Source organism: Molossus molossus, unplaced genomic scaffold (assembly GCF_014108415.1).
Source record: "Molossus molossus isolate mMolMol1 unplaced genomic scaffold, mMolMol1.p scaffold_m16_p_1, whole genome shotgun sequence".
Classification (NCBI taxonomy): Eukaryota; Metazoa; Chordata; class Mammalia; order Chiroptera; family Molossidae; genus Molossus; species Molossus molossus.
The window spans coordinates 227,436,525-227,693,203 of record NW_023425344.1 but is presented as its reverse complement, the minus strand read 5'-3'; the positions used below and the strand labels follow the sequence as shown (position 1 = coordinate 227,693,203).

Below are 256,679 nucleotides of genomic sequence, written 5' to 3'. Positions count from 1 at the left end.
GTGCACCAATGTCACCTGTTTTAAAAATTTCAGCTTTATAATATGTCTTTTGATCTGGTAAGGCAAGCTTCTAACCCCCACCCTTGTTCTTTTTCAAAGAGCTATTGTTGCACATTTACATATACTGTTAAAATCACATAAGATATTATGTATCTATATACCTATGCATTTATTATTGTGTTTTTTGTTTGTGTTATTCCCCAGTGTATCCTCAATACCTAGTAAAAGGTCAGGCCCATCGTAAGCCCTCCAAAAGTTTTTTATTTTTTTGATACATGCTCCTAGCATGCACCGAACCCAGGACTCTCTGATATGCAGGCCGATGCTCCAACCGCTGAGCCAAACTGGCCAGAGCGGGCCCTCCAGAAGTTTTAAGTGAATGAATAAACATGAATTTTAGAAGCATTCTGTTCTAAGTTCTTTGAAAAGTTCCTTTGGTCTTTTGATTAGAATTGCATTGAAATTTTAAATTAATTTGGGAAGAATTGACATCTTTACGATGGTAGTCATCCCATTGTTGAACACAATACATCTTTCCATTTATTTGAGCCTTTTTTGTGTCTTTCAATATGATTTTATTGTTTTCTTCACAAAGGTCATATATTTCTAATTATTTTATCACTAAATATGTCATCATTTTTGTTACTATGGTGAATGGAATTTAAAAATTATGCCCTGGCCAGTTTGGCTCAGCGGTTAGAGCGTCAGCCTGCGGTCCAGAGAGACCCGGGTTCGGTTCCCGCTAAGGGCACGTACCTCAGTTGCAGTTTGTCCCCGGCCTGGTTGGTCGTGCGGGTGGCAGCCACTCGATGTGTCCCTTCACATCGATGTTTCTCTCTCTCTCTCTTCCACTCTCTCCCTCCCGCTCTATCTGAACAAAAAATGGAAAAATGTCCTTGGGTGAGGATTAAAAAAAAATTATTATTACAGGATTTCCGGTCAAGATGGCGGGTAGGTAAACGCTATCACGTCCTCCCACAACCACATCAAAGTTACAACTAAACTACAGAACAACCATCATTCAAAACCGCCTGAAATCCAGCTGAATGGAAGTCCTACAACTATGGAATTAAAGCAGCAGCCACATCCAGACTGGTAGGAGGGGCGGAGGGGACAGGCTGGTCCCACACCCACGTGTGGCGGATAAAATCAGGAGGACACCTCGGCTGGGAAGGTCCTTCCTGAGGACTGAGGGGTCCCCGTCCCGCACCAGACGCCCCACTCAGGGTTCCAGTGCCAGGAAGAGAAGTCCCCATCACTTCTGGCTGGAAAAACCAGCGGGAACTGAGGCTCAGGGAGGCTGAAGCGGCTGGAGCCCCAGGCAGCTCCTTAAAGGGCCGGCGCAGGGACTTATCGGACTCTCTCCCTCTAAGCTTGGAGGGGAGGCAGCTCCACGGGCGCCAGAGACATACAGGGAAGAACTGAGCTGTTTGGCACTGGAGCGAGGGCTGGAGAGGGGGCTTTCTCCAGGACAAAAGTGCTGTCAGAGGCCTTTGTTCCTTTGGTGAGCCCTTCCCTGGGGCAGCAGACAGCCGCCATATCTGGGACTCCAGCAACCTGGCTCACACTGGTGGCCCTGCCCTGGTGATTCCCTGAGGCCCCGCCCCGCCCCACCCAACTTTCAAGCCCACCCGAGCTGTTGTCACTTGCTTAACCATAGGATTGGCCTGTCTTGGATCTTGCTTTAGGTTTTTCCTAAATTCTTTCAAACGAGCAGCATCTGGTCTCAACAAGCCCCATACCTCTCATTAAGTAATACACTGAAACAAACACAGGGAGACAGCCAAAATGAGGAAACAAAGAAAGAGGTCCCAAATGAAAGAACAGAACAAAACCCCAATAAAAGAACTAAGTGAAATGGAGATAAACAACCTAACAGATACTGAGTTCAAAATACTGCTTATGAGGATGCTCAATGAACTTAGTGAGAACCTTAGTGAACTTAGTGAGGGCCTCAAGAGCATAAAAAAGGGCCAGTCAGAAATCATGGATACACAGTTAGAATTGAAGGAGGCATTAACTGAAATAAAGAATAATTTACACAGATTCAATAGTAGAGTATGTAAATCCAAGGAGCAAACTATCGATTTGGAATATAAGGAAGCAAAAAACGCCCAATCAGAACAGCAAAAAGAAAACAGAATCCAAAAAAATGAGGATAGTGTAAGGAGCCTCTGGGACAACTTCAAGCGTGCCAACATTCGCATCTTGGGGGTGCCAGAAGGAGAAGAGCGAGAACAAGAAATCGAAAACCTGTTTGAAACAATAATGGCAGAAAACTTTCCTAACTTGGTGAAGGAAACAGACATACAAGTCCAGGAAGCACAGAGAGTCCCAAACAAGATGAACCCCAAGAGGCCCACACCAAGACACATTATCATCAAAATGCAAAAGGTTCAAGACAAAGAGAATCATAAAAGCAGCAAGAGAAAGGCAGCTAGTTACCTACAAGGGAGTTCCCATTAGGCTGTCAGCTGATTTCTCAAAAGAAACTTTGCAGGCCAGAAGGGAGTGGCAAGAAATATTCAGAGTGATGAAAAGCAAGAACCTACAACTAAGATTACTCTATCCTGCAAAGCTGTCATTTAGAATCGATGGACATATAAAAACTTTCCCAGACAAGAAAAAGTTAAAGGAGTTCATCACCACCAAACCGTTATTATATGAAATGATGAAGGGTCTTTTTGAAGAAAAAGATAAAATATATGAACAAACAAAATGGCAATGAATACATATCTATCAACAATGAAATCTATAAACAAAATGAACAGGTAGAACAGAAACATTCTCATAGATACAGAGAACGTTTTGTTGGTTGCCAATTGGGAAGGGGGTTGGGGGAATGGGTGAAAAAGGTGAAGAGATTAAGAAGTACAAATTCAGCCCTGGCCGGTTTGGCTCAGCGGTTAGAGCACCCACCTGCGGTCCGGAGAGACCCGGGATCAGTTCCCGCTAAGGGCATGTACCTCGGTTGCAGTTTGTCCCCGGCCCTGGTTGGTCGTGCGGGTGGCAGCCACTCGATGTGTGCCTTTCACATCGATGTTTCCCTCTCTCTCTCTTCCTCTCTCTCCCTCCCACTCTGTCTGTACAAAAAATGCAAAAATGTCCTCGGATGAGGATTAAAAAAAAAAAGAAGTACAAATTCATTGCTAGACTGACAAACCTCAAAGGGAAAGGGGTTGGGGGTGGGGGAGAAATAAACCAAAGAACTTATATGCATAACCAATGGACACAGACAATAGTGTGGGAAAAGGCGGGAGGGAGGCGGGAGGGGGGCGGGAGTGGGGAGGTGGGGTTCAAGGGGGGAAAAATGTGGAACATCTGTAATACATTTTATATCCAACAATAAAGATTAAAAAAAAATTATTATTACATTTTCAAATTGTTATTTTTGATAGATGGGAATGTTCTTGATGTGTAAATATTGATCTAGTGCCCTTGCCAGTGTAGCTTAGTTGGTTGAGCGAATGTCCCATGTACCAAAAGGTTGCTGGTTCCTTTCCTGGTCAGGGTACATGCCCTGGGTTTCAGTAGAAGGCATGCAGAAGGCAGCCAACTGATATTTCTCTCTAGCATCGATGTTTCTCTCTCCCTCTCCCTTCTTCTCTTTCTAAAATCAATAAAAACATCATTTAAAGAAAGTATTGATCTGGTGTCCAGACACTTAGCTGAACTCACCAATTATTACTTTGGGTTTTCCAGGTAAAGAATCACATCATCACAAATAATGGCAATTTGGCCTCTTCCCTTCCAATTTTCATACCTCATGTTTGCTTTTAATTTTTTATTGCATTAATTGTAACTTCCAGTATATTGCTGAAGAGTATTTTGATTCACTTCTGATTGCACTGGTGTATCATTCAAGAAAGGTCAAGGTACCCTGCAGTAACAAACAATCCCCAAATCTAGTGTTAACACAACAAAATTTATTTCTCACTTACACCGCATGTCCAATACAAGCCACGGAGCAGGGAGGAGTTCCTTAGTGTTGCTTCTCGGAGACTCAGGCTGATGGAAGCTGTATGCCTCCATGGACATGTGCTTCTACGATAACTATTGCAGAAGAAAGGGGCAGTTGAATTATGGACTGGCTTTTGGAGCTTCTGCTGTGAAGTAACTCATGTTCTGTCCACTAGCATTTCAAAGCAAGTTCCATGGCCAAGCCAAAGGGGTAGAGAAATGTGATCCTACCATATGCCAGAAGGACAACAGGACCATGGGAATGCTTCTAATGCCCTACCATTGCCCATGATGTAAGTGACATTACACACGCTCTAAGTTTCTAGTAAATAACCTTTTATCAAGTTAAGAAGTAAGTTTATGCCCTGGCCGGTTTGGCTGAGCGGTTAGAGTGTCGGCCTGTGGTCCAGAGAGATCCGGGTTTGGTTCCTGCTAAGGGCATGTATCCCGGTTGCAGTTTGTCCCCGGCCCTGGTTGGTCGTGCGGGTGGCAACTACTCAATGTGTCCCTTTCACATCGATGTTTCTCTCTCTCTCCCTCCTACTCTATCTGAACAAAAAATGGAAAAATGTCCTCAGGTGAGGATAAAAAGTAAAAAATAAAATAAAATAAAAGAAGTAAGTTCATGAGTTTAGATTTTAAGTAAAGAGGTTGTCTGTATCATGCATGAGTGTTAAACTTTTTAATATCTTTATTGATTTTAGAGAGAGAGAAAGGGAAAAGGAGAGAGAAAAAAACCAAACATTCTTGTGAAAGAGAAACATCCATCAGCTGCCTCCTGCACACTCTGTCCTGGGGATGGAGCCCACAACCTGGCAGCCTGGGCATGTACTGACTGGAATCAACCAGTGATCTTTTTGGTGCATGGAACCACACTCAGCCAACTAAATCACACTGTCCAGGGCATGAGTATTAAATTTTATCAAATAATTTTATGTCCGCCCCACCGGTGTGGCTCAGTGGTTGAGTGTCAACCTATACACCAAGGGGTCGCTGGTGCAATTCCCAGTCAGGGCACATGCCCAGGTTGTGGGCCCAATCCCCAGTGGAGAGCATGCAGGAGGCGACCAATCATGTTCTCTCTCATTGATGTTTCTCTCTCTCCCTCTCCCTTCCTCTCTCTCTAAAAATCAATAAAGAAAAAAAAATTTTTAAATAATTTTATGTCTTCTGTTTGATGTGCAGTTGTTATTTTTCTCTCCTAGTCTGTTGAGGCATTTATACATGTTTTTCGCCCAGAACTTTCTTCTCCACTGCCCTTCTTTTGGTTAATTTCTTCTCATTCATTCATTCAGCAGATATTTATTGAGCAAAACTATGTGCCAGATGCTGCTCTAGACACTTGGGGTACTGTACACCAGTGAACAAAGCAGATAGAAGCCCTTGGCCCCACCCTCACCCCAGTGCTGCCCCTCACCCCCACTCCCACCCCCACCCCCGCGCTCAGAGCCGCCTGCGCTTTGACTGTAGGGGCGGGCAGAAGCCGAGAAGGGCACTGATTGGTGGTTTATTCTAACAGCCAGAGGATGAGCTCATCTGCAGCCAGTGGCCCGCTCCACCCAGCCAGAAGCCTGCACCTGGCTGGAGGGCGCAAAGCCAGGGTCCGTGGTGCACGGTCGCCAGCGGAGGTGAAGGAGCGGTGGCGGCACCGTGGCCGCGGGGACCGAGCTCCTGGCTCGGGCAGGTACGGTGTTTGCCCGGCTCCTCACCATCCCCCTCCTTGTCGAGGATGCCCCCTCCTTTCACTCCCCCAGCCCACCTTCCTCAGCCTGACCCCCGCGGGGCGGTGTCCCTAGTGTGCCTGGGACTCATGGCTGGACGCGCCGCGTTCTGTGTCCAGGCGTGGCCATGCGGCTCTGCCCAGCGGGACCCGGGACCCGGGACCGGGACCCTGCCCGGCGCGGTGGCCCCTGAAGCCGGGCCCTGACTCGAACAGCCCAGCCTATCGGCCTTCGCACTCCCAACACAGGCCTTAGGGCTGCACATCCCAGGTGGGGTGGCATGACTAGTTCCTTCCCTCCACCGCCTGGCCGCATCCTGGGCAGGATACGGCTCCCCGCTGGCCCCGGATGTGGGTTTCCCTTCCCGCCCCACTCCCCGTCCTGTTCTCTCCTCCTTTCTTTACCGAGTCAGACGTGGCCTGGAGTTGGAAATGCGGCCCCGCCCCTTCCCGATGGGGCCCGAGAGAGCAAAGGTGCCCCTGCAGATGGACAGAGGCAGCTCTGCAGGCCTCTCTGAGCCCTTTCCTTTGCTGCAACCACTTCTCCGTCCCTTTGGCTGCCTGTGTGTCACACACGCCCAGGAAGGCGCTGCTGTCAGGTCTGTGGAGGCCATGTGGCCTCCTGGCTTCAGAGCCAGAACAGGGCCAGCCCTCTCCGACTGGGTAGGCCCTGCCCTCCTTTCTCTAACTCCGTCCAAATCTGCCACTCAGTCATTTCATTTGCCCACAGGCTTCAAGGCCTGGCTTTGTGCCCAGCAATCTGCTGGTCTCTGGGGGAGGGGGGGTCCTCTCTCCTGACCACACTGACCTCAGCACTAAGGGAAACAAAGCAGGGGCAATCCATGCTGTTTGGAGCTGAATGGTGAGGGATAAAGGAGATTCCTGAAGGGGAGAACAGGCAGGACGGAGGGAACAGTGGGAGGAATGGGCCTTGAGCCCATGGCCTCTGCCTCGGCCTGAGTGTGTGGCCTCCACATGTTTACCGTGTGACAGACCAGTTCACTCCACGCCGCATGAAGGCAGCTCTGGGTCACGGACACCTTCAGCTCTCTCCAGTGCTCAACACATACTAAATACTTGTGGACTGAATTTTAACTGAAGGGAGAAGCCCCTTCACTTTTAACTGAAGGTCACGAGCACAGTCCCAGACCTGATTATTCTATTATCACCACAGGAAAGATTTGGCTCAGTGAAAGGACTTTACCCACATTAGCTCTGATCCCTCCAGCCCTTGGAGGTGAGTGTTAGTCTGAATATTCAGTGGAGGAAATCAGGGGTAAATGGGATGTTGTTCCCAGCTAGTCCTCCCTAATGCATCTGTTCATTCCCAGGTCAGCCCTGCAGGGCAGCAGCCATGAGCCTGGTGGCCTGTGAGTGCCCGCCTGGCCCTGGCCAGGAGCCTGAGCCCTGTTCACGAGCACAGTCCCAGACCCGAATGTACCTGGAGCAGATTCGCAATCGAGTGGCTCTGGGGGCACCTGACATGACCAAGCGTGACTACCTGGTGGACGCAGCCACACAGATCCGGCTGGCCCTGGAGCGCGATGTCAGTGAGGACTATGAGGCAGCCTTCAACCACTACCAGAATGGGGTAGACGTTCTGCTCCGAGGCATGCATGGTGAGAGCTGGCTGGGCTGGGCTTGAAGGGAAGGGCCAATTTGGAGCTCATTCCTTCATCTGTCCATCTGTGCTGGGTGAGCAGGGCCTGCAGGGTTATTGAGCAGTTCCTACATGCCAGGCACTGGTCCAAGGGCTTTTCCTGTATTAACTCATTTGAGCCTCATGGAAATAGAAGATACTATATATATTGGTTTTGGGGTTTTTTGTTTGTTTTTTTTTTCTTTGACTTTAGAGAGAGAGGGAGAGAGAGATAGAAACATCAATGAGAAAGAACATCAATTGGCCACCTCCTGCATGCCCCCCAGTGGGCATTGGCCCACAACTTGGGCATGTGTCCTGACCGGGAATTGAACCAGTGACCTCTTGGTACAAGGGTCAACGCTCAACCACTGAGCCACACCAGTGGGACATTATATATGTTGTTGCATGTAGCTCCAAGTATACAGGAAATATTTTTGTTCCTATATTCCAGATGAGGAAACTGAGGCACAGGGCAGTTACATAGTTTGCTTAAGGTTCCATAGCCATCAGTGGCAAAGCTAGGATTTGAACAGCTGAGGCTCCAGAGGTGTTATGCTTAACTCACAATGCTGGCCTGGCCCTGGGGCTGGGCCCCAGCCCTCTGAGGGTTTGCATATAACTGGGGGAGACTGAGGAGTCGATGATGGACAATTATAATCCCAGGTATGAAGAGCGATGAGGAGGAAGTGAAGGGAGGGAAAGTGAGGCCAGGCCAGGCCAGCGTAGGGGATTCTCTAGAAGTCCAAACTCGAATCCCAGCACTGCAGGCAGGAGGGGCGCTGTCCAGCCGAAAGGTCAGGCAGTGCTCCAGAGCACAGCAAGGCCTGGAGGTGAGAACAGAGGCCTGCCCGGCACAGTAAGGCTTTTCCAGCCCGGGGGAGAGGCTAGCTCTGAGGCCATTCTGAGACCCCGAGGGCCTTGGGGGCCAGGCTGGGGTCGGGGTCGAGCCCTGACCCGTGCTTCCTGCCCTCCTGCTGATGGAACCTCTCCATGCCTCGGCTTCCGGCCTGTCTAGCGAATTCCTTTGTCCTCCAGTCCTCATCCCCACTCTGGCCTCTTTCACACTGAGCATCAGAGGTAAAGGGAGCCGTGTTCTCTGGGAGCTTCTGTCTCCTCCTCTGAACATGGGTACTCTGTCCCTGCCCGGGTGTGATGGTGGCCAGCGAGGTGGTGGTGCCAACTGTAAAGTGCTGTAGGCTGAGGGTGACTGCAGCTCCCAACCTCTCCTGCCATCTTCCTTTCTCCTCCCCACTGGTCTGCCACCCAGAGGAGGGGCTCAAGGACGGATGTGGGGTCAGAATCTGCTGACCAGCCTCAGAAACAGGCACTCTGTCCTCTGAAGGGCAGAGGGCAGGCAGCGGGAGCTGGAACCACAGCCCTCCAAGGCCAGGGTTGGGGGCAGGGGTGAGTTCTGGTGACTCCCCTCCCCCCACAGTTGACCCCAACAAGGAACGATGCGAGGCTGTAAAGCTGAAAATCACCAAGTACCTGCGGCGGGCGGAGGAGATCTTCAACTGCCACCTGCAGAGGACACTGGGCAGTGGAGCCAGCCCTGGCACGGTGAGAAAACCCCTCCCCAAGGGCCTGAGGGCAGAGAGCTGAGCCCCCACCCTGGGGCCAGTAGGCTGTGACCTGGAATTCTGGGCTGCAGGCACGGCTAGCATCTCCCATCCTCCTTCTGGCTTCCTCTCTCCCACACACAGTTCACTCGTTTTCAAACACTTAGTGAGTGATCTCCAGCCCAGTCTCGCCCTCACAGAGTGCACACACATGGCTCACACGTACTCCAAGGCTCCCAGGTCTGTTGGTGTTTGAATGGGCCTCAGTGAGGATTTGGAGCAGACACGAATACCCCTATGTGCACACACACACACACATACACAGATGTGCACAGATGCTCTTCCCATGTGGCTTCTCCTAACCCCGTGGGCACTCAGGGGGTTGAAAATGCACGTACACTTCTCATGCCCAAAGGCGTGCGCAGACATGCACACGCACCCCTCCTGGGCTCACCCTTCCCCGAAGTGGGGTGCCGAGGCCGCATGCCTTGGTCTCTGAGGCATGGTCCCTGAGGTCCACGTGTTCCCAGGTTATTTCCCCACCCCTGGGAGCATCTGCCTCCTGTAGACGAGACTTTCAAGAGGTGATTTCTGAAGCCTTAAGAACTCCCTGAGCCTTGGAGAAGGGCTGGGTGGGGGCTGAGCGAAGAGGTCAGTGTGGCCAGGCTGGACCAGTGCGCCCTGCCCCCAGTCAGGGCCAGCATCTCTGCTCAGCCTCTTTGTGAGGTGAGAGTGGACCGTACCCCATTCTTGCCTGCTCCCCTGCTCCCCTGGCAGCTGGAGGCCCTGCCCACTGCCCGGTGAGAAGCAGTAGCTGAGGAGAGCTGAGCCTGAGGTTGTGTGGCCTGTCTCCCCCTCTGCAGGGTTTCAGCAGCCTGAGGCTCCGGCCCATCCGCACACTGAGCTCTGCCCTGGAGCAGCTGAGGGGCTGCAGGGTGGTCGGGGTCATCGAGAAGGTGAGTAAGCAGAGCCTGCAGTGTGGGAGGAGATGGTGTGTGCGACTGGGGGTGACGGGTGGGCAGAGACAGCAGCTACCCCCAGTCTTTCGGAGGCAGGGCTCCCCATCCCTCCCTACCCCACCACACACCAGTCAGGTCCTGGAAAGGAAACCGGGAGCCCGAGAGGCAGACAGTGACTTTCCACGGCCCTCCAGCTCAGACACAGAAAACTGCTCCCTCACAGATTTAAGACAGAAGCCACAAGAGAAGCTGTGCCCAGGGCATGTTGCCAGCACACACTGCCTCCCGCTTCTCACAGGTCCCCACCCCACACCCACTCTGCACCCCGGGCTGCAGCCAAGAGTCTCTCCACCAAGCACAGCCAAGAAGTTCCTGGGGCAGGAAGATGCTCGCCACCTGCCTGCAGTGTCCTAACTGGCCTGTGCTCATCCAGGGCCAGCTATGCCCTTTTTCTCCTGGCCCCACCTCCTCCTGACCCCATCGGGGACCCCTAACTCAGGTAGATAGGAACTGACACCCCAACACATACCTGGGACACTCCTTAGAGTGGAGGAATCAGAAAGACAAACAGTTGGGATGGGATCTAAGAAACACCCAAACCTGTACGAATTTTTATGAGTGTGTTTGAGCCAAACTGATAACAATCGTTAGGAAGCAAATTCTCAATGGACTGAGAAAATGCTCCAGAAAATGGCAGTTTTACCACTTATTTTATATATCATAATCAAGGGGTGGGGGTTGCATAAAACTCATTGGTGATAGATTAGGGAGGTGGGAGAGGGGACTCTCCGGGAGAAACAGTAAAAGGATAGACATGTACTCGTTTTACATGGGAGGGTGCAGGGTAGTGCACAGGTGACATTTACAGCACCGAGGTGGTGAGGTGGTGTAGGGGAACAGGGAACAATGAGGGGTCTGTGTCTCCTGCTCTGCTGGGAGTTGTGCCCTGAGGGGCCTGGAAAGGGAGATATGACATTCCTTTTTTTTTTTTTTTTTTTTTTTATCTTCACCTGAGGACATTGACATTTTGTTGTTGTTTGTTCAGATAGAGTGGGAGGGAGAGGAGAGAGGGGGAGAGAGAGAGAGAAACATCCACGTGAAAGGGACACATTGAGTGGCTGCCACCCGCACAACCAACCAGGGCCGGGGACAAACTGCAACTGAGGTACGTGCCCTTAGCGGGAACCGAACCCGGGTCTCTCCGGACCGCAGGCCGATGCTCTAACCGCTGGGCCAAACCGGCCAGGGAGAGAACTCTGACATTTCAAAGGTATGTTATCTTAGATGCTCGAAGACATGAGGCTCACTGACGTAAAGACAGAACTTTGTCACGGGAGCTGCAGGCCTAGGAAGTGACTACCCGACTCACGTTTAGGAAGGTTTCTGTTCCGCCATCCTGTGTTACCTTCAGTCTCGGAGTTTCCCCTGTGCAGGCCTCCCCTGAGCTGGTCAGGTTTCGCAGGTGGCTCCTTTTCGTCCCAGAACCGATAGTCCATTGCCCTTTGCCCCCACCAAGTGCTACCTGAGTAATCACTACAGCACTTTTCTCAAACTGCCCGTTTATCACAATCACCTGGGGGCTTCCTCTAACTACAGCCGCCTGGGCCCCACCCCAGACCTTTTGAATCAGAAGTTCCTAGGGTTGAGCCGGGGGCCTGCAATTCAAACCCTCATGGGGGTTTTGATGGGTCTGGAGGCCAGAGAGAGGAGGCCGCGTGCACTCCCCACACATCAGAGCACGAGGTGCTGTGTGGACGGGGCGCAGCGTGGCCAAGTGCGAGCTCACTCAGCCCTCTGACCACTGCCCGCCCGCCTGCAGTGGGGTGAAGACCCTCCCCGCACCGGGTGATGTGGGAACTAAAATGAAGTAACTCGGGGGAAAGGCCTGGCACACGCTGCCACGTTTGATACACGTTTGATGGCTCTAAACACTAGTGACAAGTGCCAGTCCGCAGGCATGCAGGCTTCCCGACCCCCGGCCTTGCTCCAGCTGCTCCTCCCAGGCCCCTGGAATGGACCCCCGTCCGGCAGCAAGGCCCAGCCAGCTTCCGGCTGTGCGGCCCTGCCCTCCGTGTGGCTTGGTCAGGCGGGAGGTGACTGCCACCACTTCCAGGGGAGCCCACTGAACCAGGGGTGCTGTGGACAGAGCGTTTCCAGGTGAAGTAAGTTTGGGATATAGAGAGTTAAAGTTGCATTACTTTGTGTGTTTTTTTTAATTATAGGAGTTTTGGGAGCTTTTAGAATGCGAATGTACAGTTGAGTTTCCAAGAGGGAGGTCGGTAACAGAATTCCCCTAATCTGTTTCACCCCAGATCACCCACGTGCAAAGCATTTTTGGAATCCAGTATTCTGAGTCCTGTGCTTGTGGAAAGCAACCATTCTGTCTCGACAGTGCCCTTCTTTCCTTCTTTTTACCCTTTCTTGGGCATTCAACTTACCTGCTCCACCTCCCTCCTGAGATCCCGCTTCCTTGTTCGACCTCATTCCTAAGCCAAAACATCGATTTCCCCAAATTAGGAGAGGTGTTGGGGACACTGGGCCAGGCCCCAGCGCCGGGCCTGGGGGTGCAGTCAGTGTGTCAGTCCACAGCTCTGCCCGGGCAGACCCAGGCGGGAGAGCAGAGCCGGCCGCGGCACAGAGCCAGGGAGGCGCAAAGAGCTGGCTCGGGAAGCCTTGAGTGCCCCCTGAGATGCCCAGTTGTCAGATGTAACTGAGCTGGGGAGAGGGTCTCTAGGGGCAAAAGAGGCACTAGCAGGCATAGGGGTGGCAGGGAACAGAGGTGGGTTGGTCAGGGACTAGGTAGGCAGTTGGCCAGAGTACCCAGGGGCCTGCTCTCAGGGAGCATGGGGGCCTGGGAGCCTCTTGCAGGAGCCAGGCTGAGTCAAGGATGGAGAAGAAAAAGGTCATCCAAGTCACTTCTTGTTTTTTGGCTCAAGCACAGGGGCTTTTTTTTTTTTTTTAATTAGTTACCCACATTTAAAAGTTGGCAGGCTTCACATAGAAGTCCAGATATTCTGCTTCTCCTGAAAAGCTGAGATCTGGAAACACTGGCTCATAGCATTCCCCTGAAGCAGAGGGGCAGAGGGGGGGTGCTGCTTTACCCTACACCAGCCCCTGGTTTGCTCCTGTCCCCACCCTGCCCACTTGGCTCACATGCTCAGCCCCGGTGGACTTTGGATTTTGCAAACCTGTTTGAAACGTTTGGGCTTGTTTGCTCCATGAGAGATACCTCCTGGGATTTTGATACTTTGGGTTTTTTTTTTTTTTTTTCTAATCCTCATCTAAGGATATTTTTCCATGTATCTTCAGATAGAGTGTGAGGGAGAGAGAGGGAGGGAAAAGGAGAGAGAAACATCGACGTGAGAGAGACACATTGACTGGTTGCCTCCCGCAAGACCCCAACCAGGGCCAGGGACGAACCGCAACCAAGGTATGTGCCTGGGCTGGAATCGAACCCACAACTCATTTGGTCCACGGGCCAATGCTCTACCGCTGAGCCAAACCGGCCAGGGAGATACTTTGGGCATTTTTAAAGAAAAGGTTAATGTATTTCACCAAAGTTTTAATTGTCCCCATTTCCCAAGAACTCGGTGGGTTTCCTTTAAAAAATTTCCCTTTTTAAAAAGGTGAAAACAGACACCCAGAACTGCTTTCCACCATCCCAATAGCAATCTGCACCTGACAGTCCTAAGGCACATTCTTGTTCTTAAAGCTGTTGCATTTAACCTCCTCAGTCACCCTGGGGGGAAGCATTCCACTGTGCAGCCCAATGCAGAGGTCACTGGCCACATTAGACTATTTTAATTAAAATTAATTATTATGTTAGCTGCACCAGCCACAGTGCAGATATATTTTTCCTTCACAGCAAAAAGTTCTATTGGACAGTGTTGAATTTTAAGAATTGTCTTACAGGGAGTGAAACGGGTTCATTGAGGTCATGTGACTAGCTAGTGTTCTGTCCCCCATAGCAATGAGCAGAAGAGGAAGGGGATTTTCTGTTTGCTTGGTTTAATGGGAAAATGTCCTCTCTGCTACCCTTTGGAAATAACATAAAAGAAGAAGAAATTTAAAAAAAAGAAAAGAAAAAGAAAATCCCCACCATCCTACCTAACTCCAAGATAATTACTGTTAATGTTTTGGTCTAATTCTTTCTAGATAGGTAGGTTTTAATATACATACTTAGTTTAACCCACTTGTTTCAATGTAATGATTAATTTTTTTTCTTTATTTATTTTAGAAAGAGAGGAAGGGAGAGGAAGAGAGAGAAACGTCGATGAGAGAGAACATCAATTGGCCGCCTCCTGCATGCCCCCCAATGGGGATCGGGCCCACAACCTGGGCATGTGCCCCGACCAGGGATTGAACCGGTGACCTTTTGGCGCATGGGTCGATGCTCAACCACTGAGCCACACCGGCCGGGCCTGATTAGGTTTTATTTCTCACTTCCCCAACCTTCCCTGCTGGTTTTTGGACTCCGTAAATAGGGCCTTGCCCAGGACGAGGTTTTAGGGAATCCCACTTGGCAAGGGACAGTGGGGAATTACCCGGCTGTCAGTACTTGTGGGAAACTCTGTTCTCCTAAATGACCCCAGAGTTTTCTTTTTCAAACATTGTACAGATTTGGTCAAGGAGGTTGGCCCAGCTGGGTTCAATCTGTGGCTCTCGGAGGAGAGTCCTCTGGTGGTCACAAAGGGCCCCCTTGCTCATCTAGTTCACCACCTCCATTTCACTGATGATGGGGACACTGAGGCCCAGAAGAGGGGGCACATGCCAAGGCCAGCTGGTTGTACCCCAGGGCTCAGGATCAGCCTGCTTGGACTCAAATCCTGGCTCTACCACCCCAGGAGTGGGACTGCAGGCAACATAACCTCTCTGAACCTCAGTTTCTTCATCAGTAAAATGGGTCACCAGTAACACTCACCTAGTAGGGCTGTGGAACTAAAATGAAATAACCCAGTGTGCGGTTTCTTAATAATAATAATAACAATCACTATAGATTATTGAGAGCGTGTTCTATGGTAGGCAGAGTTGTCTGCTTTATAGAATCCTGATGACCTCCAGATGGGGTACTGCTGTATCCCCATCTTGTAGTTAAGACAACAAGGTTCAGCCCGGCTGGTGTGATCAGTGGTTAGAGCATCGGCCCACGTACCCAAGGGTCATGGAATCAATTCCCAGTCAAGAGCATGTGCCTGGGTTGCAGGTTCAATCCGTGGCCCCGGTTGGGGTTCGTGCAGGAGGCAAGCAATCAATGTGTCTCTCACATCTCTCTCTGTCTCTCCGCCCTCTCCCCTCCCTCCTTTCCACTCTCTCTAAAAATCAATGGGAAAAAGATCCTCGGGTGAGGATTAACAAACAAACAACAAAAAACAAGGTTCAGAGAAGCAGTGTGCCTTGGCAGATGTGATAACCGGCCTTCTCAGGGCCTTGACATTCACCGAGGGCCCTCCCATTTATGGCCTCAACAAACCTGTGATGAGGGAAGGGAAGCATTTGTAATTACTCTTTGGTAGATGAGAAAATCCATTCACTTGCCCACAGTCTAAACTAGTCCCTACCTGAGGCTGCAGGCTTCATCACTGCCCAGCGACTTGGCCTTTGGGCTGGCTCCCACCCGCCACCACAGCGAGCGTCTGTAGGGAGGCCAGCCACCAAGGCGTCAGAACACCACCAAGTGGTCTTGCCCTCACATGCCCCTCATCTGGGCTGGGTTTTCCTCTTTCCTGCCCTGACAAGCTTGGCATGCCCTCTCCTGTGGCTGGGGTCCGTGCCTGCCCACCACCAGAAGAGTCAAGGGCCCAGCTTCATGCAAGGCCCTGCCCCAGTGATTGGCAGACTGCTGCCTCTAACCACAACCAACAGGAGAAGGAGTGAGCTGCTCTCCAAAGACAGCCTCCTGAGGGAATGACTGTTTAAAAGAAGGGGTGGGCAGAGGGGAGAGACCTGAAAGAGCACTCCAGGCCCGGGTATTCTGGGCACGGCTTGGCCTGGGCCATATTCTCAGAGCCTAAGCTTCTTCACCTGTAAAATGAAAGATCGGAGGAAGTAACTGGCTCTGAGGTCATTTCCACCCATGACACCCCAGATCCTGCAGGGTGGACCACTCGCCATGCGTGTGTGCTCTGGAAACAGAGCTGGACAGTGTGGTTCCTGCCCTCCTGGGGCTCACAGAGCAGTAGGAGACAGGAAATTAGACACAGTGTGATTAGGTTCCCTTAAAAGTGAGCCTGGAGAGCACTGGAGACAGATTAGGGACCCCAGCACAACCTGAGGGTCGGGAAGGCTTCCTGAAGGAAGTGGCACATGAGTTAAGACCTGCAGGTCTAAGGAGGGTGGATGAACAGGACAGGATTGATGTCCGTTTCAGGGCCTGCCCTCCCTGCCCTGCCCCTGGAGTGAGTCGGCCTCAGTGGAGGGGCCTGGGTGCTGGGGCTCGGGCCATGGAGCCCCGGGAACTAGCATGTGCCTTGACCAATGCCTCCTGGACCTTGGCAGGTGCAGCTGGTCCAAGACCCAGTGACTGGAGGGACCTTCGTGGTGAAGGCAGGTGTCGCGCAGCTCCCTTCCATTCTGCATTCCCCTTGGGTAGCTCTTGGAAACCCCTACCCTCTGGAGAACCCCCTACCCAGAACCTGTATCTGAAGCCTATGCTCCCCCCAAATCCCAAAGTCACTTGTCCTGCCCCTGAGCATGCCCCCAGCCTCCCAGACGCACACACTTACACTGCCTCCTCCCTGGCCGAGAAGGTGGAGAACCTGGATGCCACGGTAGAGAGGGGTGAGGGCCAGGGTAGGAACTGGGGGGAGGCAGTTGCTCCTCAGGGTGGCTCTACTCCTCATCTGACTGTCCCTGAAACGGGGGCTCTGACGTCCTCTAACAGAGCAGCCTTTGGCCTGTCCCCAGCTGATCTGCCTGCCCTGCCCCCTCCCTAGAGCCTGTCCAGGTGTCACATGGCGAGCCGGGAGCGGCTGACCATCATCCCGCATGGTGTCCCCTACATGACCAAGTTGCTGCGGTACTTTGTGAGTGAGGACTCCATCTTCCTGCACCTGGAATATGTGCAAGGTGAGGGGGCCTTTGGGATGCTGTCCTCTTTCATTCCCTTAGACGCCGACACCTAGGGAGGGGTGGCTTGTACCAGGTGTGCAGCACAGACCGCGGGACCCAGCCTTGTTGGCGGACGCCGGCTGGGTCAGGCTGTGTGGGCCTCTGTGGTGCAGAGGGACAGGGACATCCTGGGGAGGATGTTCACATCTGGGCTGGCAAGAAGGCATTTATGCAGATGTCCCCTTTGTCACCACTTCCTCCAGTCTCGGCTCTTTTCATGTTTCTAGTCTGTGCCCATCCCTCGGAGTGGCCACGTGGGGTGGCGGTTCTGAAGGCGTTAGGACAGGAACTGTGCCATGTAGCAGATATTTACTGATTGCCTGTTAGGGTGATTTTTTTTTTTTTTCAATGAGGTACACATTCTAGGTTGTGACATCACAGGTCCATGCCTGGCCTCCTTTTATTTTACTTACATTTCATTATACTGTTCTCTCTCCCTAAAAAAAAACAAATTTTGAATAGGTTTTTATTGATTTTTTAGAGAGAGGGAGAGAGAGAGAGAAATAAACATCCATGTGAGAGAGAAACGTGGATCAGCCGCCTCCTGCACGCCCCCTACTGGGGATCGAGCCCACAACCAGGGCATGTGCCCTGACTGGGAATTGAACTGGCAACTTCTTGGTGCATGGGGTGACACTCCAGCAACTGACCCACCGGCTTGGCGCCAACATTTTAAAAATATATATATATTGAACACTGATAAAAATCACACCCAAATCAAGGACATTAACAATAATTTATATCTGCATAGGGGTTAAGTACCTATTTTGTGCCAGGTTGGAAGGCTGGGTCCTCTTAGGTGAGTGGAGGAAGGAGAGGTCATTCTAGGTTAAGGCTCAGGGAGGCAAGAGCAGAGGTGAGGACCTGGAAGGCAGAGCTCCATGCCCAAGACAGAGGTGGGCAGGATGGGACAGGGACCTGGTGTCCAAGTTCTTCTTCTCCCGCCCCCACGCTCGCCGCTCCCTCTGCATGGCGCAGGAGGCACTCTCTGGTCCCACCTGCTCTCCCAGGCACACCCCCAACCGTCGGGGCTCAGTTCTGGCCCCAGCCTGGAGAAGGTGAAGGCTCAGCTCCACTCCCGCCGCAGCCTGCGGACCCCCACGCTGCTGCCCCCAGACCACACCTGCCGGCAGGACAGAGGGCCCCTGGAGTCTCCTTGGCCTTGTCGAAGCCTTCTCCGAGCCAGGGAGGCCCCATCCATCAGACCCCAGAGAGAGGCTGAAGGTGAACCCTCAGCCAGGACCAGCACGTCCTGCTCCTCGGACCTTCCGATGGCCCCAAATGGTCGCCTGCACCGCCAATCCCAGCGAGGACCTGGCCAGAACTCAGACACCGGGTCCCCTTGGGGGCTCGCTTGGGTTCGAGAGGGGGCTGGCCGAGTGCTGGGAGGCTGTGGCCGAGGCAGAGGGCAGAGCTGTCCCTCAGCGGACAAGGCCAGCCTGGGGTCTGGCGGGGGCGCCTGGAGTGTGCGGGAAGAGCAGGCCAGGCAGTGGGCGGCTGAGCTGCTGCTGGCACTGGAGGCGCTGCACCAGCAGGGGGTGCTGTGTCGGGACCTCAATCCCCGGAACCTGCTCCTGGACCCGGCAGGTAGGTGCCCAGGCCTAGGGGGAGGGGAGTAGGCTGACCTCCCCGACTCCACTGCCCAGGTGGGGGCCCCAAAGCCTCAAGACAGAGAAGGAGTTCCCCGAAGTCAAGGGGGGTGGCGGAGGTCATCTGCTTCTTCCCCTGCCCCCCCCCCCCCCGCCCCCCAGCCATTGCACCCAGGACTCTGCCGGGTCTCCAAGGTTGAGTCTGGGAAATAAGCCCCTTCACCCCTAGGGGTCCAGGGCAGCAGCTCCTAGGAATACCCAGTTGTCTCTGGGCCTCGGGGCCCTATGCCCCTAGGGAGGCCATGCTGAGCGAGGCCCATGGCTCCTGCCTTGTGCCTGTTGGGGGAAGTCGTGGAGTCCCCTCCCCCCTGCCAGCTGCTCAGCGATGACTAACCACAACTTTTTGTCCCCATTCAATCCCCCTGCGCGCACTGGACGGGAAGGTCACATTCGGCTCACGTATTTCGGCCAGTGGTCAGAGGTGGAGCCCCTGTGCTGCAGGGAGGCTGTGGACAACCTCTACAGTGCCCCAGGCAAGAAGGGCGGGCAGGGCCCTGGACCTGGGTGCCTTCGCGTGGGCTGAGGGCAAGGGGATGGCCGTGTCTGGAAAGGAAGAGTAGAGAGGAGACCTGTCTTCTTGTGTTCTTGCTCCCACAGAGGTGGGTGGGATTTCTGAACTGACCGAAGCCTGTGATTGGTGGAGCTTTGGGTCTCTACTGTATGAACTGCTGACTGGAATGGTGAGTAGCTGGGCAGGGTGTGGAGGCCTGGTGGGTGTCACTGATGGCCTGGGCTTAATCCCACGGGCTGTTGGGGCTGAGGCTGCCTGGTTCTCCAAAACCTGGCCATTGGGCCAGGTGTCCTGCCAGCTCAGCTGCCCGCTCCCCAGCGTACTGTCACAGGCCATGAGAGACACGGAGCCACTGCCACCCAGGCCATGGACACACTTAGGACCCCCACCATGCTAGTGGGACTGTCAGTTACGAGAATGAGAGCCGAATTGGGATGGTCAGGGCAGGTTTCTGGAAGATAGCGCCTGGGCCTAGGTCTGGAGGAAAGATTTGACACGGCCCTTCTTCCCTGAAGGGCGCCTGGGCCATCCCCACAGGCTCTTCTCCCCACTGCTCACTTCCCACCCACCACAGCCTCCCGGGCTGTAACCCCCAGGCTTTGGCTGAAGAACAGGAGAGAGGGCCTCCCGGATCCAGGCCAGCAGCTGTCTGTCCAGCCTGGGCCAGCCAAAAGCTCAAAGTTTCCTTTGCAAACACCCTTGCTCAGGATGGCGGCCTCCGCCCTCTGTCCACCCCGATGAGCTCAGCATTGCACCTGGGGCTGGTTAGGCCTGACAGCAAAGGAAAGGCCAAGCTGCATTTAAGCAGGAAATGGCCAGAGCGGATGCAATGTGACCTAAAGTCCAGATCTCTTCAGTCCACCATGACTCCCTCCTGCTTTTGTCCCATAACCCATGGCCTCCGAGAGCTCTGACTGCACACCCCCCCCCCGTGGCTCTCTCCTCAGTCTCCCACCACTTCTCTAGCCTGGGACTTCTGGCCTTCCTCCTGGTCGCTTCTTCCTCCAAACAGACCTTTCTGCTCTCTGCTCTCCAAAGCTGCACCCTTCTGGAGTGCAGAGAGGTCCTGCCTTCTCACCCAGCCCGGCCTGGGCCCTGCGGTAGCATGCCATGGCCTGCTGCCAAATGAGTGGCCCATGGAGATATTTTTTCTGCAAGGAGACAAGTTCTAATACTCTTCCTGAAGTAGCATGCTTGGAGCCAGAGGGACCTGAGTTCAAACTTGGACCTCAGCATCAGTCCCTGCACCTCTCTCAGCTTGCTTCTCGTCTTCCAAATGCAGATTCTCGTATTTCCCGCCAGGGCTGTGGTGGACGTGTGGAGAGTGGTTGTCAGGCCTCTAGCGCAGTCTGGCATACAGTAGATCCAAAGCACAAGGCAGCGATCTGCATCACCGCCACCCCCATGGACTGTGACACGGGAAAGTAAAATCCTGGCTGCCACTGGAATGTACAGCCTTTCCTGGGGTTGTCTCCTCAGAGGCCCCTCATGTGTCTCCCCAGGCCCTGTCCCAGAGCCACCCCTCAGGAATCCAGCCCCACACCCAGCTCCAGCTGCCCGAGTGGCTCAGTCGCCCAGCAGCCTCCCTGCTGACTGAGGTGAGGTCAGCCGACCTGGAGGCTGCGGCTCCTTGCCTGAGGGTGGGCTGGGAGGGTAGAACCCTGTGTGTGAACAAGCGTGCTGCTACTAGATGGCTGGTGTGGGTGCAGGTTACACGTTCCTATATATTGGTGGCCAAACAACACCAATGTTCCCCAAGGTAAAACGGGGGGGGGGTGTTCTATGGGCTGGGCTGATAGGAATGCACCCCGGGGCCACAGTGACAAGTCCCTGGAGGTCAGCCCAGGCCTCGGCAGTGGGGCCAGGAAGACCTGCCAGGCGCTGATTGGGCCTTTCTCCACAGCTACTGCAGTTTGAGCCCAGCAGGCGCCTGGGCACTGGAGTAGGCGGAGTCCACAGACTCAAGTCCCACCCCTTTTTCAGCACTATCCGGTGGAGCAAACTGGTGGGGTAAGGGGTGGAACAGGCTATGGAAGCCGCGGGACTGGTCTAGGTCTTCTCTCTTCGCCTGTCATCCTGTCACCCCGAGCTGGCCCCTCTAATCAGTGGCAAAGAATGCAGGTCAGCTGCCTTTCCTGCTCGGCCCCTCCCTTGGGCCTCAGAAGTAATCATCGCCACAGCCCAGGAGAGGCCGAGGGAGTCTCTCAGCCAGCTCTTGGAGAAACTCTTTCTAGTCACTGCTGAGGGGAGGGGCAGGACAGATCTCACCCTGCAAGGCAGCTTGGACTCCTCCACCCATCAGTTAGCAGATACTTGTTGAGTGTACACCCTGAACCTTGAACACAGACCTACTCCATTAAAGGGTGCCTTCTGTTACATTAGCTCTGAACTACTGACTACCATGCTGAGCCAACCTCGAGGTTTTGCTACTCTCTACCTGCCATGTTGTGCCCCACTTGGGACATCTCTGAAGACTCGTCTCAGGATCCTGGTCCACTGGCTTAGTGGATTCAAACCAGGGCTGCCTGGCTGATATCTTAGCCATGTAACTAGTGGCCTCTTCTATCAGAGACTACTCCTGCAGGGGGTGGGGAGGCCAGGGAAGCTGGGAAGAAGGCTGTAGTGGGCATGGAGTGAGGTGGGGGGTGGGGTGATCCACTCCCCTCCTGACCACACCCCCTATCTTGACATTTCAGACTTTGAAGAGCAAAAGAGTGGGGGAGGAAAATGAGGGTGAGGAGAGGAGAGGGAGGAATGCACACCTTTGCCAATCAGAGCAATTTTGGAAGCAGAATAAAGAGCTCCCCTTCCTAGCTAGCCCACCCAGGTGGAGAGAAGGGGGAGCCTGACCCACGGGTCTAAGAGACCACAATTCAGCCTCCAGGCTGAAGCTACTAAGACAAGTTGAATCCATTAGGATTCCCTTCTCAGACATTTGTCCTGTTTACCATTTTGCATTTTAGTCTTAGGGTCCACTCAATTCATGGCCTACTGTGACTTCATTCCCTTTTGAAATGAATCCCAAAACACAGATTGCCCAAGCGTTTAGCCAGAAGCAAGATGTTTCTGGTGTCTGAAGAGCTGGGTGAGTAGTTACCCCCAAATACAATCCCCTCCTCAGGTTTGGGGGCCATCTTTTTCCTCTCAGGACTCACCCTGTCACTGGGGTGTGGCACCTAAGAAACGTCCACCAGACCTCTGCCCCCAACTGCTTGCCTCCAGTGTCTGCAATACCACCAGGTGGCGCCCCTGACACTAATCTCCAGTCTGACTGTGAAGGTCCAACTCTAACTCCTGGATAGAGACCTGTATTATGAGGGAGGCTGGAGGAACTCTGGGGCAGAAGGGATATAGGGAAGCACAGCCTGGTATGGTCCTGGTTTCTCTTGGGCTTGCCCATACCCCTTTACCCTTAATAAAGCCTGATGTTGCCTATGGTGTTCTTTTTTTGTTTTTTTTTGGTACGTACCCCTAGCGAGAACTGAACCCAGGACTCTCTGGTCCGCAGGCCGACGTTCCAACCGCTGAGCCAAACCAGCCAGGGCGCCTCTGGTGTTCTTGCCTCATTAATGCAATAAGAGTCACCCTGTCGGGAGGGGGAGACTAGAAAGATCCCTCAGGAAGCTCCTTGATAGTCAACAGTGAGCTTGGAATCTACTGGGAAGCAAGAGGCAGGGCTGGTGGTGGACCCGAATGCTAGCCTGTGCCCTGCAGAGCAGCTTTGAACCCAAGGGGAAATGCTGGCATGTAGGGGTCACTGGGCTTTGTGGGAAATAAAAGACAAGACTTGAAAGAGGGTCATGCCTGGTCAGAGCCTAGTGGAGCCTGCTCACAAGTCTGCGTCCCTTATGCCACACTCCCTAAGTCAGGCCAGACCACCTCCAACCACTGCTGCATGAAGTATCAGTCGCTTCTGAAACTTCTGGGCCTCATCTACCCAATAAACACTGTACATGTGGTCCTGTGCTAGGCTCTGAGTTTTGAATAATGTGGTCCCAACCCTTATGGGACTTACAGTCTACCTCCTTTTTAAAAAATATATATTTTTTAGAGAGGGAGAGGAAGAGAGATAGAAACATCAATTGGCCACCTCTTGCACACCCCCTACTGGGGATCGAGTCCACAACCTGGGCATATGCCTGACCAGGAACTGAACCAGCGACCAACCTATCATCAGTGCATGGGACAACGCTCAATCCACTGAGCCACACTGGCTGGGCGGTCTACCTCCTTTTGATAAAATACAGATGTCTCCTTTGTAGGTTTACTAGAGAAATTAAAGCTTCTAGCACCATGTACTGAACCTAATAGAAAACTCTGAAATTCACTGAACCCAACTTTTTTTTCTATCTACTAACTCTAATGCTACCCTCTGGGAGCCACTCTTCCTGGGACAGACCTCCACACAGACATGGCGTCACTGGAAGCAAGACCAGCAGGTATGGACTGTGTGGAAAGACCAGATGGTATTTAAGCCTGGAAACCATCATGCCTGTCACCTGAAGTCAGTCGAGGTAAGTTCCCAAGTGTCCCCTCTCCTTCACAGACACTGCTCCCAGGAGTGGTAATCTACCCTCATTTGTCCTTACTGACCTTGAGCCTCTTAGTACAACCTGGTAATCAAGTACAAGATGTGAAATTTTAAGCGTCGCCCCCTCTCCCCAATCCACTCCAGTAATGCAAGCTCCACAAACATGCGAGTGTGTTGGCATCTGTAGGGGCTTCACCAAGGTGGGAACAGTCTCTCCCCAAGAGCACAGCTTGCCAGGCTCTAGTTCACTGAGAGGCCAGGGCACTGTCCTGGCTGGCTGACAGCCACAGTTCCTTTTTCTGTCAAATTCATAGTGTTAACTTATTTCAAAAGTCTGAGATGTCACAGAGTAACCAAAGGGACATTATGTGGCTTTCAATGCCAACAACAATCAGTGCTGGAGACTTACACAACCTCAGTCATCGAAAGGAACACAGCAGCAGCAGGAACACTGTTTGAGAACATTTGCCCTTTAATTTGCATTTAAAATCAGTTTCTTTAAATATTTTAGTTACGAGTTCTGAATAGTGAAGACATAGATGCTGCAGGCACTCAGTACTGGCTCCCATCCCTTCCCCCCACCCCATCCCCCAGGCCTTGCCTCTTTGCTCCAGATACAAATGGGCACACTGCACTAAATGGCTCCCGGTGTCTAGTGTCAGCAGCCTCAGGCCTGAATGCAGTTGGATTCAAAGCAATGAAGCCTGGTAGCCTTCATGACAAGACGTGCACCTTTAACCATGTTCCAAGGAATCCAATGATTGTACCCAGACCCAACAGGCAGTACCTCAGAGTTGACACGGGTCATTTCCCCCTGTGTACTAGCATCTTGGGGCTAGTTTCCACCACAGTCCATCCTCCCCCAGACCTGTGCTCTGCAGAGGAAGAGCTAAGGCCCCACTTCCCAAGGGACAAGATACAGGAAGGAACAGAACTGCTTCTTCAGTCCACGTGCTTAAACCAATGGAATTTAAAAGCTCAAGTCACTCTGAACCAGTCCACAGGAAGCCTCCCTCCCCCCACTCTCTACCAGGCTCGTCATCCTCCAATGCCAAGATGTGCTAGAATCTGCTCTAGATGAGAACAATGTGCTAGATGATTCCTAGCAACCTGGAAAGGCTGGCACCACAGCTATGCGTGATTGTGCAAGAATGGGTCTTCCTGGTATGAGGCTGTGGCAGCGAGAGTGAGGGCAGGCCTGGGTTCTGTTCCCTTGTTTACAACTTATGACCTCAGAGGGAATCTTTCCTCTCCCCCTCAACACTGCCAACACCCCTCCTATCCACAGCCCCTGGCCTGTGCTTCCCGCAAGAGGTAGAAGAGGCATCTTGAAGTCAATGACAGCTGAGAACAAAGGTGCACTTAAGAAGCAAAGCAGCACCTCTTGGCCTGTGGTCAATACCTCCACACAGGTGGACTCGAATGAGAATGTGCACAGCCAGGACAGAAGCTGCTCCGAGCCTGGGAGGCACAGCACCCTCCTAGGCAGCTCTGGAGAATACACTTTCAAAAGACTGAAATTTAATCACATGGTCCCCAGTGGTTTCCCTATAGCATACTGGCACAGGGGAGAAGCAAAATTATCTCAGCAGTGGGCTAATGGAAGAAAGGCAGGAATATTAATGAGCATCCGTGAAGGCTCTCTCTCTCCCTCAAGCCTAAGGAAATAAGATATTCGAGTGTTGGGAAGGGGTGGGGGGAGGTTCAGAGAGGGAGAGAGCCTGATAGGAACACCAAGAAAGACCTGCGACTGCTGGTTACATAGTGCCCTGGCTTCTTTGCTTGAGGCCAACAGCATGTGCCTGTCTGTCACCAGGCTAATCCGGGACCCACATGGGGGCAGGGAGAAGACTGGTTTTCAGTTCCTGCGTGGTCAATGTGCTGGGTGTGTGACTTCCTCCTAAAGGTCCAGGAGGAGGACTCTGGGATCCTCTACTGCTGCCTTGATTTTGCGAAGGAAAGTCACAGCCTCTCTGCCATCAATTAGCCGGTGATCATAGGTCAGTGCCACAAACATCATGGGCCGCACTTCCACCTACAGAGAGGAGAGGTTTAGGAATTTGTCTGTAGTAGAGCAGAAAATCCCGCTGAAGTGGGGAGATGAGAAAAGCACAGTACACAGCCAAGTTCCCAGTTCCTTTCCTACCGGTGTTGCCTGTCTAGAGACAGTGTTTTCAAAGACTAAGCCTTATCCTTAGTACAAAGGTCCCCCTCTTCCCACACTCAGAAACAAAGCTTCCCCAAGAAAATAGGTGTCTCCTCACAACTGCCTTTTTATTTTTTTGTTTGTTTTTTGTTCAGATACAGTGGAGGGCAGGGAGGGGGAGGGGGAGGGAGAGAGAGAGAGAGAGAGAGAGAGAGGGAGAGAGAAACTATGTGAAAGGGACACATCGAGTGGCTGCCACCCACATGACCCAACCAGGGCCGGGGACAAATTGCAACCGAGGTACGTGCCCTTAGCGGGAACCGAACCCGGGTCTCTTTGGACCGCAGGCCGATGCTCTGACCGCTGAGCCAAACCAGCCAGGGCACAACTGCCTTTTTAAACACATTCTGCCCTTTATTCCTGTTTTCTATAGGAAGTTTCCCCTTTAGTTCTGCTACAGTTACTTCTTCAGGGTTATAATTTTTTTTTTTTAATCCTCACCCGAGGACATTTTTCCACTTTTTTGTTCAGACAGAGTGGGAGGGAAAGAGAAGGAGAGCGCGGGAGAAATATCGCCATGAAAGGGACACATCGAGTGGCTGCCACCTGCACGACCAACCAGGTAGGGCCAGGGACAAACTGCAACCGAGGTATGCGCCCTTAGCGGGAACCAAACCCGGGTCTCTCTGGACCACAGGCCAACGCTCTAACCACTGAGCCAAACCGGCCAGGGCAGGGTTATAATTTTTTTAATAATTTACACCTGGGGTCCACAAAGTCTCTGAAATTGTATGCCAAGTTGGGTGTGTGAGCATTTTCAGGGAAGATCTATGCTTTCAGATTCACAAAGGAGTTAGTGACCCAGAAAGATTCAAAGCACAACCTAGAAAACATTTTCCTACTGACTGACATGCCTTGCAGGGCCAGCTCCACACCCCGACTTCATTCCCTGCATTCCCGAGAACCTCTAAGCCTTCTCCTACACTTGGAAGCTCATAGACTGCTCTGCATTACCCTTTCCCCAGGGGCAAGGACCAGGCCTCCAACTGTACCCCACTCCCTGCAGCACCTAGAGAAGAAGCCAGCTGACTGCCCAGGAAGAAGGAGAAAGCTGTCTTAGCTCAATCGTTCTCCAACGTTAATGTGCATCAGAATCATCTGTAGTTTCTCCTTCAAAAGGTCCGACAAGGGGTCCAATAATTTATATTTCTGTTAAGTTCAGATGATGCTGATTTACATACCACAATTTGAGAATCAGTGCCTTAGCTATTAATTAGAAACTAAGAGATAAAACTTATGCCTGACACTGTAGTGAATCTTTCAGAATTAGTATTTAGATTTCCCGCCCATGGCCTAGCTCCTAGAACATTAACAGTGATGGTTCTTACCTTGCCTCCAACGGCCACTGGTCTATCAAAGATGGCATGCATGCCCAGGATGGCAGACTGAGGCGGGTTGATAATGGGTGTTCCAAAGAGGGAGCCGAAAACTCCTCCATTGCTAATGGTAAAAGTACCACCATCCATATCTTCAATGGCGAGTTCATTCTTTCGAGCCTAAAAACAGATTTCATAATTGAAATGTAAGGTCATATGAGCTTTCCTCACCTGGAGGAAGTCCAGAAGGCTCATATCTGAGATCAACATTCCAAGTTCTAGCTTCAACATGAAAGCTGTTCAGTTGAGATGCCTGTGACTAGTGCCCCACCAGAGGACAGGCCAATGCCTTCAGGTCCTGTTCTTTTCCAGCAGGTCTCACTTGATGAGATCTTCAGTCACAAGGGCACACGAAGCTCTGCCAGGTATCTGCCCTTTGGCTCTTGTGAGTGAGAGGCTATGCGCTCCTTATAGAACAAAGGGAGGCTCCAGCTCCCCAGCACTGCTCCCTGGTGAGCCTTGCCCTCCCCGGGCTCTCGTCCCTGACCTGCCCAGCAGCTGATACCCATGCTGCGTTCCACTTTACCTTCTCTCCCAGTTCATTGATGGTTCGCTCAATGTCTGCATAGTTCATAGTTTCCACGTTCCTGATGACGGGAACCACCAGACCCTGATGAAAGTGAAAAGCTGATTTCAGTGGTAAATTAATAGTACGCTCTACAGTTATAACTCCCTTGATTCAAGTCAACTGTCTCCCCTTCCCAGAGAATCTTAATTACTCAATGTGCTTAACAGGGTCTAAAATATTTAGGTTTGACATTAAAAGAATGTGGTATGGTCAAAATAGGTTACTCTTTTACTAACTCCCTTCTAAAAAGATAATTACAGGCATGACCTGTGCCCAGCTGTCTGCTTCTTCACACAAATAAGGTAAGAATCTAAGACCAGAGCCCCCACCTCCTGCCCCAACATACCCGTGGGGTGGCCACCGCAACACTGATGTCAATATAATCCCTATATACCACCTCTTTGGTTGCATCGTCAATCACTACGAGAGAAAACACATGTTACATACAACTCCCAAGGCCTAGGCTAATGAGGTAGTATTTGCATAATAGGATAAAAAGCCACAGTGCTTGGTACAGTGTGGGGCTAATCAATCAGCATGAAAAAAACAGCATTACAAGTAGCAAACTTCTCTTACTCCCATGCTATCCAAGTGTAACATCTCCCAAGTGCCCTGATGAACCTGAGAGGATGAGCATAGGAGCATCTGCTGCTTTCGCAGCCCTCAGAAGGGCTCAATACACTGGCTCACATGTGATAAGTATGCATTAAGTTCTTGTTAACAAGCCCTCTCTTAGCTGAGAACGGCTACATATAAAAAGTGCTCTCAAAAAGGCAAATTAGCAAAGCAAGGGAGGTGCTGACCATCTGCTGCCCACTCTCAACAGAGGGAACAAGGCAGGGGGGAAGGCACCCTGGCCAGTTTGGCTCAGCGGTAGAGCTTTGGCCCACAGACCAAAGAGTCGTGGGTTTAATCCCAGCCAAGGGCACATACCTCAGTTGTAGTTCATCCCTGGCCCTGGTCGGGATTGTGTGGGGAGGCAACCAGTCAATGTGTACTCTCACATCGATGTTTCTCTCTCCCTTTCTCTTCCTCTCTCTCCCTCCCACTCTATCTGAAGATAAACAGAAAAATATCCTTGTGTGAGGATTAAAAAATAAGGAAGCATGGAGGTCTGGCTTTACTACTGCAGCTTGAGAGAGCAAAGAACAGCTGAAAATTTAGGTCTAGTGCTCATGAAAAAATACAGGCTTTGGAATCTTTTCCACAGAAAGTGTATGTTGTATTGTTACATAAAGCCCCCAGGAAAAGCATGTAAGTGACAAAGAGGCCAAGAGAACTCAGAACTGCCTAGTTGTATGGGAGGCTGAAAGACGAGAGAGAGCTGATCAGGAAGCATGAGAAGAATGGAAGAAACGAAGAAGTAAATATATGGGCAAAACAAAGACAGCCCTTCTATAGATCTTCAGGGACACTAGAACTGCTAAAGGTTGCAAAAGTGTCAATGTTCCCTCTCCAAGCTTCCAGGGAACAGAGAAGTGTCTCAACAGGAAAGAGAACTGCTTGTTAGGTCAACATTTCAGTGACGCAGGTGAATAAAGTGGAAGGAAAACGAGCACTGAATCTCCCAATGTGGCCCATCAACCAGAAATCAAAGGTCACCCTGGAGCCTGTGCCAAGTGTGGAAATCAGGCCCCAAGATAACAGTTCTTGGGAAGGTGAGTGCCTGACAGAATATGAGCTTCCACCCTGACATGAGAAGCCTAGAGAGCTGAGCAGGCTGAGAACTTGCAAGCTATGTCTTGGAAAGAGAAATCATTCTGTTTAGTGGGAACAAAGTAATTATGATTCTGTTTCAGGAAGTTGAATCAAGAAGTCCCTGGGAAAGACACTCATGTTTTCACAGGTATGAAATTAAAAGTCTTGGTCTGTTGACAACCATCTTTGTGTCTGTGTGGGGGAGGTCTGTGTTCAGACACACTACCCAGGACCTCTGCGATGCTGGCCACAAACTCACCTGCATTTACTATAGGCTGTTCCTGCAAAGCAAAGGCTGAGGCCTTCACAAATGCCGACATGAAGCCCAGTTTGAGGTTATGTTTCTTCAGAAAAGCATCTTTGTGCCGGGCCCTCATCTCCTGGATGTTACTGTGAAAACACATTACAAAACAAACTGACTATAAATGAAGCCTTAATTTTTACTTTCATACTGGTTTCTAACTCCATGTACACAATTGGGTAAGCTCCCCCCCCCCATCACTCTGTACTGTAAAGTTCAAGTTTTTATTTTTTTATTTTTTTATTTTTTTTTTATCCTCACCCGAGGACATTTTTTGATATTTTGTTCAGATAGAGTGGGGGGGGGGGGGGGAGAGAGAGAGAGAAACATCGATGTGAAAGGGACACATTGAGTGGTCGCCACCCACACGACCCAACCAGGGCCGGGGACAAACTGCAACCGAGGTATGTGCCCTTAGCGGAAACCGAACCCGGGTCTCTCCAGACTGCGGGCCGACGCTCTAACCGCTGAGCCAAACTGGCCAGGGCAAGTTCAAGTTTTTAAATAGTCCACTAGAGGTCAACACAATAACCTTCCTTATTCCTTCACAACACACACACACACACACACACACACACACACACCCACCCCCAAACTGGATACAAGGGAATTGGGTCCAATCTATCTTTAAGGGGGGCTGAACCCTACAAAGGCTCCTTCATATTCCAAACGTCACAGCTTTCAGTGTCAGATATGCACAAGAGATCACACAGCACAGCAACATCCTTGCCCTGGATGAGAAAATGATTTCTAGCGACACTAAAATCATGAGCTATCTACCCTGAAAAAAAAAAAAATGTTTTTAAGCATAAATAAAAGTCCACAAAATAAGCAATATTCTTTTTCTTATTAGAATTACGTATTATTATTTTTTATCCTTACCCGAGGACATTTTTTCTTTTTTTTTTTGTCCAGGTAGATTGAGAGGGAGAGAGAGGAACAGAGAGAGAGAGAGAAACATCGATGTGAAAGGAACACATCGAGTGGCTGCCACCCGCACGACCGACCCGGGCCAGGGACAAACTGCAACCGAGGCACGTGCCCTTAGCGGGAACTGAACCCGGGTCTCTCTGGACCGCAGGTCGACACTCTAACCACTGAGCCAAACCGGCCAGGGCAGAATTATTATTTTTTTTAAACCTGCCCAGCTGGTGTGGCTCAGTGGTTGAACATCGACCCATGCACAACAAGGTTGCTGGTTCGATTCCTGGTCAGGGCACATGCCCAGGTTGTGGGCCCGATACCCAGTAGGGGGCATGTAGAAGGCGGCCAATGGATGTTCTCTCACATCGATGTTTCGTTCTCTCACATCGATGTTTCTCTCTCTCTCTCCCCTTCCCTCTCTCTCTAAAGATTAAAAAAAATAAAAAACCTATCACCACCAAACCTGATTATGACGTCCTTGTGACATGCCTACTATTTCCTAATTAGTGAAGATAAAAAAAAAAAAAAAAAACAGAAAAACTGCACAGGTATATGGGCTCCATGTGAGCAAAAGCAGTCATATACAGAAGGGTATAACTCAGTGTTCTTTCAGACTGACAGAGAATGAATCTACTGACTTTCCCATCTCCCCAGAGTTAGCAGCTCCATCTGCTCATTCCTTCAACAGGTGCCTCACGTATGTGAGGGTCAATGCTGGGCACCAAGATACAAAGATAATAAAGACACAGCTCTTGCCCTTATGATCAGTTTAATGGATGTGGTTTCCTTGGTATTTAGAAAAGTGTGAACCTAAGCTTTTTTTTTTTTATTTATTTTTTTATCCTCACCCAAGGATATTTTTCCATTTTTTGTACAGATAGAGTGGGAGGGAGAGAGAGGAAGGGGGAGAGAGAGAAACATCGACGTGAAGAGACACATCGAGTGGCTGCCACCCGCATGACCAACCAGGGCCGGGGACAAACTGCAACCGAGGCACATGCCCTTAGCGGGAACCGAACCCGGGTCTCTCCGGACCGCAGGCCGACGCTCTAACTGCTGAGCCAAACTGGCCAGGGCTGAACCTAAGCTTTTAAAGTACGAGCAGCAATGCCTACTGAGAAGTCTCTGCAATGAAAACAGCCTTTGTTCCTTCAGGACTGGTTTTTCTACATACATACCACATACATACTGCAAAGTTAGTAGGAAATGGCTTTCCCATCATTTTGCTGAAGGACCCTCAGTATTTATCGGAATAAAGTTAAATTTGATTTTCATCACAGAACTGTATTTCAGGCCCAAATGCTCAATTCTCCCTTTCTCCCTATAATGGCCTAATTTAGCATTAGCATGAAAGATAAGATGATATAACTTTAACTCCCCCTTTCAGGCCTTTTGTTTTTTTAAAAAGGAAGTTTTCCTAGGGGGATTGATTGAGTTTAAATGTTTGTTTTCCTGAGTCTAACCTTATTTAGGGCTAGGATTACCACCCTAAAGACATTACTGGTTCCCAAGACACAAGAGCTGCAGAAGAGGGAAAGAGAAGTGATAAACATCTCTGCTCTCAAACCTGCCCCAATGCTATTGTCTGGTCATTAAGTAGTTTCTATTTCAGAGCTCTGTCCTTGGAGGCAGAGGCTGGGACAACAGGGAGAGGAGAAGGTTTCTCAGAAAGGCCCCTTATGGGTTAGCTGATCAGCACAAGACCCAAAGGGCACTCAATCTAAACCAAATTACTGACTGCAGCAAGACTCCAGGCCATCGTTAAGTGACATCTCGATTAGCTGCTAAAAGGAGATCCAACTATTACTCCTACCTTCCAATCAGAGCTGTTGAGCCAACTGAATCTTTCAAGGCCACAAATATTTACATGTTTTGTCTTAAGAAATTGGGTAGAATTTCAAAGTCCAATTCAATTTGTACACAATTTGGCCCTAATGCACTGAAACCTAAGCTGCAGACTTTGCGATTCATTAGTCAAGGTTCTTCCCTACATCCTATGGACAGGAGAGAAATCTCTGGCTTGAATGACATCCATTTTCCTACACATATTCCTCACAGCAGATTGCTTAAATGTGTCTTGTACTTTCCTGCCTGTATCAAGTCCACACTGTTAACTTGTCTGGAATGACCTTTCTCCACAATGTTACTATGTCAAAATGTTAGTTTGTTCTCTTTCCTCCAAGAAGCCTTTCCTGACTTACCCTCCCTACCCCTGCCCCACCTCAAAAACGAATGTCATTCTCTTTTCCACATTACACTCTTTGCACCCTTCTGATACTTATTTTTCTAGATATTACTTTATGTTTACCCATAGACAATAAGCTCGAGAAGGGTAGGGGCTCTTTTCACTCATCTTTGTAGCCTCCTCAAATACATATAATATCTTATACACAGTAAGTGCTCAAAATATGTTAAATTTGACTACATTCTCTTCCCTAGAGCTCTAGCAATATAAACACAAAAATCTTTAAGAAAATAGGTGAATCAATAATTGGCTTACTATAGAAATGGGTATATAGTAAGTCCCCACTTAACATCATTTGGTGTTAACATTGATAGATTCTGTGACTTCAAGCAAAATGATGCATAGAAACCAATTTTACCAGTCTAATTAATATAAACAAGAGTTAAGTTCCTACAGCATCTCATTCATGTTATAATGAAATTATGTAGAACAAAACTTTATTCAAGGACCCACTGTACTGATTTAGTCCCTTTAGTTAATATTCTAAAGTTTTCCTTCAAAAACACAACTTGTTTTCCATTTCACTATCAAAGCTGGGAAAGACGGAAGATAATACAAGCTTATGCCTTTTCACACACACAATTCTGAGTCGCTCAGGAACATTCATAAGGAGCAGGGTGGGCTGCCCTGGCTCTGGGCATTGGGAAGTGGTTCTCCATCCCAATGCGTGGACCTCAGCATCAGCCTTGTTGGCCTGGTTGTCCTATCTTTCCTTGGCAACTCAACACTAGTCAGAGTTTAAGACTATTATCAGCCTCATTTATCAGAAATCACAAGATTCAAGTATAAAAAGCTAAGCTTTTTAAGTCACAGAGAAGGCAGGCATAGTATTAACAGTTAACGAGAATGAAACCAGTGGGTCACTGTTTAAGTCAATAAGCAATACAAAGCAGGAAGTACCTCTTCCCTGTTAAGTCAGTTTTGGAATCATTACTAGGTGGGAGCTAGGGCAAGTTCAAATGTTCTTCAAGAAAAGGGGTAGGGAGATAAGAGGAATAGAGCTCTACCTCATGTCAATCTCATTGAAAGTCGTCAGCATTGCACATGTATTCTGGGCCTCCTTCAGACGCTGAGCAATGCGTTGCCGCATCCTGTTCATTTTCTCCTGAAAGTGAAAGTAGGACAAGTACTGATAATCTGGGTCTCTTCGGATTAAGCACTCCCCATTTAGTCCGAGGGAGTACCCACTTGCCAGGAGTGGACGGTCAGGACTATTAATATCTAAGAACAATGAGAGCCCCAGGCTTCCTCTTTCCTGTGGCCTTGCTCCTCTGAGCAAGAACGAGGAAACAGACAAAAACTACTCACTCAGATGTGCTTAAAGTTTAACCAAGAATGGAGGCTCAGGAAATGGTTTGATTTAAAAAACAAAACCAATTTATAAAAAGGAAGAGTGTGGTGGTGTAGGGCTAGTCAGCCTAGGGATGGCTCCAGAAAAGGCAATTTCTAGTGTTAAAGATTTGCATGAGAATAACTACTTGTGGAATGGAAACTCACAAACTTCTGAGGCTATAGTATTTTTAGGAGGTATTCTCAGGCAGAGAAACCCACACTCTTGACCATACTTCCTTGAGGTTTCATGTCTGCCCCTGATAGCTACTGCTACTGTGTAGCCCTCAGCTAGGTATCCCGGAAGTATAGGGATAGAGCTCACTAAACCACCTCTCTGAAGTGTGTTAATGCATCCCCTCCCTCCCACAATACTAAGCTACCATCCCTGCAAATAATTTACTCACCCAAGACAATTCAGTGGTAGCACAACATACTAGGAAAAACCACTGGACAAGTGTTCACTCAGGTCCTAGTCCTATCACTTGACAGTCGTGACTATGAACAAGTCATTCCCAAACTCAGTTTCCCTGTCAAGGTCAAGAGAATAAGCAGCCAGCCAATCAAAGGTAGGCACTACCATACCCACACTCCACTAATCTCAACACTGCCCCTCTGCCTCACTCCTGGAAGTGGTCCTTGGATGCTTACCCGATGTTCTGAACGCAGACCTGGCTCAGCTACTGGACGAGCAGCAGTGGGTTTCACTGCAGACACTGAAAACAAAGAGTTGGGTACAGCTGCATCAGGAAATGAGAGAAGCATTTACTAAGTATGTGCCAGTGCTTTCATACTGTACTGTCACTTCATCAAGATATTCTGAGGTATATTAGTACCATTCCCACTTCCAAATGAGCAACCTGCTCAGAGTAGCTAAGCAGCCAAAAGTCACACAGCTGTAAACAGAAAGCTGAAACACAAACCCAGGTTGTTCTGGTACAAAGTCTACAGTTCTTCCTACAAAGCAGCCAACAGAGCCTGTTCAGAGCCATTAGTCTCAGACTTTGCCCTGTGAGGGAACATGACATTAGATGAGATTGTTCTTCTCCCACATAAAGACACATGGGAGTAGAGGCTTACCTGGTTTGCTGGTAGGAGGTTGTGAAGGTGAGGGCACCGGTGGCATCTGAGTGGGTATGGATGCTGCAGCAGGAGGAGGTGGAGGAACTGCCGACACTACAGGTTCTGCTTTTGGGGCTGCGGCAGCAGGGGCTTCAGCTGGCTTGGCCTTAGCAGGAGCAGCTAGAAAACAAGAAAAATAGATGCCATTGGCACTGTCTGGAATGGAAAGAAACCAAATCACCAATACTAAGTAGAGTTTAGCACAAAAGCTCTATCTCCAATCAATTAACAAAAGCTTAGTGGATATATGTTATATATTCAAGGCACTATGAGATACACACAATGATATTAGTGCACATTCCTCTATTCTCCAGGGCTCCTAGATCCTACATCAGATTAACTGAATTCAGCTGCCTCCCTAATTTCACAAGTAACTATTGATCATTAAATTCAGCAAGTACTTTCCAAGCACCTACTAAAGCCCACGTAAACATAAACTTCCAAGGCAATATAAGATGTGCAAAATATGCCCTGGTCAGTATAGCTCAGCTGTTAGAGTGTTGGCCCACAGACTCATGAGTCACGGGTTTGATTCTGGTCAACAGCACCTCAGTTGTGGTTTGTCCCCGGCCTTGATCAGGGTTGTGCTGGAGGCAACCAGTCGATGTGTCCCTCTCACATTGATGTTTCTCCCTCTCTTCTTCTCTCCCAGTCTATCTAAAGATAAATAGAAAAATATCCTTGTGTGAGGATTAAAAAAAAAATGTTCAAAACACATACACATACACAAAACAAAAATAACATTTCTAGTTACGGTAATATCGATAGTCTCAGCTTCTATTTTAACATCACATGTGGAAGAATATTGTTAACTATTTTTTTTAAATCCTCACCTGAGGATATTTTTCCATTGATTTTCAGGTAGAGTAGAAGGGAGAGAGAGATGTCAGAGACACATCGATTGGTTGCCTCCTGAAAGACCTCTGTCGGAGCCTGAGATCAAACCTGCTCTTGACTGGGAATTGAACCCGAGACCCTTTGGTTCTCAGGCTGACACTCTAACCGCTGAGCCAAACCAGCCAGGGTGAATATTGTTAACTACTAAAAGTAAAAGTTTAAATAATCAAAGGTTCATTTAGACGTTTTCATTTGGACGACGCTCGTAAGCCAAAAATCAAGTAATAATAAACTCATATGATTAAATTAGATGTTTATTTTTATTTTACCCACCTGGATATTAATTTCATTTTATATTTAAATTAGAACTGTTTTTTAAAGGAATAAATGATCTTCCCTAGCCTTCTACTGCACATTCTTTCCCTTCTGGGCTTCTATATTGCCCTGACCAATCTCAACAATGCAATCTACCATCTTTCTGCTACACATTTTAACAATGAGAAGGAAGAAAACTTTAGTAATTATAGCATTTAACTGAGAATTTTTAAAGTTATTTTCTTTTCTATTCTCTGACTGTAAGGTCCAGTACATATTCATTTGCCTACTTCTCATTTATTCTCAAAGAAATGACCAATCCTCCCCACAAATGTTATGAGAACAGATATAAAAACACTATACTGAGCCCAGTCGGTGTGGCTCAATGGTTGAGTGTTGACCCATGCATCAAGAGGTCGCCAGTTCGATTCCTAGTCAGGGCACATGCCCAGATTGTGAGGCCGATCCCCAGTGGGGGGGGGGGGGGGCACGAAGGAGGCAGCCAGTCAATGTTCTCTCTCTCATCGATGTTTCTATCTCCTCTCCCTTGCTCTCTCTCTAAAAATCAATTTAAAAAAATTTTTCTTTAACTAAAAAAACACTACACTGAATTCTTCATAACAGACACATAACATATTGATTCTTCTCACTTTAGAACAGTAGCTCTCAGCCCTGGCTGTGTATCAGAATCTCTTACAGAGCATTAAACGCACATACCCACACACACGAAAAAATATGACAGATAACCAAGATCTTGTAACCCAGATTTAATATATCAGAATTCCTGGACCATGGAGTCTAGGCATTTGCATTATTTTTAAAGCAAGCTTCCATGTGATTCTGATGCCAGGGTTGGGAAACAAGCAAACAAACAAAAACCTGTCTTTAGAATCTTCTTGATTTTTATCATATCCTTAAAGAAAAGGTCCAGCATAAGAAATATACATGGAAAAAACAGTATTACGAGGTTTATTTTAATACCTCTTTCTTCTAAAACTTGACATTTAAAATTCACATTATATAAATACCACCACTTTTATTCCTTCAACTAAGGGTAGCTGGAATGCCAAATTGTCTTTGAGATATCAAGGAATTAGCACATTATGCTCAGTCCTAATTCCTAGGGGCAACACTGAAGACCTTGAAAACTAGGAGAACTCCTTTACCGCCAGTTTTCCTGAGTGTGAAAAGAGGAGTGCCTCCTTCTACTTTTCCCCCATCGGGTACCAAAAGAGCTTCAATAACGCCATTTGCTGGTGATGGAACCTGCACAGATGTCTGAAAAAGGAAGACAGACAGGGAAGAGAGTCCACATTTTACTCAGCATTAGAAAATTGTACAGAATCTCAAATATGAGTCACAAAAGTTGCAACACATATACAAGACAGTGCATATAGAAACACCAAGGCTACACTTTCAGGATAAGAGTATGACAAGTCAATGCTATTGTGAAGATTCACCCTTTCTCAGAAACATTAAAGCAACATTCAGTTAATGAGTTTCCAGATGATACTTGAAAAACACCATGCAACAAATTGTGCATGCACGAACCTGCACGCGCACACACACACACACACACACACACACACACAAGCACAAAGAGCTACAAAACTATTACTAAAATATACATAGTACATACACCTATTTTTAAAACATGCAATACCAGACTATTTTAGCTAGGGGTACTGACCTCTTTCCCCTTACACTGTCAAATAAAAAAAATGACAAGAGCCAACACAACAATAGCTCTCTGGTGTAAATGAATCAAAATTACACCTTTTTCTTTTTTTGTCAGATTGTCAAAAAACAAATTTTTTGGTGTGTAGCAGAATTTTAGTAGTTTATGTGTGCCATGAGATTAAAAAAGTTGAAAATCACTGACCTAACAATCTAAAATAAAACTTTTAAAGCTTTATTTTTAATGAGCTAGTCCAACTTTTTTTTTTTTTTTTTTTTTTTATCCTCACCCGAGGATATTTTTCCATTTTTTTGTACAGATAGAGTGGGAGGGAGAGAGAGGAAGAGAGAGAGGGGGAAACATCGATGTGGAAGAGACACATCGAGTGGCTGCCACCAGCACGACCAACCAGGCCCGGGGACAAACCGCAACCGAGGCACATGCCCTTAGCGGGAACCGAACACGGGTCTCTCCGGACCGCAGGTGGACGCTCTAACCGCTGAGCCAAACCGGCCAGGGCGCTAGTCCAACATTTTTTTACTGTGTTAGAGTCAGTTAAAAATTATCTTTAAACAATAGTTAAGGCCTTACTTCTTTCATTAGGCTAAGAAACCAAGGAGAGATAATAAAAAATTGGCACTAATATAGGACAAGCCTACCTTGTCAGTTTCAATCTCACAAACCACTTCATCTTCTGCAACTGTGTCTCCAACAGCTGGAAAGATAGTCAAAGGCTATCTGTCAGGGATTCCTCCAGTAGCCACAAAATTCCCTTTGGCAGGTATAAGACCCCCTTCCTACAGGGCTAGGGCCAAGGCCAGAGAAAGTATGTTGCATGTAAAGAAAAGGGTAGAGTCATAGGTTCAACTGATTATCACACTGATTATCCTTTGGGGGATGGGGTAAGACAGGACTTTTAGGAAGTAAACTTAAGTGAGAGGACACTAATCTTACCTTTCTCCCACCTGACATCCCCTTCTGTGACAGATTCTGCAAATGCTGGGGTTTTGACTGTAATCACATCATCCTCTAGGAAAAGAGAAAAAAATAAAATCACACATAATCCATGTTTTTTCCTTTTTAACTTTTTTCAATTAAACTCGGACAACTGTTCTCTTCCCATTAAAACTCCATTCCCAAGAAGGTAGGGAGCTGAAGGCAGGTACTTACTGCACACAGCTGTAGTTCTGAAGAAGCGAACACTGAAGACACTACTATTGTTAATGCTAGAAAAGAAACATAAAAGTAAACTCCTTTAGCAAATGAACCACTCACATTTTAGGCACCATGGATCATCTTCCCTTTAAACCAATGATTCCCAACCCAAGGGTGCCCTCAGTGTTACCTGGGGGAACTTGGCCAGGCCCCACCCCCTGAGATTCTTACTTGGCAGGTCTAGAGCAAAGCCTGGATAGCTTGAGTGCCCTAAGTAGAGAGCTCACTGTGTAAGTCCAGGACCCTATTCTGCAGTGAAATGCCAATTCTCACAAAATAGACTTACATTTGATTCTTTGAAGAAAAAGATAAGCATCTTGATCCTTTGCACACTCACAAAAGGACTTATCTTTCTGATCAGGTTTTCTTTTTTTTGTCTTAACTAAATCCAAGTAATATAAATTGCACACCCTTGGGATACATGCAGTTATGCCAAATAACAAGGATATTTCTTTTTGTAGGACTTCAGATTTAGATTAGATAAAGCAGCTAGATGAGACAGTTAACTTGGAAGTAAAATAAAGTATTATTATGCAAATACATACATACACATGCTCACATGATATCTCCAACTCCATTTTGGACTCATTAAAGAGGAACCTCAGCCCTGGCCGGTTTGGCTCAGCGGTTAGAGCGTCGGCCTGCGGTCCTGAGAGACCCGGGTTCGGTTCCCGCTAAGGGCGCGTACCTCGGTTGCAGTTTGTCCCCGGCCCTGGTCGGTCGTGCGGGTGGCAGCCACTCGATGTGTCCCTTTCACATCGATGTTTCTTTCTCTCTCTCTGTTCCTCTCTCTCCCTCCCGCTCTACCTGAACAAAAAACGAAAAAATGTCCTCGGGTGAGGATTAAAAAAAAAAAAAAAAAAGAGGAACCTCAAAGACCAAGGTAATTTTTGATATGGTACTAACTTTAAATAATGTAAACCAGAGAATGATGTCACTTTGTATGCAGAAAAGCATTAACAGTGGTTACCTCTGGAGAGTGGGAGGTATAGATATACATATGGTATCTATGGTTATGTTACATACAAACACACTTTGGGAGAGTGATGTGGACTAATGGGGACTTCCACTTTCTACATTTCAGGACTGTCTGAATATTCTATACCAACTACCTTTATAATAGAAAAAACAGATTTAAGTTGCCTTTTGGTATTTTTACCTTTATAATATCAAAATAACTATAAAATCTACATAGAATCAAGGAAAAAATGTATGTTTATTAAAAAAACAAAACAAAACAAAAAAAAAAAACCAGCCCTGGCCGGTTTTTCTCAGTGGTTAGAGCGTTGGCCTGCAGTCCTGAGAGACCCGGGTTCGGTTCCCGCTAAGGACATGTACCTCGGTTGCAGTTTGTCCCCGGCCCTGGTTGGGTCGTGTGGGTGGCAACCACTCGACGTGTACGTGTCCCTTTCACGTCGATGTTTCTCTCTCTTCCTCCCACTCCATCTGAACAAAAAATGGAAAAAATGTCCTCGGGTGAGGATAAAAAAAAAAAAAATACAGAACACACAATGTTCTGTGTAAAGTTTATAACCATGTATAAGTACATGATCTAGGCAAGAACCAGTGTGTAATATACAAATGCAGACTGCTCTGTGAGGACATCCAAGAACCTGGAGCACTGGCCATCTCTAGGAAGAGGAACTTGGTGGTGCTGGAGGACAAAGTCTTCTCATAGACACTTTTTACTTTTGAACCATGTAAATGTATAACCCAATGAATAAAAACATAAAGCCAAAAATAGTTTTACAATAAAAATTCAAAAAATAAAGTGGGTACCTTATATTCACAGAAAAAGATACACAACACAAAAAGTTATTAGATTAGGGTGATAGCCTAATCTAATGCATAATCTCACCTCTCAAAGTTTAGGATTTTAAAAAGTAACTTAGGCCCTGGCCAGTTTGGCTCAGTAGTTGGAGCGTCGCCTGCAGACCAGAGAGTGCCAAGTTCGGTTCCCACTAGGGGCACGTACAAAAAATAAATAAATAAAATAAAAAGTAACTTACCCCTGGCTGTTTTGCCCAGTGATTAGAGTGTCAGCCCTTGGCAACCAATCCATGTGTCTCTCTCACATCAGTGTTTCTTTCTCTCTCCTCCCCTCACTCCCTTCCACTCTATCTAAAAATCAGTGGGAAAATATCCTCATGTGAGTATTACATCAACAAGGTAATTTACTTCCCAATAGTTATTTGTTGTATTTATTGCATGGAGATTTGTGGTTGCTCCAATTTTTGCTGAAAAGTATGAGCCCGGCCGGTGTGGTTCAGTGGATTGAGCATCATCCCATGGACTGAGGTCCCAATCAGGGTACATGCCTGGGTTGCAGGTTCCATCCCCAGTAGGGGGTGTGCAGGAGGCAGCTGATAGATGTTTTCTCTCACACATCAATGTTTTTTTCTTTCCCCCTCTCTCAAAAAAAAAAAAGAAAGAAAGAAAATATATTTTTTTTAAATGTAAGAAAAAGTATTAGACGTTCACTGTTGAATATTAGGAAATAGCAAACACGAACAGTTATAATGGGATTATACCAGACAGTAGAAAATGGAAATCATTTTGTAACCTGCTTTTTCCCCCACTTATCATAGTGACAACATGTTAACATGGCATAATTTAGCCAACCCCTGCTGTTTGGCCATTTGAGAGAAATCTAGGTATACCAGGACGTCTTCAGTATAGATTCCTAGAAATGGAATTGCCAGGTCAAAAGGTACACACAGTTCAAAGACATATGAATGCCAAATTGCCTTCCAAAAATAACACAGGAATATATACTTCTAGTACTGAGTGCATCATTTTATTTTATTTTATCCTTTAAAAATCCCATTGTGATGGCCCTGGCCGGTTTGGCTCAGCGGTTAGAGCATTGGCCTGTGGTCGAGGGGGACCTGGGTTCGGTTCCCGCTAAGGGCACGTACTTTGGTTGCAGCTTGTCCCTGGCTCTGGTTGGGTCGTGCGGGTGGCAACCACTCGATGTGTCCCTTTCATGTCAATGTTTTTCTCTCTCTCTCTCCCACTCTATCTGAACAAAAAATGAAAAAATGTCCTCTGGTGAGGATGAAAACAAAATCCCATTGTGATGCATAGTGAAGAAGAAAGCTAATCTGCTGACCCTTCATTTTGAAGATTTTCCCTGTAGAGAAAGTAGCTTGCTAGCTATTTACTAGGTAACTAGAGAGCATCCTCTTACCACCACCTTGAAAATACTTAAAAGGCAAAGTAACATTAAGCAACATTCATAAGCAGAAGTTAATCTGAAACACACATGGGTGGCCTTTCTCCAAACTTTGCATTATGCAATAACAGCATTCCTTCAAAACTAGTCAAAGTTCCAGGACTCAACAGACTAGTCTTTTGCTTTTACTGTTTCTAAACTATAAATAACTATGCTACATCAAGAGGATGCTCTCAATCTGCACAGTAAATGTAACCTCCAGCCCTTCCGCAGCACTTCTATCCAACCAGAATACTATTTAGGAACACCCTTCTATATCTATTAACCATAAAGAGAGGGTTCCAACTCCACTTTCATTATAGTCTAAACACCTTAGAACAGGCACACTCCTGATCCAGCACTTGACATGGGGCTGAAGCTCAAGGTACATCACACGTCATAAATTAACATCAAGGTTAGGTCTAGGGACTCAACACAACCACCTAGAATTCTAGACCTGGAAATCAGTGTAGAAAGCAAATGGTCAAATTTAGAAATGCCCCATGGCCACATAACTGTACTCCCCAGAGATACTTACACAATCTTCCTGCTGTCAGGGTTACCTGGTCCCTGACATAAGGAGACCCCTGCAAGAAACAAAACAACTCTTACCAACAACTCTTATCTTATACAGGATACCTGCTGGGAATGGAAAAGAAGTCCGTTCACACCCTAACTCCGAGAAAGAGTAGGATTAACTATTGGTAACAATATAATCTTGATCACAGAGTCCTGCTTCTCAAAATTTTCCACCAAAGTAACCATAATGGCAGACAGCAACGGGTATGCGGGGTTGAGAGTGGGTATGTTGTTGAGGAGAAAAGGGAAGAATTCTAAGGGCATAGCCTGAAGTAGTTTTATATCTTATTTACCTTAAAATTCATAAATTTTCATTATCCCTATACATTTTCCTAATATTATGTCTCTACTCCCCAAGTCTTCAAATACAATTTGAAGATACATAATGGCTTATCCTGTAACCGTGCATAACCTACTCTGAGAAGCAGTGAGAATGTTTGGTCTGGGTTTCTGTTTCCCTGGTTACTTAAAATGCACTGAGCTGAACTGAAAGTCTTATCGCCTAAACCTAGCAGCAAAGACTGGGCTATTTTCAGCCCAGGGTCTCCAGCTTATCCTCATACTGAGCAAATAATTATCCCTCCTCTAAGTTTGTCTCTTCCTGAGGTCTTCTAGTCTGGTAACACTCAACAGGTGGGAGCGCTTTATACCCCACAATCCTTATCCCAGATAACTAACTCCCCCAACTGATAACTAATCATTACAGCTGCCTCACCTGAATATGTTCTTTCATTTTTCCAATCTATTAACAACCCTTTCTGAATCACAGGTTCAGGAGACACCAAACAGGAGACAGCTCTTTTGCTCCCACCTCCCCACAAACATCCCCATGGTTTCAGAGTCAAATAAGTCACCAATGCCCAGCTGCCAATAACTCTACAGCACAAATCCCAAGTATCATAGCATGTCTTTGAACTAGGACAATCAGCAGCACATACTGATTTTTAGAACCCTGAATCAAAATTTAGAGTTTGTCCTATAGCAAGTTTCACTTGCATGGTGCTTTAGGGTTTAAAAAAAGCTTTCACATAATGACCTCATTTTGATTTTCGTGTCTCACCACTCCCTGAAGTGGAACAACCGTCTACCACTATTCCCGTTTTATATAAGTAGGGCTTCCGGAGGTTAAGTTGATAACCCAAGGTGAAGCCCTGAACCAAATGCAAACCCCAAGTACAAGGCTCTTTCCAGCCAGACATGCTTCCTTTCCATTTCTATGACAAGTCAAGTCCCTTCCTGCCAGAAAAATTTTGCACAAGCAATTCATTTGGCCTGGAATATCGTTCTCTTGGATAACTCCTATGTATTCTTCAAGGGTTGGCTTAAATGTTACTTCTTTGGGGAAGTCTTAACTAACATTCCCACCCCACTCTCCACCTTCCCAAGCTGGGCTACATCATTACACTCTCTCATTACACCCTGCACCTCTTTTTCATAGTAATCACAATGTAAGTACAAACTAATGTGTGCATAAAGATGTATCTGCTGTTTCTCCAACTAGCACATAAGACCCTTGAGGATAGAGACCATCTGTATTTGTCACCTAGCACAGTGTCTGGCATGTAGTAAACGATCTGCTAAGTATGTTAAATCAGGCTGAGGAGTCAGGTAGACCTGGCTTGACCAATAGTTGGATGAATGACCTTGATCAAGGGACTTAACCTCTCTTAGCAGTGGGTTCTGCATTTGTAAAATAGGGAATACTTCTTGTACCATCTCTGAATTAAGTGAAAAACGCACAGAAATCACTCAAAACACTGCTTGGCACAAAGAAAGCCCACAACAAGATCAAGTCATTCAACAAATATTTATTCCAGGCATTTAAAAAATTATTGGGGCCCTGGCCGGTTTGGCTCAGCAGTTAGAGTGTCGGCCTGCGGTCCAGAGAGACCCAGGTTCAGTTCCCGTTAAGGACACACACCTCGGTTGCAGTTTGTCCCTGGCCCTGGTTGGGTTGTGCGGGAGGCAGCCACTCAATGTGTCCCTTTCACGTCGATGTTTCGCGCTCTCTCTCTCTCCCCCTCTCACTCTATCTGAACAAAAAATGGAAAAGTGTCCTGGGGTGAGGATAAAAAAAAAAAATTATTGGGTTAAAAATCTAAATTTCTTTTCCTTTTTTTACATTTTTTGTTCAGATAGAGTGGGAGGAAGAGAGAGAGAGAGAGAGCGAGCGCGAGAAACATCAACGTGAAAGGGACACATCGAGTGGCTGCCACCCGCACGACCCAACCAGGGGGGCCGGGGACAAACTGCAACCGAGGTACATGCCCTTAGCGGGAACCGAACCTGGGTCTCTCTGGACTGCAGGCCAACGCTCTAACCGCTGAGCAAAACTTCCAGTAGTCTCTGCACCGTCTTCTATCTCATGCCACTCTCTCCTTTAACCAAAATTTTCTGGCAAAATCACCTTTTTTTCAGTTCCCAAACACTGCTAAACTCTTTCCTTCCTCTCAGGGACTTTGTACATGCTATTCTCTTCCCTTCTGCTGGGCTGGCTTCTATCAAACTCTCTGGGTAACAGTTTTAATGCCACCTATTAAAGAGGACTTTTCCATCCACCTTCATTTGCTTTCTTCTCAGCTTTTAACCAAAATCTGTGATGGTTCATTTGCTTAGTAATTTGCACTTTGTACTTCCCACTATACTGTAAGCTCCAGGAGGGCAATAATTTTCGGTTGTTATATCCCTAGTGAGTAGCTAGCTAGTGCCTGACACGCAGTAGAAACTTAGTAACTATGTACGAAATGAATAAATTATAGTGTTATTACTAAATAGCATTTTGTTTCACTCCTATCTATCTGAACATAATGCGGAGAAACATAGGCACCCCAATTTCCTCACATGCTCCTCTGCCCAGGAGGGAAGCATTTTAGGTGCCGGCAAGGGCAGAACTTACCAGGCAGGGAACGTCTCCCTAGAGGGCAGTTCCCCTGTTGAGAAAGAAGACATTATCGACGTCACCTAAGATGAAAGGAGGGGAGAAATAGTTTTTTCTCTCAAGTCAAGACTCAAAGCTAGCCAGGTGCTGGTGACAGGTGAATCTCGTGACTCCAAGAGGAAAATGCAACAGCCACGGCTCTCAGTCTCAGCTAGCACACTGGGCCTGCCAAACACCTCAACTTCCCCACGGCAGTGAGTACCCACTGACTGTAACAGCAGAGAAGGGACGGGCCCAGGATCCCGTCGGGGGACTCGTGGCACCTCCTCCCGAACTCTGAGCTCGAGTCGGGGCGGGCGCGGCGCCTCAGCCCCGGCACGGTGGGTGGGGTACAGCGGGGGACAGGGCGCCGGCTGCCTCGGGAAGGCGAGGGGCCGCTGGGCTCCGCCAGACGGGCCCCAGGGCAACAGCGGCCCTGGGCCACCCAGCCCGCGGCCTCTGCGTCCCGGTGCCCTTGGTGTCCGGCCTGGCTGGCGCGCCCCGCCTCTGCCCCCAAGCAGCCCGTCTGCCCACCGGCGGGTTTCTCACCCGCCGCGGCCGCGGCCCCGGCCCGTACCTTCTGGAAGGCGGAGAGCGAACGGCTGAATGCCCGGGACACGCAGCGGGACCGGGACAGCATCGCGGCAGCGGCGGTGGCGGCGGAGCTGAGGGCGGGCGGACACCGGATATAGGGCCCGGCAATAACCGGAAGTGGGGCGGGCCGCGGCACCCGCCGCACGGGGAGGGGTGTTCGGAACGAACCACTGGCGGCCTGGGGAAAACGAAGAGCAGCGCGGAGCGGCCCTCGCCTCAGCCCAGCTGTGCCCGCGCGTGAACCCACACCTGTGGGTGATCTGGAGCCTGCTTCGCTGCCTGCCGGCCTGGGCCGGTCCTCCCGATGGTGCCTACGACTGCCGGGGGACCAGGGTGTCCCCGGGATCCCACGCCCCCCGGCCTCTCCGCGCGGCTAGCTCAGAGCTTGGCGCCCTTCTCCGCGGGGACCCCGGGGCACCACGCCATTCCTCCTCCACACTACCGGAAAAGAGCAGAAGGCGGGCACGGACTTTGAACTCGGACCTTGGCGACTTGCCGGCCTGATCTTACTGCACTTGTTTGGCCTTGAGCAGGTGACATGGCTCCCTGACCTCAGGTTCCTCAGTGGCTATATATATGCAATAGTCACTTCCCTGCTTTCCTGACCCCGGAACAAAGAAACAGAACCCCCAGCGAACTTAAAAGGGCCCCCATGGCCCTTTGCCCAGATCTTCACCAAGTAGCCTTCCTTCCGCATCGACATCTCCAGAACCTCCCTACTGCCCGCTGAAACCCTCTCCAGCCAGGCTCCTTGTTCCTCAGACTTGCTGTGCAGTCTGGAGGCTGTTCGTCCGGCACTCTGCCCCGTGAGATTAGGGACCTTGTCTGTTCAGTGCTGTATCCCCAGCTTTTAGAACAGAGATTGGCATAGGTTGGTTGTGCAATAAATATTTGCGGGCAGAATTTGGGCCTCCCAGCTTTGGGCAGACCATTCTGCCCCTACCTTCAAAGTGAAAGCACACAGCACCCCCTTCTCTTTAGTTTCCTAGCTCACCATCATAATAGAAAAGTTTTTCTATAAGCTTCTGGCTGAATTAAGAATGAATGGATGGCCCTGGACGATTTGGCTCAGCCGTTAGAGCACTGGCGGATGGACCAGAGTCGCGCGTTGGATTCCAGTCAAGGGCATATACCTCCGTTGCAGTCTGGTCCCAGCCCTGGTCAAGGTCGTGCAGGAGGCAACCAATCCATGTGTGTCTCTCAGAAGAATGTTTCTCTCTCTCCCTCCCTCCCATTCTATCTGAAGATAAATTGGGCGGGGGGTGCTTGGTCGAGGATTAAAAAAAAAAGAATGAATGAATATATGAGTGAGACACTTGGTTACTGCTCCTATTTTTTTTTCCTATTTATTTATTTATTTTTATTACAGATGTTTCTCCTTTTCCCCCCATTGACATCCTCCTCCCCCTCCCTCCCTCCCCACCCTGTCCCCAGCTTTGTTGCCCATGTCCATTGGTTATGCGTACATGCATATAAGTTCTGTGGTTTATCTCTCCCCGCCTCTTATTGGTTTCTTTAGGTGAGTCATCTTGCCTGGTCCTCAGTACCTTTATGGTGCCTTCACTCACCCAAATTCTGAAAGCACTTCCGCTGGAATTCAGGAGGGATGGCAGAAGCCCTAACTAGACAGAGAGAGAACATCCTTGCCTTGCTGTTGCCCCTGATCAAGTCCTCAGCATCCTTCACTTGGATGATGATGATGATGATTATTATTATTTAATTGCTGTCAGTATTACAGACAGTGTTATTGACAGTATTAATCTGGATTACTATTATAATTTATTGTTGACAGTATTACAGATGTCCCCCATTTGCTCCCCCCCTCATCCAACCCCACCCCACCTGGACTATTTTAAAATTTTCCTAATCTGCCCTGAGCCTCCACTCACTTTCAATATCCTCCACACCTGTGTCAAAGATCCTTCTGAAACACAAATCTAATTCTGTCACTCCCCTACTTAAAGTCTTTCAGTTGCTTCTCCCTATTGGCAAGATAAAGTATGAACTCCTCAGCTTGACCAGGCACCTAGCCTCTGGCTGTGTTGTGATCCCTCTCACAGATGCTGAGCTTTAGGCCTCTCCCACAACCCAGCATAGCCCCCAAGTGCGGCTCACTCCTTCAAATGTTTGTGTGGGTTGTTCCCAGCTCTTATTTTCCTAGGGACTCCAAATCATCCCCTACATAATGTTTTAATCCCTTTGGGCAGAGTTAACAGATGACTTTTCTGTGTTTACAAAACATTCTGCTTTGTAAAGTCCTATTTACCTGTCTGTCTCCTCTGCTAGGCAGAGTAGCAAGAGGAAAGAGATGACTTTCTACAGGCATGCCTCATTTTATTGCACTTCATTTTATTGTAGTTTACAGATGTTGTGTTTTTACAAATTGAAGGCAAGACCCTCCACCAGCAAAAAGATCACAACTCTCTTTATTTCAGTGGTCTGGAACCAAACCCAAAACATCTCTGAGGTATGCCTGTATTTTCCTGAATCTTCTGTACAGAACATAGTGCCTGGTACTCTGTAGGTATTTAATAAATACAAGTGGAATGATTAAAGACTGCCATGCTTATAATAGTGCTGGATGCAGCTAAAGAATCCAAGAACAGTAATTAGGATTTATAGTAATCCCTTGCAGGGGTTGCTGTTAATATTTTTCAGATGGCTACTTAATTTTATTAGTTTCAAATAATTAATTTTTGAGATTCTTATCTAAGGTTTATAAACGCACACCTGAATGATGTAGCAAAGCATTTACCCTGGAATTTCAATGATCACCCAAGTTAATCTTAGATGTTACCGCTGTAGACAACACACACGTATGCACAGTAACATGCAAAGACTCCCTCAAAGGATAAAGGTTGAATTGATTTCCTTGAGATTCACATATGAGCTTCCATGGAGTCTAAGGTGCAACCCAATAGACTTCTACCCTGTTCTGTATTTAGAGCTTCCCAGGACACAGCATCATCTACTGGGACAGGAGTTTATGAAAATAAGTTGCAGCAGGGTTCAAAAGAGAATTTTAAAAATTTATTGTAAAATATATTTTAGAAGGGTATATGAGTACATGCATATGGTTTAAAGAAAAATAGCACAAGGAATACCAACAGTCACCACCCAGCTTAGAGAATGGAAAAGCCCTGTGTGGCCCTCCTTGCTGATCCTCCCAAAGTTAACCACTACTACATTGAATTATGTATTAACCATCCCCTCGATTTCATTGTAGCTTCAAAATGCATGTGTCCTAAATTATACTCAGTTTTGCCCATTTTTTAAATTGAGGAAAGATGTATGTACTTTCAAATTATGTAAGAAAAACTTTTGTTTCTAGGAAGGATAAGTGGCTCAGTTACTGAAAAACACCAGAGAGGTAGCTCACCTTAAATAATACACACAGCATTCTTTTTTCTTACCTGAAATCCCCTGATATTCATATATGTGGTCTGAACTCATATCCTTGCTTATATATTTTTTAATATTACTGACCAGGTGGTAAATGGGGTTATAGCCTAGCCTTCCATCTTCAGGCTCCTTAAAATAGAGATTATACACTTTGTATTACTAATGATACTTAGATTCCATTTATCTATCTATCCATTCAATTGTAATTAGAAATAACAAATAGGTGAATACTCAATGAAAATCTAGACATTGTTTGGCCTATTTTTCAATGTAACATAAGTGGAATCATAGTGCCTATATCATTCTGTGACCTTCTTTCACTCAACATTATGTTTTGAGGATTTATCCATGTTAAGCTGAGCTGTAGTTCATTGATTTTCATTGCTGTATTTCACTCCACTTCCCGAACTGAAAGAGAAGATGGCAAAATTCAAGTGATGTTCAGGTGTAGATGATTGGCCCGTGAGTTTTTCCCCAGCCCTGCCAGAGATGGGGGCTTTGGGTCCAGCAAACAGCCTCCCCACCAGGGTTTAGACCTCCGCGAGAAGGACAAGCCACACAGCCTCTCCTTCCTGCAGAGCTGAGATGCCATATTTTGGTGGTGGGCTGATTTTAGTATCCTCAGTAGGATACAGGGAGAAAGATGTTCACTTTGGAGCTGCCTCGCCAGGGAATTTGGAAACAGCAGCCAGGAGTTCTTTGCTAGAGGCCAGTGCAATGAAAGACACTGAGTAATTCAGTCCCCAAAATTTCAAGGGGCTCTTTAGGCGAGGACAGAAGGTCCTCTCTTAGCTGACTTTTCTGGGCATGAGTTGAAGTGGAGGTGGACCATGGCATGGGGCAGCCAACCAGCTCTGGCCTCTATCTGCATATTCATAAGCCCCCCATACTGGTTGGTTGTACTAAGGCAGCCCCCACTGTCCCCACTGTCCCTGGCTGAAGCAGGGCTGGGTCTGTCAGATGGTGCCTTGCATTGAGAAGGGGCAGAAGGCTTCTGCCACAGGCACCGGGCTGGCCTTGGGAGGAAGCAGGGAAACCAAAATCACTTCCTGACCATGGTTCTGTGTGCCCAAGGCTGGTGAAGAGTGGACTACTCCATCTCCTGGGGTGGTGGGCCCCGCCTGGACGCAGAGCCTCGGACTCCGATCTCCCTCAGCATCTTCTCTGTGAGTAACACCATTCCTTCCATTTACCTTGCCAGAGCATTTTTTAAAAATGATGAAATGTTTATTATTAAAGTGTTTAAATAGGCAGAAAAGTGGAGAGACTAGCAGTGTCTATATACCCATCACCTAGATTTAACAATTGTTAATGTGTTGCCATATTTGCTCCATCTATTTTTGTTGGCTGAAATACTTTCAAGTAAATTACAGCCACAGAGACATCGCACTTCTAAATACCCTGGTGTGCTTCCCTGGAGCACTTCTGAAGCTCTTTTGTCATTAGGTTCTCACACCTGTTTTGAGTGAGGGGGTGATTATCACCCCCATTTTAGAAAAGTGGAAAAGGCAGAGATTTGAGGGCAAATGCCTGGGAGTAGAGCAACGCCCAGGACACCTGTCTTAACTCACAGCTGCATGAAAGGCTCTCTTTTGTCCAGGGGTGTTTTCCTAGATAGTGAGAAGACATGGCAGCCACTGTGTGTGACCTTTGGCATGTCACTTCATCTCTCTGGGCTTTGTTTGCCTCACCCATAAAGCAAGGTCAAGGCATGAAGATCCAAGGTCTATGATGTTTTCATTGCTTTTCCCAATAGACAACATGTGGAGTTTTTTACAGAGCTAAATTTATTTGGATATGATGCCCCTTTTCCTTTTTTAAAAAGAGTGGTTAAGATCCTTTTCTTTCATGAAATAAAAAATAATAGTAGGTTGTAGTCTTTTGTATGCTTATTTTTTTGCCCTTACTTGCAAATAAAATGTTAGTAATTCTCAAGCCGGCCCAATTATTTTATTTTATCGGTGGTTGAAATCTAAAAGTCTGGAAACTTCCCTGGCCGGTTTGGCTCAGCAGTTAGAGCGTCGGCCTGCGGTCCGGAGAGACCCGGGTTCGGTTCCCGCTAAGGGCACGTACTTCGGTTGCAGTTTGTCCCCGGCCCTGGTTGGTCATGCGGGTGGCGGCCACTCGATGTGTCCCTTCACATCGATGTTTCTCTCTCTCTCTCCCTTCCTCTCTCTCCCTCCCACTCTGTCTGTACAAAAAATGGAAAAATATCCTCGGGTGAGGATAAAAAATAAAATAAAAATAAAAGTCTGGAAACTGCGCACTGTACCAGGTGATCCCTAAGCCCCTTCCAGCGCTGATACTCCTCAGCTGTGGGGCCTCTTGCAGCAGCCCTGGGGGAGAGGAAACTGCAATCTAAGGAGTTAGTAGAATCAGGGCTGGAGAGTGCCACACTGGGCGTGGGTTATTACATGTGATCCTCACTACAACCCGAGGAGATGGGACTGTTATCAACTCCATTTTACAGAGGAAGAAATGGAGGGGGAAAGAGGCAAAATTAAGCTGCTGCGTGTGGTCACAGAGAGCTAGCGAGTCCCACCCAGGTCCAAAACCCAGTAGGTAGATCATTCAGTAGTTCATGGGCACCAGGGACGCCAACCATAAGGGCCTTTGACTTGGTTGTTTGTCAGTCTGTCGATTGGCAGGGCTGTGTGGCCTGAGCTGTCGGTCTGCCCTCCTCTCCCCATTTCCACTGTCAGTCATTGGGGCAGGGAGAGCTGCTCAGGGCTGGACCAGAGATGGAGGATCCACAAGGGGGTGATGCAGGGCACCCCCCCAGTTGCCCCACCTTAGAGAATGAAACAGAGATGACGTTGTATATGAAAACATGTTGGTAAAGCATAAAAATGCGATCTGACCTTGAGATGCACAGTGCTGAACAGGTCTTACATTGGCAGCTAGTTTGCTGAGCCTGGTAAGGACTAACTTAAAGAAAGTACTTGATGGTTCAGGAACACTGTGTGTGGGTCAGGCAAAAGTGTATTTGGATATAAATGTGTGAGTAAGTGATCACCATTATGAATCACCCATGGTGGACCATTAGATCCTATGATATCTGCATAGAAGAGGTTGTTTCAGGAGAAGGCATTTCCTTCCATATTTCTCTAACCACATTGTGGGTGGTTACCTACTAGGTACAAGGCTGGTCCAGCTGGAATCCCACTGAGCATAGGAAATGAAGGAACAAAATCTTGTAAAGAGAAACACTAAAGTTTCCCAACAAAAAAACCTGGCAGAAACTTTATATAAGACCTTCTTGTATAAATCTGGATTGAGCGTCAGTGATTGTGATGAGAAAGAGTAGCACCTCTTGGGCTTCACTTGGTGCCTTTTCCCTAAGGACTCCCCATAACCCACCTTGCTTTATTGATTGGTTCTCTGGTGGTTCTGCGGAAGTGTGTCAGAGGTGTTTGCTGTTCCCTAAATGTGGGCACACCACAGAAGGGGAGCTGCTGGTCTCAGCCATGCCTGTGAGAACCCTTCCCTCTAACTCCTTTGAGCAGAGCTTTGGGAGATCTCCAGGGAGATCCCCTGCAGGGGCACAGGCTCCCAAGGAGACGGGTTCCCATGTTAGGCAGTGATCTGTGCAGTTGGTAATGTTGCAGACGCTGCCTGCCTTTTCAGCTCTCGCCCATGGCTGAAAGAAGATGACACGCAGCTTCATTCTTGTGTCTATTACTTAAAATTCTACCTCAACCTCATGTTACACTTTCCAGCTATAAAAGTCCCATTTAACTTTGCAGGTAGCTCATGAGCCCTGTATTCTGTGCTAATGGTTGTAGCAAAATTTGCTTCTCCAGTGGCGGTTTTTATGTCTGGTGCCCAGCAATATATATTTGGGACTCACTGAGAGAAAATGCAAGCTTTGTTTGTTTAATAGGCTTAATTTTTTTTAGGGTGGTTTTAAGTTCCCGGCAAAATTGAGCAGAATGCACAGAAATTTCCATATAGCCCTTGCTTCCACCTATGCATAACCTCCCCCCACAAGTGCACGTTTTAATGATCAAAGGCAAAGGGTGCTTTTTTAAATTAGAAAAATAAAAATATGAAAAACACAGAAAAAAGAAGTAGAAAAACAAAGTTACCCATGGTTCCATCACTCATAAAGAACTATTGCTTACATTTTAATATATTTCTTTCTCATTTTTCTTTTGTATTTTTAATATGTAATTTCTCTCCCCCATTTATTATAAAATGTTCTATAACCTCTTCTTAAACATGATTTAAAAATAATAGCTGTCTCTCGTAGATGATATATACTTTATAATTTTTCACCAATTTTGACTCATAAATAATATGGGGACAATCATTTTTGACATAAATCTGTGGGTATAGCATATATTCTTGATTTTACTTCTTAGATATAGAATTATTAACTCAAATGTTATAAATGGTTTGCTTTATAATATATACCACATAAATATTTTCCCAAAAATATATGAAAAATGAGCAAGACTACTGAGAATCAAAGAAATACAAATGATGAGATAACATTGTCACCCATCACATTGACAAAGATTTAAAAGACTAACGATGCCTAATGTTCATGAAGATGAGATATGTGTTCTTTTATAGATATGTCAGTAAGAGAGCAAATGGGCTATTTAAAAGTATATATACAAATAATGCATGAATACATTCTTATAAAAATTTAAGTAATACAGCCCTGACCAGTTTGGCTTAGCGGTTAGAGCATCGGCCTGTGGTCCAGAGAGACCTGGGTTCGGTTCCCGCTAAGGGCACGTACCTCATTTGCAGTTTGTCCTCGACCCTGGTTGGATCGTGTGGGTGGCAACCACTTGATGTGTCCCTTTCATGTCGATGTTTCTCTCTCTCTCTCTCTCTCTCTCTCTCTCTCCCCCTCTCCTCTCTCCCTCCCTCCCTCTCCCTCCCTCCCTCCCTCCCTCCCTCCCTCTCCCTCTCCCTCCCTCTCCTTCCCCCTCCCTCCCTCCCACTCTGTCTGAACAAAAAATGTCCTCAGGTGAGGATAAAAAAAAAATTTAAGTAATACAGAAATATACAGAGTAAAAATTAAAAGTTCTCCATCAGTCTCTCATCTTCACTCCCAATTAGTTAGTACACTTCTGGAGGGCATTGGGACAACAAGTATAATGTTTAATATACGTCTAAACTTTGGCCCTGGCCGGTTTGGCTCAGCGGTTGGAGCATCGACCTGCGGACCAGAGAGTCCGGGGTTCGGTTTCCACTAGGAGCACGTACCAAAACAAAAAACAAACAAACAAAAAAAAAAAAACAAGAGAAAGAAAGAAAAAGAAAAAATATACGTCTAAACTTTGACCCAGAATTTCCTTTTCTGGAAATGTATCCTAAGGAAATAATAGGATAAGTTCCCCCAGACATATATAGAGGAGTGTTCATCTCAGTATTACTCATAATAACAGCTAACACTTACCAGCAATTTACTGTGTGCCAGGAACTGTTTAAAAACATAACATGTTAAGCCCTGGTCGGTTTGGCTCAGCGGTTAGAGCGTTGGCCTGCGGTCCTGAGAGACCCGGGTCCGGTTCCCGCTAAGGGTGCGTACCTCGGTTGCAGTTTGTCCCCAGCCCTGGTCGGTTGTGTGGGTGGCAGCCACTCGATGTGTTCCTTTCACATCGATGTTTCTCTCTCTCTCTATGTTCCTCTCTCTCCCTCCCACTCTACCTGAACAAAAAATGGAAAAATGTCCTCGGGTGAGGATAAAAAAAATAAAAATAAAAATAAAAACATAACATGTTAACACATTGGATCCTCATAAAAACCCTATGATAACAGTAGGTATTATGGTTATTCCCATTTTATTGATGAGAAAGCTGAGGCACAGAGAAGATTCAAATTGAGGCAGTCTGACTCGGAGACCCACACTCTCAGTTTTCATACTGTTTTGCCTCTACTGCTAGAATAATGGAAACAGGAACAAATCTAACTGTCTATCAAAGGTACTTGATTAAATCAATTACGATACATCCATACAGTGGACTATCATCAGCTCTCATAATGTTGCTGTACATTGATTTTCATTGACGTGACAAAGGAAAAAAGAGAAGCTACAGAACTCTATATCTATAATTCCATTTTTGGTTTTTTAAATTTATATAATTATGAGAAATTATGTAAATGTATCTGTACACAGAGAAAAAACTTTGGAAAGACGTGAATGCCAAAATATTAACTGATTTTTTTTCTGGAAGGCAGCATTACAGGTGTCTTTCTTTTCCTCGTAATACACTTCTATATTTGGGAAGTAAAACAGTCCTGTATTACTTTCATAATCTAAGAAAAGCAGTAAAGCTACTTTTAAAGTGTTGTGACAATTGCTACTTTTATCAGTGAATGCGAGAGGGCTGCTAGTGAATTTTCGAACAAAGCTTTGCTGCTTCACGCCACACCCAGATAAAGAGCTTTGGGCAGCTCGCTGGCCCCAGCACGGGGGTTTCCTGTCTCTCTGCCCAGATACAGAGTTCCCATGATTGTCCCACAGAGATAGGTATAGACATGTCTGGGTTCCCAACCACAGTCGAATCTGGCTGGATTTCCAGATTCTGGACTCAAGACATTCCTGCTGGCTGTAACTTCATTAACACCAAGTCCCATCTATTACCATCCTTGTGCTGCCTTCTGGAGCATAGACTACAGGGAACCTCAGAAACCATACCTTAAATACCCATAAGGGAGATTTGGCGAAGTGTGTGGGTCTGTGCTCTCTCTTGTGCATGTGTGCGTGCTCTCTCTCTCTTTCTGTATTGACTTTGTTCCACGTAGGTGCTACAGGCATCTGAAATAAAGTACTGCTGATGAGGAAACAGAATATCAGTCTAAATGAAGTGCAACAGAACAATTTATTCAACTGAGTCAGCAAACATCTATTTGGTGACCGTTGGCAGTCAGGCCCTACTTGAGGCACGGAGGGAGCTCACAGTCTCAAGGGGAAGACACACTGATCGTTCAGAGAGATGGTGACATTTCAGTGGATTTTGGAAGAGGAGTCGGGGTTTGGCAGGTGGAAAGTGGGAGAAAGGCCTTCAGAGGGAATAGTAAGTGCAAAGCCATGAGCACAAAGGAGTTTGGCTCCTGGAACACAAAGCCCAGGACAGGTCAATGTAGGTGAGTGTTGATGGTCACCAGATGGCAGAAGGGCTGGGGGGGGGGGGGGGCGGGATGAGTGAGAAAGGTGAAAGGAACTAGGAAGTAAAAATTGTCGGTTATAAAGACAGTCACGGGGATGTAAAGTACAGCATAGGGAATATAATCAATAATATTATAACAACTATGTATGGTATCAGATGGGTACTAGACTTACGAGGGTGATCACTTCATAAGGTATATAAATGTTGTACACCTGAAACTAAAATAATACTGTATGTCAACTGTAATTTTAAAAATAAATGTATAAAAAACATAGGTGAGTGTTGAGGGTAATGACTCCAAAGATGTTAAACTTGGCAATAACAAGTTTTTAAAATTATATTAATTTGGCAAGTCATCTGTTTTTATTTTAGTAACTTACAAATGTCTTACTCAAAGCAAGAACCTTCTAATTATTCTGACCTGAGAACCTAGCCTTCTTTCAGTGGCCTGTTCACTGCCTCCCACCTCTGCCCTGTATTGCTCACGGGGAGCTTCTGTCGGGTGTCTCTGTTAGTCCCCAGGAGGCTCCAGGTAGAGGATGTGGCCAGTGTACAAATGAGGACCCACCTGCTACGGAAGAGCTGAGATTTGCCCGAGGTAGAGCATTCCAAGTAAGGTTTGGGGTGAAAGTGGAAAGAAGAAAGCAAACTCTCCTGCCAGCATTTGTGCAAGAGCAGCAAAGGAGAGTAGGAATTTGTAGAGGGGGAAAAAATCATTTACCTCTTCTAGGAAAGGAAGAATCTGCTTAACAGACAGAAAAGCTAGTCTCTTATGCTGGTCTTTTCATCCTCAGGGAGGTAGCTGAAGTGTGGTCGCACAAAATATTTGGAGTCAAAAGATTTGGAACTGAGAGCCACTCTCGATTTTGCTGAGCCTCGGTTTCCTTGTCTGTAAAATGGGAGAATTATACTGACTCTCAAGTTTGGTGTCAGGCACAATGAGGCAATGTACAAATGTTTTGTGAACTCAGGTGCCTTATACCTGCTATCAGAAGCCTCCAGGTTAAAGCACAGTGTGTCTTAAAACTTAGTGGGAATAAAACAGCCTTAGGCAGCCTTTCCTAAAGTACCTTCCTCCTTTTCCCCATGCCTTCATTTCCAATCCCTATTGTGTTTTTCTTCATAGCAGGTATCATGACCTAAAAAGAAACTGATTATTCTCTCTTCCCCTGCTAGACAGCCAGCTCCAAGGGAACAAGACTCTGCTGGTGTTATTCACCACTGTCTCTCCAAGTGCCCAGGGAAGGCCTGGTGCATAGGAGGTACTTAATAATAAATAGTTGTTAAATGTTGAATGGACACAAGTGAATGCATAATCTGATTCTTCCAGGAACAGGACAGCTGGATCTCAAATTGTGGTTGGTTGGTTTCAAATGCAGGCTCCCTGCCCCAGCACTGAGGGATTTTGATTTAGCAGAACTGGCTACTGAATTCGTGATTTTTTAAAAAAGTTTTTTCTTTTTCTTCTTAATTGATATTAGAGAGAGAGGGAGAGGGAGGGAGAGAGAGAAACATCGATGAGAAAGAACATCGATTGGCTGCCTCCTGCATGCCCCCCACTAGGGACTTGGCCCACAACCTGGGCATGTGCCCTGACCCAGAATCTAACCAGTGACCTCTTGGTGCCTGGGTCAATGCTCAATCACTGAGCCACACTGGCCTGGCTGAATTTGCTATTTTTAAATGAGTGCCAGATGATTCTGTTGCAGGTAGTCACTGAGAAAGTTACTTTGAATCGAACACATCTCTCTCTCTCCTTTTTAAAATGTTTTTATTGATTTTTTAGAGAGAGAAGATGGGAGAGATAGAAACATCAGAGAGAAATATCGATCGGCTGCCTCCTGCACACCCCCATACCACAACCTGGGCAACGTGCAGAGGAACGGGGACCTATCAGTCCATGGGACCACGCTGAATAGAATAAATCTTGTTTTGACCCCAGCCTGCCATTTACTAGTTGTATGACTTCAGGGAGGTAACTTAACTTCTCTGAGCCTGTTTCTTTATCTGTAAAGTAGGAATGACAATGAAGTTGTTATGATAATTAAATTAAGTAATGGATGTAAAATTCTTGGTATAATACCCATTATTCAGGTAGCTGCCATTGTTATTTTTATTGTCATTCTTACGTTATTGCTGCTACGCCTTGGCAGAACTTTCTCCCTGGAGGGTCACCCTTGGGAATCTCCTCAAAGTGTGGTCCCAAACCAGCAGCACCACAACACCTGGGAGCTGATTAGAAATGCAGAGTCCCTGCCCAACCCCAGACCTGCTGAATCAGCATCCACATTTTGACAAAGTCCCTAGATGATCTGTTTGCACATTCGAGTTTGAAAAGCAAGGCTGAAAGTTGCATGCACTGTGTTCTTCTTGTCTTTAATTTCAGAGTCAGCCCAGGATTTCATAAGCCCCGGCTTCCCAGAGGCTGAGTCCCTGACCGACTTCTGCTGCAACTCCAGCCGAGGACGTTAGGAGGAGGGATTCCCTCACAGAGCCCCAACTAATGCCACAGTCTCTGAGCAAGTGCCTGTGGAGACGGGATGGATCCTAACCCTAGTTTGCTTTCTTCTCCATCTCGGGCCTGCGCCCAGCCAGCAGAACTTTGTATGGAAGGTAGGAGAAACCCATCGCCCTGTGAGCAGGGCAGAGACTCCTCCTTTTCCTGGAACCAGGTCCCTAATTCCAGCCTCACTGACCCTGACTGGTTTGGGGATCAGCAAGTCCAGGCAAAGAGGGCCAGAGTGGAGACCATCATCCGAGGCATGTGCCTCTCCCCGAACCCCCTGGTGCTGGGCAGTGTCAGAGCCAGGGACAGCCCAAGCTGCCCGGAGAAGGCCCGGGAGCGGAAGAGGAAGCAGAGCCTTCCCATGCAGCAGAACCCCCCGAAACCGGGCCCTGCTGGGACCCACGGCAGCAAAAAGGGGGGCCCCCATGTGAGAGAACAGCTTCACATGCTGAAGCAACAGCTGAGACAACTGCAAGAGCACATCCTGCAGGCTGCCGAGTCTGGGAACTCAGCTCCGGGTGCTCACAGTGCGAAGCAGAGGAATGGCTACGGGCGTTGGCCCTGGACTATGGACAGCGACCAGCAGGGTTCTGGTGGGGACCTTTCTGGGGTGGAGAAACACAGGGTGGCAGAGGTTGAACACCAGCCTGAGGAACCCAGGTCTCTTTCTTCTGGAGCACGAGCTTTGCTGGAGATTCTGAGGAAAGAATTGACTGGGGCAGTGTCCCAGGCTGTGGACGCAGTATTGCAAAAGGTACTATTGGATCCACCAGGCCACCTGACCCAGCTGGGCCAAAGCTTCCAGGAGCTGGTGCCAGAGAGTAGAAGTGAGACTTCATCCGAGGGAGGTGCCTGTAAAGACCCTCTTCCGCTGGCCGCCTTGCCCAGGAGGGCCCAGGCACCGGCCGGGGGTCCACTGGGCAATGTATCACTGGCTAAGCCTCTAGACTCTCCTGGATACCCTGTCTCTCTGAGAATGATCTCCACACCCTGTCAGGGCCCCACAGCAAAGTGTCCCTTGACTGTGCCTTCCCACATGCAGGAAAATCAGATGCTTAGCCAGCTCCCGGGTCACGGACATACTGGTCACTGGAGCGGCAGGCTTCCCCAGGATGCCTCTTCCCAAAGTCACCCCCCCTCGGAGACTGCCCTGCGACCTTGGGGAGCTGTCAAACTGCGACCATCGGTTTTGAGCCAGCAGCAGCACCCCGTGCCCTTCACTTCTACCCGTTTGGAAAAACTGCCCTTTCTTCCCTCCGTGAAGATGGAGCAGGGTGGCCTGCAGGCTGGCACTGGTGTGCTTCCCTTTGCTTCAGTCCACATATCCTTTCCTAGCGGCTGGCGGTCTCATTCGCAGTCCACTGAAACGGAGTCTGGAAGGAGGGGAGGTGGGGACAAATGGCTCCATAGCATAGGGAAGAGCTTTGTTTTGTCCACTGTCTTTTTTTTTTTTTTTTTTTAAATTCTTACCCCATTTATCTTGAGACAGAGTGGGAGGGGGAGAGAGAGAGAGAGAGAAACATTGATGTGAGAGAGACACATAGATTAGCTGCCTCCCACAGGACCAGGGCCAGGGACCAAACTGCAACCGAGGTATGTGCCCTTGACTGGAATTGAACCCGAGACTCTGGTCCGCGGGCCAATACTCTAACCACTGAGAAAACCAGCCAGGGCTCTCCATTGTCTTCTTTTTTTTTTATCTTCACCCGAGGACATTTTTCCATTTTTTGTTCAGATAGAGTAGGAGGGAGAGAAAGGAAGAGAGAGAGAGAGAGAGAGAGAGAGAGAGAGACATCGACGTGAAAGGGACACATCGGGTGGCTGTCAACCGCACGACCCAACTAGGGCTGGGGACAAACTGCAACTGAGGTACATGCCCTTAGCGGGAACTGAACCCGGGTCTCTGTGGACCACAGGCTGATGTTCTAACTGCTGAGCCAAACCAGCCAGGGCTCTCTATTGTCTTCTTAATGTTGCTTCTAGGCCTTCCTTCCCCATGGCTCACAGTTATTGGGTTCCTGAGAAAGTGGTGACCGCATTCTAGGAAGTAAGGTTCATTTATCTTCTCCATGACACATCGGATTCTACCACTACTGACTTACTGCTTTGGATCTGAAAGGGTTTGTTTGTTTTTAAATTCAAATGGGCTTCTGCCCTGGCCAGTTTGGCTCATTAGAGCATCAGCCCGCAGACCAGAGAGACCTGGGTTCGGTTCCCACTAAAGGCACGTACCTTAGTTGCAATTTGTCCCCGGCCCTGGTTGGGGTCGTGTGGGTGGTAACCACTTAGTGTGTCTCTCTCACATCAGTGTTTCTCTCTCTCTTCCTCCCTCCCTCCCTCTGGCTCTGTCTGAAAATAAATGTGGAAATGTCTTCCAGTGAGGATAAAAAATAATAATAATAATAAACTAAAATAAATAAATTCAAATGGGCTTCCAAAATACCACAAATACCAAGAACTCTATAATTTGGTTGTCAGCTGCCCACGTACGTCAGCAGAAAGAGTCAAAGGAATGGCCTCATCTGCGGCGCGGTCCCCAGCCCTGCTCCACAGGCAGAAGGCCTGCGCGATCTAGATAATTCATGAGGAAGATCTGAGGGGCCAGAGCGTATGAGTCAGGTGCAGAAGGAGACATTTTCCTCAGGCACTAGACCTGAGGCAGCTTGGAAGAGGGTAAGGAGACTTCCGTTTAAGATACAGCTTCTAAGCTGCAGCTGAGAAGACTAGAGCTGAGGGTTGAGGTGTGTGGAGGGAGGGGAGCCCTCCTCCCCTAAGGCTGAGGGGCCAGGCTGGTGTGTGACGTTCTGGACCTATTGTGTAACCATTGTCACCTTTAGACACTCTCTTAAACAATGTTTCTCACAGTGAAGCTCCCTCAGGATATTAATAGTTGTTGAATCAGAAAAAAAAAAGTAGCTTGGCCCAGCTAGTGTGGCTCAGTGGTTGAGCATTGACCCATACACTAGGAGGTCGCGGGTTCGATTCCCGGTCAGGGCACATGCCCAGGTTGTGGGCCTGATCCCTAGTGGAGGACATGCAGGAGGCGGCCAATCGATGTTTCCCTTTCTCTCGCCCTCTCTCTAAAATCAATAAAGAAAAAAAATTAGTTAAAAAAAAAAGTAGCTTCGGTAACTACTGGGTTAGTTTCTTTGTTTCGGGACTTCTCAGAGCCTTTAACATGCTGAAAGTCCAACATGAAGCTCTAAGAGGAGAATGTCTGCAGTCCCAAACTCATGACCAAAGAACCCTCTTCCATCATGAATCCTGTAGGACTAAAGTTTCTCACAACGTATGTTGGACGTTGCTTTTTTAAAAGCGAGCTGAACTCACGCTGCTGCTTCTCGTGGGCAGCCTTGAATTGAGTGTCCAGGCGTCGATGGGTCTATGGTGTGAACAGACAGACGTACCCTCTGTCTGGCAATCTAAAGTAAAGGCGGCAGGATCCGGTGGGACGAGCTCACTGCCACACCAGGGCCGGCTCTTGTGTCCTAAGTGCTATGCGCGCCCCCTGCTGGTCACAGGTGTTGGAAACACCCCAAAGCTCGGTGCTGCTAGGTGCTTTCCAGGCAGGCAGTACCGACAGTAAAACCAATGCTGAGAACACTTCACCAGCCACCACTGCCTCCCAGGCAGCAGGGAATCTTGGAGGCATAGAGATATCAGCATAGTATCTGGTTAGGCGATCACCCTGTGTGAGAAAGGCTACCTGTGTGGGCCTTTGATAAGAGACCACTGGTTAAGACTCCTGTTAAGGTCAGGCAGTGGTGGAAGAAACCTGACTCAGTCCCCAGAGGGTCTCTGCTGTACGTCTCTTGGGAGGGGCACGCTGATCTTTCTCAGGCACCCACTGTGTGCCTGGCCCTGCCCTGTGAAACGAGGATCAGGCTCAGAGAGCTTCAGGTTTCAGGGCCCATCCACCGGGCCTGGCAGTGCAGGCGAGGTACTTGGCTACCTTTGGAATGATTTGGGGCTCCAGGCAGCATCCTGGCCTCCCAGCTATTCCCTCATTCCTGCTGCCTACTTTCCAGCATCAGAGATTTATTCCTGGGGTCCATGAAAGACACCTAAGAGCAAGATACTTTGACCTGTAAAAGAGCCTTCACATTCATGACATCCCTGGGAAACAGGTAAAGCAGGTGTGACGAGGAGCTAATAACGAGGGTAGCACTCGCTGTGCCCTGTGGCAGGCACTGCCACCAGCACTTCACATGTCCGTGTCTACCACCACTGAGCTCCGTTCTAAGTCAGAACGCCCTGCGAATCCCTGACTTCTTTCCCCTGATGCTGATGGGAACTTTTTTGACGGCAAAACCTGACATGCACTGATTGGAGGTTATTTATAGACTGTCCCACTTAATGTAAATAGTCACCCATTTTGCTGTAGCAATATTAATGTATTGGATTACACTTGGCTGCCACAGCCTCCGTGGTGGGGGTTAACTAACATATGGTACACATACTATATTACCTTTATAAAATAACAGAACTGAAATCTGAACTCCACTCTAGATCTGGTATCTGAGAGGCGAGGGCAGAAAAGTGAACTTGCCCAAAGTCACAAGACAGACACATGCAGAGCCAGGATCCAAACCCAGGATCTGACTGACAAGCACAAGCATTGTTTTTTCAAAAATCCTCACCCTGGGATGTTTTTTTCCATTGAATTTTAGAGATAATGGAAGGGAGGGAAGGATGAGGAGAGAGAGAGAAACATCGATGTGAGAGACACATTGATTGGTTGCCTCCTGCACACACCTTGACCAGGTCTGGGGATTGAACTTGCAACCCAGGTACATTTTCTTAATCGGGAATCAAACATGTAACCCATTGGTGCACGGGCCAACTCTCTAACCACTGAGAAACACCAGCCAGGGTGACAAGTACAAGCGTTAACCACTACATTCTACATTTAGAAACGGTCCAGAGAAAGTAAATGGCTTGCCCAAGGTCACACAGCTAATAGGTGGCAAAATCAGCATCTAAAACTGGGTCTTTGGATTTGAGGATTCTTTCCACAGTACTTATGAACCCATAAGGATAAGCAGTGCCAATGAGGCAGGGTGCTAGGCCAGCCATAACTATAATCAGTTGGTTTCCTTTGGCTAAACTGATACATCCTACTGAGAAGTCTTAGTTGTCCAAAAGCTATAGCTTTCAGACGTGAGCTCCAAGGTTCCTCTGTGTAAAGCTTCTCATCCAGCCCCAAGACTGTCCCAGCAATGCTAAATGTTCTTGTGTAAAAATCTTATTTCCCTCCCACCCTGGTGCTAGGCCATCAAACCGCAGCTTCCTGCTCGTTCAAGGGGAAGGGATCTGTTCCCAGACTGAGGTATGGGTTGAAATACATTTTCCCTATGTGGGTATGGATTAAGGTTGACCATGTAATCATTCACTCATTCCATTAGCTAACACACATTTATTGAGCACCTATGTTCCTAGCAGTGGGCTAGGCATGTGGATACAAAGATGAAAATATAAGGTCCTTGCTCTTGAGGAGCTCACAGTCTAAAAAGGGAGACAAACATGCAGTAAAAAGTTCAGTAAGGTCATTGCCATAACAGATGTTTGTACAAAGAACTGGTAGCTCAGGGTAAGGAAGGTCTACTTTGGCAAGGAAAGGTTTCACAGAGGAGGAAGCGTCTGAGCTGAGACAGGAAGGAGGGAGAGTTCTTCCAGGCGAACAGAGGGCAGGTGCAGAGCAGCAGTTCAAGTTCCTTGAGGCAAAACGAACTGTGATCTGGTACTGTCCGGTTAGACACTGTTGGCTTAAGCACTGCAAAGGCAATTATGAGAGCCAGAATGGGACCATCGAGGTGACTCTTCTCATTTTACAGATGAGGAAACTGAGGCAGCAGGGAAAGTAAATCTCTTCTTGGGGTTTCGAAATGATTTATCTGGGATAGAGCTGCCATCTCTTCCCATCCTATTTATTCTGAAAGCACATGCAAAGTACAACAAACTGTATTGACATTATTTATGCCACAGAACTTTTACACATCAAAGTGGTTTTTAAATTCTGCAACTGTACTGTACTGGGTGTACACACACACACACAGTATTCAGCATCCGGAAAGAAAAAGCTTATTGGATCAGACTTGCTAGAGACACAAAAATGGAGCAAATATACCATTCAACCAAAATAAAATTCAAACCATGAGGGATGGGACAATTAATTTACTGTTTGGATACTTTGATAATACTATTTTATAAACTGGTGTTAATTTTCCTTGACACTGAGATAAATCCAGGAGGGTCTAAATCCCAGTCACTTGAAGAAGGCCAAACTAATGTTTTTCTTCACACGCTATCCCAGCTCAAACCTCCTGAAGGCTTATTTCCCCGATGTACAGGTAAAGTCATTCCACTGAGTATCAGCTTCTGCAAAACTCCCAAGTGGCAGTGGGCTTTGCCCAGTGTGAGCTAAGTCCTAGGTCAGCATGTGCGCACCTTAGCTCTCCTTAATGTTGGTGGCACTGTTGTGATTTCCAGTTCTGGGGTGAGACTCAGCCTCAATAATCATGAATAACTTTGGAAGTTAGGAAGGTTGGGTATTTGAACTTATAAGCGTTTGAGCTGCAGATATACCCAGAAACACATGGGGAGGGAAGAAGGGGGAGTGAGAAACATTAGTAATTGGCATCTTTGGCCTAGTGTTCTGTCTTTGCTGAGGACACTGTGAAAAGACAGAATATGTAAAGAGTTGGACACTGTAAAATGACATTCAAATAGCTGTGATTCAAACAGAGTAGAGGTACATACAGATCTAGTGTGACAATAAGGAAAATCCAGCTCCAGTGGTTGGAACCAGACCTTGCCTGTTCCTATAAAATTTCTAAGGGTTTCCCCTTGCCCTGGGTATTGGGTTAGGGCTAATATTTTGTATCTGTATCATTTCTTTGCATTTCTAGGTTGATCCCTACACCAAGCTCTGATTTCGATTCATTCTGAAATTCCAAGTTGCTGATAAACTGCTCTCTGACCTACACACTCACCCCTTCCCTTGACCCTTGTCAGGCAGAAGGCTCTGGGGCTGCCATGCAATTGGCCTGGGCACAGCAGAAGCTGGTATCAAACTGGCCTTGACCCTGGACCCTCCCAAAGTCACAACTAGACACCATGGCAAGCTTTTCATGGGTGAAAAACCTTCATAAAACCAGGTCATCAGAAGACATTTATTTTCTAATGGGGACTATAGCTAATTCAGATTTTTCTATAACTGAATAGGCTTAGCAAATAGCCATGGCTTCTTTTTCAAAGGAAGTCCTTTTTAGCGTTGGTTGAAGCCATTCTTATTAACCTCTGACAGTTCTACCTCTGAGCACCTTATGGTAAACAGCTGACTTGATGGAAGTTTGTTGTTTGTACAGTTCAACCGCTGCATTACCTCCCAGATGATCAAGTGGTTCAGCAACTTCCGTGAGTTCTATTACATCCAAATGGAGAAATTTGCCCGGCAAGCAGTTTCAGATGGCATCAAAAATCCCAAAATGCTGCTGGTTCTCCGTGACTCCGAACTTTTTCGAGCTCTCAATATGCACTATAACAAGGGAAATGACTTTGAGGTAAGACCACGTGCTTGGGTCCAGTGAGGCTGGAGTTTTAGAAAGATCCCCTCTGTGTCTGTCCTTAAGTCACTGAGAGCCAGGGCAGCGTGGGGCCAATCTCTGTACCATCCGCAAAGATCACAGCCTCAGTAGATTCTCTTGGGCAACAAGTGGGTGCTGCAAACTGAATATACAGTCGATCTTCATTCTGAAACTTAAGCAGAGGTCTGCCAGGCGTTATGCCATTTTGGACTTAATACTCTGGGATTATCAGTTTACAGGAGGCCCAGGACTAAATGCTGGGCTCAGCTGCAACACCTAGTCTTGGCCCAAGTTTTCTTTACAACAATTTCTGTTCATCATTTGGTTCTTCTCTTTATTCTCACTTGAACAGTTTTATTTGTGGGCCTTCCAGGCAAGTCATCTCCAATCCTTTCTGGAAATAATGAACAAACAATATTCAAGCTTCTGAGTCCTTTGGGGATCTCTCTGAAGGCACACTGGTAGCACCTTAGAGGTGAGGCATCGGTACAGGGTGAGTGTCTGTGTGTCATTGGCGAGAACTCCTAATCCAGATACATCTCCCGCGTGCACTGGCGGCTTTGTTAGTCTGCCATCTTGTTCTGAAGGTGACCAGGCATGCCTGCTCACCAACCACACTCACCTCTTCCTGACTTTCACTGCACTGTGGTCACAATGAGCAGTTTATTGATAAATCCAAAGAAAGAAAGAATTGCTGGCATGCACTGGTCAGATGTTCCATCCGAATGTGTGGAAACATAAGCCGACCTGTGGGTCAAATGGACCTGAGGCTTGTGGGGTCAGGACTATGGGACGGGCAGCACTGCCACATCTTTCCAAGTGGGGGTGGTCATTTGGCATGCGGTGGTGGCCAGGCTGGATCTGGAAGACCTGTGGGATGCCCCATTGATTATGGTGCCAGTCTGAGTGAGGTTCTGGAACATATTCTTTAGCCCCCCTCAACCTTATAGTTGGTTTTGGAAGCAGGAATGATTCCAAGTCCTATGGACCCAGCCTCAAAAGATGGTGGGATGAAGTACAACAGTCATAAACTTGGGGGCACTCTTTTCCATATTAGGCACTAAGGAAATGGATGCTATACACCTCTTTTGAACCACAGGTTTAATTTCCATCAGAGTAAGAGTTTCCCACTTACTAAAAATGTCACCCATGAGTGGAATCAGCTCCTGCTACAAAGGGACTGTCCTTAATATGCTTTCTCCCAGGGCTGTCTCATTGGTACCATCATTCGAAGGTTTGTATTTGATGAAGAAGCAGGAGATTCCCAGGGCTGCAAGAACCAGGGGCCAGTACGGCAGGGATGCTCTTATTGGCCCATCACTAGGGAACAGGCGGCACCAGGCAGTGAGGTCGTACAGCTCCAGTGCTTCACAGCCTCATGTCTTTTCTTTCTTGTGTGTCTCTTTGGGAGTGCAGGTCCCAGATTGCTTCTTGGAAGTCGCCAGCTTGACGTTACAGGAGTTCTTCAGGGCTGTCTCCGCAGGGAAAGACTCAGATCCTTCCTGGAAGAAACCCATTTATAAAATTATTTCGAAACTGGACAGTGACATTCCACAGATATTCAAATCTTCCAGCTATCCCCAGGAGCCGTTTCGGAATTAAGATCCCACAAAGTGAGGAGCAACTGGCCAGGGCCTCCTGGGGTTGTCTTAAATGGCAGTCAGGGCAGCTGTGGTAATATAAAAAGGGCACAAGGATAGACCTACCCCCCCCAACAGGTACTACTACCATTTCTGATCATTTATTTCCTTTTCCAGAATCATCAGAAGTTTGACCTTAACTATAAAATATATAAACCAAGTGTAATGGTGTGTTGGTAGCATATTGTAAAGGGAACACAACTTTTTAAAAATCAGAAGACCTAAATCTCCACTCCACTGTTTCCAAGTGTTGTGAGCCCAGGAACTTGCAGGTATTCTCTGCATCTGTTAAACAAGTCCTACAGTACTCTGGGAAACGTTACTCACTACACAAATGTTAGAGCCCACCCCAACCCCCTCGGGCTGTCAGATAAGCTTATCTTATTTGGTTTGTTTGACAAATTGCTGGTTTTAGTTACCTATTTATCAAGCTCTACCTATTTGCTAGATGCTTTCAAGTACATGATCTTTAAGCTTTTTATTCTGAAAAGTAGACATTACCTTCATTTAAAAAAAAAAAACACCAAACAGAAGTTTTAAAATAGTGACGTAACTTGCCAAAGTACAAGGCTAGGGCATTGGGGCTGGTAGGGGCAGTCAGGAGTGTGGAGGAACCCAAGACCTTCCGATGCCAGATTGTAGCCTGACCACCTCTTGCTCCTTGTCATGATCCTAAGCAGACCACCATCTCCAGTAAGCACTGTCATTGGACAACCCCTGCATAGCACTTAGGTGTGCTTTATCACCCAGGATTTTCACTGATCATTCCAGCAAGCCCAACAAACTCGGCAGAACTGGAATGTTGCTGTTCATTCACATTTGCCTGCTGGAAGTGTTTATTTGCTGGACAACCCAAACTGTCTCTAGGTGACCCATAGAAGTGATGTCCAACCTTCCATGTGCAGAAGCTGAACTTCAGAATGCAAAAGCTAGAAAGGGCCTTAGCAGATCATCCTGCCCACCTTGCCTCAATTAGGAAGGAGGAAACAGGCCCACAGGAGACTTGCACAGCCTGTGCACAGCCTCACAGATGATGAACGGCACACATGGGACAAATACAGTATCACACACAGAAATGGAAATTCCTGCACTCCACAAGGAAATTACAGCCCATGGTCATATTTCACAGATAAAGGAACTCATGAAATCAACATTTATTTTTTCCCCCAACTAGCCCAACGCAAATTGTGACTCACTCTGAGGACACAGGCAAGTCGTCTGCCAAGCCGAGTAATTGCGCCTGTCTTCTAAGATAGAATCAAGTCTTCGGAAGCTCTGCCCAAAGGTGTGCAGGCTGTGGTGAGGGGCACACAGCTTGGGTCCTGTCCTTCTGATTAAGGGGTGTCTATGACATCATTAGCTTACTTCTTTCCCATCTACATACAACAGGTTTTCATATTCAATTACCCACCTCATTGACTTTTCGGATGGGCTGGATCTGATGAGATGAAATCCCTAAACTACTACTAGATGTGTCAACATGAAAAGGTATAAAAGATGGCTTTCTTTTGCATTGTCATTTACTTCAAACAACTGAGAGGAAAAACAAAACAAACATACCCAGCCCAAACTAATCTTCTCAGGTTGTGTTAAAGTTATTTTGAAGTGTCCTCCAATACATCCAGTTGCACTCAGCTCATCTTTGCCCTATTTTCTCTCACAATGTTTCCTTTACAAAAGTGAAGGACTCTGCCAAATCTAAGTTTTAAAAGCAGGCAAACCCTGAGTACCCGGAGCAAGGGCACTCAGTTGTGTGTTTGGAGACCGCAGGAGAGCCCACTATCCAGAGTGATATTACATAGCTGTGTAAGGCTCATGGGAAACAATTCCAAGTTCACATGATTGTCTGATACGGAGCAGCCATTTTCTGTCCCAAACCTGAAATTCATTACTGTGTGTTTTAAAGACAGAGCCAAGTCACCTCCAGGGCAGTGAACCTTGTCCCAGGGACCAATTAGATGAAATGTACAAGCTCAAATTGAAAACATTTGTGTCCTACAGTCTTTCCAGGAACTGTTTTCTAACCACTGAGCTAAACACAAAAGAATGTATAAATATATATGCTCTGCCAACAGAAGTCTATTTTATTATATTTTTCTGTTTCTACCAAGTATGTCTCTTTTTCTGTTGGGAACACATTTTGAGTGTAAGCTGAGCTGGTTATTGTTCTTTCAGCAGCCATAACATTGCCAAGGTCTGGTCACTCTTTCCATTAAGGTATATGTGGGCATTATTTTCTCCCATATTAGACATGTTCTGAGCATGGTCGAATACTGCATATTTGTCTCATGCTTCAATAGTGGATAGTGTTTTATGACGATGGTGCTCTTTAGGAGTTAATGCCCAATTAGCAACAAAAAGCAGGCAGTTAATTGATGTCCCATGCAGAAAAAGGCTTACTTCAAGGAACCTTATTTCAAACATGGTTTCATGTAGTATACACAGCTCCAAATCAGATGCATACTGTGAAGAGGCCAAAGGTATCTCCGGACGTACGAGTGCCCAACCCATGTTCTTTCCACCAGAGAAAGGAGAGGGCAGACATGGCAGCGATAACACAGTGCTTTTGAATAAACACAGCCCCACTCTATGTAGAGGTCCACAGGTCCTTCTAAAAATTGTCTTTGTTTTCAATGACAAAATATAGAAGCCTCAGAAAAAATAATTTAAAGTAGGACTGCCATAACATAATTTTACATGTGCATTTAGAAAAATTAGCTAAAGTTTTGGTAACCAGTTTCCTGGATGAGGTCCCTATAAGTTCTAAATTTTCATAATCTTTGTTTCTAGCTTTCCCCTATAGTTTTGACCCTTAGCTCTATAAAGAAGATCAGTTTGATAATGCATTCATTAAAAATATAGGAAAGTCCAAAAATCCTTTGATATTTTTACACAAACTCTATTAGGTACACACACAGATTTCATATAAAGCAGGATCATTCTTTCAGAACTGAAAAAATTAGAAAAGACAATGACATAGAATGATGGCTGGTAACGAGATACAGAACACATTGGCTAATATAAGTTATGATTCTGTCAGGCTGATGATTAAATTATGCTTCATTGGGGGAAATAAGCTCGTGACAATATGGCAAATACTTCTTATGAGTATAAAATATTCTTGGCCAGATTTAAGTATACACAATATTCACTGGAAAGAATAAGCTCTGATGACCTATTTGACAGTATTAATAATGCAATCTGTATCTCTGAAGTAGATCATGGTACCTACACTGTATGTATTACATGCTCAACTGTGGAAAGAAATAATTCATGAAAAGAGATTTTTTAGGGGTAGAGAATTCCTATAGAAGAAGCTCTTTCATACTACATAAACCTAAATAGTGTAACCAAGTGCCCAGGTGTTGAATGCTCAGTCATATTTACCACCCCCCCAGATGTTAACCTCTAGAGGAACATCTTCCCCAAACCTCACCAGTTTCACATGTCCATCTGCTCACTGAGGAGTCTGCTAGGGTTATTTTGTTCCTCACAATCACTTCTGCAGGCTCACAAACTCTTGTTTTGTCATTTTCAAATCCTCCAGAGTCAACTCTCAAACAAACGTCATGTCCAAGTCTTTCCTTAGAAAATCCTTTTCCTCCGCTTATTTACTGATTTCTGCAGCTCAGACTCCCGTCTCCTTGAAAACTGCTAGCCTTAGGCAAGAATGTGCCTCCACTTTCTCCTCAGTTATCTGATCTGCTGCCTTCACCAACCCCCCTTTACTTTCCCCGAAACCAATACTTTCCTAAGTAGAGTTCTGTGGTTTGGTGCATGAGTTCTGGAGAGATTGTTTTTTTTTAAATTTTTTTTTTTTTTTTTTTATGTTTGTATTGATTTTATTTTATTTTATTTTATTTTTTTTTTTTATTTTTTATTTTTTCCACATCTTTATTGTTGGATGTAAAATGCATTACAGATGTTCCACATTTTTCCCCCATTGACCCCCTCCTCCCCACTCCCGCCCCCCTCCCACCTTTTCCCAAACTATTGTCCGTGTCCATTGGTTATGCATATAAGTTCTTTGGTTTATTTCTTCCACCCCCCCAACCCCTTTCCCTTTGAGGTTTGTCAGTCTAGCAATGAATTTGTGCTTCTTAATCCCTCACCTTTTTCATCCATCCCCCAACACCTTTCCAACTGGCAACCAACAAAATGTTCTCTGTATCTATGAGAATGTTTCTGTTCTCCTGTTCATTTTGTTTGTAGATTCCATTGTTGATAGATATGTATTCATTGCCATTTTGTTTGTTCATACATTTTATCTTTTTCTTTAAAAAGACCCTTCATCATTTCATATAATAACGGTTTGGTAGTGATGAACTCCTTTAACCGTTTTTTTTTAAATTTTTTTTAATCCTCACCCAAGGACACCTTTGTATCTATTCCCAGATAGAGCGGGAGGGAGAGAGAGAAACATCGATGTGAGAGACACACATTGAGTGGTCACCACCCACATGATCCCAACCAGGCGGGGGACAAACTACAACCGAGGCACGTGCCCTTAACGGGAACCAAACCCAGGACTCCCCGGTCCACGGGCTGACGCTCTAACCGCTGAGCCAAACCGGCCAGGGCTGGAGAGCATGTTTTCATCCTGGTTCAAGCACCTTGGATCTCCACAAATTACTCTCTTGGCCTCAACTTTCTCATCTGTAAATTAGGAGTAATAAAATAGCACCTACCTCATCGTACTATTCTAAGGTTAAGATAAAACAATACAGATGATGTTCTCAGCACACTCCTAATTCACAGTATGTGCTCAGTAAATGTTATATTATTACTCAGCAGGCATAAACTGTTAGCAAAACCATGAATTTGTATTGTTTACAGCAAAACATTTATTAGCTTAAGAATGGCACTGATGTGTGACATTATTGATATAAAACATATCTGACCCTGGCTGGTGTGGCTCAGTGAGTTGGAGCATCATCCCATACACCAAAAGGTGGCAGGTTCTATCACTGGACCACTGTGTGTGGGAGGCAACCAATCAATGTTTCCCTCTCTAAAATCAATTAAAAAAATAATAAAACGTATTCTGAATTTCGCTTTTACTAACCACGAAGTAGCATGCACTAATACCTGTGATATGATAGCATAAAACTTAGCTTTAAATTGGTATGTTACTGTTTTCTGAGAGGTAACACCCAGCTTTAAAAAAAAAAGCCTTGTGCTATAAATTCTGTATGCCCTCCATCATTTACACTTTATCATAATCCTATGTTCACATGTTTACCTGACACAGCTATCATTGCTATTTGGTACTTGCTTGATAAAACACTGACCTGCTTTTGTCAAAACATCTTTGTAGTTGTTACAAGAGGCTGGTTGTTGCTTTTGACGGGGTGGGTGCAGAGGGGAAACGCTGACACAACCCTGGTCTTCCTCTCCTAACATCTAACATCTATGTTCAGGATTACATTCCCATAAAGACAAAGCTTATTTTTTAATTGAAAATAATATGGTCTCTTTTCTGGTTCTCATTTTATAATCAGTAATGTTAATTATCTTCCTCCTCTGCTCTTTCATGAATGTGGGCTGGTGATTACCTTTCCCAGAATATTTAAGGCTTTAAACGTTTTCTTTTTTTTCTGGCTACTGTTTTTAAATAAATGGACTTTTTCAAATCAGGGTGATGTTTTGCCAAGTTCTCACTATAAAATCCCTAATTAAAAAAACACAATTATATTTGTACATGGAAGAATGTAAGTATTCTTTATAAATCCCTCAAAGCTGCTTTTGCTCAAGATTACTCTCTCGGTGTTTAGACATTTTATTTCTCATCACATAATCCCAATAACTTCATCAGGGCTGAGCTTACTGACCCTGGACCAAGCAGAACAACTCCAGAACTCTTCTCTCCTATAGAACTCTTGCCAAAAATAGTGTCAGAAATAAGAACTTCTAAGGAAGACAGTGGGGTACAGGTAGTATAACGTAACAGTTTTGCTGGATTGTAGATTTATCAGCAAATCCTGGGTAAAGAAAGCTTAATAACACTGGACGTACATTCCTAAACGCCTTAGTTTTTATATATTATGTGCAATGATAATTAAAATCCTCAAGCTATGTGAATGGTGATATGATTATGTATCCTAAAGCCCTGGAGATAGTAATTACCTAAAAAAGTGAGGCAGATTTTAATATGTTGACAATGTTTAGAACATGCTATGAGAGACTGTTTCCATGTTTTTATTATAAAATCATGCCTATTTACTTCAAACATATGGTATTTCTCTGGGTGGTTGACAGTTTTCTTACTGTTTCAAGAACTAGATAGATGCACTAGTTTTTAGATGTGCTAGTTTTTAGAACATTATTGAGCAAGTCTCTAAATAGTCTACAAATTGACAGAGAACTTTCTGGTAGTCTATTGCTGTTGTGCCAGAATTGGTGAATTTGCCCCCCAAATAAAAAATCAATTACAGACCTTTATGCTTTGGAATACACACACACACACACACACACACACACACACACACACACACACACACACTTAACTTCCTTCCAATAAAGTGACCATGATTTACCTCCCCAAAATATAGTTATTGAGAAACACATCTTTTAATGTTGACCCCATAAAAATAAGACTAAAAAGCCACTTTATGTTGCAAAAGCTATGCTACCTACCTCTCAAAGCAGCAGTCCCAACAATACAAAGTCCTGAACTCCAGTTGGTGATATGCCTACAAGCAAAGTGACTCATTCCATATCTCTTAACAGTTCTTCAAGATCCACACAGAATACTGTATCTTGATTGCAGTGGTGGTTACATGAAGCTACACATGATAAAATTGCATGGAACTACACACAGACTTGAGTGCTTATAAAACTCATGAAACCTCGCCCTGGCCAGTTTGACTCAGCAGTTAGAGCATCAGCCCTCGGTAGAAGGGTCTTGGGTTCAATTCCTGGTCAAGGGTATGTACCTGGGTTGAGGGGAGTCAACCAATCAATGTTTCTCCACGCACCCTCATTCTCTCTTAAAAAAAAAAAAATCAATGGAAAAATATCCTCAGGTAAGGATTAACAAAAAAAAAAAACAAACCCACAAATAATCAAAAACAAAATACAAAAACAAACTCATGAAATCTGAAAAAACCCTGGAGAGTACACCAATATAAATTTCTTGCTTTTGATACATAAGTTTATATATTATACAAGATGTTACTATAGGGGAAGTTGGGTGAAGTATACATGAGGACTTCCCTATACATTTTCATTTTTGCAACTTCTTATTAATCTATATAATTATGTCAAAACAAACAAACAGCCCTGGCTGTTTTGGCTCAGCGGTTAGAGCATCGGCCCGTGGACCAGAGAGACCCCAGGTTCAGTTCCCGCTAAGGGCACGTACCTTGATTGCAGTTTGTCCCCAGCCCTGGTTAGGGCCGTGTGGGTGGCAGCCAGTCGATGTGTCTCTCTCACATCGATGTTTCTCTTTCTCTCTTCCTCCCTCTTTATCTGAAGATAAATGCAAAAATGCCCTCTGGTGAGGATATAAAAAAATAAAACAACCAACCAACCAACCCACGTAGAATCATAATCTGAGAAAGGGTTCTATTGAAGAAATGATGTCCCCTATGGAAGAAACAACAGTCTGCACCCCCATAGATTAGAATGCTTCTATAAGGACACTCTAAACCACAAATACCTAATTATCTGAAATAACAAAGCTGACTAATTTAATAAGGTAATTTCTAGCTTCTTGATTATATAGCAATTTTCATTTTGTTAGGGTTTGATTTTGTTCTGTTCTGAGGTCACATAATCAGAACTGTCAGACAGTTCTGCTTTCCTGGGAATCAGGAAGAAGTCAGAAAAGCAACTTGTCCTGCCTGCTCACTGCACTTCTCTTCTCCCATCTACAACCTCCTCCACAGATCGAATTTCTCCTCTAAGCTTTTAAATTTAAATAACATTGTATTACAACTCATTTCTCTTGTTAGGAAGCTTCATCATAACTGCAAAGCTCTTAGCTTGTTTTCAGGTCCAGGAGCACATACATGTTTTAGATTACCTAACATTTTATTATTATTAAAAAAATTTTTTTTTTCTTCATTGATTGGCTGCCTCCTGCATGCCCCTACTGGGGATCTGGCCCACAACCAAATTTGATTCCTGGGCATGTGCCCTGACCGAGAATCGAACCAGCAACCTCTTGGTGTATGGGTTGACGCTCAACCATTGAGCCACACCGGTTGGGCTAGATTAAAAAACATTTTAAATTCTGGCTTTATTTGCTCCCAATATGCCAGATTCTCCTTGTGCCTAAGCTGTTCCTTGGCTATCTAGCACTTTGGCAACTGCCTTAACTCTTTGAAGCTATGTGGATTTTATTTTGAATTTAAAGGGTTTGTTACTAACAAGTACCTCCCAATACCTCCAGTATCTTCCATACCTGCAAAATCACTAACAGACCAGGGCCTTTGGAAATGGTGACTAATGAACCTATCTTAGATGGAGATGACATACAATTTAAAATCCCCTTTGCGCCCTGGCCAGTTTGGCTCAGCGGTTGAGCGTCAGCCTGCGGACCAGAAGAGTCCCGGGTTCAGTTTCTGCTAGGGGCATGTACTACCAAAAAATAATAATAAAAAAAAAACCCTTTGGCTTACCAGTTCTCAAACTTGGCTGCACATTGGCACTGTGCCTGGTGGGCTTTAGAAATTACCAATGCCTAAGTCCCACCTCTAGATTCTGATTTAATTGCTATAAGGTGTAGCCTGAGCTTTGGGAGCTTTAACAGATCCCCAGGTAACCCTTTATGTAAAGTTTGATAACTACTGCGTTAGCATACAACTCTTCATAGGAAACTCTCCTTATTTCATCATTTTTCCAAACATACATACATAAAGAAAAAAAGTAATCACATGTTTGAGTATATGTATGGAGTCTAAGCACTTTTGGGGTTAGAGCCTCCATGGCCAAACCCTTCCATGACAACAAACTTTGATAAGCCTTTCAGTTCTTGTAGAGGCCCTACTGACACTCAGATTCATAAGGCTTGTATAAAAAACAGAAAATCTTCTAAGTATATTCTTTTATTCCTCACCTGAGCATATTTTTCTACTTATTATCAGATAGGGTGGGTGGGAGGGAGGGAGAGAAAGAGACAGAGAGAAACATCAATATGATAGTCACATCGACTGGTTGCCTCCTGCACAACTCAACCAGGGCCAGGGACGAACCGCAACTGAGGTACATGTCCTTGAATGGAATCGAACCATCAACTCATTGGTCCGTGGGACGACGCTCTAACCACTGGCCAGGGCAAAGTATATTCTTTCTTTAAAAAAAAGTCTTTTTTTTTTTTTTTTAGAGCTGTTTTGGGTTCACAGAAAAATTGAGCAGAAGGTACAGATTGCCCATATACTCCCTGCCTTCATACATGCACAGCCTCCCCTATTATCAACATCCCTACCAAACTGGTACAGTTGTTACAACTGATGAACCTACACTAATATATACATCAGCATCACCCACAGTCCAGTCTTCATTAGGGTTCACTTCTGGTGTTCTACACATTATGGGTTTGGAAAAGTGTATCATGACATGTATCCACCATTATAGTATCATACAGAATAGCTTCATTGTCCTAAAAATCCCTCACTTTCCATTAACCCCAGTAACCATAATCTCTCTACTGTCTCCACAGTTTATCCTTTTCCAGACGTCATATAGTTAGAATCATAGTGTAGCATTTCAGTCTGGCTTCTTTAACATGCATTTAAGTTTCCTCCATGTCTTTTGATGGCTTGATAGCTCACTTCTCTTTAGTGCTGAATAATATTCCATTGTTTGGATGTACCACAGTTATTTATCCATTAACCTTCTTAAGACCATCTTGCAATTTTGGCAATTGTGAATAGAGCTGTTATGAACACCCATGTGCAGGTTATTCTGTGGACATCATTTTTAACTCCTTCAGGTAAATACCAAGGTGTGTGACTGCTGGATCGATTATTATGGTAAGAGTATGTTTACTTTTGCAAAAATCTGCCAAACTGTATTCCAAAGTAGTTGCACCATATTGTACTACCACCAGCAATGCATGAGAATTCCTATTGCTCAATATCCTTGCCAACATTTGGTACTGTCAGTGTTCTGAGTTTTGGCCATTTTAATAGGTGTGTAGTAGTATCTCATTTTAATTTGTATTTCCTTAATAACATATAATGTGAAGCACTTTTCATATACTTATCTGCCATCTGTATATCTTCTTTGGTGAGGTGTCTGTTAAGGTCTTTGGCCCATTTTTAAATTGTGTTATTTTCTTATTGTTGAGCTCTAAGAGTTCTTTGTATATTCTGGATAATAGTTCTTTATCAGATATGTTTTACAAATATTTTTTCCCAGTCTGTGGCCTTTTTATTCTCTTGATGGTATTTTTCAAAGAGCAGAAATTTTCATTTGAATCAAGTCCCAACTAATTGTCTCTTTCTTTCATGGGTTGTGCCTTTGGTGATCTAAAAAATCAATGCCAAATTCAAGATCTAGGTTTTTTTCCTGAGTTATCTTCTAGGAGTTTTATAGTTTTGTGTTTCACATTTAAGTGTGTGATCCATTTGAGTTCAAGGGTATAAGGTTTGTGTCTAGATTCACTTATTTGCATGTTGATGTTCAGTTGTTCCAGCACCATCTGTTGACAAGAGTGTCTTTGCTTCATTGTATTGCCTTTGTTCCAGCCAGAAATCAGCTGATTATACACACACACACATATATACACACATACATATATGTATTTTCATTTTTGATTTTATAGAGAGGAGAGATAGAAACATCAATGAGAACATCAATTGGCTGCCTCCTGCATGCCCCTCAGTGGGGATCTGGCCTATAACCTGGGCATGTGCCCTGATTGAGATAGGAACCGGAGACCTCTTGGTGCATGGGTCAACGCTCAACCACTGAGCCACACTGGCTGAACCAGCTGATTATACTTATGTGGGTCTGTTTTGGGCTCTCAATTCTAATTTATGTCCATTCTTTCACCAATACCACACTGTGTTCATTACTGTAGCTTTGTAAGTCTTGAAGTCAGATAATGTCAGTCCTTCATTTTTGTTGTTCTCCTTTAATACTGTGTTGGTTATTCTGTCTTTTGTCTCTCTCTATAAACTTTAGAATCAGTTCGTCGATATCCACAAAAAAACTTGCTGGGATTTTTATTTGGATTGCATAGAATCTATAGATCAATTTGGGAAGAAATGACATTTTGATATGTTAGTTGTGGTTTTTTGGTAGATATTCTTCATGAAGTTAAGAACGTTCCCCTCTAGTTCTAGTTTACTGTTTTTAAAAAATCATGAAAGGGATTGTCAAATGCTTCTTTACCTTTATGATTGATTTTTCTTTAGTTTGATGTGACGGATTACATTAACTGACTTTAAAAAAAAAGTTTTTATTGATTTTAGAGAGGAAAAAAGGGAGAAGAAACATCGTTGCGAGAGAGAAACATTGATTTGCTGCCTCCTGCAGGCCCCCTACTAGGGACTGAGCTCACAATCTGGGTGCCTTGTTTGGGAATTAAAACTGGCGACATTTTGGTGCAGGGGATGATGCTCAACCAATGAGCCACACTGGCCAGGGCACATTTACTGATTAAAAAAAATCTTATTCTTTATTGTTGAAAGTATCACAGATGTCCCTCCTTTTTCCCCTCCCAACACCCTCTTCCCTGCTCCTGCCACTCCCTCCAGCCTTCATACCGTTGTCTGTGTCCACTGGTACATTAACCGATTTTTTATTTTATTTATTTTTTATCGTCATCCGAGGACATTTTTTGATATTTTGTTCAGATAGAGTGGGGGGGGGAGAGAGAGAGAAACATCAACGTGAAAGGGACACATCGAGTGGTTGCCACCCACACGACCCAACCAGGGCCGGGGACAAACTGCAACTGAGGTACGTGCCCTTAGCGGAAACCGAACCCGGGTCTTTCCGGACCGCAAGCCGACGCTCTAACTGCTGAGCCTCAAACTGGCCAGGGCCATTAACTGATTTTTGAATGCTGAACCAGCCTTGCATACCTAGGGTAAACCCCACTTGGTTGTGGTGCATAATTCTTTCTATACATTGGTGGATTCAATTTGCTAATCTTTTTTTGAGAAATTATGCATTTATGTTCATGAGAGATCTGTAGTCCGTAGTTTTCTTTTCTTGTAATATCTTTGGTTTTGATATTAGGATAATTCTGGCCTCATATATGATTTAGGAAGTATTCTCTCTGCTTCTGTCTTCTGAAAGAGATCACAGAAAACTGATATATCTTCCTTAAATGTTTGGTAGAATCCATCTGGGCCTGGTATTTTCTTTTGGAAGGTTAATAATTCTTGATTCAATTTCTTAAAATTGTTTATTTTGTCTTTTGTGTTTGGCAGATGTAGCTTTCAAGAAATGGCTCTATTTCAACTATGTTATCAAATTTGTGGGCAAAGAATTGTTCACAGTATTCCTTTGTTATCCTTTTAATATCCATGGGATCTGTAGTGATGTCCCCTCTTCCATTTCTGATTTTAGTAATTTGTGTAAAGAACATTCTTTTTTTTTTTTTTTTTTTTATCCTCACCCGAGGACATTTTTCCATTTTTTGTTCAGGTAGAGTGGGAGGGAGAGAGAGGAACAGAGAGAGAGAGAGAGAGAAACATCGACGTGAAAGGGACACATCGAGTGGTTGCCACCCGCACAACCGACCAGGGCCGGGGACAAACTGCAACCGAGGTACGCGCCCTTAGCGGGAACCGAACCCGGGTCTCTCAGGACCGCAGGCCGACGCTCTAACCGCTGAGCCAAACCGGCCAGGGCAAGAACATTCTTTTAAAGGGTTTAATAATTAAATTAACTAGATCCTCTCAAAAAAGTAGCTATTCCAGACTTCACTAAACTTTTTCTTGACAAGCAAGGGTACAATAACAAAACATGTATTTTTCAGTTACTCAAACTAGTATTAAACATGTGATATGAAAAAAATATATTCATAACACCTGTGGATCCAGTTGTCATAATTCCAAAAGGAGCAGAGAAAGACTTGAAAAAAAAAAAGAACTTCATGATTAAGAGAGAGTATCTTCTCAAATGGCAATTTAATTTCTCTATCATTGAAACACAGCACCTATTCCCAAAAACTTACTGTGAACTATTGCTACTACTTAGAAACTAGTTTGCTTATCCAGATCAAATCCAAATTGATTTAAAGGGCAGAATTCAAATGAGAGCAGCAAGTAAAACTGGAATTTTTAAATATAAGAATTCTTGATAGCTTGGACATTAGGACTCTCTCTAAAACACACATACAGATAATTATTATTAGGACATAGAAGGAGAAGTTGTTTCCCTTGTGGCCCAGTAATTAAATTTTTTCTGTATTTTGCCAAGAAAACTTGAAAATATGCTTAAAAGGGGCATTTACAAGGATGTTCAATGAAACATTGTTATACCAGTGGAAAACTGTCACAAATAAGAAAAAACAATCTAGGTTATATACATATTATGTAATATACACACATATATGTGTATGTATATTTATATATACATATAATATACATACACACACACACACAAGACATAGTGGATCTGCAGAACATAGTCAAGAATATCACTCATGTAAAAAACAATGAAACCATATTCTTATAGGTACATATGTTTTATAAATGCATAGAAAAAGATTTGGAAAGCCACATTCCAAAAATGGTAACAGCAATTACCTCTAAGATTTTAAGATGTTTGTTGCTCAATGGGGAGAGGGGTGGTGTTAATATTATTTGTAGTATTTAATTTTTTTTAAATAATGAGAATTAATTCATATTTTATGGCTGGATGAGTTTGGGTAAGGTAATGCTCAAAAACATACTTTAAGAAATCAAACATAGCAAATATATACCCACCTTGATAAAGGCACCAACAAAGAAGCTTAAATGACACACATCCTCTTTCCCCAGCAGAAATTAGTAGAAAGCAATGGAGGGTCAAGAGCAGAATATTCTGGTCAAATTCACATCCAGGTGTGGCTGCTCAGCTGCTCTGCTTTACCGGAGGAAATCCTTGCTGTCTTCTTTCTCTGGGAGAGGTGTGTGACCACTATTTAACTGAGCACACACAAAGTGCTTACCTGCATCTTGATAAATGAAGACACTGGAAGGAGGTCACCCAAAGAGGGTGTCATATATATGCTTCCATGTGAAAGCAAGCAATGGACAAAAATAAACCCACTGCAAATCCCCAAATTAAACATCTGCATATTATACATGTTTGGCCATCTGGCTCAATGAAAACAGAATTGCTTATTCCAAAATATCAGTTAAAAGGTGCTAGCCAAAATATTTATACACAATCTATATAACCGGATGTTTCCCTTCCCATAGGTATCTTCTTTGTAATAACTTTCACACTTGTTACCAACCTTTCTGGTATATGCCAGAGTCCCAAAATAATGTCCTATAGGTACCATGTACCTTCCAGATGTGATCTGTTTTGCTGCTACTGTAATGTCTCCACAGTATTTTTAAAAAGATCATTTCACATAAAAACTCAGATTTCCACTTTATACTCATATCATAACACTGGGTCTGCCTTGCTTCATGGCAACCACTGGCTGAAGAAGAATGTCTCATTTGAAGACAGGGCAAGCACTCTGCATCAGCCTAGTCCCCACCATGCCCACTAAGGCTGAGAGCCAGCTGCCATTATCATTCTGCTTCTGCTCTTGTTTTTCTCATAGTAGTGTCTTAGAAAATCAAACTTGTACTTATATCTCTTCCCAAAGTAGGAAAACTAAAGATACACAGATTGTTAAATGTTTCAAGGAAAACGGGAAAGAGGATAGTTTTCCATGAGACTGAAGAATATAACATGCTTATATTCTATTGGCCAATTCTCTCAATTATATCTTCCTGTCCATAGCAGGCATTTGAACTTGTGATGCCTGGTTTATATAATATTTATGGATATGCCACCAACTGGAAGATACACAGTGAAAAAGCAAACATAAGAATTTAAGTTTTGTAAATTACACACATTTAACCAACCTGTATGAATTTTGTATTTAAATTTATCACATCATCAATTGTAAATAAGCTTGTTGAGCATCAAATGTACATAACAGTTATTGAAGGTGAGTAAAACACAGTTCTTACCCTCTAGGAGGTTGCATTTAAGGAAGGGACGGGGAAGAAAGAATAGACAAGTATATAAATTACTCCACTAGAAAGAGAATTTAAGATCGTAGAACAAATATAAGCAAAACCCTATAAGAACTGGAAAAGAGGGAGCAAGAGAAGAAAATCAGGAACAGCTTTAGGGAGAAGGTATCATGACAGCTGGGCCTTAACCTACTAATAATTTCTAAGGGATGAAATAACAAGGAGGCAGTAAAACAATAAGTTGTAGAGAGTGTTGAGGAAACAGTACACCAGCAGTCTATGTAAAGGATGCCATCAGTTGTATTCCTTCATTGGTAGAAATTAGGCAAGTATAGGAAGCGGCAGAGTGAATAGGATGGAGTACTACCAAGCAATAAAAAGGAACAAACAATCGATACATATAACAACATGAATGACTGTCAAGGGAATTATGCCAAGGGAAAAAAGCCAACCCAAAAGGTTACAATACTATATGATTGCATTTATATAAACATTCTTTAAATGATAAAATTACAGAATTGGAGAATAGATTACTAGATGCCAAATCAGAGATGGGATGGAGGGTGAGAGGAAGATGGGAGTGGATATACAAATCTAGACATATGATAAAACTATACAGAAACATACCCACACAATATATATTCCATACCATGAAAAGAATAGCAATACAGATAAAGCAATAGATAAAAATTTTCAGTAAAACTCCTTATAATAAGAAAGTACCTTTGGAAAAATTAGAAAGAGGGAGGAAAATGAAAAGGGAGGAAAGTGTAGAGAGAAAGAGAAAGGCGAGGGAGGAAACGAGAATGAATGTTCTATAAATGATCTGAATGACGTTGAAGATGTACTATTAAGGGGAAAAAAAAACAAAATAAAAAAACAAGGTGACAACCTGTTGCTTTTACAGTTCTAGCAGTAAGCCAGGCAATAGACATCTATTATTACCAAAATACTTGCAACTTGCATAGTCAGGAAGATACAATACTTAAAAAGCTGAGGACCCTCCAAAGTAAGAAAATTTGGGTTGAAACTTTTAGTCAATCCAATTCAGAACTCATGCTTGGTCTCCAGATGAGATGGTACTTACTTTGACTTGCCCAATCAACATTAAGAATTCTTTCACTAGGGAAATAAATCCATCTAGAAAATTTAAGATTTTATCTTTGTCAATAAACTTCTGAATTAATCATTGATATCTGAATCAAATTCACACTTCTAGAAAATTATGTGAATCAAATAAGGGTCAGCAGACTACTGTGTATTATTGACAGCCTCTGATCTCTGTAACCAGTCACAGCATATTTTGACTATGCCGATTTAAGCCTAAATACGTGATTCCCAAACAGAAAAGTTTCTGCATCTCATCTACCAAGTTACTCGCACGGGAAGTTTATAAGAAGAGTTGAATTATTGAAGTGAGAGGTTTTAGACTTAGTTTAAAAGATCTGAAATGTTAAAGATATAAGGAACTTGCCCCAAATCAGAGTATTTTGTATTAAAACACAAGCCTCACAAGATTTTAAATAAACTTGATAGGATTAAAATACAGATTTTAAAACACATATCAGGCAGTTTTCTGAGATGGTAAGAAAAACAATGTTAATAAAACAACAGTAAAATGCTAGCAAATAAATAAAACCCAAGTGTGGTCCTCTGTTCTCTAAGGATCTCTCTTAATACTTAAAATACCTGTGCTATCAAGGCATTTTCTACCTACACCAAATTTCTCCAATATATTCTTAGACCTCCTATTTTATTCTGCTTCTAGTGATAATGCAAATTCAAGAATTTCTTGAGTCTTATATCAAACTAGCAAAGTCAAATATTGAATGGCACTTCTATGTATTTCATGCCTCTTGGTGTCTAATCTTTTCTTCATTAATATCCTTTAATTGAGGTTATTTGCTATACCAATATCTTAAAGTAGGCAACATTCTATGTTCATCCCCTAAGGCCATTTTAATCCCTATCTTCCAAAAATCGGCAGAGGCCACTTCTGACTCTGTTCACTCTTCCCCAGACCCTCTTGACATAAGATCACAGACACAAAGCCATCACTACAAGGCAAAAACATGGCGAATTTAAAGTGATTTGTGGGTGAGTACCACTTATTTCATTGGCATTCTGAACACTGCCTGTCAGAATATAAAAAGGTTATGAAGACTGAAAGTAAAACATTCTCTGTAAGAACATATATACTTCCATTTTCTTCTGAACTAGAGAACACATTCTGTAGGTCTTTTTACAAACAATAATTCTATTGGCTATCTTGTGATATACCTTCACTCAACACAATAAAAGTGGCTGAAAAGTAGCTTGTTAAACACCACCAACAGTGGGAGGGTTTTTTGGTGTGTGTGTGTGTGTGTGTGTGGTTATTTAATGTAGTAAACTGTACATTCAATATTGACTTGTTAATAAACTTAAAGACTCTTACATGTAAACATTCAGAATTTCAGAAAGAATAAAGGTACAGAAAGTTATCAGGAGTTTCCACTGAATTAATCTTCAGTACTATAATTTCAAGTTCTTGAACCCAAAGTGATACTATTAAATACTAATAAATATTCTCTATACATACAGTATTTAATATAGATCATATAACTAAAAGTTTTTGTCTGTAGCCTGAAAGTGAACATTTCCAGATATTTAAGCCCCTTTATGAACAAATTTACAACTTGTTGAATTGGATTCCAAAGTGTTTGAGGAAGAAGGCTCTTCTCTGTCTTCTCTGATGCTAGAAAATGACATATTTTTCTTTGCAGAATGGAAAAGGATAAAAGAGCTCCTTTTCTGTGTTTATATAGGAATGCGATCTGGGTTTCAGCTCTGTAGGTTCCACCTGGTACTATCCACAAGAGAAAAAAATCTGTGCAGAAGGCCACACTTTCCAATCATGAGCAATCTGGCAAGAACCTGAAAACCTGACAGGCTTACAGGCTGCCTGCCAGAGGGCTCTGCATCTCTATACTCTTTCCCTGCAACCTTGATTTAAAAATCAACAACTGAAGTTCAGCAGTAAGGCAATAAGCTCCCGAGTTCCATGGAGTACATCAGTTCTGCCCACCAGGTGTCAAAGTCAGAGCAAGGAAAATAAAAACATAACAGGATCAAGGGATAACATAAACAGAGGAAGGGAAGAAAAGAAGAAGGAACAGAGAGAGGATCAAAAAATCAAGTAATAAAACATCATGTTACAGAACAGATGTGGCTCCAAGGAACAGATTGAGTATTTGAAATAGTCTGTACCAATCTTGAAGATACAAAGATAGAAAAAGAAACCAGCAATAAAACAAAGATGAGTATTTTGAACCACTGAGCCTTGTGTTACAACATGCACACAAGATTCCCTGCACTCATGGGATCACTGAGCTAAATAATACTCACTGGGAAAGAGGTTTTGGGATGTTTGGCTAGCATGTAATTAGAACGCACCATAAGAAAACAAGCAAAATTAAGAATACAAGAGAAAGGGGCCCATGCTACGCAGCCCATGAATCTCATTGGCTTTATCATGAAAGTTTATTGTTTTTAATCCTAGTACAATCAGCTACCAGTTACATACAGTAAAAAACAAAAACAGCCACAAAGCAATGATGATAGAGACAGTCTGTGACATTGTACAGTGGAGGAAAATTCTCTGTTGGAATCCTCTAGCAGATCCCCACCTGGTTCCAGCAGTTAAGCTATCACTCCCACCCTCCCCAAAATAGTTTTTAAAAAATTAATGTCTTGCTTAGGTACAGCAAGACCCTAATGCCTCTTGGGGACACTGGAGAACTTTAAAAAACTAAAGCAGTAGAAACAAAACAAAAACTGAACCGTGGAAGCAAGGTGACACACAATGCAGCTCCATGAGGTCTCGGCTTCAGATCACCTCAAAGCGAACCATCTGGAAAGAAAAGAAAAGGCTGTCATGCCAGGAAAAAACAGGCAGAAAGTTCAGTAGACCATAGTATAGCATCGCTCCACTTCTTCACAAATCTACAGAATCCACGCTTTTCTTAAATCTTGTATTTTTGTTTTTGTAAATGAGGCAGGTTGCAGAAAATTGCTTCCTTTTATTTTTTATTTATTTATTTTTTGTTCAGGTAGAGTGGGAGGGAGAGAGAGGAACAGAGAGAGAGAGAGAAACATCGATGTGAAAGGAACACATCGAGTGGCTGCCACCCGCACAACCGACCAGGGCCGGGGACAAACTGCAACCGAGGTACGCGCCCTTAGCGGGAACCGAACCCGGGTCTCTCAGGACCGCAGGCCAACGCTCTAACCACTGAGCCAAACCGGCCAGGGCGAAAATTGCTTCCTTTTAGAATAATGTTTACAAATGTTGGCAGCTAACACATACTTACTCTTTTAGAACCAGAAAATACAAAAAGTGAAGCATTTAAAACAAAGCATGCTGTCTATTTTATCTCAAACCCTTCAAAACCAAACAGTAGGCTACTTACATGACCATGTATCCTTACCTTAGAGGAACAAGGAATCCGTTCGAAAACTAAGTCTCATATATATTTGGTTCGATTGAGGGCTTTTTCAGCCAGGTGACCACTTTCATCTGTGATCTTCTCCCAATCAGTCTGTCCGACCACAAAACCTATGGCCCTTTTCCTATCTGCATCCTTCTTTTCCTCCAGGTCTGCCCATCTCACCTAGAAAGAACACAGCATTAGGCTGGGCTTTTGGAAAAACAAATATGCAAAGGCCTTTTCCTCTCTGGATAATCTAAGGGGTAGGATAACTAACATGAAACCAGGAGCTTAAAAAATTAGAAATTAACTGGGAGAACTGGAGAAAGGCATATATCCTAAGTTATAGAAAGCTCTCTAGTTAATCACCAGTCCTAACCACTCTACCTCCCTCACGGTTCAGCTCTCAGCTCAGTCCTGTCCCTTCCAATTCCTGTTTAGTTCACTGACCCCATTTTTTTACCTCAAGCAGAGTACTAACCTCCACCTAGTCTTCCTACCTGCATTCTCACTCCCTCCATCCATTCTGCTAGAGCAGCGGTTCTCAACCTGTGGGTCGCGACCCCTTTGGGGGGCGAACGACCCTTTCACAAGGGGTCGCCTAAGACCATTGGAAAACACATATTTCCGGTGGCGATTCATAAGAGTAGCAAAATTACAGTCATGAAGTAGCAACGAAAATAATTTTATGGTTGGGGGTGGGGTTACCACAACATGAGGGTCATGGCATTAGGAAGGTTGAGAACCACTGTCTAGAGTGATCTCCTTAAAATGCACAGTTGTGACTCTCACCTGCTTTGAATCCTTCCCCTACCTGCAGAGTAAAATCCAAGCACACAGGTCCCTCTGAATCTAGCTCTGTCTACTCTCCTGCAGCATCTCTGGGCAGTGCCTACAGAATAATGACTCTCAGCTAGAAACGACTTCGTTTTTTTAAAAATTAATTTATTTTTGCTACAGATGCTTCTCCTTTTTCCCCCACTGACACCCCCACCCAGAAATGACTTTTTAAATGTCAGTGTCCCTCCTAATTTCCCAAGAGGTACTGTTATTGAGATCTACAGTATCAATGTGGGATTTTTTTGCCATTTATCTTATCTGTTAAAAATGATCCAGTACAGAGAAATGTTAACATTGAAAATTTTGAGGTACATATAGTTCATCCATTGTCACTAAAAATATTTCTAAAATGAATGAGTTCATCAAATAAAACAAGGGATATATTCACCCTCCACAGTCATCAAAGAAACAAACTGAAAGTCCACTTGAGCTTTCAAGTGATAATTTTATACCCAACTAAGCAAGTTAAACTTTTAATAAATAAACTAGATTTTAAAACCTAACCATTTTCGCAAAATTCTAATAGGATTAATTCTACTGAATGACCGTTTCTTATAGTGGAAGTTAATCCCAGGAACCTGCCTGCTATTTGTAAAAAGATGAGTTATAGAAATCAAGAGAGCCCTGGAAAGGAATGAATAATGAATTCTGCATTCCTTGCTACCTGTAGGATTTCCTGGTGCTCTGATGTTGATTTTGGTGAGTGGTCTGAGAGAGTTAAAAAAAAATTATTTGAAATGAGGGTGTGAGGCAGGGGAGGAGAGTTCAAATGGAGCCACTTTAAAGAACAAGGAGCCCATAGCTCAGTTCTTTTTGCCCACCTAATTCACCAAGTAAATTATATGGGATCACAAACTCCTTATTGAAGAGGGTGATAGTTACCAGACTAAAAATGGAGAAATATATTTCTCACTTGAGATTATTCATTGCTACCAGAAATACACCAAATTATCATTCCAAAGAAGAGTTATTTGTATTCGGTTGCCCCAACCTTAAAACTGGAATAAGTAGTGTCAATACCAGTAGTCCCTAGGTGGGACTGGGCACATAAAAGCCACTAATATACTCTACCCTCCCCAACCCCTCAAGCTACATAAACAAAAGGAGGACCAAGAGACTGTGAAGTAAGTGAAAGAGCTTTGAAACTTTGAAACCTGGAGTTCTCTGTAATGGTATCCACCATAACGAAGTTTTATTCTCTTACAATAAATGTTCTTTTACTAGTAAAGTACTGATGAAGTTCATAAAAAAGCAATTATGTATGAAGATAAGAAATGATATACAACCTCATTCTAATTAAAGAAATGTAAAATGGGATACCTTTTTTTCACTTATCAGATTGTGAAAAGTTAAAAAGTTTGGTAACAGCACTGCAGGGGCAAGTGTGGAAAAATAGGTATTTACTTACATGTGGGTGTATAAATAGATGTAACCTTTCTGGAAAGCAATCTCACAATATCTGTCAGAAATGATAAATCATATTCTATGAGCTTGCAGCTTTAGTGCTAAAAATCCACCCTGGGGATATACTTTCAAAGAGGCGCCAAGACATATACACCATGACTTTCACCATAGTATTTATATTAGCAAAAAATGGAAACAACATAATTATCTACCAATAAGGGACTAGATAAATAACTGATTGTACCACCAAACAATGGCACACTAGGAAGTCATTTAAGTAGGTACTTATATACTTATATCAAAAGATCAACAGATTAGCTGGAAAAGGCTTAGGCAGATCATATATAACATGATCTCTTTTGCTTTGTTATTTTGTTTTGAAGGTGATACACAAATATCACTGTTACAGAATGACATCTATGTGGAAGACCTATCCAACTTCATTTCTCTGATCTCTTTCAGAACAAAACTTTAAAAAGCTGTCTACATTTGCTCTCTGTACTTCATTTCCTATTCCTTCTTCAATCTGTTCCTAACTGGCTTCTGTTCTTCAACTCCTGAAGAAAACTTGACTGATTATTGATTAATCATCAATGATCTCCATGTGCCAAATTCAATGACTATTTCTCTGTTCCCAATGTGCCTGTATTCTCTGTTTCATTGAACTCTTTACTTCTTGAAACATTTACCTCTATCTAAACTTCTAAATTTTGGAGTCCTGAGTCCTGTTACCATTTCTAACTTAATTGGTCCTTCACTGAACTTCTGATTTTTCATTCCCAAATTTATGACTCCTCCAGTTTCTCTCCAGTGCAGTAAGTGGCTCCACATACATGGAGTGCTTACGGCCGGAACCCTGTAGAGTCATCCTTGATTCTATCCACTACTGGACTCTACATCTAATCCACTGAGAAGTCCCACAGATTCTCTTTAACACTCTTCTCTGTACCTAGCTCTTTTGCCCATGACAAGATGGCACAAGTGGCCACTCCAAAGTCTTTTAAAGTTGTCAACATGCTGGCCATTTCTGTTCTCCATTTTTAAGTTACTTGTACATTTTGACCTGATAATCTGTAAAGTCTGACTCATTTTTCTGATGTGTAATATGACACAGTATAAAGTAAATTGCTCCAAAAAACAGCATTCATGTGATTATCTGTCTATAACTTCCTAAAACCAGATGTCCCAAAGGGCCCTTCATTTGTTGGCAGTTATTAACAAAGTCTCTTACCCTCTTCTTCCCAGGCTCAGAAGCACGAGTATCATAATCATCAGGGAGCTGAAGATAATCTTCCATTCTGCTGGCAATTGCTTCCCAGTCACGTTTCCTTTTAGTACCAGTTCTCAAGCCGTCCAACTTGTCTGAGGGACAAACACAGAGCCGCGGCATTAAGAAAGAGTGTGAGTTTGCACACGACACACAAACAAGGGAAAAGAAGGCTGGAATACTGTCTGAGGGCACAGCCACATTTCCGAGAGCAGCATCATTTGCAGATCCAAGCTATCTTCTTGGCTGAGATAATATCAAGTTCTGTGCAATTTCCATTATTTATTTGGTATTCATACTGGCAACCATTACATGATGTTGGTTTAACTAACACATACAGGCAGAGCAAGAAAGGCACTTGTCTCTTGCCTCCTTGTCCTGTATTAATGTTCAGTATTAATGTTCTGAAGGAAAATGCAAAGTTGTTTTTGTTTTTAAAAACAATTTCTTCCATTCTTTTTTTTCTTTAACTCACTATTAATACCACCCATTTGATCTGCAATCATGTGTGATACTGTGTCATATGAAAAGCAGGTAGTACCAAAAACTTAATGAGCTAAGTTAATACTTTAAAAGGTTTTAGATTAACAGTTTCTTGGGATCTTGACCTCTGTGAGAAGAATCACCATGAGTTAATGTTTATGAGTAAGTTGACTGTACAAATCACCCCTTTCTTTGGTTATACTATGTAGTACTGTTGACCACTTTGAGGCTAAGGGCTATTTTTGAGGCTAAGGGCTATTCAGTCAAAGTAACCAGATCTGAATTTTCTTTCTGAATCTTCAATCTGAGAGGGCTAGGCTTTCCAAGGACTCTAAACTGCAATCAGATAATAGGAACTGCCGAATCAGAAATTATGAGATACAAGTTTAGGTGTCTTCAAGAACACATGATGAAAATGTGTGGTCTTTTTTATTGGTTGTTAATACTGATTTTGAATTCTACATGTGCAATAATATTATGAGTTATATTTTAGTTATATTGAAGCACTAAACTTTGGAAGCATCTATAGTTATATAAACACACTATTATTCAGCAAATAAAGGAAAACCTAAAAACTTCGGAAACAATAACCACACTACATTGGACTCTATAAAGGGTGCAGAGTGTATATAATAAAAATCTTTTAGGGACCAAGTTGGAGAGAACTTGATATGAAAAGTGCAATGGAAGCAGTAGCAGGAGAGGTTGAGTACATGTTTCAAACGTAGAAGTTTCACACACAACTAACTATACCATACTATAAAGGCTATAAAAACCAGTAAGATTTTGCATACTTGGCAAAGCTTTTATTTCCTAAACCTCTCCCCCATAAAATAGGATTTTAAAAACCAGCAAGGCAAACTACAATACTTTACAAAACTCAAAAGATTTTTATCATATCACTTTGGAAAAATGTTAACACGGATGAGTTCAACAGAAACAGTCTCTTAACCTCTGTAAATCACATGTTGTACCAAATGTCTCTATCTACATGTATATAATAGGATCTTAAAGAAGTGACCCTTTGTACAGGGACACAGTATTAGAAAACCAGTGAAGTTTCATGGACAATAAAACTGTTCTCAACAGTGTGCAGTATTACCAGAGGAGTAGGAAACTCCCATACACTTATTACTACATAAACCTCAAAGGAGTTCCAAACTTAGTAAGATCAACTTTGACATTAAGATACTTCAAAGGAAAGTTTCACATATCAATTCCAAGAAGAACACATGGCCAAGCAGCAATGCAGAAGGACAGTGTGAAAACTGCAAGAACTTTTCCTCATACACTACGTACACAACAGGAGTTATACACCAGGAGTCCTGTATTTGTAACATGAAAGTTCAAAACATGTATTCTAGTTTGAACACCCTTGTTTGTAATGTTTAATCTGAAATGTGATCGTGCACAACATGCTTAAAGTTTCCTTCTTGGGCCGAAGAAAGATTCATACCTCTTCCACGTGGCATCCTGGAAACCCAAACATACAGATGTATGACATAAGGTGAGGGAGGAGGAATCTGGGGTGTTAGTTACAGAAGACAACTGGTGTCTAATACACTTATACTTAAGATTTTCAAAGGTTTGAGTTTCAAAGATGAAGTTTAAGATTTAAATATCCAACTTGACTGGTCACAGAATTTTACCACATCTTCAAAACAGTATATATTATTATAGCGCAACAGAAAAAATTTTTATTTTTTATTGTCTTTTTTTTCTTTATTGATTTTTTTTTTTGAGAGAGAGGAAGGAAGAGGGAGAGAGAGAGCTAGAAACATCAATGAGAAAGAACACCGACCGGCCGCTTCCTACATGCCCCCCACTGGGGACTGGGCCCACAACCTGGGCATGTGCCCTGACCAAGAATCGAACTGGTGACCTCTTGGTGCATGGGTCAACGCTCAACCACTGAGCCACACCGGCCGGGCAACAGAAAAAAATTTTAGATACACCTATGTATTTTCTAAATAAATGATGTTTCCAAACATTTGTTCCTAGTGAACATACAAGGGTTATGTGTTACACAAATCGTAACTGCCTTCCAGTTGTGAAGAGATGAAACTGCCTGACACAAAGAGGGCTAATACACAGAAACTCATAAGCAGAGACAAATGACGGAGATGAGAAAAGCAAAGGAACTTAGTGTGCTGAAACCTAAATCATGTCATTGGAATTTAAGTAGCTTCAAGGCTAAATTCCAGCATCTGATGTGCATCAGGGTGCCTGGGTCCCAGATGCGAGGAGACAGGTGTGACTGAAGGGGGGGAACCGGGCAACTTTCAACAACTCTATGATACCCACGCCAGATATAGCGCAGGCCAGTTCTGAATGTTTCTGAAATTATACCACTTCTAATTTGTAACCTTCAAACACAGGCTGAACTGTATACTATACTTAATGAACACAGATCAAGAATCTGCAATGAAATTTAACCCACTCCTCAAACAATTATAGGTGAGTATTTTCTCATTGGCAGACCCATTTGTGAGTCAAAATTCCTCAGTTACAGAGTCAGCTCTTCTGGCTCAATGTGACACTGCTAAAGCTTAATGTGTTTCTATCCAGTATAATCATGTTACCAAGAGTAACTTAAGAATGTTGGTAAAGCACTAAAATAAGTAAATTAATTTAATAAATTGTACCTGGTAATCAAATTTACTGAATTTGTTATGATAAGGAAGACAACATAAATAGGCTAATTCTCAGATGAAGACCCTCACATTTTAGAGAAGAATCTTCTTTTCATTTGGTTCCATGGGCCAATCTCAAAGAAGCAAGCACTTTCAAGAATGCCCACACTCAGTTTGTCTCTCTCCACAGGTAGGTTAGCTCTCAAGATAACACAGTGGTGCAAGAAGCAAGTCATTACATGAAACATCAATATAAGTCTTATTAAAAATAAACAAAAACCCAATTGCAAACATGTTAGAATTTATTTTCTAGATTCATTACTAGATCTTCAATGCCTTTAATCGAAATGGTTTACTTAACAAATCCATTTCTGAAATTCATTATGTAACATTCTGTCTATAAAATGGACTGAACTTGTATAAAATGTATTTTCTGAGAAGCAAATGGTAGATTGGCCAGAATTTTTTCCAGAAATCAATATCAAGATTAATAGTGTATTTTCTTGAATCATCATTACTACACTCCATTTTCCTTTCTCTTCAAGAATTAGAAAGAAAATTAGAAAATAGACAGGCTCAAGTTTAAAAAAATATATTATCCTTGATCGTATATTACATAAAGCCTCTGGTTATATGCTTAGCTAAAATATTGATCACTTTTACAATCCCTTTGTCTCTTTATAATCTCTCTTTGCCCCAAAATATAAATATTATTTAAAGAATCAGAAAAGAGGGATATAAACTTTACATTCTTACAGGCTATCCTAAAAGCACAGAACTTCTAACATTCTTAATCTAATGTCAAAATAAGAAGATCTAAATTATTATTATTGAAAGTTAAGTAGTGATTATTATTTTCCTATATATTTAATTGCATTTAAACACTTATAAATGCTTTAAAAGTTTAGGGAAGGAGACAGTTGGTTATTGTTATTTCCCACAAGGGAAGACTAGTGGAAGAATATGTCAGTAACCACATACAATATTCACATAACATACATTAGAAAAAAAATCTAGACTTTACAACAAAGCCACTATTCCAGTAATATAGTAATACTACACTTTACGGAACTATCTTTTGACATAGGATCTGGTCAATATCAATGGCAAACATGATCAGTTGGGCAAAATAAAAGGCATAGCCTCTGAGATTATATGTAATATGCACCCTTCCAATGTCAGAAACACAATGTGTCCCAAACAGCGACATAGCTAAATGGCTCAAATTTGTTCTATGAATTTATGATCTTTAAATGGTTACTTCAGTTCTGGAATAACAGCATGATACCAGAAAGAGAAATACAAAGACTATCAGCCATACTTCATACATTGATAAGGTCAATCTTCTCAAAAAGTCCTCATCACATTTTCTTATATTTAACATATCTCAATCCACATGTTAAATGGTTCTCTTTAAGTAAGGCAAAAACAAAAACAAAAAACCTGAAAAACATTTTGAAACATTGGAGGAAAATCCACTGGATATGTATGATTTTCTGCTTGGCAGATAACTTCACACTAAGCAACTCCAACTTTTTATTTAGACAATCATTTTAACCAGTTAACCTCATAATCTGGCACTAAAGGCAAGTTGAAGGAAAATATAAGTGGAATCTTATAAAGCAAGCTCTTAAAAAACCTAAATTATGTATCGCTCCCCACCTAGAAATTCTAATTTATTATACAAGAAAAATAACTGCCCCTTAATTAATTTATAAGCTTCAATATTTATTATTACTATATGAAGTATTCACAATCTGGTTCAACTTTGGATTGCAGTTACTTTTTCAGAAAAGCAGAAATCTCATCAGCACTAACATTTCTGATTAATATAAAAGAATGAATTTCAGACGTGAAAGTATTTTATTACTAAATTTATTACATATCTCTGCTTACTTTAAAATCTTTAAGTGGTACTGAAGGTAAAATACTCTTCTTTCACTCTGTCACAAGATATAACTAGTTAAACTGAAGGCTGGCTAAATATGTAAGGTAGGCCAAAAATCTTGGTTTAAGCAGAACTTTTGGGGAATTTGTTCTTCTTACAGCAGAAAGATCTATGACCATTACCATCAGGTATCACATATAAAAACAGGAAAAAGAAAATACCCACCTAGCTTTGCCTCAGATGTGTCCATCTCCCATTTGCTTTTCGGAATGTAACCCTAAATTGTACACAGAGAGAAGCTCGAAGGGTTAGAAAGAGACACATACATGCATATCACTTTTGAATTGGAAAAGCATTAAAACTGGGAATGGATTTAGTTTCCACTCACTAGTTACAAATATATCCTTAGGGAAAATACAGTCTCATTATCTTTGAAGTGAATTACCAAATTCACAACCTTCACTGCTCAGATTTCAGAGTAGTCACTTCAGATTAGTATCATGAAGGCGCTTTGAGGCAGCTACAGTTCAGGACACACAACTGTAGTCTGAACAACAGATGTATAGTAAATATGGTAAGAATGTACAGTAGTTACTGTGCAGTAGTTACTGTGCTAATATTAATATCATTCAGAGTAGCAGAGGATTTATAATCCTAGCTCGGTTATTTTCTCAATTCAGTTGCTATTCTCAAGTGATAGTAGCTGTGAGGTCCAGAGTGTTTTTCAAGACAGTTACTTTATAGGCCAGCATAATTTCAAATACTCAAGAGAAAGGAGAAAACTTAGTATCACTGAACACAATTATGAAGTTCAAATTCATTTTTAAATGACTCCATCCATTTACCCGTAGATCGTACAAAGGCTAATTTTACTGAGTCAATTTCAGTGCACTTTTTTCATAAACTGGAAACTGATTATTATTACTGATGTCTTCTAAAATTACATTTTCCTATTACATGAAAAACCAGAAATCTCCACAGGCAATTTACATCTTATTTAATAAAAGATGGGTGGTTTATTTCAAACAAAGTCCTATACGATTTTCAAATTTCCCAATGTACCTATTTAACCATGTAGTAATCCTTTCAGTTCACTCAACTGGCAAGTAAGTGTAGGCTTTTTCCATGTAATTTACTATGATTCCCCTTTTTCTTCATTTGGACTCTGTTCTCTATTAGACCCTAACATACAGAACTTAAATACTAGGACTTATGATGTAGAGCAGATTCATCAAAGGTGTCAGCATCTTCTTTTAAGAATCAATATACCTCTTGACTATTGGGAATGTTCAAGTTCATAATATAGACTGACACATAGGTAAGTTGCAAAGTATGTTGAAGATTTCATGACAGTAATGTCTGTTTAAGAGTTTAATAGTGCCATCATTCTTCCAGGAAACCGACAGGTCTTACACATTTGTAGTCTTTAAGCCAGATCAATAATCCAATTTCAACTCATTAGGCAGGATTTCAGATTTATAAATTATAACATCTTTTTCAAATACATTTTAAGAACACACCAAGACAAAACTATGCTGAAGTGATGGTGTTAGAAGTTAAGTATTGATGAAATCTGTACAAGTTATACCTCAAAAATCATCACTAGAATAACTGTAAATTCTAAGTCACACCTACTAGATTCACTGAAGCACTAATGAAGGCAACATATAAAACCAATGATCTCCCCCCTGCCCCAAATTCTCTTAACCAAGAAAAGTTTGGCTTTGGTAATCAGTAAGTACAGAGAAGAAAATGCAAAGCTTATTGAGAATTTCATTAAAATGGTCTGAATGACATGAGACTTGCTCTCAACCCTTTGGTTAAAATTCTCCAAGAATCTTTTACTCTTGGAAGAAAACCCAATAGTAAAAGATCTGGATTCTTCATTTTTGAATGGGTTAAGAGAAGTTTTATAACAAGATAAGAAAAACGAGTATATTAATTTTCCCCTCTACTGGAACCACACCCTGTTCTTACTTAAAACTATATCATCTTCTCGCTGCTTAAAATGTTAAGTCACTTGGAAATAAAAGAGATAGTCTAACAGGGTAGAGTCCTAAGGCTTCCTTGCCAGGTTTCTGATGCAAAAATATAGTATTACATTGTGTTTTATTTTTTAAAAATTAAAAGTTCTAGGTTTTGACCTATGCTTAAGCAAATCAGATGTTATGAACCAAATCCTGAACTGAAATCTCCACAAAAGAAAGACGGAGCTCCAGAAAGCTAACATTATAGACTTCTCACAAGGTAACTTTCTAACACGCATGCTGCAAGTAGCTAAGGAGGTCATGAGCTATATTCCAGAACAGCGTGGACCTTTAATGGAATTTCCTGCCTACATTTTAGCTCATATATGTCAAAATACAACCTAATTAAGAAAAATACTTTGTTTAAAGAAAAAACACATATTGAGACTCAAATGCCATTAACTTTAAAGCTTATTTTTTAATCCACATATGAAATCTAGGAATGTAGAGGCACCATTTCTATATAAACACACAGTTTCTAACCACAGTCCTCCATATCATACATGGATTTAATAGGACCACACCTTAAAGAGCCTGTGTTCTCTGGGAGGTAGGAATCAAGGTTCTTGCTTTGTACATTTTCAGAAGAATATGAGAAGCAGCTTTAGCAAGGGTGAAATATTATGTAAACCAAATAATACTTTGAATTTAAAAAGCAACACTATTCCATGCATTGCTCATCTCTGTACCTCACTTAGCAAACACTAAAAGTAACATAACTCTATAAGGGTCGCATATTCATGAATTACAGGGTAAGGCAAACATCTCTAAGAGGTATGATAAAAAGCATTTACAGGAGTTACACAGGAACTTTGAACTCACACTACATAAGCCTTTAATCAGCCTAAGCAAAATACAATGCCTACACAGTAAAATCATTTCCCCCATCACTTAATTGAATAAAATGCAGAAGAACAAATCCAGCAGTCTATGGCAACCCTCTGCCTCCTCATTCAATACATTTTTCTGCCTCAGTTGACAGAAACTCAATTTTGAGATCTTATAGCAGAGACAATTATGCAAATGGGGTAGGCTGTACCACATATCTGCTGGAGTGCAAGAATGCCCTTTCATATGTAATTGATTTTCTTAAAACATATACTCCCCTAAAGCCACCCACACATAGATGAGTGAGTACAAGGGTAAGATTCTTAGCATTCTTAAAATTTTCTGTTAACAACAAAGGAGAGGGTTCTTTTGGTTAGAAGAAAAATATAAAGTATCCAAAAGTCTCCTTGAAGATGATTATGAAAACTTCTACCACTAAGGTGCATATCAACAGTAATAATCTGACCACAGATCTGAATTGAAACACCTATGAATTTTAATAAAGAGACACTTTGTTCAAAGTGGTTGGTCTGTCTCCTACCAGTTCGTTTTCCTCTTCCTCTGCATCTTTCTTTTCTTCCTTCTGATCCTCGATATTTGCATCAAAATCTTCCATCTCTACCTACACCATCCCAATAATCATAATAATAAAAAAAAGACTGAGTTAACATTTAGAAAAATGCCAAGTCCCTCATTAAGAACTGAAATGAGCACAGTTGCCCAGAGAGAAATAGCACAGACTCATTATTACATACTAAGTAATTTTTTTAAATACGTTTTTATTAATTTTTTAGAGGGAGAGAGAGAGAGAAAAATCAATCGGCTGGCTCCTACACACTCCCACTGGGAATCGAGTCCACAACCGAGGCATGTGCCTTGACCAAGAATTGAACTGGGACCTCTCAGTCCTTGGGGTGATGCTCAATCCACTGAGCCACACTGGCCAGGCCATACTAAGTAATTTTGAACACCCTAAACTTTAAAACAGAACTAATAAAAGACAATAATATTCCTGCTTTTCATTTTTCTGGGATATTTATCTTACAATTTCCTATGAAGTTGAGTATTATGATCTGTCCTAAATTGATAATTATCTGTTTTGAATGCCTATAAATTACTAGCATTTATTTTTAAAACCTTTAGCAGACATCTTTTCAATCAAGTAAAACATGTATATGATTTAAATTTCAAAATGCATGAAAGGGTACAGTGAACAGTAAGATGACAGTAACTTGGTCCAGAATGGTAGCAATCCAAATAGAGAGTAAATGATAAGAGAGGTATATTATAAGGTAAAACTGATAAAACTTGTAGACTGACTACATGGCAGAGGGGTAGGGTCAAGCTTTGGTATAACAAAGAATTGTGTCAAGAATAATGTAAAGAGCCCTGGCTGGTGTGGCTCAGTTGGTCAGGTGTCATCCGTGCACTGAAAGGCTGCTGGTTTGACTTCTGATCAGGGCACATGCTAGGATTGTGGGCTCAATCCCTGGTGCTAAGGGGTGTGCAGAAGGCTGCAGCCAATCGATGTTCTGCTCTCACATTGCTGTTTTTATTTCTCTCTCCTTCTCCCTTCCCCTCTCTAAAAATCAGTAAGAATATTTTAAATTAATTTGTTGGGAACAAAATATTAACACTTTCACAGTGTCTCCCTACAGATTATTTATTATAAAGAGAAAAAGGTAGAAAATTTTGATGGATTCCACCTGAACCAAATGATCAACCCTTAAATCACCAATAGTGAAATAAACTGACATTATATGTCTCCTGATATGATGCACTGAGGATACATCACTTTTGTAGCATTCTTGCTAATGCTTAACCTGAAACTAATCATGTGGAGCCCTGGCTAATGTGGTTAGAGTCATTCCGTTCACCAAAGGGTCGAGAGTTGGTTCCTGGTGAGGGCACATACCCAAGATGCAGGTCATACCCAAGTTGCAGGTTCAATATCCGGCTGGGGCATGTATGGAAGGCAACCAATTGATGCCCCCCAACCCCGCCTAGCCGCCCATCAATGAAGAAAAAAAACTAATCGTGGGGAAACAATCAAAGAAACATGTATTGAGGTGCATTCTACAAAACAACTGACCTATACTCTTCAAAAATTCTTTGTCTTTTGTGACAATGACATGGCTATGAAATTATTATTATTTTTTTTAAAGAATTAAGGGGAGGATGCCCGGCTAGTGTGGCTCACTGGCTGAGCATCGACCCATGCATCAAGAGGTTGCCAGTTCAATTCCCAGTCAGGGCACAGGCCGAGGTTATAGGCCCGATCCCCAGTGAGGGGCATGAAGGAGGTGCCGATCGATGTTCTCTCTCATTGAAGTTTCTATCTCTCCCTCTCCCTTCCTCTCTCTCTAAAACCAATAAAGAAAAAAAAAAAAGAATTAGGGGGAGGATGCTCTGGCCAGTTTGGCTCAGCGGTTAAAGCATCGACCCACAGGCCAGAGTCCTGGGTTCGATTCTGGCCAAGGGCATGTACCTCGGTTGGGGTCATGCGGATGGCAGCCAATCTATATGTCTCTCTCACATCGATGTTTCTCTCTCTCTCTCTCTCTCCCTCCCTCCCTCCCGCTCTATCTGGAGATACATGTAAAAATATCCTCAGGTGAAGATAAAAAAAGAACTAAGGGGAAGGAAGTTGTTTGGAAGATCATCTTTGTCAGTGCAATGCTTTTTAAAAATGTGTTTATATTGATTTTTAGAGAGAGAGGAAGAGAAAGGGAGAGACAGAAACATCGATGAGAGACACATTGATTGGCTGCAAGCCCACAACCCAGGCATGTGCTCTGATAGGAATCGAACCAGTGACCTCTTGGTCCATGGGTCAATGCTCAACTACCAAGCCACACCAACTAGGCAAAAACTACTTTTTATATTAAAGAACTGTTTTTATTGATTTTTAGAGAGAGGAAGGAAGAGCTAGAAACATCGATGTGAGAGAGAAACATCGATTGGCTGCCTCTTAGATTTTTTTTGTTGTTGTTAATCCTCACCTGAGGATATTTTTTCCATTGATTTTTAGAGAGAGTAGAAGGGAGGGGGGAGGGAGAGGAGGAGGAAAGAGCGAGAGAGAGAGAGAGAGAGAGAGAAAAAGAGAGAGAGAGGTGAGCGACACACATCGATTTGTTGCCTCCAGCACAAGCCCTGACTGAGGCCAGGGGTCAAACCTGCAACCCAGGTACGTGCCCTCATCCAGAAATCTAACCCGTGACTCTCCAGTGCATGGGCTGACACTCTAACCAATGACCCACAACGATCAGGGCTGGATCCTAGATTTTTAAAAACTATCATAACAGCATATCATGGGAATAGCTGGCAAAATCTGAAATATGAACTATATATGAGATAATTCAGACTTCTACTTCTGTAAGAGAATGCCCTTGTTCTTGGGATACCTACTGAAATATTTAGGGGTGAATAGTTATGAGATCTGAAACTTAACCCTGAAATCATCTCACAACAGTGATACAATAGCAATAATAATAGTGATGAGGAGGAGAGGAAGAATACATCTATATAGAGAACAATGTGGTAAAATAGTAACTGCTGAATCTCAAAGTTGTACAGGTGCTCTTATACTATTCGTGCATCTTTTCTGTAGTTTAAAAATAAATTCAAAGTAAAAGTAAGGGTTAAAAAAACACAAAATGGTCATTTTTCACAGCCCTTAAGGCAAAGGACCCTTACCTCTTCAATAGCAGCATCTTGCAGCAAAGAACGAATGTCCAGACGCATCATATGGCGAGGTGCAGTTTCCCAGTGATCGGCCATCTATTGAGAGATCCAGGAGGTCAAGTTATCTTTGTAAACTACTCAAAGAAAGACCAAGTGAGCATCCAAGACAAATGAACTAATGTTGTGAAGTCTGTCAGGCTAGTGCCAGGCAGAACTAGGCCACCTTTTACACTTAGATAAAAAGGAAAGGAAACATTTACTAAAGACAGTAGAAAAAATATTTTGATTTATTTTAGTTTTAAATCCCCACCTAAGAATATTTTTCCGTTCATCTTCAGATAGAGTGGGAGGGGGTGGGTGAGAGAGAGAAAGTGAGAAAGAGAGAGAGAGAGAGAGAGGGAGAGAGGCACATCGACTGGTTGCCTCCCGCATGACCCCAACCAGGGCCGGAGACCAAACCGCAACCAAGGTATGTGCTGTTGACCTGAATGAACCTGTGACTCTTTGGTCCGCAGGCCAACGTTCTAACTGCTGAGCCAAACCTGTCAGGGCAGAAAAAATGTTTTGAGCCCTCGCTGGTTTGGCTCAGCGGTTAGAGCATCAACCTGCAGTCCAGAGAGACCCGGGTTCGGTTTCTGCTAAGGGCGCATATCTCGGTTGCAGTTTGTCCCTGGCCCTGGTTGGTCGTGTGGGTAGCAGCCACTCGATGTGTCCCTTTCACGTCGATGTTTTTCTCTCTCTCTCTCTCTTCCTCTCTCTCCCTCCCACTGTCAGAACAAAAAATGGAAAAATGTCCTCGGGTGAGGATAAAAAAAAAAAAAATTTGAAATGAAAGGGGATAAACAAGAATTACAGGCAAAATATGGCCTAGATGAAGTTTAAACCACAACACCTTTTATGTTGCCAAAAATTACCTTATTTATTTCTTTAAGTTTTCTTCCATGGATATTTCTCTTGCCACAAGTCTGGTTATCTGCACTCATTTCAGCCAAGTATACCTAAGGAAAAATGAACAGTGATTAGGCAAACAGATATAGCACTTAAATAATAACACAAAGTACTCTAATACTACTTTAAGTCTGTACCTCAAATCCCTTGGTTTTTGCTGCACTCCAAAACTGGTCAAAATGTCTAACTCTGTCATTGATGGCATCAAGGATGATGAAGGGAAAAAAGCCATCATCCAGAGTCTTTTTGAAAGTTTTGAACATGCTGGTACGATAGGTCTCCTCCATCTCAGCTTCGTATTCATATTCCATTACCTAAAATTCCCCAAAAGAGATACAGAGTTAGCAACAGCAAAAAAAAAATCATTCTAAACCTCTTCTCTGGTTAGCATCTGGATGGAGATGACTTTGTAGTTGTTCCTTCACACCCGAGTACTAAAGTTTGTGTTAAAAAAAGAGAACTCGCCCTGGCCAGTTTGGTTCAGGGATTAGAGCTTTGGCCCACAGACCAAAGGGTTTCAGGTTCAATTACTGGTCAAGGGCACGTACCTGGGTTTTGCGATCCCCGGTCTTTGTCAGGGTTGTTTGGGAGGCAACCAATTGATGTGTCTCTCTCACATGAGTGTTTCTCTTTCTCCCGCTCCCTCCCTCCCTATATAAAAATCAATGGAAAAATATCGAGTGAGGATTAACAACAAAAAAAAACAGAGAACTCTTTGTCTCAAGGAAAAAAAAAAAGCCACATTTCTCCTTTCACTGTTAATGCATCAGAAAGTAACCATACCTTTTTTTTCACTTTCTTTCCAGAATCTGGATCTTTTTCTTCTTTTTCCACTTCAGTGATGAAGTAATCATCCAGGCTTAGAACTCTGGGTGCAGGTCCTCCAAATTCTACCTCTTTATCCTAAGAATCATATAGTCAAGAAAATTAAAGACAATTTATGGAATAAATGAATGAATGTTCACAATAAAGTTCCTCTTGTGGTTAAATAATATGCAATCTTCTGGTGGTTTCAAATCAAACAGAGGCAAAATATTTATCTAAGCAGATCAAAATTTACATGGGACAGCATCTACCACATGAGCCAATCAGAATGGATCAAATGGGAAATTCTATACTGTTAATGCTACTTGGTAAGAAGACAAGTCGCTAACAAAAGCAACTGATTCTTCTTTGGCTTTCCCATACTCACTCGAATAAGTTTTGCAACATGTGTCTTTCCACTGCCAGGTAATCCTCTCATTATAACAACAATCTGAAACACAATGAAAAAAGAATCACTCAGAGAAGATTTTTACAATCAAATCTTATAGTTAACAATGACCTATCATTCTCCATGATAGGCCACTTGATACACCACAAAACAAACCTTAATAAATTTGAAAGGATAGAAATACAGTGTACTCTGACTACAATGAAATAAAATTAGAAATTAATAGTAGAAAAAATCTGGGAAATGCACAAGTATGTGGAAATAAACACCATACTCCTAAGTAACCAATGGGTCAAAGAAGAAATCAGAAGAAAAATCAGAAAATACTTTGAGATGAATAAAAATGAAGACAACATACCAAAACTTATGGAATGCAGCTAAAGCCATCCTCATAAGTAAATTTATTTAAAAAGAAGAAAATTTTGCCCATGTGGCTCAGTGGATTGAGGGTCATCCCATGGACTGAGAGAGAGGTCCCAATTAGATTCCCGCTCAAGGGACATGCCTGGGATGTGGACTCAATCACCAGTAGGGGGCGTGCAGGAGGCAGCTGATGGATATTTCTCTCTCACATTGATGTTTCTCTCTCTCTCTAAAAAGTCAATAAAGCCCTGGCTGGTTTGGCTCAGCGGTTAGAGCGTTGGCCTGCGGTCCGGAGGTTTGGTTCCCGCTAAGGACATGTACCCTGGGTGCAGTTTGTCCCCAGCCCTGGTTGGGTTGTACGGGTGGCAGCTAACTCAATGTGTCCCTTTCACGTCAATGTTTCTCTCTCTCCCTCCCACCCTATCTGAACAAAAAATGTCCTCAGGTGAGGATAAAAAAATCAATAAAATCACATTTAAAAGAAAGGAAAGAAGAAAAATCTCAAATCATAACCTAACCTTCCACCTTAAGACAATGGAAGAACAAACTAAACCTAAAGCAACCATATGGAATGAAATTAATAAAATGGAGAACAAAATATAATAAAAGCTTGTTCTCTGAAAAGATCAACAAAATTGACAAACCTTTATTTTTTAGTTTTTATTTTATTTTTTTTATCCTCACCTGAGGACATTTTTTTTTTTATATATTTATTTATTTTTTTAATCCTCACCCGAGGACATTTCTCCATTTTTTGTACAGATAGAGTGGGAGGGAGAGAGAGGAAGAGAGAGAGAGAGAGAAACATCGATGTGAAAGGGACACATCAAGTGGCTGCCACCGCACGACCAACCAGGGCCGGGGACAAACTGCAACCGAAGTACGTGCCCTTAGCGGGAACCGAACCCGGGTCTCTCCGGACCGCAGGCCTACGCTCTAACCGCTGAGCCAAACCGGCCAGGGCCATTTTTGTATTTATCTTCAGACAAAGAGGGAGGGAGAGAGAGAGGAAAAGAGAGAGAGAAACATGCATGTGAGAGAGATATAGCTAGTGGCTGCCACCCACACAACCCCAACCGGGGCCAGGGATGAACTGCAACCGAGATACGTGCCCTTAGCGGGAACTGAACCCGGGACTCTCTGGTCCACGGGCCGACGCTCTAACTGCTGAGCCAAACCAGCCAGGGCGTAAATTGACAAACTTTTAGCTAGACTGACTAAGAAGAGAGAAGATTCAAATTATTAGAATCAGAAATAAAAGAGACATGACTGCCAACCTTACAGAAATAACAACAAAAAAAGGGTTATAAAGAAGTATTGTGCTAACAAATTAGATAATGAAATGGACAAATCGCTAGAAAGACACAGTACTAAAACTGACTCAAGAAATAGGCTATTAGAATAGAACTACTGAGAAGTGAAGAGATTAAATTAGTCATCAAAAACTATCTACAAAGAGCCCTGGCTGGGTGTCTCAGTTGGATGGAGCATCATCTCATACACCAATAGGTTGCAGATTCAATTCCCAATTGGCACATATCTAGGATGCGGGTTTGATCCCCAGTCAGGGTGCATACAGGAGGCAACTGATTGATGTTTCTCTCACATCAATGTTTTTCTCTTTAAAACATATCTTTGAGTGAGGATTAAAAATCTACCCACAAAGGAAAGCTCAGGCTCAGATGACAACATCATTGAATTCTAATGACATTTAAAGAAGAATTAATACCAACTCTTCAAAAACTCTTCCCAGAAACAAAAGAGGAAGAAACAATTCCCAACTCATTTTATGAGACCAGCATTTCAAATCAAGCAGCTACCTGAATAACAAAACCAAAGATAGCACAAGAAAACCACATATGTCTCTTATGAATACAGATGCAAAAATCCTCAATAAAATACTAGCAAACTGGCCCTGGCCGGTTTTGCTCAGTGGTTACAGCATCGGCCTGCGGACTAGAGAGGCCTGGGTTTGGTTCCTGCTAAGGGCACCTACCTTGGTTGCAGTTTGTCCCCAGCCCTGGTTGGGGTCATGTAGGTGGCAGCCACTCGATGTGTTTCTCTTGCATTGATGTTTCTCTCTCTCTCTTTTCCTCCCTCTCTCCCTTCCCGTCAATCAGAAGATAAATGAAAAAAAAGTCCTCAAGTGAGGATAAAAAACACACAAAAAACTAGCAAACTGAATCCATAAACATATAAAAAGAATTATACACCAAGTGAATTTATTCCAGGAATGTAAATTACTATATAAAAGCAATTAATGTAGTACATCATATCAACAGAATAAAAAAACAAAATACACACAATAAAAAAAAATCACAAACAATACAATTAAAACTAATGCTCCGCCCTGGCCGGTTTGGCTCAGCGGTTAGAGCGTCGGCCTGCGGTCTGGAGAGACCCGGGTTCGGTTCCCGCTAAGGGCACGTACTTCGGTTGCAGTTTGTCCCCGGCCCTGGTTGGTCGTGCGGGTGGCAGCCACTCGATGTGTCCCTTTCACATCGATGTTTCCCTCTCTCTCTCTTCCTCTCTCTCCCTCCCACTCTATCTGTACAAAAAATGGAAAAATGTCCTCGGGTGAGGATAAAAAAAAAACAACAACAAAAAAAAACTAATGCTCCAATTGACACAGAAAAAGTATTCAACAAACTCCAACATCCTTTCATAATAAAAAAAATTCAACAAACTAAAAATGGAAGGGATCCTCTTGAATCTGATAAAGAGCACCTACTGAAAACACACAGCTAATATCATACTTACTAGTGAAAGACTGAAAGTTTTCTAAGATCAGGAATAAACAAAGGATGTCCACTTTACTTAACACTGTACTGGAAGTATAGCCTGAGCAACTAGACAAGAAAAAATAAAAGGTATCCAGATTGAAAAGAAAGAAGTAAAGCCACCTCTATCTGCAGATGTCAAGATCTTGTATATAGACTATCCTAAGAAATCCACTAAAAATCTATGAAAATAAATGAGTTCAGCGGTGTTTCAGGATTTAAGATCAATATGTATAAGTGAGATCATGTGATATCTTGTCTTTCTCTGTGTGGCTTGTTTCGCTTAGCATAATACTCTCCAGGTTCTTCCATGCCATCTCAAAGGATAAGAGATCTTTCTTTCTTACAGCTGCATAGTATTCCATTGTGTACATGTACCACAGCTTTTTTATCCACTCATCTACTGATGGACACTTGGGTTGTTTCCAGATCTTAGCTATTGTAAAAAGTGCTGCTATGAACATAGCGGTATATTCTTCCTGATTGGTGTTTCAGGTTTCTTAGGGTATAGTCCTAGAAGTGAGATCACTATGTCAAATGGCAGTTCAATTTTTAACTTTTTGAGGTAACACCATAGTGTTTTCTACAGTGGCTGCACCAGTCTGCACTCCCACAAGCAGTGTACTAGAGTCCCCTTTTCTCCACACCCTTGCCAATACTTGTTATTTGATGATTTGTTGATAGCGGCCATTCTAATAAACTAAACAAACTGATGAACAAAACTGACCTAGAGACATAGAGGTGGGGTACAGACTGACAAACCTCAGAGGAGGGGGTGTTGGGGGAGAAGAGATAAACCACAGAACTTATAAGTATGTATTCATGACCAATGAACATAGACAACAAAGCTGGGGATGGGGTGGGGAGATGGGGAGGAGGGTGTCAATGGGGGAAAAAGGAGAAACATGTAACAAAAACAAATTAATAAAAAATAAATAAAATAAAAATAAAACTATTCTGGCACATACACACACAACAATCAGTTTGTAAAAATCAACGGAATTTCCACATAATTGAACAATCCAAAATTGGAATTAAGTCAACTGTATCAATAACATTAAATGTGAATAAATTAAACAATCCAATTAAATAGCAGAAATTGTCAGACTGCATAAAAAATATTCAACTATATGTTGTCTATAGGAGACATACGTTAGAGTCAAAGACACAAATAAATTGAAAGTAAGGGACAGAAAAAGATATAATCATGCAAACAGCAACAACAGAAAAGCTGGAGTAAGTATACTAATAATAGATAAAATAGGTTTAAAAATGAGTTATAGGCCTGGCTGGTGTGGCTCAGTGGTTGAGCATCGACCCATGCACCAAGAGGTTGCTGGTTTGATTCCTGGTCAGGGCACATGCCCAGGTTGTGGGCCAAATCCCCAGTAAGGGGCATGCAGGAGGCGGCCAATCGATGTTCTCTCTCATTGATGTTTCTCTCTTTCCCTGTCCTTTCCTCTCTCTAAAATCAATAAAGGAAAAAAAAAAGAGTTATAGCCCAGCTGGTGTGGCGCAGTGGATTGAGCGTCACTGAGCAGTCCCAGTTGGATCCCTACTCGGGACACATGCCTAGGTTGCAGGCTTGATCCCCAGTAGGGGTGTGCTGGAGGCAGCCAATTGATTTTTCTCTCTCACATCCATGTTTCTCTCTCTCTAAAAAAAAATCAATAAAAACATATTTTAAAATGACATATGTACATATATGACATCAAAATATCTGATGAAGCTCTGGCTGGTGTGGTTCTGTGGTTAGAGCATCAGCCTGAGTACTGAAGGGTCATGGGTTTGATTCACGGTCAAGGGCACGTACGTGGATTGCCAGTTCAATTCCTGGCATTGGTTGGGGCACGTGCAGGAGGCAAACAATCGATATGTCTCTCTCACATCAATGTTTCTCTCTCTTCCCCACTCCTCTCACCCTTTCACTTTCTCTAAAAAAAAAATCAATGGAAAAATATCCTCAGGTAAGAATTAACCAAAAAAAGGAAAAAAATAATCTGATGAAAATCTCCAGTGTCAGTTTTCTAAAATGAAATCTAATTATTCTGCAATATAAAATAAATTTAAAAATGTATAAATTTGGAGGTCACTAGGAAAATAAGTCTAAGCTAATCAAGCCTCCTACTTCTCCCTCTCTTTGCTTCACATACCATATAACAAAATCTTAATTCTCCCTCTTCAAAATGCAATTAATTGAATACTTATAAATTATTTTCTCAAGTTTTTGACATCTTTTTTTGCCAAGCAATTAAGCTGTAATTTCTGAGATTCTATAGGGTAGGTGATCTATTAGATTATATGATAATTTGGAGATGGTAAGATGCCTTGAATCTGATCTTATTAGTATGTTACAGAAAAGTAGAATAATTCTGTTCAGGATATTAAATTCAAAAGATCTCTTATCATCAGTTGTGATTTGCAAGAAAACTAGTCAACTACATAGGACTCACTCTCTCAGGTCTGCTCTCTCGGCCAGGTGGTTTCAAAATATCATCTACATTCTTAGATTCAGGCTTCTTCTCAACTCGTGGAGCTGGAGGTGGCTGGTGGCTCAGTGAAGGAGCTGGCAGGGGCATTCGCTCCTCTGGGTAAGTTCTTCGTTCTCCTAGAATTCCAGTAGAACAAAATCACTATTCGTGTAGTAATTATTTAAAAATTTAAGTCTCTGCACTCATCCAAAGGTAATATAATTCATAATGATTTGGGAGCCACTTTTAACCTTAATTAGAGAAATTTTAAGTATTGGAAATCAAGAAAATGAAAAGATTTAGGAATGATTTCAGGTAAATAAAATGCTTTGAAAAATACTCAATTCATCCTTACTTGTATTAAATTTAGGGAAAAAGTTAAGAGCAATATATACTTACTGTATAATTCCAAGTATGACTTAGAGTTTGTCTGTAACTTCTCTTTACAGTTTTAAGAACAAGAGTCATCAGCTTAGAAAAGTTTGTTCTTATAAATAGGTATAGTTTCTAGTTTAAGTGGAATTTATAGCAGTGAAAAATTAAAAGCAACCTAAATGTCCAACAATAAGGGTCTTATATTTAATACAGTCAATAAAATGTCAGAGAGCCATTAAAAGATATACATATGGAAAAATGTATAAAAAATAATCAATAGGAATACACACAATAAAAAAGCTGCATTTATACTTTGATTATAACTTCATTAATATGTATGTGAATAGCCCTGGCCAGTTTGGCTCAGCAGTTAGAGCACTGGTCCACGGACCAGAAAGTCCTGGGTTCAGTTACCGTTAAGGGCACGTACCTTGGTTGTGGTTTGTCCCCAGCCCCGGTTGGGGTTGTGCAGATGGCAACCAGTGGATGCGTCTCTCTCACATCAATGTTTCTCTCTCTCCCGCTCTATCTGAAAATAAATGCAAAAATGTCCTCGAGTGAGGATAAAAAAAAAATATGTATGTGAAGAAAGATTGAGAGGAAAATAATACAAAATGATAACAGCTGTGATTTGGTGGGTGGTGAGATTACAAGTGATTTTGTTTCTATTTTCCAAATTTTTAATAATATATAAAAGCAATTTGTTTTATTTTATTAATTACATTGTTATTTTTTATGCTAATGCTGCCATGTCTTAGAAATATGAAAGTTTAAATCCATAGCTACAATGGCAAGCATCTGTTGTTGGCATCCTCAGCATCCTTATTAATAAAGGCACTGCTGTACCTCCAAACATGGACGGTCCTTCGTAAGCTGGTCGATCAGACTTTCGGTCATAAGATGGCCTATCAAATCCCCCTCTCCTGGATGAAGAATGGTCTTTTTTGTCTCGATATGATTGAGTCCTAGAAGGTATAACAGGGAGTGGTTCGGTAAATAGAAAATAAATGGAGGTCTCTATCTCATAATGCAACACCATTACCAGCCCAGTTTTCTCTATAAGTAGTTATTACACATAGTCAATACTTATATTTTTATTTTGCTTTTCCATTTAGCTCTACCTTGCATAGACACATCTAAAGAATTCACAAATTGCAAAAATAAATTGTTTGCCTACTAATCAAGTAATGACTACACCTTTATTGACAATATTATTTCCTTCCCTTTCTGCCTATCTCCTCCACCCATTTAATTTTTTGGAATTTAAGTTAGCAAAACTCAAGCATCTAGTTTCCTGAAAATTGGTCCAGAACTACTCTTTCCTCCCCAAATTATATACATAAAAGACTACATCATTTACTAAATTTCCTTTAGATACACTTTTTCCTGAATTCAAGTAAATGGTAATTTACACACCTGGCAAAGCAATTTTTCATAGCATACCTATCATCTCGAGGTCGGCGTTCTCTGTCAAATCGATCCCGATCATAGTCAAGAATACCACGATCCCGCTCTCGATCTCTATGAGTCTCTCGATCCCTTTTGAAATCTCGATGATCTGCCATGACATTGCTCTGACGATCAAAATAAGGCTCACGGTCTCTGTCTCTATCATAACGGTCACGTTGGCCTGCATGCTCTACAAAAACAATTAGTACAAAATAAGAATATCTCTTTTTTCTGAAAGAAAAACAAAACAAAAAAAAAATCTGATTTTAGAACTAGTATAAATTATTGCCCTAATTTCAATTTATGAATCTTTTTTTTTTAATCCTCACCTGAGAACATTTTTCCATTTTTTTGTTCAGATAGAGTGGGAGGGAGAAAGAGGAAGAGAGAGAGAAACATCGATGTGAAAGGGACACATTGAGTGGCTGCCACCCGCACAACCCAACCAGGGCCAGGGACAAACTGCAACTGAGGTACATGCCCTTAGCGGGAACCAAACCCGGGTCTCTCTGGACCGCAGACCGATGCTCTAACCGTTGAGCCAAACCGGCCAGGGCTCAACTTATGAATCTTTTAGCTTTAGTAAAAAGAAGCCCAAATAATCTTACCAAAGGGGAAATCATGTGATGATAAGGTCCTAAAAATATTTAAAAAATAACTGATTTCTCTGGGACTCCTACCTGTCTCAAAAGTTGATCTTTCAGGTAGTGGATCTGGGCGCAGAGTTATTCTTTCTCCATAGGGTATCTGTTCAACTTTGTTGGTGGATATATCTGGTAAACAAAATCAGGGGTAAGATACTACATGAGTGAAGCTTAAGAAAGGCAAAGCTGAAGCTAATAATTCCTTTAGAATCCCAAATACAAACTTATCACTATTACTCACCTCGGCCATGGCCATAATCAACAGTCTGTTGTATTGGTGGTGGTTTGGACATTGGTGGCATACCCATAGGTATTGGGCCAGGAGGGGGAATGGAAGGGTGAACAGGTGGGGGTGGTAACACTGGAGCAGATGGAATAGTTGCAGTTTCTGGTTTAAATTCTGAATTCAGTCCTTGTTCATCATTTGTATCCCAGAGCCCATAGAAAGAATCTTCATCCCAGCGTTCCTGTTCCACAGCTGAAGTTTGTGGCTTTATCACTGGAGGAGGAGGTGGAGGAGGAGGAGGAGGTGGGGGTGGTGGTGGTATTGGGATAGGAGGCCTGGTCACAGGAACAGATGATCTTGCTGGTGGAACAGAGGGTCTTACAATTGAACCTGGTGGCTTACCCATAGGAGGGGGTGGTCTATAGGACCCTGGAGGCTGGAGAACAGAGTAAGGAGCTTAGTGGATGAAGAGACCACCATTTTTTACACATCAGTAAACATGAAAATATGGTTCTCAATCCATAAAAGAAAAAATCAATATATAGTACTCATTCAAAATTTAAAACTTTTTTGTGTTAAAATACACCATTAGGGAGAAAATATACCTGGCCCTTGAGCAACAAAGGTGTGAATTGTGCGGGTCCACTTATATACAAATTTTTTTTCAATAAATACCTGCACTGTTTTTAATTTGCACTGCTGGGAGTCCATAGGTGAGTGTGTGTGTGTGTGTGTGTGTGTGTACGCATAGGGGACTTGAGCATCTGCTAATTTTGGTATCCACAGAGGGTCCTGGAACCAATTCTCCCAATCCCCTGTAGATACCAGAAGGCAACTTAAGTCTTGGAGGAGTTAAAAGTTGTAGGCAAATTAGAACTGCAAGAGGGGAGGGTTGTGTGTAAAGGGTGGTATCCCTAACCCTTACCCTGTTCAAAGGTCAACTGCATATGCAAATCACATATCTGATAAAGGTTTTGTATTCAGAATATAAAAACCCTTATAACTTAATAAGACAAATAATTTAAAAAATGGGAAAGTATTTGAATAGATATTTCTCCAAAGAAGATACATGAATGGCTTATAAGCACATGAAAAGGTGATTAACATCATTAGTGTCATTAGGAAAATGCAAATTTAAACCACAATGAGATACTATTTCATACCCAGTAGAATGGCTGTAACTAATAACACAGATAATAACAAATGATGGCAAGGATGTAGAGAAACAAGAATCCTCTTAGATTGCTAGTGGGAATGTAATATGGTACAACCACTGTGGAAAATAGTTTAACAGTTTCTCAAAGAGTTAAACATAAATATACCATAAACTTAGCAATTTCATTCCTAGGTATCTATCCAAGGAAAGCATGTCCACCCAAAGACCTGCACAGAAATATTCAATAACCCAATGTTCATCAACTGGTAAATGGATAAACACAAAATGGTATATCCATACAATAGATGACTTGGTAATTAAAAAAACAAAGTACTGATTTATGCTACAACATGGATGAATTTAAAAACATTAGTTAAGTAAAAAGTAGCCAGTCACAAAAGATCACATAATTGTGTAATTTCATTTAAACAAAATAACTAGAAAGGCAAATCTAGCCCTGGCCAGTTTGGCTCAGCGGTTAGAGTGTCGGCCTGCGGTCCGGAGAGACCCGGGTTCGGTTCCCGCTAAGGGCACGTACTTCGGTTGCAGTTTGTCCCCGGCCCTGGTTGGTCGTGCGGGTGGCAGCCACTCGATGTGTCCCTTCACATCGATGTTTCTCTCTCTCTCTCCCTCCCACTCTATCTGTACAAAAAATGGAAAAATATCCTCGGGTGAGGATTAAAAAAAAAGAAAGGCAAATCTATAGAGACAAAAAGTAGATTAGTTGCTGCCTGAGACTTAGGGTAGGAATGGGGATTAACTGCAAATTGGCACCAAGGGATCTTACTGGAGTGTTGAAAATGTTCTAAAACTATTATAGCAATGGTTGTACAACTCGATCAATTTGCTAAAAATCAATGAATTACCATATTTAAAATGGCAAATTATATGGTATGTAAATTATATCTCAATTATGGCTTAAAAAAAATGGCCCTCTGCCCTGGCCGGTTTGGCTCAGCGGTCAGAGCATCGGCCCATGGACCAGAGAGTCCTGGGTTCAGTTCCCACTAAGGGCACGTACCTTGGTTGTGGTTTGTCCCCGGCCCTGGTTGGGGTCATGTGGGTGGCAATCACTCGATGTGTCTCTCTCACATCAATGTTTCTCTCTTTCTCTTCCTCCCTCTCTCTCCCTTCCACTCTATCTGAAATGTAAAAATGCCCTCAAGTGAGGATTAAAAAAAAAATGGCCCTCAAAATTATTACCTTCTCTCCTAATGTACCACCCTCTCTTTTCTTCTCCTTCCAGAAAAATTAGTGTTAGTCACTTAGATACAACTGTCCTTGGCCCACCCCAAACCTATTAAAGTTCTGTGGGGGAGGTCCTGGCATTAGTTTAAAAAAAAACAAATCCCTCCACGAATAATTCTGATGTTCACCACTTAGTTAAGAACTTCTGCTATAATCTATTTTCCCGCTCTGCTAACCTATCTCCTCCAAAAAAACAGTAAATTTTCAGTGAGAGAAACAAACTCTAGCTAGCCTCCTCACTTCTATTCAGTTGTCTGATTGACAACAGCGGTGTGTGGTAAGGTTGGTACCAACATATAACATGAGCACCAGAAAACAAAGAAACCAAACAGTAAATTTAGGAATCTCTCCAAGAAGGAGGGCTACTGTTGTGTGTAATGCTGACATTCATTTTTCCAAAGCAATCACCGAATGTCAACAGAAATGTTTATTAAGGAGATAGTAGAACCTCTTGGCAAATAGGTCCCATCTACTCAGTACTAAAACCCAACTATCAAATTTTAACTTTTGCAAGCCTGATTCGAGTACTTATCAATTTCTCTGAGATCATTGTTTCTGGTTTGTTTGTTCTTCATTGACAGCTGTTTTAGATCTTGGAAAGTCAACAATACACAACAAGTAATTAGTCATATATAGGTTATGCTTTAAAAACAAACTTTTTGAGTAACAAAATGGATTTGGCTAATATGTAAAGAGCATTATTTAACTAGAGGCCACTACAGGCTAGAATTAAAGATAAATGGTGATTACCTAAATGTAACCTTTAGGTTATGACACTTGAAACTGTTAAGAAAATGTCTATGTAGGACAAAGCTATTGTATGTCTATAGTATAGCTATCCAGACATGTTTTAAATATTTTAAAAACTCTTGAGACTATGCCTACAAAAAAACAAAAAGATTTTTTCGTACTACATAGTAAAAGCACTAGATACATTTGTAAAAATCAAAACACCTCTATTTATATGAGAAAGGATTAATATCTATATTATATTAAGGATGATATAAATTGGTAAAGAACAAAAACAGAACTTTTACAAGAAGAAATATAATTCACAAATATGGAAAAATATTAATGTTCACTAATTATCAAAATGCATATTAAAATATATTTTTTTAAATCCTCACCAGAGGATATTTCTCCATTCAACTTCAGATAGAGTGGGAGGGAGGGAGAAGGAGAGTGAGAAAAACATCACTGTGACAGAGACACATAGATTGGTTGCCTCCCACACAACCCCAACCAGAACCAGGGACCGAACTGCAACTGAGGTATGTGCCCTTGACCAGAATCAAACCTGTGACTCTTTGGTCTGTGGGCCGACGCTCTAACAGCTGAGCCAAACTGGCCAGGGCATATGGAAACTATTATATCTAGAATTGATGTTTGCAAGGCTATAGTACAGATGTTATAGTTATTTTTTTTCCTTTATTAATTTTAAAGAGAAAGATAGAAACATTGATGAGAGAGAACATCAAGTGGCCACCTCCTGCATGCCCCCTACTGGGGGATTTGGCCTACAACCTGAACATGTACCCTGACCAGAAATCGAACTAGTGACCTCTTGGTGCATGGGTCAATGCTCAACCACTGAGCCACACCGGCCAGGCTATGTTATACAACTATTTTAGAGAGTCACTGGCTATATTATAGGAATCATTAAAAATATCTTTAATCTTGCCCGGCTGGTGTAGCTCAGTGGTTGAGCACTGATCCATGCACTAAGAGGGCACCAGTTCAATTCCCAGTCAGGGCACATGCCCAGGCTGTGGGCCTGATCCCCAGTGGGGTGCATGCAGCAGGCGGCCAAGTGATGTTCTTTCTCATCCATGTTTCTATCTCTCTCTCCCTCTCCCTTAAATCAATAAAGAAAAACAAAATTTTTTTTTAAATGTCTTTAATCTTGCCCTGGTTGGTCTTGCTTAGTGGTCAGAGCATTAGCCGTGCACCAAAGGGTTGAGGTTCGATTCTTGTTCAAGGGCACATACCTGGGTTGTAGGTTCAATCCTCAGCCCTGGTCAGGGTTGTGCAGGAGGTAACCAATTGAAGTGCATCTCTCACATCGATGTTTCTCTCTTTCTCCCCCTCCCTCCCTCCTTTCCCTTCCTTTCCTTCCACTCTATTTTAAAATATCAATAGCCCTGGCCGGTTTGGCTCAGCGGTTAGAGCGTCGGCCTGCGGTCCGGAGAGACCCGGGTTCGGTTCCCACTAAGGGCATGTACCTCGGTTGCAGTTTGCCCCCATCCCTGGTTGGGTCGTGCGGGTGGCAGCCACTCAATGTGTCCCTTTCACATCGATGTTTCTCTCTCTCTCTCTCCCTCCTGCTCTATCTGAACAAAGAATAAAATATCAATAGAAAAATATCTTTGGGTGAGGATTTTAAAAAATGTCCTTATTCTTTAACTGAAATATCCCACTTTGGGAGTTTAAAACACTTCTAAGAAGTTATCTAAAATAAGAACTTTATACAAAGACACTCATTAAAGTTGTAATAATAAAAGTGAAAGATCAGAAACAACTGTCCAACAGAAATAAAAGTTTTAATAAACTATGCATCAAAAATAATAAAGCATGGCCCTGGCCAGTTTGGCTCAGTTGTTAGAGCTTCAGCCTGCGGTCCAGAGACCTGGGTTCTGTTCCCACTAAGGGCGTGTACCTTGGTTGCAGTTTGTCCCCGGCCCTGTGGGTGGCAGCCACTCGATGTGTCCCTTTCATGTCGATGTTCCTTCCTCCCTCCCTCCCTCCCTCCCTCTCTCCCACTCTATCTGAACAAAAAATGGAAAAATGTCCTCGGGTGAGAATTAAAAAAGAAAGAAAGCATGAAGCAATATGAAAAAAAGTGTTTAATGATCTGTTCAGTGAATAAAACAAAAATGGGGATCTATAATCTAGAGTTTCTACTATTTGTTAAGAGATACAAAGAGTTTAGTTTAGAAGAAAAAACAGGTAAGAAAACAATCAAAATACAATATGATAACAACTATGACAGAGACCCATACAAGATAATAACAGGGGTAGATGTGAGGGCAATTGTTTTACACAAGTGAAAGAAAAGATACACAGCAGAGTTCTAAAAGATGAACAAGAATTAACTAACTGGAGGGGGAAGTGAGAAATGAAAGAAATGAAACTCTAGATTTATAGAACCACCTGCACTTGCAAAGACATTGGGAAGAGCCTGGCACACTCAAAGAATTATAAGACGCTCCATGTGGAGGGAAAGTGGAATATAAGAAAGTGGAGTAGTCAGTAACAGTAAGCAGAGGTGAGGCCAACTCAGGAAGAACATAAAAAACCATGCAAAAGAAATCTGGATTTTATTCTGAAAGCAATGAGGGAACACTGAAGTGTTTTGAAATCAGGGTGCGACATGGTAAGATTTGTTTTAAAATGTCCATTTTAGCCAGAAGTCACATCAATGCTACTAAAGTGGAGGGCTGGGACAGCCCTGACCACAAAGGGGCATAAGAGAACTTTTTAGGGTGTGGGAAATTTTTTCAACTTTTGGTATACATACATTTGTTAAAACTCAAACTGTAAGTTTATTTTTTATTTTTAAACTTATTTTTATTGTTGAATGCAAACTATAGGTTTAAAAATGAGTGTTATTGTATGTACATTATACTTCAAACTTTGATTCAAAAATTAAAATAACCTCTCCGACAGCAGAATGAAGAAAGGATCAAAGGAGAATAAAATGGAGAGAGATGAATTATGATGTTTCTGTAATAATCTAGGCAAAAACTAATAAGGCTAGAATTGAGGTTGTGGGGAAGCAAAGGCAGTAAAATCAATGAATAGCTCTCTGGCCAGTTTGGCTCAATGGTTAGAGTATCGGCCCATGGACCAAAGAGTTGCAGGTTTGATTCTGGTCTAGGGCACGTACCTTGGTTGCGGTTCAGTCCCCAGCCCTGGTTGGGAATCAGTGAACAGCATGACTGAACATGGATGGGTAGGACATAGGCTGACTTTCAGGTTTCAAGTTTGGGTGACTAAGTGATGGTGAGGAGAAAAAACAAGTTTGATTTGGATGATAACGAGCCCCATTTTGAATATGCTGAGTCTGACAAGAGACAAGTCCACAGAGAGAAACTCCGTAGACAGATGGATGCATAGACAGGTCATGAGATATGATCTGAGGAGTCAACATCATGGTGGTAGGATGTAAACAACTATGAATGAGTGTTATGTGTTAAGAGTTAGACAAAGATGAAAAGAAACACAGAAATGAAAAGAGTTAATCTGATGAAATGATTCAAGTGTTTTTCTCTCTCTCTCATTGTGTTGTTATAATGTCATTTTCATGGTAACTTATGTTATCACTGGCTTAAAGGTGTAACAACAAAAAAGCAAAACAAATGGAGAACTTACACAAGCCTAACATAAATCACCCCTCTGTCTGGCCTGAACCGGGGCATGCTGTTTGATCCCTTCCCTAGCTGAAGGACAAGTAGCTCCAAGAGACAGACTATGAGGCTCACATGAGCAGGGCTCACAGGGAGCCCTTACACTACCCAGATGGAAAACAGGACTATTTGAACAAAAACAATTATTAGAAAAATTAGACAATTTGTGAACATGAAGCCATATGGTTCACGTGTGCTTGGTGTACTTATCAAAACCTGAGGGAAAAAGACCATACTTTTAGGATTTTCAAAAGTCATTTACCATTAGCTATTTTTTTTGGTTAATCCTCACCAGAGGATATCTTTTCCACTGATTTTTAGAGAGAGTGGGAGGGAGGGAGGGAGGGAGGGGGGGGGGAAGGGGAGAGGAAGGAAATTCATACTTGCTGCAATACAAAAAGATCAAACAACAGACAAATACACAAAGTAGGAACCATTGCATTTTCTGAGTACACATTTTCCCATACCAGATACATTCCAGGTCTTGAAGATGTATTCTGTAATCTCGAATCCTGGGGTGGTAGGTGGTCAGACATCTGTGGCTCAGACCCAAAGTCTTTCATCTTTTGAAGCTGTTCTTTCTGTTCCCTGTAAACAAATAAAATTGCCATTGTACATAAGGCATGTCTACTCCATTCCTAAATGACTACAATTAATATAGATGAAAAAAAAAGATACGTTAAACTCTTGTTCTGAAACCCTCTACAGTGCTCACAGAACACCTCCAAGGTAACAAGACTCTCTGGCGTTTATGTAGCTAACTGATCAGTCATCTATGACTTATAATTAGAAATTATTGAAGATCTTAAAGGACAGATTCTACAACCTGCCTCATTAGTCTATTCTCTCATTTACTTGTCAGGTTTTTCTTTCATCCAACCAAATGCTCTTTTGCTATTTTTTTGTTCAACATGCTTTATTTAGACCAGAGGGTGCAAAATGGTGGCCCATGGGCCAAAAATGGCCTAGAAAGTTTTTTTAATTTGGCGATCACATCAGTTTTCAAAATTTGAATTAGTTGCCATTACTTAAAAATCAAAATATTTCACATAGAAATTCAAATTTTAAACAGATTTGATAGCACTGGGCCTACATTCCCACATGCCAACAATGAGCTGAGTGGAATAGTGGCTGCCCATTTTACATGAAGGCAGTTTGTCACAATCCTCACCACACTCAGCAGAGTTATACTGGTCCACTTTCACTCACTTTTGTTACCTGTCTGCTTCTTGTGGGTATTTTAATGGCCCCTGCTGTATATGGTGACAACAACAGTCATACCTTTGAAAACACCAATTTATATTCTTAAAGAGTAATTATGAACTCTCCAAGTTTTTCTTTAAATGTCTGGTCAAATTCCTTTCCCTTACAACGACCACCTTAAATACATGTAACATCTACTACAACCTCTTCAGATCTTTTACAATTTTCTCCCTGCATTTGTAAAGTGTATTGACCCAAATAGACAAAAAATAAGGGTCAAATATATAAAAATATTATTTTATGACTTGTGTAAATCATGACTTTATAGTTACCAACACAATATAACATTTGTATTCAACAATGACCACTCTTATCAATCATTTCATATAATTTGTTTCATTATGTTTATGTTGCCTAGAAAGAACTTTTTAAAAAGGATGAAGAGGAAGCTCCTTTAATCTAGCATTTCTATGCAAAGCAATCATGGATGAAAAAGGAAACTTTTAAAATAAGAGAAAAGAAATCTTGGCAGATTAGCAACACCATTCAGCTTGGTGTTTTCCAAAAGCAAAATAGATTTTAGAGTTGGACAGACTATGTTCAAATTCTGGGTTTGCCACTTTTTAGAAGTGGACTTAACTTCTCTGAGCCTTAGTGTCATTTGTGAAATGGGGCTAATACTATTTATCTTTATAGGCCTTTGAGATATAAGGATTTGAGATAGGAGGATTGAGATAATATATGCTAAATTAATAGCACAGTAACCAGCACACAGGAGTGTCAAAGGTGTCTATAATTTAAAAGTGAATTGTATAGTAGCTAAATGTTCTCAGGCATGCTTTCCACACCTTCATTAATAATCTGGAAGTTAAACCTCACAGAAATCTATTTTGCTGCCTGATCCTTCTTTCATCTTTACCTACAAGTATTTCTCCTCATCATACCTTTCTAGTCATAAAGCTTTCGTTATAATTTCAAGTAGTGTAATTCACAAATATAAACCAGAATTGAATGAAAGAAACACAATACACTGGAATATATCAAAACCTAACCATTAATTTGTTTTCTCAAAACACTGCTAATTCCTCAGAAACTGCTCAAAAAGCTTGCAATCTGTCAATGACTCCTAAATTCTTATCTCTAGGATATAATGGGTTTAAAGATGAAACAATTAATATATACAAAGCACTTAGTACAGTTCCTGGCACATCATAAGCATACAATGTTAGCTTTTGTTATTGCTACTGCATGGGAAGCATTATGTAGATACCTATACATACATAGTAAGTTGACTATAAATCAAGAAATCCAAATTCTATTCTCTATCTCACAAAGACAATACTTGATTATGTACAAACAACATCCACAAGTAGAGATACCTACTTCTAGTTAAAATGAAAGATAAAACATCCCCAAAAGAAAGTATCAATGGTTAGACAAATCTGAGGATGCTTTCAGATAAACCATTCTTAGCTTCAACAGAGAAAAATATGAGTCCTTACAGCATTTTCCAAAGTTATATCAAAGATTAGTGAATATGAAGTCTATCAGATCTAATAGTGAAGAACAAACTGCCTCCTGGAGAAAAATAGGATGTTACATATGAGCTCTGAAATTCAGAGCACTAGAAAGTTGAAGTGTGACACTTGAAACATGCACAGGAATGGCATGTCGGCAACACATCCATAAAAGCCAAGAATGGCTATCAAATTTTCACATTTCAGAACATAAGTTTATAATTAACACAGTTCCTAAATACCCATCCTAACCCTAAAACAGCACGAAATGACCAGAGATATAATTAAAATTATGTGATAAGAACTTGAAGTAAAATTAATTCCATTCAAATATATCACATCAGTTTAAAAAGAGCAGTCTGAATGTGGTTTTGATGAAAAAAAAAAAAAAGATCTTAAGTAGTCAACTTACCGAAGCATTTTCAGTTCTTGTGCAGCTTTCAAAATGATTTCGTGCTGCCTCTGACTGAGAACCATTACCCCTCCAAGGCCTTGGTCAGAGTCTAAATTTGCATCCGACCCCATCATTTCAGAAGAATGATGTGAGGAGGGCATATGTTCCGCAATGGGGGAATGTCTATCCACATCAGATGGGTACCATCTGTCTGACAACCGTTCTCTTTCCCAGTCCATTCTGTCAGGAATATAATCTCGCATTTCCCGCCACGTATCTCCTCTTTCTGGATACTCTCGGATCCTCAACTCACCCCTATCACGGAAATCTCGATCATACCCATGGTCTCGATTTCTTTCTTCTCTCCATCTATCATCCCGATATCTATCCAAAGGTGGAAGAGGTGGGAGGGGTGGTAAAGGTGGAAGAGATGGAATATCCCGTTCATGGAACTGTGATTCTTGTTCATCCAGTGGTCTCCCATAATCTCTGTCCCACTCATTATCCAAATTTCTATCATACATATCCATGGGTCTTCCGATCCGATCCACATCCCTGTCCAAGTCCCTGTCCATTTCCCTGTTGTAGTCCTCATCCATATCCTGATCTCTCTCCCAATCATCCCACCAAGGGCCTCGTCTATCTCCATCATGAGATCGAGATGGTGGTGCTGAAAACCTGTCCTCTCTGTTATATGGATCTAGTGTATCATCTCGATAGTCAGGTTCACATTCTCTCCAGTACCGCTCTCTATCCCAATCATCAAGTCTTTCTCGTTCCATTGGAGCATTTCTACCATCTAGTGGGAACTCTTCATGCCCTCTCTCTTCTCCATGGTTCCATGGAGCCCTAGGAGGCTCATCTCGGTGATATGGATACATTTTTTCCCCACCATCTCCTGGTTCTGGTCTAAATGGACCTCTGTCACGACCAAAATCTGGTCTTCCCAGTCCCCTTTCCCGACTGCCAGGTCCTCGAGGCAGTGGTCCCCTCTCCCTGCTCCCAGCTCTTCGAGGTGGTACTCTTTCCCTACTCCCAGCCCTTCGAGGGGGTCCTCTTTCCTGACTTCCAGCCCTCCGAGATGGTCCCCTTTCTCGGCTGCCAGCTCTACCTCTGTCCTGGCTGCCTTGTAGCCCACCTGGCACTTTCTCCCGACTGCTTCCTGGCCTCACCAACCCTCTGTCCCGACTGCCTTCTCCTCTGCTCATCTTCTCTCGACTGTCTTCTCTTCTACCCATCATCTTATCATGAAAGTCTTCTTGCTTGACCAACCCTGGGCCACGGCTGATTGCCTGGCCTCGACCTCTATTTACTAGTTCTTTATCCCGTGTGTCTTCCATTCTGCTTTGCCCGGGACCTCTATAAGTTGAGCTGCTGCCTCGATTGCTTTCTAACCTATTATCTCTGTTATCTGGCCGAGGCAGCCCTTTATCTTGGTTGTTTTCTGAATGGGGCAGACCAATCCCTAAAGGTTTAAAATCATTATCTGCAGTTAATGATGATGATGTTGCTACTATTGCTCCTCCCTCCATCCCCCCTGTTTTTGAGGGAAAAGTAGATTGAGTAGGTACAGGTTTATTTGCAAGGGATACAGGCTGAGTAACAGCTTGGGTTTTGTCCATTTGAGTCTCCATACTCTGAGAATTCTGGTCCCAATTAGAAGGCTCTATGGGCCCTTCCGAGACTTCGCTTTTAGGTGGCTCTTGCTGAGAGTCGCTTAGATTCTCATTTGACTGAGCCGCCTTGGCATCCTTTACATCTGCACCAATGGATAATGCAGCTGATTGCATTTTTAAATTCTTCTGCTGGTTACTATTGGTGTCTGCTAATGGTTCTTTGTTTCCTGAAAGAGGTTCTGCTTGTGACTTAGGTTGCTGCTGATGTTGCTGTCCCAAAGCTGGTTTGGGGCCTTTCCACTGTGGTCCACTCTGTCGAGGACTTAGGGATGTATTGGGGGTAATATAAAACTGAGATGCTGGCCCCCGGGGAATCATTCCCCATTTGCTTTTAGTGCCCTCTGCTGGGTGACCTTCATATCTGGGTCTTGGCCCATCGGGGCGATTTCCTTCAAAACGAGGCCCTTTGGGTCTCGGTCCTTCACACCTTGACCCTAAATCCTCAAATCTTCGAGGACCATCAAATCTACAAGTAAAACAAAAGATATTACTCAAGACAGTAAAGCAGAAAAAAAATTCTCCATGTAAGACTATTTAAGGCAATCCTGCCTTAGAATCTGTTTACAACGACTCTTTCAGTCATTAAACAAATCCTGAGATATCTGTATCTTAGAACCAGTACGTTAAGGTGGCAGTACTCTGAAGGTTTTAGGACAGGCTTTGGAAATCATGTCAGTTTTATCTAATTCACTTCGACACATCTCCTGCAGCAAGTCACAGACATACTGAATTATTAAAAAACAATTATAAACATTATGCCTTAGTAGACAGAAAAGTCCACTAATTTTAATGGGAAAAAAAATTCCATAGCTATCTTCAAGAGTACTTTTAGAATTAAAATATAACTAAAAACTATAAAACAACAATATAGGATGATTATAAATATTGTTGGAGCTAGCATTATCACTTTAACTAATTGACAAAAGTTAAAAACCAGCAGCCAGCCATATCTTAAGAGTGTGCCCTGTCATTTTAAAGTCTGGACAGAGATCTTTTTGCTATGGACCCACTCACTGATTAAATATTTAGTGCACATTTTTAATGCACATAACCTTTCAGGTACTATACTACATCCATGGGATATATGTATAAAATGTAATCTGTGCCCCCAAAGGTTTTCAATCAAGGAGAAATAGAATCTCAGTGTAAATACATGCTCAAAAGTGCAATGACTAAAGTCTGCTCGCATATACTAAGGGCAGCAGAGGAAAGAATAGTCAATTATACCAGGGTGGTGGTGGGGGGGGGGAGGGATGCTGTTCAATAAAGTCTTTATACAACAGAAAATGCTTAAATTAAGTCTTGAAAGACAAATCCTCTCAGATCAGGCTAACAGTGTGTTGGAGATGAGGAAAGTGAGAGGCAAGGGCATCTCAGGCTAAGGAAGCATTCTGAGAAGAGGCAGAGAAACTCATACAGCATAGCATGTATGGAAATGCAAACAGTTTAGCATGACCAAAGCAAAGAAGAGACAGTCAGGGAACGCTGAGGAAGGAGGAGTGAGAAAGCAGTGCATTACGAGATAAGGTAAAGAGGTAGGCAAGGGTCAATGTCCAGAAGACCTTGAATGCCTTGTATGGCAGACACTACTGGTGCTCCTCCAATATCCATTCCCCCTTTTCTACAGTAATTGAGCTTCTCCTATTTTAGCTGGCCAGACTAAAGACTCTTTTTTTCAAACGCTCTTGCAGCTGGAACTTGTAATCATGTTCTGGGCAGTGGGCTGAGAATGAAAATGATTTACACATCCTTCTGAGTTGTATCCTTAAAGGGCACATCCTCCTCTTCGCCATTTCCCTTTTCATGCTGGCTCTGACATGGTAATGAAGTTATCTTGGCCCATGTAGTTGAGGGCAACATAGTAAGAGATGTTGAAGTAACAAACCAGAAGGAACCTGGATTCCTGACACTGTAGAGCCATCACATAAGTCCTGAGAGAGAATCAACTTCTAACTTGTTAAAGCCATGTGACTTTGGATTTCTATTACAACAGATGAGTTAATTTGGCTGGGTAAGATTTGGGAATTGCCTTATAAGCCCTTAGAGCCACTAAATATAGTCTCATTTTTTTAAAAAGACAGCTGTAGCAGAAAAGTTGCAGATGAATAGGTGGGAAAAGCTTATTGTAGATTGTTTCTACAATTTGGGTACGTCAAGTTTGAAGCCACCTGTTGTTCTAAGGCTGTAACTGATATGAGAATGTAGACTAGGAGATAAAGTGAGAGATGTAAAGGAAGTTACAATGGATAGGATTTTAAAAAATTTTTCTATAAGATTTTATTTGACCCTAATTAATGACAAGTGCCAGGAAGTAAGATCTCAAATACTCCCTAAAACAGAGGATTTTCTGATAGGTAGGATTTAAATGATAATGGAAAGGGAAGACTTTAGGATGATTCCAAGGTTACTTGCTCAGGTGGCTCAGTGGACAGTGATGCCTTTAATGAGAAATAGGGTTGTCTTTCGTTTACCTGGAAAATCAATGAAGGGTACTAAATTCAGTTTCAGCAAAATATTTACTTCCTGTGACATTGGTTAAGCCATAGTTTCAAAGGGAGAAATGCTTCCATCAGGGGACACAATGACTCTATTAAACTCAAGGTGAGACTGCCACCTGGCAACTTTGGGTTCTGAGTCAATAGGCAAAGAAAGGAGTTACTGAACTGGCTGGGGGGGATTGATGCTGATTTCCAAGGGGGAACTGGGTTACTATTACATAAGGAGGGTAAGGAGGAGTATGTCTGGAATGCAGATCGTCTAGGACACTTTAGTACTCCCGTGTCCTGTGATTAAAGTCAATGGAAAACAACAATAACACAAGTTAGGCAGGACTGTGAATAGCCCAGACCTATCAAGAATGAAGATTTGGGTCATCTACCAGGCAAAGAACTAAGCCCAGCTGAGGTGCTTGCTGAGAGCAAAGAGAAGATGGAAAGAGTAGTGAACGGAGGTAGTTATAAAAACCAACTGTAATTACATGACCAGTTGCAGAAATAAGGACTGTGACAGATATGAGCATTTCTTCCTTAATCTGATATTATATGCTTAAATATATACATAATATATTAGTCAAATGCTTATTAATTTTTCCTCCTTATCATTATCATCTAAGATACATTATAATAGTTACCTTTCTATCTCAGAATTTGTTACAGAATAACAAAGAAGGTGTATGAACCAGTTAGAAGAAAAATGAAGATATCCCGAAGACCAAAAAAAAGCGAGGGGGGGGGTGTAGATTTTATATCCTTTTCTGAGCAAAGGTTTAGAATATTTCTGATAGTCCAGGGTATTTCATGTTAGGTGCAAAAATCTCCCTTAAGATCCACCCTAATCAGAAACATATATGAAAGGGAACTCTGGGAAACGTGCTTAGCCTAGCCAAGGTGACCTTTATATAGAGTCATATAGAACAATTTAAAAGATTATGAACCCATTAAAAAGAATATAAACCCATTAAAAACAGAGAAAGGGGAGCCACCAGCAGATGAGAATTTTGTTTTTAAAGTCTGAGAGATAAAGAACACAGAGTGGTAACATATGGAGCAGGAAGAAGATATAGTTTAGACTACTGGTAACAGAAGGTGGGGCTGGCTTGCCTACAAAAACCCAGAGAGAGTCAGGATTCTGTTATTAAGGATGCTGGTGAAGGACAAGAGTAAGACTTGGGGCTAAAAAACATGTACATTAAAATCTACATTCAGAACCATCATCCAGCCTTTCCCTAGGCTGAATGTTTCTAAATTCTTGAATTTGAGGGTCCCCTAGCATTTGCCCTATCACCGAAAGCAAAGCCTAACAGCTGGTAAGCTCCCCTGCCCCAGAGCTACCAATCAGACCGTCAATGTCTTTCATTCTCAAATATAAATGGACAACAAAGGATCACTAGATATTTGAGGAATGTTTCCAAAATGAAAGAGACCAAAGATAAACAGTACATGAATCTGGAGAAAACAGAGATAATGCAAAAAAAACAACAAAACAAAAACAAAACAAAAAACCCCACCAAAAAACCCAAAAAAAACAGAAGGAACTTGAAAAAACCACCGCCACCCATAAATTAGTATCTTCAGAGAGCACCTGCAAATCAGAACAAACTGATATATGTAAAAAGGACCAGAACCAGAAGAACTGTAGAAAAAATTTTTAATTCTTAAAATTAAAAAAATGTAATAAATGACTAAAAGTATATCAGAAAGTACAATAAAATGAAAAAAAGAGAAACAAATATTATCAACCCAGCAGGTCCAAAATCCTACTAATGAGTTCCAGAAAGAGAAAAACAAAACAAAAAAAGAGAGAAAAAAAAAAATCAAAAAAGAAATAGCTCAAAGAAATTTCCCAGAATTAAGAGATTTTAATCTCCAGACAGCAAGGGCCAAGTTCACTCAATATCTACTACAATGAACAAAACAAAACAAAAACAAATGAAATTTTAGCATTCCAGTATTAAGTCCTGGCTGGCGTGGTTCAGTTGGTTGGAGTGTTGTCCCATATCAAAAGGTAGAGGGTTTGATTCCTGGTCAGGGTACATGTGGGAGGCAACTGATTGATGTTTCTCTCTGGCATCAATGTTTCTCTCTCTCTCTCTCCCCCTTAAAAAAAAAAAATCAATAAAAACACATCATCTGGTGAAGATTAAAAAAAAAAAGAATACCAGGAATAAAATGAAGTTTCTGACAGTAGGGAGAAGTTACAGCACAACAGCTGCACTAGGTGACAGAAGGAAATAGAACATGATCTAAAACCTTGAGGAACAATTATGTTCAACTTCAAATTCCATATCCAAAGTATCATCAAGTATGAAGTTAAAATAAAGGCATGTGCAGACATGCAAGGACTCAGAAAATTTACCCTCCACATACAGTTTCTCAGTAAGTTATTCGAGCATACACTCAGGGAAAAGGAGGCACTAACCCACAAACAGGAAGCCATGAGATTCAATAACCAGTGTATCTAAATCCAGGAGGATAGCCAAGGGAAATATGAGAGCAACAGCCATATGGCAGATCTTGAGAGCAACCAACCAGCCAACCAGCCTAGGAAAAAGCAAGAGGATGCATATTTGGGAGAGAGATCTCCTCAAGAGAGGTAGGTGGTTTTGGGACTGGGGCTGAAGTATTATTTTAAAGATTTTGCAAGAAGAAAGACAACTGGAAATTCTAAAAAGTCTAAGTCAAGAAAGTAGCAGCTTGTTCTTCAGTGATATGAAGGTAACTACCAAAGAAACAGTTAAAGAATAAAAGAAGATGTTATTAGGAAATACATCTAGAGTGGCTTTGAACAGTGGATAGCTGTTTCTCTTTTGTTTTTTAAACTATGTATGTATTACTTTGATAAAATATAAAATGTATTTCTTTCAAGAGCACAGAGACAGGATTAGCCCTAACCAGGAGAAAGGTTTCTTCTGAGATTACAAAAAAGAAGATGAGGATAGTAAGGTAAAGGAAAGGTAAAGGCAGGAAGTGAGTTTCACTTGGCCTAAAAGCAATGATTTTCCTCTGTGAAGCAGGAATCTAAATTAAAGCTATAAAGCAAAATAAAAATGTTTCTGAGGCACAGAAAGCAGAACCAGGGTAGATGGTCTATCCAAAATACTGAAGGCTTGACACAGCTATTGTTGAGCAAAGGGAAAAGGAGTTGACTGGAGACTTGTCAAAGGACATATCGCAATGCTAAGGATGGACATCACACATTTGCAAAGAGCAAAAGAACACTGTTTCAGAGGTTATGATGGTTTGGTTCCTTTTCTTTAAGTTACATTTATTAATTCAGAGTGCCTGGGATAACATCTTAAATCATTAAAATTATATAAAATCACCTGCTTTGTATTCAATTTAGCAATTATTAGTTCCTATAAGTGATAAGACTATTCCCCACAATGGAAAGTCAATAAAGAGCCCTTGTCAACACATTATCTAGTATTATAATCAAACTCTGAACATGAATGAACTGCCTTCCTAACTAAATTATGAATGTCTTGAGAATTTTATCCATAATTGAGATATTTTGGCATTAGCAGCATTTATTGTCAGGTACTATGTTAGTGCTGGAAATAAACTGATACCTAACTTCAGGGAGTTCACAGTCCACAGGAACAATGAGACAAGTAAATCAACAATTAGAACAAGATTTAATAAATACGGGACATAATAAATATGGGTCTTGCTCACTGAGGTATCCTCAACTGTCTGGCTCATTGAAGGATCTCAAGATATTACTGACGTGCACTCAACTACTGAAGTGCAACCCAGGGGACAGGAAAAGCAAGAATTAGTAAACCAAAAATGACAGGAAAGGGATTCCAGACAAAGAGAAAAGCACATATAAAAGGCCATAGAAAAGGATAAAGGAAGCAGGAGCACTAAAATGTGTGTAGATAAGAAGGAAAAGAACATGGCAGAAAGGTTCTGCAAGTTTCATGCCTGTACATATAATATGCGGTTTCAGAAAGGGTAGGGTGCTGTGCTTTCAGATTAAATTGCTGATCAACAGCCAAGGGTCATCATTTTATTTTTATTTTGGGAATCAGAAAATGTTAAACCAATTGAAATATTTCTTCGACACTGCATAGAAATGGCAATTATTTATCAATAGTGCATTTTCATATTTTCAAAGTTCAAGGATGTTGTAAAATCATAAAACTATCAAAACCTTTTCAGCCCTGAACAGTTTGGCTCAGCAATTAGAGTGCTGGCCCACGTGCCAAAGGGTCGAGGGTTTGATTCTCAGTCAAGGGCACATATCTGGGTTGCAGGTTCAATCCCCTGGCTCTGGTCTGGGTTGTACATGAGGCAACCAATCGACGTGTCTCTCTCACATCAATGTTTCTCTCTCTCCCTCCCTCCCTTCCACTCTATCTAAAAAAAAAAAATCAATGGAAAAATATCCTCGAGTGAGGATTAACAAAACAAAACAAAAAAACAAAGAAAGAAACAAAAAAAACCCCTTCAATTTATAAAAGTAAAGAGTTTTTAGGCCTTTGAAATAAATATATTGAGAGATACTAATGTTAAACATATGTAAAAAAAATAAGTCACCTTTACATCAATATAATTAAATACTATGACCTTTTAACATATAAAAGCATGTATTTGAAATAAAGAACATAGTATCTACTCATGTATTTGAAATAAAGAACAAACATAGTATCTACTCATTAAAAACAATCACATAAAACACATGCATTGCACACATAAAACACATGCATTGCACATAAAACACATGCATTGACAAAAAAAAAAAAAACAACCCACACAAATATTTGATGTTTAAATATTTAGAAAAAATTTTCATCCTGGCTGGTTTGGCTCAGCAGTCAGAGCATTGGCCTGTGGACTGAAGGGTCACAGGTTCAATTCCTGGTCAAGGGCACATACTTGGGTTGCAGGTTCGATCCCCAGCCCCAGTCGGGGTCATGCGGGAATCAACCAAACGATGTGTCTCTCCCACATCGATGTCCCCTCCCCCACTTCCACTCTATCTAAAAATCAGTGGAAAAACACATCCTCAGGTGAGGACAACAATAAATAAATAAATAAATAAATAAATAAAATTAAAATTTAGAAAATTTGTACAGTTAAGTATTTCATATACCTCTAAAAAAATAAAAACCCTAAAACTAGGTATGAAACCATTAGAACTATGTATAAACACTTCAAAACTTGGTATTAAAAATACTCCAAATTGGGCATAAAAAATTTAGAACTATGCAGAATTACAAATACCCTTAAACAAGTTATTATCTGATTATCACAATGTTTACATAAACATATTCAAATCAGCAGACCATGAGAATAACAAGATATTAAATTCTCAAATCAAATTCCTTCCCTTTTAGCTTTCATGTGAAATAATGCCTGTTTTCTAATATGTATATCCAAGACCTTAAAATTATAATTCCCAAAGAGAAGTAAACACTGTGAAAGGGAACAACCTGGACAAATGGAAGCATAAAGAAAAGCTAGTGTTCATAGCCTTTGCTAATCCTAGCAAGAAAGCTACAGAATGGAAGAGGTCCGCAATTCAAAAAGTAGATGGGACTGAGCAGAAGTCTTGATATTATAAAGATGTCAGTTTTTCTTCAAAATAGTCAATTGATTCTATGCAACACCTATCTAATTCGAGCAGGTTTTTGAAAACCAATTCTAAGCATTATGGGAAACAGAAAGTAGTAAGAATAGTTAAGACAATCAATCTATGGCCCATGGACCAAATTCCATTAAGAATGATTCTTTCTTTACATTTTTTTTTTTTAAATCCTCATCAGAGGACATTTTTCCATTTTTTATTCAGATAGAATAGGAGGGAGAGGGAAAGAGGGGGAGAGAGAGAGAGAGAGAGAAACATCGATGTGAATAGGACACATCGAGTGGTTGCCACTCACACAACCCAAGCAGGGCCAGGGACAAACTGCAACTGAGGTACATGCCCTTAGTGGGAACTGAACCTGGGTCTCTCTGGACCATAGGCCGACGCTACAACCACTGAGCCAAACCGGCCAGGGCCTTTCTTTACATTTTTAAAGACTAAAAAGAAATAGAAAGAAAAAAATTTTTTTAAAGATTTTAATTGACATTTTAGAGAGAGAGGAAGGGAGAGGGATAGAGAAAGAAATATAGATGTGAGAGAGAAAGATTGATCAACTATTTCCTGAACACCCCCCACTGGGGATTGAGCCCAAAACCCAGGCATATGCCCTGAAGGGGAACTGAACCAGCAACCTTTTGGTGCATGGGACAAAGCCCAACCAACTGAGCCACATCAACAAGGGCTAGAAAAATATTTAACAGAGACCAAACATGGCCTGCAAAGCCTAAAAATATTTATGTGGTCCTTCAAAGAAAATGTCTGCCAACCTCTGATCTAGAAACAGAATTGGAGGACTTACACTAAGAGATATCAAGATTTATTATAAAGCTATAGTAACTAAAACAGTGTGACACTGGTACAAGGACATAAAAATAAACCAAAGGAATAGAGTCCAGAAGCATATTCATACATATAATCACTTCACTTATGATGAAGGGGACGGACACTGTAAAGTAGTAAGGAAAGGCTAACTTTTTCAACTAAATGGTACGGTGGTCAACTGGATAGCCATATGGAAAACAATAAACTTTGACCCTTACTTCATACATACATTAACAAAAAAAGTCAATTTTATATATAAATATATATGTAACACATATATGTTATTATTACTTTTTTTTTTTTTTTTTTTTTTTTTTTTTTTTTATCCTCACCCGAGGATATTTTTCCATTTTTTGTACAGATAGAGTGGGAGGGAGAGAGAGGAAGGGAGAGAGAGAGAAACATCGACGTGAAGGGACACATCGAGTGGCTGCCACCCGCACGACCAACCAGGGCCGGGGACAAACTGCAACCGAAGTACGTGCCCTTAGCGGGAACCGAACCCGGGTCTCTCCGGACCGCAGGCCGACGCTCTAACCGCTGAGCCAAACTGGCCAGGGCTATTATTACTTTTAAAATAAAGGATAAAACAATAAAAGAAGATAAAATAGGGTAATGTATTTACGGCTTTGTTGTAAATAAAGATTTCTTAAACAGGACACAAAAAAGCACTAACCATAAAGAAAAAAAAGATCAATAAGTTGGATGACTAAATTAAAATAAAGAATTCTATTAATCAAAAGATACCATGAGCCCTTGGGGTTCATCAGGGTTCATTAGATCCAGTTATAGCTTTTGAGGAATTTTTTTTTTTAATCCTCATCCAAGGATATATTTTTTTTCCATTTATCTTGAGATAGAGTGGGAGAGACAGAGGGAGGGAGAGAAAGAGAAACATCAATGTGAGAGACACATCAATTGGTTGTCTACTGCGCAACCACAACTGTGGCCAGGAACCAAACCGCCACAACCAAGGTATGTGCCAGAATCGAACCAGAGACTCTTTGGTCCGTGGGCCAATGCTCTAACCATTGAGCAAAACTGGCCAAGGCAAGGGTTTTTTAAATTTTAAAACAGTTCTATTTGTAAAGATTGATATTTCGTGATTTTTTTCTTATGGGCTTCCAGAGAACAAAGAGAAAATTTACTTTAAAAAAAAAAAAACAGAACAAAATTTAAATGATCTTGCAATTACCATATAGGTCCACTGGATCCTTTCACAAATCTAAGATATATTATGAGATCTTAAGTGATTTTTTTTCTATATCTTGAAATATTTTGCGATTTCCATATATTAGAATTCATTAATACTCATTGTAATTTATTCATTATCGCCAACTATGCCAAAGATTAAAATACAAAGACAACAAAAGAATAATAGAATTGCCTAGAAGGATGAGGCAAAGGTAAAACAGACTGTCACACCCTCTTGCAGTGCTCCAAATACTGCAGCCTGCTTTAGGCTTCATTCAACAAAACTGAGAATTCATAAATTTTCATTTCCTGATGATAAGGACAAAGACAAGTGACAGAGAAAGTTGTACCAAAATTACTAGATAAATCAAATAATAAATGTCTCGCCCTGGCCGGTTAGACTCAGCAGTTAAGAGCGTCGGCCCGCAGACCAGAGAGACCCGGGTTTGGTTCCTGCTAAGGGCATATACCTCAGTTGCAGTTTGTCCCTGGCCCTGGTTGGGGTCATATGGGCGGCAACCAGTTGATGTGTCTCTCTCACATCAATGTTTCTCTCTCTTCCTCTCTCTCTCCCTCCCGCTCTATCTGAAGATAAGTGCAAAAATGTCCTTGGGTGAGCATAAATACAATAAAAGAATATGTGACAGAATTATTTCATCCTTTATGATGCTTGTGTGCTAAAATTTACCTGATGCAAAGAGTTTTACTCTTTATTTATTTTATTGTTAATCCTCACTCAAGGTTATATATATATATACACACACACACACACACACACACACACACACACATATATATGTGTATATATATATTATTTTAGAGCGAGTGGGAAGAAGGGAGAGAGAGAAACATCGAAGTGAGAGAGACATGTCAATTGGTTGATTCCCGCACAACCCCGACCAGGGCCGGGGATCAAACCTGCAACCCAGGTAGGTGCCCTTGACTGGAATCGAATCCAAGACCCTTCAATCCAAGGGCCAACGCTCTAATCACTGATCCAAAATGGCCAGGGCAAGAATTTTACTCTTTAAAAATTTGTATTAGAATTTCTAGTAAGTTTTTTTCACTATCCCTTTATTCTTACTTCTGTAAATTTTGTGTAAAATTACTTTAAAATTTCAAAAATAAAAAGGGCCCATTTGGCTTAGATGGTAAATGGTGAAGTCTACTTTTCTGATATACTGAAGAAAGTAAAAAGTACTATAGAGTGAGATAGTCAAGACAATCTAGACATACAGTGGACAAAAAAACTGGTATCTAGTATAATACAAAGAACTCCTCCTACAAATCAATTAAGAAAAAAAAACATAACCTAATAGAAAAATACAGAAAAGACTTGAGTCAGCAGTTTATAAAACAGGATATCCAACTGAACAATAATCACATGGAAAGGAATCAACCTCATTCATCCTCAGGGAAATATAAATTAAGGCCACATTACAATACCATTAAACATCCAGCAAGGTGGCTAAAGTTTAAAAATTTAACAATACTAAGTATTGATAAGGATGCAAAAAAAAACTGAAACAGAATCCACTGCTGGTGAGAATGTAAATTAAAACAACCATTTTGGAAAATTGTTTGATAAGATCTATCAAAGCAGAACATATACATACCCATGATCAAGCAATTCCTATCCTTGGTGTATATATATAAACAAAGTTAAACATACACACACATACACACATATGTGTATGCATCTACAGGGAGACACATAGCACCAGAAGACACATAGCAGTGTTTTGCATAATAACAAAAAACTTAAATGACTATCAATATCAGAATGATAAACAGACTGTGGTATATTCATATAATAAAATATTGTACAGGAAATGAGAATAAACAAACTACAGCTACACAGAACATGGATGAATCTCACAAATAATATAATGTCAAGTGAAAGACGCCACTCAAAAGAGTATATATGGTATGATTCTATTTATATGAAGATCAAAAACAGACAAAACTAATCTATGGTGTAAAAACAGAATGGGAAGTGATGTGAGGGGGATTTCTCATACACTAGAATTTCTATTTCTTGATCTGAGTAGTGATAACATGGGTGTGCCTACTTTGCACAAATTCACTGAGCTGTACACTTAGGATCATGCACATTTTTGTATATTGCCCTTTAAAAAAATAAGTACTATTATTGAAAAAGAAAAGATTCTGGGAAACCAGCATACACTAACATGACAGTTTTTTGAGCAGTGGTAGTCTTCTAGAAGATTTGATGAATTCAATGAAACACATACACGGTTTCAAAACAGCTGTCTTGGATGCTAAACAGTGTGGTATGTATTCTAATTACACACGACGCAGTTATGTCACTTACTTTTTGGAATCCTTCAGTTTTTAGAAAGCAGCCTAAATCTGAATTTTGTAATAACTCAAAGATTCTATAATACTTTAATAGTATATTGCTGGTTAATTACTTATCTGTGTTATCAATTCTTGTTTTTCTACCCAGCTCTGCTTAAATTAAAAGAAAACAAGAGTGGTTTACCATATCAGTTATGTGTTTATAGCAAATTATCTATAAATAATAAAGAAAATTCACAAATTTTAACAGTGTGGATTATTCTGTTGTTTTTTTTTTTTTTAATCCTCACCCAAGGACATGTTTATTGACTTTAGAGAGAAGGGAGGGAGGGAGGGAGAAGGAGAAGGAGAGAGAGGGAAGAGAGAGGGAAGGGAGAGGGAGGGAGAGGGAGGGAGAGAAACATTGACTGGTTGCCTCTTATACATGCCTGAACTGGGGACCAAACCCACAACCTAGGTATGTTCCCTGATTGGGAATTGAACCTGAGACCCTTCAGTGTAGGGGGTGACGCTCCAACCAAATGAACCACGTTGGCCAGAGCTAGTGTGGATTCTTTCTTTTTTTATCCTCACCTGAGGACATTTTTCCATTTTTTTTGTTCAGATAGAGTGGGAAGGAGAGAGAGGAAGAGAGAGAGAGGGAGAGAGAAACATCGATGTGAAAGGGACATATCGAGTGGCTGCCACCTACACGACCAACCAGGGCCGGGGACAAACTGCAACCGAGGCACACGCCCTTAGCAGGAACCGAACCCAGGTCTCTCTGGATCGCAGGCCAATGCTCTAATGACTGAGCAAAACTGGCCAGGGCTAGTGTGGATTATTCTCACCTCAGTTTCTTTCACTAACTACCCAGATTCCCACTGATATTTTACCTAGTTACATGGGAGAAAAAAGAACTATGCCTGGTCAGTAGACACAAACTACAGTGATACCTCGGTTCTCGAACATAATTCGTTCCAGGAGGACGGTCGAGAACCGAATTGTTCGAGAACCGAAGCAATGAAACCAATAGGAAAGCGTGACTCCACAAAGCGTGACTCTCTCTCTGCACTCACACTGATGACGCAAGCAAGACGCGCTGGGCCGAATGAACGCCATTCGGCTCAACTCGGCTCATCTCGGAAGTTCGAGTTCCAAATATTTGTTCGGATTCCGAGACAAAAGTTTCTCGAATCTCCATTTGGTCGAAAACCGAGGCGTTCGAGAACCGAGGTATCACTGTACTTTATATGGGCTAAATAAGCCAAAGAAGTAGAAGAGTAATAGAAATGGCAATGATATAAGCTAGACTGGGGAAAGACTTTTAATACAAGGTAGATAATGTGAGTAGGATCGAATTCAATGACAAAAATAAAAGTTGCAGGTGGAAAAGCTGGGGAGGGATATCTTGTACCTAAAAACAATGTGATCAGCATTTATCAAGATTTCAGCAGATTAGAATGTTGGCCCAAACCTAACTAGATAAAATGTAAAGATAAAGTCTTAGAAAAAGAAAAAAATAAAAGAAAACAAAAGCAATTCCACAAGCAGGATGAGAGAGACTTGGCCTAAAACAGCCAATGTGAAAAAGATCTGGAAAGCCTGTTAGAGTGCTGCCCAAAAAAGGGCAATTTTTTTAGTCATATAAGTACATTATTTATAATGAAGTTGGTACTGGGTCTATGGTCTTCTGCATCTGAAGGAGACATGACAAACCAAAGGCCCTTCAAAGGACAGTGAGCAACATAGATGGAGGAGGCTGGAACCAATGTTAGTATAAACAGAAAAGAAGAATTTGAGTTTATATAATGGCAGAGCAAAGAAGACAAGAGGGTGATCTTCAAATAAGCTTAGGAACACACCGTAGAAGAGAGAGAGGATAATTCATTATGTGTTGTACTGTAAAGGTAGATCTAGAAAAAAACAGCTAGAAGTTACAGTAATATATTTAGGGTCAATGTAAGAAAGCAACTTTCTAGAAAACTGTCAAAATGTTCAAGCAGAGTGCATCAATTGCTTGTCACAGGAAGTACAATGAACGTATTAGGTGAAGCAGAAGGCCTTGGATTCTAATCCCATCTCAACTATTTACTAGCTATGTCATCTGGGGCAATTTATTTATAACCTCTCCAAAGCTCAGCTTCCTTATCTACTTACCTCATGAGATCAATGAGAGGGAAAAGGCAGTATGTGCAAGATGACAAACTAAAATGTAACACAAATGTGAGTTGCTATAGAGGGGATATTGCATTATATAATTCCTAAGATCCTCTTAGCACTGAAGTTATTCATTGTACCTTGAGACAAGAGAAAACTTAAAATAGGTCCTAAATTTACAAACTCAAGATTTGGTAGGCAAGAGAGAGAAACATTATTATGACAGAAAAAAAGGGAGCAGGAAATCTTGGTTTCATGAAGCATTAAAAAATGTGTTTCTCTGATAGCAAATCAGTCACCAGATCTAACAGGCAATACTCAATCTAGGAGATAGGAAGGAATTCAAATCAAGAACACACATACCAAATAAATGAAGTCTACAAATGTATTTGTAAGGATGAATATCACTGACAGTATGAGTATCATTGAACCACAGCAGTAAATACAGGACTTAACTAGTGCCTTTGCCCTGAGGACCCTCTGGACTCAGCTCCCACTGGGTATAAACTCAGGTTCCATTGTTCCAGCAACTGGATCCTGGGCAAGTTACCCAATCCTCTCATCCCATTTGTAAAGGGTAAACAGATGGAGGGTATACAAATTCACAAGCTGTTGAGAAGTCTCCATAAAATAATGTGTGTAAAGCCTCTGGCAAGGCTTGTTGGACCCAGAAGAACTGATGTTAATTTCCTCTAATTAGCTTTGATTTTGGATGAAGTTTGTGCTGTACTGTTTTCAGGATTATAAAGTTGGGGAACAAATAAAAGATATATTTTGTTGTCAATTGTTGACATTAGGTTTAAATTTAAAATGATGACATAGATTCACTGACACTGAGATGGAAAACTAACCAATGTACTGATAAGTGAAAAAGGCAAGTTACAAGACGCTATACTTAGCATGATCCCATTTTTACAACATATATTTTAACAATTATTATCTCCAGATAATAATCTCTGGTGGAATTAAGTGACTTTTACTTTTTTCCAGTACTTTTCTATAATGTCTAAATCTTATATAAGGAGTATGTATTTCTATCACAATTTCCAATTGGAAGAAAATCTTTCTGAAATGTTTTTTTCCTATGTGAAAATTGTCACTTAGGTCAACTTGGGGAGAAAAATATACTTTTACAAACTTAGAAAAATGAATGTAACACCTTTTAAAAGGTAAATAGAAAAAACTCAGAACATACTAGTAAATTTTTGTGTGTACTTTTCTACACAAAAAAATGTGGTTCAAACAAAAGAAAATCATCTCCTAATTGAGGAACATATAAAGGATATAGGCTCCATTTGTCTGTTCCGTTATATTCACTGCTATAAACACAGAGCAGGAATTTAATACATACTTGCTGAACAAATGAATAAAACAAAAGTCTTATTTACCCTCACACTAAATTTCATTGCCTTATTTCACTACTATATTGGCTTATTCATCTTTATTTCCAACGGTTAGCATAGTAGCTAACAAAAAGAAGTCTCAATTCAGTAGTTTGTTAAGTAAACAAAAAGCAAAAAAGATACATTTAATCAGTATTATTTTTGAAGCTGAAAAGTCAATAAGAAATTGGTAAGTATTACTCCGAAATATCACATTCATTCTGCGCTATAACCTCTACATATAGGGTAAAAGCAGTGACATCACAAAAATGGGGGCATGTTACCATTTCTAGATTTCATTGTGTCTAATAAATGACTACCATTATTAATTGTAAACCAGGAATGTATATAGGTTAAAAGAACAAAGTGAATACCAAAATTATATAAATGAAGCTTTTTATACCATCAAGGCCTACTCAGCCTAAATCAACAAAATCAACAAATCAGCCAAACCAACCAACCAACCAAACAAAAAAAGCAGACCTACCTTGGCCCTTTTGGACCTTCCATGTAACTGCTTCTAGGAGGATCTGGAAGCAGTCCACCTGGCCTCACTGGCATGTCCTTGGCAGTGACTGACTGAGATGGAGCAACTGAAGACTCCCCAAGTCCTTGCTCAGATGAGAACGAACTGTATGGCAGAGTAGACTTGCTCAGAGGAGCTTTAGAATTCCCTTGTTCTGATGGGCCAACAGCTGATTGCAATGGAGGATGGTAAGTTGAGGGTGGGGCTGAACCAAAAGACACAGGAGTAGGAAGTAATGCTGGTCTAGGTTTCTCTGGAAGTTGTGAACTCTGAGAACCGGAGACTGATGGAACTGGGGCTGTTGTTAATTGAGGAGGTATCCCTTGTGGAACCCCAGGGGGAGGTATTCCTGGAGGAGGTGTGGCTGAAGACAATGGTGGAAGGGGCATGACAGGTGGAGGTGCTGTTGAAGAGAGAGATGGTGGGGGAAGAACTGGTGGTGGCCCTACAGAAGAGAGGGAAGGTGGGGGAAGAACTGGTGGTGGCCCTGCTGAAGACAGAGATGGAGGCATCACAGGTGGGGGCACAGAGGTTGGTAGAGAAGGTGGCATCACAGGTGGGGGTATGCCAGGTGGTGGCACTGAAGCAGGTAGGGCAGGGGGCATCACTGGTGGTGGCAATGATGGAGGCAATACCGGAGGGGGCATTGTTGGTAGAGATGGAGGCATCTGGGAATATGGAACAAAAGGAGGTGGCATTGACATGTTCCCCATATATTGGTTCTTCATGTTCTGAAATGAATTGACTTTCTCCTGGAGATAGGTCTGAGTGGCTTTCATATGTCCCTGCCATGTTTTCCACTGCTTCTCATATTCCTGAAGCTGATCTTTATGTGGATAGGAATGGAGCTGTTCCTCCCACAGCTGAAACTCTCGCTCCCATTCTTGATAAAGATGTTGAAACTGTTGCTGCTGCATCTCATAATGCCGCAGTTGCATATCTACAGACATGGTCTACAAATAAAGGGATAAAAATTATTTCAAGACAGTCATATAACAGATTTAATAACAAGATAAATACCAATGAACCAAGGGCATTTGAAGTCTTAGGAAACTAAAACACTAAAGATTTCAGGAAGATAAGGTTAAGCTTGTTAAATCTGTTTGGTGATGGCTCTGGCCAGTGTGCTCAGTGGTTGGAGCATCGGTCCAAGCCAGGAAGGGTTATGGTTTTGACTATGGGTCAAGGGAATGTACCTGGATTGCAGGTTCGATCCCTGGTCCTGGTGTGTGTGGGAGGCAACCAATCAATGTGTCTCACATCAATGCTTCTCTCTCCCCTCTCCTTCCTTCCCTCTCTCTAAAAAATATATATCCTTGAGTATTAACAAAAAATAAAATATGTTTGGTGATAATCATTCTCCTTTCTTCCTTTGACTTAGTTATAGAGAATGAGGCAAAAGTAGGTTTACAGCCTGGCTGGTGTGGCTCAGTGGTTGAGCATCAACCCATGCACCAAAAGGTCGCTGGTTCGATTCCCAGTCAGGGCACATGCCCAATCCCCAGTGTGGGGCATGCAGAAGGTGGCCAATCGATGTTCTCTCATTGATGTTTCTACCTCTCTCTTCCTCTCTCTAAAATCAATAAAGAAAAAGTATGTTTTTTAAAGTTTATTCTTGTATTATTATTTATCAATTATTGTATTATTTTCCACAAACAACCGTAAACCTACTTTTGCCCTACCTTGTATAAGTTATCACTGAGTTGGAAAGAATCAACCAACACTAAAGCAAATATCTCCCTCACCAATAAGCGTTTTTCAAGTTTTTGATATCACTACAGACATAGGCAAATTTACACCTCAAAGATATAAGACAAACAAGTATCTAAGTCATTTCCTCTTTTATAGTGTATTTGTTAGGTTGTTAGGTTTTTTGTGGTGGTTGCTTTAATCATTTTGGTGGATTTTTGTTTGTTACCATAGTGGTTTGTAGGCGAAATACAAGTTAACTTGAAGTTACATAAGAACTCTGGTTCTTAAATCCCTTAGTAACAGTACTTAATGACTGAATAACAGTACTCTAACATCTGCCTGGGTTGACATGATCAAAAGACTTCATTATAGCTGCCCCTACACAAGAGCATTTTCATAATACCACACTTTCTGTGCCCCCAAGTCAATGCGACAGATAACTAACTACTTGAGCACCTCTTAGGAAATAGCCAGTTGTCAATCTTTGATATCTTTCCTTCTTCTCACTTAAATCTTTGAGGAACAATAAATCCTTTAAATGTCATGGGGCAACTTCCCATGTGTCAACTGAGGAATTACTTGCCTGCATATGTGGTGGCTGCTGTATAATCTGCTGGTACTGTTGTAGGATCTGTTGTAACTGAGTGTGCTTCTGCATTATTCCCTGATACTGGAAGCCAACTCGATGCTGCTGGTGCTGCTGCCAGTGTGCTGCTGCAGCCTGCAACTGTTTTAACCTGGCATCTTCTTCTGGGTCCTCAGACTAAAGATAAAAGAGGATATATTTTTATTTAAGTCATAAAACAGCAATTACATTAGTAAGAAACTTGAATACTTTATCAAGTATTACATTGTAATATAAAGTCCAGAATTCCTACAACTCTGCCTGACTGAGAAAAGCTAATCTATCTTTAGATAAAATACCTAGCTCTGTCTATACTGTGATCATGGATACCAATACAAAGGAGTTTATAAATTCCCATCTTCACTAGAATAATAACTTCACTTAGTTCTTAAGTCATTCCCCAACAAAGTCAATCTACATTTACTGTCCTTTTCACTCTAGGAGAAATCTTTCTTTTTCACCTTAGTCACTTTTCACCAATGGACTACAGTGTAATTATTATGATTCAATAGTTTCTACATAAGGCTCCTAAGAGAATGATGACCTTTGGACCAATGCGAGAACTTTCTATGTGCCAGTAAGTATTGTAAGTGACAAGGATCATCACATTTAATGCTCTAACCTATTTTGCAGATGAGGAAATTGAAGCACAAAATGGTGAACTAACTTGCTTAGACTCATTACCAGCAAGTGGTAGTGCCTGGACTGCAGCCTGGGTTGTTTGACAGTGAAAGCTGAAGCTCCTACCTATTGCCATGTGCTGCCAGTATGAAAATACCCTGACATCCCTTTAGTGCTTAGAGACACAATTTACAAGACTGTCTAACTCTTCACTCTCATTTAAACCATGAAGAAAAAACAAAAAATACTTTTTCTCTCTTTTTTCCTCTAAACTATAAGAGAAAGTTTATTTAGAAAGTTACAAAGGTAGAAGTGAGCCAGCTGGGCTGTGGCTCAGGAAACAAGTTACAGAAGCAAAAGAAGGGCCCTTGGAGCTTAGGAGAGGTAAAGGCAAAGGTAATGTGTCTGTGGGAAGAAGAGGGGGAATAGAAAAGGCACGGGCACATTCCCGAGAGGGAGAGCCAAAAAATGCCTTCTCTAAACCTGGTAAGTCATAATCCAATTATTCCATAAGTGGAATTTTGCATGTACTTAAAAATACACATAAAAATATATATCCATTCATGACAAAGATGTATATATAAGTGAATCAGAAAAAAGCTGAACAATTTAATAAACACCAAATAATTAATTTTATGGTTACCTGGGATTCCTCAGGTGGGAGAGGGGGTGCTACTTCCTCATTAGGAGGTGGTAATGGGGGCTCCTCAGATGGAGGGGGTTCTGGTGCTTGACTGGTGGCAGGTACTGTAACTTCTTTTCCTGGCTTGGGTGCATCCTTTGCTATGACAGGACCCTTTTTGTGTCCTGGCAAATGCACTTTTGTCCTCTGCTGCAAACTAAGCAAGTGCTGTCGATACCAATACTGCTGCTGTTCCTACAACAGAAACCATTTTTAAGAATTTTACTTGACAATCCTGTATAGCTTCAACTTGGTGTTTAGAGAGAGCCACATTGTGTCTGTGTTCATGTGTCTATATGCAAGAAAAGGCAAAGTTGGGCTGAGAAAGACAAATAAGCAAGATTTTCAATTCCTTCCCCAAATGTATTTATTTAAGTTAAACCATGCCATACATATCAATTCAACATACTTCTCTACTCTCTTAAAACACATACTTTTGGAAGTGGCAGCAGTCTTTTTGATAAATGATCAGAATAAATCCTATCAATATTCATAGCTATTTGCTTTTAACTTGTCTTTAGTTGGTTCAGATTTATTCATGGTGATTTTATAATTAATGAATATAACCAAATACTCCTACCTCTTCTCTTTTATACACCTGTTATACCATTAGTTTAGCCATACCTAGGTATATACAGTAGTGTTCACTTATCCATGGGAGATGCATTCCAAGACCTCCAGTGGCTGCCTGAAACAGTGGATAGTACCAAACCCTATATATACTGTTTTTTCCTATACATACATACCTATGATAGTTTAATTTATAAATTAGGCATAGTAAGATATTAAGAATAAAATAGAATATAACAATACACTATAATAAGTTATGTGAATGTGGTTCTTCCTCTCAAAATATCTTATTGTACCGTACTCACCCTTCTTCTTGTGATGATGTAAGATGATAAAATGCCTACGTGATGAGATGAAGTGAGGTGAAAGAGACATTATTAAGTAAAATAAGGGTTACTTGAACACAAGCACTGAAATATTGGGGATCTGATAACTGAGATGACTGAGTGACTAATGGCATGGGTAGTGTATACATCATGGATATGCTGGACAAAGGGATGAGTTACATCCCGAGTGGGATGGATCAGGACAGTGCAGGGCGGTGTGAGATTTCATTACGCAACGCAGAACGGTGCGCGATTTAAAACTTACGAATTGTTTATTTCTGGGATTTTCCATTTAATATTTTCGGACAGTGGTTGATCACAGGTAACTGAAACTGCAGAAAGCGAAACCACAGATAAAAGGGGACTACTGTATGCATAAATGAGAATAGAACGTGTTTTTAAATGCTTTCTATTTATTTTAAAAGTCTCCCTCTGTCTTCCAAATTATATTGCAACTTGATTTTCTGGAAGCCTGTTTTGTGCTTCCACTTTAAAAGAATCACAAGTTTTCCCTGGCCGGTTTGGTTCAGTAGTTAGAGCATCAGCCCCCGGATAGAAGGGTCACAGGTTTGATCCCTGGCCTTGGTCGGGGTTGTGCGGGAGGCAGCCAATTGATGTATCTCACACATCCATGTTTCTCTCTCTCTCTCTCTCTCTCTCTCTCTCTCCCTCGCTCCCTCCCCCCCTCCCTCCCTCATTCCCTCCTTCACCCTCCCTCCACTCTATCTAAAAATCAATGGAAAAATATTCTCAGGTGAGGATTAACAACAACAAAAAGAATCACAAGTTTAATGTGGAAAAAAATTAAGAAAATACAGCCAATCCTCATTATTCATGGATTCTGTATTTGTGAATTTGCCAACTTGCTGAACTTTATTTCTAGCCCCAGAATCAATACGTGGGAGCTTTGGTGTTAACTTCCAGACATGTGTATAGCAGTAAAAAATTTGAGTCACTTGACTTGCACATCCCAGCTCAGGCAGACCACAGCTATACTCGCCTTTTTGTTTATCTCTCCTACTGTAAATAAGTGTCCTTTTCAATGGTCCATTTAGGACCACATATTTTTGCATTTCTGTGCTTTTTCTGTTAGTAATTTTGTTGTTTAAAATGGCCACCAAACATAGTGCTGAAGTGCTGACTAGTGTTCCTAAGTGCCAGAAGGTTGTGATGTGCTTTACTGAGAAAATATGTTACATAAGCTTCATTCAGGCATATGTTAGCAGTGTTGCTGGCTGTGAAATCAATGTTAACGAATCAACAATACATATTAAGTAAGGTGTCTTTAAACAGAAACATGCATAAATCAAGATAATGTCTTGATTGGCTGATGAAAATGTGACCAAAGGCTCACAGGAACCTAACCCTGTATTTCCTATAGGAGCAAAGGTTCAGTATTCACTAATTCAGTGTTTATAGAACATAAATACCTCAAATAAAGAGGACTGACTGCATAAATAAGCAATAACTAATTATTTAAATCAATAACAAAAATCTTACCACTCAGAAATAACTATAGGAACTTCATTATCCCAGTATTCACTAAATAATCTTCATGGTTATAAGGTTGCATAAAGAAAAAAAGTTTTCATAACACTAAAATATTCAGTAATAAACTGCTCTATATACTTATATAATTAACAGCAGCATATATTTTTACTGTAAGTACAAGGATGCAGGATTTGATAAAAAGTGATGTTGGAGAACTTTGAAACTCATTATTGATAGCTGAGGATCTAACAAAAGTCCTACTGGTTAACAAGCAAAAATAATTTTTATAATAGGAACTATAAAAGAGAATGTTTGAATATCAAAGGTTGAAAAATGGCCCCTGGGAAAATTAATAAATCCCTAAAATATTTTTTCAGTATATCCAAAACCTAAATAAAAGATGATAGATAATGTTGCCATATAACTTTGTCACAAAAATTACAGTATAGAAACGCAATCTATATTTATTCTATGTTCATTCTAAGACTCAGGTATTCTTTGTTATTTTTGAGCTTTGTCTTTTTCAAGATTATGTCCCAAATCAAATTTTTTACTTTTTACAGTAAACTTCTAGTCCCTATGTTAAATGGATTCATTTTACTTGCATTCATTGTGATTCATTATCTTTGGATAATCAGGATTTCCTATATTGCTAATACTTAACTGTATACTTCCCCAATTTCCCACATGAAAACAGATACATAAAATGTACATAAGATATATATAAACTCTTTTCTCATTTAACATACTGTTTTGTTTATCTTTTTCTTTTTTTCCCACTCAAAAGATAATTTTCTTGGGAGAGAAATGTCTTATGCTTTTCTTATATCTGGTGCTTAAACATACAGTGCTGGAGCATACTGCAGAATGTCAATAAATGGTTGTTAATCAACTGAAGAGTTCCCTCTAGGCCACTCATTTCTATGCCCTGAAACTTACACTGGGAAGAATACATTTCATCTAACTCCATTTTGAAGTTCAGGTCATGATTGGTTTTTATTTTTGAATTTTACTTATTTATTTATTGCTGAAAGTATTACAGATATCCCCCGCTTTTCCCCCCATTGACCCCCTTCTCCCCACTCCCACCCCCACTCCTGCTTTCCCCAAACTAATGTCTGTGTCCATTAGTTGTGCATGTATGCATATAACGGTTTTTTGTTTTTAATTATCATACACATAACCATCAGCTTCCAGGATATAATTGCTTTTACCATTAATAGTAAAAAAACAAACGAAACAAATCAGCACAGTGATCATGATAGTCAACAATAACATAGTACTAAAACATTTTCAAATTTATTTTATAAAAGTACTGAAAATAGCAATAGATTTACCTTTCAGCTTAAAAAAGTGAGTAAGTCTCTTTCTAGTAGAATTTAAGTTTCTCTTTTTTTAGTTGCTTTGAAAACATCACTAAAAGATACAAAGATGCAAACTATCTGTCACAAACTAGAAGTCAATGGCTATAGATATGAATACTGTATAACAGATTTTTTATGAATTTGTACCCTCCTCATTTCCATGCTTCCCATCTTAGTCTAGGGTTGAGAACCTTGTTAGGAGCTCAGGTAATTGCCAGTTTACTGACAGTAGGCACTGCAGGTCAATTTCTACCTACTATGAACCCAATAAGCGGATAGCATATCTAATTTAATCCTAGGCTAGGTTCTGACACATTCTTAAAGCTCTACAAATGAATAATGATGATGTCATTAAAAGATGCCCTAAGTGACCCCAAGAAGGATGATTTGCCTTTATTTTAGAAAGGAATAAAATACGCATGGACTTGACGATGAAGCTGAACTAGTACCTGGTTCTTCTGAATGTCCTATCATATCAGACAATTCGATCTCATATGGAATGTTAGTTTAAAAGTCAAGAAAAATCACAGCATATGTTACATTCAAAAAGAGACCGAATGAAGTTAAAAGTAAGGATGTAAGAACTATTTCCCACACATTTCATTACCCAAATAAAGGTGCTAATTTATTCATCAAGCACTTATAGACTGCTTGCTACCAGTACAGTTATGAACTAGGCACTAAATAATTTTTCAAGCGGGAAAAGATAAAGAAGGAGAATGAGAAAGTGAGGGTGGGGGGAGGGGGAGAAGTTGGGGGGGGGGAGAGGAGGGGAGAAAGAGAGAGCTCAAGCTAGCAAGCGAGAGAGCGCTTTTTTTTTTTTTTTTTTAATCCTTACCAGAGGACATTTTTCCACTTTTGGTTCAGAGTGGGAGGGAGAAAGAGGAAGAGAGAGAGAGAGAGAGAGAGAGAGAGAGAGAGAGAGAGAAACATCGATGTGAAAGAGACACATCAAGTGGCTGCCTCCCGCACAACCAACCAGGGCCGGGGACAAACTGCAACTGAGGTACGCGCCCTTAGCGGGAACCGAACCCGGGTCTCTCTGGACCGCAGGCTGACGCTCTAACCGCTGAGCCAAACCAGCCAGGACGAGAGAGTGCTTTCAAAGATTAATTTTGAAGGCCTTTCTACTCAGGTTTATTATTATAAATGCCTATAAGACTAAGTGTACTATGTCTTTTTTTTTTTTTATCCTCACCCGAGGACATTTTTCCATATTTTGTTCAGACAGAGTGGGAGGAAGAGAAAGAGAGAAACATCAACGTGAAAGAGACACACTGAGTGGTTGCCACCTGCACGACCCAACCAGGGCCGGGGACAAACTGCAACTGAGGTACGTGCCCTTAGCGGGAACCAAACCTGGATCTCTCTGGACCACAGGCCGACGCTCTAACCGCTGAGCCAAACCGGCCAGAGCTAAGTGTACTATGTTTTATATCCTAAAGCAAAGGGGAGGGAAGAGAACCTGATAAAATAATGTACTGGATTTCCATTTAAAAAAATACATTTTCTGTATTTTTGAGGTTTACATTCTACTCCAGGAAATTAATGTCACCCAGATAATCTTAGTTCCATCTTTAAAAAATAAAAAAGCTCCTTTACTTCACCTCTTCCTCCAGCCCCTGCCCTCATTCTCTCTCCCTCTCTCCTTCAGTCAAACTTCTTGAAAGAGTGGTCTATACTCACCATCCCCATTTCCTCACCTTCCATCATTCCTCAAATCAATGCAATATGGCTTCAGTCACTATGAAACTGCTCCTGCCAAGGTCAATAATCTACATGTCAGTAAATGCAAAATATAACTCATACTTTTTATCTTGCTTGACCTCTCAGCAGTACATGACACAACTGACCACTACCTCCTCCTAGAAACAGTCTTCTTCTCTTCACCTCTGTGGCACTACACTTCCTGACTTTCCATCTATCTATTTGTTCTTTTTTTCTATTGGTTCCCTTAGATACCAAGATTCTGAGAGGCTAGGCTCAATGTCCATTAACCTCCATTCTTACTCTATACACTCCTCAGATGACCTCATCTTTTTCTGTGTCCTCAAATACCATTTTTATGCAGATGACTCACAAGTCTATCACATCTCTCAGACATTGCTTTGAGATTCCACACCTATATCTAACTTCCAGTTAGACATCTCTGTTTGGACTCTCATGTCTCAAGAACTTGAAACTCAGTAGGTCTAAAATTTAACTCATTTCCCCCTCATCCCTAGACCTGTTCTTCCTCCTTCTCTAGGTTCTCCTGTTTTATTAGTAAATGGGATCACCATCCACCCAGCAGCCTATCCTAGAAACCCAGGCATCATCACTGATGCCTTCTTCTCCACTACTACTCAATCTTCAGTTAGAGTCTAGCACCTAAACATTTCTCCAGTCTTCTACTTCTCTCCATCTCCACGATCACCATCCAAGTCCAAGCCACTATTATATCTCTTGCCTGAATTATTTATTAAGTATTCTCTATAAATCACTCTTGTTCCTTTTGAGTCTACGCTCCACATTACAAACTGAGTTTTTGAAAATGCCAATCTGTCACATCTGTCTGTGTATAATTCTTCAATGCCTTCCTACTGCCCTTAGGATAGTCCTGATAGGCCCTTTCTGATCTGGTTTGTGTCTACCATTGTCACCCTGAGATTTCAGTAAACCTTACTAATTATCTGAACTCTGGTTAATTCCTACCCATTCTTCAGGTTTCACTTAAATATAACTTACAAAGGGAGCCTCTTCAATTAGGTTAGAACTCCCGGCTATATCCAATCATTTAAAAAAAACATTTGTTTTTTTACCTACTATATGCTAGACCCTGAGCTTTAAAAAAAAAAAAAAAAAAAAGCTCACTTTTCCCCATTCCTTATGGAACAATCTAGTGATATTTTATAATGCCATAGCACTCTGTTCTTCTCTTAGTTACTTAGTTAAATGTCTTTTCCCCCCATCAGAACAAGTCCATGAGGGCTTGTGTTCACCATTTCATCTCTAATACTAAGCACAGTACTTGGCACATAGCTGCTATTCAATAAATAGTTGATTTAAACAAAGGGCTAAAAATTCAAATCAAATTCAACAGCTTTTCCCAAATAAGTTTTGGGACTAAAAAGATAAATAAAATTAAAATTCATGAAAAAAGGCTAGTATGAACTTCACCTAGTAAGTCCATTAAACACATAGAAAATTTAATTCTTGAAAAGAATACCAAGCATTTATCCTGTCTTTCCTATACTAATTGTATTTCCAGTCAAATAGTTCTGATTCATGAGTAAAAGTTTTTCTTTACAGAATTCCATTCAATAAATGTAGAAGAAATGGCATGAAAGAAATCATCACAGTACAATTTCTAATAAAGAAATAACTTGCTCAGGCAAAGAACATCAATGGATGAACCATTAGATGTAAAATTCATGGGAAGCTTACGTTGGATGGACCAGATTGTCACCCCTGATCAATCTTGGCACCATTAACAGTGGGAACAACCAGACACTGATTGCCTCTTAATGGGATGTAAATGAAGTACACAGCATTACCTAGGTTACAAAGTACGCTTGCCAAAAGAAAGGTGATCTCAAATGTAAGAAGGCTTCAGCGTTAACTTCTAGTGTACAAAAAACATGGAAAAGAGAGGAACAAATTAAATGACACCAGGAGACAGCAGATGAATCCAGAATGTGGGATGTTCTATATGACAACTGATGAAGATTTTTTTATCAAGTTCAATAGCATGGGGTAGAAAAAGAGAAAAGAAGAAAAGAAATCAGGGTTTCTCAACTGAGGGTGATTTTGCCCCCCTAAGGGGTATTTGGCAATGTTGGGAAACATTTCAGGTTGTCACAACTAAGGGCTGCTACTGACATCTAGTAGGTAGAGGACAGAGATTCTGCTAAATATCCTACAATATACAGGACAGTCCCCCACAACAAAGAATTATCCTGCTCCAAAATGTCTATATTGGATCCTGATTTGGCCCAACCAACCAAACATAACTGAACTCTTCGTGGAATTTTAGCATGGATGACATCAAGGATTTATTTATTTAATTATATATTTTTATACATTCTTTTTATTTTTTTGAGTGAGAGGAAGGGAGAGGGTGAGAGAGAGAGAAACATCATCAGTTGGCTGCCTCCTGCATAGCCCCTGCTGGGGATCTAGCTCACAACTTGAGCATGTGCCCTGACCAAAATCAAACCAACGACCATAGGTTAATAATGCTCAACCACTGAGCTACACTGGCTGGGCATATTTTAATACATTCTTTTTGTTGTTGTTAATCCTCACCTGAGGATATTTTTTCCATTGATTTTTTTTTCTCTTTTTTTTAAGAGAGAGAGTGGGAGGGAGGAAGGGGCGGGGAAGGGAGAGAGAGAGGGGGAAGGGAGAGAGAGAGACACACACACACACATCCATTGGTTGCCTCCCACACGCACCCAGGCCGGGGATCAAATCTGCAATCCAGGTATGTGCCTTTGACTGGAAATTGAACCAGAAACCCTTCAGCTCAAGGGCCAATGTTCTAATCACTAGCCATACCAGCCAGGGCAAGAATTCATTTTCAATTCTATTAGTATGATGAGACAATAGGGGAAATCTGACTGAATCAGGTGTTATTAGATGATACAAAGAAACTGTTGTTAATTTCGTTAAGTGTTATGTTTTAACCTAAGAAAAGGTTGTTTTTTTAAGATGTCTAAGAATACAAGGATAAAACAACATGAGATCTAAGATTTGCTTTAAAATATTTTAGCAGCAACAATAAAAAAAGGCCTAGGTGAAATAAACATGGTAAACTCTTCAGAGCTATTGAATCTGAATGATGGTTATTTGGAGGTGGGGGGAAGAATCATACTATTTTCTCTACTTTTGTGTACAATAGTCCTCCCTTATATGCAGGTGATATGCTCCAAGATCCCCAGTGGATGCCTGAAACTGAAGATAGTAGTGAACTATGTATTTTCCTATATATAAATACCTATGATAAAGTTTAATTTATAAATCAGGCACACTAAGAGCTTAACAACAATAACTAATAATAAAATAGAACAATTATAACAATATACTGTAATAATATAATAAGTTACATGAACGTGGTCTCTCTCAGCAAACTACATAAATTTCTTTTTCCTTCTTCATAATTTCATGGATAGAATATTTGTTCTTACCACAGATCTTAGCAACCTCAGCATACAATTTTTTTTCTTTCCTTATTGAGAACTTTTGCAATACAATCTAATAACTGAGAGGGCTACTAATGGACAAATAGGCAAGTAGCTGATACAGGGTGGATATGCTGGACAAAGGGATAGTTCACGTCCCAGGAGGGACAGAACAGGATGGAGCAAGATTTCATCATGCCACTTGGAACAGCACGCTAAATTGCGCATTTCTGGAATTTTCCATTTAATATTTTCAGAGCGCAGTTGACCACAGGTAACTGACACTGTAGAAAGTAAAACTGCAAATAATGGGGGCAGGGGGCTACTTTATGTGTAAAATCTTTCACATTTTAAATGACATTTTCCAATACTAGAATATAAATTAAAGAAAAATATGAAGGAGGATTGTCAGAGATTGGCACTGGCATGAAGAAAGTATCCTAAGTCTAGAACATGGCAACTCTTGTATCTTACTCAAAAACCTTTGTGGGAAGCCTACAATATGCAAGGCACTGTCCTAGGTGCTACAGGGGATAAAAAGATGAGTCAGATTAGTCCTATCTGCAAGGTACTTGCAATCTAAAGAACAGAACCAACCACATGGCTTAGCTTTGGCCTGGCTTCATTGAGACCCTGATATATGAGATGTGCCTTGAAAGTAATACAACTATAGGGGGTAAAGAGGGTTGAGGAAGTTGGGATGAATTCTAGATAGAGGCAAGAAAGCCTAACAGGCTTACAAGGCCCTTCTTGATATAGTCCATGCACATCTCTAAGCCTTGTCTTCAACCACTTTCTTTCTGGCTCTCACCAAAGAATTGGAGGTACTGAATATTCAAAGGACTAAAGAAGTTCACTACAGACAAGGGTACAAATGCAGGAAAGCAAAAGCAGTGCTCGTGATATTTATATTTAGGACTGGCTTGATCCCCCCACCTCCCCCAACCCATAAAATAATTCATTTATCTCTCTAAAAGACCAGAAGTCGTCCAGTAGAGATGAAGATATAAATGTCATACTTTGGCTTGAATTAAGGCAGAGTGTTTGACAACAAAGCACTGGAAATTTCAGAGTGGGGTAGAAAAGGAGATAAATTCTGTCTCTGTAATAGAGGAACCTGGGGGAAATAACTTGGTGGGACGGTACTCTGGTGTAAGCCAACAGAATCACTCTACTGAGTGTTTTTTCTCCTGATGATGTGTCAACCACAACATCTTGCTTGCTTAAAAACAACTTGTTTCTGTTCTTAATTTCTAATGCCAAACCACTATAACAGAATACTGCATACCCATCTTTTGGAAATCTTTTATATGTAAATGAGTTTGTAGATTAAAAGTCTTTTTTCATTAGGGAATCTAAGGTAGATCAGTAAATGCTGAAAGTATCTATTTTAGGAAATCATAATACTAAATAATTTGGCCACTTTAGTTCTGTCTTCTTTTTAAAGGAAGGAATTTATTACTGCTGTCCTATCAGTCTTTGACTATTCTCTGGGAAGCATCTCTTCAAATAGAAGTTTAGAAGAATGGCTCTCTCAAGAATGAAGAGGCATCACAAATTATTTTTTTAATCTTGGCCAATTCCAAGGCTTTTACTCTGGAGTGAACGGTAACACCAATGCAATGCAGCAAATTGGTCATGTCTTAAATCTAAGTGATGTGAGAAAAGCATGTACGGGTCAATTCCTTAAATGGCCAATAGACTCCCCAAAGGATCTAATGTGTACTCCCCCATGTATTGCATATGTATCTATAAATATAATTAAGATGCTCATGATAAGAACAAGATTTCAATTCTTCAATTGGTGAGAACTTTTAATTCAGGAAGCTGACAGCTATCAGGCCCTTAAATAATTATTTTAAAGAAGCTAACTGGTCATAAAGTTTATATGCATTTCAAGAGTCGGTTCTTTCAGGATCTTCTTTTTTATGCTGCCTCTCAAATGGAAATTTTAGTTTAAAATATAATTTTAAAGCAAAGCCCTTCGCAATAGCAACAAAACCTAAGAAGTTGGTCAAAGGAAACCAAGGAATACATCTAAGAAGTAACTTTTGAGCCTCCTCACTACTTTTGGTGTCTAGAAACATCTTCAGTTTTAATAATCCACATTTAGCTAATTAAAAAGCTGTGAAGTCAGACCTCTGACTCTTATGGAATCCTTTGGCGTGCAAATTAGCTAGTCATAGTGCGTTATAATTAGGCTAAGCACCGGTTAAAGCCCCGAGGCCCGCTCACTGAGGGCCTTCTAGGTGAAAAGATGTGGCTCAGGCAGATGCTTTCTTACCTGTGGAGTCATCTTAGAAGGATCTGGCTCAGGGGCAGCTTGATGCTGTTCAGCATTCTTGTTCTTGGCACCACTCTTCAAAGGCTCTTGCTGGACAGTTGTCTTATTCCCAGAAGCCGTGGATGGTGGTGGAGCTAGTAGTTGGGATTTAGAATGACCCTGGGAAGGGCGGGAAGGAGATGCCTGAGAAGGGGGCAAGTAGGACTGGGAATGGCTCAAATAGGATTGCGAGGAGGAAGAGGAAGAATAAGGAGTGGGCGCCAGGTAGGACTGGGAAGGTGGGGACTGAGAAGGGGACGGCTGAGCGGGAGGCAAGTAGGGCTGAGACGAGGCCGGGGGGTAGTACGTAGGTGGTGGCTGAGGTGGGGGTATGTAAGACTGAGTCGGGGGCATATAAGACCCTGGTGGTACAGGGGGAGATTCAGGGGGGGAATCCAGCTCCATGGGAACCAAACCAGGAGGCCCATCTCGTGGGTGGTGCAGCATCTGGTGTTTGTACTGCTGCGGCTTCTGATAGCTGAGGGCCGGCCCAGGTGGTGGGGGCATCGGTGGTGGCGGTGGCTGCCAGTCTCCATAGCCGCTCCCCGGCATCACCGGCGGGGGCGGCATGGGGGGCGGAGGAAGGTGATGGGGCTGGAGCACGCACTGCATTTGCTTCTGGTGCATCTGCTGCAGCTGCTGGAGCTGAGCCAAGTGCTGTTCGCGGAAGCTCATGAAGCCCGAAGAGGAGGGGGCCGCGGGAGTCGTCGAGCTCGAGTACCCGGGCCCAGGCGAGGCCTCAGGAAGCGCCACCGGCGGTGGCGGCGGGACCGGCGGAGGCGGATAGTGGCTGCTCCCGCCATATCGGCCCCAGTTCGGGTACATATCGGAGAAGGCGCAGGGCTCCTCCTGGCACCGTTACTCGTCGCAACCGACCTCCAGGAGCTGCGGCGGCGACGGCGACAGCCGGAACTCGCGGCGCCTACAGGCCCCGGAGCGTGTAAACGGAGCGCGCCAGTGCGCCGGCGCTACCGAGCAGGGCCCGCGACCGGGAAGGCGGGGTCGGTACTGAGACGACTACGCCTGCGCAGTAACCACCGAGAGGAGAACAAAGGGGAGATAGAGCGACCCTTTGCTTGGCAACTCTCGGTTGCCATCTTCCTTCAGGTTCGGATAATGTAGGCGCGAGCCGAATTCTGTCATAGAACCGAGGAACCATAGAGTCTCGCAGCTGAAAGGGGTGGTAGAGATCCTATCGCTCCACGGGTTCATTTTTGAATGGAAAAAAAAAAAAAAGGTTCCATCTACAATAGCAACAATCGCAACAACAACAAAAAACGTGAAACAAGTAGAAATAACTCCAATAAGAAAGATGTAGAATTTATACGAAGAAAACTACAGAACCATACAAAATCGTATCGGAGTGGGATAAAATTAGACTTGAAATAATGAAGAGGTCCGAATGAAAAGAGGAAAAATTGTAGAGATGTCAAATTTTTCTCAAATTAAATGCATAGACTTAATTCAGTTATAACAAAGAACCCATTTGGGAACAAATCTGTGAAGAGTGGAAAGGTATTTTGAAGACAATATAAGACTACACCAATTTCTGCAGACATCTGAAAGATAACATCTGCAGTTGTTATTAAAGGGGAGAAATGGAATTCATTAGAATAATTCAACACATGAAAACTCATGTTGGAGAATCTCAGCTAAAAGCAAAGATGGCAAAGAACAGATACAAAGATTGTCTGGAGAGGACGGACGACCTAGAGTATAACCCAATCTCTCAGCGTCATACTAAACATGAACTCCTTTGGCTTGAATAAATCAATGAAAAACAAAGCTGATAACACACTGAATTCTGAACACACTACCTAATGTTGAATATTAAGTGTGTCAGTGTATTAGTTGTGCATCACTTAAAAGATTTGACCTTGCTTCCTAATGGGCAACCCAAATCTTCACCTCTCTTATGAGGTGGATGTGAGTCCAAAGTGAAAAATGTAAGTATCCCTCAGAAGAGCTTCTCATTCTCAAATAGGAATTTAGTTCTTTTAACTTTTTTCTAAAGTTTAACACAGGTACATAAAATTAGCCAAGGCAGGAGCTATTCTATCAAAGCTTTGCATACCGTAAGAAACAAGATTCAACTCTTTTTTATTTAACCACTCAATATTTGCTCGGATATATGGGGTGGTGAGAGAAAGGATCTGGAAGAAAGAGCCTGCAGTGCTACCTTCAGCTTCTATAGTGAAAAGTGTGGGCACTGTGATCTAAATCCTAATACATTGCACACAATTTTGGAAAATGTAACAGTTCAAGAAAAAAGTCTGGGTACTGTTAGGAAGAAGTGGATGTGTGCAAAACAACAACAACAACAACAACAAATATCCACTACGCTGAGGAAGAACCTCTATTTCCAGGTCATTGTGCTCAAAGACAAGGGCAAGTTTAGCAATATAGGTCAAAAACAAAAAGAACATCACCAAAATGATCTTTTTAAAAAATGTTTTTATTGATTTTTTTTAGAGAGAGAGGAGGGGAGAGATAGAAACATCCATGAGAGAGAAGCATCAACATACGCTCCCCTGCTGGGGATTGAGCCCACAGCCTGGGCATATGCCCTGACTAGGAGTCAAACCAGTGACCTCTAGGTGGATAGGTCAATGCTCAACCACTGAGCCACACCAGCTGGGCCAAAATAATCTTAAGAGAGAATAAATAGCCCTGGCCGGTTTGGCTCAGCAGTTAGAACATCGGCCCACAGACCAGAGAATCCCGGGTTCGGTTCCCGCTAAGGGCACGTACCTCAGTTGCAGATTGTCCCTGGCCCCGGTTGGGGTCATGTGGGTGGCAACCATCCAATGTGTCTCATAGCGATGTTTCTCTCTCTCTTCCGCCCTTTCTCCCTCCCGCTCTATCTGAATATAAATGCAAAAATGTCCTTAAGTGAGGATAGAGAGAGAGAGAGAGAGAGAGAGAGAGAGAGAGAATAAATACTGGCTTTCTGAGCAAGGGTACATTGGGAATGACTTTGAAAATTGAAAGACAAATGTATAAATGCTGTAACAATGAGATGCTAAAAGTACAGTGGCTTAAACAAAATAAAAGTTCATTTTTCACTCATTGAACAGTTTAGAGGTAAGTAGCCCAAAGCTGTTGTTTTCATAAAGCTTCCATCTCTGAGTTCAAGGTGGCTGCTCTAGCTCCTGCCATCAAATCTGTGTCTAGCCAGTGGAAAGGTAGAATGGGTTAAGGGACCATATATTTTAAGAAGCATGTCTTTTAAGGTCATAACCCAGAAGAGATACAAATCACTTTCAGTTACATCCTGTGGTTTACAGCTTAGTTGGTTGGCCACGTTTAGCTGCAAGGTAACCTGGGAAATGAAGTTTCTACCTGGGCAACCCAGATAAAATGCATGAGATCTATCATAAAAAGAAGAAAGGGAGAGTGGATGCTGGGGATAACTGGAAGTATTTGCCACATTGACATCACCAAGCTCTAGTGAGGCTATGGAGCAACAGAAGCTCTTAAATACTATTAATGGGAGTACAAATGTATACTTAAAGAGTTATTTGATAATATCCACTATAACTGAAGATATACAATGTCTTATGACACAATTTCACTTCTAAGTATATATCTTGGACTAGAGATACTTTGTACATGTGTATAGGAACCATGTAAAAGGATGTAACCCTGCCCTGGCTGATTTGGCTCAGTGGTTAGAGTGTCCGCCCTTGGATCAGAAGGTCGCGGGTTCAATTCCTAGTCAAAGGCACATTCCTAGGTTGCAGGTTCGATCCCTGGCCCCAGTTGGGGTCGTGCAGGAGACAACCAATCAATGTATCTCTCTCACATCGATGTTTCTCTCTCTCCCCCTCTCTCTAAAAAAAATCAACAGAAAAATATCCTCAAATGAGTATTAACAAAACAAAGAGAAAAGAATGTAGTCCTGTTTGTTCTAGTAAAATTAGGAACAACTTAAATATTATTTATAGGAGAATGAATTGTTTAATATTTACACAATGAAATATCACAGCAATTAAGGTGAGTGAACTAAAGCACACACATTAACATGGATGAATATCACAAATAAAACTTGGCAAATAGAGAAAGTTGCGAATGACTATATACACTGGGTATATACCCAAAAGAACTGAAAGCATATACTCATGTTCATAGCAGCAGTATTCACAATATAACCAAAAGGTGGAAGCAACCCTAGTGTCCATTGTCAGAGTAATGAATAAGTAAAATGTAGTACATACATACATTGGAATATTATTCAGACTTAAAAGGAAGAAAATTCTGATACATGTTACACTGTGGATGAATCTTCAATATTATGCTAAATGCAAAAGGTGAGTCACAAAAAACAAATACTATATGAACTGTATGATTCCACTTATAAGAGGTACCTAGAGCAGTCAAATTCATGTAGACGAAAAACAGAATCATAATTCACAGGGGCTGGTAGAAGAGGAGAATTAGCAGTTATTGTTTAATGAGTATAGAGTTTCAGTTTGGGAAAATAAAACAATTTTGGAATTAGATGGTGGTGATGGTTGCACAACACTGAAAATATACTTAATCCCACTGAACTATACACTTTGAAAAAGGTTAAATGATGAATTTTTTAAAATAAAATTTAGCCCTGGCTGGTTTGGCTCCGTGGTTGGAGCAGCAGCCTGCGAACCAGACAGTCCCAGGTTTGGTTCCCGCTCGGGGCAGGTACCAAAAAAAAATAAAATTAAATAAAATTAAAATGTTTTTCTTTACGTATTTTAGAGAGAGGGAGAAAGAGATGGAAACATCGATGAGAGAGAAAATTGATTGGCTTGCATGCCTCACACTGGGGATCAGGCCCACAACCTGGGCATGTGCCCTGACCTGGAATCGAACCAGTGACTTCTTGGTGCATGGGTTGATGCTCAACCACTGAGCCGCACCAGATGGGCTAAATGATGAATTTTATGTTATGTACATTTTACCACAATATTCTACATGATTTCATTTATAGGCAGCTCAAAAACACACACATTGCAAACATGTTGTTAAGGTATCCAAGTAATGGGTAAAACAATAATGAAAGTCAAGAGGATGACAGATACAAAATCCAGACAATGGTTACTTCAGAGGTGGGGTGGAGTTGAGGGAAGGGAATGTAGCCAGGATTACTATATAAATAAATCTTCAAAGTTATAGGTAATATTCGTTTTCTTAAATCATGTTATAATGCAAGGGTGTTCGTTTTGGTAATATTCTCTAGTCCTTAAATTGACTCTATAAATGAAATATGTTATACAGGTGTTGCACAATATTTTATACATTCAAAGGTAAACATTTAAATACACATCTATTTGTGTGTGTGTGTGTGTGTGTGTGTGTGTGTGTTTATCTTCAACTGAGGACATTTTTGCATTTACCTTCAGATAGAGTGGGAGGGAGAGAGGGAAGAAGAGAAAGAGAAACATCGATGTGAGAGAGACACATTGATTGGTTGCCAACCAAATGACTGCAATTGGGGCCAGGGAGGAACTGCAACTGCAGTACATGCCCTTAGTGGCAATTGAACCCGGGACTCTCTGGTCCACAACCCGATGCTCTAGCCACTGAGAGAAAAGGTCAAGGCTAAATACACATATATTTGAATATTAATATAAATGCATCCTTTTTTTTTTTTATCCTCACCGGAGGATATTTTTGCATTTATCTTCAGATACAGCGGGAGGGAGCGAAGGAGGAAGCAAGAGAGAGAGAAACATCAATGTGAGAGAGACACATCTAGTGGTTGCCACTCACACGACCCCAAACACGGCTGGGGACGAACTGCAACTGAGGTACATGCCCTTAGCAGGAACTGAACCCAGGACTCTCTGGTCCACGGGCCGACGGTCCAACCGCTGAGCCAACCCAGCCAGGGCTAAATGTATAAAGTATTACATATTTTGCCCTGGCCTGTTTGGCTCAATGGTTGGTGTGTCGGCCTGTGGTCCAGGGACCCAGGCTCAGCTCCTGCTAAAGGCAGTCTAGGGAGACCTGGGTTCAGCTCCTGCTAAGGGCATGTACCTCGGTCGCCGTTTGTCCCTGGCCCTGGTTGGAGTCGTGTGGGTGGCAATCACTTGATGTGTCTCTCTCACATCAGTGTTTCTCTCTTTCTCTTTTTTCCTCTCTCCCTCCTGCTCTAGTTCAAGATAAATGCAAAAATGTCCTCAGGTGAGGATTAAAAAAAAAATAGTAAAGTATTACATATTTCTACATGGGAAAATTATAGGAGAATGGAGAAATATTAAAGTGAGTTAGTTGAGGAAAACTTAGAAAACTACTGTGCAGACACTCTTCCTACACTCTGAAACATAGCTCTGACTTGTATAGTTCCACCTCAAACACTCAGATTAGAGTGTTTGAGAATGAGGTATAGAGAATTCTATTGTTTGCCTACAGAACATCCATTTCTTTCCTTCTTAATAAAATAACAATTTTTAATCTTTATTGTTGAATGTATTACAGATGTTCCTCATTTTTCCCCCATTGACCTCCTCTCCCCACTCCCGCCCCCTCCCACCTTTTCCACACTATTGTCTGTGTCCATTGATTATGCATATAAGTTCTTTGGTTTATTTCTTCCCACCCCCTAACTACTTTCCCTTTGAGGTTTGTCAGTCTAGCAATGAATTTGTACTTCTTAATCCCTTCACCTTTTTCATCCATTTCCCCAACCTCCTTCCCATCTGGCAACCAACAAAACGTTCTCTGTATCTATGAGAATGTTTCTGTTCTGCCTGTTCATTTTGCTTGTAGATTCCATTGTCGATAGATATGTATTCATTGCCATTTTGTTTGTTCATATATTTTATCTTTTTCTTCAAAAAGACCCTTCATCATTTCATATAATGGTTTGGTGGTGATGAACTCCTTTAACTTTTTCTTGTCTGGGAAAGTCTTGATATGGCCATCGATTCTAAATGACAGCTTTGCAGGATAGAGTAATCTTGGTTGTAGGTTCTTGCTTTTCATCACTCTGAATATTTCTTGCCACTCTCTTCTGGCCTGCAAAGTTTCTTTTGAGAAATCAGCTGACATCCTTATGGGAACTCCTTTGTAGGTAACTAACTGCTTTTTTCTTGCTGCTTTTAAGATTTTCTCTTTGTCTTGAACCTTTTGCATTTTGATGATGATGTGTCTTGGTGTGGGCCCCTTGGGGTTCATCTTGTTTGGGACTCTCTGTGCTTCCTGGACTTGTATGTCTGTTTCCTTCACCAAGTTAGGAAAGTTTTCTGCCATTATTGTTTCTAACAGGTTTTCAGTTTCTTGTTCTTGCTCTTCTCCTTCTGGTATCCCCAAGATGCGAATATTGGCACGCTTGAAGTTGTCCCAGAGGCTCCTTACACTATCCTCATTTTTTTTCCTTTTTGCTATTTTGATTGGGTGTTTTTTGCTTCCTTAGATTCCAAATTGATGGTTTGCTTCTTGGATTTACATACTCTACTATTGAATCTGTGTAAATTATTCTTTATTTCAGTTAATGCCTCCTTCATTTCTGACTGTGCATCCTTCTTTTCTGACAGGTCCTTTTTTATGCTCTTGAGGCCTTCACTAAGTTCATTGAGCATCCTTATAAGCAGTATTTTTAACTCAGCATCTGTTAGGTTGCTTATCTCCATTTCGCTTAGTTCTTTTATTGGGGTTTTGTTTTGTTTTCATTTGGGACCTGCTTCTTTGTCTCCTCATTTTGGCTGCCTCCCTGTGTTTGTTTCTGTGTATTACTTAACGAGAGGTATGGGGCTAGCTGAGACCAGATGCTGCTTGTTTGAAAGAATTTAGGAAAACCTGAAGCAGGATCCAAGACAGGCCAATCCTATGGTTAAGCAACTGGCAACAGCTTGGGTGGGCCTGAAAGTTGGGTGGGGCGGGGCCTCAGGGAATCACCAGGGCGGGGCTACCAGTGTGAGCCAGGTAGTTGGAGTCCCAGATATGGGGACTGTCTGCCGCCCCAGGGAAGGGCTCACCAAAGTAACAAAGGCCTCTGACAGCACGTTTGTCTCGGAAAAAGTCCCCTCTCCAGCCCTCGCTCCAGTGCCAAACAGCTTAGTTCTTCCCTGTATGTCTCTGGTGCCCCTCAAGCTGCCTCCCGTCTAAGGTTAGAGGGAGAGAGTCCGACAAGTCCGTGTGCGGGCCCTTTAAGGAGTTGCCTGGGCTCCAGCCACCTCAGCCTCCCTGAGCCTCAGTTCCCGCTGGTTTTTCCAGCCAGAAGTGATGGGGACTTCTCTTCCTGGCACTGGAACCCTGAGCAGGGCGTCTGGCGTGGGACAGGGACCCCTTAGTCCTCAGGGAGGACCTTCCCAGCCGAGGTGTCCTCCTGATTTTTATCCGCCACATGTGGATGTGGGACCAGCCCATCGCGCCTCCACCCCTCCTACCAGTATTGATATGGCTGCTGCTTTAATTTCGTAGATGTAGGACTTCCATTCAGCTTGATTTCAGATGGTTTTGAATGATGGTTGTTCTGTAGTTTAGTTGTAACTTCGATGTGGTTGTGGGGGGATGCGATACCGCGTTTACCTAAGCTGCCATCTTGACCGGAAGTCATAAAATAACAATTTTATTTAAGTGTCCACATCTCTCCTTACATATGCCATATTACTCAAAACAAGCTGATCATCTCCAGCTCCAAGAGTAGATCCCAATTAATTTAAGTCAATCATAGCAATAATTATCTTCCTTGCCATTTACTGGTTCACAGATTCTGGCTTAAGCTAAGCAGAATATGGCATTTCTTTGGCCATCCAAAGTTGGCACAATCATACTAAGAGAAGAATTTTCATTACATGATTGGAGAAGAGGCCCTTTTTCTCTCCAATGATTGTGAACAAGAAATATGTGGCTCCAATAGCTGTTTACAGCCAACTGGGGCCTTTGATGACAATGCCAACAGAGAAAGGTCAGAACTGAGGACTTTGGAGTTTCAGCCCTGATTGGACTGTGCAGAAAGGAGCACTATCTTTGAAATCCCTCTCATTTGAGATGTGTTTCCTTATTGTTTAAAGTAGACCAAGTGAAGATTTCTGCTACTTGCACTGTAAACACCCTAATTGAAACCTGGAGATATACATATTCTAAGGATAAATATAGAAACAGGAATCTCAGACACACAGTTGGGCCCTGTGGAAATGCAGAACCCCACTTCCCACTTGGTACTACCAGAAGGGCTGCATGTGTAGGCTCCACTGAAACTGGAATGTAGTTCAGGAACTGGATGGCCCTTAGGATCCAACATAGATCTAGCTGTCTCTCTCTCTCTCAGCATTAGGAAGTTCTTGATCAATTCCTATCACAGGACTCTACCATCACGGTACTCTTTATTCTCAATTTTTTAAAGTTTCAATTCCAGTTGACATTCAACATTATATTAGTTTCAGGAATACAGCATAGTGATTAGACATTTATATAACTTACAAAATGATTCCCCTAATAAGTCTAGTACCCACCTGGCATCATACAGTTATTATAATATTATTGACTATATTCCCTATGCTGTACTTTACATCCCCGTGACATCATGGTACTCTTGTGTCAGGTGCATCCCTGCTTTTCTTTATGTATGGTTTCTACTCTTGTTATAGCTGTTCTACTCTCCATGTCTTGAAATCTGAATTCCCCAAAGAGAGGATCTGTTTCCTCTGAACAGTCCACCTCATGAGCTTCTGGCCAATCTATAGATTGGATGTTTATGGGTAAGATACTCTACCCTTCACTCAATTAACAGTTGTTGAGTTTGCTGATTACCAACTTGGCCATTTATATGGAAGGAACATCTTAGAATTGGCCTATGGATGTGTTATTTGTGCTAGGCTTCCATTCAGTATACAGATAGATGAATCCTTGAACAATTTAGGCTTAAAGTTCTTTCATCATGTCAACCTCAAAATCCTTATCTGCAACTGGTACCCAAGATGAAATCAGCCATTATCTCTGCTGGAATAGTTTCCACCTGATATCTTATTCTAATTACCTATTTAGATCTTTTACTTCTACAGCCCTCCCACTTCCTAATTTTTTTTTTATCCTCACCGGAGGACATTTTTGCATTTATCTTCAGATAGAGCAGGAGGGAGAAAGGGAGGAGGAGCAAGAGAGAAACATCGATGTGAGAGAGACACATCTAGTGGTTGCCACCCACATGACACCAACCAAAGCCAGGGACAAACTGCAACCAAGGTACGTGCCCTTAGCAGGAACTGAACCTGGGACTTTCTGGTCTGTGGGCCATTGCTCTAACCGCTGAGCCAAACCGGCCAGGGCCTTAATTTTTAATATATGTGTTAATCAACCTTGAACTTCCAGTCACTTAACTGATCTCTTTTCTCCCAGTTCACCACTCGTCTCATGATTTCACTTTCCTATCAACTCTTTTCCTAACAATTCCTGAACCTATGTTACATCAATTCTACCTCTTTTGCATGCATCCTCAACTCCTTGTTTTACTGTTGGATTTTCCTATAAATTCCCAACTATAGCTCACTCCACCCATCCACTTTCTTTTGTTGAATGGTTCTGGAGAAATCACATAACATGCAATTGGTGCCACTGCTAATTTGTGTTCTGCATCCTGCCTGGGTTCTCAACATTACTTTGCCATCATTTTGTCACTGACCTCCCCCACTCACTACAGTAGCTATTTCAATTCTTCATCACTACCGGAAACCTCGTCCCTCAATAAATGACCTTGCTTTCAACTTCCCAGAGAGTGTTGAGAACAGTAAGTACAAACTCCTTCAACTTCTGCTCACACACCCACATACTAATCTTTACTGGCAGCCACCCCTCTCTCCTATCCTGCAGTTTCAGAGTGGATCTTCTCCTGTCCTAGTTAATCCTATTCTTTCTGCTCTAGATCCCATCACTTGACAGCTACTCTGTCAGTTACCTTTTCTCTCTATTGTATGTTTCATATATTTTTCACCACATTTTTTATTTTGAAAAATGCCAAGCCCACGAAAGTTGTGAGAATAGTAAATAAACACCCCTATATCCTTCATCTTCTAGGCATACCACACCATCTGTTAATGTTTTTCTACTCTCCCCTTCCATCTATCTATCTATCTATCTATCTATCTATCTATCTATCTATCTCACTATCTTCTATCATCTACCTTTCCCAAACCACTGAACAGTTACTTGAAGATATTGTGACCCTTCACACCTAAGCATTTAGCATGTATTTCCTAAGGAGAGGGACCATGATGATGACATAGGAGGTTCCTGGGATGTCCCTCCTCCCATAAATACTCAGAATGTATAGCTAAACACAGAGCAATTCCATCTGAGAGAAATGCAGAAACTAACTGAGTGACTCTTACACAATGGGTGATATGAGAAAATACCTCAAAATGGGTAGAAAAGGCTAAGATATACTCTCACCACGAACCTCATCCTCAGCCCAGCACTATACAGTTGGGAGGAAACTCCTCTCCCTGAGGGGTGAAGTGTTTAGACCACACGTCAAGAGTCCCAACTTTTAAGGCTCTCACACCAGGGATGGGTTCCCAAAACACCCAGCTCAAAGCCAACAGGCCTTGTGTCCATGACCCCACAGGACTACAGCAAAGAAGCAGTTCACAATGGGTGTGTGATTTCCTTTGATAATTAGGCAACTTTAATTTCTCACTGTACATTGCTTTGATCTCATAATTTTTTTTTTTTTTTTTTTAATAGAGTGGGAGGGAGAGAGGGAGGAAGAGAGAGAGAGAAACATCAACATGAGAGACAGACATCGACTGGTTGCCACCCACACGACCCAACCAGGGCCTGGGACAACTGCAACCAATGTATGTGCCCTTAGCAAGAACCCAACCCTCTGGTCCACAGGCCGATGCTCTGACCGTTGAGCCAAACTGGCCAGGGCTCGTAATAAGTATTTTTATTGTAGTAAAAAGCACACCACATTAAATTTACCATCTTTATCATTTTAAGGGTACAGGTTGTAGTGTGAAGTACTTTTACACTGTTGTACAACAAATCTCTTGCATTTTTTCATCTTGCAAAACTGAAATTCTATACCCACTAAACACTAATTCCCCTCCCTCTTCTCCTCTGCTCCTGCTTACCTTAGTCTCTATTTTAGCTACTTCATGAGTGGAATTATACAGTATTTGTCCTTTATGACTGGCTTATTTAATTTAGCATAATGTCCTTGAAGTTTGTGCATGTTGTAGCATAAATTTCCTTCTTTAAAAAAAAAATTGAGAGAGAGAGAGAAACATTGATTTGTTGCTCCACCCATCCATCCATGCATTCATTGGATGAATCCTGTACATGCCCTGACTGGGGACCAAATCCATAATTCTGGCACATCAGGATGACACTCTAACCAACTGAGCTACCTGGCTACGGCAGAATTTCCTTCTTTTTAAAGTCTGAATAACATCCCATTGCATGTATATATTGCATTTTCTTTATCCATTGAGCTGTCAATGGATATATGGGTTGCTTCCACCTCTTGGTTATTGTGAATAAAGCCGCAATAATCATAGGTGTGCAAATATCTCTTTGAGATCCTGCTTTGAATTCTATTGAATATATACACAGAAGTGGGATTGTCAGATTATGGTAATTCTATTTTTGACTTTTTGAGGAACCACCATACTGTTTTTCATAGTGGCTATACCATTTTACATCCCTACCAACAGCACGAGTGCTCCAATCAATAGAATGTTGGCCACATCCTCACCAACACTTGCTATTTTCTGTTCTTTTGATAGTGGCCATCCTAATGGGTGTGATGATATCTCACTGTGGTTTTGATTTGCATTTCCCTAATGATTAGTGATGTTAAACATCTTTTTATGTGCTTGTTGGCCATTTGCATTTCTTCTTCCGAGAACTGTACTTGTCTTTTGCCCATTTTTAAATCTACCCTATTCTTTTAAATATAGACATAACATAGTTAAGACCCCTGTGATGAGAATTTACATTCTTTTCAATTTTTGTTATAAACAGTGGTACAGTAGACATCCTTCTATATAATTCCTTGTACATGTGTGGCTATTTCTTTATACATTTATATCACACTGATCATGTATTTTAAAGAAAATCACCTGTGTGATATTTATAAATAACCAAAAACTAGAATTAGGCTCACAGGATATCTGCACTTTTAATTTTACTCGAACCTGCCAAATGCCATCTAAAATGGTTCTACCTATCTGCACTTTTGTCAGCACTACTTGACTTCCCATTTCCTCTCTTGTTATATGTATACTGGGAAATCTTCTAGTCAGTCACTTGTCTTAATATTTGGGGGCATTGTTTTGCACAGAAATCTATAATTTTAATATGTTCACACATCAATATTTTCTTTTATGGCTTTTATATTCATCTTCTTTGAGAATTCTATCTAAAGCTTACATACATTTTTCACGTTTTTCCTAATACTGCTATAGCTTAAAAAAAATTTAGATTTTTGACCCACTTGAAATGTATTCTTATGAAGGACATAAAGTAGAAATCTATAAAGTTTTTTTTCAAATGAATAGCCAACTTGACATTATAACAATAATTTCTAACAGTAATGAGTAACTCTTACTTGTGCCAGGTACTGTTCAATTGAATCCCATCTTATTAAGGTTGTTTTGAGGATTAAACGTTTTTCTCAAAACATTTTTAAGAGGTTGCAAGGAAGGCACTCAATGGTTATATAGTTTGCCCAATTCATATAGCTATTAACTGGTAAAATCGGGATTTTAACCCTGGTAGAATGACTCCACACTATTTGGCCTTCTAATGCAATTTCCTTTTTCTACAGACTTGAAATAGAACCTTTAAAATATACCAAACTGATATATAGATATATATATATATATATATATGGGTTTATGGACTTCCTATTGTTTCAGTGATCCATTTGTCTATTCCTACACTACCTTGTGATCACTTAAAATATTCTTATAATGTTATATGTACCCTAATTAAAATTTTAATAATTCTCTATTGACCTCAAGATCAAGTCCAAACCCTTTAGCAAGTCACATAAGGCCCCTCCCTCCCACCTCGTACCTCTAAAGTCTGTGTGGGTAAAGACAACTTCCCCTATGTTCTAGTTATAAAAAATCTTCTGGCAATTGTCTGAACAGGTGAAACACATTCATTCCATGTAATATCTGTGTCCATGCTTTTTTTCATGTTTCCTGTGCCTCATTTTCTTTACCTCATCTACTGGGAAAGCAGTAACATTACTACCTCTAGCCTTTCCTCCTTCCCTATCACAACGAAGTAGATAAAAATCATTCTGTCCTCTTACGTGCCTACTCCTTCATACTTTTAGCCTAGCATCATTATTTTACTGTATTTACTCACCTACATGTTTTTCTTTCTCACCATATTATGAGTGTCTTGAGGGCAGGACCATATCTTATTAAATATCTAATGTAACTTGAATAAGTATTTGTTGAGTAAATAATATAAAACAACCATCAAAATTGTGAGCAATCATCTGATTTATAAAAAGATGCAACAAATTTTTAAATGATACAAAATATCATTTTCAAAACAACATCAAAAAGTGAGTATAGCCCTGGTCGGTTTGGCTTAGCAGTTGGAGTGTCGGCTCACGGACCGAAGAGTTGCATGTCTGATTCTGGTCAAGGCGACATACCTCGGTCGCAGTTCAGTCCCCTACCCTTGTAGGGGTCGTGCAGGAAGCAACCAATCAATGTGTCCCTCATGTCGATGGATGTCTCTCTCTCTCTCTCTCTCACTCTCTTCCACCCTCCCTCCCTCCCACTCTATCTGAAGATAAATGGGAAAGTATCCATGAGTGATAATTAAAAAAAAAAAAGTGTTTAACCATACTCAACTTGTAACAAAGCAAATGGGTAAGTGGAGCAATGACTCAGGCTGTACCATGTCTAATAAACTGGCAACAGAGAAAGCTGGTTGAAGGAAAGCAGAGGAACTTTGTCTTTAAGTATTAGAACCGAGGGGCTCCATAATCATCTGGCATCCGCTCAATGTTGTACCTGATCAGGACAAAAAATTAACACTGGTAAGAAAGGTGGGTCTTGCACCCACCTAAAAACCCTTCCTTTACTGACTACAACACTCTCATCCCTCAGTGGGAACATTTTAAATGGATATCATAATGAGTGATTTAAAGCAAAACACTGACCATATTTTCTTTATTCTTCAAAGTTGGAAAGTTAACAACTGGGGGAGCCAGGCACTGAGTCCAGGTAAGCCCAACTCCTTAGCCCATATTATTCCCTCTATATTGTGTTCTCCCCAGGCCAGAAGGCTGGACAGTAACAGTCTGAGGACTGACACGGAAACATCCAAGAAGAATAAAGAGCAGCCTTTTTTTTTTAAAGTTTAAATTTGCTTTTAGTTTCCCAGAGGGGTGCTAATCACATGCATGAGGCTTTCAAAATAAAAATTTCTGGCCAAAATGACTGGCTTGATTTAAATTACTGCTTTATCTTTAAAGCAACACATCACTCATTTCCTTTGGTAACCATATTGTAACAATATGAATGTCTCCCTCATTCCTAAATCCTAGCTTTATCTTTTGCCCTTGTTCATGTTATTTTGTCTCATTTCTTCAAATACAACTATGTAAACATTTGATACAACAATATCTTTTAAATTCTTCTACAGGCTGACCTCATTTTTAATTGATATCAATTATATACTTTCAGTTACTTCCCCAAGAAGAAGTTCTCACCTATGGTTAGAAATATACATGATGGGAACTCCAGGGATCTTCCTGATTCTTCTTTTAAGGTCCCGGTCAACTGTGGCCACAATGTAACACTTGTGCTATAAGAGATGCACATAGAGTTTATTGAGTCTACTCAGTGATATTATAAAGGCATAATCACTGGAGAGTTTGAAGAATTAATTTATTTTCACAGTACATAGCAAAGAAAATGTTATAACAATTTGTTGAGTAGATACTATAATCTAGGAATTCATATTTATAAAACATTAATAAGTTGCCTCAGCTGAATGTAGCTGTAAGAATTTTGAGGTGGAGAAGATAGAAGAGCTAAAAGCTGCAAACCATTTTTTGTCTCATAAGTGGAAGGAACTTTCACATCTGGGGTAGACAATTTCTTGATTTTGGGAAAATGCCCAGAGGTCCTCTATGCAAAGGCAAAGTAAGTACCTTGGATTGGAGGGTAGTTTTTGCCTTTCCCAAGATAGTGAGGCCTACTCTGGGGCCTTCTAGAGGTGGAGGATGGCTACCTTCTAGGCCAAGAAGGCAGAATAGGATCTCCAGGACAAATTTGAGCCTAGCAACTCTGAAAGCAGTACCACGAAGCTGCCAGCTGGGAGCTAATTTGTGTTGTACTTTACTTCCATCATACCCAAAACTCCCACTGAGTTTTACAGTTATAGCCTGATGTCAGCTGTGCTGTGGGAAATTAAGGGAAATGCCGGCCACGCCCATGGACTGGAGTGGCTAAAGGGCTGACAATGTGGTCACCCAATGAAGATGATTATCCTCAGCGTGGAGAGGCTCTTCTAAGAGCAATCAGTAGCAGAAGTTCTTGTGGTGCTTGCTAAGAAATAAAAAACCCCACTGACTCCAGGATCCTTGTGAGATAGCACCCTGGGAAACTTAGATGTAACTGAGAAATACTTCTGTGTTAGGCATGGTAGGGAGGAACAAAATTCCTTCATGGAGAGTAAATGGAAATGGAACCTTATTTTACATTCATAGAGAGGTGAAATCTGATATAAGTTGACTCTTGAACAACACAGGTTTCAACTGATTGGGTCCACTTGTAAGTGGATTATTTTCCAACAAATACCTGTACTGTTTTTGTTCTGTGGTTGGGAGTCACAGATGTGAAGGGCAGACTGTATGCATTGATCCACACCACTTTATATAGAGGACTTGAGCATCTGCAGATTTTGGTATTCACAAGGGGTTCTGGAACCAATCCCCCATGGATAACAAGGAACAACTTAAATTTCTGGGAATAGAAAGTTATATAATAACACAGATTTTCGATGCACAGGGGGGTCAGAACCCCTAACCCTGGCGTTGTTCAAAGTTCAACTGTATTACCTATACTCATTTACTTGAACCATTTTATAGAGATTTATGACATAATCAGTAAATCACACAACTAATAAAGGTAGGTGCTAATATTTGAAACCCATATCTCCTCCCCAAGCCCATGATCTTTCCATTGTGGTTAAAGTATACATTTCCAATCCACTTTCTCAAGTAAATGAGGACACCTATGCTTCCTATGAAGGGATTCTATATATCTATATCTATATCTATATTTATCTATCTATCTATATATATATATTTGCCATTTATATTCCTAGTACTTTTCTGGCTCTGCGGTTAGAGCATCAGCCTGTGGTCCAGAGAGACTCGGGTTCAGTTCTCACTAAGGGCATGTACCTCGGTTGCAGTTTGTCCCCGGCCCTGGTTGGGTCGTACGGGAGGCAACCACTCAATGTGTCCCTTTCACGTCGATGTTTCTCTCTCTCTCTCTCTCTCTCTCCCTCCCACTCTATCTGAACAAAAAAATGGAAAAATGGCCCTGGCCGGTTTGGCTCAGCGGTTAAAGCGTCGGCCTGCGGTTCTGAGAGAGCCAGGTTCGGTTCCCGCTAAGGGCGCATACCTCGGTTGCAGTTTGTCCCTGGCTCTGGTCACTCGTGCGGGTGGCAGCCACTCGATGTGTCCCTTTCACATCGATGTCTCTCTCTCTCTCGCTCTCTCTCTGGTCCTCTCTCTCCCTCCCACTCTACCTGAACAAAAAAAAAAAATGGAAAAATGTCCTCGGGTGAGGATTTAAAAAAAAAAAAAAAAAAGGAAAAATGTCATCGGGTGAGGATTAAAAAAAAAAAAAGCACAAAGTAAACATTAAAAAATTGATGATACCTGAGTTACTCTCTGTACTAAGCAGTCATCTGCATAGGTTCCTTTGTGTGTGCATGGTAATCGTTCAAATCTTGGATCCTTGGCGATCCTATAGGGTTACAAAAGTGGATTAAGGAAAACATTCTGGCAATTGGATAACTTTCTGAGTCTCAGTAAAATAATAACATCATCTCTGTGTAGATTTTAAGGCATCCCTCTCCTCATGAAGCTTACCTTTTAACTTGAAAGACTATTTATAGAAAAGAGAATTAGTCCGGCCGGTGTGGCTCAGTGGCTGAGCGTCACCGGTTCGCTTCCTGGTCAGGACACATGCCCAGGTTATGGGCTCGATCCCCAGTAGGGGGCATGCAGGAGGCAGCCAGTTGATGTTCTCTCTCATTGATGTTTCTAGCTCTCTCTCCCTCTCCCTTCCTCTCTTTCTAACATCAATAAAAAGGAAAATAAATAAAAAAATAAATAAAAATAAAAAGAGGGCAAACATTAAATACTTAAAAAAAAGAAAAGGGAATTAAAACTATCTAACAGCTGGTGTGTCTTAGGTCATGTAATCTTCATAAAACTCTGAATTATTAATTTCACTATTCAGATGAGGTAGCAGATTCAGAGATTAATTAATTTGCTTAAAGTAACCCAGGTGGGAAAGCCAGGATTCAACACCAAATCAATTTTAACCCAACCAATTTATTTTTAGGAAGTTGTCTTATATAAATATATAAGAATGTAGGCACAAAGATGGCAACTGCAGCAGTTTATAACAGTAAAAAACTGAAGACAATCTGAATAAATCAACAAGGAGAAAATTAAACACATTTTGGTGCCTCTATCCTATTTTTTAAAAAATGAGGTAGAGTTGTATGTATCAATGTTGAAAGACATAATAATCTGTTTAATAAATAAAACAGGTCACTGAACTATCTATCATTCAATTAAGAAAACTGCCCTGGCTGGTTTGGCTCAGCGGTTAGAGCATCGACTTGTGGACCAGAGAGACCTGGGTTTGGTTCCCACTAACGGCATGTACCTTGGTTGCAGTTTGTCCCCAGCCTGGTTTGGGTTGTGTGGGTGGCAACCACTCAATGTGTCTCTCTCACATCAACGTTTTTCTCTCTTTCTCCCTCCCCCTCTATCTGAAGATAAATGTAAAAATGTCCTCAGGTGAGGATTAAAAACAAAAAAAAAGAAAAGAACACAAACTGCCCTGGCTGGTTTCCTCAGCGGTTAGAGCCTTGACCTGCGGACCAAAGTTGAGGGTTCAATTCTGGTCAAGGGCATGCACTTCAGTTGCAGTTTGGTCCCTGGCCCTGGTCGGGGTCATGCAGGAGGCAACTAATTGATGTGTCTCTCTCACATTGATGTTTCTCTCTCTCCCTCTCCCTCTCTCTCCCTCCCACTCTATCTGAAGATATATGGAAAAATATCCTCAGGTGAGGATTAAAAAAGAAAACACAAATCTCTTTCTCTAGAATTCCCATTGTTCCACATTCTCAACTATTCTTCTCACTGTCAAGCAAACTTTAATTCTTGCCAATCTGCTGGGTATAAAATGATATTTCATTGCGAATTTAAGAATTTTGCCTTTGTCTGATAGATTTGTAGTTTTTATATATTTTTAAAACCTATTTAAAAGCTCAAGTTTTATCACTGGTAACTAATATAGTAAGTTGTTTCTCTTAAAGAGACAGGCTCATTGCATTTTTGAGAAAATATTTGCTATATAGCAAAGTCTGAACAAAATCAGTGTTTGTCAGTTGTTCTTTACATAAAAATTATATTACATGAAAAAGCAACTGGTCCAGCCCACAACTCAAACAAGCACACCAAAGCTTTTCATTGAGATAACCTTCATCCTTTGGTATCAGCTGAAGTGCTTTATGTGTATTCTTCACATTATCACAAGGAACACAAATGTGTACTCCAGGGTGGAGAGTTAAATAAAGTTAACAAATTTTATTGTTTCATCAAGGACATTCTTAAATGACTCTGGGTTTTTTTGGTTTGTTTTTTAGCTGCCAGTGGGTTAAAAAACAAACAAACAAATAGCATTATTTGGGCCCATTGCCTTGATTTGTACTAAAGCACCAAACCAGCATTTCTGCCATTAGTACAAATGTCAGCACTGTGACAAAGGCAATGTCTTGGTATTATTATGAAAACAGTTTTGCAAATTCCCTGTAAAGGTCTCTGGGACTCCTAGAGGTTCATGATTATATTTTGGGAACTGCTACTCTAAATTTAAGGGTACTTTCTAGAGTAAACTCAAAACTTAGAAAGTGAATTTAAAAAAATATATTTTTTTATTGATTTTTTTAGATAGAGAAGGGAGATGGGGGGGAGAGAGAAACACTGATGAAAGAAAAACATCAACTGGCTGCCTCCTGCATGCCCCACACTGGGAATTGAGCCCACAACCTGGGCATGTGCTCTGACCAGGAATTGAATGGGTACCTCTTAGTCCATGGGACAACGCTCAACCCACTGGGCCAACAGGCTGGGCTAGAATGTGAATTCTTTTTTTTCTTCTTATCCTCACCCGAGGACATTTTTGCATTCATCTTCAGATAGAGTGAGAGGGAGAGAGGGAGGAAGAGAGAGAAACATTGATGCGAGAGAGAAACATCGACTGGCTGTCACCAACACAACCCCAACTGGGGCCAGGGACAAACTGCAACCAAGGTATGTGCCCTTAGCAGGAACTGAACCTGGGTCTCTCTGGATCATGGGCCAACACTCTAATCGCCGAGCCAAACCGGCCAGGGCTAGAATGTGAATTCTTTCACTGTGAGATTCTGAAGGAGATGTCTAGATAAACTAATAGAAAGATATTTTCCAATTGAAAATCTAGAGGCACTTGAAAGGAGGCCCATAAAACCAATATGACTAAGTAACTTAGGTCACAGTAGCCAAGACATAGAAGCAATCTAAGTGTCCTTAGACTGATGATTGGGTAAAGAAGATATGGTACATATAATGGAATACTCAGCTATAAAAATGGTGAAATATTGCCGTTTGGAACAACATGAATAGATCCTGAGAGTATCATGCTAAGCAAAATAAGACAGAAAAAAACAAAAACCATATGATTTCACTTATACTTGGGATATAAAAAAAGCAATAAACAAAACAGACACAGACAACAGTATGGTGATTACCAGAAGAGAAGAGGGTTGGGAGGAGGATAAAGAAGGAAAAGGAGGTCAAATATATGGCAATGGAAGGAGTGTAGACTTTGGGTGGTAGACACACAATGGAATATACAGATGTTGCATTATAAAGTTGTACACCTGAGGCCCAGCTGGTGTGGCTCAGTGGTTGAGCATCGACCCATGCACCAAGAGGTCGCCAGTCTGATTCCCGGTCAGGGCAAGGGCACATGCCCAGGTTGTGGGCCAAATCCCCAGTGGGGAGCATGCAGGAGGCGGACAATCAATGTTTTCTCTCACAGATGTTTCTCTCTCCCTCTCCCTTTCTCTCTCTCTCTCTCTAAGAGAAAAAAAAAAATCAATAAAGAAAAAAATAATAAAGTTGTACATCTGACACTTATATAATGTTATAACAAATGTTACCCCAATAAATTTAATTATTTAAAAAAAGGCTGCAGCTTAAAAATCTCTAGCCTTCAAATGTCTGTGTTCTTGATCATAGTTAACTAGTTTTACATTTTTATTTAATCTAATCAGCCAAGAAATCTTTGGACAGCAAACAGATGGATGAAGGTCAAAAGAATCTTCAGTATACCAATCTAAAACGAATAAATCTAGACCAACCAGCTTCTTCCTACCTTAGAGCCACTCTATACTTCTGCCCCAATTTTTCTATTTCAGCCATTACACAATCAGTTATACAAGGGATACCTGCCAGGAAAAAAAAACCCAAACATATTAGAAACAGAACTTGTGAATAAACTGACTTTACTCTCTCTGAATTATATCCTGTTGAGAATTTTAAAAAGACCAATGAGACTTCTGGAATGAAGCAAAATAAGCACACTAGAGAACAATAAGAACTAGAGGAAAATAAAATCCATATTTATAAAGAAACTAGTGATCTATTCCAACCCCATACCATATTCCATAAAGTATTTGTCATAAACATATCTGGAAAAAAAACTTAAGCTGGATCCTTGTCATTCTTTATATATTAAAATAAATTCTAGATAAAAAATAATTTAATGTGAACCAAAAGAAACCATAAAATTAACCAGAAAATGTAAACATGATCACATAAAAAACATAAAACTTCTATAAAACAAAAAGACACATGAAAGTAAAATTAAAATAAAACTGGGAAATATATTTCTACACATTTCTCAAAGGGCTAATTTCCTTAATTTACAAAGAGCTTATAATAATAGCTTAGAGTTATGTGCTATTTTCTAGACACTGTGCTAAGCACTTTACAAGGATTATCTCATTTAATCTTCTGAACAATTCCTATCAAGGATATTCTTAAATGACTCTGGCTTTTGTCTCCATTTTATAGGTGAGAAACCTGAGGCACAAAGAAATAACTAGATAGCAGATGGTGAAGGTGAGATTTGAACTGAGACTGTGGATACAGACTGGGCTCTTTTTTAAAAATATGTTTTATTGTTTGTTTTTATTGATATTTTTAGAGAGAGAGGAAGGGAGAGGGAGAGATAGAAACATGGATGAGAAAGAAACATCAACATTGATTGGCTGCCTCCTGCACACCCCATGCTGGGGGTCAAGCCCACAACCCGGGCATGTACCCTGACTGATAATCGAACCAACGACTCCTTGGTGCGTGGGTCGACACTCAACAACTGAGCCACGCCAGCCGGGCCAGACTGGGTTCTTAACTATGTCATGTTTCATTTCATAGAAGAAGACATACAAATGGCCAGTGAGCATAAAGATGCTCAATTACATTATAAGGAGCTATAAATTAAAACAATTTTATTTTCTATCTGTTAGAGTGGCAAAGATTAAACAGATGAAAATACCTAATATTGAGGAACAGGTATTTTCACACAAAGTGAGTAGGTATATAAACTCATGTAATTATTTGAGGGCAATTTTGCAATACCTATTAGAATTAAAAAAATATATGCATACCCCTTGATATTATAATATAGTTCTAAAAAATGTACCTTAAAGAAATATTTCACTTTAACCCAGACATATTCACAAAGCTCTTCACTACAGCCTTGTTTATAACAGAGTAAAAACTAGAAGATACTAACAGAAAAACATTCATGATATATGTTTTCAATATAAAAGGCAAGGAGTGCCTGGCCGGCATAGCTCAGTGGTTGAGCGTTGACCCATGTACCAAGAGGTCGCCAGTTTGATTCCCAACCAGGGCACATGCCCAGGTTGTGGGTCTGATCCCCAGTGGGGGGTATGCAGGAGGTGGCCAATCGATGTTCTCTCTCATCAATGTTTCTCTCTCTCTCTCTCTCTCCCTTCCTCTCTCTCTAAAATCAATAAAAGACAAAAAAATTAAAGAAAAAAAGGCAAGGAGAAACGGGTAAATAAAATGTGATCTATCCACACAATAGAATATTACTTGGTAATAAAAAGAAATATACCAATACATGCTTTAATAATATAGATGACTATTGAAAATGTTATGCTAAATGAAAGAGGACCAAATATTTTATGATCCCATTTTATTTTATTTATTTATTTTTTAATCTTCACCCAAAGATATTTTTCCATTGATTATTGATAGAGTGGAAGGGAGGGAGAGAAAGAGGACAGAAACATCGATGCAAGAGAGACACATTGACTAATTGCCTCCTGCATGACCCTGACCAGGGCCAGGGATTGAACCTCTAATCCAGGTTCGTGCCCTTGACTGGGACCCGAACCCATGACTCTTTGGTCTGCAGGATGATGCTCTAACCATTCAGCCAAACTAGCCAGGGCTTATGATCCCATTTTAATGAAATGTCCAGAATAGGCAAATCTATAGAGACAGAAAGCCAATTTGCAGTTACCTAGGGTAGGAGAGAAAGAGAATAGTTGGGGGATGATGGCTAAGGGATTCACAGGTTTTGTTGTTGTTAGTAATGAACAGATTGTGTGTTTTTGTTTTAATCCTCACTCGAGGACATCTTTCCATTTTTGTTTAGAGTGCGAGGAAGAGGAAGAGAGAGAGAGAGACATCGATGTGAAAGGGACACATCAAGTGGCTGCCTCCTGCACAACCCCAACCAGGGCTGGGGACAAATTGCAACTGAGGTATGTGCTCTTGACCAGAATCTAACCCGCGACTCATTGGTCCACGGGCCAAAGCTCTAACCGCTGAGTCAAACCAGCCAGGGCCGTGTTGTGTTTTTTAATAGATTTTTTAGAGAGGGAGGGAGAGAGAGAGAGAAAATTATTTGTATGAGAGCCAAACATCGATCTGCTGCCTCCCCGCTGGATTGAGCCAGAAACTGGGGCAGGTGCCCTGACCAGAATCAAACTGGCAACCCTATAGTGCAAGGACAACACCCAATAAACTGAGCCATACCGACCAGGGCAGTAATGAAGGTATTTAAAAAAAAATTTTTTTCCTTTATTGATTTTTAGAGAGAAACTAACAGGGAGAAAGAGATAGAAACATCGATGAGAGAGAACATCGATTGGCCGCCTCCTGCATGCCCCTCACCGGGAATCAGGCCCACAACTTGGGCATGTGTCCTGACTAGGAATCGAACCGGCGACCTCTTGGTGCATGGGTCGACACTCAACCACTGAGATACACTGGCCGGACATGAAGATGTTTTAAAATGGACTGAGTACACTTAAAGCCATTGAATTGTATACTTTAAGTGGCTTTATTGTATGGTATGTGAATTATAGCTCAAAAGTTAAAAAAAAAAAGCACAAACATATATAGTAAATAATATATGATCCATTTTTATTAATAGAAGAAAGAAAACTAACCTCTACCCTACAGAGATTATACATGAATTTTTAAAACTGCCCCTCTCTGAGGTAAGGCGTTACAGGAAACTTTCTTTTTTTTAATTCTATATATTTTTTCAAGTACATTAATACTTTTGAAAGCAGACAAAGTTAATAAATTTTAAACTAAAATGTAATGCCCAGAAGAAAAAGCAGTTGTAATATAGAGGTATGAAGTCAGTAAGATCAGATCATCATGGAATCAGAGGGCAATATTTACCTTAGGAGGATCAATTTCAGAGCCAAGTGAAACAAGTAAAGGGCTTGCATCTGAAGCAGGGAAGTAGGCTCAGGAAGATCACTATAAAGAAATGGAAAGTAATAGGGAAGAGGACTCACAGGCAGAAAAGAAAGCTGATGGGAAGCTAACTATTCTTCCTTCTTGGAATTTCAGATGGAAATGGAATATTCTAGGAGCTCAAAGGGGCATCTTCAAGGCAAGAAGACAAAGACCTTCCTTTAAGTATAAAGGCAAATGAAGAAAATTAAGTAAGCAGAGTTTGAAACAGTTAAATTAATCTCCTAGGTAACTGAGTTCATTCTTAAATGTTTCTTCAGCCTTTAGTTTGAGGTATAATGTTACACAAAGTGGTATTTTCCTTAATAAGCTTGTTTTTAGAAAAGGCGTTCATTATAGCTGTACTAAGGTATCCATATATAGAGAAAGCCTAACTACAGGGCTAAAGCTATCCTAAATGATCATCATCTAAATAATGGTAGAGTTATAGTGTTAGCACACAATTCACCTCCAAGGGGCCATGCTTGTACCCTTAATCCATATCATTTATAAATAGGTCACAGCATTCCTGAAAAGCTGGAGAAGCAGCTAAGACAAATATAAGAAACACCATGGGAATACAAGAATTCTACCAAGTTCAGTGTCTTCTCTCATACAGGGCCTGCCCAGTCCACTCTTACAGGTATGGTAGTGCCCCAATTTCAAACTAATCTTTATTATTTCTAAGAAATTTTTTAAAAAGTAAAGTAGTTCCATGTACATAGCTTTAATAAGAATACAGAAAGTCCTATATAAACAAATAATGGTTTCCTAAAACTTTTCCATCCCATCAATTCTGAGCCTTAAGAGATAACTATTTTACTCCATTAGCTGTTTTTCTCATTTGGTGGTTACCTTCATATGTTAATATAATAAACTTATGCAGTCACTTTTTATATTTATTAATCTTAGGCATTTAATGAATTTAGCTCTCTTATCTATCACACTCTTACACCATCTTGCTAGCTTTAATACATCAATAGACAACATTTATATTACTATCACTCTATAATGTTGTTCCTTACAGTCTTTTATTTTATTTTATTTATTTCTTTATTTTTTTTTATCCTCACCCGAAGACATTTTTTCATTTTTTGTTCAGATAGAGTGGGAGGGAGAGAGAGGAAGAGAGAGAGAAAGAGAGAGAAACATCGACGTGAAAGGGACACATTGAGTGGTTGCAACCTGCACGACCCAACCAGGGCCGGGGACAAACCACAATTGAGGCACATGCCTCTAGCGGGAACCAAACCCGGATCTCTGTGGACCGCAGGCTGACGCTCTAACCACTGAGCAAAACCGGCCAGGGCTGTATCTTTTAAATATTATAGAAGGAGGTGCAAATGTTTTCCTTTGATTCCAATGATTTATTCTTTTATTAAATTTATTTTTTCTTTATTGATTTTATAGAGAGAGGAAGGGAGAGGGAGAGATAGAAACATCGATGAGAGAGATCTTTGATTGGCTGCCTCCTACATGCCCCCACTGGGGATCAGGCTGACAACATGGGCATGTGCCCTGACTGAGAATTGAACCGGTGACCTCTTGGTGAGCGGGTCGATGCTCAACCACTGAGCCATACCGGCTGAGCAAATAATTTATTCTTTATGAAAAAGTATAATTTTCACTTGTACATTTAATTTTTTTTTTCTTTATTAGTTTTTTAAAGAGAGAAAGGGAGAGGGGGAGAGAGAGAGAGAAACGTCAATGAGAGAAAACATCGATTGCTGCCTCTGCATGCCCCACTCTGGGGATTGGGCCCACAACCTGAGCATGTGTCCTAACTGGGAATCCAATCAGCAACTTCTTGGGGCATGGTTGACACTCAACCACTGAGCCGCACCGGCCGCACTTCACTTATACATTTAACTAGATGACTGGAAAATATTATGAATGTAAATTCACTACAAAATGAAACAGATCTCACTATTAGAAAGTTATTCTCTTGTAAATGGCCTAAATTATCTTTTTCCTATTCATGATAGTGAGGGAAGATCATCTGAAGGCGGGGACATCTAAAAACACAAGGGAAATCTATCAATGGTAAACTGCATAGCTAGATATAAGTAAATAAACTACCCCAGATCCTTTGTGGTACAAATAAATACCAAACTGAATATACTAGGAATTGGTGACCATCATCACTTCTGGTTCTGTGATTGTAAATGACAATATGTCTTATTTAGCTGTTCTACAGTGGAGTAGATTGAAGTACAATGAGATATCCTCCTCAATGTAAAAGAATATATACTGAGAAATAGAATACATTTTCACTTATCCAGAATTTTATTTATTTATTTTTTTATTATTAATTTTAGAGAGAGGAAGGAAGAGAAAGAGAGAGAAATATTGATGTGAGACAGAAACAGCGATTGGCTGCTCCCATATGTGCCGACTGGGGATCAAACCCACAAACTGGATATGTGCCCTGACTGAGAAATCAACCCACCACTTTTGGTGTACAGGACAAAGCTCTAACCAACTGAGCCACACTGGCCAGGGCTCATTTATTCAGAATTGTAAAATTCAGACTTAGGAACAGAATATTTCCCTCCAACGTTCAAAATTATTGTCTATAATGATCCGAGCACACTGTTTTCTGAGTTGTGAGAGTTTAATTATTTCCAGTCATTATATTTCAATTCATTGAAAATGATCACTGTTATGGTATAAATGCCCAGCAATTAAGTTACCTAGAACTCTATTCCCCTCTTTTCACGTACTTGGATATGATTATTCTGTATAAATGTCACAGAAATGTAAAAGTATGATACTCACACTTGGCATAGAGACAGTCCATCATTGACTGCACTAAGTCCAGTTTGGCCTTAATGGAAAAGTTGATAAAGTTGGTATCAACCAGGATGTGGTAAGGTGGGCCCAGCTGTGTGTTATATTGGAAGAATAAGCAGGAGGGGTGTTGGGGGCTGAAAGAAAAAAAAACAAAACACAAAGTAATACATACATTGATATTTTGGTGTCAACAAAAACAAGTGTCTACTTGGAATAGTTTGTTATATATTAAGCTCCTTTTTCCTTTTTCTTGGAAATAAATCCTGTAATGATTCACCCATTACCACTCTAAGGCAAATGAGAAAAATAAGCAATGTGATCCAGTTTCATAAAGTTAAATGTATTTGCCCAGCTGATGTGGCTCAGTGGTTGAGCATCGACCCATGCACCAAGAGGTTGCTGGTTTGATTTCCGGTCAGTGCACATGCCCAGGTTGTGGGGCAAATCCCCAGTAGGAGAGGGATGTAGGAGGCAGCCAATCGATGTTCTCTCTCATTGATGTTTCTATCTCTCTCCCTCTCCCTTCCTCTGTCTCTCAAAAATCAATAAAGAAGCCCTGGCCGGTTTGGCTCAGCGGTTGGAGCGTCGGCCTGCGGTACAGAGAGACCCGGGTTCGGTTCCCACTAAGGGCACGTACTTCGGTTGCAGTTTGTCCCCGGCCCTGGTTGGTCGTGCGGGTGGCAGCCACTCGATGTGTCCCTTCACATCAATGTTTCTCTCTCTCTCTCTCTTCCTCTCTCTCCCTCCTGCTCTATCTGAACAAAAAATGGAAAAATGTCCTCGGGCGAGGGAAAAAAAAAAAAAAAATCAATAAAGAAAAAAAATATATTTACTTAAAAGGAATAACCTTTATTCTGAAAATATGGCCTTACTATTTTTTTGATGATACACCCTCTCTTTTATGAAATGCCGGTGTGTTAAACAACAGCAATTATTTATTTTTCTTTATTGATTTTAGAGAGAGAGGAAGGGAGAGGGAGAGAGAGATAGAAACATTGATGAGAGAGAATATCGACTGGCTGTCTCCTGCATGCCCCCCACTGGGGCTTGGCCCACAACCTGGGTATGTGCCTTGACCAGGAATCGAACTGGCGACCTCTTGGTGCATGGGTTAATGCACAACCACTGAGCCACACTGCTGGGCAGCAATTATTACTTTTGACATATTCTTGTCAAAGAAAACAATTAATGATACTAGATTTAATCCTCAGAGTTTTAGGAAAAATTTTACTGCAACATAAAATCCAAAAACCTTAGAACCACTGGAGCTGGTATATGCTCATCAGTATCACTTTCATTTGCATAGTTGCGCTGGAATTTGAAATGACTGAGCAAATCAGTTCAGGAAAGCTTGGATTTCTAAGGGGTCTATTGTTTTGGGATGTTTTAAAGGAAAACTTGAAAATGTTGATTACTCACACTTCTCTTTCTTTGAGTGCACTGGGATCTTTCTTTTCTTTCTTTTTAGGTTTTAGTCTATCCTTTTCTTTACTAGGAGAAAAAATTAAATGCAGAAGAGAAGAAAAAACAATAGCAGTCATAATCTCATTCAAAATCTAAAGTTTCTCTTTGTCTTCAGAGAAAATCATACTTTGTGACTTCTTTACACTAATATAAACATACATTTTTTTACATTAATATATACATATTTTTAGCACAAACAACTGTGTGGGAAGTAGCCCAAAATTAATATAATTTTAAAATCCCTAGCCAATAACTCATAAAAATTGTTAACGGATAAATACATGTTGATTATACTACCATTTCTTTCTTAGAAGCTTTTATCAAGGATCATAATCCACATCCAAGCAGTGAGTAAAAAGGCTGTCCTTTATCTTGTGAGGACTCAGATGCTTCAGAAGCAGGGAGAGAGGAGGAACCCCCATATACCTTTCATAAAGGGCTAAAATGTAACAATACATATATAAAATGTTACCTTTAACTAGAAATGAAATATCATTACTGAGCAGATTTTCTAAAAATTACATAATAAATACATACTAAAGGCTGGAAATACTATTTAAAAACTGTGAAGGCTCTAACAACTATTCCTTTGTATTAAGGCTCTTAAACACAATGGAGACCAGCCTTTATTTAATAATTGTGTCCATTCTTCACTGAAGCAGCAAAGCTTTTTACGTTCTCTCTCTCTTTTTTTATCCTCACCCGAGGACATTTTTTCCATTTTTTGTTCAGGTAGAGTGGGAAGGAGAGAGAGAGAGAGAGAAACATCGATGTGAAAGGAACACATCGAGTGGCTGCCACCCGCATGACCGACCAGGGCCAGGGACAAACTGCAACCAAGGTATGTTCCCTTAGCGGTAACGGAACCCGGGTCTCTCTGGACCGCAGGCCGATGCTCTAACTGCTGAGCCAAACCGGCCAGGGCTTTACGTTCTCTTTATAATAGGGAATAATGTCATTCCACTCGCTTCTTCCACAGTCATCTGAATTCTTATGAGATTTATAAAATGGAGCCATCTAGGTGTTTCCCATTCTTTCAAAAATATTTGAGTGTTGCCATGGCCAGTTTGGCTCAACGATTAGAGTGCGGGCCTGTAGACCAGAGAGTCCCGGGTTCGGTTCCCACTAAGAGCACGTACCTCAGTTGCAGTTTGTCCCTGGCCCTGATTGGGGCCGTGTGGGTGGCAACCACTGGATGTGTCTCTCTCACGTTGATGTTTCTCTCTCTGTTCCTCCCTCTCTCCCTCCCGCTCTATCTGAAAATAAATGAAAAAAATGTCCTCAGGTGAGGATTAAAAAAAAAATTTGAGTGCCAGGTGCTGGAAGACACAAGACAGACATGATCTCTGACCTCACCTTCCTTCAACAATTATATTTTCCCTGTGCAATGTAGTAGTCTAATGACAAGAATATAAAGATAATCCTACACACTTCACAGAACTGTTAGGAGGCTTAAATGTGATATGGCAGCTAAAGTATATAAAAATGGTGGAACAAAGCAGAACACTTAGACGGTTAATTCCCATCCCATTCACCAGTGTACACGTTCAGCAGCTATGTGGCTGTTACACACTTGACTACTAACTAGTGTAATAGGTACACATACAATGTTTGTCGTACAATTTATGCTTTATAAATTCTAGACACAATGTTAAAAGTGAACACAAAAATAACAACAAAAGTTTTAGCTACTTATCCCTTGTGACTCCTATATCTATGAACCCAGTTGACTCCAGACACTCACAGCCTCTGATCTCTGAGACTAAGCATTCGCTTCATGGTCGCATACTTCCTTGTTTTCTTTTGTTTCCCCTTGAAATAGAAATTTTACAGTTAAAAGAGTCGGAAATACATGGCATGTTCTTGAGTTCCTTCTTTTTTATTGTTGATTCTCTTCCCTTCTTCCCTCAAAACCCAACTCCTCCGATCCTCTCTGCCCCAACCCGGCCCTCTCCCTACTCGCTAGAGCATAACAGGCACCGCTCGGAGCGGTATAAGAGCTAAGATTAGAATGAAAATAAGCAAGGGGAATGTGGAGGAAGTTTGGCCAGGGTCTGACTCTGAATCTTCGCTCAAAGGTGGTCTGACAGTGTCCCTTCTCAACCCTCCTCTCTCACCATGTCCACGCCGCACTCAAGTTTCTTTCGGAATCACCACTGGCGCGACACTTTTACGTCAGCCATATACTGCTTCCGGCAACGGATAGCCCGGAAGCGGAAGCCGCTTTGGAAAACGGAAAAGCCCGAAGCCGGTTCCCAGCCTCGGCGAAGATCTGTACTTGGATCTCTTGTGGGGAGGATCGAGGGCCGGTCCTCTGCCGGGAGTTGCTGCCGCCTGTCAGGGCAGCAGAGCTGGGACGTCGTCGCGCTGCACCCTCCAGCTCTGGTAACGTCTCTCTCCTCCACTACTCCCGCACGGGGCAGAGCCCAGAGGACCTTCCTGCACCAGAGTTCCAGAGAGAGGGAGGACAGGGTGTGTGTGTCGTGGGGGGGATTCTGGGTTGTCCAGTAGTTTTGGGAAACACAGGTCTCTATCGTGCAACTCAGGCTCTGGTTGCCAAATGTTTCTCCCCGCCGGCGTGATGCTTTGTGCAGCAGGGTGGACGATTGTCAAGATTCTTCCCAAGTAAATACCGTGCATTCCTCTCTGTGGAGAGAGGGATGAAGAAGCAGCGTTTGAGGGACTTCTTTAGAATATCTCTAGGAAATCGGGGTATGATCTTGTATGTGTTACTAGTTATCAAGTCAGGAAAATGGTGGGAAATAGGGAACATTTATTGTGAAGCCTTGGTGTGTAATCCTTAGTGGAAAAGGGAGAGTTTTAGAGAACAAGAAGGGAAAGATAACTCATTTTTTGAGTGCCTACTATGTACTTCAGTGGTTCTTAACCTTTTGGAGATCACATACTCCTTGAAAGTTTATGGAAAGCCAGGGACGATTCTTGTATAATAGGTACACATACAATGTTTGTCGTACAATTTATGGGACTCATGGACTCTGAAGTCCAACCATAGACCCTCTAGGTATCTATGAACTATTTTGTATACTGTACTTGGTACTTTGATTATATTCTTTGACCTTCACAATAACTTAAATATCCTAACTTTACATACGGGGAAGGTGAGGTTCAGACTTTATTCAGGGGTTTGTTTGAGTCTGTTTGAATCCAGAGCCTGTAGTATTTTTCTTATTGCACAAAGCTATCCTAGTGTTTAAGATCCAAAAAGGTTTTTGGGTTAAAAAGAAAAGAAAGAAAAAAAGCGGACCGTTGCATGACCCTTACTGTGAAACGTAGTGTATTGGTTAACATGAACTTTGGAGTCTGACTGATAGGGCTAAAATCCATGCTCTGCTTCTTACTAGCTGTATGACATTGGGTGTGTTAATCTGTGCCTCAGTTTCTTCATCTGTAAAATGGAAGTCATCATAATAGTACCTGTCTTACAGGGATGTTATTAGGACCAAATGAGTTAAAATGTGAAGTCCCTAGAACTGTGCTCCCATCACAAGTAAACCCTGTTAAAGTGTTTTCTATTATTGTCATTTTGTCTTCCAACATAGAATATGTGGTAGTGTTGGAATTTTATGTCAGTTGTTTTAGTTTAGATTTTTTGTTGTTAATTCTCATCTGAGGATCTTTTTCTATTGATTTTTAGAGAGGGTGGAATGGGGAGAGATAGAGAAACATCGATGTGAGAGGGGAACATCAACTAGTTGTCTCCCACACGATCCCAACTGGCGCAGGGGGATCGAACCTGCAACCCAGGCACATGCCTTTGACTGGAATTGAACCCGAGTCCCTTCAGTCCGCAGGCTGATGCTCTAACTGCTGAGCAAAACCAGCCAGGGCATGTCAGTTGTATTTTAATATAGTTGCTCTATTTTGGAACTTGAATGTGTTGCTAACCTAAAGAACCTTATTAAGTTTTCAGTTCTTAAAAAGCCCAAATGAAGGGTGATTTCTCATGGTGATTTGAGTATAGACAGTTTTCGTCCTGCTGCTTTTTTTCTTTTAGACATGCATACATTTATATAGCTTTGCAGTTCACATGTTGTAGGCTCTGAATTTTTGATGTTGAAATAGTTTTATTACTGAACTATCTAAAGATACTGTATGTGCCTCCTCCTGCAGTCACTGGTAGTTCCTAATCTTTCAGAACAGCTTGTCAGCCAAACTGTCATTCATAGGTAGAGCTGACAGTGACCACTTTTTTTTTTTTTTATCCTCACCCGAGGACATTTTTCCATTTTTTGTTCAGGTAGAGTGGGAGGGAGAGAGAGGAAGAGAGAGAGAGAGAGAGAGAAACATCGACGTGAAAGGGACACATCGAGTGGCTGCCACCCGCACAACCGACCAGGGCCGGAGACAAACTGCAACCGAGGTACGCGCCCTTAGCGGGAACCGAACCCGGGTCTCTCCAGACCGCAGGCCGATGCTCTAACCGCTGAGCCAAACCGGCCAGGGCAGTGACCACTTTTTTGATACATTAAAACTTCTTGATTATTAGGCAATAAGCTTTTTAAGTAAACATGATCAGTTTATTTTTTTAAACATCTGGAGACTGATTAGTATATATAGATTTAGAGAGAAAATTGCACATAATTAAGTAGTAATTTACACTTAAATTCGGGCATTGAAAAACACTGTCCTGATAATGTGTACTCTGAATTTTGGAATACATGAACAATTCTGAGAATTTTCTGATTTTCTTGATAGGGAGCTAAATTAGTATAGGAACACCATGGGGGATGAGAACATACTTAGAGAAATAGGTTTTTCTTGCATTGTACCTTTATTGCAATCTGAGATTCTTATGGTCTAAGATTAAAGTACTCAGATGCTCTAGAGCAGCAGTTCTCAACCTGTGGGTCGCAACAACTTTAGGGGGGTCAAAGGACCCTTTCACAGGGGTTGCCTAGGACATAACAGTAGCAAAATTACAGTTATGAAGTAGCAAGGAAAATAATTTTATGGTTGGGGGTCACCACAACATGAGGAACTGTATTAAAGGGTCACGGCAGCATTAGGAAGGTTGAGAACCACTGCTCTAGAGCATGTTTTGATGGTGATGAGAGAGGGAAGAGAGATGGTGTTGCTTTGTGTTGGGTGGGAGCAGAAGGTAATTACTTTTTTTGGTTTGTTTGTTAATCCTCACCAGAGGATTGCCATTGAGTTTTTGGAGAGAGTGGAGTGGGGGTGGGGGGTAGGAGGGCTGTGAGATGTGAGAGGGACACATGATTGGTTGCCTCCTGCACACGCCCTGACTGGGGCTGGGGATTGATTCTGCAACCCAGGTAGGTGCCATTGACCGGGAATCAAACTCACAGACCCTTGGATGTGCAGGCCAATGCTCTAACCACTGACCTATGCCGGCCAGGGCAGAAAGTAATTATTTTTTATTGCATAACTGTGAAAAATAAATGAATTTAGCCCTTCTCAGCAGTTAAGGAAGTCATTTTGTATTTTTTGCAGTCTTGAAGAGAAAAAAAGTTGCTTAAGGCATTCATTCCACAGTTTAAACTCATTACTGGGCTTCAACTTCATCCCATTTGCTAATTGGTCTAACTTATTCATTTAAGTTAATAACACATTTATTTATAAAATTATAGATGGTGAAAGGTTCCGTAAGGAACATCTTGTAATTCAGTGTTAGAAAGTTAAAGGTACCCCTAGCCGGTTTGGCTCAGTGGTTAGAGCGTCAGCCTGCGGTCCAGAGAGACCCGGGTTCAGTTCCCGCTAAGGGTGCATGCCTTGGTTGCAGTTTGTCCCTGGCCCTGGTTGGGTCATGCGGGTGGCAGCCACTCGATGTGTCCCTTTCATGTCGATGTTTCTCCCTCTCTCTCTCTTATTCTTTCTCCCTCCCACTGTATCTGAACCAAAAAAATAAAATAAAGTTAAAGGTAGATTCATTTTTGTGGGCATCAAGGGGGAGAAATTAATTCACAGATATGTCTTCATTTTCAAGTTATTGTTTTTAAAGTTATTTTTATCTCATGTGACCTGAGGTTTTTTTTCCTCAACAAATATTAGTTTCACTTAATTATTTTCTAGTTACCTTGACTGCCTCCTAAATGTGGTAGCATGATATCAGCCTGCTGTGCTCCCAAGGTGTTGATTTTGAATTGGTTTGTAAGGTTGCCTCAGAGGTACATCACTGTTGAATATTCATTTTTTCAGAAGGCATTTATTGAGGGCTTGTTCTGCCCCAGGAAATGTGCTAGTTACTCTTTAATAGCTTAGGCCTGTATTGGAGAAAAATTTGTGAACAGATAAATTATGGTAGGTAGTTGACAGAGGTATGCGAATTAAAATATTTCAAAGGATTTATTCTACCTGTTAATCTTTCTGGAAGTGATCCAGGTCAGAGTACTGTTATAATATTTACTTACTATTATGACATACCATGTAACAGATCAAATTGTGTGACCTTAATGGATTCTAGTACTATATCATTTTACCTTCTAAATGACTTTAGCCATTAAATAGCTAAGGTTTAAATTTCAGTTATCTTTCTTTAGCTTATTTTTCTTTGAAGGGTTTATGAATGTTTAGCCTTCACTGATAATCTTTTATATAGTTGTTTTCAAACTTGCGGTTGTTTAACCTTACTGTATTTTGTGTAGTGTGTGTGTGTGTGTGTGTGTGTATGCCCACACACTTTGGGCACACACATGCCTGAGGCCTTGATGTGCTGTTATATCACCATGATGTTTTCCTGGTGGGACTTTCAAAGCCTGTTCTGCAAATTATGGTTTAATGGAGAGAAAAGAGCATTTATTTACTTACTAGAAAGCAAACAGTCATGGTAGATATGTTTTGTCACTTAGCTTGAATTGAACAGTACCATATGATTTTAATACGGATTTTTTGTTACCTTGAGTAGTTGAGGAATGTGCACCATGTTTTTCAGAACTTGTAGCAGAGGCATTCATTTTTGTGCAGTTTGTTTGTTGGTGTTGAGATGTTAATGGTCAGCATTTGTTTACTGTATTTTCTATTCATTATCCTTTTAAAGGCCAGAGATAAGGTAAAGGTAATCTAATAATCTATAACATACATTTTCATTAGCCTTGCTTTTATCCAGAGATCCAGCCCAGGTTATTATTATTACTATTTTTTAAATCTTCACCTGAGGATATTTTTCCATTTATCTTCAGACAGAGTGTGAGGGAGGGAGGGAGGGAGGGAGTAAGAGAGAGAAAAAAGAGAGAGAGAGAGATCTATTGCTTGCTCCTGCATGACCTCGGCCAGGGCCAGTACTGAACTGCAACCAAGCCACATGCCCTTGATCATATTTGAACCCGTGACTCTTTGGTTCGTGAGTTGATGCTCTAACCGCTGAGCCAAACCGGCCAGGACCATCTCAGGTTATTTTAACCCCTATCTTGTCCACTTAGGAAAGTTCAATTTCAAGGTACCCTGGTATATGTGGTGAAGCTATTAGAGAAAACAGTTAAAACCTCCCAATTGTGGTAAAGCTTTTCATGTCTTGCTGAAGAAGAAAACCCAGCCAGGCTGCATAAAATGGTTTATAGAAAGGAACTGACAAGGATTCGAAAAAAAATTCAATCAAGCATTATCTGAATTGGGGCACCGACTAGGAATGCATGATCAGAATCCTAAAGGGGAGTGAGAATATAAAGTGGGGAACCATATGTAATTTTTTAAAGCAGATTTTATTTTGGAGTAATTTTAGATTTATAGAAAAGTTGCAAAGATAGTACAGTGTTCCTGTATACCTTTCACCCAGCTTCCCCTATTGTTAATGTCTTACATAACCGTGGTACATTTGTCACATCTAAGAAAGTAACATTGGTACAATACTATTAACTGAACTACAGATTTTTTTTGGATTTTCCACTAATATCATTTTTCTCTTCCAGGATCCAAATCCAGGATACCAGATTGCATTTAAACCATGTGTAATTTTGATAAATATGTTGAGATTTCTAATGAGTTATTTCTGTGCCATGTATGTTGTCCAGTAATCTCTTCTGACCAGTGCTGAAGAGGGAGAAAGTCATTAACCATGAGAATAAACAATACTAGGTAGTATTGCATAGGTAGTATTTTGCACCTCTTGATTTCCAAAGCACTGTTAAGTCAGTGAAAGAGTTGGCTTTGCTCCCTGGAGGGTGGTGTGAAGTTTTCTGAGAAGCTAAGAGCTGATTGTGATTGAGGGGCTCCACTAGCACTGTGTGCTTACCTCATAGATTTTACTGCATGGCGCTATCATGTTATTTTCTTGTCTGCTATACTAACCTGTATGTTTCTACGGGGTCAGGGACTAGCTTACTCATTTTGGAACCCTCATGGTCAACATATTGTTTGGCATATAGTTCTTAATACACATTTGGAGAAATGAACACATTCTTGTTTGGTAACATTGATTATTAGGTCAACAGAAGTTTTGTTTTGAATACCTTAAAGTGTTTAATTTCTTCTTTAAATTGAGCGATCTTTTAAGGTTGCTCTTCCTTCTGATTATATAAATGATTTCTTTTCCTTAAAAATAAGAGTAGAGTTGAAAGTAATGGGTGGTGGTAGAGGTAGAAATTTTGTTAGCTTTTAAGTATATGTGTGACAATTCCACTTCCACCTCCCTGGGCTGTAGATCTGGCTGTTTGCCTGCCACTTCATGCACAGTTAATGAAATAACAACTTCCTAGACTTATTGAGGGAGACGGCTTGTCAGATTCAGAGAATTAGTTAAAAATTTTTTCTGTTACAGCCAAGACTCAGTGGCCCAGGGTCACTTAAGCATAAAAGCTGCCATGGTATGGGACCACAGGGGCCTGTCCTAATTCTGTGGATCAGGCATGGCAGAGTCAGTTTGGTAAATAGACAAAAACATTAGAATAGGAGGGAGTTGTAAATAGAAACTGCTATTTTCTTGATTTAGACTAATGACTGTGATGGGGGCATAGATAAGCCAGTTTTCTATTTTGGTTTTCTCCAGATATCTCATGAGGTTACAAAATGAGCAGTGATTAAGTTGTCACTTCTCCCTGTTTTACTCATATTAGCTTTGAATCCCTTTTTCTACTTTCTCTAAACTGCTAAGAATGGCAAACTCTATTCCAGGGGTGCAGTTGAATCTAAACTATGCTTTCACATGTACTCTACATTTCATTTTGTCTAAAAATATACTATTATCTTGGTGAACTTAACCTTTAAAGCCTACATTTTCTTTTAACCAGTGAATCATAACTTATTCCAGCTTCCTTCCAGGTTAAAAATGATTCAATTGGTGAGAATGATCTTATAAAAGCTTCTCTTTAAAACCAAAAGGATAAGTAGTTCATTGTCCCTGGCTTAATTTGAAGGTGCATGTCTGGGTTTGGAGTTTGGTTGTTGTTTTAAGAACTAGCATCAGGGGTCTGGAGGTTTTAAGCCAGTTTGAAGATAACTGAGGGATTAAAACCTTGGCTAAATTTAGTAATACCATTTATTAGATTGAATCTGTTAAAAGAATCTTTCCAAATTATGAAATAGACTTAAATAGTGCTTAGTAATGTGGAAGTTGAATTTGAAGGAAACAGAGTTAATAAACCTGAGTAACTAATTATGAGATAAATGGAATGCAGGAGTTTTAAAACTCTTGTTAAAATTTTTGAGAAGAGATTTTCTATTGTGAAAATTTTAGATAAAATTTCTAGAGAAAGCAGAAGAAAATCTTTGTGACCTTGAGTTAAGCAAAGATTTTTTAAAGAATAGGACATAAAATACATAAGCTATAAAACAAAAAAAATTGATAAGTGGGATTTCAGTAAATTAAAAAGTTAAATTTTTTTTCTTTTTTGATGTTAGAGAGAGAGAGAGAAGAAGGGAGAGGGAGATAGAAACATCAGTGACAGAGAACATCAATTGGCCGCCTCCTCCATGCCCCCACTGCGGATGAGGCCCACAATCTGAGCATGTGCTCTGACCAGGAATCAAACAGGCGGCCTCTTGATGCAAGGGTCGACGCTCAACCTCTGAGCCACACCAGCTGGGCAAAAACTTTTATTCTTTTTATTATTTATTTATTTGCTTATTTATTTTGGTTAATCCTTACTCCTTACTCAAGGATATTTTCCCATTGATTTTTAGAAAGAGTGGAAGGGAGGGAAGAAGGCAGGGGGAGAGAGAGAGAAAAACATCGATGTGAGAGAGACACATCGACTGGTTGCCTCCTCCATTACAGGGGTGGGGGATCAAATCTGCAACCCAGGTACATGCCCTTGACTGAAATTGAACCCCAGACCCTTGGGTCTGGAGGGGCTGACACTCTAACCGCTGAGCCAAACCAGCATAAACTTTTACTCTTTTTATTTTATTTTTTATCCTCACCTGAGGACATTTATCTTCAGATAGAGCGAGAGGGAGAGGGGGGAAGAGAGAGAGAGAAACATTGATACAAGAGAGACACATCGAGTGGTTGCCACCCACACGACCCCAACCGGGGCCAGGGACAAACTGCAGCCAAGGTACATGCCCTTAGTGGGAACTAAACCTGGGTCTCTTTGGTCCGCAGGCCAACACTCTAACCACTGAGTCAAACCGACCTGGGCAACTTTTACTCTTTTTAAACAACACTGTTAAGAAAAATGAAAAAGCAAGCCACAGGATATATTTGCCAAACATATAATAAAGAACTTGTATTCAGGATATATAAAGAAGTCTTAGGACTCAATAGTAGGAAGACAGCTCAAGTTTTGAAAATGGCTAAAGATTTGAATACCAAAGAAGTCTCACAGCCAAAAAACACATGAAAAGATACTCAATATCGTTAGTCCTTAGGGAAATGCAAATTGAAACCACAATGAGATACCACTTCACACCTGTTAGAATAGGTAAAATTTACAAGATTGACAATACTATTGTTGGTGGATGTTGGTAACTGGGACTCATACATTGCTGGTGCAAATACAAGGTGGTACAGCCACTGGGGAAAAGAGCTAGGCAGTTTCTTGTAAGTTAAATAGTATATACTTACATGTGACCCAGCAATCTCACTCTTGTTATTTAGTCAAAGAAATGAAAACATGGATTCGCACAGAGACTTATACTTGAATATTCGTAGAGGCTTTATCCATAATAGCCCCAACCTGCATGGAACCCAAATGTTCTTCAGCTGATGCATGAATAAACAAATTGTTGTTATGTCCATGTACTGGATTACTACACAACAATAAAGAGAAATGAACTACTGATACATGTAACAACATGTATGGATCTAAAATACATTATGCCAAGTGAAAAAAATGCCACACATAAAAGACTAAACCAGTTAGTCCCTCAGATATACTCAGTGCCATCTTATTTATTGTGGATTGGGCTCCCGTGACCTGGGCACAAACCACCATCATATCCTGGCAACCCAACAGCTTGGTTTGCACATAGAGCCATATTTCTCGAGGCACTCCTGTAGTGCCAAGACACCTGGGTCTAGTTTCCAGTCTCAGGCGGTCCTCCTTTCCCTTACACTGTACCCCAGGTCTTGCTCCCAAAAGAAACTGAATTTCGTCCTCTTCTCAGTGGGTCTCCATTTTCTATCTGAGGTAACTGGAGAGAAGTTAAGTAGCTCGTTACTCAGTGAGATTCATACTCTTGACCACTATGCTGTATATATTTAGAATCAGTCACTAGTTTGGCTCCAGGTGGTCTTTCTAAACATAGTACATTCCTAGTGCTGAGCTTTTCATCACTCCCTTTCTTGATTCAGTACTTTTGGTTGTTTTTTTCTGCCTAGGATACTAGTCTTCTCTGTTTTTCTGCTTTGCAAATGTTTACTCATTCTTAAAATAACAGCTATATTGTCTTTCCTGTGAAGACCTCCCCACTCTCTCAGGCAAAGTTGCCTCTCTCTTTCCTTTGCCCACTATACTTGTTTATTCCTCTTTTGTGGTACTTGCCACATTGCATTGTCCATTTCCCACCCTGTCTTATTTATCCTTGTGACTTTAGCTTTTAGCACAGTCTGGCATATAGCAAACGCTCAAGAAATATTAAATGAACGAACGATACGGAAGAACCAAAAGGTGTTGTTAGTCATTGGGGGAACATAGCACAAAAATAGTTCTAAAATGTGAGTATATGGGATGGGTGGTAATAGGGTAATAGACCAAAGTTGAGTTGGGGTTATAGTGCTTTCCAGACTTTCCAGCTCAAGTATCTAGTGGTAGAGGATAATGGGTATGGACCCCTTGGGGGCTGGGAGCAGAGCCGCAAGCAGCCTTTTTGCCTCAAGTACAAAATATTTATGAATCTTGTTAACATATCCATGTTTTATCTTTAGAAATTTGTGCATATTTTACATTCTATTATCTGAATTTTTTTAAACATGAACCTACATTTTCTCCTCACCCACCTCATTTTCAAGTAACTAGATGCTGCAGGAACATGTTTCCTGTATCTTCTGGCTTGTGGCACATTCTGGCATGCCCCAGTGCCCAAATCTGAGAAGCATGGAATGGGGTTATAGCCTACTATGGCACATTCTAGCTTTCTGCGATTTGGGGATTGCCTCCTCAGGAGTATTATGTCATGGAGCCGAGGAGGGTGAGCTCATCCTGTTCTGACCAGCACGGCTGTTCCTGGAAGGCTGCAGTCAGTTGGAGGCACCTCATTACTAGTTCACTGGGGACTAGCTGGAGAGAGTTCACAGAAGACCCACAGGAATGATTAAGAGACTGGAGGGGCTGACTGATGAGGAAAGAATATAAATGAAAACTGTATAACTTGGCTGAACCAAGATAGCAGGAATACACAACTATATAAATATCTCAAGAGGATAAACTTGATGGGGGAGGGCAATCTTTTATGGTGGGATTTTGGGGTAGAGAGAATAAACCAAGGGTAAAATTAAGCAAAGGAAAATGTAAACTAATAATCTAAAGTATCTGATGGCTCACTTTATTTCTTGGAACTTCCTTGTTAGACCACTAACCTATGGGCCTTTTGCTAAATGAATGATTTGTTTCTTAATTTGATTTCCCCAGACTTGTGGCTGGTGCTTCTGTATAGAGAATGCTGGAGACTACCAGCTAGTGTCTTGCTTTTGTCCTGTCTTTTTTGTGGACCTCAGTGGGTGATACTTGGAACTCCTATATGCTACCACTACCTCTTTATTTACCAGAATCTAAGTGGACTTTCGCATTGTTCCCCCCCCCACACACACCGTTTTTTAGAATAGCACTTTAAAAGTAGAAACTGAGTTGGTTGATATATATTATAATAATTTTAGAAACCTGGATATAGTATTTGGTTCCTGAGGTTTTAGGAAATTACAGCCTCAGTGAAATGTAAGCATGTTTGTATGAAACACGAACTTTGGGAAATGATTATATAAAATTCCTACTTGGGGTGTGAGAGGCATAAAATATTTAAATAACAATTGAAATTAGCCAGGAGAAATACTTGAAAAATGTTGTTCTTTTCCTAAGAGGGGATAGTAGAACTGAAAGAAAATGATTTTATGCTTTTTTGATTTATAAAAATGAGTTCATTTATACAAGGTAGTTATAGAGCTTTAACAAGACCTCTACACCAGAGGTTGGTAAACTTTTTTTGTAGAGTCAGATAGGAAAACTTTGTAGGCCATTCGTCTCTGCTGCAACTACTCAACTCTGCTGTTGTAGTGCAAAAGCAGTCATAGACCATATGTAAACGAATGAACTTGGCTGTGTTCATTCTTTTTATACAAACTTTTTTCTTTTCTTTACAAAAATAGGCAGCTGTCAGAATTTGGCCTGGAGGCTGTAGTAGTTTTCCAACTTCTGCACTAGACCCCTTGTTCTTCAAAGCTTGATCTGCAGATCAGCATCATCAGCATTACCTATGAGCCTGTTAGAGATGCAGAATATTGGCTTCCTTCTCAGACTGACTGCTCTAGAGCCTAGACCATGTTTCTCAATTTTTAATACGCATAGGAATCACCTGGGAAACTTGCAAAAGTATAGGCTCTGAAGCAGACTCTGGACATCATACTAGCCACTGGGAGGCAAAGATGAGTAAAATCTAGGGTATTTCCTCAGAAAGCCCACAATCCATTAGGAGAGACTACTGTATTAAACACATACTTATAATATAGACTTAGAAATACTGTAATAGAAATATCTTCAGCATAGGAGTATCACAAAGAATGAAGTGGTTAGTTATGCTTGGCATGGTAGGGGGAGCCTTCAGAGGGGCCTGGGAGTTGGACTAGGAAAGGAAGTGGTGCTTGAGTTGAGTCTTGAAGCTCTTTACAGATTCTGAAACATTGGGGGCAGCAAGTGGAGGGGTGGAGGTGGTAAACATGGTAGTTCATGGTGGGGTACAGTAAAGATGATAGAAGTAGGAGTGCCCTGGCTGGTTTTGCTCAGTGGTTAGAGCAACACCTCACAGACCAGAGTTTTGGGTTTGATTCTGGTCAAGGGCACATACCTTGGTTGTGGTTCATCTCCAGCTCTGGTTGGAGTCCTGTGGGAGGCAACCAATTGGTGTGTCTCTCTCACATTAATGTTTCTCTCTCTCTCTCCCTCCCTCCTACTCTATCTGAAAATCAGTGGAAAAATATCTTTGAATGAGGATTTTAAAAAAGGGAGATGATAGAATTAGGAGTTACTTGATTTAATAATCAAATAGCTGATCACAGGATTGGAGGCCCACTAAACCCACAATGAACAGAAATAAAAGTTTAGTACATTCTGTTATCTTGAGCTAATTTTTAAACTGTATTATTTGAAAAAAGGGCAGCTTACCTGTTCTTTCCTTTTTTTGAAACAGAAGTATTTATTCTCTAGAATAAGAAACTTTTAAATATGTTCTTACATCATTAAGACTTTGGAGAATACTAAATGTAGAGGTAGCATATAAAAGTTATTTATAATTCCATGCGTCAAAATGACCACTGTTGACATTTTTGTGGTGTTCCTTCCAATCCTCTTTATGAAATGTAATATTTATTTGTTTCTTTATTTATTTTTGTTAATCCTCACCTGAGGATATTTTTCTATTGATTTGTTTGATAGAGTAGAAGGGAGGGAGGGAGAGAGAGAAAGAGAGAAACATCGATGTGAGAGAGACACATCAATCAGTTGCCTCTGCACAACCCCAACTGGGGCTGGGGATGAACCTGCAACTCAGGTACATGCCCTTGGCTGGGAATCTAATCCTTGACTCTTTGGTCTGTGGGCCAACACTCCAACCACTAAGCCAAACCAGCCAGGGCTAATGTAATATTTTTTAAAATGGGCTGATGCTATGTAAATAATTTTTTGCTTGCTTTTTCAATTACCATTATATTTGTGAGAGATTCCTTGTGTTGTTATTCTTTAAAAGTGTCATATTTAAAAATGCTTATATAGCATTCTAATGGATCTCTTATAGTTTATGTAACTCATCTCTTGTTTGCAGATTCTTTAAACTGGTTCCAGTTGCTAGTTGACCCAGGTTTTGGCTCATGTACTTGGCAATTCTATCACCATATTTTAAAATAAATACATATACTTATTTATCTTTAATTATAAAAGTTGGCCAACTTGTTTGATCTGCTGGCCTTCACTCATTCTGTCCTGTGCTCTTATTAGCATTTTGCGTTTTCTTTCTTGGTTTCCCATTGTAGAGAGGCAGTAGAGTAGTCATAAACAGGATGGATTCTGGATGCTGGTTGTCTGGGTTTGACTCACTTAACTACTTATTTGTGCAGAATCTTGAGAAAGTGCTCCAGTTTCCTCATCTGTAAAATAAGGATAATTATATGTCTGTCTTGGGGTTGTGAGTTAATACATACGAAGCACTGAGAACAGTTCCTGCCATGTAGAAAGAGACTATCTCTTTTCTCTTAGTGATCAGTAGCCTTTTCTCATTTGTTTTATGGTGACTATTTGTATATGCCTCGCCATACCTCCTTTCTGCTACATTAGTTCATGAATATCTTTGAATGACAGAGTTACTTCACTACTCATAACTTGATCTTGAAAGTTCACAGATTTTACTGTTTGAAAGATAAGATCAACACTGTTTAACTAAGTCTTGGAAATGCATGGGAGGCCCTCTGTAACCTTGGCCCTGCCTGGCCCCTGGTCTCATTTCTCTTCACCTTGTTGCCAGACCTTGTGCTCCAGCCCCATGAGACTGAAACTGGGCATGTTGCTATGTGAGGCTCACTCTAAATCTGTGCTCTAGTTTGCTTCTACTGAAGGGTTGGAACCAACTGAAGTGCTGGAAAGCTTCATTCTGAGAGTGACACACTTAAGGCAGTGAGACTGCCACTTCACTTTTCTTGTGTAATTTTAATTAATTAATTAATTTTTTTTTTCTTCATTGATTTTACAGAGAGAGGAAGGGAGAGGGAGAGAGAGAGAAACATACGTGAGAGAGAACATCGACTGGCCGCCTCCTGCATGCCCCCCCACTGGAGACTGGGCCCACAACCTGGGCATGTGTCCTGACTGGGAATGGAACTGGTGACCTCTTGGTGCATGGGTTGATGCTCAACCACTGAGCCACACCGGCTGGACTCTTGTGGAATTTTAATTGGGAAAAACTTGGTCACAGTTTACCTGCGCTTGGTTATTTTTAGTGTCCCAGGGTTTCTACTGCCTCTTTTTTGTTTTCTGGGGATTCTTTTTCACAAATGAAAACCTATTCCACCAATCCTTTTTTCTTTGTAGGATAGGATCCTGACACAGCAGAACAGATGAATCCTTTGGCAGTTGATTGTGCCTTGCACTAGAGAGAAGCCCAGGGATGATATATTTTGGGGTTATATTTTTCCACTCTGGAAGTCATCGAGTTCGTTCCAGAAACATTAGTCGTCTGCTTCTTTGACACACCCTCAATGAAGGTCTGATGGACAGACATTTTTCGTTCACCTTGCGGCTGTTTTCTCTCGTGTGGAAATTGAAGACATGGTAAAAGGGCCAAGTTTCCTGCTTTGGTGAATAGGAGTGCTCCACTTGGTTCCTAGAACATGGGCCCTCGTTTAAAGGTAAGGCAATAATAGTCTAGTTAAGTTTCACTTGTTACTGAGATGTAGAACATGGACTCAGTGACTGGTTCCTTTTCAACAAGGAAAAGGTATTGAAGTGCACAGTGGCAATTAGAATTGACTTTGCTCCCAACAGGGCATCTCTGAGTAAAGAATCAATTCTCCATTTCTGGAAAATGACTGTTCAGAACTGATCTTCAATGTTAGGGCTAAAATGTATTTGGTGTAATTATAAATCTTTTTAAAAATATGTTTTTATTGATTATTTTAGAGAAAGAGGAAGGGAGAGGAGAGAAACATTGATTGGCTGGCTCCTGTACCACCCCTAGTGGGGATTGAGCCGGAAACCCAGGCAAGTGACTTGACTAGGAATGGAACCGGCTATCTCTTGGTGCATGGGAGGAAGCTCAACCAACTGAGCCATATCGGCCAGGTGTAATTATAAATCTTTGTACTACAAAAAAGAGTTTTAGAATATGTATATCAATCAGCTTTCTGACATTCCCTTGAGACAGGTATTTTTAAGTATTGTTCCCCTCCCCTGCTTTTGTAGGTAATGTGAGCCAAAGTGCTATGGTGTTAAGCAACTTGCCTGGGATCTTTTTGTAAGCAAGTGATATTAGTGCATTAGGTAATTGGTACTGCATTCCATTTTCCTGTGTCATGCTTTATTTTTATTTCAAAAGATTTAAAAAGGGGCTGTACGCATTTATCTTTCTAATTTTAGGCTCATGGTGAGATTCTCACAGTAAGAATGGGTAATGTTTCTTGTACTTGTTTTTTTGTTTTTACCTGTTTTCTTAAATTTTTTCCCACATATTTTGCTATCCTGTGACTCCATTCTTTTTTATTATTTAGTGTAGTATGAGGTTAAGAACATTGGAATTCAGAGTTAGACCTGGGTTTGAGTCTTAGCTCTGTCACTTAACAAGCTGGGAGAAGTTCAGCAAGTTAACTTTTCTAAGCCAACCTTTTTTTTTTTTTTTTAACGTGAGAATAATAATAACACTTATTTTATTAAGGTGTTATGGTGACAATTACTTCAGCTAACATGTAAAACACTTAGTACAGTGTTTGCTTATGGTAAGTAGATCAATAAGGGGGTTGTAAGTTATTAGTTATTACATACTACTAATATATGTAATAACTTACATATGTACATAGTAGTATGTAATCACTAATAGTAATATGTAAGTAATTATATACTGCTATTATTCTGCCAGCTTAGGGTGTCACAGTTTGCTGAATCGTATAAGGGCAAGAACACTAAAGAGATGAATTTGAAAACAAAGTATTCGTCTAGCTGATTTGCATGAAATAGTATGGTGGAAGCTTAACACACTGCTTCTTTTTGCTTGAATTAGACTAAGGAAGAGTTCCAAAATGATTTTATGAAGCAGAAATGTGAGCAGCAGAAAGTGGAGGGTACTGTGGAAACTGTTGTAGAAAAAGGAAAGCTCAAGATGAGGAAGTTAGACTATAAAACTGGATACCGTGGCATGCATGAGAACTCATGACTCTAGGCATGGGTATTTGATACTTATAGAACTGAAGTAAATTGGCAGCTTTTGGTCTGAAGAGCTTATAACCCCTGGCTCAGGTGAATATACTGCTAATTAGAGAAATCTTAAAAACTATATCTAAAACGAAGGTCCCATCTGGAAAATTCTGGACAAAGAAAACAACAGACATTTGATCCTATCCATTCAGCAGATATTTAATTCTTATTTATTTATTTATTTTTATCCTTACCCGAGAACATTTTTTCATTTTTTGTTCAGATAGAGTGGGAGGGAGAGAGAAGAAGAGACAGAGAGAGAAACATCAATGTGAAAGAGACACATCAAGTGGTTGCCACCCACACGACCCAACCAGGGACGGGGGCAAACTGCAACCGAGGTACATGCCCTTAGCGGGAACCGAACCCGGGTCTCTCCAGACCGCAGGCCAATGCTCCAACCACTGAGCCAAACCGGCCAGGGCTTTAATTCATATTTATTACAACTACTATATGCAATTATATTGGATGTGGTGGAGAATTAACACTTGGCCTCATGTTATTTATCACTCTGAAATGGAAAATAAACAAGGGACCAAAAGAGAACATAAGTGGTATAAGGTAAATAAAAACAAAGTAGTGTGGGAATTCAGAGGTGATGAGTTTTTAAGTTGAAGATCAGGGGATATTTCAGGGAGGAGAAATAGGGTTTTCCCTAGACTTTAGGATTAGGAGATTTTTCATGGATAGAGACTGAGGGGGGAGACAGTCTAGACAGAGGAAATGACATTTACAAAGGCATGGAATGGGCCATTTCAGAGCTTATGTAAAAGTGTAAGAGATCTGATTGGCTAGATCACAGGATGAAGAAAATGTTTTGGTTGATAGGGCAAGGAGAATATTATAGGGTGTGGTGGGAGTAGAGACAGGGTAGAGAGGGCATGACAGGGTCAGTAAGAGGATAGAAAATGCCTACAGAAGAGGTAAATCTGGAATAAAAGTGATTTGAGGGGGTCACCCTTTGTCTGTGCTCAAAGACAAAGATTGGGAGGCTTTGTGACAGCGTTCAGGAAGAACCAGAAAAGGAAAGCTGAATAAGGAAGGCACGTTCTGAATGTGACCACAGGTAAAATTGGCAGATGGATAAATATTGTTGAGGAGGTTTTTGAGAGCTATTATAGAGAAGTAGGAAATTTTGTAAAAGTCAAATCACTGAGTAATAAATTGACAGAGCTAGTCACAAGGTGGTTTCAAGGAGAGCTGTTTGGAAAAATGTAGTAATTGGTATGCTGAGTTTTAAATAATAAAGGGAATTGGAATGGAAATGTAGAATTGACCTGTTGGGAAAGGTCTAGGTAGTCTAGATCAGTGGTGATAATTTGGTTGAGAAATAAGTGAAGGGCAAAAATGGATAAGGATTCAACAAGGTCAAGTTCCTTACTGCCAGCTTCTTGAGGCCTGAGATTGTGGCTGTTCTATACTGTATTTATTGGCTGGATTATTTTAGGATGATTTATTTATTTACTTATTTATTTATTTTGAGAGAGAGAGGGGGATCAAGCCCCACAACCTTGGCATATGCCCTGACCAGGAATCAAACTGGTTACCTTTCAGTGCACGTAACGATGCCCAACCAACTGAGCCACACTGGCCAGGGCATTTTAGGATGAATTTTAACATTTTATTGTAAGAATTTTCAGACATAAAATTAGAGTAGTATAAAGAACTCCCATGTAGGTAGAGGTTTTAAGTACACTAAGAGAAGCCATACCTTTTTTAATTCTGATGTATTTTCCATTGAAGAAAGTGTGGGCCAGTAGACGGGGTCCCTGAGTTTCCTATTGGCTATAGAGCAAAGGAGTAGTGATACTGCTGCTACTGTAAATAATTATAATAATAATTAAAACTGAGAACTCACTGTGTGCCAGGCACTATTATAGGCTATTTACATGTGTTAATTTTTTTAATCCTCACAACATCCCTATGAGGTACACACAGATACTATCTTCATTTGATGGATAAGGAAACTGGCACTCTATAGAGCGATTAAATAACTTGTCCAGGGTCACACTGTCAATGGCAGAGAATAGATTTGGACCCAGGTAGTCTAGTTCTAGAGTCCAAGCCTTCATCCTCTGCACTATACTATATTTGATTTTAGAGTCTTGATGGCTATGGGGAGTTATATTGAAGTCCTATCACATTAAAGGAGATGGTGCCATAGAAGTGATTAAATCCCAACTCCTTATACAGTAATGAATCCTAGACAGGTTACACAGTTACAGCCCTAGAACTGGTCTCCAGGCTGCCTCTTTCCAAAAAGGTTGTTGTCAGAGAGAGTACATAGGAATTTCCCAGCTTTTTTGATGTGTGCCATAAATTTGGCATTGCTCTTATTCCATCAAGAAGCAAGAGACTTGAGACCATAAGTCCTGTAACATAAGCCACATATACTTCATTTTCTGTTGAGTGTTACTACTTCACTGAGGACTAGGAGTTTCACATCTAGGATCAGATTGGGTGGTATGCAACTGAGGGAGTGCCTAAAACAGTTAAACTGCCAGTTTGGGCTCTACCAAGTCAACTAGCACATCTTGCAAGGTGCAGACAGATGCTTTTTTGAGAGATGATAGCAACTTTTCAGCATAGGGTCCCAGGAGATTAGATACTTGGGAAGGAGGCTCAATAATTGTGATCCCAAATTTTGGGTCTGTATATTGTCTATAATAGACACTTTTGGGAGCAGCTTAATCCATGTGTATTGGCAATGCTAATGTTGTCTGTGTGGATTTCTTTCCTGATTTCTATAAATCTTGACATGGCCATTCCTCCAATCTTGTGAATTCCACTGGATATATTGTTATCAGAGGAACTACTGCTATTTTCTGTTACCCTCTTAAATTTTTTTCACACAATAGGATATAAAAGTGTACCCTTAAAAAAAAAAAGTTGCTTTCGTTCCTCCCAAATACAAACCTATAAATTTTCAGCTGTCTTTTTTTTTTTTTTATCCTCACCTGAGGACATTTTGCGTTCATCTTCAGATAGAACTGGAGGGAGAGAGAGAGAAACATCGATGTGAGAGAGACACATTGACTGGTTGCCACCCACAAGACCCCAACTGGGGCCGGGGACAAACTGCAACCGAAGTTACATACCCTCCGCAGGAACCAAACCTGGGTCCCTCTGGTCCGCGGGCCGACACTCTAACCGCTGAGCCAAACTGGCCAGGGCTCAGCTGTCTTGTCTCTAAGTAACATTCTAGTGCTGATAAAAGGTTTTGGGTTGAGATAATATAGATAACCATAATATATATTGACCCTAAAAGAATGAGTGAATTCAGTGCATTGTAGAATAGACAGCATATATAGTTCATACTAAGGTCAAAACTCGGTGATAAGATACGAATGTCAGTGTATATTGCATTTTTTCTTGGCAGTACCTTGGGTGGTTCAAATGAGTAATGACTATTGAAGTCTTATTCTGGAAACAAGTTTAATAACAGTGAAAGTTTGCCCTCAAACTCTAGCCTTTGTTTGAATTGTTGTGACCTTGGCAAGCATCACTTAGGATGAGAAGTACCGTCTCCTCCTTTTGTTCCTCTCCTTGGCCTTCCTGCTGAGCTCATCTTCCACTGGGCCCATTAGTTTATCTGATTGGTAACAACAAAAATGTCTTCTCTTACATGCCCACTGCTTGTTATTGGAATGACCCAGAGTTTATTTTAATTATGTAATGCCAGCATGTTGATAATAATACTTGGCTTTTAAAAAATCTACATTTTTATATAACTATTTCTACTTAGATGAATTACTTCCAGAAGGCAAATGTAAGAGGACAGTGACTCCATTATACTCTTTGCTTGTGTTAATTAGCACCAATTTGCTTTGGGGAGGGAAACTATCTTGGGGCTTTAGATCTAAGAAGATGAAAGTCATGCTATTGCATTTTGTAATTAGCAATAAAGCAAATGGCTGTTTGTGGTATTCCTAGGGTGGTCGGTGGATTAGAAGTCTTTAGGGGGAGTGATGCAGTCTGTTTGTCTGAAATATGTCTTAGGGCACCTGTCAAGTTGAAATGGCTGTACGAAAAACTTGGAGAAAAAAACTAAACAAGTTTTCTTTTGTAGCTGCAGCTGTGATCCTCGGCTCTCTGTCGGCACTGAAGGGACCTGATGTTTTACGTTATTGGTATGTTATGGAAAGAGCTCTCTTTATTATCTTTTTGTTGGGGATGCTTACATCCTTTTTGCCTCCCTGTCTGTTCTCTTTCCCCTTGAAAGTAGACTTGGACATATTTCCAGTCATGCTGGAAAGTACCTTCACAGAGTTGGCAGTGGAATTCATTCATTTGGGAAATATTTATTGACTAATTATAGTCAGTGCCAGACACTGTTTCCTGCCGAGTCAAAGTCAGATAGGGCAAAAATCTGCCTTCAAGAAGTGCATACCATGAACGAGGAGATAGATGGTAAAGGGGGAGAAAAGTTATAACAGATGAATGTAAGGAGTTTGAGGGAGCCCAAAAGAGGGAACCCCAAACTCTAGTTGGGGTTGGAGAGGGCTTCTGCCAAGTGGATAAGGGAGAGGAAAGATTCCAAATGGCAGGAATAAAATGCATATTCTTTTTACTACTGTGAGAGCCCAGTACCTATAGGAAGTTGGGGGTGAGGTGGGGTGGGCATGATATTTGGTCCTTGGTATAGAACAAGGATTGATACATTTTTTCTATAAAGGGGTAAAGAGTAAATATTTTCAGCTTCCCAGCCTATACAGTGTCTGTCACAACTACCAAACTCTATTAGTGTAAGGCAAGAGCAGCCCTAGACAATATGTAAATAAATGGGTGGGGCTTCATTCCAATAATACTTTATTTTCAAAAACAGGCACTGGGTGGCACTTGGCTTGAGGACTGTTGTTTCTGAGTTCTGGCATATAAATTCCTCTCTTTATCCAGAGGTACACTCAGTACAGTGTATCTTTGGAAGTCTGACCGTCTCTTCCTGACTTTAATTTTTGAGAGATGGCTAGCCTGTTCCATAATGAGAAGCTGTAATGTGTAACTGGCAGGTGTCTGTGTGTGCTCTTTTTCACATAGGTGGAATCACAGTGTCTGTGGTTGCTTTCTTCTTCACAATTAAGTTCCTCTTTGAGCTCGCCGCACGTGTAGTCAGCTTCCTCCAGAATGAGGACCGTGAGCGTCGAGGGGACCGGACTATTTATGACTACGTGCGGGGAAATTACCTGGATCCCCGGTCTTGCAAAGTCTCCTGGGATTGGAAGGACCCCTATGAGGTGGGCCACAGCATGGCCTTCCGAGTGCATGTAAGGGAATGTTTCTGTCTCCATACCCATTGGGGTTTCTGAGTCACTTGCTTTCCAGAACCCAGTTCTGTCTGATGGTGCTGGCCTGGAATGTTAACATTTTTCTTTGTTTTTCAATTCCCCCCAAGAACTTAGGAATTGTTAATATCTGAAGAGTTATGAATTTCTCAATTATTTTTGTTTAATGGGTGCTTAGCTTTGAAGAAGTATAAACTTAATGTTACCTCTTCAAAATAAGAAAAATATTACTATAAAGTGTTGTTGTAGATCTAGAGGTTGGCAAACTATGGCCCAAGAGTTAAATTAGGCACACCTCCTATTTCTGTATATACAGTTTTATTGGAACACAGCCACACCCATTCATCTTCCTATATTGCCTGTGGTTGCTTTCACACTTGAGTAGTTAACCTCACTTGAATAGCTGTATATGACCTGTAAAGCCAAAATATTTACTCTCTGCCCCAAGAAAAAGTTTGCTGCCCCCTGTGATGACTTGACTACAGCATTATGCTTGGCTTCAGAGCCTGAACCCCCCTAGCCTTTCCTGGTAGTTTAGTTCACTCAGTGTCAGTGGTACCCACGGACTTACCTTTCCATTGGATTAGCAGTGATAACATAATAAAAAGAGCTGGTAAGACAGAGGAGACAGATTTGTGGTTCAGAAATGTCAAGTTGAAATTGATTTAATGGCATATCTTACTCTTGTCCTCCAACAGGTTAAGAATTTGTTCATGACTTAATGGTTTTCTTTGAAGTGTTAAGAGAATTCATTTCTCCCTGTGTCTGCAGGACTGTAGGAGGGGGTGGGTACTGGCCTTTACTAGCTACCTCCTCTCTCCCCACACTCTTTTGAGTTAGATGGCTAATGGTTTTCTTCCCCTGTTCACTAATGGGCACCCGTTTTCTTCACACTGCAGTTATTCTATAAGAATGGGCAGCCTTTCCCTGCACATCGGCCTGTGGGGCTGAGAGTTCACATCTCGCATGTTGAGCTAGCAGTGGAAATCCCAGTGACCCAGGAGGTCCTCCAGGAGCCCAGTTCCAACGTGGTCAAAGTGGCCTTCACTGTGCGCAGGGCTGGGCGCTATGAAGTCTCAGTGAAGCTTGGTGGATTAAATGTGGCCTACAGTCCCTACTACAAGATTTTTCAGCCTGGTACGTTATTTTTTGTCTCTTTCTTTTTCTCCTTCCCTCCCTCCTTTCCCCCCCTTTTATTTTTCTTTGTAATAATACCTTTTTTTGAATACACCTTTATTGAGATTTAATTCACATGCCATACATTAATTTATATAAAGTACACAATTTAATGTTTTTTAAAATTCATAGAGTTGTACAACCATCACCACATACAATTTTAGAACACTGTTATCACCCCATGATCCTGCCTGTTAGCAGTCACTCTCCATTTTCCCCAAACTCCCAGCTGCAGGCCACCACTAATCTTCTGCCTCTGGATTTGCTTATTGTGGCTACTACTCTGCTGTTTATATTTCATATCAGTGTGATCATAACGTGTGGACTTTGGTGACTGGCCTGTTTCATTTAGTGTAGTGCTTTTAAGGTGTATCCATGCTTTAGCATGAATCAGTACTTCACTTCTTTTTATTTCCAAATGATATTCCATTGTATGGATATGCCACAGTTTATCTGTTCATCAGCTGAAGTACATTTGGGGGTCGTTGCCTTTGGCTATTGTGCATAATGCTGCTGTGAATATTTGTGTACATTTTTGTGTAGACACACATTTTCATTTTTTTAAGAGTGGAATTGCTGGGTCTTCAGCCTGGTAAGTTCTTAAGGAGTAAGAGTGTCAGAATAGACAAAAGTTAAATTATCCTGATTTTTGAAACCGTTCAAGTAAAACCATCTTGACCCTAATCCCACTCTTGCTGCCAGTGTGTCTTTTATTTCTTACTGAAAAGTATCTGCCCAGCTTCTGGTATCTAGAATCGAGACCTCTATCTCTACTGTTTCCCCCTTCATGACCTTTATGCCAGATAATAAATGCTCACTGACTTTGAAGCCTAAAACTATAATCTCTGACTCCTGCTTCTGCAGCATATCTGTTTAGTGTGTTGAGATCCTGTCTGCCCTGTGTGTCTTACCTTGGCTTCATTTTGATATCTACAGAAATGATAGGACCATGGGAACGTTGAGGTCAAACCATAATGAGAACGGTCTTAAGAAGATTTGTGTGTCTTTGCTTGACTAGTCCTCAGTTTCCTTTCTCTTAAAACAGGAAAGCTCTGGACAAAGTGGCTCTCAAGCCATCTCCCTCTCTGTGTATCCTGTTCTTTGTTTCAGTGCCTCTCTCGCAGACTCCTGTCCGCATGAGTTATCATCACCCACCTCCTTGCCACCAATGGAGAACACTTCCTAGCCTTTTAATATGTACTAGTCCTTTTATTTTTTAAACAGTAAATGCTTTATTTTGAGATAGTTGTAGATTCCTAGGGCAGTTGTAAGAAATAATACCAAGAGATCTGTTGTACCCTTGACCCAGTTTCCCTCAATGGCAGCATCTTACAAATATAATACAATATCACAGCCAAGTTATTGACATTGATATAGTCAAGAGACAACATTTCCATCACCATAAAGATCCTTCGTGTTGCCTTTATATAGCCACGCCCATTCCTCTTCTCCATCCCACCTCTTTCTTAACACCTGGCAGTCACTAAGATGTTCTCCATTTTTGCAAATGTTGTCATTTCAAGAATGTTATATAAATGGAATCATACAGTATATAGCTTTTTGGTTACATAACTTTTTTTCACTGAGCAGAATTCTCTGGAGATTCATCCAGGTTGTTGAGTGTATCAGTAGTTGGTTCCTTTTTATTGCTGAGTAGTAATTCCATGTTGTGAATATACCATAGTTTAACCACTCACCAGTTGAAGGACTCTTAGGTTTTCTTTAGTTTTTGGCCATTATGAATAAAGCTATGAACATTCATGTATAGGTTTTCATGTGCCCATAAATTCATTTATTTGATATAAATGCCCAGAAATGCAATTGCTGGGTCATATCATAGCTGCATGCGTAATATTTCTAAGAAACTGCTGAACTCTTTTCCAGCATTTTACATTCCCACCAGCAATGTATGAATAATCCAGTTTCTTCATATCCTCGGCAACATGTGATATTATCACTAGTTTTCATTTTAGCCATTCTGGTAAGCGTGTGGTGATTTTCATTTGCACTTCCCTGATGGTTAACGACATTGAACATCTTTTCATGTGCTTATTTGCCATCTTTGTATCCTCTAGTGAAATGTCTTTTCATGTCTGTTGCCCATTTTCTAATTAGATTTTGTTGTTGTTTTACTATTGAGTTTGAGAGTTCTTTATATATTCTTCATACTAGTCCTTTGTTAGCTAGTGTGGTTTGCAAATATTTTCTCTCAATCTTTAGCTTTTCTTTTTATCCCCATAACAGGGTCTTTCACAGTGCAAAAGTTTTTCATTTTGATGATGTCAATTTTATCATTGTTTCCTTTTATAGATCATACTTTTAGTGTCTGAGAATTCTTTGACTAGTCCTAAATCCTGACGATTTTCTTCTATTTTTTAAAGGTTACATACTTTTACATTTTATATTTAAGGTTATGATCTGTTTTTAGTTCATTTTTATATATGACACTTGAGTCAAAGTTCTTTTTTTTTTTTTTTTGCATATAGCTGTTCAGTTGCTTCAGCACCATTTGTTGACAAGGCTATCTTTGCTGTTTACATTGCTTTTGCACCTTTCACAGGAATGAGTTGGGCATATTTTGCAGGGGTCTATTTCTGGGTCTCTGTTTTATTCCATTGATCAATGTGTCTATCCCTCCACCAGTACCATAGTCTTGATACTGTAACCAAATACTACATCTTGAAATTGGGTAAACTGACTCTTCCCACTTTACTCTTCTAGTTCAGTCATTTTAGCTATTCTAAGTCCACTGCCTTTCCATGTACATTTTAGAATAATACTGTCTAAAGCTACTAATCTTGCTGAGATTTTTATAAGAATTGTGTTAAACATTGTATCATTTGGAGAGAATTGATATCTTTATTGTGTTGAATCTTCTACTTCATAAACATGGTACATCAACCATTTATTTAGACCTTTTATATTTCTTTCATCAGCATCTTGTTGTTTTCAATATACAAGTCTTATATATGTTTTGTTAGGTTTGCACCTAAGTATGTAGGTTTTTTTTTATTTGTTTTACGATTGTTCAGCACTTAGTTTTAAGGCCTGTCTCATGCACAGATTTCCAGTGGGACTCTGGGCATTGTGTCCACATCTCTCAGTTCTTTTTTCCCCCAAGTTCTTTTCTCATTTTGTTTAGTGCTTGCAGTGGTTAGGAATTTGTAACAATGAGTCCCCAAAATTTATTTGAATTCATCTCTTTCTTCTCTTTCTTTTTCTCTACCTCTTAATGGTGTTGTTTATCTCTAGGAGTTGGGCTGGGACCCAGCTCTCTAAGGACTCACTGACTGAGCAGTCTTTGTGCCCTGAACAACACCACTGTAATGTTAGATTCCATTGTCTTTATTCCAGGAATGGTGGTTCCTTCTAAGACCAAAATTGTGTGCCATTTTTCTACTCTTGTGTTGACCTGTGGGCAGCCACACACCCTTCAAATAGTGCCCCGAGATGAGTATGACAACCCTACCAACAATTCCACGTCCTTGAGAGATGAGCACAATTACAGTTTGGCCATTCATGAGGTAAGCAGCCTCCCCTCTTTCTCTGCGTGCTCCTTTCCCTATCATTCGCTCCCTTTTCTAATTCACTCTGTCTCTTCTCTCCTTCTTCCTGACTTCTGTGCTGTTCTTCCTGCCTCTGAGAATACCTATCTCATTAGTAACTGTGAGGCTTAGATGAGCTGATAAGGAAAGTTCTTTGTAAAGAGTAAATTAATGTGCAAACAGGGAAAATTATATATACATATTTAATGATGCTTTGTTTTCCTCCTATAGCTTGGTCCCCAAGAAGAAGAGCATACTGGTGTCTCATTTGAGAAGTCAGTGACATCCAATAGGCAGACCTGCCAGGTGTTCTTGCGGCTCACCCTGCATTCTCGCGGCTGCTTCCATGCCTGCATTTCATACCAAAATCAGCCAATCAACAATGGCGAATTTGACATTATTGTCCTAAGTGGTGAGTTGAAAGAAAAGCTGTGATATGTTCTTTGCGTGTCTGTGCTCTTCTGACGACCTCACAGACATTTGCTGTTTGAGCCAAACTTAGCTTCGAGTCCTATGGACCAAAGGTTTAGTGATAGGTAAGATTTTTTTTCTCCTCTGACTCCTACTCTAAACTTTATTCCTTGTTCTGCTTCAGAGAATGAGAAGAATATTGTTGAACGCAACGTGTCCACCTCAGGAGTGAGCATTTACTTTGAGGCTTATCTTTATAATGCTACCAACTGTACCAGCACACCATGGCACCTTCCACCAATGCACATGAGCTCTTCCCAGCGCCGGCCTTCCATGGCTGTTGAGGAGGAAGATGAAGATTCACCTTCTGAGTGTCACACCCCTGAGAAGGTGAAGAAACCGAAGAAGGTGTACTGCTATGTGTCACCAAAGGTTGGGACTCCCATTCTTGCCTCAAAATCCCCTGTCTGAGCCTGCATGTAATTGATATTTGGTAACAAAAACCACCAGGGCAAGATCATTGACTTGTAGGTTTTCTAGGATACTAAGAGAGGCTACTTCAAGTTAAGCATCGGGTTGTGCCACCTCTTCTGCTGTGAATATTTGCTTTGGACTAGATTAAATCTCTGTGTAGGGAGTCTGTGTGCCTTGGAGCTTTAGGGAATCTGCTTCTGGGAAGGTTTTTCAAGGCATGGTCCTTAGAATTTTAAAGAAAGCTATTTTTTTTTTTTTTTTTTATCCTCACCCGAGGACATTTTTCGATATTTTGTTCAGATAGAGTGGGAGGGAGAGAGAGGAAGAGAGAGAGAGAGAGAAACATCGATGTGAAAGGGACACATCGAGTGGCCGCCACCCGCACGACCTGACCAGGGCCGGGGACAAACTGCAGCCGAAGTACATGCCCTTAGCGGGAACCGAACCCGGGTCTCTGTAGACCGCAGGCCAACCCTCTAACCGCTGAGCCAAACCGGCCAGGGCGAAAGCTATTTTTAAATATTAAAAATTTTTCACTAGTATAAAAATTACTGTTGTTCCTTTGTGCTGTTTCAAAACAATTTGATCTTTCATTCTGTGATCTATGAAACCACAATAAATGGATGTCACCATCAGGCTACAGGATTAGAACAGAGAAATTTTGGCAACGACAAGGAGGTGAACTTCCCAAGGCTTCTGAGCTAAGAGGTGCTTTGTGTTAGGGATTTTCTTTTTAATAGTTGTATTTTGCTAGTTCATTCAAACCTCAGAAAAATGAGACTCTTGAAACATCCCATTATTTCCCTTTAATCTCATAATCAAAACTGAGTTCTAATTCTGTTCTTCAAAACATTTTGCTATGTACCATTCATCATTTAAAAATCTAGCCTTAATTTGGGGAATGGTAATGAGGGAATTGTGTGATATAGATGAAACAAGATTGGTTATGAATTGATAATTGTTGAAGCTAGTGATGGGTTTATTATACCCTTTTCTCTTCTTTAGTATGTGTATGAAATTTTCTTTAATGAAGAGTTTTTAAAAATCAAGAAAAAAAATCTGAGCTACTACACAATCAGAAAACAGGTTATTTTAAATTTAAAAATTATGGCATTGCCCTGGCTGGGGCGGCTCAGTTGTTTGGATGTTGACCCATGCACCAAGAGGTTGCCGGTTCAGTTCTTGTCAGGGCCCAGGCCCAGGTTGTGAGCTCAATCCCTGGTAGGGGGTGTGTAGGAGGCAGCCAGCTGATGAGTGTTTCTCTCTCATCTATGTTTCTCTTTTCCTCTTCCTCTTTCTCTAAAATCAATAAAATAAAATTATACAGCACAGCTTCCCCAGCTGCCTGTACCTTCTCATTTATACACAGATGCTATCTGGCAACAATTAAAAAAAAATATGGCATTGTTTCTTCCTTTTTGTAAATGGCATAAAGAGATCCTTCTTTACTCTTACATAAGGAATTTTTATGAACTTTCTGTATGAGACTCCGCCCCACTCCCATCACCCTTCCATTCCCCACCCCCTCCCTCTTCCCCGGCAAATCCTTGGTACCATTCAAATAGGGATAAAGCACTGGTATGGGCCACTGGTGTTCCCTGTCCATTGACTTGGAGGAAGTCTCTGAGCAGCATCGAGCTGAGCAGTAGTAGATTTTGATGTTTCTAGGTGAAATGTTCTCTACTCATAAAGTAACAACCTGAACTCAGATATTTACAAACAGTGGTAAGACTTGAGCGTTAAGATTATGAAATGTCTCTATGTGAAATTACACTGTCAGAGTAATATTTTTAATTTGCCTATTTCAGTAGGGTGATGCTATTTATTTGATTTCAGTACTGGCTTAAATATCCTTGTTGGCCCAAGGATCAGAGGGTTGTGGGTTCACTTCCTGATCTAGGACATGGACTTGGGTTGCATATTCAATCCCCAGCCCTGGTCAGGGTCATGTGGGAGGCAACTAATTGATGTGTTTCTCTGTCTCTCTCTGTGTCTCTCTCTCTCTCTGTCTCTCTTTCTCCCACCCTCCCTTTCTCTCTCCCTCTCTTCCATTCTATCCAAAAAAAAAAATCAATGGAAAAATATCCTTGGGTGAGGAGTAATGAAACAAAACAAAACAAAAATTATCCTTTTGTCCATGGAGGAAAAGGGTTATCATAAGAAGTATAGATGGGGATTCTGATATTTGAGTTATAGTACCAGATAGAGCCTTTTTATGTATCATTCACTTCATTTTTTATATGTTGGTCTTCCAGCAATTCTCAGTGAAGGAGTTCTACCTGAAGATCATTCCCTGGCGCCTTTACACCTTCCGAGTGTGCCCAGGAACCAAAGTAAGTGGGACCTTACATCTGGTTCGTGCTGAGCAGGCTTCAGCTCTGGAATATCTCAGCCTGTTTGTTGCTGTCTCCTCGTGAAACATCATGAAGAATACAGTCAGGAATTTAGAAGCAAGTCATAATAGTGCAAGAGTTATCTTTTTTCCTAGTACTAAGTTAACGGAGATGTTAGTAACTTTGCCCCCAACTTGGTCTCCCAGTATGCTGAAGCTCTTTTAGAATCAGTATTCTCATATATTAAAATTTTTTTTTTTTTTTCTTTTTACTTTTCTGAGCTTTTGGAATCTAAAGGCAAATCACTTCTTCCATCCAACCTATTCAGGTAGTCTTGCTATTTTATATATCCTTAATATTTTCATCCTTCTTATATGCTTTGTTGGAAGGTCGGTAATGTTTTCTGTTAGCCTTACTAAAGGCAGTCTCTGCAGCTCAAATCATTTAAAATAAAATTTGAATTGTAGACCACTGCGGTGAAAAACAAGGAGATGTACTCCTGGTAGGTACTCATTTGGAGAAAACAGGCTTAACTTGTTTTTGTTGGTTGGTACAAGAGGGTAGGAATATGGGTGGTTTTTGCTGGATCTGAGGGTTTTATAAATTCACTTTTTTTCCCCTTTGCTAGTTTTCATACCTTGGCCCCGACCCTGTCCATAAGCTCCTCACACTGGTGGTGGATGATGGCATTCAGCCTCCTGTGGAGCTCAGCTGTAAGGAGAGGAACATCCTTGCAGCCACTTTCATCCGTTCCCTCCATAAGAACATAGGTAAAGCTGGGCAGGGCTTTTGCTAGGGAAGGCTGTGACCGCAGCTACTGTGGGTGCCTCAGGGTACAGAGGTGGCCTGCACAGATGTCTTGTAACAAGGCTGTAATCATGATGAATCTTGCTGCTTCTCAGGAGGTTCTGAGACCTTTCAGGACAAGGTGAACTTTTTCCAGCGAGAGCTTCGGCAGGTACATATGAAAAGACCACATTCCAAAGTCACGCTGAAGGTCAGCAGACATGCCTTGCTGGAATCTGTGAGTAAACTTTCATCTCTGTCAATAGTTATCCAAGTTTCCAGGTTTCCCACTAGAAACCTCTTTGGTATTGGTTATATTCTGCAGGTTATCTTTTTCATGAAACTCAAATTTCTCTCCTCTTTAAACACACCTATTAAAGACTATTCTTCTGTTTGATTATACTAAGTTTGGGACAGATTTGCTGGAGATATGTTATTGAGAAGAGAGACTGGTTGACACTTTGGCTTTAGAATCTATACTGAACTAGTTCCTGAGTAAACTCATGGAATTCCCATACAGGGCAGGTGTAAGTAGTTGTTACAGAAGAAAGTTCTTGTTATTGAATCCCTGGAACAGAAGAGCTCTTGTTGGATTAAAAGGCAATGATTTTTGTTGTCACTCTGGTCTGATGGAAAAGGAACACCTGATGTGTGTCTGTCTCCACTGCACAGACACTGGCATAGTTCTTACATTCCCCAAGAATGAGCAGGCTTGGACCCGGTCCAGAGTGTGTTTGTGATGTTTGGCTCTGGTAGGTGCGACTGGAAACCCCTTTTCTCAGCCGCATTCTCCATGTGGTATGACTCCCTGTCTGAAGCTAGCCTTTGGATAAAGATGTCTAGCAAGTAGACTACTTTACTGAAAACCAGGACTCCTTGGTTCTCTTGCTGACAGCTTACTAATCTGAGCCATTTTTAGTTCTTTAAGCATTTTCTCATTAACAAAATGAGGGTTGTAAATAGAAAATCCAGCTTCAACTTTTCAACAAAGTAGTGGTGTAAAGATGAATTAGATTATTTTTGAAAGTTTAAATTTCTTCTGGAGATACATTAATTTTAAATAGAAAATGGTGTTATTAAAACTTGTTTATGAATAATAGATTGCCTCCAAGAACTAGTGGACAATAGCATTATTCTTGTGTTTTTGTCATTAACACCCAAGAGATGCCAGCCCGTGTTCTGATACTTCCTTCCTCTCACTGCTTTTCAGTCTCTGAAAGCCACTCGGAATTTTTCCATCTCAGATTGGAGCAAGAACTTTGAAGTTGTTTTCCAGGATGAAGAAGGTCAGTTTTGAAATTTCATATTCATCTTTTTAGACTCTACTCCCCACTCGTATTATCTTTCTTACCCTCTCGCCACAAAAAACAGAACCCCCTTAATCACACCCAGCTTCTTCTTCCAATGGAAAAAAAATCATGAGTCAAGATAGAAAGGGTGGTGTTTACTGGCCAGATGATTTGCTGGACCTCATAGAGCACAGACATACAGGGATTTGGAGGGAGAGCTCTGAGTTTGAACCAGAAGGGCCAACTTTAATCCTTGTAGAGCTAAGAGAAATGTCCATTTCCTGGGATCTCTGATCTCCTGTGTTTGCACACTTTTACCTATAGAAGGTGGGATTTCAAAAAAAGTCCCCAGTTTAGGTGGGTTGGAAGGGGGAAACACTAAGATAGTGCAATGGAGGGAGTGTGGAGAGTATAAAATAACGAATTAATGAACAAACATGATAAGAAGTAGTAGGCCAGAGTCACTGTTCATTTTTATTATACTTTTCAGCTCTGGACTGGGGAGGGCCTCGCCGGGAATGGTTTGAGCTAATCTGCAAAGCACTATTTGATACCACGAATCAGCTCTTCACCCGATTCAGTGACAACAACCAAGCATTAGTGAGTCTGTGACTTCCCTGTGGGTGGGTGGAAAATGTAGGTTATGTCATAATGCAGTAGACTAACAAAGGTTTGAGGTTATGAACCTGTCCTGGAATCTGACAACTGTGCCCTGTTCTTAATTTTGATACCTACAATATAAACTAATCAGATTGCCTCTCTCCTCTTTGCCTTCATTATTTCATCTATAGAATAAGAGAATATTCACACTTTATGAATATTGGACTAAAAAGCATTATAATGCAATGGCTAGCCTACTAATTATGATAATAATTAAGCCACTTTCTCAAAACACACCTGAAGCTATTGAGTTCTGTGCTAGACCTTTGGCTAGACAGAGGTGTCCAGAGTAGAGAAGTTGTCTTTGGCTGAAAGAAGTTCCGGATTAGGGAAGAGGCATCATCCACTGACTAACTTCCATACTCAACCTGATGACGCCACAAACTTTAATGTAAGATTCTTCAGCCTAATGTGAGTTCATCTTTTCCCTTTATCCTCTAGTCACTCTGAGTTACCCAGTAGTGGCTTCTAAAAGGCCAATACCGCTCTGGCTGGTTTGGCTCAGTGGTTAGAGCGTCAGCGCACGGACCAAAGAGTCCCAGGTTTGATTCCAGTCAAGGATTCCAGTCAAGGTCACATACCTCAGTTGTGGTTTAGTCCCTGGCCTTGGTTGGGGTCCTGCAGGAGGCAGTCAATTGATGTGTCTTTCTCTCACGTTGATATTTCGCGCGCTCTCTCTCTCTCTCAACTCTCTCACTCTCTCACTTTTTCTCTCTCTCTCCCCCTCCCACTCTATATGAAGATAAATGGAAAAATATCCTCAGGTGAGGATTTAAAAAAAATAAAGCCAATACCATCGGATGGGCTCCTTGAATTAATACTGAAATTCTTGATCCTTTGAAATGGTGTTGGGAAGGAGGGTCTTTCCAGAACTAGGCTTGAAGAAAAATGGCCCAGAACCATTTAATGTCTTTCTTTGACAGGTGCACCCCAACCCTAATCGCCCTGCTCATTTGCGTTTGAAGATATATGAGTTTGCAGGGCGGCTTGTGGGCAAGTGTCTCTATGAGTCCTCTCTAGGAGGAGCCTACAAGCAATTGGTCCGCGCTCGCTTCACCCGTTCTTTCTTGGCCCAAATAATAGGACTACGTATGCATTACAAGGTAATGTCTGAGGTGTGTCTTTTCTGCCAAGGCCCCTGGCCATTAACTCGGGAGTCTCTCTACTCTGAGCTCATTATTCTTAAAGTTGGAGGGGTGAGCGATTCCAAGCAGTTATAAATTCCATTTCTGGGTAAGAGTCGTCATGTTGTATTCTGTATCTTTCTGTCTCCTCAGTACTTTGAAACAGATGACCCAGAATTCTACAAATCTAAAGTTTGTTTCATCCTCAACAATGACATGAGTGAGATGGAGCTGGTCTTTGCAGAAGAGAAATATAACAAATCAGGTCAATTGGATAAGGTGAGAAAGAGGACCAGAGTCTGTGGGTCCCATGATTCCCACCCTCTTCCAGAGCAGTGCTATCTAATAGAACTTTCTGCAGTAATGGAAATGTTCTCTATGTATGCTGTCTTTTGAACACCCAGAGTAGAACTAGTGTGACCAAATGACTGAAATTCTCATTTTATTTTATTTTCATTAACTTAAATATAAATAACCACCTAGTGGCAGCCATATTGGGCAGCATAGCTTTAGGACATTGCATCCCACGTTTTATGATCTTGGCCCATTTATGTGGAGTAAAAGACACATAAGCCCATTTATCCTACCTATTCTACTTTCCAGTAGAAAAAACTTAGTGATAATGAAGTGTCACTGCACAAGGAGCTTAGGAAGGGATGGCAGAGGCTATCTCAACTTTAGTGGTAGTAATGTAGATAACTCCTATTTTAACACTGTGCCTGTATATTTTTAAACCTTTTATTACTAAATTATTAGCCAAAAGTGTTTCTGATGCAAATGTGGTTTTGTTTACAAGGGAGGGTTAAACAATATCAAATGATAACAATGAAGCTAAAGTCACAGTAACATACAGTTGAAAGCAAAACAGCAATAACTGAAAAACTGTGACCACTAATTGATAGCATTGTACTGATAATCACAGATCCTTTGTGATCATTATGGGACTGTAAGGGAAAAATGTAAGGGAACAACTATTCCCATCTTAGAATTTTGAGACCTAAAAGGATTTCACTACTTATCTGGCTTTATTTATTCTCAGTTGCCTTAGGGGTTTAAGAGAATAGTTCTATAATGGTTTAATTTCAGATCATAGAGATATTAAAATATTGCTAACAGCCCTGGCCGGTTTGGCTCAGTGGTTAGAGTGTTATCCCGTGGACCAAAGAGTTGAGAGTTCGATTCTGGTCAAGGGCACGTACCTCAGTTGCGGTTCATCCCCAGCTCTGGTTGAGGTCATGCAGGAGGCTACCGATTGATGTGTCTCTCTCACATCAATTTTTCTCCCTCCCTCCCACCCTTCCTCCCATTGTATCAATGGAAAAATATCCTCAAGTGACTAAAAAAAACCCAAAACATATATTACTAACAAAGGACCATAATATCTTCCTTTTGCATCACCACTATTTGACCAGGTCAAAGAAGACTCCCTCAGATACCCACTTCAAAAGTAGTAGCTAGTAGCCTGGCCGTTTTGGTTCAGTGGTTGGAGCATTGGCCCACAGACCAGAGAGCCCCGGGTTTGGTTTCGGTTTGTCCCTGGCCCCAGTTGGGGTTGTGCGGGTGTCAGCCACTCGATGTGTCTCTCTCACATCGATGTTTCTCTCTCTTCCTCCCTCTCACCTTCCCGCTCTATCTGAAGATACATGCAAAAATGTCCTCAGGTGAGGGGAGAAAAAAAAAAGGTAGTAGCTAGTAGAATACGGCGATAGGTAGGAACCCTGAAGCTTAATAACTGTATGAAACCAAGTGTGTTGAGAAGCTGAGTGCACAGCGGAAGCTCGGGACTGGGGTGGACTTCATTAATGCTGTATCTGTGGGTAGATACAAACTCATTCACAGCCTCTCCCTGTCTGTCTTTTGCATCTTATTTTAGGTTGTAGAACTCATGACAGGCGGAGCTCAGACTCCAGTCACCAATGCGAATAAAATCTTCTATTTAAATTTGCTGGCCCAGTATCGGCTGGCTAGTCAAGTGAAAGAGGAGGTGGAACATTTCCTAAAAGGTGAGATTCTGTCTACTCTTAGCTTTGTGACGAAAATACCTGTATCCATGGTTTGGGTATGGTTTTAACTGGGCTAATTTCTTCCAGGCCTGAATGAGTTAGTCCCTGAGAACCTTTTGGCTATTTTTGATGAAAATGAGCTCGAGGTAAGTGCTTACAACCACAAACCCCCATTCTTGACTCAGTGTTTTAGTTTTCCCACAGAAACGAGCTTATTGTTTCTTCTGTTACGAGATTTGGTAAGAAAGCCCTTTAAGCAAGGTTGATTTCACTTTTATCACTCTTCCCATGCATTGACTACCCATTCTTTGGATTTTAAAAAGTTAGAATGTGAAAATTAGAAACCAGCAGATAACTAATTATTTCAATAGAGTAATAATTAATATTCACTTAATTATCAGATATTGTTTATCAGGTTGAGTACTAAAGAATTGGTATGTATAGATTTGACATTTAAAGATGACTTAAGGGAATAATATAATTTCTTCTTTTTTATTGATTTTAGAGGGAGAGGGAGAGTGAAACATCGATGAAAGAGAACATCTATTGACCACCTCCTGCATGCCCCCCACTGGGGATCGGGCCCACAACCTGGGCATGTGTCCTGACAGGGAATCCAACCGGTGACCAGTGCATGGGTTGACACTCAACTACTGGGCCACACTGGCCAGGCTAGAATTTATTTTTTGAGGGACTATTTATTGTATACCATGTACATTTGAAGTACTAGGGAGATAGTAATGAGTAAGACAAAGTCCCTGCCCTTATTCAGCTATATTCTAGTGAAGGAGACATATTTCATAGTTTGGGACCACAACGCTATACAGTTAATGCATTCTTATTTCAGATCCTGTAACAACCAAAAAATAGCTCTAAGATAGTAAGTGCCATTCTATAAGTAGTGAAACTGAAGTTCATATCAGGTGTGGACAAAAAATAAGATTAGTTTGTTTTTACTTGCTGCTCACAGGTGACACATATGCAAATTATTAGTTTCAACTTTTCATATCTCTTATGAGAAGTGTGATTTTGTGATTTTTGCAGACTGTTTTCTGTATGGAAAAAATTCTTCTTTAAAAATTAAAAAACAAAAAGTTTAGGTGGTCTTGTATAATTTTTATTTTTATTAACTGAACTGTTTTTGAGAATAAGACTCAAAGTCTTGTACAATTTTCAGCACATTTTGTACCTTTATGAAATCTAAACAAAGTGAACTTTCCATCTCTCAGCCTACAGTTTCTGATAGAAATCTAGTGCTATATTTTTGGGGGCTGAGGAGTAGCTACTATTATATTTTGTTTTTATCATGAAGCAAAGCCTTTATAACCATTTGTAAAAGTGAGTAGAAAGGAAGGACATAGTCTCTTACCGTTGTTCCACATCCTGCTCTTAGTTACTCATTAGCTTAATAAGTTCTTTTTGAAGGAACCAAGGCTCCTGAGGCTTAATTTGAGCTTTTCTTGTCTTTTGATTAGGATGTATCGTTTTTCTTAGCTATAGGATGCATACTCACAGTCTGCTAAATGACATGCAGGATCCTGAACCAGATTAGGACATGAACAAGATGTTTAGGGCTCTGATCTCACAATGTTCTCATTTTTCTGGCATGCTTTTTGATTTATCTGATCAAATAGAGGCAGGGCTGAAGGGAAGGAAGTTAGTAAAAGTTCAATCCATGAAAGGATGGATCCTGGGGGAAAGGAAAGGCCATTTGACAGACTTATGAATGGGGTTGGGGGTCTTTTTATTTTTAGTATGGGAGTTTGTTTATTTATTTGTTCATCCTCACCCAAGGATATTTTTCCATTGATTTTTAGATAGAATGGAAGGGGGGAAGGAGAGAGAGAGAAACATCAATGTGAGAGAGAGAAACATCAGTGTGAGAGACGCATCGATTGTTTGCCTCCCACCTGTGTCCTAACCCAGGGACGGGGATTGAAGACGGGGATTGAAGACGGGGATTGAACCTGTAACCCAGGTTCATGCCCTTGGCTGGAAATTGAACACGAGACCCTTTGGTCCTCAGGCCAGCTGTCTAACTGCTGAGCCAAACCGGCCAGGGCTGGGGTTGGGGGCCTTCATCAAAGGGAAAGGATCTGCTTTTCTCCCTGGTATTTCCAGGCTATGTCCAGAGCAGACTGTCAGGAAACTTAGTTCCCTTTTTGTCCCTTGTTTCCATTCAAAATAATCCACAGCAGCTGTTCTTTTTTTTTTTTGTTCTCTTAATATGTTTTTATTGAGAACAAGGAAGAGAGAGAAACATAGATGTGAGAGAGAAACATCAATTGGCTGCCTCCTGCACGCCCCCTACAGGGGTTCGAGCCTGCAACCCGGACATGTGCCCTGCAACCTGGGCATGTGCCCTGACCAGGAATCGAACTGGGACCTCTCAGTCCATGGGAAGATGCTCAGTCCACTGAGCCACACTGACCAGGCTCTGTATATTTTTAAAGGGTGTGTGATTTGCCCTGACCAGTGTGGTTCAGAGACACATCAAGTGGCTGCCACCCATACTACCCCTGCAGGGTCCGGGGACAAACTGCAACCGAGGTACATGCCCTTAGTGGGAACCGAACCCGGGTCTCTCTGGTCCGCAGCCGATGCTCTAACGCTGAGCCAAACCAGCCAGGGCTATTGATATTTTTTTTCAGAGAGAGAGAAGAAGGGAGAGGAATAGAGAGATAGAAACATCGATGAGAGAGAACATCAATTGGCCGCCTCCTGCATGCCCCCATTGGGGATTTGGCCCACAACCTGGGTGTGTGCCTTGACCAGTAATCGAACCAGCAACTTCTTGGTGCATGGGTCAGTGCTCAACCACTGAGCCACACTGGCTGGGCAGAACCATTGGTGTATTATAGTTGATTTTCCTAAAGCAGGCTTTTGGCATTGTGACCTCACCTTTGGTCTTTTTTCTGGTGTTTTCTTTGTTCCACATTTTTGCATGGTACCATAGGTAGTTAACCTTATGCTGGGTCTTTGTCCCTCTGACTGTCCTAGTAACACCCGACTATCTTCTCCAGCTGCTGATGTGTGGAACTGGGGACATCAGTGTGTCTGACTTCAAAGCCCATGCAATGGTCGTTGGTGGGTCATGGCATTTCAGAGAAAAGGTAAGTGAGCCAGATTTCTTTTAGTTGGATTTGTGCCATGTTGTAGAGAAAACGTTTCAGAAGACAAAGTTAAAGCCCTGGCTGGAGGGCTCAGTTAGTCGGAGCATCGTCCTGTACACACAAAAAAGTGGAGGAGTCAGAAAAGGAGAAATATCAACTGGGAAACAGTGATATATGTGGGAAGGACAGGTGGTTCTTTAGGCAGAAGGGAGCCTGCTCTCTGTTGGCTATCTGCTGACTGTCACAGGAGCAGTGCATTGGAAAGTCAAAAAGTAGAACCAAGTGATCGGCGACTTTCCCTCCTGACTTGACAATGCAAACTCCTAAAAAGTTTGTCAATTCTAACCATTCCTACCCATGTCCTCATAGAGCTATAACTGGGCCAGAGCCCACTTTGGGGTATCCTGTTGCTTCCCTGCCCCGAGGTCAAATCCTGGGCTGCGTACTGGTGTAACCCAAACCTTGTGCTCTCCCTGCCAGGTCATGAGGTGGTTTTGGACCGTGGTTTCCAGTTTGACTCAGGAGGAGTTGGCTCGGCTGCTTCAGTTCACGACAGGATCCTCTCAGCTACCACCTGGAGGCTTTGCTGCCCTCTGTCCCTCATTCCAGATTATTGCTGCTCCGACCCACAGCACGCTGCCGACTGCACACACCTGGTAGTTATCTGACTGCCCAGTGCATGCTCTCCTGGGGGATTATCTTTCCAGCCTTAACCAGTGTTTCTGAGTTAATCACTTCTCCCCTTGCCCTTCCAGTTTTAACCAGCTGTGCCTCCCTACATATGACTCGTATGAAGAGGTGCACAGGATGCTGCAGCTGGCCATCAGCGAGGGCTGCGAGGGCTTTGGCATGCTCTGACCACTCTCCGGCCATCCTCTTGGCTCCTGTGCTTTCTGGAGCATCTGGGTGCACACAACAGACATCTTAACCACTGATGCTAACATAACACATAACCATCCACCAGAAGCTGCTGCATGCTCCCCAGTGTCTGGACTATTTGGTCACCTACAAGCCTTGTTCTTTCCTCGCCCCCTCCCTGCCCATCCCCCACAGGCCACTGGCATGGTACATTATCTGAGCTGCTTGTTCAGTCACAAGAAGAGGACCGTGCTGCTGTAATTCCACTTGGTTCTTAGAAGATCTCAGTAGTGGGAGCTGCCTCATTAGCTAAAGGAGATTACACAAAGGACTCAGCTCTGCCTGGGAAGCTGATGTCCTCGCCTTGCTCAACCTCCTCTGCTTATGCTCCTTCAAGGTCCCCTCTGTGGCCCTCATTACTTGAGCTGAGGTGTGCAAGTCCTTCCTGTGGGCAAGGTTATTGCCTCTTCTCATCAGGAGCCAGGAGAAGCACAGATAGGAAGTGGCCCACATGCGCAGCTTTGATTTTGTCCCTCTGCACAATGGCAGGCACAGGTGATGGCACTGGACTACCTCTAATGGGGACCGAGCACAAAAGGATCTTTTTTTTGGGGTGTCCGAACTGGAAAAGGAGCTTTCCCTGCAGGCATTTCTGGAAATGGTCATTAACCCCTGAAGAACTCTCTAAGCTTTTTCTTCCGTTTGAGCCAGTGAGAAAAGCAGTCCTGACCATGTGAACGATAGCTGGGCTGTGGCCTCCAGCGCTGGATCTGATTCTCCTTTAAGGTTTGGGCATGTCTAGGCATATGGCTGGCTTGAAGACTACTGATGCTTGTCCCTGAGTTTGTTCTTTACACTGAGGTATGGCTGGACCTGGCCACCTATCTCCAAGTTATGCAGTCTGCTAAAAGCTGGGGATTCTATAGCTTTCTACTGAAGAACATTTTGGAGTAGAGGACTGGGACCGGAAGAATAGCATTCCAGTGGTCCCTGCTTCTTTCTCTGCTTGGTGGTCTCTGGCAGCACTGAGGCTAGGGAAAGGGACCAGGCATTTAAGTGCTTTCCACAGATCCTTGGGTCAGGACACGGACAGATAGAGGAGATACATCAAGCAGGAAACACCTCACTGTCCCAGTTACTTCCCTTCACTCCATCAGTTACCGGAAAGGGGAACTAAAGAGGGAGGAAGATATATTAGGCTCACTGTTAATGTGCCGATGGAAGAGAGCCTGCTGCTGTCTCTTGGACGATGGCAACATCTTTTTTCATTACTGTTTGAATGAAAACATTTCAAGACTCGAAATGTCATCAACTCCCAACTTTCTGTTTTTAAGAAGACTTTTCTGCAAGCTACCATTCCTAGTGGGACATTCAACTCTGAGACTATTGCAAGCCATCTTTATCGCCAAAACCAGCAAGTACACAGAGTCCAGAGAGGAGGCAGGACTTGTGGCATTGCCTTGGCCTCCTGGAAGCAGGTCTGAGCCCTCCTGCTCCCAGGGATCATGAGGAACAAGCCCTCTGGAGCTGCTGCTGTTCCTGCCTGACCTCACTCCTTCGCATTTGTCATTTGTCCTTGGTGTGGGTACTGACCTCTCACTCTTGGGGTCTAGGATCCAGCTTCAGGGCCTCTACACCACAAGGTCCTCCATGCCCCACAGTCACTGCTCTCCTCAGGGACCAGGACAAGGTGCTGCTGCTTGCCCCAGTGTTTCCCCATGGGATATGTACAGGCAAGCTTTGTCATCACCCTGGGAAACACAGTGCTGCCCCTCTGGCCCAGGGAGGAGTTTCCAGCTTGGGGCACGCGGGCTGGTTCTGCTGTCTTTGGCAGTTACTCCTCTTCTGGAGTCTGCATTCTCCCCTCCAGCAGCCCTCTACAGACTGACGCTGGAGCTCGATTTGATTTTCTTGGCTAGACCTGTCGTTTTAAGCTCTAGTCATAGCACTTTTCAAAGCATCCTGGGCACCACTGCCGCTCAGCTGGGGCAGCTGCATCCCTGCAGTGGTCCTGAGCCCCAGGGTCTTGTTTCGGTACTGTTGTGGTTTTCTATTCTTCCAGTTCACTCTCTCTTCTAACTGTTCCAAGTGTATGTTTGCTCTTTTTGGTTTTTCTTTACCTTTTTTTTTTTTTTAATCCTGCTTTGGTACTAGCAGTATGGAGGAAAGGTACAAGATGTCAGAGAAGGGTAGTGACTCTTCTTGAGGAATTTTCTATTCACGTTTCTTATTTTGGCCAGTGCTTTTATTTATGCCCTTGTGGCCCAGGTACTTTGGGGGTCAGCTGGACTCCTGGCCTTTCAGTGTCTTTGAAGGAGACCGGACACCAGGTGAACACCAAGGAGAACATTGGCATGTTTCTAGAACTTCAGTGCAGACCAAGCCCTGCTGCAAATTTGTCAGACCAGGCAGAAGGGCCAGACAGTTGCAGTGATCGTGTAAATATTTTGTACAGTAAATAAATAAATGTTTAAAAGGACTAAGGAGTAAAAATGTTCCTTGTACTTTCCCAGGAATTCCTTCAGAAGCAGTCAGCTCAGGGTTGAGTGCACACTGGGAACCCCGGCTGTCCCAGGGCTCTTGCCCTTTCACCCTTCCCTGACAGCTGTTCATGGTGCCAAGCGGGGCACTGTCATTCACTCACAGAGCCAGTGGGCGGGACAAGCGCTTGTGCAGTTTGGCAAGAGCCGAGGATGTCTGTTCTCATCAGTCTTTTAAACAATTTATTATTGTTTTACTACATAAGAAACTCAGTGTAGAAAATTTGGAAATAAAAAAAACACAAAGGAAATAAATCACCTACCATCCAGAGGTAACCACTATAAACACTTTAATGTATCCTGATTTGCATATAATCACACATTTATTTCCCAACACCACCCCACTGCACCCAGCCCTCCCACAAGTGCTCTGGGCATGGCAAACAAACCCACAGCTCCTCAAAATGTGTGGGTGTTACCAGTTCTTTTCCAACCAAAGGTAGGCTTGGCAGAGAGAAAACCAGGCCTGATTTGGGTCTAGAAGGACAAGTACTAGGGACCCTGGCTTTCTAAGGGAAGTAATCGTGGTGGGTTGGTTATACAGTGGTTCCCAATCTGGAAAATCAAAATCCCATTTGGAATTCTTTTTAAAATACAGATTTTTGCCCCCACATCCCCAGACCAAATGAATTGGAATCTTATCTGGAAAACACTTTCACAGTGCATTTATTCTACCCCTATTTCAACAAGCTCCAGAGTGATACGAGATGTCAAAAAAATGACAAAATTCTATCTCTGATTTTATGTTTTTAGGTTAACCATTTTTTTTAAGTCCTCACCCAAGGATATGTTTATTGATTTAAGAAAAATTTTTTTTAGAGAGAGAGGAAGGAGGAGAGGAAAATATAGATTGGTCGCCTCCCATAAGCACCAGACCAGGGATCAAACCCGCAACCTAGGTATGAGCCCTGACCAGAAATTGAACCTGCTACCTTTTGGTGTATGGGACAATGCTCCATCCAACTAAGCTGCCTGGCCAGGGCCCTGTCCTACATATTTCACACTTCCTGGTCTTGTGGCTTTGAATAGGTCACTACGAACACTCATTCAGTGATTTCAGCCCTTCGTGAAGTTATTCTTAGGACTCCAGAGGGTAGTAAGATCGTTCTTGAATTAAAACAGTAACAGCTAGCTTCAGCTGTTACCTCTAAGCCACTGCAGATAGAGCCCTCAGCCGCACTTCTCGCAGGACCACAGTAGAGGTTGAACCAGAAGGCTCCTTACCTCTACCTTGGCTTCACCTAGATCCTGAAGTATAATAGACCAGCTCCAGGTATCTTGTAGTATTTTTTTTTTTTAGAAAAGCAAGCAAGAGTTTATTGACCACAGCAAAAACACACTTAGGACAGTGAAACTAGGAAGGGCTTAGAAGAAGCAGCAGCAGAGCCTGGGCTGCTGTGGCTCACTGAGAAGTCAAAGAAAAGGGGCCTTGGAGACAGGTTCAAGGGATTAGCCTGCAATGAGCTGGCACTGCCCATTGCTCCCCTGGTCGCAAGTTTCATGAAGTCCCTTGGAGTTTAGGACATAACGTGCCCATGGGGTGGGGGAGGGAAAGGCACGGGCGTGCTCCCTGGAGGGAAAGCACCCAGGAGAGCCTAGGCGGGGCTGCTTTGGAGTTTAGGAGATGCATGCCTGTGGGGGAGGAAGAGAAGGGGCAGGGAGGCACAGGCGTGCTCCTGGGAAACAGTGCCTCTTGGAATACTTTTATTTAAAAAGAAAAAGGTTTTGTTTTGAGATGTAACATATATATAAAAAATAGGACCCAGGCAGTGTGGCTCAGTGGTTGACTGTCGACCCAATCACCATGAGGTCGCCAGTTCGATTCCTGGTCAGAGCACATGCCCAGGTTGTGGGCCCAATCCCCAGTGGGGGGCATGCAGGAGGTGGCCAGTTGATGTTATCTCTCTTCAATGTTTCTATCTCTCTCTCCCTCTCCCTTCCTCTCTAAAATCGATAAAGAAAAAAATTATAAAACAGCTATTATAAAAACAGGTATATCCCTGGCCGGTTTGGCTCAGCGGTTAGAGTGTTGGCCTGCGGTCCAGAGAGACCCGGGTTCAGTTCCCGCTAAGGGCATGTACCTTGGTTGCAGTTTGTCCCTGGCCCTGGTTGGGTTGTGTGGGTGGCAACCACTTGATGTGTCCCTTTCATGTTGATGTTTCTCTCTCTTTCTCTCCCTCCCACTCTGTCTGAATAAAAAATGGAAAAACAAAACAAAACAGGTATACAAGCATGTACAATTTAATAAGTAGTTATAAAGGAAGCGCACATGTGACTACCATCTGAGTCAAGAAATAAAACATTGCAGCACTGCAGAGCAGGTCTCACCCCGCCCCTCAGCAGTAACCATTACCCTGACTTTTATGATAACTGTTTTACCTGTTCCCTTTCCAAACTGCCTGTTATAAAATTCACAGTGGGGAGAAGGAAAAAAGGCCCATATGGCTTCTTGATACAATGCTAAGTTAGGTCAAATTCTCCATAGTAATTAGTTTTAAGTTTTCTGAGCCCTGGCAGATGTAGCTCAGTGGTTAGAGTGTCGGCCGGTGCACCAGAGGGCGTCAGGTTCCATTTCCGGTCAAGGGCTCAGTATCTGGGTTTCAGGTTTGGTGCCCGGCCCTGGTCCGGGTACGGTGGGAGGCAACCCATCGATGTGTCTCTCTCACACTGATGTTTCTCTCTCCCTTCCACTCTCTCTAAAAATCAATGGAAAAAATATCCTCCAGTGAGGATTAGCAAAAAAAAGTCTTCTGAGACCCTTGTTACCTCATGAAACTCTGGTTCAAGATTTCTGATGCTGAATCTGATTAATCATATTCAGTGCCTACAAGGTTGCCCCCCAGATATCTACATTGGATGCTCCTTTGCAGTACCCTGAACAAGTTTTGTGGGGTGGTCTAACATGATCATGATTCTCTTCGGTGGACAGTGGTGTGTTCTTGAGTATCATATAAGTGTAGTAGTATTGAAAACGACTCAGGACAAAAATTGTGGAATGGTCTAGAATTTCTGACTCAGAGTATGGAATCTGCACCATCTAACAGAAAGCCACCTCAAATTTATTGGAGAGCTTAGTTTTTCTGTTTGGAGTTCAAACGAAATGGATTTAGGGGGTACTGTGATGATCTTGGTTTGTATTTGATGGAGTGGTGATGCCTACAGTTGGGATATGCTTTGCCGTGAGTACCCCTGCCCCCCACTGCCAATTCTGTTCACTTCAGTTTTGCTTGTAGAAGAACACTTTGTGGTAACCACAGCAGGGACCTAGTGCTCTGCAGTGAACTCAGGTGTAATCTCTTCAAGCAGGTCAGTGAATTCCTGGTAAGGATATGTGGAGGACACAGTTTATTACCAGAAGTCAGATGAGTGATGGCTGTAGGCTTTGGATATGGCAGAGGTAGTTTCAACAAAGTTGTTCAGCTTGTCAATAGAGCACTGGCTCATTAATACCAGCCAGCCAGCAACAGCTTCTTAAACAGAGGTGCTAACAACATTGATACCTCTAGGAGCAGGGATCAAACACACCAGCACAGAACCATAGCATCCAGTCACCTTGAAAGAACAGTGTGGGACTCCTATCTAGTTGCCCTTGTAGCCTTCCTTCAGGGGATGATGGATAATTTATCCAGGATGAAGTCTGCAGATGTGGTTGCTGCTTCCTCAGAGTACCCAGTTAGCAGGCCAACATGGCCTTTGTAGTCTGAGGGCTCTGACTGCCTTAGACCAGGTTGCACTGGCAAACCAGGCAACTATCTGAGTGAGCAAGGTCTTAGAACTTCATCTCTTATGGATGACTCTAGGAAGAAGTCAGTGTTGGACTACTCAAGGAGCTAGGTGAGGAGATCAATTTCTTTTATAAACCCCATTGTGTCCTTGACAGGTGGACCATTCTGATGACAGGAGCCTACTTGTATCCTGTGTTTCTGACTTCGGGGCCCCTGGGCCTTCAGCCTCCCCTGCAGCACAGGCATCGCCTGTCATTTGGCCTTTTCTCAAAGAAGATATTCTTGGACACTTTTGCATCAAGTGTGCAGAATGGGATCCTGTAAGGATAGAGAGACATGATCGATGGGCTTGAACATTAATATTTTATTTATTTATATATTTTTCTTTATTGATTTTAGAGAGAAAGGGAGAGGGAGAGAGAAATAGAAACATAGATGATACGCATAACCAAAGGACATGGACAACAAAGCCGGGGATGGGTTGAGGGGGAAGGGGAGGAGGGCGTCAATGGAGTAAAAAAGGAGAAACGTGTAACAAAATTAAAATAAAGTTATAAAAAAATAAAAATAAATAAATAAACATTGATGAGAGAGAACATCGATTGGCCACCTCCTGCATGCCCCCCATTGGGGATCAGGCCCACAACCTGGGCATGTGTCCTGACCAGGAGTTGAACCAGTGACCTCTTGGTGCATGGGTTGATGCTCAACCACTGAGCCACACTGGCCGGGCTTAATATTTAATTTTAACTCTAATGGTTCAACCTTGGGCAAGCCAATCTTCTTTCAACATCAGTTTCCTGACCTGCCAAACAATGTTATACACTAAATAAGAAAATAAGCTAATAACTTGGAGCCCTTGGGAAAACGTTTTATATATATAGCACATGTGATACCATATTGACTATGGCCTGGTGCTCTGGTAATTCCCGAGTGGGAGGCTACATGGATCTGGGAGCAGTAGAGTATGGTAGAGCAGGTGACTGGTATGGGGTGGTGACTCTTTTCCCACCATGCTGTCTCCAGGCAGGCCAGAGAGAAGACACCTAGCCCAAATATCTGTGAAGAAGTCCCCAGGTCAGAAGAGACTTCCTCGCCCTCCTTCATATAACCCTCCACAAGCCAGAGGAGGTATTTGAGGAGACTGCATGTCAAACCTATGTCATGTGGTAAGCATCTAGTAATAGGCAGCCGAATATCCTTGACTTAACTCACCTGTATACGGAATCATGATAATAGTTGCCATTGTTTGAGACTTTCCTTATGCTAGTAGTTCTAATATATATTGTCTCATATTGACAATGACCCTGCAAGGTAGGTTCTGTTTTCTCTACTCTACACAAGGCAGTTGAGGCTCAGCGTGGATAAGTAACTGCCAAGTTTCCTTACCTAGTAAGTGGCAGAGCTGTATTTGAACAGGGGTCTGTTTCATGTCAAAGCCCACACTCTCCACAGTGCTGGTCTGTCTCAGGCAGATTAGTTTAGATTAAAAACAGCTCAGGCACTGGGCCACCAGAGCTCACTGACTCTGACTCTATCTACCTCACATTCCCTTGGTGACACTGTGTGACAGATGAACACTATAACTTTGTTTATCTGTTGGTCCCTTGAGGATTTGGGATTTATGAGGAGAAGGTCCTATTTTAAGAGGTAACAGCTATTAGTAGTGGCTTTAAAAATCCTTTGCAGCCCTGGCCAGTTTGGCTCAGCAGTTAGAGTGTCAGCCTGCGGTCTGGAGAGACCCGGGTTTGGTTCCCGCTAAGGGCACATACCTCAGTTGCAGTTTGTCCCTGGCCCTGGTTGGGTCGTGTGGGCGGCAACCACTTGATGTGTCCCTTTCACGTCGATGTTTCTCTCTCTGTCTCTTCCTCTCTCTCCCTCCCACTCTATCTGAACAAAACAAAACAAAAAAGTGTCCTCGGGTGAGGATTAAAAAACAACAACAACAACAAATCCTTTGCATGTACAAAGGTCCATAGAATATCAATTAATGACTTGAGTGAAGTGACTTCAAGTTGAAATGAATCCTGCATAAATAATACAAAACACCACCCTGGCCGGTGTGTTAAGTGGTTAGAGCACCGGCTGTGGACCAATGAGTTGTGGGTTTGATTCCAGTCAAGGGCATGTACCTCAGTTGAGGTTTGTCCCTGGCCCTGGTCGGGGTTGTGTGGGAGGCAACCAGTTGATGGGTCTCTCTCATGTCAATGTTTCTTTGTCTCTCCCTCCTATCCACTTTGTCTGAAGATAAGTGGAAAGATATCCTCAAAAATAAAAAAAATAATATAAGACACCTTGAGGATATAACAGAGGCGGGCGGAAATCCTACAATTTTAATATCCTCACTTTGGTGGCAAATCCACAGGTTGTATGTAAATGAGACAATTAGAATGAGGTCAGACACACTACACAATACCCCGATGTTTATCTCTGGTAACTAAGTCTACAGAAAAGATCTCATTTAAATAAATCTTTTCTCTCTAAACTCTCCTTCCATGAAACAGCACCATTTGGCAAAGGCCAACGTCCTAGTGGCTATCTCATGGAGGAAGCAAACATTTTCATGATCGCCATAGTCAGAGGGAGACACACACACACCTCCCAAGACTGTGATTCTGTCGGAACGAAGCAATAACATCTCCAGGGGGAGGGGTCCTATATATCTCTGGGAAGAGGTCACCATTTCTTCATCCCCCACTGTATCTGCGTTATGGATTTGCACGTGGAGGAATCTTTCTGAATCTTCCTGAATCTTCCTGAATCTTCCTGTCCTCTTTTACAGACCAACAACGTTCCCTTTCTCCTCAGAACTCCCACTCAAAGGAGTTGCCAAGACATTCCTCTGCTTGCCCATAAGCAGAGTCAGGGATATCAGAGGACTTGCAATCCAGCTGGGGAGCCTTGGATGGCTTTCATGTTTGTTGAAAACAAAATGTTGTGTTATTGTGCAAGAGGAAATTATGTGTGTGTCATCATTTTGTGCTAATAGGTATAATCCTACTCCAACTTGTCATTTCATTTCTTATAATGTACCTCTCCCAACCCCACCACCAAAAAAAAAAAGAAAAGAAAAGTTGATGTTTCTCTTCCATCGTTGGGTTTGTGGCCTCCCTTTTCCCTTCAGTTCTTTGCACCTCTGCATTTCAACAAACATTCCCAGTGTATCAGGCACTGTGCAGAGAGCTAGAGACACACAGGAGAGAATGTGATCCCTGCCTCTGAGTGGCTCACAGACTTGCTGGGGGAGACAGACATATAAGCAATCTATTTTCCTTAGGGTTTTCTTCCCCTAACGCTTGAGTACCCAAACTCATCGCCACCCATTGCTTCATTCCCGTTTAATTGGGGAGGGGTGGGGAGACATTTCTGTTTATGCATTTGGAGACTTTCCATAGTACAGACTAATAGCTGCAAATGGAATTTGTCCAGCTCCTTACACATGTACAAAAGGAAGGAAATTATTCTCCCTATTGATTTTCAAGGACCCTTGCAAAGGTGAACTTTAAACCAAGAGACCCAAGGAGCAAGAATCCTTGCAAAGGTGAATTTTAAACGAAGAGATCCAAGGAGCAAGCCCCTCATTGTGCCATAAATATGCCATCACCTGAGCAGGTCCTGGGAAAGGAAACTCCATGGTCTTAGGACCCGCTCTCCCTTTTACCTACTCTCCCAGACAAAGCAGCTCGGAGGTGTTGACTTTGGCAGGGGGCACTGGCCAGCGGCCTGCAGCTCGGTGAATGAAATTAAAATCTTGAGTGGATGGGGAGAGGGAAGTATCTCCAACACTAACAACAATCAGAAGGGTTTGTACTATGGTCAGATGACCAGGGGGTGGCAGAGGAAAGAGAAAGTAACACCACTTCCAATGAACCAGAGGCATGAAGAGGCAAGTCCACTATATGAACAGCCGTGAAGTTGGTTGGTTGTGACCAGTGTGGATGGAAACACTGAGTTTCCCTCCAATTTCCCTTGATGTTAATCAAACCCAGGAAATTGGAGTGAGTCCTTGGTCATCTCTGTAGTGTGCTGCAGCTGAAGCCGGTTCCTCTCTGGGGCTGGGGCAGGTCTCAACATTGATTCCCCAAGCTTCTGAGCTGCATCACAGCTGGATGGGCCTTGGGTCAGGCCACTGCCTTTAGGAAAACCTTCAGGCTTCCTTCCCCAGAGGGAGTTCTCTCTGACACCTTGTTCATGATGATGCCAGCCTGTGTCTCCTCAAAGTCACGGCGACAGAGTGAAACTTGGGTGTTTTCCTATAGCTCGGACACTTGCTCTCCCAGTCAGGGTAGAAAGACAGATGGGATCCTGGCAGGCTCATGTGTGGGGCTCTGGAAATGCCTGGACGCGGGTGTGGATCCGGCAGCCACGCAGCCGCCTGCTCCGCAGTGGTTCTGGTGTCCACAATCCTGCCTCACGATCCCTCCACACCTTGAACGGTCTATTGTTTGGGCATCCAAGCTGTCTCCCAGGCTCACACTCAGAAGCAGCGCAAAACTCTCTTGTCAGACCTTGTCTTGCGTTTGGGCTCCAAAAACGTCACTGTGGATGAACTATGAGAGAATAATAAGCAAAGCAAAACTCTAGTCCTGACTTTTGGGGGTCAGGCTGGGCTGAGGGGCTTGGCGTGGTGGGAAAAAGGGGCCAAGATAGTGGTTGGCACAGGGATACGGAGAACTCTGGAAACAGAGCCAGAGACTGAGGACTGAGGCCCAGGAAAGTTTGGCATGAGTAACAGCTGGGTATGGAACCGGGAACAGTCACTCTATTTTTCTCCGCCTTGGCAGTAGGTCAGAGCAATAAGCAGTTCTAGCAGGGTCCACATCCTTCCTATTGTCTCCACCCCAGACTCACTCATCGTCCCAAACATCTGCTTCAGATTTGGGTCCTTGCCTTCTGATTCCTGTACCGAACCGTGGGTGGCAGGGTGAGGGGGCAGATCTGCAGGTGTGGGATGAGGAAGGCAAGGAGCTGGACGGCTCTGGGAAAAGCTGCTTAAATATTTCACTTCAGGTGCTGCAGAAGGGTTAAGGTTCTGATCTATTTTTTTTCTTAATGTGCATATGTATCACCAACATCTAACCAGTACGTTGTTCACTTTCTGAGTCAAGGGCGAAACCTAGGGAGAGAATTGGGACCAGCTGGGGAAGTCTCCTGGCCATCACATGGTCTGCTTTTCCAAGGCAGCTCAGAGCCACCCCAGAGGGAACAAACTGAAGTGATTAGTGCCCACAACAAGCAGTCGGGAGGTGCTAATGAGGTATTAAACACCTCTTCTCCAGCTAGCAGCTGTATCTAAGCTGAAGCAGACCGGGAGCCAGAGTGGGGAGGCTAGCCGGGGACTGGCGGCCGCAGGAGGGGAGGAACCAGCCAGTGCTCGCAGTCATCCAGGGTCTCACCAGGCCCTGGCTGGCAGCTCCATTGGTTAGAGCGTCATCCCAATCCACCAAGGTTGGGGGTTCGATCCCCAGTCAGGGCACATGCAAAAAATCATCCAACAAATGTATAAGTAAGTGGAACAACATATCTCTCTCTCTCAAATACATTTTAAAAAAAAAATGTCTCAGTGGGAGGAATTTTGAAGTTTCTCTAGCACTTGCCCTGAAATCTCCATTTTAAGTGACAGAAACTCCCCAAGGGAACGACACCGAGGAGCCCAAAGGAATAATCTCAGAACTCTTGTAATAATAATGGTTGCCAACATCTACCACCGCACTGCACCCTGTTCTCAGTGCTGCCTGCGTGAACTCGTTTACTCTTCAATCGATCTGCGAGGTAAAGACAATGACTATTCCCATTTCACAGATGAGGAAACGGAGGCACAGAAAAGTAACTTGTCCAAGGTTCCGTGTCCAGTGATGGGTCTAGGTGTCAAGATGGCCCTGACACTCGGTCACACAAGCTCGAAGGAGTGGGAAGTTGGGGGCAGGACAGTCAAATCCAGAGACACTGGTGGGAGAGTTGTTAGCGTTCTGTCCATCCTCCAAACCAGAGAAAGACTGTGCGGGCCTCTGACCTCTGGGGCCACAGGAAGCCAGTCCCGCCATTCTATGCCTCCTGAGGCTTCTGCGTCACCATCAGCGCAGAGCCTGTGCTTTCTACCTCCCCCTCCGGGGCAGGAGGCACCCCTCCACCTCCTGACCCAAATCAGCTGGAGGAGGCAACTAACTTAGGGAGTTGCCTGGACTCCAGGCTCCTGGTGGGGAATGGAAGAGGAGCTAAAGGGCAGAGCCGGCCAAGGCCCGGGCTGCCAGGAGCCCCATTAAACTTCAAAGCTGAGGGTTGGGAGCCAAGCCCATCACTTGGCTGGAAAGTTGGGAGTCTCAGTGACATACCAGCTCACCCTGGCAGGTCTCCGTCTTACAGAGCAGCAACCACATGGGTAGTGACAGGCTTGGGGCCTCTTCCAGCTGCTGCTGCCAGAGCTATCTCAGAGCCCGCTCTAGGTGGGAGTAGCCCCTTTCCACTAAGAGAGAAGAGTGTGGCCCGGCTGGTGTGGCTCAGTGGTTGAGCGTCGACCCCTGCACCAAGAGGTCGCCAGTTCGATTCCCGGTCAGGGCACATGCCCAGGATGTGGGCCAGATCCCCAGTGTGGGTGCAGGAGGCAGCCAATCGATGTTCTCTCTCATCGATGTTTCTATCGCTCTCTCCCTCTCCCTACCTCTCTCTCTCTCTAAAAAAGCAATAAAGAAAAAAAGAAAAGAGAGAGAGAAGGGTGTGCTGGTGCGGGGTCCCAGGAGACCGACCTGACTACAAGGTAAAGGGGCCGAGGACAGCAGATGTGCAGGTGTGGCGAATGTGGCTGAACAAGCTCACCCGCCCTGCTTCGGAGCCTTTGCTTATGCTGTGCACCGGAGGACTGCCGCCCAACCTCTCTGTCCTTCAAACTCAAACCAGCCGTGTCAGAGGACATGAGGATTAAATAGAGATGTCGTGAAAAGTACTAGCACAGCCTGACACATATTAAGCCTAAAACAAAAGATCAGTATTATCATTATTGATAATAATGGTAAATCCGTATACAGCCGTCTTTGGCTTTGTTGTGGTTTGAATTTGGAAGATCTGGGTTCAAATCCCAATCTCTCCACTTCTTAGTTGAAAATGCTTGGGTAAATTGCTTAATTTCTCTTGCCTAGAAAAGATTGATTCTAACACCTACACAGTGGACCCCACAGAGAGAGTGTGAAGCTCAAATGAGATAATGGATGTGAAAGACATTTTGCAAATCACGCAGCCTCCTATAGATGCTGGCATTTCTTTCCTCCTTCCACTGGCTCACGTGGGGTTCGGGTACCGGTGATGCTCTGCCCCCGCCATGCCTACCCCTTAGGGTGATCTGATCCCCACAACGGGCCTGGCCTGGGTGTAGCTAAATCCCTTTTCCCTTTTCTATTCAAGAAAGACAAACCTGGAAATTTTTCAGAACTTTTGATTTAAAAATTAAGAGGGTAAATTAAATCAAGAAAATACATAAGACGAGGAGCAATTGGGTTTATGAATGCTGATGTCTCCTGCTAGGAAGTCCAGCCTCGGGGGCCAAATCCACTGAGCTCTGACCACAGACCTCCTTTGCGGTCCCTCCTGAGCCTTGCCTGGGGATGCGGGGTTGACAGACACCAAAGAAAAGGAGAGCCCAGAACAATAGTGAGCCACCCTCCTCCCTCACGCACATGTAAGTGTATCTGAAGCCCAAGACCTTAGGATGTTGTGTCTGAGCCTCACAGCGAGTCCAGCACCAGAGGCAGGTGTTCTGAGAAGCTGATGAGTCTTACACTTGGGGCCTTCTACTTGCATGAGTCCCTTCCGAGGTCATCTGCTTTTTCAAGGCCATATATTTTAAAATACTTGCTAAAGTAAGATTTTTTTATGTAGTAGGTTTAGTTCACTGTTTCCACCCAATTTCTCTTCTGTTACACCTTCCTTCACCTCAGGTGGGGGGAGGTGGCTATGGCATTTTGGGGGTGATTAAGGGAAATTGAGTTGGGTATATATTCATTTGGGCTTACTGTCATATATTCGTTTGGTTATGTTGCTCAGTTGGATTATGTGTAATGCATTTATGTTGTGCAATATATTCTTTGCTAGCTGGCCTGGTTAGAAATGGCTTTCTGGAATATTACCTCTGCACACCGTGGGCACATGCCTGCTGCAGTGACAGGTGCAAGGCCAGGGCCTTATCACATGTGGCACCAGAAGTTTGCGGGCAGGAGAAGATAAACAAGGGCTGAGAGGTAGGGAGCCAGAAACTAATCTGTGAAAAATTCTTCCACTCATCAGATGGTCAAAGCATGTTGAGGTTTTCTGTTGTCTGAAGCTTATAAAATCTGCAGAGCATGCTTTAAGAAAAAGAACACAAAATTAGCTATGAAGGAGAATATTTATTTGGAATAAGAAACCCCTCCACAAGTCACAACATTGAAAAAAGCTAGCAAATACCACAAACATCACAAAGTCCTGAGAAGTAATCCAGAGTAGCATCTGGATCCGCCCCTGCCGGCCGTTGTGTGTCTGGCCCGGGTAGGTCTGCCATTTCTCCTCTGATGGGATGTGGGAAGAGGGACAATAAAGGATTAATTTCAGGATAACCACTGGGGGTCCCAGGAATAGCGAAAGATGGCAATGACAATTAAACATAAACTTTATGCCATCCTTTGGCACGCCATGCAGGTCCCTGCAGGCGGGTACCAAGAATCCTGAGGCCGGTGGGTCAGTTTCCTGAGTTGAGGGCTAAGAACTACAAGCCAAGGCTATCCTGCCAGCTTCCCATGGCGATGACCATTGCCATGTTCAGATACAGGGAGCACAGATTTCCTCAGCGACAGAAGGTTACTGTGACTGATTCCTTAGGAACTTGGGAGGACCTGCCTTGGCCAGAGGCAGGAAGCCTGGGTCACACAGCTTAGGAGACTCTCTAATGTTTACTTGGTGCTTCCCAGTGTCTTGTGTTCCCCAGAAACAGACCCTGCAACAAAGATGATGTGAACATGATGATTTCTTAGGAATCTTCCCAGGAGTTGGGGAAGGGACTTGGAAGAGAAGGAGGCCAAGCAAGGATGCAGTGTCAAGCAAGAGGTCGCAGGGGGAAGTGGCTCGGTGTGCAGGGAGGTTGGGACATGGAGGTGTTTAGACTTCACACACACAGCTGTTGGTTAGGGCTGTCTGTGGGGACTGCGGGTAGTAATTCCCCATATACTTCCCTGAACTCTGTGCAGGTGGCCAAAGCAGGTTCCAGCAGCTGGGGACAGGTGCTGGCAGGGCTGTCCTGAAGGGCTGAACCCGAAGACATGTGGGTAGAGTACCGACAGCATCCACTACACCCATGCCCCGAGTGCTGCTAACTGCTTAGGTGCTTGTCTTTATTCATGAGTTGTCATCACTGCTGGTTACTTGATTATCTCACTGAATCCTCAGAACCACCCTGTTATTGCCCTCATTTCATGGACGAAGCAACTGAATTTCAGAGACAGCTTCTGTGATCTGCTCCAGCTGCAAGGTGCTCTCCCAGGTCTTCCCTGTTACCCCAGGTCTCACCACCCCGTCTGCTTTCCTTCTGAGCCAAGGCACCCCGTCTGGTTTGCTCACCACCCACACCCACTGTCTAGCACAATGTTGCCACATAATAGGTGCTCAATGCATGAAGGATTCCAGAATCAAGGGCTCAGCCACCACACTAAATGCCACGTCTCCGAGGACCACGCCTCAGGCTGTGGCACTTTAGTGATGCCCCCTCTGTGCTAGTCTAGTGCCAGGGTCTACGGGGTGCCCCTGGATCCTAGCACAAATGCATGCTGGGAGAAGGCAGCCCTGAGCAGACTTGAGAGTGCGGGGCAGACGGGCTCCAGCTGTGTTCTGACGGCATCCTCACTCACATCCGCAGAAACATTTGTGAAATTGCCCTCTAAACGATTCCAGTCTCCTGGGAATGACAGCGGCCTATTTTGGGATGTGTTTCAGTGTGTCCCTCCCGTTCCCCCCAAAGTCATGTAGCAGTCACAGCCTGTAAATGAGATTAACGTTAATGTGTGAGGTCCCTGGTGGCCTGTGGACTGAGCCACGAATGGCCGTGAGGTCCAGCCTGAGGGCTCAGAGGGTTGTGGACAGACCCATACAGGAAAATAAGACAACTGGATGTGGAGTCCATATCAACTGGGTTAAGTATGTAGACTGTACACAAGCCAAAGAAAAAGACTTTTGCCTTTGGAGACTGTCTGAGGCCTGGCAGGGGTTAAAAGGGATGGGCTGCTCCCAGTTCTCGGGAGAGCAGTGAGGGATCCAAAACACACGCCATCCACCCCGCCTCCCTTCACCTGGGCTTGTGTCCTTGGGAGAAACCGTGACTGTGGTGCCCACTGGGCTGCCTCTCCCTGGTGCTGGAGTGGGCAGGATCCAGGCCAGGACACAGAGAGAGAGATGTCACACTGAAGGGGACCTCAAGCTGGGGAGGGGCCGTGGCCAAGCTGCTCCTGCAGGCTCGGGAGCTCCAGGCTGGATGCCACCTGCCTTCCCAACTCAGACTAAATATCCAGCCCTGCGGGTAAGTGAGAAATTCTTGGCCTTGGCCTGGCCAGGCCTCTCTGGCTTAAAATCGCCTTCCTTCATGGAACCAGGGCTGCTGTCTGCCCTTGGCCTGTTCTTCCTGTTCCTCACCCCAGGAGCTCAAGCTGATTGGCAGACTTATCCAAGCATGGAGGGTAGGGCACTGGCCTTGGGAAGCAGCCAGGGAGAGGGAGGGAGTGTGAGCCAGAGACCGAGGACAGACATGGAGTCAGAGACTGTCTGGGAGCAAGAGACAGAGCAAGACAGGCATTGCCATAAAGACAGAGATGGAGTGAGGGAAACGGAGAGAGACCGGGGCACAGAGAGACAGAAGTAGAGAGAGACAGAGGAGAGGCCGGGAGAACAGGCATCCTACAGGAATATAAGAGAAAGAGAAATGCAAAGGAAAGAAAAAAGAAGAAGTGGAGACGGCTGAGCAGACCGGGCCCCGAGCTGAGGCTCCCATGGGGTCCGAGCGCAGCCTTGCCCTCCAGCCTTCTGCAGGGAAAGGGAGGAATTCTCCAAGGTGGGCCTTAGGCGCTGGAGCAGGGACTTCCAAGAGCCCACATCTGCTTCCCATCTGGATCCCACTCACACGGATTTGCATCCCCAGGCTTTCTCTCCAGAGCCACAGTCCATTCAAAACAAACCGTGGCTTTTCATTTGTAGCTGCAAATCCATGCAGACATCTGTGGTGCTCTTGGGTTGTGTGGGGCCCCGCAGGCCCCTGCAGGGCCAGGCAGCTCCAGGGACAGACAGCGGATGGCAGAGGGTGCAAAAGGGAAGCCTTTGGAGCGGAGATAGTGGCCCCCTGGCGCTGACCTGGAGAGGCCTTGCCTAAGGGATTTCAGGAGGCACCCCTAAGTCCATTGACCTCCCCGGCCCTTCTTCTGAGGCTGCACCGGTGTGCTGGTGACATGGCCAGTTTGTCCTTCCCACGTCTGGGGTGGAACACACCAGCGCAGAGTCTCCAGTCATTAAGACTGGCCATGTCAAAGCAAACTGAACAAAGTCCTTGACAAATGTCACTTCTTTGGGGGAAAAAAAAAAGTTTTTAAAAAGCTAATAAATGGCCCTGGCCAGTTTGGCTCAGCGGTTGAGCGTCGTCGGCCTGAGGACCAGAGAGTCCTGGGTTCAGTTCCCACTAGGGGCACGTACCACCAAAAAAAAGTTAATTAATGGGGTCTGTGAAAGAGCCCAGGCCCAAGCCCTAGTTTTATTTTTTCGTGTAAACATAAGGCTGAGCGATCCAATGGCATGGGTCTCCCTCCAGTCAACCTGACACGTAACTGTCCATCTTCCCGACGATCTTTTTTCTCTGCTCCTCCCCTCCCTGTGTCCACCCCACCCCCTTAGACTTTTTGACCTTCTGCCACTCCATCCCAGTGCTAGTACTGCCTCTCCTTATTAGTCTATTCATTCACTCACTCACTCACTCACTCACTCACTCATTTCACCATTCATTCAATAATTAATTTATTCAACCACTGATTTTTTCATTCAGTGTTTATTGAACACTGTGCTAGGCTCACCGTCCAGTTGCTGTGGACTGTATGTTTTTGTCTCCACAAATCCATATGTTGAAGCCCCAATCCCCAGTGTGATGGTATTTGGAGGTGGGATTTGAGAAGTTATTAGGTTTAGATAAGGTCGTAAAGATGAAGGTCCCGTGATGGATTTAGTGTCCTTATAAGAAGAGGAGGAAGCCAGAGTCCTCTGTCTGCCATGTGAGGACACAGCAAGCCATCCCTGCACCGGGAAGGGGCCTCTCACCAAAGGCTGAATCTGCTTGCCCTTTGATCTTGGACCTCCTAGCCTCCAGGCTGTGAGAAATAAATTTCCACTGTGTAAGCCAGCCAGTCTGGTATTTTGTCACAGCAGCCGGGGCTAAGATACCAGTTAGTCAAAGAGGCAAGTCTTCTACTGAATGAAAGTTAACATGAGAATTAGAGGGTCAGAGAACAACGCAAGAAACGGCAGAAGTCAGTGTATGATGGAGTAGTTTAGGCAGCAGATTCCCTGGAATACGGCAAAGGGAGATGAAAATCTTCTTGAAGAGAGTGGAAGCTTGGGTTCCCCTGGTCTACCCTTAGCGTATGACTTCAGGACATTAGAGGTAGGAGAACTTGAACACCCTTGAGTCAGCCCTGAAGCTGCCAGGCCTGGAGTTACAGGAAGACCTCAGGGACAGGAAATTAGGAAATCAAAGGGGGGGCTTGTAGGGTGTGAACCTCAGTGTGACTTATGAGGTTGGGGATGGCTTGCTTCTGCTGCCCATCAGGGACTGGGCATTAGAGTGTGCCAGGGGCAAGGGGAGCAGGAAGGAGAGGCTCCTTAGGTAGGGTTCTCCTCGGGAAGGAAGCGGGGGTGGGAGGGCCAGAGGTGGGAAGTAGGATGGAGTGGTGACATACTTGTGTGACGCTTTACACTTGGGGACAAGACAGGAAAGTAAGAAGTGCTCAGAGCAAGAGTAGTGGCGCAGAACAGCGTCCAGCTTCCTGCCAAGACGTCCACTTTCTGAGGGATTGAAGCGAACTCAAGACTCTTTCCGTAATGAGTAGTTAAAGGGAATGTATTGGCTTGTGTAACTGAGAAGACCATAACTGGGCAGACTTCAAGCCCATTCTTGACTCGGGGGCTTGAACAATGGCATCAGGACTCGGTTTCCCCTCTACTCTTGACTCCTCCCTCAGCAGTGGTGGCTCATTCTCGGGCCAGGCCCCTCACCCGCTCAGCTCTGAGCTCATGGCTTCTTACCGGTAGCCCCAGTGCCAGTCTCCGGTGCTAACTGGGTTGTGTGTCCTTGCCTGAACCAATCACCGTGGCTAAGGCAATGCAATGCATTGATTGGCTAAGACCTGAAGCCCATGATACTTGGCAGCAGCATAACTGTTTTCATCCCTTGAATGTTTACGTGTACCACAAACTGTTCTAAGCAATTTAAACATTAAAAAAATTTTTTTGATTCTTTATTGGTTTTCAGTGAGAGAGGAAGGGAAAGGGAGAGAGAAACATCAGTGAGAGCGAGAACATTGATTGGTTGTCTCCTGCATGCCCCCCACTGGGGATTTGGCTCACAACCTGGGCATGTGCCCTGACTGGGAATCGAACCGGCGACCTCTTGGTGCGTGGGTCGATGCTCAACCAGTGAGCCGCACTGGCTGGGCCAACTTAAACATTTAAACTAACTTCGTCATTATTCAATTCCGTGACAGGTGTTGTTATCACCTGCATTTTACCAACAGGGAAACTGAGACACAGGGAGGTTACACAGTAACTGACAGAACTATGGTTCAGTCCCAGGTTCTGGCTCCAGCACATGTACCCTGAAGCCCTCCAACACACTACTTGGTAGATGTGGAAAGTCTGTAAGTTGGATTCTCAGGGAAAATCAATTTCCCAGCCTACAAATTCCACAGGTACTATTTCTGTTCTTTCCTTGACCCTCCTAGGGGAGTGGAAGTGAGAGATTCTGTGGGGCATCAGAACACCTCTGGTTTCTCTTCCCAGCTGAAATGGACTTGGGTAGACCTTCGTAGTTGGGGAAGCATGGAGGGGCTGAGCACCTTCTTTTTTATTCAGTCATTCAAAAATATTTACTGAACAAGATGAACTGGAACATCTGGTGGTACCAGAAAATAAGGAATTGCTCGGAAAAGGGTCAAGAGGATACTGGAGCCAACCGTGGGAGCTCCCGTGGATGGAGCAAGGTGAACAATAAAATTGAGTAATTATCACCCTGGCCAGTTTGGCTCAGCGGTTAGATCGTCGGCCTGCGGATCAGAGAGACCTGGGTTCGGTTTCTGCTGGGGGCACGTGCCTTGATTGCAGTTTGTCCCCGGCCCTGGTTGGGGTCGTGTGGGTGGCAGCCAGTCAATGTGTCTCTCTCACATCGATGTTTCTCTCTCTTTCTCTTCCTCCCTCTCTCCCTCCCGCTCTATCTGAAGATAAATGCAAGAAGATGTCCTCGGGTGAGGATAAAAAAATTATATTAAATTTTAAATTAAATTATATTAAATTATCACATTAAATTATAACTCATAGAATAAAATAAGTAGTCATGAGTCCCTACTGAAGTAAAAAAAAGGGGGGGGGGCAGCACAGCTCTTCTTTACCAAAGAATTCCAATTAATAAATATAGTGAGACTGAGGGGAATACAACATCACCATTAGGCCAACACAACAGTGATAACTGTTGTAGGCAAGTGATGGATGCTAAGATCTGTAGGAGAAAGTTGGAGGGGAATCAGGATATTTACATGGTCTCAAAAAATCTTCCCACACCAAGATACTTATTAATTCCAAAGGGAAGGATAGATTCATTTTACAGTAGAGAAACAGTGGAGGAACCTGGCAAACACAAGCATAACCACGTGATCAAAGTTAGCATCTCCAGTGATAAGACACGCCCATATCATGTACCTCGTCGTAGCAAAGTAAGAAGGATACAGCATCACTTCTGTGGTGTTCTTAACCAAAATTGGAGAACCTCAATTTGATCACATTAACAGAAGGCCTGGCAGATAGTGTGTGCTCAACAAATATTAGCTTTTCTATTTTATGGTGTCAGGGTGGTCAGCCTCTCTGGGCACACAGTGAGGACCCAGGTTCCCGGCTTCCAATCCGGACATGACGCTCTCTGCCCTGACTCCCTGCAGTTCGGCCCCCCTGGTTCACCCAATCAGGAGACGATGTCGAAAGCAGCTGACGCTCTCTGTTTGGGACTCTGAATTGTTCCTGGACCTCGTGTCAGCAGTGTAAAGGGGGCCAGCTTACAGACACGCTTAACGAGGAAAACAGGAGCTAAGCGGCTGCCAGAGGGCAACAGAGCAAACACCAGCCCTTCCTCTGAAGGAGACGCTGTCTGCCTGGGGCTCGGAGCTGACCTGTGTTGTGAGATCTGACTTCCCTCTTTCCTTTTTAAAAAATACAGAATAACTTTTCCTGACTCAGGTCCACACCACCCACTATCCAGCCCAGACTCTAGCTTGGAAATGGAGTTTTAAAAATTTGGAAGCTCCCCACTCATCAAGCACCCCATCTTGAAAATTCATAGATCCCCAATACTTACCTATTCCCCTGGCTTCTCTCCCTGTCCAATAGAAGTATCCATACCTGACTAAAGAAGAGCTAACTAATATCTTTACCTTCGTTTCCTCATTCATTCATTTTGACAGTCTTACAAGGTAGGTCTTATTCATTCCATTTTCACAGAAGGAGAAGTGGAGTCTCAGGGAGCTGGGCTGAAGGTCACCCGGCTGCAACGGGGCATGGCTAGAACTTGAATTCGGGTGTCTGGCACCTGCTCCTTGCCCTGTGCTCACAGAGCAGTGTGCCAGGTGAGTGGCAGGAAGGAGAAGTGAGAACAGGGGAGGCTATTGTGGCACAACTTAGCCTCAGGCCAGCTTCCACTGATGACACCCCCGTTCAGGCCCCAAGAGACTTTTCTCTCAGCAGCTACTCCTGATCTGGCCCAGAGGCAAGTGCCTCTGCTTCCTTCATCTTCAGAACCTTTCCACCAGCCCCACCTGCTTAGCCTTTGTCCCCTTGCAGGGTTGCAAAGGGGGTTGCAAAGGGGGCTGCAAAGGGGGCTGCAATGCCTGTGTTACTGCTGTCTCCAGGCTGGTGGCTGCTTTCGGCTTCTGCCCCAGGAGCCGCAGACAGGCCAGCGGGTGTCTCCAGAGAGGCCAGACCCCGTCTAACTCAGGGGGGTTCGTTGGATGAGGACCAGCTGGGTTGGGGCAGGAAAATCTCGGCCTCAGGTCTGACTTTTTTAAAAAATATGTTTTTTATTCACTTTTTAGAGAGAGAGGAAGGGAGAGAGAGATAGAATCAATGATGTTGACCAGCTACCCCATGCATGTCCCCAACTGGGGATCGAGCCTGGGCATGTGCCCTGACCGGGAATCAAACCAGGACCTCTCAGTCGATGGAGCCGCGCTCAATCCACTGAGCCACACTCTCCAGGCTCCGCTCTGTTTTGCCATGCACCTCCTCTTCCCAGCACCAGCTTCTATTTCCACTTCCCGGGGCTGAAGTTAGTGATCTATTTCAGGCCTCTCCCCCCTGGGTCCCTTCCCCTTACAGCCCTGCTTTCGGGCCAGCCGACGGCTCCGCTCTCCAGCCTGCCTTCCCTGGCAGTTGCCCTTCTCGCCAGGGGCAGTAGCTGTGGCGATTCCCCAGGGCTTGGGAAAATCCCCCATACTTGACCCTGACCCCAGGGTGGAGAGGAATGTTGAGGCTGGAGCTTGAGTGGGATCTGCTGTCCTGGCAGGCGGCCTTCCTATGTCTCAGGATGAGTGATGGGGAGGAGCCAAGGGGGGTCAGGGACTCTCCCAGCATGGTGGGAGGAAATGGGGGGAAACTGAGGGCCCGGGGCAGGCGAGGGGCAGAATCCTGTTCTAGAGGCCCATTCCCCATGCCAGATGCTGGGCTGGCTCTTATGCCTAACCCCCCCGCCCCCATCACACCCCGCCAGCTTTCTCTCCAGGGAGGCTGGGGTAGGCGCCCAGAGTTAACAGAGAGGGCACTGGGGGTGAATGGCTGTCAAGTCCTACTCTTCTCATCTGAAAATGGCAAGTAGGGCCTGATTAGTGGTTTTAAGCTGTGTTCTAACAAGCCCTGCGGTTCCTCAGATGCCTTAGAGGCTACAAGGCAAGGGATGTGTATACGGATGGGGTGGTGGTGGGGTGGAGTCTGGTTAGGCCCCTTTGCAACCAGAGCAGCTCCAGGGTGCTTCAGAAGGGAATGATGCGGACGGGAATGGGAAAAAAATAAAGGAATCGCAAGAGAAGCAGGGCAATGGCCCCTCCTCCACTGGAGTAGCAGGTGGGGGTGGGGAGGACAGCATGTGCTGGAGGAAGAGGGCAGGGCCCTGTATTGAGTCCCAGGGATTTTGCTCATCCCAGGGCACTGCAGTCCCACCTCCATCAAGCTGCCTGGGGGGTGAGGGGTGGGCGGCCCCTCAGGCCACAGTGACCACAGCCCTCAGGCCAGCTGTTTCCTTGCCTTTGAATTGGTGGCTGACCCCGTGCTGTCCCCAGCCTGTTCCAAGCAGCCTGGGAGACTTCCAAGCATGTCTTTTGCAGGCCAGATGTGTGTCCACTGGCTGTGAATTCTTGCATGGAGAACAGGTGGGTGGTAATTACTCTAGCAGGAGCCAAGCGTGACTGGAAGCTAAAGAGACAATTCTACTGAGCTGTCAAGAACAGAAAAAACAGCCTTCTTTCCCTGAGCTTGCTTTTATAGGGGAAAATGGAGATCCAGTCCAGGGCTGGAGCAAGAGCCTTGGCCCCCATGGCAGATTCTGCAGTGTCCTGGAAATTCCCATACCCCACCCCCATCATGTCCCTCCTCTCTAAACTGAACGCCATGTGTAGCGAACATCTGCTGTATGCATATGACTAGCACTCCTTTCTCTTCCTTTGGGGAACTCCGCCTCTCCTATTTCAGGCATTCCTAGTGGGGCTGTTAGCCCTGGGGCATCTCCCACCCCTCCTCCCCAAAGGGTGGGCACAGGACCCCAGGACATTCGTCAGACTCTCTCATGGGGGACTTGTTTCTGAGGTGGAGTCACTACTGATCACAGCAGGCGGTTGACCTGAGTCATCCAGGGCCAGCCAGCCCATGGGTTCCTGCCACCCAGACCCCTGGAGGGCCCTGGTCCCTGGCTTCCTAGGCCCCCAAAAACCTTTCTGCTCCCAACCCTTTTTCTCCTATGCAGTTCTACTCCCAGGAAAGGGTCTACACCCATCATTTAGACCTGAGAGTGAATGAAAACATTGCATGGCTCTCCTTCGGGTAGGTGCATTTCCAGTCCTATGTCTCAGTGTAACTGGGTGACTTCGCCTCTTGTTTCAGGAATCAGAAGTATTCATGAAGAGATGGAAGACTTTGGGAACAGAGTGGGCTTTCCCCCAAACACCCTAAAATGAGCCCTGACCACTTCTCCCCCTCACTCATCACTTGCGTGCATTGGGAATTGCCTTGTCCCAGCCCCGGGACAGTTCAGTAGCTGTTTTTGTCTGCCCTCCACGTATTAGTCCCTGATACTCACGTTTTGTCCCCAGTGGAGTTACTTGCTTCAAGCTATAAGATCTTGATTCAGTGCAACTGAGCCCCTACAGTGTGAAAGGTCTTGAGCCATCTGTATCTGGGATAAAATGTGCTTGTCTTGCTGTTTGCAGTCTTGTTGAGCAAACAGACTCTACCCCACATTGTCTCCTGCACGAGCTGAGTGCTACTGGAAAGCGGAGCCTGGGACCACCAAGGAGGGAGGGCTGCAGAGAGGAAGGGCCCAGCTTCCAATCCACCTGGCCGCTTTCTGTTTCTATACAGATGAGGGTTCTTTGGTTGTAAGCAACAGCAAGCACTCTAATTTGTACTAGAAAGATTTTTAGGAGCAAACGTAACAGAAATAAGAACTGAACAGATAGGTATCATGAAGGTCCGGAATCTAGGCAGCCACAGGACTCTCAGCCCCTGGACTTCTTGGAGTATGTAATTTTGGGGAGCTGCCATTAGATGGTTCTATTGTAACTGTGTGTATGGGGGGGTGGGTGTCAAATCATGGGCGAGAATCTGATTGGCCAGTTTAGGTCATGTGCCACATAACAGGTATTGCAACTGCTGCCCCATCAGAATGATCTAAAAAAACGGAAGGACGGTCCCCTAAAGGAAAAGGGATGCTGTTACCAGAATAAGAGAGAGAAGGGATGCTGGGCAGACAAAACCACAAAGCCCACCTTAGTCATAAACTGAAGGTGACATCCCTGCCTGCTGGGTCCACCTTTAACTTGGGCTATTTGCATGGCAAGCACAGGCTGAGTGAAGGGATGTAACCAAGGAAAAGCACTGCATACAGAGTTGGCTCAGTTTCCTCATGATACAGGTGGATAAACTGAGGCCCCAACATGGGAGATGACTTGTCCCTGGTCACAGCCTTGGTTCTAACCTGCAGCCAGTGTTGAACAAGATGCACACAGAAGGTCAGACTGGACCCACAGGCTTTTGCTTCTGGTAGAAAGTGTCCGTACCAGAAATGTAGTGAGGGTGAGGTCCCTATGAAAGCCACTAGGAGGGATCTTAGGACCCTGCACCTGAGAGGTCAATGTGGATACTCCATCAAGATTTGTCCAGCTGCCCTAGCTGCACCATGGGAGGCAAAGTTGACTCGCCAACACTCTAACACCATGCCCAGGATCAGAAAGAAATGCCAGGGCCCTGCACCGCTGTGGGAGGGAGCTGTCTGGGACTGTGTCCGGCTCCTGGCTCTAGTGGGGCTTTCAGAGCTGGCTCTGGGGCTCCTAAAGTGACCCTTCCTCTAGGGCCTCAGGACGGCCCACTGCGGAGAAGGCCAGGCTCAGGCCTCTATCTCGGCCCTGTCCCAGCCCTGCCGGCACTAACCAGGCTCCTGCAGACCCCGACAAGCTCTGTCCCTCTTGGTGTTTACAGTCTGAATTCTTGTGGTCATTTCTGCCACCCTGCAGGGCAGGGAGGACTCATCCATTCTGCCTGTCCCCCCCCCCCCTTTGTTAATCCTCACCAGAGGATATTTTTTCCATTGATTTTTAGAGAGTGGGAGGAAAGGGGGAGGGAGGGGAAGAGAGGGAGAGAGAGAGAGAGAGAGACATTGAGGTGAGAGAGACACATTGACTGGTTGCCTCCAGCACATGCCCCAACTGGGGCCAGGGATTGAACCTGCAACCCAGATATGTGCCCTTGACCAGGAGTCAAACCTTCAACCCTTTGGTGCGTGGGCCGACGCTCTAACCACTTAGCAACACCAGCTAGGGCCTACCTGCCCCTTTTTAAATCAGTAGACCATCCAGCTTTTGCTTCTGTTCAGATTCTCTCTTTAGGGACTATGATTACAGCCTGATGACCCCCTGAGACCTTTTCCCTCCCCAGGGTTGGCAGGGTGCCTCTGCAGTCCCTGGCCATTGTCCCTTGGCATCTTTCTAATCCCTTTTCCCCCAGGAGGTCTCATTTCAGCCTCAGCTGATCTGTCACTGCCCAAGTCCCTTCTCCTGGAAGGCCCAACCTCCCGTTTGAGACTTCAGGGTGTGGACACAGGACAGGCCCTCTTTCCACCCTGCTCGGTCCTCTCCCGTCCAGCGGGCATGAGGAGGGTCTTCCATTGCGGGCCTTCTCATGCTGGGCCATTTCCTCTTGCTTCCAGCTCATTAATGCAGGTACAACAGGAGCCAGACACTGAGCTCACGGCCCTGCTGGGGGTGGGGGGGGCAGGACCTTTCCTGCACCCTGCCCCAGCAGCCTGGGTTACCCAGCCAGTCTAGAGCACTTGGCACAGAGCGAGCAGCCCTCCTTCCCTTGCCTGCCCCCATGAGTTCTCTCTCTCTCTCTGGTTTCCCTTGGCCTGGCCGTCTTTCCAGAGTCTGGAAATGGGGAGGCCTTTCTGCTTGGGGATCCCATGGATCTAGTCCAAGCTTCCTCAGCCAACACCAAGCCTATGAAAGCCTATAGGCAGGTTTTGTTGGGGTGACCTGAATAGGTCATGACTCCTAGGCTGGATGGGACTTCCTCAAGCCATCTACCTGTCACTTGTCTTCTGGAGAAAACATTAAAACCATCCTAGATCCACAAGAATTTAATCAGTTTTTAAGGACAACTGCCTTCCCCTTCCTTGCCTTTCACAGAAGGAAATGTCACATTGTTGTGTAAAATCTCTTGCTGCTGTTTCTCCCTGCGAATACTCACCTACAAATCTCAAGCTGAACTGAAATAATTTCCATGTAGTCTTAGTCAACAACACTTCACACTACAAGTGTGAAAAATAAATGCTCAAAAAACAAACAAACAAAAAAACGAAGAATAAATGCTCACTGTCTTCTACATTAAACAGACAAACAAAACAAACACCTTAACATATATGCAGACCTCGTGAAATCTTTCTTTCCCTCCTTTGTCTTCAGGCTGAAGGGTTTTAAGACCTTTCTTCTGGGGCAGATACATTGACCATCCCTGTCGCTTCTTCATGACTTGCCCTTTGATTTTCCTTGAGTTATCTGGCCTCTTCAAAACTCCAGTGGCAGAGCCTGTACCTCTAGCCTAGGTGAGCATTGAAATACATTCAATGAAATCAATGTGGTGAGTCACAATCAGCATTTTTTAAAAATAGAAGAGAGGTAACAGGAAACATGAGAACATACTGCATGTAAGGGTAAGTTGTTCCAGTTACAGATGTATGCCTTTGTGTAGTAAATTGTGTTGTAAGATGTATTTCTCACTGTGAGCTGTGGTTTCAAAGTTTTAAAGCCACTACTCCCAGTTGACTTGTGCTGTGGAAGGGGAGGACATGATCATCTATGAGCTTGCCAGGCCCTGGGACTCCCTGGGGCCAGGGCATGTGGAAGGAGAGACCGGAAAAGGCGAAACCTGGAACACTCTATCTAATGGACTCTGTGGGAGAAATGCTGATGATTGTTGGGGGAATGGAGGAGGAGTGGATGGGCTGGAGGTTAGGTGCCCCCTGAGGTTCCTTTGTCTCTGAGATTTTGTTGACGCTCCATCTTTGCACTGTACCTCATACACTCTTTTTTTTTTTAAAAATTTTTTATCCTTTATTGACTTTATTTTTTTTTATTATTTTTTATTTATTTATTTATTTTTTATTTATTTATTTATTTTTTTGTTACAGATATTTTACCTTTTTACCCCATTGGCACCCCCCACCCCACCTCCCTCTCCACCCTGTCCCCGGCTTAGTTGTCCATGTCCATTGGTCATGCATACATGCATATAAGTTCTGTGGTTTATCTCTTCCCACCCCCCCACCCCCCATCCCCTCTTCTGACGGATGTCAGTCTGTGCCCTACTTCCATGTGTCTGGGTCTACTGTATTCCTCGGACTGTTATGTTCATTATATTCCGTATATAAGTGAGATCATGTGGTATTTGT

At 42.6% G+C, this 256,679-nt stretch overlaps 6 protein-coding genes across 12 annotated transcripts; 3 read left to right on the top strand and 3 right to left on the bottom strand.

The window, feature by feature from the left end:
• The first annotated feature begins 7,008 nt into the window (after window positions 1-7,008).
• RPS6KL1 (ribosomal protein S6 kinase like 1) lies at window positions 7,009-21,150 on the top strand. 2 transcript variants are annotated; one of them, XM_036274067.1, is made up of 10 exons: window positions 7,009-7,299; window positions 8,758-8,882; window positions 9,745-9,837; window positions 16,336-16,383; window positions 16,773-16,905; window positions 17,926-18,534; window positions 18,980-19,069; window positions 19,194-19,276; window positions 20,610-20,705; window positions 21,011-21,150. In XM_036274067.1, the coding sequence occupies exons 1-10, from the start codon at window positions 7,035-7,037 to the stop codon at window positions 21,119-21,121; spliced, it is 1,653 nt and encodes a 550-aa protein (XP_036129960.1). In that variant the 5' UTR covers window positions 7,009-7,034; the 3' UTR covers window positions 21,122-21,150. The 2 variants fall into 2 exon arrangements, with proteins under 2 accessions (XP_036129960.1, XP_036129967.1); XM_036274074.1 differs by lacking the exons at window positions 17,926-18,534; window positions 18,980-19,069 and having other exon boundaries at window positions 7,035-7,299; window positions 21,011-21,121.
• Window positions 21,151-24,131: 2,981 nt separating this feature from the next.
• DLST (dihydrolipoamide S-succinyltransferase) lies at window positions 24,132-46,869 on the bottom strand. Of its 2 annotated transcripts, XM_036262822.1 has the most exons (15): window positions 46,740-46,869; window positions 46,142-46,175; window positions 43,205-43,253; window positions 39,408-39,463; window positions 39,192-39,266; window positions 38,897-38,952; window positions 37,726-37,837; window positions 35,366-35,527; window positions 34,937-35,001; window positions 33,964-34,061; window positions 29,746-29,876; window positions 28,135-28,208; window positions 27,747-27,830; window positions 27,173-27,340; window positions 24,132-25,673 (listed from the first exon to the last, which is right to left on the bottom strand). In XM_036262822.1, the coding sequence occupies exons 1-15, from the start codon at window positions 46,800-46,802 to the stop codon at window positions 25,539-25,541; spliced, it is 1,362 nt and encodes a 453-aa protein (XP_036118715.1). In that variant the 5' UTR covers window positions 46,803-46,869; the 3' UTR covers window positions 24,132-25,538. The 2 variants fall into 2 exon arrangements, with proteins under 2 accessions (XP_036118715.1, XP_036118724.1); XM_036262831.1 differs by lacking the exons at window positions 43,205-43,253; window positions 46,740-46,869 and having other exon boundaries at window positions 46,142-46,391.
• Window positions 46,870-59,721: 12,852 nt separating this feature from the next.
• PROX2 (prospero homeobox 2) lies at window positions 59,722-68,982 on the top strand. The gene is made up of 3 exons (XM_036251270.1): window positions 59,722-60,548; window positions 67,162-67,356; window positions 68,797-68,982. Exons 1-3 carry the CDS (start codon window positions 59,829-59,831, stop codon window positions 68,980-68,982), a joined length of 1,101 nt encoding a protein of 366 aa, XP_036107163.1. The 5' UTR covers window positions 59,722-59,828.
• Window positions 68,983-86,540: 17,558 nt separating this feature from the next.
• On the bottom strand, window positions 86,541-158,086 carry YLPM1 (YLP motif containing 1). Its single transcript, XM_036262746.1, has 21 exons — window positions 157,052-158,086; window positions 145,816-146,049; window positions 144,510-144,689; window positions 142,196-143,187; window positions 124,101-126,224; window positions 121,436-121,556; window positions 114,174-114,594; window positions 113,969-114,061; window positions 113,283-113,478; window positions 112,686-112,804; window positions 111,447-111,601; window positions 105,830-105,892; window positions 105,421-105,540; window positions 104,775-104,951; window positions 104,604-104,687; window positions 103,702-103,785; window positions 100,547-100,627; window positions 97,376-97,427; window positions 92,111-92,241; window positions 88,636-88,818; window positions 86,541-88,058 (listed from the first exon to the last, which is right to left on the bottom strand). Exons 1-20 carry the CDS (start codon window positions 157,913-157,915, stop codon window positions 88,672-88,674), a joined length of 6,438 nt encoding a protein of 2,145 aa, XP_036118639.1. The 5' UTR covers window positions 157,916-158,086; the 3' UTR covers window positions 86,541-88,058; window positions 88,636-88,671.
• Window positions 158,087-168,924: 10,838 nt separating this feature from the next.
• Window positions 168,925-188,554, bottom strand: FCF1 (FCF1 rRNA-processing protein). Of its 3 annotated transcripts, XR_004957314.1 has the most exons (9): window positions 188,510-188,554; window positions 188,137-188,204; window positions 186,348-186,419; window positions 184,914-185,062; window positions 178,720-178,792; window positions 174,942-175,029; window positions 172,758-172,852; window positions 171,895-172,056; window positions 168,925-169,267 (listed from the first exon to the last, which is right to left on the bottom strand). XR_004957314.1 is itself a non-coding variant. In XM_036246362.1 (8 exons), exons 1-8 carry the CDS (start codon window positions 188,510-188,512, stop codon window positions 172,008-172,010), a joined length of 597 nt encoding a protein of 198 aa, XP_036102255.1. In that variant the 5' UTR covers window positions 188,513-188,554; the 3' UTR covers window positions 171,845-172,007. The 3 variants fall into 3 exon arrangements, 2 of the variants coding, with proteins under 2 accessions (XP_036102255.1, XP_036102264.1); XM_036246362.1 differs by lacking the exon at window positions 168,925-169,267 and having other exon boundaries at window positions 171,845-172,056; XM_036246371.1 differs by lacking the exons at window positions 168,925-169,267; window positions 188,510-188,554 and having other exon boundaries at window positions 171,943-172,056; window positions 188,137-188,208.
• Window positions 188,555-188,620: 66 nt separating this feature from the next.
• Window positions 188,621-230,449, top strand: AREL1 (apoptosis resistant E3 ubiquitin protein ligase 1). Of its 3 annotated transcripts, none has more exons than XM_036262852.1 (20): window positions 188,621-188,777; window positions 203,038-203,349; window positions 208,977-209,037; window positions 209,945-210,171; window positions 211,089-211,326; window positions 214,720-214,889; window positions 215,142-215,322; window positions 215,506-215,753; window positions 218,051-218,128; window positions 218,757-218,898; window positions 219,031-219,152; window positions 220,125-220,200; window positions 220,694-220,803; window positions 221,787-221,966; window positions 222,141-222,266; window positions 223,861-223,990; window positions 224,078-224,136; window positions 227,014-227,103; window positions 227,584-227,759; window positions 227,859-230,449. In XM_036262852.1, the coding sequence occupies exons 3-20, from the start codon at window positions 209,022-209,024 to the stop codon at window positions 227,959-227,961; spliced, it is 2,472 nt and encodes an 823-aa protein (XP_036118745.1). In that variant the 5' UTR covers window positions 188,621-188,777; window positions 203,038-203,349; window positions 208,977-209,021; the 3' UTR covers window positions 227,962-230,449. The 3 variants fall into 3 exon arrangements, with proteins under 3 accessions (XP_036118745.1, XP_036118736.1, XP_036118754.1); XM_036262843.1 differs by having other exon boundaries at window positions 203,033-203,349; XM_036262861.1 differs by having other exon boundaries at window positions 203,033-203,349; window positions 215,506-215,711; window positions 227,859-230,079.
• The last annotated feature ends 26,230 nt before the right edge of the window (window positions 230,450-256,679 follow it).

Coding starts and splice junctions, on each gene's coding strand:
- DLST (XM_036262822.1), bottom strand. CDS start 46,802: ATGCTGTCCCGGTCCCGCTGCGTGTCCCGGGCATTCAGCCGTTCGCTC. Junction 39,464..43,204: donor CCTGACAGCAGGAAGATTGT/GTAAGTATCTCT, acceptor TTTCTTTTCTAG/CATTAACAATAGTAGTGTCT. Junction 27,341..27,746: donor TCAATGAACTGGGAGAGAAG/GTAAAGTGGAAC, acceptor ATCTGTTTTTAG/GCTCGAAAGAATGAACTCGC.
- PROX2 (XM_036251270.1), top strand. CDS start 59,829: ATGGATCCTAACCCTAGTTTGCTTTCTTCTCCATCTCGGGCCTGCGCC. Junction 60,549..67,161: donor TGGACGCAGTATTGCAAAAG/GTACTATTGGAT, acceptor TTGTTTGTACAG/TTCAACCGCTGCATTACCTC. Junction 67,357..68,796: donor ACAAGGGAAATGACTTTGAG/GTAAGACCACGT, acceptor TTGGGAGTGCAG/GTCCCAGATTGCTTCTTGGA.
- RPS6KL1 (XM_036274067.1), top strand. CDS start 7,035: ATGAGCCTGGTGGCCTGTGAGTGCCCGCCTGGCCCTGGCCAGGAGCCT. Junction 19,070..19,193: donor CAACCTCTACAGTGCCCCAG/GCAAGAAGGGCG, acceptor TTGCTCCCACAG/AGGTGGGTGGGATTTCTGAA. Junction 19,277..20,609: donor ATGAACTGCTGACTGGAATG/GTGAGTAGCTGG, acceptor GTGTCTCCCCAG/GCCCTGTCCCAGAGCCACCC.
- FCF1 (XM_036246362.1), bottom strand. Junction 186,420..188,136: donor AGTCTCAGAGATCAGAGGCT/GTGAGTGTCTGG, acceptor TTTTTCTCCTAG/TAAAGAAAAGGATAGACTAA. Junction 178,793..184,913: donor GGACTGTCTCTATGCCAAGT/GTGAGTATCATA, acceptor TTTTCCTGGCAG/GTATCCCTTGTATAACTGAT.
- AREL1 (XM_036262852.1), top strand. Junction 220,201..220,693: donor TGTTTTCCAGGATGAAGAAG/GTCAGTTTTGAA, acceptor TATACTTTTCAG/CTCTGGACTGGGGAGGGCCT. Junction 223,991..224,077: donor GGTGGAACATTTCCTAAAAG/GTGAGATTCTGT, acceptor AATTTCTTCCAG/GCCTGAATGAGTTAGTCCCT.
- YLPM1 (XM_036262746.1), bottom strand. CDS start 157,915: ATGTACCCGAACTGGGGCCGATATGGCGGGAGCAGCCACTATCCGCCT. Junction 143,188..144,509: donor AGCAGCCACCACATATGCAG/GCAAGTAATTCC, acceptor CTTTATTTGTAG/ACCATGTCTGTAGATATGCA. Junction 113,479..113,968: donor AAGATCAACTTTTGAGACAG/GTAGGAGTCCCA, acceptor TTGTTTTTGTAG/AGCATGCAGGCCAACGTGAC.